General features: G+C 46.9%; 1 protein-coding gene, 2 long non-coding RNA genes and 2 other non-coding genes across 6 annotated transcripts; 1 reads left to right on the top strand and 4 right to left on the bottom strand.

Moving 5' to 3' along the window:
- The first annotated feature begins 56,873 nt into the window (after window positions 1-56,873).
- Window positions 56,874-254,107, top strand: LRFN2 (leucine rich repeat and fibronectin type III domain containing 2). The gene is made up of 3 exons (XM_016955413.4): window positions 56,874-57,907; window positions 212,663-214,080; window positions 252,784-254,107. The coding sequence occupies exons 2-3, from the start codon at window positions 212,681-212,683 to the stop codon at window positions 253,751-253,753; spliced, it is 2,370 nt and encodes a 789-aa protein (XP_016810902.3). The 5' UTR covers window positions 56,874-57,907; window positions 212,663-212,680; the 3' UTR covers window positions 253,754-254,107.
- LOC134810297 (uncharacterized) lies at window positions 114,861-122,701 on the bottom strand. The gene is made up of 2 exons (XR_010157999.1): window positions 122,500-122,701; window positions 114,861-115,377 (listed from the first exon to the last, which is right to left on the bottom strand). It is a non-coding gene; the product is annotated as an uncharacterized LOC134810297 (long non-coding RNA).
- Window positions 234,507-239,962, bottom strand: LOC129144249 (uncharacterized). The gene is made up of 3 exons (XR_008548487.1): window positions 236,527-239,962; window positions 235,988-236,443; window positions 234,507-234,984 (listed from the first exon to the last, which is right to left on the bottom strand). It is a non-coding gene; the product is annotated as an uncharacterized LOC129144249 (long non-coding RNA).
- On the bottom strand, window positions 237,722-237,824 carry LOC112209633 (U6 spliceosomal RNA). The gene has a single exon (XR_002944457.1). It is a non-coding gene; the product is annotated as a U6 spliceosomal RNA (small nuclear RNA).
- A 2,804-nt stretch (window positions 254,108-256,911) lies between the features above and the next one.
- LOC107975129 (uncharacterized) lies at window positions 256,912-266,913 on the bottom strand. Of its 2 annotated transcripts, none has more exons than XR_008548486.1 (3): window positions 266,811-266,913; window positions 258,978-266,425; window positions 256,912-258,412 (listed from the first exon to the last, which is right to left on the bottom strand). It is a non-coding gene; the product is annotated as an uncharacterized LOC107975129 (transcript). The 2 variants fall into 2 exon arrangements; XR_008548485.1 differs by having other exon boundaries at window positions 256,935-258,415.
- Between the last annotated feature and the right edge of the window lie 21,445 nt (window positions 266,914-288,358).

Raw genomic sequence — 288,358 nt, 5'->3', positions numbered from 1 at the left:
TCATATTCTGTGCAGCCTCTCTTGTCCTTTTCAAGGTACCATTCTCCTGTCCTTTCTACACACCCAGTGCCTCACAGGGCCTTGTGGAAGAAGCTTCTTAATGTTCTGCCTGTCATTATCTCCACTTGGAACTAAAGGAAAGCAAGCAAGTGTCAACCTGTGCATGGGAGAGTTCTCTGTAATGTCTGTAAGACATTAATGGAATGTTGTCTCCCTGGCAAAAAAAATAAGTCATATGCTTGTATTTAGAGTTAGATAGTGAATATATTTTGATTTAAAATGTGCAATGAATCAGAGTTAATTGCGTTTCAGTCACTGAGACCTGACCTGGAGAATACTTTCATTTCTCAGTTATCAGTACGGTGGTCTTTCTAAGTGTGGGAAAGTGGTTGCTTCCATACTCATTGGATCCCCTTGCTTTATACCTCATCTTGGGAGAAAATAAACCAGTGAGAGTTGTTCTCGGTAAGATCTGTTAGGCAGCAAGTAACCAAGTATCTGAACAAAAGTGGTTTCAGTAATAGGGGTTTACTCGGGTGCAAAAGAGGTAATTCCAGGCTTGGGGCAGTTCAATGAGGTCATCCAAGCCCCAGGCTTTTCCTGCCTGTCTGCTCTGCCAGGCCACCAGGTCGTTATCCCTCAAGTTGCTAGATGGCTGCCCACCTCCCAAGTGGCAAGGTGGGAAAGACATTCCTCTTTGGGAGGATAAGTTTTCTCAGTACCTCCCCACCTCCTGTAGGCTTTCTTGTCATCTCATTGGCCAGAATGGAGTTACATGCCCAGTCCTAGAATAGTCACTGGCAACAGAGAATGGAGTTATCACAACCAAATTAGACCAAGCAGGTTTTAGTCTCATCATGCCTTATCCGCCACCATGATATTCCACACATCATTGCTTATGGCCAAGGAACTCACTTCACAGCTGAAGAAGTGTGGCAATGAGCTTGGCATAGTCCCATCCACCCCAAATAAGTGTTCTGTTACAAGGGAGAAGGCAATAGCTGTTAGATAGCCACAAACAGCGGGGTGTACCTCAAGAAGTCAACATCTGCTTCCGAAGTAGCCAGTAAAAGAGCTGCTCTTGAAATAATAGGCGAGGGCTACGGTAGGCCTGAGGGAACAGAGGGCTGGCAGAGACACCAAAGAGTTTCTGGTCATAGCAGGGTCTGATGTCTGTGATGTGATATAATCTCTCTGTTCAGATGATACCCTGAGATCCAACCCTACTCTGGAGTATCCCCAAGATAGAACAGATGGGGACCCTTGCCAAGACGTCAGATTCCAGGGAGATAAAATGTTATGCTTGTTGTATGGTGTGGTGATTAAGAGCATGGGCTATGGAGTCATACGGACTGGGTTTGAATGGGCTGTTGATCCTGCACATGTTACTTAGTTGCTCTGTGCCTCAATTGCTTTGTCTGAAAAATGGGAACAATGGTACATCCTCATGAGGTTTTGGTGAAGATTTTAAGCATGTAGCATGCTTAAAGCACTGTCTGGCACATAGTAAGTGTTACGCAAAAGGCTAATATTATTATAATGATTATTTATTATTGTCTGCTGTAAATCACATCCAGATCAGTGAGATGAAAGCCTGGGCACTGAGAGGCTTGTGTTGAGACTGGGGGAAGAATTGGGGAATAAGATCATTGTAGGTACAATTTCCTAGGACACTCCTTTTCTTTTAAAGTTCTCCATTCCAGAGAAGCATGTGCATCAGTGAGGAGAGATGTGAATATTCTAGTTTGAGAGGCATTCTGTGACAGGAACAGAGAACAAGATGTCGTGGAGGTGAACAAGATCAGCTCAGCATTTCTCTAAGCCCAGCAACATTTATTCTCATGGGGTGGGGCACCCCAGGCTCAGCACTTCCTGTTTTTACTCCCTGTTCACCTGTGTTCTAGTCCTCCCCTCTATTCCTCTTCGAATGTCATTGTAGTTGCATTGGGGATCATGGGCAAGTGGATCCAGGTTCTACCCAGAGACTGGACATAGCAATACAAAGCAGGTGCTGAGACTGTATGTTTTAGAGCCGCATTAGTCAGGATGAGCCAGATTTTGCTGCAGAAACAAATGACCCCAATATCTCAGCAGTTTCATGCAAAGGGGGTTTTTCTTCATTGCTCATGTTACATATTCGACACAAGTTGGAAGCAATGTCTGCTTGCTGAGTCACTCAGAGACTAGGCTGAGAGAGGCATCACCTGGACACAAGCTTCTAAGATTCCTAATGCAAAAAAAACAAACAAACAAACAAAAAAGGAAAATTGAAGTCAAGTGTTGGCAATTAAGCATGCCTACATTTCATTGCAAGTCACATGCAAGCTGCAGACAAATCACACGCCCATGCCCAACTTTAAGGCACAGGGACATGCATCCTACCATGTGCCAGGAAAGAGAAAGAACCAAAATATTTGTGAACACCACTAATGACAGGGCCTTTGAGGCTTCAGGGGACACAAACATTTGACAGGATTAGAGTATGTATTTCCTCCTGGAGATGATGTTGGCCCAGACACACTCTCCTTGAGGCCTGTGTCTCTCCTCCTTTGCAGACCCAAGAGGGTAACAACCTGGTTTGGAATTGTTGCTTCTTATTGCAGAACCCATGGCAGTAGGTGTCACTGCTTACAGAACACCTTGTCAAATAATTTTCTCACAGTGAGTCACCTTTTTTTCAGACTGCTGAGAGTCAAGCTTGCACAACCCTCCTCTTGCAGGAAGCCTTCCTGGATTGCCTCGTGAAGGTGCATTTAATACCTCCCAAGACCTAATCCGGATATGGGTCCATCAACTTTATTTCCTTTCTTCCTCATCACTCAGATGCTCTCCGCTCCCCCGGTGGTACCTGGGAACAGCTCACATTTGGATAATCCCTTGCAGTTTTAGAAAATGTGTCCATATACATTCACATTTAATCCTTACAACAACCTTGTGAGGTAGGAATAAGTTCATACAAGAAACCAAAACCTGAATAAATAAAGTATCTGGTTTAAGTTCTGGACTTGGAATTAGGTGGAAATCAAATTCAATTCTCTGAGTCCAGTAATAGTTATGAAAATAATAATAGCTGTTTGCAATATGCTAGGCACTGGTCTATTATCTTATTAACTCTCACAACATACCTAGGAGGCATATTGCTATATTAGCCCCATTGTACAGTTGAGAAAACCGAGGCACACCGAAGTTAAGGGAGCCGCCTGGAGTCTTACAACTTGTTAACTCTAAAGCCAGGATTCAAACCCAGTGCGTTTGGTCCCTGAGAGCATGTGCTTCAGCACCATGCTACATCCCAAGTCCACTGCGCCACCATTCCAAGTTGTGGAGGACCTCTGCTTCTCTATTATCAGCCACTTCATCTCTAACTCCAGGAGCAAAGGTGCCCCCTTGCCCTCAGGTGCTGCATATTGTTAGTTACTCATGGGTCAGCTCACGTTCCCGACCTCTCATGACTTATCTCTTGACTCCTAGTCTACTCTCATTCTCATCTTTGATGTATTCAGTAATTATTCTCCTAAAAAAAGCATGGCCAAGATTACCATCAATCTGATCCAAATGTCAGTACAGCATGCTACTAAGAACCTCCTTCCTAAAACCCCAGTCTTCCCTGTAACTCAGATTGTGAGGACTGAGGGGCCACCCCTAGGTAATCCTTGTCCACCATCATTTCCAGAAACACTTAGGATGCTCCCCACCATCCTTGGCCTGGCCCAGGGGCAGACCCACAGCCAGAAGGGCCTCCAGAGAGTTTCAGCCTTGTCCTAATGGCTTGAGCAGTGATCTCTGCTTACCTATACCTGGGAATGGGCGTGTGAAGGCTGTGCCCAGTCTGCCTGACATAGCAGGGAGACCCTCAGCTCTGGGGAAAGGTGGTAGAGTGGAGGCCAGCTCACACATCACTCTTGTCTTTGCTCAGACCCTGACATGCTCACAGTTACCCCTTCCGGCAGGCCCTGCATGCTTCCCTTGTTCTCGGAGCACACAGCTAGCACACAGCTCTCTGGGAGAAGATATACACAGCAGAGAAAATCTGAGCCAGTCTCCACTCTCCAAGGTCAGCCTGAAAGGCGAGTTGAGTGCGGGAGGATGAAGGGGTCTCTCTTTCACTCTCAGCCCTGCCACCTCCTCCCCAAGCAGCCTGGTTTTGGCCGGCGCCTTCTCTCGCCTGCCTCACAGCTTGTTGAGAAGAATGAGCTGCTTGAAGGACACTTTACAACTCCATAAATAATCACGATGTTGAGCACACAAGATGAGAGGCACGCCCTCCGAGGTGGGCGGAGGGGGCTGGGAGCTGGCTGGAGTTCTCATCCCAGGGCCCATTGTCCTGGCTCTGTTCTCTCCAAGGAGCTGCTTTTAGCTCGGCCTCAGTGGTGTCAGCCTCTCCTCCCACCCCTGAGTGATTTTTTTCCTGGAGGGGCGGAAGCCAGCAAACCACAGAGCTGTTGCTGCAAGAGAGCAAGAGGTCCAGGCCTAGTGGGGAAGCAGCAGCTTTAGAGAGTTTTTCTGCAGACACAGAGATGGATGACCAGGAATCGATCCCTCTGAAGATGAATCACGGCAAGATGCACAAAGAAAACCCCTTTGGTCTGAACAGGCAGATAATGTTCCTGACAGGGCCTCTGCTCCTTGTCAATTTGTTGTGATTGGTGGGAGAAAGAGCAAGAAGGAGGGAGGAGAGAGGGAGATGGAGGTGGGGGTAGGGGGGTCACACAGAAAGATGATGGAGACACAGAGGTGCACACAGAGATGAACAGGCACAGAGACCCAGAGATTGAGATGCAGAGACTCAGAGGCATATGCAAATGGAGAGACACTGAGGCAGAGAGAAAATGCAACAGCCATGGAGAAATTCAGGAAGAGAGGGCAGAGATGTTTTCTTCCTTTGATCTCGTTGGGCTAGGGGGAGTTAAAGGCAGGGAGACTGGCATTTTGCTGGACATTAAACATTAACCAAGCATTCAGGTCAAATTAGGCTTTGGCTTGTTGCTAAAAATTAATCAAAATATATATTTGTATATATATACTTCAAAACATCATGTTGTACACAATAAATACATACAATTAATGTTATCTGTTAAATTTAAAAATTAAAAAATGGCCAAATGTTTGGCCAACTCTCAATTACCGATGAATTGTTTCTATGTGTGGCTTCTCCTTGAGCTCTTGGAGGTCCCCTTTCTATTACAGATGTGTGTGTGTGTGTGTGTGTGTGTGTGTGTGTGTGTGTGTGTTTGAGAGAGAGAGAGAGAGAGTCATGTTACGTTTGATGTCCAGCCAGATTAGATTTGGATTTATCTTTTCATTTCAAATTAGCAATGCTTGCCTATATCAATTCAGGTAATTAAAAGGTAACCATGAGGGAATTCATAGCATGCTCTGCATATCCTTAATGCACCTCAAGATCAGGCTTTCTCTAATTATAACCTCAGAGTCATAAACTCTCAGAACATGGTTCATCAGAGTTGGGTGGAAACCTTATAGGTCTCTCAGTCCAGTCCCTTCCATTGTAGATGGAAAAACGGAGGAACAAAGGCCACGGGGGCCTGATCAAAGGCACACATGTAGATGCAGCCTGCCAGGTGTCTTCAGCTTCTGCTTGCACAAGAAGAGAAAAGATGGAGGGATCCATGTCCCCAGGGCAGAGGGGCCCCATAGCCAGGCTTTGCTGACTCAGAATCCTTCTCAATGATTCTGCTTCTCACTGACCAGTACTAGAGCTTTTTACTCCTAGTCTATATCAGACTTTGCAGGGGTGTTTGGGGAGTGGACAACAGAGGCAGAAGAAAAGCATTCACCCTTGATGTTTATACAAATTCTCTCTCTCGGTACTTCTAGAAATGGATCATCAGACATGGGGACAGAGAGTGGGATACACATTGAGGCTAGTTGTGAGGCAGGTCCTTCAAGATGCAGGAAGGCAGAGTAACTATTTCTAAAACTCATTCCAGGAAGCAGGTAGCCCTAGCCTTCTGGAGCAGCGGTTTTCAACCAGGGGCAATTTTGGCAATGTCTAGAGACATTTTTGGTTATCACACTGGTGATTCTACTGGCATCTAGTGGGTAGAGGCCTAGGGTGCTGCGAAACATCCTATAGTGCACAGGAAGGCCCCGCAACAACAAAGAATTGTCTGGCACAAAATGTCAGCAGTGCCAAGGTTGAGAAACTGTCTCCTAGAGGAAGCAATCCATCTTGTTCATTTTCCATCTGTACCACTCACATTCAAGTGTGGAAATGCTCATTGTTTTGCCTATATAGACATGGGCCTTATTCCCAATGGCTCAGAGGGGATAGACTCACTGGTAGGTGAGGTGGGGAGACATGGATGAGCTGGAGGCATATTTAATAATGTGAGTGGGTCTCAATAGACTTTCCCTTTCTACTTCAGTTCAGGAAGAAGGAGAAAGAGAAGACAACCTCCACTTGTTTTCTTCTTACCTCCTTTCTTCTTCTTCCTTACCTTGCACAGTCTCTGCCTGCTTCCTTCTCCCTTATTCAGTTTCTGTTCCAACCCCATCTTGTCTAGGACCTTGCCCTTTCACTTTCTTGATGTCTCTCTTCTGTTCAAAGCTAAATATTACATAGAACAAAGCACAAGTTTTCACCTTTTCCCCTTGGAACCTAGACCCACTGCTACCCAAAGATGATTACCACAAGCCTCACTCCCTGTACATTGGTGTATTGTAGCAATGCCACCCCAGAATGGCTCAGGGTCTCCAGAGGATCCCCCAGGGTGGCCTGATGGTACTGACCCTTCACCCTGACCACTGCACCTGTTGGCAAATAAATTGATTATAGTACCTGCTTAAGGACTCTGATAGAACAGAGGCTATAAACATGAAATATGTGGATCAATGTTTGTACTATTTACTGGCATGTGTGACTCAGGCAGCAAGAGTGTGAACATTTGTCACATGGAGTACAAGGGGCTGGCTGGAGGGGAGTAGTTTTTCTTCCGTTTTTGTGAATTACGAAGTCCCCTGACTTTGGTGAGCATGGAAGAGTTGAGGTTCCCACAGTTGTAGATCCATGCACTCATTCTTTCTTATTTTTATTCTGATCAGGGTTATGTGATTCCAGAGAAATATCATGCAGATGTAAAAAGATCATCAGCTCTGATATCCAAAGGCCTGAGTTCCAATTCTGGCTTGGCCAATGACTAGTTTTGTGACTTTGGGCAGCTAACAGTGTCTTCCATCTGTAGAGTATAGTAATAATAATCTTACAGAGTCGTCTTTTCCTCTGTCCTCAGGCAACCTAGCAACCAAACAACCTTGGAGCACACAGTAGGTGCTTCTTAAATGTTAGTCCTTTCCCTTTGCCAGGAAAATGAAGTCACTGTGTTGTTGGCAAATGTGCCTTCCTAACTATGGAAAATTTGCACATCTTCACCCCCAATATCTACACTTACTGAGTTCTTGATGTGTCCCTTGAGGAAGAATGATTCACTCACTCCTCCAGGTGAGACCCTGTCAGCCTCTCCAAAAAGTCTTCACACTGTAAAAAAATGGGCAACCTGACTTATCTTTGCTGCCCCTGCCCTCTCCCAGCACTCTTTGCCAGTTTTCCCTGCCCAGACACCATGTAGTTGATCATTCAGTTCTGCACAGCTAACCCTCCAGGTTCTGCTAAAGGTCCTGCCCTACATTGTGCCAGGGTGGAGTGAATGGATGTGGGTGCAGAAGGAGTTAGGTCCTCAGAGAGGCATGGATTACAGAGACCACAGCCCTCCAGGGATCCAGGACTCCCTGGTATTAGAAGAAGACAGAATTCTGCGGGGGTCAGGATTCTGCTCTGACTGGACATATAACCCAGATGCCATATGACTTGGAGGGTCCTGTTGGCCAAACGGTCCACTGCTGAGTTGTGCCACCCACTGGGCCAGACCAGAACCATACCCATCCTCTCCACGTTCTTTGAACTCTGAGTTAGAGTGGCACATGGTAGGTACCCAGCTAAAGTTCCCTCAGGAACCATTGCCTCAGAGCCAGCCATGGAAGCAGGGCAGGGGATTCCTGGCCCAAGGTCAATGTGTTGGGCCATTCTCACATCACTATAAAGAAATACCTGAGACCGAGTAATATATATATATATATATATATATTGTTTATTTTGGCTCATGGCTCTGCAGGCTGTATGAGTAGCATAGTACTGGCACCTGCTTCTGGTGAGGGCCTCGGGAAACTTCCAATCATGGCAGAAGGCAAAGCTGGAGCCAGTGCATCACATGGCGAAAAAGAGAAGGGGGTGGTCCAGACCCTTTTAAACAACCAAATTTCATGTGAACTGACTGAGCAAGAACTCACTCATCAACAAGGGGATGGTGCTAAACCATTTGAGAGATCCACCCCATGATCCAGTCACCTCCCATCAGGCCTCACCTCCGATACTGACAGGATTGCATTGGGGATCCCAACATTGGAGATTGCATTTCAACATGAGATTTGGAGGGGGAAGACATCCAAACTGTATCAGTTGGCCGGTGCTGGCTTCCACAGTGTTCCTGATGAGGCCACGGTAGGCCTCACATCCAAGCTCTTGCTACTTCCAAACTGGAGGATACCTGCTGTCTGCCTCCCCAGTTCTAGAAGGCAGAATGTCCACACTCAGATAATGCATATGACTAAGGAGGTACTGAGAGGAGGCAAGTTTGGAGGGTGCACTTCTTAGGAGTCTTTTCATACAATTCAGCCAACAATGAGTATCTTTCAACCCACTTGTGGACATTCAGGTGAGAAAACCCACGGGCAGGGGCAAGGGCAAGGGAAACATTCTCTCTTTCTCCCTGTCCTTCCTCCCTCCCTGTAGGGATGTGCACCACCCTTCCCCCCTCACCTGCCTTCTCTTAAGTCTGTTTTTGGAGCCTCAACTCTGTGTGTGTGTGTGTGTGTGTATAGTATGTGCATGTGTGTAAAAGTAAAGGGCCCCAGGGAAGGTAGATAGGCTTTCTCTCCAAAATATGCCTGTGTGTGCAGACCTCGCTATTTTCACAAGGGCTCTAAAGGGGATAACAAAATTAAGTTAAATCAAGCACAATGCAGTCAAATTATAGCATTTAAGCACCATATCAGCTTACAAAGTGCCTTCATGTGTAGTCACCAAAACATCCTGTGAAGAAGTATTCATTTTAGCCCTAAATTACAAATAAGGAAACTGAGGTTTAAAAAGAGAAGAACTTGCCTGAGGGCCCACCAGTGGTAAGTGACAGAGGTGGACCTAGAGGTCATACCTTTTGACTGCAAAGCAAAAGCTCTTTCCACCTCACAGAAGAGTTGGCAAGAGAAGATAAATAGGTGTGTCCAAGTTTCTAGGACCAGAAGGCCACTGCGGGTGAGCCTGGAATATAGTTCTGGGTTTCTGAGAGCCAGAGTCAACAGCTAGAAAGGAGAGAGAGGGAGGAGATGATTTCAGAGAGTGGAGGGGGAGGGATAGTCATGGGGAGATGGGCATGGTGAGTGCAGGGACTTCAGGGGCAAAGTTGTGCAGGCACAAGGGAGCAAGTGATCGTGGAGAGATAAGGGACCAGAAAAGTGCCTTCATCTGTTTCCTCCATGGGTCTCTCCCTCTGTCCCTGCCTCCATTTCTTGGCTTTTGTCCCTGCCAGAGCTGATCCTTAGCACCCCCAACACCCTATGCATATACTTCATAAGACTTCCTGGGGAGCTGGGAGATGCGTAAGAGGCATGCGAAACCCTGGTCTAAAGTTCTGGCTCATCCTTTCTCCCATCACTCACTTCTGCCCCTTTGCTCCAGGGAACACTAGCCCCAGTACAGTGAAACCACAGAGACATACTTTGCAGGGGTCACAGAATTATATGGGTCATCTGGTCAACCCTCAGGGCATAGTAGAGAAAACTGAGGCCCAGAGAGGGGAGGTGGCTTGCCCAAGGACACACACTGGTTAAGAATCGGGGCAGGGAGCTGGCATAAACCAGACTCTTCCCCCCACTGCAAAGGCTAAGAGGGAAGAGGGCACTGGAACCTCCAAGCCATAGCCAGCAGCAGGGCCACAGCCCGAGACACTGCCTGCCTCTTCCAGAGTTGATCCCAGACACTCTATCTTCCTCCCTGGTTTACTGTTTAGTGTTTTTAAAGCACATCTCAGTTCAGTGCTTTTGCTACAGTAAATATCTAATAATTGTTTCAGACTCTATTACTCGCCTCACAAAATAGTGCCTGGAAATGGTGCTTATTTAGGTTTGTGCTGAAAAAGAAAAAACTCAGAAAAGTCCTGTCACATCTCAAGTGCTGTTGACTGTTTGTGGTCCAGAGATGGGGGTGGGGCGTGGCCCACTGCCGAGTACCTGGTGCTGGATACTCCTTCTAGCTGTGGGGATGCTGGTGCATTTATTAACCCTGCTAAGCCAGTCTCTGCCTCCACAAAAGCTGCTGAGACTGTGTGTGTGTGTGTGCGTGCGTGCATGTGTGTGTGTGTGAGAGAGAGAGAGAGAAGAGATTTACAGGCTGAAGTATATCTCTGAGTATTAATATAAAAATGTGTATGCCACATATCACCTTGTGTGTGCGTGTGGGCATACACACATGTGTTCAAACATGAAAGTGAGTCCATACTTTTAATGTTCACAACCATCCCCAAAATTGTCCTCACAAAAGAGACCACAGCTGGAAGGCAGGGGTCATAATAATCACATCAACTTTACTATTTACAAATGGTTCTCGCATCCATGATTTCCACTGATCCTCACAACCTGGATATTTCCATGTTCATTATTCAGATGAGGACACTGAGGCCCAGGGAGCTCAGAGTATGGACTGAAGTTCAAACACTGGTAAGTGTTGGGGCTCAAGTTTTGACTCCATGAAAGTGCAGAGGCTAAGACACCAGATTCAGAAACACTAGTTTTGGTGTCAGATTTGAATCCTGACTTGAGCATTTACTGGCTGTAAGACTTTGGGCAGAGGATTGTCTTACTTAATCCATGGTTTTCTCATCTGCAAAATGGGTATTGCAGTGTCTACCTGCTTATCTCATAGGAAAGTTATAAGATAAACAGTTGTTGTGAAAATGATGCAAGGTCACAGGTGTAAATGTTCTGCATAACGCCTATCCTGTTACAGGCACCTGTACATATTTGCTGTTACTGTGATCAGCTAATCCAATTCCATGCCTCTGTCTACAGTCCCAGCTAAATGAGCGCCTATCTCCTTGCCCTGGGTCAACCATCGTGTCACTAGATCAGCAGTTTGAAAGCATTTTTGTCTCAGCGTCCCTTTACACTGTTAAATATTATCAAGGAGTCTAAAGAGCTTTCATTTATATGAGTTACACATACTTTTATCTTCAGAGAAATTTTAAAATATTTATATAAAATATTATTATTTTAAAATCATAAACCCATTGCATAGTAATACAAATGATATTTTTATGAAAAAATAACTATTTTACAAAAAAAGTTTGTAAAAACAGTGGTCTTGTTTTCCATTGTTGGAACTCTCTTTCATGTCTGGTTTATCAGAAGACAGCTGGATTTGCATGCCTGTTTTTGCATTCAGTCTGTTGTGATATCACATGTCATGCAGCCTGTGGAATATGCTACTGAATGCTTGTGAAAGAATCAGAGTGAAAAAGGCAAATGACACCTCGGTATTATTATAAAAATAATTTTGACTTCACTGGCCCCCAGAGGCCCCTGGACCATGCTTTGAGAACCACTGCATGAGATGAAGACTAAACTCTCTTCCTGTCCAGGCAGGCTGTGCTTTTATGCATTTCTGTCACTATATCTGGAAAATTAAGATTGACTAAGACAAAAGCAAATAATATCCGTGTTAGGTTTCTCCATTGTAGGGCATTGACTTGTGAACCTGATATTGACAAACTAAGGTTGGCTACTTTTTACCAACTTCTTCACTTGTGTCCGCCATTGGCCCTAGGCTGTTGACTGATTGATTTATATCATATGTGTGTCATTGAAGAGGCATTTGAATTTACTATCTGACATAAGAAGATTGAGTGATTGCAGGGCTGATTGCTGCAAAGCTTTAACAATCATCATTAATGACCCAGGTTCTTCTTTATTCTCTACAAGCTTATTATATCAGCTTTGTCTCTCACATGCTCAAGATGGCTGCAGCAGTTCCCACCACCATATACAGACACCACAACACCATCGTCAGATAAACCATTGTTTCTTTTTGGTCTCTTTGTATTAGTAGGAAACATTTTCCCAAAGGGCTTTCCCTCAAATGCTATTGTCTAGAATAGAGTCTCCTGCTATATCAGTTTCCTGGGCTGCTGTACCAAAGCATCACAAACTGGGTGGCTTAGAACAGAAATGTATATTCTCACAGTTCTAGAGGCTTAAAGTCAAAAGCAAGGCTTCAGCAGGACCATGCTCTTCCTGAATATGTGGTAGAAGGGTCTTTTCTTGTCCCTTCCATCTTTGCAGCTCTGGTATTCCTTGGCTTGCGGCACCGTAACTCATCTTTCATGTCTTTTCACCTAGTCCTCCCTCTGCATGTGTCTGTGTCCAAACTTCCCTCTTTTTATAACGATACCAGTCACATTGCACTAGGGCCTTCCTTAATGACTTTGTCTTAACTTGACTATGTCTGTAAAGACCCTATTTCCAAATAAGGTCAAATTCACAGGTACTGGGGTTTATGATTTCAATATATCTTTTCTGGAGGGATGCGATTCAACCTCTAACCCCTGACTTTTCTTAAATTGGTAGCAAAGGAAATACAGGCATGGCAATTGGCTTCCAGGGGGTTTCAACCAAGGTGTATGTAGCAGCCTCACTGGGGAACATTTGCACATGTGGGGAGGAGCTTTTGGAAGATGTAACATCTGGGGCCTCTCTGAGCATACAGTCCCTGGAGGGCAGAGATGCTCCACGTCTGTATCACAAATGCCGATGGTGTGCCGTGGAGAAGCGCTGGGGTCCTGTCAGGGCCAAAGGACACTGGCAGCACATCTGGCCTCTGTGAAGAGGATGATCATTGGAATACAGCCAGAGACACAAAGGGAGGGAGCAGATTCAGGAAGGCCATTAACAATGTCTGCTGATTGTTGAACTGATTTCATTGTGTGTGTCTTTCCAAGGGCCTCCAGCCCAGAGCTTTGAGTAAAGCTACAATTATCTTCCTCTCTGCTGGGCCTCTCCTGATGACGGTGAGGAAGAACAGTGCAAATGAATGTTTTGTTTGTTAGAAATATTGTCCTCCCCTCCCCACCCACACTCACCCTGTACCCCCTAAGTTAGTAATGCAGCCAATTTTGAGAGGAGGAGAAGAAATAGAAGAAAAGAAAAAATCACTCACAGCTTCACAACACAGCCACTATTATGTTTAAAACTTTTAATTTTGAGATATTTTGCTATGTGTGTTTTATTTATGAAACTGAGATCCTTTGTGTATTCAAAATCAGGCATACTACTTTTAGGAGAGTAATGCCTATTGTTCTAATTATAAAATACAGGGGATGCAAAAAATATGATTATAATTCCCAGACCTAATTCCCCAATAATAATGACTGTTATCATTGTTGGATCTGTCTAGTTTGTTCCCCCTGCTAAGCATTCTAAAATAAAATTTTGAATATATATATGGGTTTTTTTAACCCCAGTTAATCAGTAACATTTACAAGTTTGACAAAAAACACAATATAAGGGGTGGCTTGGTGGCATATAATATCTGCCACTAAGACTGTCCCTATTTAAAAAGTATAATGATTCAGAACATTAGTGGCCAGGTTTCTAGAAGCCATAGGTCTCTTCACCTGGAGTGGAGTGGTCTGGGTGAAAACCCAGGGTCTTCATTGCATCCTGTAACTCCTGTGGAATTGCAGAGAAGACCATGTGCTGAGCTGGAGGCAGCAACTTTCTCTCTAGGGTCTAATGTGACAGTTGTTATAAGTCCCCCACTGTGAAGCCTCTAGGACAGAGAAGACAGATCCAGGAGAACCACTGTCACCCCAGGCACCCACCAGGCTCAGCATCTGTAAGAGAAGCCACTGGTGGTGGGTCAATAAATGGCCCGGGAGAGTTCCTTCCCTTCTCTAGACCCATTGCCTCCTGGATAAAACCAGAAGGGGTAGACTGATGCTTTCCAAGGGCCTCTGCAGCTTTCTCAGTCCAGCCAGAGCTCTTCCTCTCCTCCCAGCTGAAGGCTGAGTGGCCATTGATCATTCAGCCATAGGAGGGGAGCCCATGGCAGATGGTTCATCTCTGAAGGTTCCTGAACACTTTCACTCTGCTTCACTCCCTTCCTGAGTGCAGTTCAGAGCCAGGCTTCAGGGCCACCCAAGGTCTGTGGGCCTGCAGGTTGTCCAAGCAACCACCCTGCTGATCCAAGGGAGAGGGCAATGCTTCTCCAATGAGGATGTCTGTGGACCTGGGGCTCCCTGCACACACCATGGGGACGAGCCCCATCAGCTCCATATCTGCCCCCCTTGTCTTCCAAGCTCTTCCCGCAGCTCCTCTGGCTCGTCCATGCTCACTCAGTGTGCTGCACCCCTCCCACCCCCCATTCCCTCTGTCTCTCTACAGACCTCCTGCTCACGCTCCATGCCTGACCCCCTCCTATCCACCCCAGCCTGCACCTCCTTCCTTCCTGTGTATGGGAAATGTTAAGTGGAGACATGCTCACTCTGTCTGTTGCGATAGAGACGCAGCAACTTTCTCCCCTGATCGATCTGTCAGGCATGATTAGGCTGCCACGAGACACAGGCAGCTCACAGCCCAGCCAGCCCAATGGGCTGACAGCTTCCAGCCAGGATACTGCTGGGACACACACACACACACACACACACACACACAAGCACACACACAGACACACACACTCAGAGGCACACACACAATCTGCCTAGACTGCATCTGGGGCCTCACTGCTGTGACTGGGAAAAACTGTTTAAACAGAAAAGCCCACTACTTGGGTGACCACTCCCTAAATCACTCCTTTTTTGATTCTACAAGCATGTACAGAGTGGCCTCTCTGTGACAGGTCCTGTTCCAGAGCTGCAAAGCAGCAGGGAACAAAGCTGGCTGACAAGGCTGCCCTCAGGGAGCCTACAGGCTCACAGTGAACAGACAACCCCTGGTAAGCTTATAAACAAGTAAAGCTTTCAGCGTGAACAAAGATGCTGACTGCATGGAAAGGAAGGGAAGAGGAGAGCATGGCAAGGGACTGGGGTGCTGATGGGTCCTGGGCAGGTTGTAGGAAGAAGCTCTAAATCCCCTTGTTCTGGGAACTGCTCACCGTCACCACCAGATGACATGGGTTCAAGCCACCTCTGCCACTAGCTGTGTGACCCTGGGCAAATCACTTAATTTCCCTGTTCCTCAGTTTCTTCATCTGTAAAATGGGAATAACACAAGTCACTCTTCATAAGATTGTTGTGAGGGGAAATGAGTTAAATGCATTCGGGCTGCTCAATAAGGTGGTAGGATGGACAGGAGTTCCCTCTCCCAGAACGGAGCCCTGCAGGTGAGGGCCATAGGCAGGTAAGTGTAGAGGCAGGGCATACAGGTCAGGCGGGTTGGAGCCTACAAGACAGAGGGCCTAGAGAGGTAAGAATTAGAGCCAAAAACGGGTCATCCCACTTCTGATTTGGGTCAGGTCAGGCATCCAGGCAGCATTGAATTTCATCCTCCAGGAAGGCATTCTATACCTAAACTTTCTTTATAAAAATATTATGTGAAATGGCACAGATTGACACTCATACAATTTGTGGGAGTCTAGGAACTCTGGGGGCCTGGGCATATTTCACTGAGCCTCTGTCCTGAAGTTCCTCCCTGTCCTCCTCCCGACACCCTCTACTCCTCTCCTTCCCCGCCTAGCCCCTCCGGCACAAAGATCCTGAAATGTGGCAGACTCCACAGACAGTAAACTCACTCAGTGTGGGCACCTATAAATAAGTCAAGTGGAAAGTTACACAAACAGAATGAGGACATCCTCACATCACAGGGCTCTGCTCCATGGCAGTTCAGACCAGGATCCCAGCCTCCTTACCTCCCAAGTTCCCAGATCTGATTAAAGAGTCCTGAATCTGCTGTGGGAGCCCCCAGCCTTAGGATTTCTGCTACAGGTATCCATGCTTAGAACCACAATTGGCAATAATAGGAAAGGAAGACAAGCTCTTACTTAATGGAGCCTGGTCTGAGGGAGACACAGTCCCAACCTCAGGGAGCCCCAGTCTGAGGGAGATGCAGCCCTGTCCTCAGGGAGCCCCAGTCTGAGGGGAGGTTAAACCAATAAAAGCCAGCAAACAATAACAACAAATACATAAGACTAGAATATTGTTTTGAGACAATAAGAATAGGAAATACCAGATAGGAATAACTTTTCATGGCTTTGAATTCCAATATTGATCCCTTGAGGATGGGGAGCGACAGGAACAGAGGCCTCACCCCTCCCGGATTAAACCCAGATCATCAGGGCCAGGAGTGCTGCCTGGGAGAACACGGTGCATTTTTCATCCTTCCCTTCTTCATCTATCCATTTCACACTGAGCTTTGCCCTCTCCAAGGGCCTTACCATGCCCATTATGTCACTGGAGCTTTACAACAGGAGCTTCAGAAGCCCTCCGACATGTGGTAGATGGGGAGCGTCATTCTTATTGTAAATGAGGGGAAACTGAGGCCCTAGAATTGAAGCAGATTCCCTAAAATATCCTCAGCTGGTTTGCCCAGAGCTGGGTCTGGGATCTTGAATTTTGGCCAGTGGTATCTCCTAATGTAATGCCGGTTTCCCTCTTGTGACTCTGTTTCTCCTTTTTGAAGTGGAGATCATTGCAATGCCTGCCTCATAGCAGCATTGTAGAAATCGAATGCATAATGAAAATCGAGCCATTCCAAAGATACCTGGCACACTGTAAACTCCCAATTACAACTACTGCTACTCCTATTCCTATTTGTTGTTGTTTATTCTGTGTTCCTTCAAAGCATGGATTTTTTTTTTTTTTCTGTCACCAGGCTGGAGTGCAGTGGCTCAATCTTGGTTCACTGCAACCTCTACCTCCTGGGTTCAAGTGATTCCCCTGCCTCAGCCTCCCGAGTAGCTGGGACTACAGGTGTGCACCACCACGCCTGGCTAAGTTTTGCTATTTCAGTAGAGACGGGGTTTCACCATGTTGGCCAGGACGGTCTCGATCTCCTGACCTCGTGAGTGCTGGGATTATAGGCATGAGCCACCGCGCCCGGCCCAAAGCATGGATTTTGATGCAAGTGATTTATTTGGGAGGTGAGGCAGGGTGTGGGGCCATGAGGAGGGAGGGGAAGGAAGCCCCTGAAGGGTATGTTAATGAGCAGCCACCACTGTGGAGAAGTGAGTCTCCATCCAGCTGGGGACCTCTTGGCCGTTGTATAGAACACACCTCAGCATTGTCCCCTCTGGGGGCAAGGAATCCAGGATGTTTACCCTTCAGCTCCCAGGCTTCATTGACTGCTCCGGGACTGTCAACTCCTGACAGCTGGGGCCTGTTCTGTGCATGAGTCAGGAGAAAGCCTGAGCCCAGTCATGGTGCTTACTGTAGGGCCCCAGGGCATGAACTGGGACAGTGAGTGGAAAGAACACAGAGTGTATCCACTACATACAACACTGGTCCCTAGAGAAATGTGATTCTCCTTATTGAATCCCACTGGACTTGGGACAGAATTCTGTAAGTCTGGAAACTCCTGGCTGAAGTTCTCAAAGGCAGGACTTCATCTGCTTTGGCTGCTGCTCTATCTTCAGTCAAACACATTGCTCTGCACACAGTAGGTGCTCAACAAATATTTCTTGATAGCTACAGGAAGTCCCTTGTAATAGCGCTTTAGGGCTCCACTTTACTTTCTTGTCTGTGCCTCTCAATACACATGCTCAGTCCTCCAGGGCAGGCCTGTACTCTGTGCAGCCTGCGTACTTAGCACGGTGACTGGCACGTGGCGAGTGCTTATGACTCACATGTCAATTGAATGCTCAGGATTCCTGGAGTCCAAGAAAGAAGACAGCTCTATTTTGGGTGAGGAATGGAAACCAGAAGCTGGTTCCTCAGTGAGCACAGAGGCAGGATTTGGGGGCAGGAGAGCTGTGGGAAGCCATCTGGAGAAGACTGATGGATAAACATTAAAAGTGTCAAAGCCACCTGGAGAAAAGGCAGGAGATAATGTCTCATTGCCTCACCAAGTTGGTGGGCCTGTGATATTTCCAAAAGAACTGGCCCTTGGCTTGAGAAAGCTGCTGTGGAACCCATGCTTTACAAAGGATAAATGGGAATTTTGAAGGGAGGAAGGCCCGCAGAGGAAGCTTTGAGAGCAGCAAAATTGGAGGCCCCAGCAGGTATTGTGCAGCCTTGCCAGTAATGAGAAATCCAAGAATAGTGGATACAGCAGAGAAACGGCCACAACGTGAAGGAGAATGGGAGCTGAGGGCCTGTGGACTTCTGCGGCCTCCATCAGTCTAGAGGGTGATCGAGGAGGGAAAGGAGATGAAAGCAGGAGAGAATTGGAAGCACTTAGGAGACCACTTTAGATGGCCTTTCTTGATCTCCATTTCCTCTGGACAAAGCCAACCTTACAATAGTAATCAACTGACAGCAAGAGATGATTTTAAAGGTGTATCAATCAGCCATTGCCACCATAATGCTGTGTAACATACCAACTCAAAATTCAGTTGTCCAAAACAACGCTCATTTATTTTTAGACATTTTTTTGCTTCTCAAATTCTTTCACACTGTTCTGGTCAAGATGTAGGTCCTATGTCCTCTCTCCTTGAATCCGAGCTGAACTTTGTGACTAGCTGGTAACCAACTCTGAAATGGTCTACCTCTAGATTTTTGTAATGCAAAAAACAAATATCGCTTTAGTTGGATATTCTGTTATGTACAGCTGAAAGCACCCCGATGGATGCAAAGATATTTTAAGTCACATCAAAAACCAGAGAGAGATTTTTAGCCAGGGGTCCCTCCCACAGGGCCTCAGTAGCATGCCTGTGGATCCAGTAGAAATAGTTCTTCTCTGTTACTGCACATCCTTCAGTGGACCTCCTCTCACCACACACCATCCCTGACCAACCAGAGGACTCATATCCTGTCTCACCTTGGCTTGCCTGTTCATCTTCACCCTTCGTAATTTCTGTCCCTTCTCCCAAATCCGGCAGGATTGTCTGAGAGGATCATGCTTCTGCTCTTTAGCCCTCATGGAACCAACCAACCAGTTGGCCCTGCTGGTCTGATCGCCCTCCACAGATGGGCTTGGAGCCATAAGTCCCAGCTCTTACAGCAAGAATCCTCCATCTTAGCAAGACAGATTTATACCATAACCCTCAGGGATGTGGAAAATTACTCATCACAGTGTACCTTCTGGGTCAAAGATCTGCCAGAAGTAAGAGAAGTAGAAAGCTCTGGAATAGTGGACTCTGTAGGGGATGTGGCCAGGGATCCTTAGTGCTGGAGGTGAAGAGATGACTAAAACAAACGCTATTTGTTGATCTGTGGTTTTGATGGATCTTCTATCCTCCTTGATGTATTTATATCTTGTTCTGCAGTCATGACACATTTTTACTCTCTCTGATTGTAGAGGCCTCTCACCCTCTGTCTTCACCTCTTAGCTTAGTACATGTGTATCTGTCTGTCTTTCCAGGTTTCTCTCAGTGTTTGTCATTCTGCATGTCGCCCTCTCTGGACCTTGTCTCTGTATCCTTTTCTCTCATGCACATGAAGTGCTCAGCAAAAGTGAGCTAAGTATTTGCTGACTTTCTGGGAGTACATATGTGTCTCTACCAGTCTTCATAAAGTCCTCCTTTAGTATTTAAACTTTTAAAGTTAAACATTTTAGGTCTGGGGGTGATAAACAACTTCATATGTCATTTAAAGGCAGATGAAATTCTCTTGTCACAGCTGATAAACACTTTCGATCCACTGCCATAGAAAAACAGATTCTCTTCTCTTTCAGAGTAATCCTTTTTCATTTGTTGCAGGAGCTAAAATTGTCATTCTCCTTAACTTCAACAAATTGAATACATTGGCTTGTGGGCTGTATGAGGAGGTTAGCAAAATCATGCATGGTCACTAGAAGGAATGGCTCACTTCCCTCAATGTGGCCCAGCCCCAGCCCTGGGGACCAGGCCTGGTGCAGAGTGTTAAGGTCTCTGGCCACCTCCCAGAGGTGGCTTCCTGGGAGAAGATAAATAAAGGGCTGACTTCCTCAGACATCTGCTCCATTGCCTGATTGACAGTCATCCCCACATCCATTTGCCCCTACTTCCCCATCTGGGAGCTGAGCTGTGGTATTCTTAAACATTCAGATGACTGATATTGGAACAGACTTAGTGAACTCAGAGGGGTAGCAAACTTTCCAGCTTGGCCCCCTTCCCCATTCCCTGCTAGCGGGATGACACCTTCTGAAGGCAGAATAGCTTTGCAACATCTGCATGCTGGCTTTCCTCACTGCCATTCCTGCTTGCTTAATTGAGCTAGAATATTTCGGTTAAACCTGTGAGTTTCCAGGCTTTCTTCCTAGATGCAGTCCCTGACACCAGGGTGGAGGCTGGGGAGGTAAAGAATGCCTGCCTCACCCTGTCTGGCAGGGCAGATCTAGAATTAAAGGTCTTCAAGATTCACGTGGGGCATTAGGTAGTTAGGAATAGCAAAGGCTGACAAAGGCCCTTGGACAAAGGGGAAAGTGGCAACTCTCTTGTTTTCTTTCTCCTCACCTTTTTTCTTATGTGGGAAGGCGGGGAAAGAACAGGTGGAGGAAGTTAGGCCTATAAAATTGATGGAAATGCCTTTCTCTTAGCTGAGCTTAAGCAGAGGCACTGTTTGACCTCCATGTAGTATGGGGTCCGCCGGCAGTTGGGAATCTCCTCTGATTCTTCAGCCACAGTGGTTCTGTCTTGACATATGATACTCCTGGGCAGGGGTGTGGGAGGGGGATGCAGGCAAAGGAGGTGTTCTCCTCAGCTGTAACAGCAGCTCAGAGGTGGATAATGGCATTTCCTGAATGTCAGATCCAGGAGGGACATTAGTTTTTCTTGTGGAACACTTGGGTGTTACCCTTGGGGAAACTAAGGCCTGAAAAGGGGATGTGGCTTGCCCAGCCTCCTTTCTCAGTGTCCCAGTCTAGAGTCCAGGCTTTCTGCCTCCCAGTCCCGGGATCCTGGCTTCTGGTGGGCCAAAGATATCCTGAGGCAGGATGGGAGATAAAGCAATCTTGGATCAGCCATTTCTGTGGATTGCTGTCACCCTGAAACACTCACCGTAGTTTGTTGTCATTGTGGAGTACTCACTGTAGTTTGTTGTCATCATGGAGCACTCACTGTAGTTTGCTATCATTGTGGAGCACTCACGGTGGTTTATTGTCATCATGGAGCACTCACTGTGTATTCCTGTCATCCTGGAACACTCACCGTGGTTTGTTGTCATTGTGGAGCACTCACTGTGGTTTGTTGTAATCATGGAGCACTCACTGTAGTTTGCTATCATTGTGGAGCACTAATGGTGGTTTGTTGTCATTGTGGAGTACTCACTGTGGTTTGCTGTCATTATGGAGCACTCACGGTGGTTTGTTGTCATTGTGGAGCACTCACTGTGGTTTGCTGCCACCGTGGAGCACTCACTCTGGTTTTTGTTATCATGGAGCACTGTGGTTTGCTGCCATCATGGAGCACTCACTGTGGTTTGTCGTCATCATGGAGCACTCACTGTGGTTTGCTGCCACCGTGGAGCACTCACTCTGGTTTTTGTTATCATGGAGCACTCACTGTGCTATGCTGCCATCATGGAGCACTCACTGGTTTGTTGTCATCATGGAGCACTCACTGTACAGGCAGGCACAGTGGAGAGTGCTGTACAAACACAATCCCATCTGTTCCTTGCAAAAACCCTATGAAGCGGGTATGGGTACAGAATTATTGTCCCCTTTTCCTGACTCGGGGGAAAAACAGATCCAGAGAGACTCAGTAGCTTATGCCAGCAAATTTGTGGAAGGACTAGTCTTCTAATCTTGCTGCTTTTGACTCCAACCCCCATTCCCTAAGTCCAGGATTCTCAGTCCTGCCTGCAAACTAGAGCCTCCTGGGACGACCTGACATACTCATGCCAGGCCTGAAGCCCAGACTAACAGAATCAGAATCTCTGAAGGTAGAGGCTAGGTATTAATGTATTTTTTTAAAATATTGACACATAACATTCTTTAGAAAAGTGTACACGTCCTAAGTGTGCACAACTTGATGAATGTTTGCAAACTGAACACACATATGTAACTGTCACCCACATCAAGAAACAGAGCACTGCGTTGCCAGCCACCCAGAATTCCCCAGGCTTCCTCCCAGTCACCCCCTGAAGTTCACCAATATTGTTTCTGACATCTTAGATTAGTTTTGCCTGTTTCTGAGCTTCTTACAAATGGATTAAAAAAGCGAGTCCTTTCTTTTGTGCACAGCTTCATTTACTTAACATTATATGAGAAACATCTATGTTGTCGCTTATAGCTGTATTTACTCATTCTCACTGCTCTCTAGGAGCTCACTGTATGAATATGCCACTCTTTATTGATCAGTTCTTTGATTGATGAGCATATGGATCATTTCTGGTTTGGGTTCCTATGAAGAGTTCTGCTATGAACGTTCCTGTTTGTGTCTTTGGTGGATATATGAGGCATTTCTGTGGGTATGCTCTGATGAAAGTGCTAGGTCAGGCCGTTATGTGTATGTTCAGTTTAGATCCCACCAAGCAGCTTTCTGATGTGATTGTGCAATTTACACTGCCACCAGCAGTGAATGAGAGTCCTGGTTATGCCACGTGCCAGCCAGAATTTGGTATTGTCTGTGCTTTTCATCTTCGCTGGCCTATGGAGTGTGTAGTGGGATCACACTGTGGTTTATTCTGTGTTTCCCCGATGACTAGTGAAGCTGAGCACCTGGATGTGTTCACTGGTCACTAGGTAGCCTCTTTTGTAAAGTGCTTGCTACATTTTTCTCAGGTATCTGTATTTTTTAAAGCTCCTCAGGTGATTCTAATGCATAACCAGGGTTGAGAACTTCAGCAGCTTAACCAGTGTGGTAGAAAGTTTTTGGCTTAGAGAGACAGAGGTGGTGAAGCCAGGGTAGACTTGTGTGTGTGTGTGAGTGTGTATGTGTGTAGTAGCGGTACCTACAGGGACCATAAGCCTGCAGGGTGGACTCATGTGTGTGTGTATTTGTGTGTGTGTGTGTGTGCATGCAGTAATAGTAGTACCTACAGGGGCCATAACCCTGCAGGGTAGACTCGTGTGTGTGTGTGTGTGTGTGTGTGTGTGTATTAGTAGTACCTACAGGGGCCATAACCCTGGAGTCCAGGGCACCTCTTGGGAGCAACTGAGCTGGAATCTTCTTGTAGGCACACTTGACAAGAGAAGGTAAGAAACTCCTACCCAAAAGAAAAGCAAGTTTCACTGTCCATCTCCACCCTTAGTAGTTCCTGTCCCCACTCCCAAATCCAGCAGGATTGTCTGATTGAGAAAGGATCATGCTTCTGCCCTTCAGCCCTCAGGGAACCAGCCAACTAGTTGGCCGTGCTGGTCTGATCCCCATCCACAGGTGGGCTTGGCCATACGTCTCAGCTCTTACAGCAATAATCCTCCATCTCAGACAAACAGGTTTATACCAAAACACACAGGGACTGGGAGAATTACTCATTGCAGTGTACCTTCCAGGTCAAAGGTCTGGAGCAGGAAGGAAGGGAAATAGAAAGCTCTGGAATAGTGGATTCTGTAGGGGATGCCACAGAAAGATACTCCTACAGTGACCAGAGCAGCCAGTGAACAGAACCCCAAAGAGCTGGCTGCAGCAGCTCTCTGCTGCCTCGGAAAGCTCCCTTTGATTTAATGCCCCCTGAATTAAAGAGCTCTCCTCAGGCCCAAACCCACTGGGGCCATCTTTATTAGGAACAAAATAAAGAAAGGTCACCGAGCCACATAAACCAGGAAAAGTGGCACTAAATATCGACTGTTAAGCGAGGGGGATTAATGATGGTTTGTTGACAGGAAGGCAGGAGCCAGCCCCATCCGCCCCCCGCAAGTGGGGACCTGAAAGGAAACATTTCATGTTGACATCTGCCGGCGTAGCCCAGATAATCAGATTTCTCAGGGAGGATGAGGCCGAGGCATCAATAAAAAGGGCAGATTTATCCTCCCAGCCTCCTGAGCTTAGCACGCATCCTCAAACCACAGCAGGAGCCAGACATGGTCACCAACACCTTCACCAGCTCTGTCACCTGCATCCCTTGGGTTGTGAAGCATAGTGGGTAGGGGTGGTGCCTCACCAAATCCCTGCCCTCCTTGGCTTACTGGGGAGATCAAGGGTCCCACCTGAGGCAACAGCCTCTCAAAGAAATCTGGGTGCCCTGCGATCCTCTTATGCTAAGAGTCACTTGGGGACGATTATCCTGTGTTCTATAACAACCACATTCCACACAGAATGAGGACTGATTGGAGGACAAACTTCAGGCCAGGCAACAGTTGCAAGTTTAGAGATTAATTATGGCATCTGGGGTCAGAGACCCCCGAGGGCTTCCTCACTGCAATGGGGCTAGCTGTAATTTGAGGACCCCAGGCTCTGGCATGCTCTCCAGGGACAGACTGCTCTGCCTTGGACTTCCTGAGCCATCTGCATGACCCCTCTCATTGCACTCTATATCAAACCTGTGGAAAAATCAGAGGATTTCTTTATTTGACCATTTTAAAAGCAGTTATATGTTTTTCTAGTTGGAAATATTTAAGAATCATTTAGTCCTTCACTCTCATCGTATGTCATCATTATCATCATCATCGTATTTATTGAGAACTTACTATCTGCCAGGCACTGTTCTAATTGTGCCCTGTGTTTGCTCTTCTGTTCTCTTACAACATTCCTGTGATATAGGTGCTCTCATTACTGCCCTTCTATAGATAAGAAAACTGAGGTATACATAGATTAAGTATTTATCTGTAGTCACAAAGCAACCTTCTATAGAGAAATAAGGATTCAGGAAAGTAAAATCATGTTATCATCATGATTTAGTGAGTGTACATGTGTCAGAGGCTTTACATATTTCCTAAGTTTTATAAAATCCCTTTAGGGTGATGTTTTAGTTAGCTTGGGGAGTCATAACAAAGTACCACAGACTGGGAAGCTTGAACCAGAGAAATGTATTACCTCACAGCTCTGGAGGTCAGAAGTCCAAAATCAAGGTATTGGCAGGGCCATATTCCCTCTGAAGACTCCAGGGAAGGATCCATTCCAGCCCTCTCTCCTAGTTTTGGTAGTTCCTTGGCTTGTGGCAGAATGCCTTCAATCTTCACGTGGTGTTCTCTCTCTGTATGCCTTTCTGTGTCCATCAGAGCATACCCACAGAAATACCTCATATATGAGGATTTCTTTATTTGACCATTTTTAAGGCAGTTATATGTTTTTCTAGTTGGAAATGTTTAAAAATCATTTAGTCCTTCACTGTAATTTTATATCATCATCATCATATTTATTGAAAACCTACTATGTGAATAAACTATGAACAAAGTTTATTCATTCATGCATTTGCTCAGCACATATTTATTAAGCAGCTTCTGAGAGCCAAGCTCTGAGATCGATGCTGGATATTTGAAGTTAAGACGCAGATATGGATCCTGGCCTCACAGAGATGACAGTCTCCCCACCTAGGATTGGACACCTAAGTCAGGATGGCAAATAGGTTTCAACTCAAATACCAGTCTATTGGCAGAGACTGTCTGGACCTCTGTGTTGGGAAGGATTTAGTATCAGCCAGAATTCATGTTAGACTATTTTAACAAAGATACCCCAAAATACAGTGGTTTAAATGAGACTGGAATTTATTTTATTCCTACCTTAAAATCTTGAAGTAGGTGACCAGGGCAGCTAGGACTGCCCCATGTCCATTGCTCCTGGAGGTTTCAGGGGGTTCAAACTTCTATTTTGATGCTCCACGAAAATGACTATTACCCTATCTGCCCTCGAGCCAGTGGTAGGGGGAAGGGATGAACGTGCTCTATTTGTTTCAAGGGAATAGCAAGAAAGCTGTAGATGTCTTTTCTCTTCACACCCATTGGGAAGACTTCAGTCCCATGGTCACATCTTCTTGCAAAAGAGGTTGGGAAAGGTAGTCACTGCCTGGGTTTTCCATGCATCTAGCTAGAACATGGGGGATCCTTTATTAAAGGAAGGGGGAGAGAATGGTTATTGGGGAACCACAGCAGTCTCACCCACAGATTCTGAGAGGAATGAGGTGCTGTGTGACATTGTGAAGCCTATCATAAAAACAAGATCTGGAAAGAAAGGCACTCATACCACCTGTTTTCTCTCCCTACCATGTAGCCCATGGTGCGGAGGCTGCCTGAGTCCAGGCTTCTAACCACTCCTCTGATACTTTACCAAAGTATTTTCCAAGACATGCAAAAGATAAGATAGGACCATTTATCAAAGCCTCACAAGGTCGAATTCTGATAAGTGTAGAAACCAGGACCAGCCAACCAGGGTAAGGGAGCAGGGACCAGGAAGAAAGTATACCAGAGCAGACACACCCTCCTCTCTTGGGTCTGTCTGTTCATTCATTCAGCTCCTCTGGCTGACATCAGACCTCAGGGAGGTGCAGGAGTGGGGATGAGGGCACACAAGAGAAAGGTAACTGGGATTTGTAAGAATTATGTCTCCCAAATGCTTTATATATGTTTACATTCTTATTTAATGTGCGCAGAAACTCTTTTACTTTTATTACCTAGTTTACATAAGGATAGCAGAAGTAAACATCTGATTCAAGATCTGAATAATGCCAGCCACCTTGACCTTATTGATATTTATAGAAAAGAACATTCAGCAACTGTAGAACACACATTTCTTTCAAATGAACATGGCATGTTCTACAAGATAAACCATATTCTGAGTTGCAAAACAAGGCTCAATAAATTTAAGAGGATGAGCATTCTGCAGAGTGTGCTCTCTGATCACTATGAAATCAAATTAGAAATCAATAATAAATTATCCACAAAACTGTAAGCATTTGGAAATTAAACATTTTTCTGAAGAACCATAAATTAAAGAACTCACCAGAGAAATGTAAAAATACTTCCAAATGAAGGATAAATTCAGTTCTCATTTTCATGATTATTACTTCTATGTGGCAAAAAATACACCACATCAAAATCTGTGGGAGACAGCTAAAGCAGTGCCTAGAGGGAAATTTATAGCTTTAAATATTTGTATTAGAAAAGAATAAATACTTAAAATTAATTATTTAAGATTCCACCTTATGAAGCTGGAAAACAAAAAACAAAGCCAACTCAAAGTAAGACAGTAGAAGGAAAGAATAAAGGTAAGTACAGGAAGCGGTGAAGTTGAAAAAAGACAATAGGGAATATTAGCTGTCAGGTACACCTCTAGCTAGACTCATCAAGAAAAAAAAGATACAAATTACCAACATCAGGAATAGAGAGGCCATCACTACAGACCTTAAAGACATTAAAAATATAATAAGAACATTTATTTCAATAAACTTGCCAACTTAGATCAAATGGACAAATGCTTTGAAACAATCAAATTATCAAACGGATTAAAGAAGAAGTAGAAAAATATTAACAGTTCTATATTTATTAAGAAAATTGAATTCATATTAAAAATCTCTCTGCAAAGAAAACCGTAGGTCCAAGTGGTTCCTCTGGTTAATTCTATCAAACATATTTAAGGATGAAATAACACCAGCGCTACTAAAACTCTGCTATAGACTGAATTGTGCTCCCTGAAAATCCTATATATTGAAGCCCCAACCCCCTAATATGGTTTGGCTGTGTCCCCACCCAAATTTCATCTTGAATTGTAGCTCCCATAATTTCTACCTGTTGTGGGAGGGGCCCAGTGGGAGATAATTGAATCGTGGAAGTGATTTCCCCCATATTCTTGTGATAGTGAATAAGTCTTATGAGACCTGATGGTTTTATAAGGGGTTTCCCCTTTTACTTGGCGCTCATTCTCTCTTACCTGCCACCATGTAAGACATGCCTTTCACTTTCTGCCATGATTGCGAGTCCTCCCCAGCCATGTGGAACTGTGAGCTCATTAAACTTTTTTCTTTATAAATTACCCAGTCTTGGGTATGTCTTTATCAGCAGTGTGAAAACGGACTAATACACCCACAATGCGATGGTTTTTGGAGATGGAGCCTTTAGAAGACAGTTAGGTTTAGACGAGGTTATGAGGGTGGGGTCCTCTTGATGGGATTTGTGCCCTTATAGGAGGCGACACCAGAGAGCTTACCCTCCTTTTCTGCCATGTGAGGACACAGCGGGGGAAGGTGGTCATCAGCAAGCCAGTCATTGCACCTGAACCCCAATTTTTTCTAAGGGGATTAAGCAAACCCGCCCAACATTTTACCCTGGAGGTCCTATCCTTTATAGCATATCTTCTTTTATTCAGAGGTATTTGCAGATATTATCTCCCTTCCTAGGCTGTTTATTGTATAAACAGTCCTGAAAAGATAATCCAGAAGAAAAGATGGTCAGTGCTTCTGCCTGTTAGCATCTCTCGTACAGAAGGGAAATTTCTTGCAGGAATATGAGAGATTCATAGAGAATTATGTCCTGGTACTCCTAAGATGGAGAATAAGACAAGGATGTCCACTCTTACCACTATAATTCAACAATATATTGGACCTGATGGCTAGTACAGTAACACAAGAAGGGCATAATGATTGGAAAGGAAGAAAAAAACTGTGTTGCAGATGACATGGTTGTTTACATAAGCAATGCCAAGGAATTAGGAGTTGTACTATAAAACAACTACTAGAACTAATTAGTGAACTTAGGAAGATCCCAGTGTGTAATGTCAAATACTAAAATCAATTGGACTTCTATATACCAGTAACAATTTATAAAATTCCACTTAGAAAAACAACAAATCATAAAATTAGGAATAGATTTAAGAAAAATGCAAGACTAAAAAATATAAAATGTGTTGAGAGAAAATAAATAACTAGAGAGATATTCCATGTTCATTAATTGGAAGACTCAAAATTGTTGTGATGTCAAATCTCCCCAAATTAGGCTGTCCCCATAGATGGATTACAACCCCATTGACAATTCCAATAGCCATTTTTAAAGAAATTGACCTGCTAAGTTTAAATTTTATATAGACATGCCAAGGATTTAAAATATCCAAAGCAATCATTTAGAAAGGAACAAAGTTAGAGGGCTTATGCTACTTGTCTCCAAGACATATTATGAAATCTACATTAATCTGAATAGTATGAATGGCATAATGATCAATAAATAAGTGGAACAGAATTGTGGGTCCAGAAATAGACGCATAAGCATTTGATTTTCACCAAAGACACCAAATCAATGTAATGGAAGAAGGGAAAGTCAGCAAATGGTGCTGGAAGAACTGACTATTAACATGGAAAACTGAATTTTGGGTCTTGCCTTTCACACATACGAAAATTAATTCAATATGGATCATAAACTGTAAAGCTTCAAGAAGAAACTATATAAGAATATCTATGAGACTTGGGGGTAAGAAGGAGTTTATTAGACAAGATTAAGGAAGACAATAACCATAAAAGAAAACATGATTATATCAGACTTCATAAAAATTTTAAAAATTCTACTCATCAAATGGCATTATTGAGAAAATGAATAGGCAAGCCACAGACTGGGCGAGATATTGCAAAACGTATCGGAAAAGGACTAGAATCCAGAATATATGCATCACTTCTGCAACTCAATAATAAAAAGACAATCCGATAAAAATAGACAAAAGATTTGAGGAAACACTTCACAAAGAAAGGTAAATGAATAGCCAGTAATCACATGAAGAAAAGATGCTCAACATCACTAGCTGTCAGAAAAACGTAAATTAAAACTACAAAGACTTCTACACACCCATTCAGAGGACTAAAATTAAACAGCCTGACACCACCAGTGCTGGCGAGGATGTAGAACTTGAACTGGAACTCTCATATATTGCTGATGAGAGTGTAAAATGTCACCAACGCTTTGGCGGGTTCTGGCAGTTTCAAAACTAAACATATATCTAACCTACGACCCAGTGATTTTATTCCTGGATTTTACCCAAATGAAATGAAAACATATATCCACAAGAAATGTTGCATGGAAAGTTCATATCAGTTTTATTCATAATTGCCAAAAGCTGACAACAACCTAGATGTCCGTGAGAAGGAGAATGAGCAATCAAGCTGTGATATGTCCATTCAAGGAACCACTACTCTGGCATCAAAAGGAACAAATACTGATTTCACACAACATGAATGAAACTCAGAAACATGGTGCTCAGTGAAGGAAGCCTTATGCAAGAGTGCATGTATTAGATGTTTCTGTTAATGTAATATTCTAGAACTGGCAAGCTACTATACAGTGAAAATAATCAGAACAGTGGTTACCTTGGGGTAGCAGTGAAGGCATGGAGTGGAAGAGATGTCAGAAAACTTTCTGGAGCTATGGTAATGTTCTAGGAGCTTTGATTATACAGAATGCACCAATGGTAAATTATAAATTTAGGATTGGTGCATTCACTGTGTATATTGTATATGTAAATATGACCTAAAAAAGAACCATAAGCAAATATTTAACCCTAGTTAATGATATGCATATTGAAGTATTTAAAAGTGAATTGCACTGGTATTTGTCATATAATTTGAAATGCATAAAAATGAGATATATTAGCGGATGGATAGATGGAAGGACAGATAATAAAGCAGACATTCTAAAACGTTGATTACAGAATATAGGTGATATGTTTATGGGTGGTCACTGAAAAATTCTTTTGTCTCTTCAACATGCTTGCAATTTTTCATAATAAAATGTAGAGAAAATGTAAGTGAAATATTGCTGAAAAGTACTTGTATACACAATACAATTTGTGGGAAATAAAATTTTGCCTTATGACATATACCAGCATGCTTAGCTTTTCAGCAACAGATTTGCTGCAAAAGGCTGCCCCAGAGAACAGAAATGACATGCATTAATTAAAGAACTTTTGCATCAACTTATAACCTCAAGGCTAATCTTCTCAGTTTGTAGTATGATGATGTAGCATCATCACAGTCATTAGTGGGAATGAGAGTGTGATTATGTCTCTACACGTCTGTTTGCATTTCACAGCTGCTAGTTGGGCTCAGTCAACACTTTCACATGTTAGTAATTGTAATCAACCCATTTGTTCATTTAAAACAAACATTTACTCTTTGGGGAAGAAATACCTTGAGTCCTAATTTGTTAATTATTAGTTCTTATGAACATTAGCCAATTATTCTCTTTTTCTTCCCAAATATGTAGAACTACTGAGCTACCTTCTTTCTCTCCTGGAAGATTGGTGAAGGAACTTTCTTCTACTCCCCACCTGGTTTGTAAATGCTCCATTAAAAAAAATACGAGGTAGGTATTTTACACACACATACACACACGTGCGCGCACGCGATAATGGAAAGAAGAGAAGCATTTTATTTTGGTGCAAATATTATAGTTTAAATTACATTGCAAAGTGCAAAGACACACATTTTTCACCTGCTTTGGAGCTGGAATGACATTTCCCTAATCAAAGACATCAGTGTATATCACCTGAACGTGGAATAAAGACTAACAGAAATTCATTGACACTCCTCCTCTGGGTAGGCTTGCTGAAAGAGATGAGCTACTAGATTAGCTGAGAATGACAAAACAAAAACAAAAACAAAAACAAAACAAAACAAAACAAAAAACATGAGAGCCAACAGAGAGAGGAAGAGATGGTTCCAGGAGGCTGTGGGTGAGAGTGAGGGAAGGATGCACATATAGTGACTACCACGACATGGGCAAAATCACCTTCTGACACACCACCTCATTGAAAGCTCCCAATCCCATGACGTCCCTCTTCACAGTCAGGTCACCACTTTGAGATCCTCTGAGATGAGCAGTGGGCAACCTTGATAAAGCTGTAAGGTCAATGCTACAGGTCCCAGCCCCTTGGTCAGAGCACCTTCTTCCCTTAGGATCTTCCTTAGAAGACGGCCAACTCCTTCACCTTCCAAACAAGCTTCTCTCATAGGTGCTTTACAACCCAGCATTGCTTGGTTTTAGCGTTTGCAGGCTGTGACCATGGAGATGGTATCTATTCACCTAGTCCTCTATGTTCCTTTTGTCCTTTATGCTGGGACGAGTGCTAAACAGGGAACTTTTAATCCAGAGGAATTTTTTTTAAAAAGCAGGAAGGAAGATAAGAATCAGGAGCCTGATGTCCCTGATGGGTGGGACAAGGCAGTTCTCTAGAGTGACCAACTTGTCCTGCTTTGTCCAGAACTTTGCCAGTGTCAGCACTGAAAGTTCCACCTGGAAACATGCCTACCCCACCTTAGTCCTGGCAAACTGGGATAGCAGGTCACCCTACACCCCTCCTAGGTCCTCTAAGGGGCTAGGACATTTCTGATCCTCTACCCCTGGGTCGACGCAGATAGCCCCAGCCTGGGAGATCCCAGAGGAAGCAGGACCGGTAGAGCTGAAGTTCTCTTACCCAGTGGGGCCAGAAGCCTGTCCCAAAGAGCAGAAGTCTCTAGCTGAGAGCTACTCCCTTCTCTCCCCTCCCCCTAGACTGTCCCAGATACTGAGGAAGGGATGGTGGTGGACACATCTTGCCACTGTCCCCTCTCTGCTAGCACTGCTGCAGGAAATCTGAGAAGACACAGTGCGTTCCAAGCCTGGGTCACTCTGCATTCTGGGCAGTCATTCAGGAGAGGGAGGCATCTATTCTGGCCATCCTCAAAGATCGGGCCCTAACTACTTGGCAGTCAGCCTCATGGCTCCTTAGGGACCCTGGCAGGAGTGCGACAGTCATGTCAGCTCTTCATCAGGCCCTCCTCCCTGGCTTCTCCTCTGACCACTGCAGTAGCCTGGATCATGGCTGCAAGGCCCGGCCTCGGACCTGGTAGCTGGAGTGCTGGAGAGGGGCAAGTACGCTCACTGAAATGTGTGGCTTGCAGGTGCCAATCCACTTTGCCAACTGGCTGGGTGGGAGCCCCCAGCTCTTTTATGTCGCCACTATCACTTCTTCCACCCATCTCCAGATATTCACAGTCTTTTCCTGGTGCATGGTTGTGGGTGACCTTGAGCCAGGGTCCCAGACTTTTCCTGTGCCAGCAACACCATCTGGAAAATGGATTTGTAGCCTAATAATAGAAGGCTCAAGAAATGAACTCATTGAAGGGAACTTTGGGATATTAAGCTGTATGAGAGGCCCAGAGTGAATGTGTTGGCTGATTGTTCTGGGCGGGTTTACAGCTGACATGCCAGGAATAGGGCACCCAGAGCATGCAGCCGCTCTGAGCTGAGCATGAGAACGGTAGGGAAGTGGATCTTTTCTTTGGCAATTGACACAGGAAACCCTCAGAAAAGAGAATGAATTTAAAACCAAGAGATGAAGATTGAGATTTTGTTAAGCACCTAGTACAATGCCTGGCACAAAGCTGGCCCTTTATAAAAGAGTATCATTGGCTGGGCACAGTGGCTCACACCTGTAATCTCAGGACTTTCGGAGGCTGAGGCAGGCGGATCACCTGAGGTCAGGAGTTCAAGCCCAGCCTGGCCAACATGGTGAAACCCTGTCTTTACTGAAAATACAAAAGTTAGCTGGGCATGATGGCAAGCGCCTGTAATCCCAGCTACTTGGGAGGCTGAGGCAGGAGAAACACTTGAACCTGGGAGGCAAAGGTTGCAGTGAGCCAAGATCACACCAGTGCACTCCAGCCTGGGCAACAGAGCAAGACTCCATTAAAAAAAAAAAAAAGAGTATCATTATTGTTATTCTAGAGAAAGTCTAAGAGGTAGAAATCGACATGAGAGTAATTAGGAGGGGGCCGGGGCAGGGGGAGCAGCTAGCAGAAATGGCCACAGAAGCAGAGACCAAGAGGAGTCACAGGCAAAAATTCCATAGACCTGCCAACCAGCATGTTAGAGGGAGTGACAGTTAATAAAGCTTTCCATGGTCTTTATCAGGGATCCAGGCAGCTAGGAAAAGAAGCTCCAGTTTATAGATGAAGATGTCATTGAGGTTGGGGTGGGATTTATTTATAACCAGCAGGTTCCCTAGCTCCAAAGACCATGTGCTTGCTTGCTTTTTTTTGCATCACACTTTGGTATGTTGCAAGTATTAGGGTGAGTTGGTGCCAGCTGTTAACTTGGAAACTTCTTGAAGGTAGGGGTTGTGTTGCCCCCCATCAAACAAGAAGATCTTTGAGAGTATGGACTGTGTCTACTCCATCAGATTGGGGAATCCCTGAGGCTAGGAACTGGGTCTACCTGTGACTGGGAAGTCTTTGCTTATGGCCACTTATTACAGGATGGGGTAGAGGCATGACTAATTTGGCCATGTCATGAAAGCTGCCCTGGGCTAGGCACAGGTTTTTTGCAGACTCTTGTGCAGGGATCATAGAGATTGTCCTAGGCTCCTGGCCAAGGGGTGAGACTCAAATGCACTCCATGGGGAGGGGACAGCTGTGGCAGGCAGGGAGCATGGTGTCACAGCCTGTCAGATTGGGAGGACCTGCTGCTTCTGCTCCCCTCAGGCTGTTTCCTGAGTCTTACACCCTATGCTGCTGCTCTGGGAGCAGGACTCATCACATAGGAAGAGCTGGCCCCCGCAGCACTCCCCGAGACTACAAATAAGTGTGTTGTGTTTCCTGCGAATGCCTAAGTTATTACTTTCCCTTCTCAAATGAAAGAAGTATTTTATTGGCTTGGGTTTAGAAAGAAAGCGTAAAAAGTAGCTTGTTTTTATTTTCTGACATCATGAAGCTAAGGCTAGAGAGAGAAGTGCTGAGGAGGAATGGAGACAGAAGTGGGAGGGGAGGCAGGGAGGGGCCAGGCGAAAGAAGGAAGAAATGATGGGACCAAGAGGGGAGGAGAACCGTGGAGGAGGGTAGAGGAAGATGGGGACCAAGGAAGGGGAGGAGAAGGGGGAAGGAGGAATTGCTGTTGTACAGTAAGATATTGGCATCTAACTCTCTAGTTCCCCTGCCCAGTGGGAAGGCACCAAGAGCCAAAGGCAGCAGTCAATTTCATTGCAAAAGCTTCAGCTCCCTGGAGACACTGACCAGCTCAGATGCCAGGGTTACAGAGAGTGGCTTGAAGCCCAAGGGGAGGGGCAGGGTTTTCTCAGGTTACTCCAGCCCTAGGTCAGCACACACAGGTTTCTGCATCTAGGAATTGAGGCACCCAGAAACAGGGCTCAAGGCTTCTCTCATTTTGTGAAGCAGGAGGGAGAGAAGTTCTTAATTTTTGGCCCCTAAAATTATTCTTCTCCCTTGCTTTGCTAATAGTACTGCTTAATGTTGGGGATGGAGATAGAGTGATGGTTATGGGTGAGATTCCTTTCTGCACCCATGGCTGCTCTCCAGATGGCTGCTCCATGCTCCATGCCTTTGCCCACACTGATCCTTTCGCCAGATTGCTGTCTCATGCCTTGATGGCCTGTCAAATGCTTGTCACTCTACGTTTTGACTCAAATCTCATTTCTCTTCAGAAATTTCTCATGCCATCCCCAGTCTAGTTTTCATATCATCCTGCATTTATTTTTTATCATTGTTTGGGTTATGCTGTATTTTGATTGTAGTTGATTTTATCAGTTAAGCATTGACTGGGAGGTCTTTGAGGGCAAGAACTGTGTCTTAGGTACCTTTGTATGCTTAGCACAGTATCAGAAACATGGTAAGCAACCACTACTGTTCAAGGAAGGAGGAAGGCAAGGAACTGCAGAGGGGCAGTACTGGTAGTGGGTGATACATGAACCTTGGGTTGAGACAGCCATAGATGCATATCTCTCCTCTGTTACTTAAAACTGTGTGGTCTTCAGGGGTTATGTTTCAAGGTTGCCATGAAGACTAGAAGTAGCAAATTACTGGCCAGCCACGGTGGCTCACACCTGTAATCCCAGCAGTTTGGGAGGCTGAAGTGGGAGGATCACTTAAGCTCAGAAGTTTGAGACTAGCCTGTGTGACATAGTGAAACCCCTGCACTACTAAAAAAAAAAAAAGAAAATTAGCTGGGCACGGTAGCACACACCTTATAGTCCTAGCTACTTTTGGTGCTGAGGAAGGAGAATCTCTTGAACCCAGGGGGTCAAGGCTGCAGTGAGCTGAGATCCTGCCACCGCACTCCAGCCTGGGTGATAAAGTGAGATCCTGCCTCAAAAAGAAAAAATAACATAATACTTAGCACACAGCCTGGGACATGGTAGGTGCATAATAAATAGTAGTGATTCTATATGCCAGACCTCCTCATTGCTAAGGTAAACTCCTACTTACATTCCTATGCCACCCTTACCCCACTATTAGCTCCTTCCATGAAATCTCTGGTCTGATTTTTCCAGGAGGCAGACATAGGTTTTTTCATGGGAGGAAACAGTCTTCCTGCGTCTTTGTCAGCATCGTCAGAGTGTCTGCCACAGGACTGTTGATAGGAGGTGCAAATGTGTTTCCTAATTTGAGATGATGGTGTTTGGAATGCCTGTTACTGGCTATATTTAGCTCTGAATCCCCCAAATAGCAACAGGAAGGAAAAGTCTACCAGCCAAACATCTCCCATCCAGCTGGAAAATATCACAATCATAATTATTATTTTTTATTATTGACATTATTACTTATTGACTAAATGAATTAATGGGACTTGGGTATCCATTGGCATCTAAAATTATGGCATCTTAAAATATCAGAGCTCAACAGTCCTTGCATGCCATGCAGTGATATACGACCTGTTCTACAAATAAAGGAAGTGAGGCTCAAAGAGGAGACATTACTTGTACACCCAACGTCAGAGAAAAACTAGGGCCCAGGTCTTTGGATTCCCAATTTTGTGCTACACCAAGAAAGGGCAGTAGAGGCATGGAGAACCCAAAATAATAAACACCCTACAGACCCTTTCTCTCTGGCATTGAAAGGTAATGACAGATGGCCAGTGGGCTCTGGCTTGCTTATCTTTCATGCACAGGCATTCACACACACACACACACACACAAACACGCACGCACACACACACACTATACACTCCTGCCTATCTCTAGCCTGCTCACTGGGCTCCCCAAAAGTGACCCTGGGAAGAGCTGGGAAAGGAAGAGCCAGGGTCACAGTTAACCTGGCACAAATATGCTGCAGATCACAGAAGACAGGGGTAGAGGCTGCTGGGAAGGATGTGTTCATTGTCACCCAGGTGTCATTTCCCTGGAGGGTAGAAAATGTACCTTAACACTCCTTGGAAGCCCCTAGAGAATCAGGGACAGAATAAGGCACATCACTATTTGCTGATGGTTGATTTAATACTATAATGTAATGTTGGGTAAATCTATTCCCTTCTTGGGCCTCAGTTTCCACATCAGTAAAATGGAGAAGGAGTGTTAGAATAGATACCATATGAGGTTATTTCCAAACTTAAGAATCTCTTGTTTCATAAATGATTGATCCCCAAAGACTTTCTGTCTCACTCTTACTCTGATTTTTCATCTTACATTCTAGCTTCAAATTCCAGGATTTGATGCCCCAACTATCCGACCCCTTTATTGCTGCTCCTTCATCTTCTCCCTCCAATCATTGTCTCTATCCCAATCCCCTTCTGCTAACTCTAGTCCCTTTCTAATTTCTTAGAATCTGTTAGTCAAACTAGGCCTCCTCAACTATGGTTGGGGGATGCGTTGGCCCTCCTTGCTGCTATGTGCACATATACATCTAGACCCATCTGTGAAACACGATGAGCCCAGGGTCCCAAGAGGGATTCCAGCTCTTGTCCAAGTTAATAGGAGAAGGGATGAGAAGACGGGGGCTGAATTTCAATCACAATGTGATTATTGGTCTTTTTGAAGTTTTGCTGAGGGTTTTTACACCTGGTTGGCTCAATATCACTAACCAAATGCTTGTCTCACAAATCGGTTTTGGCTGCAATTCAAATTTAATTACATTCTAGCTAAGTGAAAGCAAGAAAGAAAGCAAAGGAAAGAAACAGAGAGGGAGAGGGAGGGAGAATAAAAATATAGCTTATATTTATAGATCAGACAACTCTATCTTAAATCTTCAAATCTCCCCAAGAGCAACAGTCAATGTGAGCCAGACACAGATGGGTCAGCTCTGAGATAGATGTGAAGCACTAACAAGCTTCTTGTAATTTGAGGCTAGTGAATACTGCATGCCAAGGCTGGGCAAAAATTGGGAAGTTGGCATAGTTTGACTCAAGTTCTCCAGCTGCCTGGTTCTGTGCCTAGGAGTGCCTCTTTGTTCTCCATTTAGCTACCATTTAGGGCATTCGGGCTTTTCCCCTGCAACCCCTACCATATTCTTCTACCAGAAGTGTTAAGGAAATGTTAACAAATTATAATTTGTAACATTTGTTCTTTCTTGATTTATACTAAAGTGTAAATGACTGATGATAACTTGCCTTCTCCTGGCCTAGAATTGAATTTTACTAAGAATAGAACAAAGACAGACAAACACACTTGCACATGCATGTACACACACACCCCAGCACCTAAAAATCAAATGAGAAAGCTTAACCAGCAATTAAACAAGGGTGTGTTGGATGGCCGTGAGACTAGACATATAGGTAACCACAGACACATATAGATCTATACTATCAAATATGGCTACCTATACTATGGAATACTGGTATAGGAAGGCCTGAGGAAGATGGGCAGTGGGTGGAGAGCAGAGTCTAGGGTGACCAAAGATTTTAGCTATAAAAAATAGGAGAAGAAAGCCAGCTTTGGGGAAGGGTTGGTGATTTCTGCAGAGTATAGCATGAGTTTGAGGTGCTTGTGGACATCCAATGGGGATGTTCAAAAGGCCTTTGGATATTCTTGCCTTGCTCAGAGGATAGGGCTAAGCTGGGACATGCATTTGAGAACAATTAACTCAAGAATGAGACCTGGGACATAGGTAGGTTTACTTAGGTAGGATGCATCAAGTGAGAAGAGAAGAGGGTTAAGGGCAGGATACTGGGGAGCACCCACATTTTAGGGACAACCCAAGAGGGTCAGAGGGTGTGAATCAAGAGGTAGGAGAAAAAATAGTGCTGTCACAAACATCATGGAAGAAGAATCATTTTTAAGGTACTCAAAAAATGTGAACCAGTAAGGGGAAACTAAGTAAGAAAAGGATCAGAAGTGGGGAGGGATGTGGCAGTTATGAAGTCATTGATACCCTGCCCTTGGCAGATGGGGCCAGAATAGAGCCCACAGTGCAATGAGTACCTTAAAAATGATTCTTCTTCCATGATGTTTGTGACAGCACTGTTTTTTCTCCTACCTCTTGGATCACACCCTCTGACCCTCTGAGTTGAGAGATGAATATAGGAGAGGATGTGAGGATAGGGAGTGCAGGCTGCTCTTTTAGAAACTGTGGCTTTTAAAGGAAGGTGAGAGAGATGATTAGCTAGGAGGAGCCCTTCATAAACTGGCAGAAACTTGAACTTGCTTCTGTGCTTGGGGTAAGAGTTAGTGGGGAAAGAGGCTGATGAGGGAGAGTGCAGCTATTGATGGAACGAATTCCTCACAGAGATAGAAGAGGAAAGCTCTACATTATGGATAGAAAGCTCTACGTTATGGGCAGAAGAAGGGCTTTATCAGGAAAGAAGGTATGGACAACTGTGAGAGCAGATCAATTTTTAATGGGGTTGAGGGAATTCATGCCTAGTAGTCTGAGTCTTCTGATTAACAGGGAAGCCCTATCATCTAATAAGCAGAAACTGGGAATATGTAATGATTTTCAGAGAAGTTGAGGAAGGTTAACTAACACAGTCACCATAGAGAGTTAGAAAAGGAGATTACCCAAGCCCAAGTCCCAAGAGGGTAGAAGGAGCCAGATGAGGTGTGAGACCCCAACTCTTGTCCCAGTTCAGTATGTGACTTTCATCTCCAGGGCTCAGCACAGACATACAGGGAAGATAATTGAATGGACCAAAATGGTGGTTTTCAGGGTGCATGTGGCAGGTTGACAAGAAGGTAAGGATGCTGAAGATTATGTAAGGAGATGATGGATACGGTTCCCTGGGAGCTAAACCTTAAAACCAAGGTGGGAGAGGGAGAGAAGGGCAGTGTTGTAAAGACTAAGTGAAGGAAATACGTTTGTATTACTAGAGTGATTTTTCATTTACCCCATGAAGATTGTCCACAGGACATCCTTAATCCTAGGCCAGCTACTTCCACTTCCTGGCTTTCCTCCCTACTTCATCTTCTTCTCTCTTGCCTCATTTTGCAGGGCTCAGCGTGATTACAAAGGTACACCTGCAACCCCTTCCTTCTCCCAAATATGGCTTCAAATTCAATTTACACTTAAAATAGAAATTATTTTGTATTACATGGTATTTGGAATTCTATGAGCTTCCTCTTTATTTCCATTGACAGAAGTAATCAAAGCCAAGTTACATTTGATCTTAAATAGCAAGTATAATCACATCAACTGAGCAATCCCATTTACCCTCTGGGTCTCACATTCTCCACCTTTACGATAAGGGGGCGGGGGTGAAATAAGTAATTCCAAAGCTCCTGCCCTGCTCTGTGATGATGTTCTGAGCCTCTAACCTTCAGCAGCCTGGTCTAGCTCAGCCCAGTCCAGCCTGCCAGCCAGCCAACTCAGGTTCCAGCACCAAGCAAGCATGTTCTTACTGCCAGCACTCAACACCACCAGTAGCTGCTTGAAAAGGGCATAGAGCAGCCTTCCAGGACATGGATGCAGAACTTGTTTTAACCTCTCTGGTCTCAAAGCCTCAGGAGAACTGTGTAATTAACCTGGGTCGGGGATGCAGATCCCTGCTGCCCATAGCTAGCCAGATATGCAGAGTGGTGTGAAATTGTTGACAGCCAAAATATAGGGGGAAATGATAATGAAATTTATGGACTGTGGGCTTTCTGCACTCACTCACTCTTTTTCTGCCTTCCTTACTCCACTCCCCAACCAGTTCCACCAATTCCTGCTGGTGCATTCCCAGTGATATATGGCTTCACGGGGTTCCATGAGGGGCTCCCAGGAGGGAATGGGAACTGAACTAAGAGTGGACAAAGGTGTGGCTCCAGCCCAGCTCTTCCAGATTTTGATCCTGTGCAGGTCACCTCTTTCCCTGGAACTTAATTTATTCATGAGGTGGTTGAACCAGAAAACCTCTAAGATTCCAAGCACATTGTTTTAGCCTGGCTTCTCCCAGAAGCAGACCCTGGTACTAGGATTCGAGTCCAAGTAGTTCATTTGAGAGGTGAGCCTGGGAAGCACCAAGAGGGTACTGGGGAAGTGAGATAGGCAAGTAAGCTGCTATGGTTTGAATTTTTGTCTCCTCCAAAACTGAAATGTAACCCCTAATACAGAAGTATTGAGAGGAGGGGCCTTTAAGAGGTAATGGTGTCAGGAGGGCTCTGCTTTCATGAATGGATTCATTCATGGATTGATGAATTAATGGGTTAATGAACTGATGGCTTATTCTGGGAGTAGAACTGATGACTTTATAAGAAGAGGAAGAGAGACCTGAGCTGGCATGCTCAGCCCCCTCATCCTGTGGTACCTTGAGACTCTGCAGAGAATCGCTGTAGCAAGAAGACCCTCACCAGATGTGGCTCCTTCATCTTGGACTTCTCAGCCTCCATAATTGTAATAAATAAATTCTTTTTTGAAAAAATTACCCAGATGTAGGTATTCTGTCATAAGCAATATAGACAGAAGCCAATACAGGTTTGTAGATGACCAGTTCACCACCGTGAACAACTGGACTTCAATCCCACTGGGAACTTCTGAGACATGTGTTCCAGACTAATGTCACTTGAGGAATGATGAGGTCATTAACCACCAAGCTTCCATTCATCACTGATTGGGAACTTCTGTTTGGTTGTAAACTCTCTAGCACTTATAGCCTTTTCTGCATGGGAAACAAGCATGTTCTTACTGCCAGAGAAAGCCTTCAGACAGGAGATGCAGGTGCTTGCAATAAGAGACTCTCAGCGTGCAAAGAACCAGTGAATGCTAAGGGGATATGGGCAGGGCACTGACAGCATCTGCCATGCATATTTAACGTCCTTAAAATTCCACAACTTCCTTTGGCCAATTGAAGGATGAGAAGGGCCATCCACCTGGGAAGAACTAGTAGGAAATGAGTTTTTCTTTTTACTTTGAATGTCTAAATCCTCCCTTCCTCTTAACCTAAAGACCCAAATGTTCTGAAAATCTTTCCTGAATAAAGAAGGAAGAAAACCTGTATTATAGTCTCAGGCCCACTGTTACAATGGCAAATTATTCAACCGTGAGCTTCAACTTACACACCTGCAAAGAGGAAATACTAGTAGTTACCTTGAAGAGTTGTCATAATAATTAAATGGAGTAGGCAAATGGGAAAAAGAAAGAGGCAGGGGCTGGTTTAGCTGGGACTTGGGAAGCTATGGGAACATGTCTAATTCTTCCAGTAGATTGTCCAACAGTCCATGTTTCAAGGGGAGTAGAGAACTAGAGCTGGATCTGAATTAGCTTTTATGTCCAAGGCGGCCACCAATGTGGTGGTGGGGCACAAATGTGGGAGTTTGTGTTAGTGAGTGTATACTAGGGTCTGTGGGGGGCATATTCTCAGCTCTAGGCAAGCCCTCTGGTTTGGGAGCATCAGACATCAAACCGGATAAGCTAATAGCGGAATAAGTCTTAGACCCAAGGAAAAGGAACCACCAAAGTTGGAAAACCTGTTCCATGATTGTCCTATCAGGAAAGCCGAAAGTGAGTCATGGTCCAGGACAAAAAACTGGGGGAACCACGATGGTATGTATATTAGTCTATTCTCACACTGCTATGAAGGGCTCCCCAAGGCTGGGTAATTTGTAAAGAGAAGAGGTTTAATTGACTCACAGTTTCACATAGCTGGGGAGGCCTCAGAAAACTTACAGTCACGGTGGAGGGTGAAGGGAAAGCAAGGCACCTTCTTCACAAGGTGGTAGGGGGAGAATGAATGCAGGAGGAACTACCAAACACTTATAAAACCATCAGATTTTGTGAGAACTCACTCACTATCACAAGAACAGCATGAGGGAACCTCCCCCATGATTCAATTACCTCCACCTGGTCTCTCCCTTGACACATTGGGATTATGGGGATTACACTTCAAGATGAGATTTTGGGTGTGGATACAGCCAAACCATATCAGTATATGTGTAGGACTCACATTAGAAACTTTACTTTGCAGCTGCAAAAATATTCCTTCCAAACCTTACTTGATGGAGGTGGGAATGTGGCATAAAATATGGCTATCCTTAGTGAAAACTGGTATGACTTGAGAATCAGGTTCATGCAGGGGAGTAACAAAATCACCTTGTTTGTTAGAAAAAAATTCAGAATAGGTAGAAGAGATTTCTATGCCTTCCAATCACATGCATGGACTTGTATGGACTCTGGGAAGTTAGGGGCTTTCATGGAAAGGCCTAGAAGAGGTTCTCCATCAGGGTGACCTCTTGAATGAAAGAGAAGGGTTTGAGAATTCAGAAATGGATGTTTGCAGGATGAACAATATTGAGAATGGGTATCTACTGTATCAGGTCCATGAAAACAGAGAAGAGCAGTAATAGGGTTCCAAATGGTGGGCTGGCAAAGGAAAGGAAGCAAGACAAAACAGTATGGGTGGAGGATGGGAAGACTCAGTATTTGCCACAGAATAAATTTGGTGTGTAGATCTTTGGGCAAAAGGAGCTGTGACCAATGCTGAGCCGGTTTGGGTGCAGCTACAGAAGGGGCTTCAGTTATTACCCAGGGCCTGCCTTGCTGATTCTACCACCTCAGCACTCAGCTAACCCAAGTGTCACTGTGCTAGAGTCAAATTTCATCCCTACCCTCACCATAATGTGTTGTGACGAACAATCCAACTCAGTCTCTTCAAGGACCTCTCTCACTAGCAGCCACTGCAAACCACCCTTGTCACAGATGGCATCTGGCAGCTGGGGACAAGGAGTGGAGTTAGAGGAAAGAGACATTTTTTGTTGAAGGGGGGTCTACCAAAGTGGAGTGATGTGGACAAGTGGGGAGCTAGGGAAAACCTTGGGAAAAACAGAAAGACAGGGAGGAGAAGGGGATAAGAAAGAGGGTAGTGATGTGGATGAATACATGCAGGAAGCTTTTTCAGCAAGCCAGGTGCCCCCTGAGGTTACACAGTGCACAAGCAGAGTGATTATTGTCTACTCGGTGTTGTGCTGTGTACCACACAGATTGAGACCTGTGCATGACGCTAAGGAAACTGTGCAAGAAAAACCCCATGTAGCAGGCCCAGAAGAGTGACACCCTCACCCAAGGGTGACAGCCATCTGCCCCATTTTGTGAGCACACAGCATGAGCCCGCTCATCTGTGCCTCCACTGCACTCAGCTACACACCCTTAGCGGGGGTACTTACCACTCTGCATTAAAGTTAGCCGTCTGCCTGTTTGTGTTCCCTGTGAGCCTAAGACCTCTTTGAGAGCAGCTGCCTTGTTTTAAATATTGTTTATCTTTGAGAAAACTAAGGAATATAATGAGTGCTTTAAAAGTTTTGAGAATGAATGTCATTCTTACGCAGGGATGTGGGTGTGTGTTGTAAAGATGTGAGGATGGGTTTGTGAGGGCAGAGACGTTATGGTGAAGAGGTAAGAAAATCAGTTTAGGTGTTCTAAATGCAATATTTCTCAAATCCTCTGCCTGGTGCAGAAGTGCCTACAAGGATCCATGTTAAAAATAAGCATCCCCCTAGTCCTATCCCAGGCCTACTGAATCAGAACTCCACAGTTGGGCCTGAGAATATACAGTTTAAATCTCCCTCCACAGGTGGTTCTGATGGCCACGCTGGTCTGAGAACCACTGCTCTACAGGTCACTATTGCGTTTACAAGCAACTGATTTATAGGAGACCAGGTCTCTGAGGGTCCTTTGAAAACACCTGGAACAAATCCTCACTTCGCAAATAAGAAAAGCTGAGGCCCAGGGGAGATGGGCCTTGCCTGAGTCCACACTGCGAGCTAATACTCCTGCTGGGGGTATGTCACCCAGGTGTTCCCCATTCCCCTCACAACCTCTGTGATCCAGGTAAAGTTACTTACTGAGACGGCTCAAGGCTTTCCGAAGCGCGCGGTGCGCTGTCCAGCACTGCGTGTTCCTGAAGCGCGCTGGCCTTCAGCTGGGCACCACGGAGAGTTAAGCGATGGTGGGCGGCCCCGCAGTGCCAACTGCTGCAGTGCCCGCCTGCAGTGCCCCCTGCCCCTCCCCCTGCACCCGGCAGCTCGCTGATCCTGCAGCCGCAGCAGCGCAGGACTGTCTCCCGCGGCGCATTATCCAACTTCAGGGTGGTTATAAATGACTACAGCGCGGAGATGGTGACCCGGTCCCTGGCAAGTTAGTCGGCTGCTCGCTGATCGATTCCCTTGTTAAGGGACCATGCAGGCAGAGAAAGTAGATTAAAATGTAATGTATTGCGTTGAAATTTAACACAATGCAAAGCATAATATTCAGCTGGATCTGCATATTTCCCCCACCCCAATTTCTCCTAGAGGTTCCCGTGGAGCATTTCTTGTTAAGTTTCTATGACTGCCAGACAAAGATATTTAATGACTTGAAAGACTAAGAGGGACTTTCAACAGCTCATCTGATCCAGCTGTCTGTTTCTGGCCTAGGAATATTGAAATCCCGAAGGGCTGTTTACTCTGCCCTTAAACTTGATGGAGAGGGAAGAAGGAAGGCCAATAGGCCTGTTGAGTAGTTTCCATCTCATCTTTGGCCTACTCTGTCACGTCTTCTTCCCATCTCCCCATCTGGCCTTTCATGCTCACACCTTGTTCCTTGAGCAAGGAAGAGCAGCTGGTCTTTCTCTGCTGCCTCCAACTTTCCCGACTCCCTGCCCTAGCTGAATTTCTGGCCTCCACAAGCCCCTCCAACTCCTCTGTTTTCATTAGCATCCCTCTGCCTTGATTGCAACTTGAGCTCCTAGGGGGTAATGTTAGATAAATGACAAGTCTCCAAAGGCTTCAAATGGCGGTAGGACAGGTACTAGAGAAAAGAACTCAGCGTGTTGAAAAGAATGACATCCCAAGAATCCCATTTAATTTGATGGCACGATGAATATTTAAAGTTTTATAAAGAAATACAGGAAAGCAATCAGGCTTATTCAGGCGTGTGCTCTGGGGAGCAGAGTACGCTCCCCATGTGTTGGCAATATGGAGATAAGAGCTGGAGGATGTGGGTGGGGGTGGGGGACACATACATAAATAGTCCATGTTCTTCCATTATTTGTATTGAGGTGGAAAAGTGCTTACTAGTGCAGTTCAAGAAGAAACAGGGGGAAAAATCCTCCCAGATAATTATCATAACATGCTGACACCCTAAACAGTTTCTTTTTAAAATTGAATTTCTAATATCATTGCTTTGGAGATTATAATATTGAGTCACGAATCCCCTGGCAAGTGATTCAGGAACCGTACATGCTGTGTGATAAAGGCACCTGCCACAGAAACAGGAGGGGACATAAATTTCCCATTGTGTGTGCAGAATGCCTAATGGTGCCACCCCTCTGGCAGAGTGGGTCATCAGAAACCTCCCAAACTACCGCTCTGAGGGGAGTTAATTTATTATAAACATGTATGGGATATTTTCATTTTGTATCAGCTGTTATGTTAGATCCTGGCATCAGAGAGCTTGGTTAGATTAAACCTCTGCCTTCAGAAAGCTTCCAGTCCTCTTGGAGAGACACATATACATGCATACGATATCACACTGCTGGTCTAGCACAGAGCAAAGACAAGAGGACAAGCTGAGGGCTAATGGGGCACAGAGTGGGCAACCTATTAATGCCAGTTGTGGGGATGGGGAAGGCTTCCTATTAGTCACTATGGCAGTTGCTGTCATTGCCCTGATGTTATCTCTTGAGTATTTACCTTTGTACAACAAACTTGCTGCTGTGAACACCTGAGACTTTACACCCCAGGGTTTTTCTTGACCAAAAAAGTCAGTTGTGCTGGAGAGTTCATGTCCCTAGAAGCCCCTAGCCAATGACAGATGACAAGTAGGCAGATAAGTACTCCACTTCCTCAGCTCTTGATGGACAACTCAAGGTGTGCCTCACATTGTATCTCAGGGACCCCCCAGTGGGTTATGAGTTCCACCTGAAAGTACATGTTTGATTATACAACTTTTATTGGATTCTTTCCCTTTCTTTTTTTCCTACTGACATATTCTAGGTATCCTCTCAAATAAAATACTTTTACTCAAACCCCATGTAAACGTCTGTGCCTGGGGGACTCCAAACTAGCTCAATACCAATAGCTACTGTTCATTAAAAGTCAACCATGCCAGGCACTGTGCTGGTTTTTTATACTATATCTAATCCTTACAACCATCTTGAAGGGTAAGAATCATTGTTTCCATTATACAGATGAGGAAACTGAGGTCTACAGAGCGGAAGTGGCTTATTTGAGATCACAGAAAAAGATACCTTGAGCAAATAAAGACTCTATCAGTGATTGCTCTTTTCTCTTCCTTTAACCACTCTCAAGGTGAAGGGAACAAGGATCTCTTTGAAAGAGTGATAAATATGATAGCCCCTGTCTTTAAAAAATGCACATATATACACACCTGTAAGATTGGCTATGTACTTTTGGATGGATCATAGCTCCTCTTAGAATCACCTGTGGATTCCAGATTAAGAAGCTCTTTTAAGAAGGAGTAAAACTTTCAGAACCAAAGGACAATATTTGTTTCTGAGGATTTGGGAAGTTAGGAAAACCATGAAAGGGATTGAGTTCAAGAAAGAGTAGCGGGAGGAGTGGGAGACAAATATACCACAGTTTGATCATAGTTGGTGGGACCAGAGTGGGTACAGAGGAGAATGTTAACTTGTGGAGATGAGGGATAAGGAGAATGCTGTGGTTGAGTGAAACCTGGGAAGGAATGCTTGGTGGAATAGCCTAATGCCCCAAGAGAGTCCAGACCCTGGATGAGGATGTGAGAGTTCCCCTATAGCCACAATCATAGATTCCGACTCTGAACTTTTCACCTCCTGATCTGTCAGTTATTTGACCTCAGTGCCTGCCAACCCCTAGGCTTCATATTCTCCTCACTTTAGCCATCCACATGCCCAGTCATACTTTGCCATCAGGTAAAACTCTCTCATCTGGAAAATGGAAATCACCCTCAGTGTTTCAAACACAGGGAAATTTAACACTGAGAATTTGTATCAAGTTGTTAGTTGGTTTTTAAAAAGCAAAAATGAGAAGGCACTATTACTCAGAGATCGGTAACTTCAGGACACCACTTCAGTCCATAGAGCTGAAGGAGCAGAAAGGGAAAAGTGTCATAATCCAGACCCCAGGATTCTGTGCTCCCTGACAGGAGTGAAGCCACTGACAATACAGATCAGAAACCCAGGAGCCCATGCCCCCACCGATGCTGCTACCAGAAGCATAAAATAGCTGCCACCTTTTTCAGGCCTTCTAATCTCATGTGAGTGCTGACCTTCTGTAGACCCCATGAAGAGTCCAGCAGGGAAGCGAGCCTTGGAAAAAAGTTTTTCAGGTATCCAAGCCAGTGTGGCACAGTGGGGAGTAGGAAAACGCAGGTATGGGTCTCTTGCAAACAGGCAGCATTCAACACAATCCTCAAAACCTGGGGCTCCACTTTCTCCTTTGCTCCAGCCACAAATTCCTATCCTTTCATCTCTCACTCAGTGTCTACTGAATCCCCAGTTCTTTTTCAGAGCAAGCCCACTGACTCCTTGTCCAATATTCCCTGACTATTCTTAGTCACTTACTGACCCAGGACCCTACAATCCATCTTTTATAAGACCCTCAGTTCACTGCACATTCGATACATCCCCATCCCTCCTGACTAACCCCAAATCCTAGAGCACATGCATGTCGGTCCTTTCTGTTGTTTCCAAGTTGGCAAATTGCAGGACAAAGTCCCACAACCTCGCTGAGTTTCCACCACAACATAATGAAAACCACAGGCCTCCCTTCTGCCTGAAATATCTATGTTCATCCTCTGGCTGACTGCCAATCTCATCCCAAGGGGCTGCACCAAACTTCTTTCTCCCTCGAATCCCAATTCCTCAACCTGTATCTCTCAACTTGCAAGATCCAGACCATATTTTACTTCTCTTCACCTCGAAATGTCTCTGTCATCTCCTGATGCTTTGTTTATTGCCTCTGGTCTCTGAGAAAGAAGGACCATTTCTTCTTGCTAGGGTTCATGCCTGAACCCTCCCTGCTCCTCCCGAAGAGCATCTTTCCCTTGTTCCCTCTCTACACTGGCTGCTTCACCCTGGCTTACACCCAAATGTCTCCCACCCCCAAGAAAGTCTTTCCTTTACTCTGATTTCTCCTGAGCTCCCATCCCACCTTCCACCCTCCTTTCACAGCTAAACTTCTCAAAAAAGTATTATACGCTCACCGCCTCTACTTCCTCACCTCCCACTCAGTCCCAACCACTAGCAATCTGGTTTCCACACCCATAACTCCGCAAAAATTGCTCTCTTAAAGGCCACCAATGACCTTCAAATTGCCAAACCTAGCAGCTCTGCTTCACCAGTCCCCATCCTCCTAGACCTACTCATCTGCCAGGTCACATACATTATTTAACCAGATTCAGAGCCAGGGGTCCAGCTGGTGTGTATGGCTCACGAGTGTGCTGCAGACTGGTCCCAGGCTGGGCTGTGATGAGCCATTCAGACATATGGGTGATTAAAATACAGAAATACTTCTGTCTCACTGCCCGAGCACCCTACGTGTCCCTTTCCCCCACCTGGCTACCCAAGCCCTTGTTCCAGGACCCCGAGATGGACCTCCTCATTATGTAGCAGAGACAGAATGATGTTTGGTGTGGCACGGGGCTTCTGCTCTTGCTGGTTGGTACCTGGGTTGTACCAATTGTTAGATATTGTTAATATCACCACTGCATATTGCTGTGCTGAGATCATTCCTTTAGTACTAGGACCAGCCACATGGAGTCAGGGGAGTTTGGAGGGCAAATCATCTTTGGTGAAAAGCAGCCTCTCTATTTATCCTCCATATGCCATATAAATACCATTTTCTATGTGAGCCTTGGCATGGAATATTTGTGAAGTAAAGCTCCAAGGCCCCTTTCTTCCTTGATTCCTCTGTGAGCTTCTCTGTTTCCTTACCTGGCTACCCTAACTGGCAGAGTGACTGTAACCTTGTTGAGCCACAGTCTCCTTATCCACAAAATGGGCTAACCAATTTCTGCTTGCAGGAAGGATCACAGATCATATGAGTAAAAGAGTTAGCACAGGACCATGTATGGAGGTAAGCTGAGTAAGTTTAGGTTCCTAATCCCCACCTCCCTCTCACCCTACATTTTCTCCCTGTGGATTTTCTCCATTTATATGACCTTTGCCTCCATTCTACCCCTGACCATTTGTTACAGACCCATTTGTTGAATTATGCTCGGGGCAAGAGGATCTGGGTATTCCTGAGCTCTCTAGCTCCACATATCTGATGTGGAACTAATTATTCTCTACCTCTTCCCCTAGTTTCTCTCATCTTCCCCTCCTTTCCCTCATCTTCCGAGTCTTTCCAAAGGATACCAACCATTCATCCAGTCCAGTGGGCTTTATTTTATAAAGTGGCTTTGACCACACTCTCTTCTTCCCCAGACCTGATCACCTCTAGGCTATAGTCCATTCTACTTCTGACACTCACCTCTTTCTATTGTTAGCACGATAGCCCTGGAGATGACCCTGTTTTTCCCGTTTACCTGGGCTCTTGCAATTAACTTATAACTGTTTTCCTTTTCTTCAGTTCCTTCTTCTAGGAGTGCACCCACGGAACCCCTGCATAGATCTGTTCAAAACCCTGCAGTGTTGCCCATTTACCTGCAGAAAGGAATCTAGACACATTGCCTTTGTCTTCAAGGTAGTGTCAACCAACTCTGCACTCTTACTTCCCACTATGTTCTTAGTAAGAATCACGGTAAAACAACAACTAACACTTCTTGAAAATTTACTATGAGCCACTCAATATTCTAAAGTCATTCACGCCATTTAATCCTCTCATCCACCCTGTGACATAGTCACTGTTATTTCTGCTTTACTGAGGAAGTAACAGAGGCAGAGAGAGGTTCTGTAGTTGGACTTAAGTAACTGTCTTTAGAGGTGGGGGACTTGAATTTAAACCCAGAGACTGTATCAGGGCCCACACTCTTGACCTCTAGGCCTTCTTCTGCCCTGGGATTTGGTCACGCCAGAAAACTCCTCATGCCCCCAAAGCTGCTTTACTGTCCTGCCACCTTGCCTTTGCCTGGACTATACGTTTTTCTCATCGCTTTACCTACCAAAATGCTAACCATCCTTCAAGTGTCATCCACCTTCAAGACTCCTTGAAGTCTTGTCTTCTCTGCTCTGAGGTGATCTTCCTCTTTTTGAAATACAGAATTTCCTCAAACTTTCTGTTTTTACCTTATTCTCTTATATGACAGCCTTTTGAACACACAGCTGATCAGCTCTTCCAGAGTGGAGGATGGGACCACAGCTTAACTTTCCCTTAATCCTGCCCTGTCCTTTTCACATGGAACCCACAAAGGCAGTTTTATTAGATTAAATGGAATTACTGTTTTGCAGACATGAGTTGGTTTCTGCTCCATTCTCCATGTCCCTTTGAAAGGAAAGCCAAGGACTTGATTAAGGAATGGAAAGAATTCTGTAGTCAGTCAATTCCTGCTGCGATAAATCTCTTGGGTGAAGGATGTTAAGGCAGGGACATAAATGACAATAGCTGTGCTTCTGCAGTTGACTGGATTATAAAACAAACCATACACTATGACTATATGTTTCAACAATACATAAAAGGAGTCAGGGAGAGGTAAAGGAAGGGAGTGAGAGCTGGTATGAAAAGAGGGGGATTTGCCCTGTCCAGTTTGGAGACTGAGATAGTGGTTTTCCTTTTATTCTTTCTCCTTTAACAAGTTTACTTCTCAACCAGTCAGTTCTGTAACACGCTCTAAAGCTAGAGTGTCAAGATTAGAATTGTGGCCTTGCCACCTGCCAACTCACTGGCCTAGCAAGTTACTGAGCCTCTCTGTGTCTTAGGTTCCAGATCTGTAAAATGGGAATAATAACTCTACCTGCTAGAGTTTTTTGAGAATTAAATACAATAATCCTCATCCAGGACAGAGAGGAGTGGCTGGCCTACAGTCCTGGCACTCTTTCTGTTAAATGCCTTATGGCAAGAGAGGAAATTGAGCTGGGGGACAGGGTGGCCCAGTGAAGCCCTGGGGCACTAAGGGCTGTGATGCTTCCCAGATGCGCCTGAGCACTTGCCACAACCCATAGTGTTCTCCACTTCAATACCACCCTTAAGGTTTAGGAATTTCCCTGGCAGGAGGTAGAAAGCCAGGGAAGTCAGTGGCATCTGCTGTCTTCAGTTCGTCATTGAGTGGCTTTCTTTATTGCTTTTCATTAAATCCCAAAGACCATTTATCCCAGATTCATTTCAGAGATGGAGAAAATGAGGCCCAGAGAAAGGAAAAGTTGCCCCAGGTCACACTAAAGAACCAGAATCTGCTCCTGTATCTTCCCTTCTGGTGCTCTTTCTACCTCACTGTCCTGAATTCTAGAATATCCTAGCTCTGTGTGTCTGTCAGTGTGGCCCTGGACACCTTGTCCTTCTCTTTGCCACATGTCTACTGCACTTCAGGCTGCATCAGGTAATTCACCATTTAGTGGCATCAAGGCTAGCATTAGAGAGGGTGTCTTGTTCACAGGAAGGAGCCTGGGATGTGGAGTCAAAAGATTTGGTTTGAAATACAGTGCCACCAGTCAATAGCTCTAAATGCCTGGAGCCGTCAGGTTTAACCTATGTGCGACTCAGTGTCTTTGTTTGTAAAATGGGGATAATGATCTATTTCATGAGATTGTTGTGATGAAAAAGGGAGGTAATATTTGGGAATGCTCTTTATAGACTGTAAGTCATGGTGCCAGCATTGGTATGTCTTTTCTCTCCAGGAGGAAACTCTGCCTTCTCCTTCTTTCTCTTCTCCTGTACAGTATTTAGCAAAATGCTAGGAGGTACATAAATGATATTCAGCAAAGCCCGGGCACAGTGGCTTATGCCTGTAATCCCAGCACTTTGGGAAGCTGAGGCGGGTGGGTCATTTGAGGTCAGGAGTTCGAGACCAGCCTGGCCAACATGGTGAAACCCCATCTCTACTAAAAATACAAAAATTAGCCAGACTTGGTGGTGGATGCCCATAATCTCAGCTACCCCGGAGGCTGAGGCAGGAGAATTGCTTGAACCTGGGTGGCAGAGGTTGCACTGAGCCGAGATCATGCCACTGTACTCCAGCCTAGGCAACAGAAAGAGACTCCATCTCAAACAAACAAACAAACAAAAAATACTCAGTAAGGACCTCTATTTTGATTGATTATAATTTCCCTGTATTGTCTGATCCTTTGATGCATCAGGAACCTACTCCCAGACCTGGTATTTGGGCAAAAGGGTGAGTCTGTGAAGGGAGTCCCTTGGGCCTAGGGGAGGGGAAGAGGTAAACAGAGGGCTGAATGATGAAAAGTAAACTGGATTTAGAAAACAAACCAGAGCTAATGGCTGTAGGTGGTGTTAGTCATTCTGTTAAGGAATTTGGGAATACATATGCATATTAATAAGAATTTATTTTGGCTTCTTCTTAATCCAGCATTTGGGAAGGGAGGAGAGGTAGAAGACACTGCAGAAATAAAAGACGTCACCCTTCATCTCCAGATAGGGCACCCTGGTGCTGGGCCCTCAGCTCCTGAGGATGCATTTGTCCAAGTTCTGTGAGGCTAAGGCCGAGGCCTGTGGATAAACTGGGGTTGGGCTGGCTGTTGGTCCTGGGGGAAGCTCAGTGAACGAGGTGCTAATTCAGGAGTGGCTCCCAGCATCCAGTCCATGGAATAGACTCAGTGGAGGGAGATCCCAAGACCTTATGAAACTGTCCAGGATCTTTCTTATTCCCCAGCCCACAAAGTCACTCTTCAGGCCACAGTGAGCCAAGGGAAACTCTAAGAAGTGTATCTAGCACAACCTGGGATTACAGACTGCACCCCTTCTTTAGTGAAGCAGGTTCAATGGTCCCTACCCTGGGATTCCATAGCTTCACCGGGCTCTGTCCTGTCATCAAACCAGAATACTTCACTGCAAAAAGCCAGTCTCCTTTCCTTTTCATACTCAGTGAATACAGAGAAGAGAGACTCACCGTCATCCATTGCAAAGGCGTCTTTTCATTGGTTATAAAGGCCTAGGCCACATCAGCCTTCTCTTCAGGCTGAGTGCCTCTCTACCTCAAACCCTTCTGGGAACTCTTCTGATCAGACACTGTGATTCCATTTAGCCAGTGAGGGTTGGGAGCCAACCATGTGCCCAGAAGTGTGCCAAGGGGTTTGGGGTTTATAGTCCAGTGAACAAACGAAGAGATACAGACAACAGGGTAAGGCTGGTTAGGGGTGTCAAGGAGAGCAGGCATGGCCTGCAGGGGAAGGCGAGTCCTGATTGGGGGTGGCAGGGAGCCCAAACTTTCTTCTTACTGGGGGCATTGAAGTTATATTCAAGGATGGAGTGCTGCCTTGATGTGCAGCCTAAAGCACAAGGCACAGTCATTCTCTACCACATCGAGACATGAAAGGGTGTGTGAAAATATCCCTAAGCACCTGCTGGGAGCTCTCTGGGAAATCATTTATCTGCCCTGCACTTCAGTGCCTTGGCTCTAAAACTGAAACAAAAAAAAAGTATGTACAAAGAACCTTAAAAATGTTCATACCCTCCAGCCCAGTGATTCTACTTCAGGGAGACTAGCTTAAGCACAAAAACAAGAATGTGGGGAAAGACTTAGGTACAAAGATGTTCATCACAGGGTTATTTAGCAGAATGAACACGAAGAAGAATCAAAATGCCCATTATTAAAATGGCTTTCACTCCCCAACCCCTTCTGGAATGATGGGATCACCTCTTTGGGAAGCCCTGGCTCAACTCTGAGGTAAGTAACCAGTACAGGAAGCCAGGTGCCACGTTAGTGACCCTAACTCAGTCCTTGTGGGCTTGTTCAAGGAGCCAAGAAATCCACCATCTTTCACCTTTTCATGATCCAAGTGTGGATTATCTTCTGGGGATTTTCATGGTAAACGGTGACTGTAGATTGGTGTTCTCTTGGCCTCTCAAGATGTATGTGGTCCCCATCCTGCTCCATCTGTCAAGGTTGCTTGGGGGTTCCCAGAGCTGGAAAGGCTCTTAGCAAATGCACAGTCCAAACCCTTTGAGGAAAAGGGACTTGTCACATTGCTTGTTAATATAAAGCCATGGTGAGCATCCAGGCCACCTGTGCCCCAGCACAGTACTCAGGTTATGTTGGGGCAAATGTAATTAGAAAAATAAACCAGTAATTCTCAGAATTACCAATGATCCAGGTCTTGGCTCTTAATGGAATATCCATGTTTCTGACTTGAGAAAACTTCTTGATGGAGTATTGGGTTCACTCTAGAGCAGAGATTGATCCATCCTTCCTATATCCCTCATTCACATCATTCTAATGCTTTTCTGGTTTCTAAAAGCAGCTCCATTTCTACTCTGGTGCCAGCTTGGTCCTATCCCTGCCACTCCGTTCTGGTTGTCTCATGGGTGACTGAGGGTTAGGGGAGATAACCTAGCCCACTGCCCCCAACCCTTGGGAGAATTCAAAGGCTTGAGCCCAGGCTGTGGTTCTTCCTAAGCCTTTCTTCCTGGGAGCTCCCGCCAATAGTAGGCAAGCCCTCAGGTAAGCAAAGAGTAAGGCAGTTTCCCTGCTGTTCTCCCCTCCTTCTTCCCTTCCCCTTCCTCTTCCCTACTTGCCCTCCCCAGTTTCTACTCCACACCTCCTTTTACTCACCTCTTCCTTCCTCATTACTTTCCTTCTCATGACTCTTCCCTACCTCTATCCCTCACTCCCTGCTCCTGAGTTAGATCCCTTCTCTCCAAGGCCCACCCCATATACCTTGAGTTTCATCTTGGCCATGCCCCTCCCCCACCAGGCTTTCCAGAATTCCTGCAGGGAGAGGCTTGTCTTCAAGGATATGCAGCATGCCAGTTTGGCAGTTTCCCGGGGTGCACATGTGGAGGGTGCACACATGAGGACCAGCTGCCTCGGCTTCTGCAGTTATGCATGTGTGTAGAGAGGAGACAGGGTCGTATGTTACAGATGTATCCAGCCGAGCCAATCCTGGGCTGCAGAGACACACCCACATGCAACATGTGCCTCCCTGTGGGTAACCGGGACAGGTGCACGGGATGTGTTAGCCACCAGGAGAGAAGAGAAGGACTGCAACACTGACATTCTTCCTGCCCCTGGATTTACCAGCTGGAGTACCAACAGGAATCTCAAAATTTCATTTTCTTCAGAAGGAAGGAAATGCCTCTTGGGGAGTCCAGTAAGGCAGAGGACGGTCCTACCTTTCTGGTAACTAGTTGTTTATAGTGGGCAGAGAGGATAACCAAAGATGAGACCCTGGCCAGACCTGGGTGATCTGACTGTAAGCTCACAGTCTGCTTTGAGTAGGGTCTCCGCTACCTACCACATGCCTTGGACAGGTCACTTTACTCTTTTGGGCCTCAGTTTCCTTATACATCAAATGAGGGTTGCTGAGAAGATCAAACAAGTGAAGAGTTGTAAAGATGCTGTGCAAACACTTGGCGCCACTGCACCCTTCACTGATTCTTGTAATAATCATGAAAAGTCAAAGTGCGTGTGTGTGCGTGCACGGGGCGCTCGTTATTCATAGGTCCCTTACCAGGATTCGAGAATCTGAACTGGGCCCCAGGACTGGGTGGGCGCGATCGTCCCAGCCCCCACTCCCAGCCTAGGGCCGGCGCGGTCGGGTTTTCCTCCGGCAGGCGGCGGGCTGACGGCTGCAGGGCGCGCTAGGCACGTGAGGTGGCAGCGCCGTCGCCAGCTGCAGAGGCGCAGCCCTGGCCGCCCGGCTCGCCTTCCGCAGGGGCTGCCCGTGCCGCTGGACCGCGGAGACCGCCCTCCCGGTTCCGGGGCTCGCGGCCTGCCCACCTCCCTCCGCGACCGCGGCCCCAGCCCACTCCCGCCCCACCGTGCGTCCCCGCGCCACCCCTGCCAGGACCGTGAATCCCTCTGGTTTCCGCGGCGGTGTTGGTCGTCTCGGAAGCGGGTGCGCTCGGCAGCGGGCAGGGCAGCGGGCGCAGAGGCTGCCTTCGGCTCCTGCAGCTCCGCGGGTCGCCACTGGGGGCTGCCGCGCCGGAGAGCTCGGCGGGGACCGTGCGCACGGCCGCCGGGTTCCTGGGCGCCTCTGGCCGCTGGGTTTTCTCCACTGCTGGCCCCGCGCTGTCTCCGCAGCCCGCCCGACTCCCTCCCAGATTGGAGCGTGTGATCCGTGTGTGTGTGTGTGTGTGCGTGTGTGTGTGTGTGTGTTTGTGTGTGTGGAGCGGAGAGAGAAACCGGGTACGCGCGTATGCGCGCGCGCGTGGGGGGCAGTGTGCATGCGGGGAGTACGGGGGAGTGTGTTTGTGTGTGCGTGTGGGTGTGAGTGCCTGGCTCCCTCTCGCTGAGACACACATACACTCACACATACACAACCCGGCAGGCTCGTCTGAACTTGAAGACACCCCACATTCCAAGATGCCCGAGGTTCCTGGGAATGCCAGGGGTTCTTCGATCCGGAAAATCCTACCGGCATCCTCCTAGGGAGGGATTATTATTATTATTATTTTTCTTTAATCTGGAAGAGAAGAGAACAAGTTGTGCTTTCCCCCCTTCTTCTTGCTAAATGCCGTGGATATAACTGAATAAGCGGCTCAGGGCTTTCCCCGCGTGGACGTCCGAGGCCACCATCTGCCTGCATTCGCCGGAGCCGCCGGAGGGTTTAGCTCGAGTCTGTCTCGGGCGGGGAAGGATGCGTGGCCGAGCCGGGGAGCCCGGGCGCCCCGCGGAGCCGGCCTCGGTGCCTCCCAGCCGGGGGTAGATGCTGCCTCGCCCAGGTGAGTGGTCGCCGGCGCTGCGTCTTTGCGATCCCGGGTGTCCGCGGGAGCTCGGCGCGGGGCTGAACGCACCCGAGGGAACCGGGAACTTTGCATCCCTTTCTTTTTCGCTTGAAGACTCCCCGCATCCTAGGTGCTCATGCGGACACCCCCTTCTCTTTTCGCCCATCCTTATCGCGAAAGATTTCCTTTCCTTTCTTTAGTCTTTATTTCCGACAGTGGGGGTGAAACTCTGGCGGGGAGCGGGGAGAGCGGGGTCCATGTGAGACTGGAGAGCAGGATGGAGAGACGGGGAGCCACGGGTGGATGGAACCGTTGAAAACAGCAGGAGAACTTTGCCGCCAGACCACTCTGTTGCATCTCCGCACATGCAAGGCCTGGCTAGAGCCATTGCTGGGGGCTAGGTGGGGGCGCCGGGGACTCCCGGAGCTCTGTGGACTGGGTGGGGTGGGGTAAAGCCAAGTGCAGAAGGGTTGATGCAGAGCGGATGGGAGGAAGGAAGGCATGGTTGCAGTTTGGGGGGGCAGGTAGGGCAGGTTCAGGGACCCTATGCAGGCCTCAGGCAGAAAGCAGATCAGGGGGATTGTGTGTGTATGCAGCTTGGGGCATCAGAATGGCATGATGAAGCAATATGGAAAGTGGCATTAGCCATGCCTGGGTTCCTAGGTCTCTGTCTCCCACCCAGCCCTGCCCTGGTTCTAAGGTTGGCCTGGGCAGGGAGGAGGGAGAGCTGTAGACCGTTCCGAGGTGGACAGTGCCTTACTTTGCACAGACCTTCTGAGGGAGGTGTCCTACTCGTCTTCCCATCAGCCCGGTACAAAGGACAGAGACAGAGAGTTCTAGGGAGATAGAGCCTCTGAAAACCAGAGCAGGAGGGAGAAGAGAGCCTGAGTGGAGACTGCAGAGGGACTGAGCCAGACTGTTGCCAAATGCACCCGGCGACAGCAGACAGCTGCAGACAGACAGACACCTGCAGGGACAGGGAACATGTCAGAGCCTGCACTCTTGAGTTGGAGTTACAGGCATGGCTATAGATGATGACCCCCTCCCCTGGCCACAATGGAGTGTGTGTGTGTGTGTGTGTGTGTGTGTGTGTGTACGCGTGTGTGTGTACGCATGTGTATGTTTCAGGGAAGTGGCAGCTGTGGCCTCCATGGCCTGATTGGCCTTCTAGTACTGGGGGAGGGGGAAGCTTCAGGAATTTGACCCCCTGCTGCTGGGGAGGAGCAAAGCTAGGGAGGAAACTGCCATTCCCTGGGCTGTGAAGTTCCCAGGGGCCAGGGCTAGAGGTTCTATGTGGGCTGTTATTCTTGTGTGGGGGCCGATTTGGAACTCAAGGTGGGGAGCAAGGGAACTAGGTCTTGGGGTTGTGCCCTGGTCTGGTCGCTGCCCTCTGGCAGGAGCTTTATATAGCCACACACAGCAGAGCCCTGAGGGTAGTGTCATTTCCTTGTGGGGTACATCAGAGGCTGAAGGGGGTCAGAGTCCTGTAGGGAGGATTCAGAAGCTCCAAAAGGCCTGCACTTGGAGCCGTCATCCTCCGCCGACCATGCCAGCTGCCTGGGCCCTTCTGCTGATGCTGGAATGTCATCTTTCCCTTCTGACTCTGGCTGGGAGTGCAGAGTTGCATCTCCCTCTGGCCTCCTCACATGCTTCTGCTCAGGCCCCCTGCCCAGCCCTCAATTTAGAGTTTCTGGTCTAATTCCTGACCAGGAATGTAATTATTTATCTTCTTGCCCTCATCCTGGGGATGCAAACAGCAAACTTGGCATTTCTGTTTCAGCCTCTGGAAGGTTGGCTCCCAGCTCCATCTCCTGTCTAGAAGAACTGGGTGCCTGCCTGCTGTGGGCTGGAGGCTGGGGTTCAGGGTTCCTTCTTCTGTGAAGTGCCAGTTCTTTGCTCAGGCCCAGAAACGTGAGAAGCTGAGGAGTCTGGCCTGAGAGAGGGTGAGCTGGGAGCTTCCAGGAGGTGAGGCTGAGGAGGAGAAGCAAGATAGATGGGAAGAAAATGCAGTCAGAGTGGGTGGGGCCACCGGGGAAACCAGGCAGCCTTCTGGCCAACTGAGTCCTTCTTTGACTGAAGGAGGAATTGCTCTTCTTATCTTTGCTTCAGCTCCAAAGGAAAAAAAAAAAAAAAAACAGGGATTCTGGCCTCCAAGTGCCAGTTTGCCAAGCCTCTTCAGCCTGTGGGGTTGAGCAGGTTCTGCTCTCCTTTTTTGCAGGGTGGATGTATAGAGGCTTATAAGCTCCTGGCGTGGGGTCTGTCTACCCAGGGACAGTGGAGAAGTGAAATTGGAATTAATTGTTTTCAGAAACTCCCCTTTCCTAAGGTAGATATTAGCATCTAGGGAGTTCACAGTCTGATGGGGGAGGCTGCTAGACTGGAAGCAGAGACATATAGCAATAAACAACCTGGGATGGCCAAGTGGAATTGGACTCTGAACAAGAGCAACAACAATTTGAGTATTTTGTGATTTTCCTTTGGGTAGGGGTGGAGTTTTAGGGTCCAACTTATTGAAGGGATAGAGTTGTCATATAATGGAATGAAACCTCAACTTGGGGGGCCTGGGTTCAAATTCTGACTCTGCCATATCTTGGTTAACAATGTGAGTCTTTGTGTTTTGACCTGGTAAAATAAAATAATAGCATGTACCCAATAGATGTATTATGACCTGATGTTTTCCTGGCAGTCCCCAAACCCCTTTTCAGATCTGGGAGAGTCTTCAGTGGAAACAGGGAGGGTCGGAAGGGAGGGAGAGTTCTTCAGAGACATGGAGGATAGTACAGCCAACTTCCCCCTGTCCAGGGAGCTGCCAGGAGGGTTTGATGCCATCAGACATAAGCTGATTGTTAAAAGGCTCCAGAAAGCCCTCCAGAAAACTTTGAGAATTGATGGTTGAGGAGCAAATTTCACCTCTGGGGCCCTGGCACCTGCTTCCCTCCCTTTCTCTTGTTTGTTTTGGATTTTTATGGCCATGCACATTTGCTCAGGAAGTGGGGCTCTGCATTTTACAAGTATCACCCGCCACCCTTTCCTGTCTGAGGTTTGAATGTAAAATACCCCCCCAACCGCCGCCAGCACCCAGTCTTCTCTTTTTGACTCTCTTGCCCACTCCCCCAAGGGTGACCTCACAGGAATGTTGTGAGGCCCAGGTAAAGTGAATGGATACAGCTCTGTGGGGCCTGGGCAGGGGTTGTGATTGAACTGGGTCCTATCTGTGTAGTAGCAGGAGGGATATATCCAATTTGAGAGAGGGGCCTGGTTTTCTTACTGATGAGACAGGATGCTAATGGTCATCCCCCAGGGTTGTTGGAAGGGCACAGCAGCATGTGTGACTGCACTTTGTAAACTGGACAAGCCCTTTAGCACTCACAGCTATATTTGTGACCCTTTCTCTTTAAGACTGTCACTAAAATGTCAAATATAATTATACTCAGGTATCAGGGCACTAAAGGTGGACTTTCACGGGTCAGTTTTATGTGGGACTGCAGTTAACCAGTGATTACAGGCCAGGCAGGTGGACACTGTGCCTTCTGAGAAAAGGGGTGTTAAGAACCTGCAGAAACAGGGCAGTTGTGGTTCACATAATTGGGTGGGACTGGTAACAGGAAGCTAGGAAGAGGCACATGGGCAGCATTTTTGGTAGAAGCACTTTTGGAGGGTTTTTCCTAATCACACCCTCCCATTATATTTTAATACCACAGATATACTATATGTGTATATATACTATATATATGTATATATGTGTATATATGTCAATATATACTATATATATATGTATATCTGTACTTTTTATATCAAAAGATTAAGTTCTCTTTTTTTGCCTCCCCACCAAGCACACATTTTTGCCCCCTTGGGGGCGATATTGTCCCCACTGAGGATGCATTGACTTAAAATTAACAGAGGTAAGTGTTAGTTAGAAGAGGTGGATTAGTGAGATGGGGAATCCAGAAGATAGTGAGGGAGACAGATGCACTCGCAACTTGCTACCCCAAGTGTGGTCTGTGGACCAGCATCAGCATCACCTGAGTAGGGATCTCCATTTTATCAAGATGGGAGGTCGGGACAGTGTTGGGTTGACTGCCCAAGAACACAAGGCTAAACTTTGAACAGAGGGTCAAAAATAGCTATGTTCTGGGCCACTCAGCTTGTTCAACTATTGAGTCCAAATCACCAAGCAAGTTTTAGTAAGGACACGGTCTACCCATGTCATGATTTATCAGTCTTTTTTTTTTTTTCTGAGTGATTTCCTTGCGTTGTAACTGAGGGTTGTATAGAAGGTATGGGGGCCCTGCAGAGAAGACCCAAGGCTTCCATGCAACGGAAAATCAGGGCATCTTTGATTTGAACAGGTCTGGGCCTGCTTTTTTGAATGTCTCCAAGGGCCAAGCCTAATGGAGACCAGACCAACCTGAGGAACAGACTGGAACTATAGAGACAAGATATAGGTGTTAAACTGTGCCAAGCTGGATTAAGGAACAAAACTGTGTTCTCTTAATTTATCAACCTGCTTGGGATTGTCTGCAGGAGAGCCGGGGCCTCCCTGGCAACCTTCCAATATTAACAGGGCAGCCCCAAAAACATACGAGATTGCAAAATAAGTTGGGCTCTTTAGAATTCACTGCATTTATTATTGGCATGTCCTATATTAATTCACCCACCAGCAGGAGCTAAGCTACAGTTCACGTGCCCAGAAACAACCTAAAGAAGCAGAAAGCTGAGCATCTCTGAACCCCTCTTCCTTCCATGTTTCCTGCCTGGGTCCTCTCCCCTCAACACATCCCTTCCTCTACCCCATTTTGGTGTAGGACAACACAGAGGAGCAGGCTCCCTCTTGCCTTAACCCAGATCTCTAATAAACTTCCTGGGGATGCAAAGTCTATTTGGCCCTCTCATTTCTTCTTCCCAGGGACTCACTTCCTATTACTTTTCTCCAAAAGTAGTACTCTGTTCCCAGCTACCCCATTCTTTTTCATTCTCCTGTTAAGGCGGCTTTAGTCAAAGAAGCCAGGGGGTCCCCCAACTAATACTGAGGGTCTGTGGAGGCTCCTACTTCAGAATAATTGTAAAGTAGGCCTTGATATTACATGACTCTCTCTGGTCCCCAAAACATATGAAATGTGGCCACTCAGCCTGCAGGACTTGGAGAAGTTTGGGGAATGAGCCATACCAGGGTCTCAGTACCTAGTGAGAGAGCAATGGATGATGGCAGTGAAGGCAAAGGCATTTCTGACTTTCTGAGCTCCTGGAACCTCCTAAAAATGCCTAACAATGACTGTAAGATGAGGCCTTGTCATTCTAAAAAGGTATTGAAGATTTCTGGATGGGTAGAATTGATTCCTTGACTCAACCTTTCCTGTAATGAAGTCACTATAGTACCTAGAAATGTCCCCCTGGGGCAGAAGGGAGGGAGGATGGATGGGGATCTGGGGTCATGGAGGTGAGAGGTTAGAGGTCCTCCTATAGCACAAGGCACTGACGGCTGGTCAGAGAATGCTTGCTGGGGTGCAGCGGAACCTAGAATGAGCTCTCCTTTTAGCTCTGCCCGTAACTTGCTGTGTGACTTTGGCCATCCCCTCTGTCTTCCTGTCCTCGCCTGTGGTTTAGAGCCTGTGTGCTCTCCTAAGGCCTTTTCAGTTCAGGAGGTTGATCCTTTGATTTACGAGTCCATGATCCAGCCTCAGAGCAGACATCTCTGCGGAGCCATCTAGGCCCTGGAAGTTACTTGGCTGGGGTCCTCCATCCTCCTTTCCATCCTCTTCTGCCAGACAGCACTGACCGGAGGCTTTTCTTTGCTTCGTGCTCCTGACTAGTCTATGACCAAACACTGTAACTGGGTTTCGTTTGGAATGACCAGGATCCCAGGGCTGCCGTCTGAATGAGGGTGTCTCTTTCCTCCCCATTCCACCACATACATGTGCACATACACACACATTCATACACACACACACCCACCAGTGTACACATGTCCACATACCTCACACACATCCACACTTGCATGCCCACACATATATACACACACATTTATGCTCACACTCACACATACGTTCACATACATATACACACTCCCAAATACTCACACTTGTACATTCATACATGCATGCACACATTCATGTACACACGTTCATGAGTTCATATACCTTCTCTTACAAATGCAACACTCCCACATATTCACACATACATGCACACACTCCCTTTTTCCACTGCACTGGCTTCTCCCTCAAAGACATAGGCGGGTGCCATTCAACCCTTCCAGCTCACTGTCTACTTTAGAGAGCATGTCAATACATGGCCTTCTGTCATTCCTATAGCCCTCTGACCTCATTCAGGAGGACAAAACCATGTCTTCTTTTGTATATGGATGAGGAAACTGGCTTGGATTTGCAGGTAACAGGGTCAGGATGAGTGCCAAGACTTCTGGATCCGGTCCAGAGATTCACCTATCACTTCGGAGCTGCCGTAGTAATTTCTGCTCTGTAGAACAACCCTGGAAGACAGGAAGGGTATATTTTGTCCCTGGTTAAAGATGGGAAACTAAGGATCAGGGAGATTCACACACAGACAAAGGGTGACCAGATCCTCTATCCTTCCAAGCCAGGTCATGTGCATACTCCAGCCGCTTCTTGGTGATCATGTCTTCCTTCCTGGCTCTCAGTCTGCTAGAAGCTTTTATTCACACTAAACTCCAGCAAGTGAGAAATGCCACCCTGGGGCAGCCCATGGGCATTCCAGTTTCAGTTCTGACTTGTTTTCACCAAAATAGGGTGTGGGAGAAGGGTGGACTGCCTCTGTCCTTAGGGTCGAGGTAAATAAGCCCTCTCATTGCCATTTCTCATGATGGGATCAAGCTACGCTCATCATCAATGTATCCTTTTTTGTAGTCTCAGCCCACCTCACCTCTTGAGGCTATAGCTTCTGTGCTTTTCTGCCTGCCATGGCAGTGAGGTTTCCTTTAGCTCGCTCTGAAGTGCTTCCTTCACTTCCTTCAAACTTAAGGCCCTGTTCCTTTAAGATGTGGTAAGCAATCCCAATCTTCTTCACCCATCCCTTTCACGACTTGATTCCCCTGTTTAGTTTAATTCAGCAAGCATTAATTGAATGCCTACTACATGCCACCCAGGGAGCCTGACACTGCAAAGGTGAATTACCTCTCCAATCCCTGTGTGCACGCAGCCCTCAGTCTCACCGATCATTTGACTTCTTCTCTTGCACTTTTTCCAGCCCTGTTTGTGGACCCCAGGACTTGATTATGTTGGGGGTGGCGGTTCCAAGTTCTGGCTGATTTCTAGTGCAGCCCTTCACCTGCATTCTCATATGTGTGTGTGTGTGTGTGTGTGTTCGTGTGTGTTGCTTAGGAGTCAGTCAAGGTCACACATGATTAACTGCTTGATGTAAAGCTGATAGTGGTGGTGATGATGATGATAATGATGATGGTGATTATATGGTGATGGTAATGAAGTCCACTTAAGAAACAGGCTCTCAAGCTGCTTTCCCACCCTGCTCTACTGCTAAGCTGACATCTTACCATCTTACCCAAATAGAAACTGATAGGATGAAGAGATTTGGGGTCATCGTCCCAATTTAGAGACAGCTGGCCTGAAAGGAACCATTAATCTTCCTCCTTGCCTGAGGACTTATGTCACAGGGGCTGAGCTGGGAAGAAGGGGAGCTGAGGCTAGAGCCCCTGGAATAGACATTAAATCCTGGACTCTCTGTCCAGAGTCACACCTTCTAGGCACATGACAATAAGGGCTATTGCCCTGGAGGAGAGGGTGGTTCCCCAAGCTGTTGAGGGGCAAGAATCTGTGAATGAGGATGCTGGCAGGGATTGTGCTTGCAATCGCAGAGTGGTTGCAAATGGGCAAAGCAGATCCCTGATGCTTGGGAAGTCTTCATCTGATGAGCAAAGACCAGTCCTTGTCCTTGGGAAGTTTATGTCTAAGGAGGAGGACAAAGCAGATACACAAGGCACATTATTAGGGAACATTTAGGCACCAAAATTCGTGGATGGAGCATCTTTCTCACAGGGAGAAATGTGTGTACCTGTGCCTGCATTTGTAGGATTTGCATTGTATTCTGTTTTCCTGGTTGTGTGAACTTGAGTGGGTTATTCTTTCTGTGCCTCAGTTTTCTCATCCGCAAAATGAGGATAATAATAGTACCCACCTCACAGGGTCGTTAGGAAAATTAAATGAACTACTATACATAAGGTACTTGGAGCAGTGCCTGGCACATATTGAACAATATATACGTGTGAGCTATTAGTGGTAGTAGTAGAAATAGTGGTATTTTTCTAAGCATGGAGAGGACCATACTTAGGAAAATACCACTGAGGACCCTCTTAACTGATACTCCTTTCTAACAACCATCTCTTAAGTTAGATATTAATTTGGGGAATCTCCACATGATCTCATTTGTCCCTTGCAACAATCCTACCAGGCAGTCAGGATAGACATTATGATTATAACCACTTTGCATAAAGGGGAACTGAGGCACAGATGTTATGAAGTGGTTTCTGGTCTGATGGGGTTTTCATTGTACCTTACAGACACAGTGCATTCAGGCGAGGGGTCACAAGAATCTTGGAGCAGAGGGTTTTGGATGATGATAGCTGATAAGTTCAGGACTGGCCTTCCCACCTGGCCCTTATGCATGTTGGGATCAGACTGCTGGAAAAATAAACCACGGTGGGGAAGGAAGATCTCATTCCAGGCTTGCATAACTAGGCTGGGTCCACATGAAATGGCATGGGGAGAAGCAGGCTGCCCTCTACACAGCACCACAGAGGATGGGAGTTAGGCCACAGGACATGAGTATTGAAGCCTTTTGAAACTGTCATGAATGCCTTGGGATGGGGATAGGGATAAGAGTAGCATCCACTTTATAGGGTTGTTGAATGCTTATGTGAGGGCAGGGCTGTCCTGGGAGCACTCAGGGGGCACAGAAGGGACGGGGAACCTGGATTGGGAACCTTCTGATTCAGCCTGGCCTGGTGTGTGGGGAGAAAGCCAGAGACATCCTCCTGGGCCATATTCCTACCCACCCCAACACCTTTGTCCCAGGGCTGCTCCTAATGGTGGGAAAGGGACCCTCCTGGATCTTTTGGTTTGAAAGGGCTTGGAAAGTATTTGGGGCAAGAAAATGGGCCTTGGGGGCTTGGTGCGGTGGCTCATGCCTGTAATCCCAGCACTTTGGGCGGCCGAGGCAGGCGGATTGCCTGAGCTCAGGAGTTTGAGACCAGCCTGGGCAACATGGTGAAACTCCGTCTCTACTAAAATACGAAAAATTAGCTGGACATGGCCACGGGTGCCTGTAGTCCTGGCTACTCGGGAGGCTGAGGCAGGAGAGTCACTTGAACCCAGGAGGTGGAAGTTGCAGTGAGCTGAGATCATGCCACTGCACTCCAGCCTGGGTGACAGAGCGAGACTCCATATCCAAAAAGAAAAGAAAAGAAAAGAAAAGAAAAGAAAATGGGCCTTGGGCCAGGACCCAGAAGAGGGAATGAGGACCTCCAGCAGGGAGAACCAGACTGGAGGAGGGAATGCTTGTGGGGGTGGGGTTTTAGGAATTCAGGGGTGTCAGGGTGCAGGAACGGATCATGCATGGATCAGTATCTAGGGTGGGACATGAGGTGATGATGGAGGGTTGGTGTGGGACTATGGGAAGAGGAGTCAGGAAGGTGAAGAAGACCAGAATGAGACAGCAGCAAGAACCACAGGAGGAGAGCTGGGGGTGGGACCCGACTGAAGCCCAGGCCTCCCAGCCACTGTCTGCTCAGAGCCAGGCTGGCCAGGACCCAAAGCCCCAGCTCAGTGTCTCTCTCTTGGGGTGGGGAGAGAAGTCAAGGCCCTGAGCTCCTTCTAGGGCTCTGTGATCAGCCTGTTCCGTAAATCTCAGGCCATGTAAATTTGGTGCATAATTGGGAGGCACTGCAGGTACCTGCGGCTCCAGGATAAAATCCAGGCAGCTCCGGAGAGAGAGCAATGGATCATGAGTTACAGGGAAGGCCGGTGGGACCCAGTGGTGGCTGGCCCAGCTTGAGGCATGAGTTATCTCAGGCTGGGCTGCCCTGCCATGCTGCTGCGCTGCAATGCCAGGCTGATATTTACTGTGTATTGGTTTTTAAATTACAGTACAACATTGATTCGCTGCTCTTTCAGTTCAGCCCTCGCTCTCTGTCCCTGTTCTGCTCGGCCTTTCTCTGCCTCTCCGTGTCTCTCTCCATCTGTCTTGTCTCTCTCCAATTCAGTTTTTAATGCAGAGTATTATCTTACATTGTATCATGTTCCCCTATGGAATTAGGCTTACGCTGCTTTGTATTTATTGGAGGATGCATTATATTAATCCCTTCCATGCATACAGCACTTTATACATTTTAAAGCTCTACCTGCAGCCATACCTGTCTTCTTTGGACCCCATGACAGTGAGGAAGTAGGGCAAGCAGACTTGTCTCCATTTAAACGCGAGGAAACTGTAGCTCAGGAAGGCTAATGGAATGACCAGGTCATGCTTGCATTATATTATATTATACCATAATAATAATGGCTACTGGGTATTGAATGCTTGCTGTGAGCCCTGTGCTATTCTAAAATAAGCTTTATGTACTTATTTTATGCCCACATTCATTCTGTGCAGTAGGTATTGTTATTACTTCATTTTACAGGTGAAGGAATGAAGATTCAGAGTGGGTTAGTAGCTTGCCCAAGGTCACACAGCTATTACAGTAAAATTCAACTTTGGATTAGCTGGATTCAAACCCCAGCAGCCAGCTCCTGAGCCCCCTCTCTCAACCAGGATGCATGCTGTCACGTGCTGTGATCCCTGAGTTGGATTGGGGGTGGGAAAGTGGGGATGGGGTGGGATGGCTTCATGGTGCTACAAGAGGCATTCTTGTCCTCACATGACTTCTGTTTCTTTATGTTTTCACTGCACCCAGGGGAAAGGCCTGGGGACCTTGCAACAGCAGGAAATGTCCCCAGGGCAAGGGGCCAAGTTCCTTTACCCCAATATCCACAGATGGTTAGGGCCCCAATATCCACCGTTTTGGCCCCCAAGCAAGGGCAGAAGGACAGGTGCAGAGTAAGGCTGGTGGGAGCCCTGGCTGGGTGGTGTGGTTGCCATCTGCCCTCCTTCTTTCCTGTGTCCATGGAAGGAGGGTGACATCCTGACCTCCATGGGGTCTCTCTCAGGACTGCCTTTGTGTGTTCCCTTGCCCTGTGTTTAAGAGGCAAAGCTGCTTGCAGCCCAGGAGCACCTCGGAGCTGGGCTTAGCTCCCAGGAGCACAGTGAGCCAGTGGGCAGCAGGGGAAGAGCTGGGGGTTCTGTGCACTCTGCCAGTTCCAGCCCGCCCTCACTAGTGCACAGCAGTGAGGAGGCCCTGCTGAGTGCTGCCCACTGCGGCCTGAGATGCCTGGTTCCTGAGCAGGAGTTGGGAGGGGTGACTGGGTCTTGTGTAGACCATCCTGAGGAGTCCTTCCTCTCCAGATCCTCACATCCCCACTTCCTCCATCATCCTAAGGACCCATTGCCATGGCTGGAGTCAGGCCACAATATGCTACTTGCCATGGCCCAGACACTTATCTCCCTGTCTCCCAGGTCACACTCATGGCGAAGTGTGTTTTGGGAGAAGCAGGGATCCCCTGTGCTGTCTGCATGCCCCTTATTGGGGTAGGTGGGGGAAAAGGGTCCTGAGCCTGAGGATGTTGTGAGTCCCATGACTCCAAGGAGCCATCCTTGGCAGAGTGCAGCCCTGCACATCTGCACTTCCGTGGGCCCTGCTGTGAAGTGAAGCTTGCTCTCTGCCCACTTCTCACTCTGTCCTTGCTAATGGGGCCCTGCTCTCTCTCCGGAGCTGCCTGGATTTTATTCTGGAGCCGCAGGTACCTGCAGTGCCTCCCAATTATGCACCAAATTTACATAGCCTGAGATTTATGGAACAGGCCACACATTTATGGAAAGTGTGAAGTATAAAGGTAAAGTGAAGCTTATACTTTTTCCTGTGGGCTCAGAATCATCCAGCACTCCCCGCCACCCCCCACCCCGTGATGGACACAAACTGGGAGCATAACTCCGAGGCTGATGTTTCTGTTGCTTTTCTTATTAATAGCTACTACTTGATGAGCAGTTGATATGTGAGAGGAATTCTAGCACAGTGAGTCAGGCCTGGGAGTCAGACAGCTGGGTTCAAATCTCAGCAGTTCCACTTAGGAGCTGTGTACCCTCGTGCAAGTCACTTAGCTCTTTGAGCCTCACTTTCCCCTTCTGTAAAATGGAGCGAGCACCAATACTTAATCCCTAGGGTTGTCATGAGTATAAAATGGTAAATAGCTACAAAATGCTACAGCACCTGGCACATGGCATATGTTATTAAAGTGTTTGTCTATACCATATTTATATGCATTCTCTCATTTTGTCTCCCAACTACTTTTGCAAAGTAGGTATTACCTCCCTGCACATGTGAAAACTGAAGCTCAAAATATCAATGAGATTTGCTCCAAGTCTAGGGTGACCACCTGTCCGAATTTGCCTGAGACTAAGGGGATTCCTGGGATGCAGTACTTTCAGTTGTGGTTTGTTTGTTTGTTTGTTTTGTTTTTGACACAAGTTTCGTTCTTGTTGCCCAGGCTGCAGTGCAATGGCGTGATTTCGGCTCACTGCAACCTCTGCCTCCCAGGTTCAAGTGATTCTCCTCCTTCAGCTCCCTGAGTAGCATCACCATGCCTGGCTAATTTTTGTATTTTTAGTAGAGATGGGGTTTCACCATGTTGGCCAGGCTGATCTCGAACTCATGACCTCGGGTGATTCACCTGCCTCGGCCTCCCAAAGTGCTGGGATTACAGGCGTGAGCCACTGTGCCCGGCCAGGACTTTCAGTTTTGAAGTTAGGAAAGTCCCAGGCCAAATAGGATGAGTTGAGCACCCTACCCAGGTCACAGAGCAAATGCATGGATGAGCCAGGATTTGAATCCAGTTGTTTCTGATATCCACTGCCATGCCCTAAGCCATTCTAGACACTCTTGGGGATGGAGCCTCTCTTAGCTGCCCACATTTATGGAGCTCCGGCAGGCTCAGAGATGCTGTCCCACTTCATTCTCACAAAACTCTGTCACTTAGGCAAATTACAGCAAAGAGGGAACTGAAACACAGAGGTCGAGTAATGCACCCTGGGTCACCTAGCTAAGAAGTGGCCGGGTTGCGACTGGCACCCAGGCCATCTGGCCCCAGTGCCCCACACTCCTGACCACTCTGCTGCAGCTTGCCTCCTATCCTTTCCAAATTCCCCCCAACTGTACCTGGTCTCATTTTTCATCCCAATGGCCTCTGGAATAGTCAGGGCAGGTACTTTTAAACCTGTTCTATAGGACAGAAAACTGAGGCTCAGAGAGGCCAAATTCCTAAGCTAAGGTCACACAGCTTGTAAGTGATGAAGGCAGGATTAGATTTCATCAGGAGTTCTCAGCTGATGCTTCTCACTCTTGTTTTCGTGTTTGATAAATGGGCAGGATGCCTCCAGTCCTTTTCAGTTCTGTTCAAATTCATATGAAATTTATGAGGTCTCAGTCATCACTGGGGCAGCTATGCAGGCAGCAGGTTTGGCAGGACATGGGCTCGTGCAGTCCTTTGGCTCCAATATTCTATTTGATGTAGTTGTCATTATCCGATCCTTCCCCCAGCAGGTAGAGGAGGCACCTTGTTGCAGAATGAACATGCCCACCTGCTAACAGCCCATCTGCTGACTATAGGAGCCCACCAGCAGCCCCAGGGTTCTCTGTGGACTTCCAGCTCTCACTCCTTCCACTAGCTGGGGATTAAACATAGAAAAGGCTGCATTCTCCTGCTTGGGCAGCAAAGATGCTATTAATGCCAGGCTGGCTTCTAAGGCAACTAAATAAACAGAAAGGACAGGGACAAGAGTCTATAAATTCTAAATGATGTTCAGGAAAGTGGCCTGGGCCCCAAGCCCCATAAAACCCAGGCAGCCTGCTGGGCTGGTGGTGCTTTATTGGCCCCTTCCTCTGCTGCGGGGTCATATGCCCATCAAGCCTCCCACTTGTAAGGTACTTTTTCCCTTTAACTTCCAAACACTTCCCATAGTAATTAGCATTTCATGGTTGTCTTTAAGCCACTCATATGGCTGCATCACTCCCCCATTTAACAGATAGGAAAACTGAGGCACCCAGGGGGCTAATGAACTGGATAATGGCCCAGGTCCCTTGATGCTGATCTAGAAAGTTTTCTCTGATGTTCATACTAAGTAAGCACTTACTACATGCTGGGCACTGTTTTAAGCCCTTTGTACTTATTATCTAATGTATTGCCCATGACAACCTAGGGCACAGGTACTGTTATTTTAACTATCATCTCTACGTCCTAGTGAGGAAACTGTGATATAGAGGGTTTAAGTAACTTGCTCAGGCCCACACATGTGATAAGTGGCATGCAGGGATTTGGCCCTACACCCTCAACCATCATGCTGTTAGCAAAGCGTGGGAGCAGAACGGGAGGAGGGGTAGCTGCTGTCCTGAAGGGCCTGGTTCTTTGCTTCTTCCCAGGAAACCTGTTTCGGAGCCCCCCCTGTTTCGGAGACTCTGTGCTCTGGGCAGCTTCAGAACCTCCAGAGAGACATAACTCAAGGAGCAGTGAGGGCAGGCGAGGGGCTGGGCAGGTCGATTGAGAAGTACCATGGAGAGAGCACCAGGCTGGGAGTCTGGACACTTGCATGGCCATGCCAGCTCCGCCACCAACTTGTTGTGGGGCCCTCAAAGGCTCTTCCCCTTTTCCTCTGCCTGTCTCTGATTTGGATGGAGGTGGGGCATCACATGATTTGGGGATCCACCTGCTGGTGGTGACGGCAGCAGAAAGGAGGGCCACAGAGGCTCCAACATCGGACCTGGCCCTGCCCTCACTGTCAGAAGTGCAGACCCACATTGGGTGCCCCAATTGCCTGCTAAAACCTGGGCTATTTAAAACACCCAGCGCCACGAGGTTCCCCTACTTTGGGAGGACTCTGGGTTTCAGCTCCCTCCCTCCCCATTGCCCTGCCTTATGGGGTTTGCTGGGGGTTAGGGAAATGACGGACCTTGGCTTCTGCAAGTTGTCTGCAGTCCAACACTGCTTTCCCATGGTGGGTGTCAGAGGAGGGGCTCTACTGAGGGCTGGAGTGGTGCAGCATCCTCTTATTCTGGCCAAGGTCTGTGAAGTCCCCAGATCAATGAAGGAGAAAGAAGAAATTCTTCAATGTGTTGCCAACCTAACCAACCTTGCATGATTCCATTCAACTCACTTGCAGTTAACAGATGTTTACTGAGCACCTAGTATTGGTCAGCTGCTAGGTGACAGAGGCTAGCTAATTAGACTTAGTTTCTGCCTTCAAGGGCCTCCCAGTCTGGTGGGGAGGCAGAGAGGTAAACAAACAATTATAATGCACCATGATGGTCCTGTGACTGGAGGCAGGAACCTGCAGTGCTTCCAGCAAGAGGTGATTCCTCTCCAGCTCTGCTTCCGGGGCCTCTTGCTAAATGGCTGCAGCACCCTCTTGAATGGCCCCATTAAGCTCCTCTACGCCATTCTCCCATAGACAATGCACACACCTTGCTGAAGATGTTTCAGTGCATTTAGAGTAAAATCCTAACCCTTTAGCTGGCCTGCCAGGCACTGGCCCTGTCCATTTCTTTACCTCCTTTGTGCCTTCTCCCCATGTCTAGCACCCTGAGGGAACCATGAACATTTACTAGAAAAGATCATGTTCTTTTCCACCTCTGGGCCTTTGCATTCTGCCTAGAACACCATTTCTCTACACTCTGCATGGCTGGACACTACTCGTCCTTCAGATGTCAGCTTAAATATTGCTTTTAGGGATGGCCTGACCACTCCCACTCTAAAGTTCGGCCCCTTGCTGCTCTCACTAAGAGCAGCTTCCCCCGGCCCCAGGTGTTCCTTTCCACACTCTGTATCTGCTTGTTGGTTTATTGCTTCTCTCTTGCAGCCTGTGAACAATGTGGGGCAGGAATGGGGAAGGGACAGGGTGGCCCAGGGTTAAAAGTGCAGACTGGTGCTTAGACTGCCTGTGCAGAAATCTGGCTGCACAACTCAGTGCTGTGTGACTCTGGGGAAGTTGCTTTATCTCTCTGTGTCCCAGTTTCTTCATGTGTAAAATGGAAGAAATAATAATACCTGCCCCCACAGAGGTGTGGTTTGGGCTAAATGAGTTAATATATGTAAAGCACTTAGAACAGTGTCTGGCACATGGCAAGTGCTCAATAAATATTAGCTATCATTATTATTTTTATATCCACTGCTTAGAATAGTGCCCAGCTCAATAAATATTTGATGATTGGCTGAGACACCTGGGCTGAATCTTCAAGGAAGTAGTTGAGGGTTGGTTAGAGAGAGAATGGTGACTCTTAGCCCTGGCTGCATGTTGGAATCACCTGGGGGGCTATAACAAACACTGATGCCTGAGCCCTACCCCCAAGACAGTTGCCAGGCCATTGATGTTTTAAAGCTTCCCTAGGATTCTGATTCTAGGGTTGAGAACCACAGAGACGGGGGAGGGAGACATTCACAGCCCAAGAACATGGTGCAGCTGGCAGTGCCATGCTGGAGGGAACGCAGAGGGTGAGGCAGGGGCAAGGGAGTTGAATGGCAGCACAGGAAGTCAGGGCCGGACCTGAGAGGGCCCTGCATGCTATGCAGAGGAGCTTAGTCTTGGTGGGGAAGTCGATAGAGGCCCTGGAAAGCTTTTAAGCTGAGAATGACATGGTCTGATTTGCCTTTAAGGAACTTGGCCTAGGTAGCTGTGTGGAGGATGGATTACTGCGAGTGAAATTGAAGGCATGGAGATCAGAATGCAGAAAACCTTCTGCCACAGTGAGAGCAGTGCGGAGCCAGGCTTGAACCAGGCAGATGACTTGCTGGTCCCCAGTTTAATTACTTAATCCTCCTTGGCATGTCTGAACAGTGAAATCTGGGCAGTGCGGCATTCCACCTGGTCGCTCCTGCCCCCAACCACTATGCCAAACGGGTGTCACTCTGGGCTGATATAAACCCCATATGGTCCTGACCATGGAAAGGCTTTTCCTTCTGGTTTCTAAGCCAGACTTCTGAGTCTCAGTGAAGATTCTCTAGTCCACACCCTGTTGGCCTCTGGGGTTCTTGTTTCAACCTGGAAATCCCTCCCAGGCCCACTTCCTCATTTATGATCCCCGCCCTACCCCCTGAAAGCCCTGAGGTCTAAATGCCTCGAATGTACCAACTCTCCCCTGGTTCCAGGCCAGTCCTCCCTTGAAACAATAGGCTCCCATCCTCCAGGGCTTCTCCCCCAGTGGAGGCTTAAATATAGTCTCAATCTTCTGTTGCCTGGATTATAGGTGGGGACTCATGCTTCCTGCCTCCCAGCTCCCTGGCTACCAAGCTATCTCTCCCTAATTGTTCAATTTTCTTCCCACATGAAGCTGTGGGTCCCAGAGCTGCCTTTGGAAGGCAGGGCTCTTGACAGAGTGACCCGTGTCCTTCCCATTGTACCACACCATTTATCCTCGCTTGGAGGCAGTGTAAGTGGGTGCTCCCGTCTGGTTCTGTGTGGTCTTGGGCAAGTCATCTGATCTCTGTGTGTCTTAGTTTCTTTATCCGTTAGAATAGAGGTGAAAATGGGGGAGATACAAAATTAGCCGGGCATGGTGGCACATGCCTGTAATCCCAGCTACTCGGGAGGCTGAGGTAGGAGAATCACTTGAACCCAGGAGGCGGAGGTTACAGTGAGCCGAGTTCGCACCATTGCACTCCAGCCTAGGCAACAAGAGCGAAACTCTGTCTCAAAAAAGGAAGGAAGGAAGGAAGGAAGGAAGGAAGGAAGGAAGGAAGGAAGGAAGGAAGGAAGGAAGGAAATGGGGGAGATGTTTAGTAACCCAGTGACACTGGGAATAATCACAGGTTTGAATTGGCCATCTGACTCAGAGGATACAGTAGGCTTTAATTTAGCACTGTGTTTCTTAGCATTAGCGAGGCATTTGGAACAGGACAGGAAACAGAGCACACATAGGATCTTTATCTTCGTCTTGTGGGGAGGCCTGTAAGCCACCCACATACATAACTTTTTTTTGCCCCTCACCCATGTGGGCCATGTTGGCTGCTGTTGATAAAACCTGAGAACCGTCTAAGAGTCTCCTTGATGCAGAGAAGCTGCTGTCTCAATTTCTCATATACCATCTTAGACACGTAGATCCCAGGCCTGCATGCCAACTCACAGTTCCCCAGGCCCACAGATCAGGGGTTTCACAGGACACAGGGCAGACACCACAGTCCACATGTATCTTAACTGCATTGTGGGAGGGCAGGCCTGGGGTTATTTTCCCAGAGAGGCCTAGGCCAGCCCAGGCTGCTGTCAAACCTTGACTGAGGCTTAGTTATCTGTACATATTTCTCTTAGGAGGAAGACAGTCAGTAGATTGTTGTCAATTCACACAGGTAAAACCCAATTTATGAGCGCGAGAGAGAGAGAGAAGAGAAGGGAGGGGGAAACTGCAGACCGTCTGGGAAGAGTGAATTTTGTTTGCACGTTTTGGGGGTAAACTGATCATCTGGCAGCTGGTAGAGCTATTAGTTTGGGCATTCCAGTTCTTGAGCAGGCTGTCTAGGGGCATTGAAGAATGTGATGGCAGTTGTGGGTTTTCCAGCAGAGCCTTAGAAGTTCATCTGTGGGGTATAGTCTCTGTAAGATGCCTGCTGGTGCCACCTCACCAGCACCTCCGCTTTAGCCAGGCCAGGTCTGCCCCTTGACCCCGTCAGAACTCCTCAAGGTAGGCTGCTGTGGAATTCAATGGGTAACGGTGTGCCTAGTCCTCTAAAACAGTGAAGATCAACAGCAAAGTGCTTGTATACAAACATGTCCATAGTCAATGCTCAATGTAAGTTCTAATTGCTATTCTTTCCCTCTCATGGGTTCCACCTCTGTTGGCTTCTCTGGCTCTGTTGCCTGGTGTCCCATATCTTCTCTGGAGCTGAGATTCAGAAGTGGAGAGGAGGAAGATGGGGACACAGAGAGGAAGTCAAGGATCAAGACAGCTTTGTAATCACGTGTTTTAAGGAATGAAGTGGACAGGTTGCTTCCCTTATGCTCTTTAGGGACTGGGGTTGAGGGAGATTTATTTTTGCTCTTTCTTTTAGCCAAGGCAGCATCAGTCAGAAGGGCCTCCCACCTCATAATTTTGTCCTATTGGCTGGAAGCAGGCTGTGTCCACCATTTTGATTTTTCTCCTAGCTTTGGAGGAAAACTAGAAGCCCAGAGAAAAAGTGTCTTTTTCTTTCCTCATTGGAATCCAGGGAAGAGGACCTTGGTAGCAGGAGACTGTTCCTTTCCTGAGTGGTTCCAACTCTTTTCTCCAGGAAGCTAGGTAGGCTAAGTAAGGGAGGGAGTCTCAGGCTGACCTTGGATCCTGGCAATCCCAGGGACTTGCAGTATGACCTTGATCAAGTGTCTTCTCCGCTCTTTAAAACTGTTTCCTCCTCTTTAAAATTGGGGGATGTAGGGGCTACAGACATAATATTGTAAAGACTCTAAGGAAATGGGCCTTCCCCTTCCTACTGTCAACATACTTTAAGTGGTTCTCTTTAAGGTTGCTCTTGAAGGTCGTCATACCAAGTTTTGGCTTGAATATAAATGTTAGGGATTTCTTTTTTTTTAATTATTGTTGTTATACTTTAAGTTGTAGGGTACATGTGCACAATGTGCAGGTTTGTTACATATGTATACATGTGCCATGTTGGTGTGCTGCACCCATTAACTCGTCATTTAGCATTAGGTATATCTCCTAATGCTATCCCTCCCCTCTCCCCCGACCCCACAACAGTCCCTGGTGTGTGATGTTCCCCTTCCTGTGTCCATGTGTTCTCATTGTTCAATTCCCACCTATGAGTGAGAACATGTGGTGTTTGGTTTTTTGTCCTTGCAATAGTTTGCTGAGAATGATGGTTTCCAGCTTCATCCATGTCCCTACAAAGGACATGAACTCATCATTTTTTATGGCTGCATAGTATTCCATGGTGTATATGTGCCACATTTTCTTAATCCACTCTATCATCATTGGACATTTGGGTTGTTTCCAAGTCTTTGCTATTGTGAATAGTGCGGCAATAAACATACGTGTGCATGTGTCTTTATAGCAGCATGATTTATAATCCTTTGGGTATATACCCAGTAATGGGATGGCTGGGTCAAATGGTATTTCTAGTTCTAGATCCCTGAGGAATTGCCACACCATCTTCCACAATGGTTGAACTAGTTTACAGTCCCACCAACAGTGTAAAAGTGTTCCTATTTCTCCACATCCTCTCCAGCACCTTTGTTTCCTGACGTTTTAATGGTCGCCATTCTAACTGGTGTGAGATGGTATCTCGTTGTGGTTTTGATTTGCATTTCTCTGATGGCCAGTGATGATGAGCATTTTTTCATGTGTTTTTTTGCTGCATAAATGTCTTCTTTTGAGAAGTGTCTGTTCATATCCTTCATCCACTTTTTGATGGGGCTGTTTGTTTTTTTCTTGTAAATTTTTTGAGTTCATTGTAGATTCTGGATATTAGCCCTTTGTCAGATAAGTAGGTTGCAAAAATTTTCTCCCATTCTATAGGTTGCCTGTTCACTCTGATGGTGGTTTCTTTTGCTGTGCAGAAGCTCTCTAGTTTAATTAGATCCCATTTGTCAATTTTGGCTTTTGTTGCCATTGCTTTTGGTGTTTTAGACATGAAGTCCTTGCCCGTGCCTATGTCCTGAATGGTATTGCCTAGGTTTTCTTCTAGGGTTTTTATGGTTTTATGTCTAACATGTCAGTCTTCAATCCATCTTGAATTAATTTTTGTATAAGGTGTAAGGAAGGGATCCAATTTCAGCTTTCTACATATGGCTAGCCAGTTTTCCCAGCACCATTTATTAAATAGGGAATCCTTTCCCCATTTCTTGTTTTTGTCAGGTTTGTCAAAGATCAGATGGTTGTAGATATGTGGCAATATTTCTGAGGGCTCTGCTCTGTTCCATTGGTCTATATCTCTGTTTTGGTACCAATACCATGCTGTTTTGGTTACTGTAGCCTTGTAGTATAGTTTGAAGTCAGGTAGCGTGATGCCTCCAGCTTTGTTCTTTTGGCTTAGGATTGACTTGGCAATGCGGGCTCTTTTTTGGTTCCATATGAACTTCAAAGTAGTTTTTTCCAATTCTGTGAAGAAAGTCATTGGTAGCTTGATGGGGATGGCATTGAATCTATAAATTACCTTGGGCAGAATGGCCATTTTCACGATATTGATTCTTCCTACCCATGAGCATGGAATGTTCTTCCATTTGTTTGTATCCTCTTTTATTTCCTTGAGCAGTGGTTTGTAGTTCTCCTTGAAGAGGTCCTTCACATCCCTTGTAAGTTGGATTAATGTTAGGGATTTCTATAATGATTTGGGATCTATGTCCTCTGCTAGATGGTCCTGGCTCTTATACATCCTGCCCTCCAATTTTTCTTAGAGTTGGGGAAAGTCTAGAAACTCCAGATCAGTCTTGTTGAGGCTTTCAGTTGAACTGACAGGCGTCCTGATGGTGTGTTTCTGAGTCTTTGTCTCAAATGGTCAGAGCTTTAGTACAGAGCAGTCTGACTCCATCACACAGGTGGAGGGGCTGCTTTATGCAGACTCCTGTAATGGTGGTGGAGGAGGCTGGGGGGATTTTGGGGTTGGAGGATATGATCACACTGATGGTGGAGATGGGTATTGTGGTCATGGTGTGGGGAATGCTGGGGAGGTAGGTAGGGCATCATGGGCTGTTAAGAAGCATTTTTACTATGAGCAATGGAGAGGCACTGAAGGATTATAATTTAAGGGAAAGGAACCCAGATTTACATTTTGAAAAGATCACTCTAATTACATTGTGGAAAACTGATTGGAGGATGGTGAGAGTGGGTGTATTAAGAGAGCAGTGGAGTAGTTCAGGAGAGAGATCATGGTAATTTAGATTATAGTGGTGGGGAAGGATAGAAGTGCGCAGGAGCTGGAGCTTCTTAGGTGGTAAAATCAACAGGACTTGGTGATTAGATGACACCTTGATCCCACTGGGGGAGCTGTGAATGTGAAGGAGATCTCAAAGATGAACTTTGGGTGTCTGCCTTGGGCAGCTGGGTGGATGGTTAGATTGTAAACTCTATGAGAGCAGGAACTTAATTTTGTCTATATGTATCGCCAGGTGCTCAAGCAGAAAAGCAGCACCTAGCACATGCTAGGTCCTCAATCAGTGTTGGTTGGATGACTGTTACTGTTAACTCTTGGTCATGAACATGACAAAAGGTATATATTGTAAGCTGTGGTCCCCATGTTTGTGTCCACCACTGGACATGAAACACTCTCGGAGTTGGCTCACAGATGGCTAACATAGGGGCCAGACCTAAGACTCAGCTGAACCCACATTGGAACCCTAGGTTCTTCCTTTACTGATTGTATGACTTGGGGAAAATTAGGTAACATTCCCGAGCCTCAACATATTCAACTCTAAAATGGAGATAAAAAGAATGCTGACCTTACAGGGTTATTATTAAATGAGACAATGTTAGAAAGCACTTAGCCCAGTGCCTGGACCACGGTTGGTAAGTGCAGTGGTGATCATTTAAGAAAATGAATTACTTGTACTCTGAATCCAGCACCTTGTGGGCACACAAGGTCTGTCTGTGGAGTAATCAGGTGATGAAATGAGAGAAGGGGTGGTATCCATGGTAATCGTAGTGCTAACAAGGACAGGGAAATTATTGAAGACCTTGATGACAGGGCTGGAAATTGTGGGGAGGCTGAAGCTACTTCCACATCTGTCTTATCATCTTATTGTTTCTACCTTGATTTCTATTCTTGTTTCTTGGCAGCCCAGGAAATGAGGCTGTTTGTGACATAGCCCCCAGGACTCATGGCAGGTCCTCGGTGTTGAGGGGGAAGGCAGAATGTCGGGGACTCAGCTGCTTCCATATCTACCTTCGCCTCAGCTGAATCTCAGCTTAGTCACTAAAAACGGTGTTTTAAAAATAGCAACAGGTGATGTTCATCCAGATGGAACCCCCTAAAAACAACTGCTCCCTAATGGTCTTTGCACTGTGATAAATGACTGTGGATTAACAGGGAGCCCCTGGCAGCTGCTGCTCCCTGTGCCTTTCCTCCCTTTGATGAGAAAGTGAATATTCAGCAAGCCTCAGGACCCTGGAGGGCCCCCCAGAGGAGGAGGCAGAAGGAGCTCATTGGCCCGGCAGCTGTCCCTGCTGCTGTGCTTGTGAGTCTAGGCAGGAGAGAGAGAATTATAAGTCGCAGACAGGGAGCAACTGAGCAGATGCAGAGAGGCAGATATTTCCAGAGCAGAGCAGAGAGAGGAGCCCATTTGCACCTGGATTATCTGTGGGTATCATGTGTGTGCACGGAGGGGTCTCTACACATGCAGTCCCTCAAGCCACCTGTCAGCTTCAAGTCAACTCTCAGGAAGACATGGGTAAGGCTGAAAACCAGCTAATGGGCAGTCAGCACTTAAGGAAATCTTGAACATAGCTCTCAGGGAGACATGCTTATAACACTCCCATGCACAGACACACACAAACTGACCCCCACACCGCCATGGCCAGCCCCTCCCTCAGATTCACCTGCAGCCTCTTGAGAGCCACAGCTACAAGCAAGTCCCAAATCTGGCCCCTTGGGGATAATGGAGTGTGTGTGTGTGTGTGTGTGTGCAAGCACACGCACATAAGCACGCTCACATGTGCCTTTGCATGTACCATGGAGGCTTAGGAGTCAATTTCTAGGAATGTCTTCATCTCCATGCACAGACAGAAATAGGCTAGGTTTCTTTTTAGAGCTTTCTCTAGCTGATTAATATGTGTGTGTGTTGGCAGGACAGGGAGGCCCCATCCCTGCTGCTTCTCTGGTGGCTAAGGGTCCTTTAAGTTTTCAGAGCAGCAGAGGGAAACTCCCATGAGCTCTTGCTTCTGGCTGGAACTGCAGGATCCTGGCAAAATGGCCCAGTTTTTGGGTGGACCCCATTTTCTCTTGCGGATGTGAAATTGGAAACATCATCTCTTCTCTCTCCCTTCTCTCCCCCTCCCTTTGCTCTTCACTGCCCTGCCCTCCCCCTGTACCATACTTGTTCACCTGACCAGTTTCTATATTCCTACTCATCCAACCCCAGGAAGCCTTCTAGGGCCCTTAGGTCTGCATTAGACAGGTGCCCCTCCTCTGTGGTCCTTAGACAGCGTGTACTTCCCCAAGCCCAGTAGTTCATTGCGTAGTCACGGTTCCTCCTTCTGTCTGCCCAATCTCTACCTGACCCTAACCACCATTCACAGGAAGCCTTCTGTGATTGCTATAGCTCAGCCTTGCCCACAACTCCATCTCATTCGTGATCTGTACCCCTCATCTGCCTCTTATCATATGTTGATTTTTAAATGATCCTTCTCTATCACTTTCCATACGCCCAAGTTGGACTGTCATTTTCCAGAGAACAGATTCTATGCTCTCTAATCTCAACTCCATTCATTCAGTCATTCATTCGGCACATACTTCTAGAATACCTGCTATGAGCTGGACACTGGGGCCATGGGGCTGAATAAGACTGATGGTTTTCTGCTTAGGGACTCCTTGACTCCTGGTCATCATGGTGGAGGGGGAGATGCCTAGGGTTCCCTGAGGCCTGAGCAAGGAAGCCTGAGCCTGGGGTGGACCTCCCAGGCCTGCTGTATTCTACCCGCTTCCTCCAGCCCTCTGGAGCTTGTTGTCATGAGAATTCTCCCTCCCTTCCTGACTCTCCCACCAGGGATAGGTGTGGATTAAGCGGGGCTCCTGTTTTTCTAGTATCTAAAAAGGCTGTGCCTCCCTTGCTTTTATGTCAGCTTTTCCATGCTGAGTAAGTTTCTATCAAACTCTAGAGCTCAGGCACCTTCTGTAGAAGCCCAAGAAGAGAGTAACCAGTGAATCTCTTTGCTCCCTAGTACCCCATGTACTGACAAGATCCACAGCAGCCAGCCCCTGCGGAGGGAAGGGCACTGTGTCAGTGCGGCCTGCTTGCTTGCCCAGTAAGCCAGCCCCTCTGGCAGGTCCCGGCAGCCACAGAAACAGTGCTCATGGGGAAGTTCTAGGAGACATGGATTCTATTCCCAGATCAGTCCCCAACCGTCCATTGCCTTTCTCTGTGGAGACTTCAGTTTCTCCATCTACTAAATGAGGGTCACTGCAAAAGGTCCTTGGGGTCCCTTTTAGCCCTGACCTTCCATGTGAGGGCCTGGGCCCAGGCCAGCTCTCCTGCACCCCACACAGCCCTGTCTTTTCTTTTCTGTTCCCCTGAAGGTAGGGGAGCAGTCCCTGAGGATTACACAGAACATCGAGAGTCTTGGGGCTCCTCTCTCAGTTGCCCTTTCCCTTGGGCCTGAGTTCCTAGTGCCACCTCATGGCCCTAGAAACTGCAATGTCTCTGAGGTCCCATTGAAGGTACCTCTCTTCTGAACACACACTACTTATTCTAGGTGAAGGATACTTCTGCACTGAGTCAACAAACTTCTCAGAACATCTCTTAGCACAGATGGACACTCCACATATTTGCTGAATCAAATTACAGACGGGGAAGACAGAGGCCCAAAGCAATTAGAGTGTGGTAGGTTTGGAGATGATCTAGATAATCTATTAGGACTTTCAAACTCTTTTGACTTAAACCCACTGTAAGACATATATTTTACATGACAACTTACTAAATACATTTGAAACATACAAATAACCAACACTTGTATAATGTAAACAGATATACTATGACACGATGTCCTTACCAAGCACAGTGCCCTGTTATCTCTTCTATTCTGCTCTGTCCTATTCTATCCTGCTCTACTGAGCATGCTGGTCATGACTACAGCATTGATTCCATGACCAACCGATGGATCATGAACTGCGGTTTGATAAACACCAATCTGAGTGACTGGCAGATCTGGTTTGATGTGAGTTAGTAAGAGAAGCTTTGCCTCCTGAAGTATCTTCTGTCTGGCTGATCCAGATAGCATTTCAAACAGCAGCAGGCCAGCAACTACTGCAGAGCCTCCTGAATGGAGGAGTCAGGCACACCCTTGCCTACCACCTCTGCCCCATGATGGTGCGGTCCATCATTTCTGAATATGTTGGGTCTTTGGCCTCAACTGGGCTTCCCCAGTCAGGCATGGTGTCTCACACATGATGGCATCCTGGTGCCTGGTCATGGGAAGAGCCTATAGACCTTGAACACTTGATCCCTGAAAAGGTGGGTGGTATGGTGGCCGGTGCTGCTGGTTAGAGCGCTGTCCCTGATGGGTGCAGGCGTTGGTGGCTTGTGGGCTCAGTCAGAGCGCCTCCTGGACTAGATTCCCTTCAGTTCACAAACACTTATTTAGCACCTTCTGTGTTTCCCACATTGTGTGAGACATTAAGGCCATAGAAATGAATAGTTCTCAAAACAAATGTTTACTGAGCTTCCTCAAAGTGCTCCACCCAGGGCTAACCAAGACAATGCAGAGAGGAAGGAGATGCAGTTTCCAGGAGCTGGAGGCCTGGGGGTGAGGCAGGTGTGGGCAGATGGTTAGAACTCGCCTTGGCATGGGGAGGGCCAAGTCAGGACTGTGCCTGGGAACGGAAGAGGGAGAGAGGCCAGCCCTATGTACCAGCTGCTCCCACATGAGTGGGACTTGGAAGAACGGCAGAGAAGGAGAAATGAAGATTTGTGAATAAGACTGGGGAGCCCGTCCAGGATGGGGAGTCAGAGGGGGTGGATGAAATGCCCTTCAGTTTTGGGAGGGTGCTTGGGCAGGGGTGGAGTAGGCAGCTAGGGTAGGACATGCCCAGGGGAGGGTCAGGCTTGAATTACATCCTGTCCTAGCCCCTTTAGGGACTCTGGTCCTAGCCAGTCTCAGAGGCTGGACAATTTCTCAGTGTCAAAAGGCCTGATATTAGCAAGGTATTAGCTAGAAGGGCCAGGTAGCCCCCTCGGTCCCTCTTCCCTCCCTCCACTGCCCCTACCCCCATAGTGGGCCCCAGGCCAGGCTCCCATAGACTCTCCTGGCCAGCTTAGCCGCTCCACACTCAGGCCTGGGACCACCCCAGCTGAACTGGGGATTCCCAGGGTGTGGGGGTGTCCCATCCACCTCCTTAGATCCACTCTAGGCAGGATTTATAGCAGCAGGAGTCATAAACTAAATTCAAAGTAATGTCTCAAACAGTGGCATCTGGCAATAGACTGAGTATCTCAGTGTGGTAATGGCTTTACTTAGGGGCCCTGATTCACAGCGTCATCAGGAAGGCTCACTGCCGGGCTCCTCCCAGGAGGAGCATTTATAGGCTGACCCCTCCCCACCAGGCCCACTGTCTCCCTCTCTGCACTTGACACAGAGTAGCCTCTCTCACCCCCACCCAGCGGCCATCCATCCTCCCCCCAATATCATCAGAGGCTTCATCTCTTACCATCCTGACACCCCAACATATGCTCTTCCCCATGCCCCCTCCGTTTGATCCATGGCCCTTATTGTCTTTACAAATCACTTCTTTGGGACACCTGGGGTTGCCTTCCCAGCTAGCCTTCCTCTGTCCTTCAGCTTAGTGCTCACACATCCGTGAGTGTGCGTGCTACTCTCAAGCATGCATCCTCTGCACAGTGTCACGGGCAAGCCCGGCTTTGGATTGAGATGCCTCTGATTGTTGTGTGATCTTGGGTAGGTTACATAACCTCTTTGTGCCTCAGTTAACTTATTTGCAGAATGGAGGCACTAATAACGTTAACCTCACAGAGGTTTTGTGGGATTAAATGACAATGTCAGTAAAGTGCTTGCAAAAGCAGAGTAGGAGCTTAGTAGTATTAGGAACAGGCGCTAACAATAATAATAAAGACAGTAATTTCATGTTTCTAATGTCAGTCTAGCCCTCGCCTTCCCCCACTGGGCCCCAGACTCCACAGGGTCAGGAACTCTCTTCTCCACCTAACTGGGGACATCTCCTCCAGCCTTCTCTCTGCTCTTCTTTACCTTCCTGGGATCCATGTACCTTTCACCCTCAGCTCACTGACTGCTTGAATCCCAGAGCAAGGTGGCCAAACCCTCAAATGCCTCAGCCAGAGGCAGATCCATCTTTCTAATGCTGGGGCTCAAAATGGAGGGACAAGTTCTTAGCAGAGTGCAGTGGCCTAGACCTTCCACAATGCGGGTAAGAAAGTGCTGGCTGTTCCTTCACTGGGCACAAAGCTGCAGGCAGGAAAAGAGTCCATGCAATGTCTCCTCGGGAGCCAGGGGACACAGGCTGCTGGCTGCTCCTGCCTGGATCCACAGGGAGAGGAGGTGTTAATCAGTCGAACAAGCAGGCTTGTGCTGGAGGATCTCTCTGGGGAATCAGAACAGCTTCCTTGGGGGCCTCAGCTTACTCATTCCCAGAAGAGCCAGACTCCACCCATCAGTCAGAAGGCTCCTCCTCTTCTCCACTCCTTCACGTGGGTGGAGTCAGGAGGCCCACAGAGCACCACATCAGGGACCCCCACTGCTGGAATATATTTCTTCTTTCAGGCAAGTGGACAAGTGAATCCTTGCCCAAAACTTAGAAACCAGGTAACAGCAAAACCATTGGGGATTTTGTTATAAAAGGCTTCCGTGCAATGAAATAACATCATCATTATCAACAATAAAAATAATCACTTCCATAGAAGTTGCTGTGTGACAAACATTGTTCTATATACTTTATAAATATTAACCCACTTAAACTTTGCAAGGATCTTATAACATAGGTGCTGTTATCATCCCCATTTAACAGAGGAGACATAGAAAGTCTAAGTCACATGGAAGAGTGAGGTCCCATAGCAGGGCCAGGATCTGCACACTTAATCATTTGTGTAGGACCATCTCTGAGCCTTTGGATGTAATGGTTTGGGTCCTGGCTGTGGTATCTCTGCAGCTATAGTTTCTCTCCCTGGGCACACCCCACTCTCATCTTTATTTGTAGGTATCCTACTGGCCTTCAGGGTCAAGGCCTGTCTCTGACCCCAGGGCCTCCACAGAGTCTCCCTGACCCAAACCCAATGGATCATTCAATCCTCAAACCCCTGACCACTGTGCCTGTAGGTCTTATCTTCCTGTGACTCTCTAGGATAAAGGCCAGCAGTGGTAGCCTTGACCCCGCCACCATTACCACCATGGTTGCCCCATCTCTGAACCCCCATAGCTCTGTTTCCTTGACTAGTAATATTTTTCTGACCTCTATGCTTTATCTCTGAGAGAGGACATCATTTCTGCTGATCAGATGTCAGTGCCTTGGGGCCAGGCTGGTTTGTATCTTCTGCTTCCTTGGAATCTGCAAAAGGTGGGCCATGTGCTGGACGCATGGAGACCTCGCCTCGGATGAGTGAGGAGGCACTGTCTCTACAGTGAGCTTCCAGCTGCCCCATCCCAAAGGCTTAGAGGCCTGCACAAAACGAAGTCTTTGCATTGTGGCAGAGAGGCTGTAAGGCATACAGATGGGGATGGGGGAGCCAGACTTGGGGAAAGGGGGACCCGAGGAGGCATCTGGTCTTGAGTGTTGATTATGATCCTGGTTATTATTATGTCTCTAATTCTTAAGGAGCTCACTGTCTGAAGTGATGTGGATTAGGCAAAATCAAAGGATGCCTTGAGCTGGATTTGTGTCTTGGGAGATGAAAGCATTGGTGGCCATGGCCTCAGGAATTCTGCGAGTGGGTCAAACTTGGGGTCACTCAGACAGGGGAACAGGAGTTCAAGAAATCAGCCATCCAGAAGGTGGCCAAGAGCATCAGTAGGAGTGTGTGTGTGTGTGTGTGTGTGTGTGTGTGTCTGTGTGTGTGTGTCTATGTAGGTAAGAGAGAGAGAAACAAAGAGAGAGAGAGAGAGAGACCTGGTTCTAATTCACTCTCCACACTGACTAGCCATATGCCCTTGTGGCCATTTACCTTACCTCCCCTCTAATAACTTTCCATCCTCAGGACAAGCAGTGTGGCATCCCCAGAATGACTAATGGTAAAGTCTCCTGCAGAATCAGGGTGTAGGTGAGCTCCTTCTGTGAGTGACTGCACTGGGGCTCTCTCCCCTTCCCTTTCCTCTGTCCTTTCAGAAGTGCAGATGGGGCTTCACACCCCTTATCCTCACTGCTCTGTGCCCTCAGCACAGCCTCACATCACATTATCCTTCTGAGCAGAAGGGCCCCTGCTGTAGGGCAAGAGGGGCCTGTCAGGGTGACAGAGCCCCAGACAAGGGCCTGTGTTCAGTCGGGGCTGGGTCCCTGCTGCTAGACAGGAAAGCTGGCCACCCAGCCTGGGCCAACGTGTAGGAGGGGCTGTGGGAGGGCCTCTGATTTCCATGGCTCCTCCCAGCTCTCCCAGACCCCAATTTAGAACCATAAGGCCAATTCTACACCTGCCAGACTGCAGCATGGTGCGGGGGCTTTCTAGGTGGCTCAGGTGGACTGGGTGGGTGGCATTTGAGGAGAGCAGGTGGGCTGACAGTGACGGTCGGCGTGTGCCTGGAACAGAGTGCATTCTCCCTGTATCATTATTGTTGAGGTTATTCTGATCTTCATTACGCCTCTTGTTCTTCAGGAGTTCTGAGTAGATTTAGATGTCAGCAAAGAAGGAAGATTTAGTACAGTAAAACAGTCACTGTCAGATAAGAAACTATATGGACATTGTGCATGTCAGAGAGCGGTGTGGGGAGGGATGGGTGGCCATTGGGGGGATTTCGAGGCAAGGTAGAGAGGGCTGGAGCAGACTCAGACTCCCCACTGAATCTCATCTACTCAGTGTGGCAAGGCTTCCTGCCATGGGGGTGGGGGCAGGGCTGGGGAACAGGTTTCTGGAGACTTTGGGAGGACAGGAGAGAAGCAGGTTGGGGAGCAAAGCTAGGTCAAAGAAAGTTGGTGAATGCAAGCAAGGATGTGGGGCTGAGAATGAAAGAATTATCTCACAATTCCAGGAGCCACAGACTCCTCCTCCTGCACCCTGGAGCCGTGGCATGTGAGGAGGGGGCTCTGTGTGGCAACACTGTCTCTGGCTGTTACCTCCCGGATGGGGCTCAGACAGCCCATCCGTAGCTGCCACTTGTTCGTCTGTGATCAATACTTCTGAGAAAGCTTCCCTGCATCCTGCTTGCGCAGTCTCACTTGTGGAGGGGAGAGGAGGAGGAGGGTCTCCTCACCTCCTTACTGTGGGTGAGCTCATCTCCGGCCCAGCCTCCCCACCGCAACCCTCAGCTGGCGCCTATCCCCCTAGGGCCCAGCCTTCACCTCTCACCAGGTATGACCTCACTGGCACGGCTTCTTCCCGGAGGGGCAGTGGGCAGGAGCCAAGGTTCCTCCCCATCTCCTCACAGCTTGCCCTTGAGGGGTGCTGAGCAGGAGCAGGAGAGGGGCCCCCAGCAGAGCGCTTTTAATTCTACTGGCCTTTCTAAAGCTGGCAAAAAGAACACCTTACCTAGGGAAAAGAGGTCAGACTCAGGGGAAATTATTTAACCAATTGTAAAGAGGACAGAGTTATGTTAGAGGTCAGGAGGAACTTTCCACCAGCATGCAAGGAAAAGGTCTTTTCTTAAATAATTATAACTAATTATACATTATTAAAAATGGCTTTGTTAGAAACAGAATGTTGCCCTTACCTCCTGCATTTGCTGTGGAAAGAACTGTGCTGGTAGGCTGATTTACTGAGAGGTGACTTTTAACCAAGAAACTGTCTGAGTGCAGAGATAAAAGGTAGACTGAGGATAGGTAGTTGAAAGTCAGGACAAGAGCGATTTTTCAGAGGGGGAGTCAAGTAGGAAGGGGGTGATCAAAAAACAGTGTTTGAGACTTTGGGCCTCCTTGGGTCTCAGTTCGCCCATCTGTACAAGGGACCTCATTTCAGCTCAGCTGCCTAGTGGTTCTATGTGGCGAGAATATGAAGGGGTGGCCTGGAGAGGTGAGCAGTTGTGAGGTCCACTTTACATTGCATTCGTGATTGCTCTTGGGAAGCGAGCAAAAGAATACCAATTCCCATGGCACCTTTCTGTTCCCTGTCAATTTGTCTTCCAAGCTGTTTCTGTCATTTTGTCTCTCTGCCCATCTACCTCTCCCTCCCATTCACCCCTACACCCATCATCCATCCACCCATCCACCCTTCCCTCCATCCATCTTGCATTCTAGCTCTCTCCTGAGTGGAACCAAGGCAGGGAGACAGCCGTTTAGGAGGCCCAACGAGAGAAGCCCCTAAGGAGGGCATGAGGTTAGTCCACTATATAAAGGCCTCCAAAACTGAAGTGGTCTCATAAACGAAACCCTGGGTCCATTTGACATCCATCCTGACTTCCAGGTAGCCTGTTCTTGACCAGCACCTTCCTTGTGCTTTAGTATAGCTCATGGAACACTTCCTCTCCCACTTCGGGGGGACAGGAGTAAGAGCAGGAGCTTGTCCCAGCAAAGAAGCCTTGGTTCCCAGGTGGTGGCAATGGAGGGTCGTAGGTAGATGGGTGGGGGAAGAAGGGGGTTGACAGTGATTCCTTCTCTGAAATCCTTGAAGGTCCCATGAGAGAGAGAGGCACCTGAAACCACAGGAGAGACAGCAGCCTCTCTGGGTCCATGAGTAACAGTATTCATGGCTGGAAGGACATCAGTCATCCAAAGTGTGATCTGCAGAGAAGACCCCAGAGGTGAGAAGCACAAGGCTGGAACCTCAGCCTGCCTCTGCCACCAGCTTCCTATAAGTAAGGCATCACCTCAGTTTTCCCACCTATGGAGTTCAAATAAAGCCTATATTATCCACCTGTAAGACTACTTACGGAGATAATGGATAAGTGTATTTCATCTTTATAATGTAATTAAATCTGAGGCGAATTCATTAAGAACTGTATTTCCCTATTGACCAATTTCATTTGTTACTTATTTATTCAATTCCCTGAGCATTTGCTATGTGCTGGCTCTGATCTCAGAACATGATGCAGAATGGCCTTGCCCTCCTAGACCTTCCCCACCAGAACACAGTGGGGAAAGACCTCCCCTATTTACAAATGGAGTGTCCAGAAGTGCCATCCTTCACTTGTCACCTGAACTTGGTGTTTGCTCAGCTCCCCAAGATGTCCAATGTGTGAAATGCTTCCTTCACTTAGAGAGTATCCAGCTTTCCTTTGACGTGACTCAGTTTCCCTTGTGGCTTTAAGCCCTTACACGCCAGTTATATTTGTTTTTCCTCTGCTGGGTAGGTTTTGTTGATTATTTAAAAAATTGATTGTGTTGAACTCATTATTGCTTTGTTTAATAAGTCGATCTGCATTGGCTGATATTTACCATAGCCAAGTTTCCTTAAAGAGTCAGGTGGTAAAGGCAGGCTAAGCCACCTAGAGGCTTCTTTCTCCCAGGGATGTGGGTTAATTAGAAACTAGAAGTGGCTGAGAAAAGCAACATACCCTCCTCCACCTGGCAGGCAGAGCGGAGCGAACAAGAAGGGAGATGCATGACTTGGAGAAAGAGACAGAGCTGAGGGCACACACCTGCTCGGAGAACCAGGAAAGCATCAGCTAGTGCAAATTTCAGAAAGTGTAGCTCTTACTAACTTGTTGAATAGCTGAGTATATTAATGAAATGATTAGGTATGGGATTTTTACTGATTAAGATAAATGAGAATAGGATAAGAACACTCCAACACAGAATTATTCTAGTCAAGAAAATTCCATAGTACATGATGGGAACTGATTTTTTTAAAGGATGCTTATGGACAAAGATTGGCAGGAATATGCAAATATGAAAAAAATAGTTGCTGGGGTAGGGTAATTAGAGTATGAGTGTTTTTCTTCCTTTCCTTTTCTAAAAATCTTTTAATGATAATTGGTTTTATAATGAATTTTTTCAAGCAAGAAAGGAAAGAAAGATGGCTTTTGAGACTTTAGTGACTGATGTTTTATATTTGAGTTATTTAATGCTTTTAGCTGTAGATATGATTTGGTATATATCTATCTCCTTTGGCAAGGTGTAGTACTTCTCAGGGATTTTACTTTTTCAGGTCCCACATAACTGTGTCTGCTCAGCTACATGTGTAAGAAATTCCAGTTTCCACAGGTGACAGGGAACAGATGTAAAACAATATTTTAACATAGAGAGCTTTGCTATTCAAAGGGTGGTTCACGGGGCAGAAGCACTGGCATCACTGGGAACTAGTTAGAAATGCAAATTCTTGGGCCCTGCCCTAGACCTACTAAATTTGAATTGGCATTTTAACAAGATCCCAGGTGATTTGTATGCACATTAAGATTTGAGAACCACTGTTCTAGAACAGTGGTTTTCAAGCTTGGGAATGCATCAGAATCACCTGGAGGACTTAGTAAAACAAGGATTCCTGGGCTCACTTCAGAGTTTCTAATTCAGCAGGTTTTGGAGTGGGACCTGCGAATTTGCAGAATGGAGCTGCAGATTGAAGACCACACTTTGAGAACCACGGTGTTAGAGAATGAAACAAAAAGACATAGCCCCCGGTGTGGGAATAAGTGTGCCTCTCACCTTGTATAACTTGTATAACATACAAGGATTTTGTATAAATGGATTTTTGTATCTGTGTGACTTGGGTAGGTCTTTTTTTTCTTTGGGCTTCAGTTTCCTCAACAGTGAAATGGGTGAATTGGACTTGATAGGCTTGAATCTTCCTTCCTTCTACCGCTGATCTTTCTTAACATTTGATTCTATCATGTTGGTATGTCAGAGCAGATCAGAGTAATTATATTTATAAAAATTTCTGCTGTTCTTATTAAGAATGTTCAGTGAATTCTTCAATCACTGTGCATTGCTAGGTTCACTGCTAGTGTATGATCTTAGCATCATGTCCTTTGTAGTTCCATCCTGGAATCAATCCTCAACAGCCACTTTCTACTCAGATGCTTGATGGTGTTCACCTTTGTGTATTCATTTGACACATAGTTATCAATCACTATCTACTCCCTGCCATCAGGTTAGCTGCTATGATTAAATCCAAATGAATTAATTAAACTCAAGAGATAAATGTTACAACAGATAATAGAAAAACCAACTCAACTAGTTGGAACGATCAAGGGTATTTATTTGATTCATGCATTTGAAAAGTCCAGTGGTGATGTGGGCTTCAGGAGAAGCTTGAGCAGGCCTTGGGCTCCATTTCTCATTGGCTCTATATCCTGTCTTCTGTGTACTGGCTTTGTCCTCCTCGAGCTGACGTCCTCCCTGGCCTCATGTCTATGTACCCTGCTTTCTTGAAGAATGTGAGTTCCTGAAGGACAGAGACCCTACCTCAGTTGCTCATTGAAGTATCTGCCATTGCCCAGAATAGTGCCCGGAATGCAGTGGACCTTCTGTAAATCCCTGCCCCTAAGTGCTTTGTCCCTAAGAGTCACCCCAAGTGGACTGACTTGGATCACATGTTCCTCTGGACTAGTCTCTGTGGCCAGGGTCATGGACTGTCACTGATTAGCCTAGTGTCATGAACCTCATCCATCCTTGCGTTGGTTTACCCAGACTCACAGGAGGCCCTACACCGACATATGGAGATTTTATGACGCATCTCTTGAAGGCAACGACTCCCATCCACTGCAGTCCACCTCTTTGACTGCCAACACATACTCTTGTACTACATATGCACATTTAAAAATACTCCATCTACATATGATATACTCACCCCATGCCCGCAGGGAGACGCTGTGGAGTTTTACTTAGTTTCTGCCTACAACTCCCTGTCCAGCGTCTCTCAGCACTGTGAGTCCTCTTCATCCTCTCCAGATAGAACTCTTTGTGGCCTAGGCACTGACTTGTTAAATGGTAAGCTGTTTACACCTCAACACACCCAATATACACCAGTGGAGAAAGAATATGAAAATTGCAAAAAAAAGCAAACAAAACTATACCACTCCCATTTGGAAAATAGTAAAATTGGAAAGCCACATTGTGGCCACTGGTCTGTGGTCCCCAGTACCTTCTTCTGGCAGTGCATGCTTTCTTTGGTTTGCTAGTCTGGGGTGGAAGGTTCTTTCTTGTCCATTGTTTTCTCTGGACTCCTCTGAGATGGATATTAGAGAAGGCCTCTCTTCTGTGCTACTTTGACGGATGCCCCCTACTGGATGAGGATGGGAACTTGAGGTATGTCTTAAGGTTTGAGCAATCAAAGGCCATTGCCAGCCAGGCTTGACAATGTGACTCTCTCTAAAGACGTTAGATTACCAGTCCGTACACTTCCCAGTCAATATCATGTGCCAATAACTGCAGCAAGAGATACTGCTGAGTCAGTCTTAAGTCTGAGCATTGTCTCCTAGCAACAGAGCTGCTTGCTCTGCTCATACCCTAGCCCTTCATTTCATAGCTTCTGCCTCCATATTGGGCTGTACCTCCTAGGGGGTCCTCTTTGCCTTAGGATAGGGCATTACCACTGCTGTTTGCTTACTGGCTGTGCCCCAGCTGCACCCTCACAACAGAAGTAATTGTCCTCACTGCCAGAAAGAGAGTAAGAGAGTTTATTTATTTTTATTTTTATTTTTTATTTTGAGACGGAGTCTTTCTCTCTTGCCCAGGCTGGAGTGCAATGGCACAATCTCAGCTCACTGCAACCTCCGCCTCCTGGGTTCAAGCGAATCTCCTGCTTCAGCCTCCCAGGTAGCTACAGGCAAGCACCACCATGCCTGGCTAATTTTTGTATTTTTAGTAGAGATGGGTTTTTTTGCCATGTTGGCCAGGCTGGTTTTGAACTCCTGACCTCAGGTGATCTGCCTGCCTTGGCCTTCCAAAGTGCTGGGATTACAGGTGTGAGCCACCGCTCCTGGCAGAGAGATTATTTCAACAGACGTTTGTGCATGGTCTGGAGATTCACACTTCCTGGTGAGCCCAATCTTATGTTCCACTGTGGTTCCCACCACCTATCTTTGCTCACATACAATAGCATCACTTTTCCATCCCTACCAGACTCCAGATTATCATAATCTCAGGAAATTTGGATTATAGGCCACAGCAATAACCTCACAATAGCAAAGCCATTTTTTTTCTCTCTTTGCTCTCAATGGGCCACTTTGAACCAAAGGTTGTCTTTTTGTTGTAGGACCTTACTTTTTTTGAAAGCCATATGAAGTAATCAATTTATTCCAATATCCTAAAATTTCTTGTCTTCCATAGCTTTATCAGGTACATAGCCTGAGACCAAAGGAAAATGAAGCAGCAGTTTAACCACCCTCCTTGTTACTGCATGACAAGTTTTGCCAATTCACCAGATTAGGGGCATGAGAGCTTGCTACTAGCCCAGTTGACATCTTTGCGCAAATTAGAAAAAACCTCCTCTCTTTCTCAAGTCACTTGACTGTCATTTTGCTAGAAAACTGTATTGCAAACATACAAATCTGTTGTGACTACCAATGTCATTGATGGCTCTGAGCTGTTCAAGGCACAGTGTGCCTGGAGTTCCTGAATGGCAACATCTTTGTTGCTTGTTGTCCCACCCCATTGGCTTGGTAGTGTCTACCCTGCTGACATCATAGGGTCAATTATTTCAGCATCCCAATTCTGGTACCAAATTCTCAATTCACCGGTTGAAACTGATTACAAGTAGGCAAAAACCCAGTTTGATCTAACTTTTAAAAATGAATTTTATTGGCTTGTGTAACCAAGTGGTGTGGACCTCAAGTATGGGTTTATCAGAATTCAGCTTCATTTCCCTGTGCTCTGTGAACTGGCTTTGTCCTTAGGCTGGCCTTCCTCCTCATGGTAGCAAGATGGCTATAGCAGCTCTAGCAGATGTAGGCTGCATGTTCATAGGGCAGAGCATCTAAAAGGAGAGAGAATACATTCTCCTAACAGTCTTGGAAGGAATTCTGAGCTTCACTCTGATTGGACCTGTTTAGGCTATATATTCCTCTCAATCACTGTGGCCACCAGAATTAAAATGCATTGGTTGGAGCCTCAACCTTCCAGGACAACATAGCTCCCCAAGTCAAAATTAGAGCTTTTGGGATAATAGCTGTACATACTCCTGATATAACTGCAATGCTAAAGTGCTGATGGCTTTCATTTATTGAGTCCTGCAATGTGCATTGGGGCCTCAAAATAACCTGTAAGGTAGGTACTATTTTTCTTTTTTCATTTTTTTTTTTTTTTTTGAGATGGAGTCTTGCTGTATCACCCAAGCTGGAGTGCAATGGCGCGATCTCTGCTCACTGCAACCTCCGCCTCCCAGGTTCAAGTGATTCTTCTGCCTCTGCCTCCCAAGTAACTGGAATTACAGGTGCCCACCACCACGTCCAGCTAATTTTTTATATTTTTCGTAGAGGCAGGGTTTCACCAGGCTGGCCAGGCTGGTCTCGAACTCCTGACCTCAGGTGATCCACCCACCTCGGCCTCCCAAAGTGCTGGGATTATAGGTGTGAGCCACTGTGCCCAGCCAGGTACTATTTTTATCCCTAGTTTTACTCCCCTGTAAAAATAGATGAGAAAACTGAGGTTCTTATGTAAGTCACATGGCTGGCAAATACTAGAACAAGATTTGACCCAAAGTCTGCCAGGCTTTAATGAAGATGATGCCTTCTGGCTTCATCTAGTTGAAGCTGCATATTGTTCAGGGTCCCATCAGGAAACAGAAGAGACATTCAAATGAGTTATATTAAAAGAAACTATTTACAAAGGTGTGGGGATGGCATAGAGAAACCACAGGGTTAGTGAAATACCCTGGGGCTGGTAACACTGGGAGGCTGTTACCTCCCCTAAACTTGGAGGGAGAAGGGAGGCAGTAGTTCCTGGACCCCAGAGAATATGTGAGCAGTATCAAAAAGGTGTCTTACCCAGTATGTGACCTTTGCTTGCGGGCCAGACTCATGATGAGGAAGCTGGGGGTAGGAGGATAAATAGCCCAAACTCACTCTCCTTTCTCTCTCCCATCTTCTGTTGATCTTCCCAGTTGACCTCCCCTATTCAGGAGGCAGAGGGCATGATGCCCACTGGTGGGGGCTGCACTGACCAGCCTCCTGGACAATGACCAGGGTGAAGAAGGGTGTACTGTGGACCTGGAGGGTCAAATGGAAGATGCCCAGTATAGGGGAACTAGGGCACATACACTAAATGGTGTAATAGAGCAGGTATTAGGAAGCAGGAGTGTCACCATGGTTTTGGGCCACTAACTGACATTTAATTAAGGTTTGTGGCCAGGCGCGGTGGCTCACACCTATAATCCCAGCACTTTGGGAGGCTGAGGTGGGCAGATCACCTGAGGTCAGGAGTTCGAGACCGGCCTGGCCAACATGGTGAAACTCTGTCTCTACTAAAAATACAAAAATTAGCCAGGTGTGGTGGCATGCGCCTGTAGTCCCAGCTACTCGGGAGGCTGAGACAGGAGAATTGCTTGAACCCAGGAAGCAGAGGTTGCAGTAAGCCGAGATCGTGCCACTGCACTCTAGCCTGGGTGACAAGAGCAAAACTCTATCTCAAAAAAAAAAAAAAAACCAAAATCGATTTGCATTATTGCCATTTTTTTACAACAGAAATATACTCTTACATCCGTAAAATATGATAGCTGCAGTTTCTTGAATCCCCACTTTATCAAGTACTTTATATATTACTGTATTTCAAATTCTCTCAGTAATACTAGGAAGAAGGTCCTATTTTGTCTCATTTGACAAATGAAGAAACTGAGACTCAGAAAGGTAAAAATAGTGCAGAAGTTAAGACCAGGGCTTTGAGGTTGATTGCTTGAGCTCAAACTTGACTCTATCGCATACTCACTCCTTGCCTCTAGGCCTGTTATTATACCTTTCTGTGTCTCAGTTTCCTCATCTGAGAAATGAGATACATCTAGTTCCTGCCACATAGGGTAGTGAACCCATATACACAACACTGAGAACAGTTCCTGGAAGAGTCAATACTCAGTAAACTTAAGCTCTTGCTATTCACAAAGTGGTCCAAGATCACAAGGCTTGGAAGCTACAGAGCTGGGATTTGAATCCAGCCGGACTCCAAAGTCAGTGAATCTCACCTTATTATCTCATCTGATTCATGAGAGTTGGCTAAGCCAATGAGGACATATCATGAGAGGCTTCCTGGACTTCCCACCAGTGTTGGCCAGGAGGTAGTTTAGGACTTGAGCCCAACTACTCACCTTTGCCCCTGATGAACCCGAATCAGGTGGTTTAAGAAGCTATGGGGAGACCTGGGGTCAATATCGGCAGGTCATTGAGATTAATAATGCACCTTCTTCCCAAGGAAGAATGAGCCCTTAGGTTACAACGGGAAAGTTTTGTGCAAACTTTTGGAACATGCCAGACCTTTAAGACCAAGTGGGCACATCAGAGCTGCATCCTCAGCTGCATTCAAGGCCCCGCTTCTCTGGGCTGTTCCTCCTGTGCTGCCTGTAGCCAGAGCCAGCCAATCACCCGCTGACTGTGAGCTGTCATGCAAATTCCCTTTACCTCCCCTCTCTCAGCCCGTTTTGCCCAGCCAAGCTGTGATCCTCAAAAACAGCCAGGCAGCCTGGTCCCTCTCTCTGGAGTCTCCCCACTGTCAAGAGTGCAGGATGGAGCCCACAGAAGCCACTTGTCTAAAATGTGGTTAGTTGACTGCCAGCGCTAAAATATTATCATTCAACAAATAGCTATTAAATTCCTGGGCAGGCATGATTCTAGGAGCTGAAGATACAACACCAAAAGAAAAAGAAACAATTTTTAAAAAGCCCCTGCCCTCATTAAGCTTACATTTTAAAATACTTCTCTACTCATGGGCCAAAGGATGTTGGCAGCCCTCTTTAGAGGGGCCGTGGTTGACCTTTTCATCTCATGAGACCCAGGCCCTGGCTTCATTCCTCCTCCAAGTGCCTCTGCCTCATCCTTTTCCCCTGCTTTTCCTCTTTCTCTGCTCCCTTACTTCTCTCTTTCCCTGTCCCACTTTCCTCTCTTCCACTTTCCCATTATCCTCTCCCCTCTCTCTTCATCTCTCCCCAACCTTCCTGACCTCCCCTCTTCCTCTTCCTCTGCCTGGGGCCATGGCTGTGTGTCTCTCCCTCTCCCCTCCACCACTCCACTGCAGGCAGTAACCCACTTAACATGCTCCAGGGGTTGGCCCAGGGCTCGAACATGAGAGAGAGGGGAATACAAATCACTCAGTTTGTTTTCAATGACCCATCGTTGGTGCTGCCCAGGGAGGCTGTGGCTGCCTGCTCTGCATTATGAGTGAGTGAGGGGCCTCGTAGGAGGTCCTAAAACTCCAGGACATTGCCCTGCCCAGCCCAACCACACCACCTTCATTCTGTGTCCAGGGACCCAGGAGGCTCTGCCCCTTACACCCTGAGAGAAAGAGTTTATAACTGCTCAGTTCTCCAGCATTAGAGGCCTAAGGTCCTTGCTATCTGGTCAGTTTCCAAAAGGAGAAAATATAATACCATTAATGAAGCATTTATTATGTGCTAGGCACTTATGCTGAGCACTTTGCATGAGTTTGCTCATCTGATCTCTCAACAATTCCACAAGGTTAGTAATATTATTACCCCTGATTTGCAATACTCTGGCTCAGAGATGAGAAGTGACTGACCCTGGGTCAGCCACTAGTAAATGGTGAAGCAGGATTTGAATTCAGGATGCTGTGCTTCTAACCACTACCCAACACTCCCCTCATTGGCAGCACTTGTTCAGTTGCCATTATCCTAATCATCACAGCTGCCCATTTGCTCTCTCCTTCTCATTATAAAGATGCAGGTTTAGGGTCCAAAGAGGAAAGGAACCTTGCTTAGGGTCACACATGGCACTGGTCACTGAGTTGGCAGTAGGTCTCTCTGGCCAGTATCACTTTTTCTGCACCATGAAAATGCAGGTTATCCTCAGCGCTGCTGGAATTCGGGAGATGGGCCATCCCTTTATACTGGCAGGCTTAAAGCGGGGAGGTGGTTGCTGCTGATTCTCCATGTGAGCTTGGACTAATTTCCTTCCTTCTCTTCTGTTACAGGAGGGCATTGGAGCAAATTACTTCATAGACCTCTCCAGATCAGACAGTCTGAATCCAGGGTTTGGGAAGGGGAGGTATAGGCTCACAGAGCTTTGGAAGCAAACGTCTGTGGCCGCTCAAGTACCCAGCCAGGGTGCTGCAGGGGAACACAGGCACACACATGGCTGTTTACTCAAATCCACTGAGAAATGCTCAGCAGTAAGATGCTCTAGAAGAGGGGTTGGGAAACAAAGCCTGGCTTATATCACAGCTTCACAGTGACACTGAGAATTCATGCTAAATATTTTTTAAAAACCAACAACAGGCCTCAATAACTTAGCGTCAGGTGGGACTTTCATGCCTGGCATCAATGGGGATGGGTGAGACACTCTGCGGACTTCCGTGGGTCAGGAAGGACACTGTGCTTGCCTGGTATAAGGGTTTGAGCTCAGAGCTAGGCCTGGTGCGCTCTCGGCACACACTTTCCTCTCTCCTTCTTTCTCTTTTCTTTCTCTCAGCTGTGCAGATTGGATAGTTCCTTCCAGGCTTGGATAGGACTGGCTAATTGTGCCCTGGTGAGAAAGTCCTTGGGTAGCCCAGCATCTCAGGGTGGTACTGGTTGGCAGCCAGACATGCCAGTCCCTGGAAGGAAGCTGGAGGTCAGCAGGTGCTTCCCCAAGATATGACTAGGACAGGATGAGTGTGTCAGGCCCAAGTCCTTCTCAGGCTTCTGAGCTGAGCATTTAGAACCTGGCTGCAGGCATTTGCCACACCAAGGGCAAGACAGTCTCAACAGGAGCACTGTATTTCATCAGGACAGGAAATGGGAAGATTGAGAGGAGGCAAAAACCCAGGTGGAATCCCTTTTCAGCATGCTGCTAGGATGCCTAGCTTTTTGCGGATACAAAAGATGCCCAGGCAAGGGAAGCCCCCAGTGCCTGCAGCTGCTTCCCGCTCAGGATTTGACCCATAATTATAATCCTTTTCCTTTGATTTTCTCTGTGAAAACAGCCACATTCTAGCTAGGCTTCGAGCTGAAAAAAAGCACCGTGTCAAGCTTAAGAGATTTATAAACATGGTGAAAAATCACAGGCTTGTTTTCCCACAGCTTGTTTCCCTAGGTGAGTGGAGGGAGGAGAGGAGAGAGGACAGCAGAGTTAGGATGGTGGGAGGAGGAAGTTGGAGCGGGGAAGATACAGATGTTCAGGACACCTGGGTGTACACAGACTAGGAATTGAATGTAAGTCAATAATGTGACTCATATAGCTAATGTCTCTGCTGGCAATGAGACAGGAACATACATGATGGTGCATACATATAATTTCTGTGTGTCCTGGGCTCTATCCAGAAAGGTTTTATGTGGCTTGTGTAAGCAGAGAAACCAGAATGAGAGGGAAAGAGACAATTATCCCTCTGGACTCTGTGCTATAAAGCAGGGACTGAATAAGTCGGAAGGTGTTCATGCCTTGCAGGGAGAACACACTTGTGGTCTTTGCGATGTGCCTGATCATGTCTGAAGGCTCCATTCAAGATTACTTCAGAATATCACAGCTTCTGGAGCTGGCAGGGGCTCTGGAAGTCATCAGGCCCAGTCACTTTAATGGTTTGCCGCCCATTTTGCAGATGAGACATCTAAGTGACGGGATGTGGGACTGGGAATTAGGACCCTTATCCTTAGCACTCGTTCACTTTGCAGACAGCCTCTGTCTAGAGGGTGCTTTGGCATTAGATGCCCTTGGGGAAAATGTGGATACTTGGCTCTGGGGAGCAGCAGTTCCTGCTGCATCTGCAGAGACCTAGGGCACTAATCCCTTGGAGAGAGCAGCTGGGAAAGCCCAGCCCTCTGGGGATGGGCTCAAGGTAGATACCTGAGGGACCCACATTCTGGCTGGAGCTAAGAGAGGGAGAGGTAGCAGGGCCAAATTCTCCTGTTGAAAGAAGCAAGGCCTGGTCAGAGTTGGGGAGCAGGGCTGGGTACAGAGGAGAGGATGTGAAGGTCCTTTAGTATCTCACTTCCCTCCACCCCACCCAGCTCAGAGGCCCAGGGTGCAGAGCCCCCACTAGCAGCCTGGATGGTGGTTGCTCTCCTGGAGACCAGTGAGGAAGCCACTGCTGCCCAGGGCTGCTGATTGAAGCTGGGATGTCTGTTTATCTCGGTGCTCTGCAGATGTTTTCCAAATCACTGTGAAAGTCTCTGCCATGCTCCTGTTTCACTGCAGCACCTCCCGCCCACCCATCAGCCTGCCTCCTGAGTTCATCCCTCCTCCTCCTGCCCAGCATTGCTTAGGCTGCATCCTTAATGACCCCCTGCTGCCACAGCCACCTCTCCGGGCCAGGTTTCCTAATTGGAAAACTCACAGCCTGCATCCCATGGAAAGGCAATTCACCCAGGGGCCCAGGAAGCTCATTGCAGGGTGTGTGAGGCTTCCCCTGGCACTCTCCTTGCTTCTCATGTCAGAGTTGATGCCAGTACACCTGGAGCAAGCATCCAGCCAAAAGCAGCAGTTCACTTGGAAATGGAGTATGTGTGTATTTGCGTGTGTCTGCGTGAGTTAGAACCACCAGGTCTCTGTCCACATGACTGCAAGTGTGTGTGTGGCAGAGTCTCTCCAGGTGGCTGGGAGGACAGAGACACATACTGAGCTGGTGGTGTGGACCTGCATGTGGCACTGCCACGTGTGCCTCTGGGTGCCTGCCTGACACTCTGCATGCTGCCGCTATGGTGTCTGATGGATGCAGGCGTTTGCATAACATAATGAGAATCTCTTTATGGCCCAGAAACCAACTGTTGGGCATGTGTCTATGGGGAGGGAGTGCTGGAAGACTAGGGGGCCGTGGCTGCCCTGGCAGAGGCCCACGTTTCAGGAGAGCCATGTATCCCTGCATCCTCTGCAAGTGAGAACATTCCCACTAGCGGCAGCTGCGACCTGTCACCTACACCTGTGGTTGGCATGTCTGGGAGCGTGCCAATGATCTGTATCCCCTGGGCTCTGCTCCACACCCCAAGCCTTCTCTCTGTCATCTTCATTCTCTGGGTGGGCAGAGGAGGGCTCCTGGCGTTTCCACTGATGCCATCAGCACCCTGATATCTGCCTTTGTGGTTTGCCTCTACCCCCGCCCCATCCTGGATCTTGTGAATACCCACCCAGGCCCTATCACTTCTTAGGGACACCTGGGAATTATGGTGAACAAAGCCCTCAGAGAGCTCACAGCTGTGGCCCAGGGAACACATTCCACCTGGCTCAGCTGTGAGTTCTTCTTTGCACTGTGCCTGGTGCAGAAGGTCCTCTTGGGGAATGTGAGGCGACTGAAAATGGACAGGTGTGCCCCACATGAATGGTCAGGGAGGTGTCATCCCACACAGGTTGTGGGGTTGGGAATATTTGGGGTGTCTGTGCAGCAGCATTACTTAGAGTTCAGGCTGGACAGAACCATCCCAGCCGGAAGCGACCACTCACTGTGAGCCTGGGACCTGCCGATGGCTGGCTGGCCTGGGGAAGAAGTCAGGATCTGATGGTTGTACCAGTGATGTGGGATGCTGCGGCAGAATTAGGACTCACCCTGCACCTGTGCCTGGCTCTGTGCCCACAGCAGTTCTGCTGCAGAATGAGGGAGAAAGTGGGCACTGGGGGCACAGCATAACAGCATAGCTCACAAGCGCTTGTCCTTCTTTGCCGGGGGCACATCTCATTCCCTCCTGACCCCCAGCAGCCTCCTGCAGCCTCTGATAGACCCCTTCTGGCCCTGAGAGCAAGCTGGGAAAGGGCTTTAGTTTGCCAGTCTGCCCTCTTCTGTCATGGAGATGTTTGCCTCCCTGGGCGTCTGCAGACCCCTGCTGTGCTCCTTGGGCATCTGGGGGCCGTGGTGTGTGTGTCCCCAGGACAGGGTGCTTGCCCTACCGCTGGGTGAGCTGCCCTCCACATGGGGAAGGAAAGGAAATAATACTCTGCAGAAGGCCCGGTGTTTCTCCTTCATAATGAAAACCCCGTTGTGTTTTCTGCTCTCAACGATACTGCGGCAGAGGCAGTTGGCAGCCCCTCAGGGCAAGATCTTCCTTCCCCATGCTGCCAGTCACAGCAGATCCACAAGAGAACTGCACCCTCTGAAAGCTCCCTGACTGTCTCCTCCTCCCCTCCTGAAGCATGTGGAGTGGGACAGTGCTCCCTGCCCCTGTGGTGGTGGGGAGGGAGTGGGCAGATCCTGAAGGTCTGATGCTTGGGGCCTCAAAGGAAGACACCCTGATGCTTTGCAAAAGCTTGGGATCTGGAAGGAACTTAGGTTCAACATACTCATTTTACAGATGGCACTCCTGAACCCCAGAGGAGGGACGGGCTGGCCTAGGGGCCAACTCACAATCAGCAACATTTACAAAATGCTTATGAACAGTGGTAGGGCCTGTTCTGAATGTTTTATTTGCAGTGACACTTTGAGTAGTATTTCCCCGCATGCACCTGACAAGGACACTGAAGCACAGGGTACTTAAGAGTCTGTCCCAAGTTTCCACAGCTAGTCAGTGGGAGAGCTGGGATTGACACCCACGTCAGACACCACATGTGTTCTCTCAACTACTGCATCCATGGCCTGTGCGGCGCCAGGGCTGTGACTCCGACTCCCAACCCAGTGCTTCTTTTCCACTGTGGCAGCTTTGCCAGATCTCAAGCATTACAGCCTCTGTTCTCTCCTGGCATCTCACAGCATCCTGGAGAGGTGATGGAAGAGGGGAGGATTATCCTCTCTTGGTCACAGATGGAGAAACTGAGTCAGGAATCATGACATCGATGACCTACCCAAGGCCCCACAGTGAGTAGGGCAGGGACCAAGATCAAAACCAAGACCGCAACCTCCTACACCCCTCTAAAACCTCTCTACCCTGAGTAGAAGTTTAGATCTCCGTTTATTTGCTCTAAACACAAATATAAACCAACCAGTTGTCTTGGGCTCCCCAGTGCCATGGGGGCTGAGAATCCTGTGTGAATGAAATGAGATGTGGCCTGTGTATGTTGGAGATCTGTGCACTTGGGATGTGCCTCCCACCTTGAAACTTGAATGACAGTTCCTGAGGGTAGAGATTCTGTTTTCTTGTCTGCTGTACCCAAAGCTCCCACGACTGTGTCTGGCACATAGTGGGTGCTCAAGAGATATTTATTGAATAAACGAATGAATTGAACCTGGAAGCTTCCCAAGGCTGCTGAGAGTGGATGTTTTCCCCATCACTTAGAACTCTCTGTCTTTATCTATTCCTCTATTCTCCAAACAGTATTGGCTTACGCTGAACCCTTGTCAGCTGCCAGGCGGCCAGGGAAGAAACATCAAATGCTTAAAGCTGGGGAAATGGTACCTCTGAGACAGTGTTGACAAGATGGGGGTCAGTGACCCCCCAAAAGGGAAGGTCACTTCAAGGCTCTGTTTAGGAAGGCTCCAGATATCCGTGGCTAACAGCTGTTCCTTAGCCTCTGCCCTCTGAGGTCTGGCCCTGCAGAGGTGAGGACAGGTAGTTGGGGTGGGTGGGAGGTGGGTCTTATTCTGAAGGAGGGGGATGGGGATGGTTTTGGGGCTGAGAGGGTAGAAGATGGAGTGAGGAATGGGCTGTTAGCTGTCCTCTGTCTTGGAGAGGGAGGAACCTGGACACAGCCCAGACTTCCACCCATGAGGGTGTGAAAAGACCAGAACAGGGTGAGGTGAATACCTGGGGTGCAACATTCAAGAGGGTACCACAACACTCGGCCGTGGAAAAAATCACCTTTTAATGCAATATTTCTAAAAATACAAATTAATGCAAACATTACTGATGAGCACAAAAAGACAGAATCTGACACTGTGCTTGCAGGACTCACTGCCCTCCTTCCCCCCTAGCCCCAGTCCTGGACCTGACACACAACGGGCATATCTGAGACCGGGGGCAGGTGGAGAGGGGCTGCGCTGAGAGGACGCCCTGCGTCAGACACAGGTGTGAGAGTCTAGGAGGAGAAGCTGGGAATGGGGATAGCCCCGGGGAGGTGCCAGTAGAAAGCTGTAATTTGGAAAGCAGGGAATGATTGGGGTTTATGGTGGTTGGGGGTTTCTGATGAGGATCTTGCGCAGCAAGGACAATATAGTGGCCAATTTGTTGTTGCAGAGCAAAGAGAAAGAGGGCCTTGGATGTGAGGATTTCTCTTCTTAAGCCAGCCAGTCTCTCAGTGTAATTGGACCCATTGTGTTTCTGATAATTCATGTTGGGGTGCAGGAATCCTGAGCTGGGGTGGGGGTGGCTTCCACCTCTGGAATGAGCTGTCAGAGGGAAGGTAGTGGGTGGCAGGGGGCCCTGGAGAAGGGGGGCTGCTACACAGCTGGAGGCCCGGCAGTAGGGGAAGCCTGTTGGCTCTGGGGCTTCCCATCACTTCGCCGAGCCCCAATCTTCTTCCTTCTCTCTCCTCTTCCCAGGTAGCCCCCTCACTTCCTGCCCCTCCCCACAGTGTTGAATGCCTAGGGTTCATGAGATTTAACTCCTAATGAAACAAATAATTGTTTCTCCCTTTACCCTTTCTCAGAATAGCAAAGAGAGACCTGGAAGAGGCAGCCTCTGCCTTAGCGTTCCAAGGCGAGCATTGGTGATTTTGGGAGGGTCCCGGGGGTGTTGTCCCTCCTTAGTCTTCAGACCTGAACAAGCTGAAGCTGGAGCCACAGGAAAGGTGATGGGGCAAGAGGGGCTGCATGGGCCATGCTCCTCATTTCCCATGTTCCCTGCTGCCTTCAATCTCTAGTGTGCCTGGGATCTCCTGATTGCAGCTGGAGCATTAAAGGGGCTGGGAGGGGTCCTGTGCTTAGCCCCTCCCTCATATGTCCCCTCCCTCCACCCCAGGCCCTCTGATGTCCATCCAGCTTTAACACTGAGGGAGTCCCCTTAGTCCCTAACTGGACACCGAGGCTTTGGGCACTGGAGAGCAGCATAATGCCAGGTCTCTGCTCCGACAGTGGAGCTTGTGGTCTGGTGGGGAGGTAAGCCACCCCCACAGACAGGAACAAGTCTCATTAGGTTTGGCTCAGGACCAGAGGAGAGGCAAAGATGGTAGGTATCAGACAAGGGCCAGAGTGGTCAGGGACGCTTCCTGGAGAAGCATTGAAGAGGCAGTTGAAGTGGGCCTTGGATTCAGCTCTCTTACAGCAGCCCGCTCAGTTCCCCTGATACTTCTTCTTGGAAATTTCCTGCCTTGGGTTTCCATAGTTGGGGCTGGTGCTGGCCATGGTTGGTTGTGACTGGTGGGGGCACACGCAGAACCTGTGGCCTTTCCCTGGTTGTGGCCCTGGGAGTGAGGGGATATGTGCCTAGGAAATGTTTCTACTGGAAGAACATTCATTCTGCAAATATTCCTGAGGGCCTACGATGTGCCAGGAACTATTCCCAGTATTGGGGTTCCTGCCCCCATGGGCCTTACACATCTAGGGTGATGAGCCTCTGCTGGGTGCTGCGGACTATGCTGGAAGCTATTCTGGCAATCACAATCCTTTTAGGGAGTGAGCTCCCCGTCCCTGGAAACAATTACGTAGAGAATGGATAACCACTGCACCAGATCCCCTGGATCAAAGTCCAGCTCTGCCGTGTACTAGCTCCATAACCTTTGGCAGGGTATGTCAACCCTCCGTGCCTCAGTTTCCTTATCTGGGAGACAGGAATAATAATAACCCTATCTCGTAGTGTTGTGGTGAGGTTTAAGAAAGCTTGGAGGCGTAAAGCCTGAAAACAGTGACTGGTACATGGAAAGCACTTGACAAACGGCACCTTTAGATGAAGAGTGGTGACTGCATCCATGATTATCCTCCAGGGGAGCCTTCGCCAGGGGCCAGGAGATGAGGCTCAAGGTCTTGGAGGCTCCACACCCTCTGATCTGCAGATTCTGAGCTGCCCTCTGTCTGGCAGTTCTTCTCTGGCTCCTGAGCTTTGAGGGGCAGGGCTTCAGGTTCCTTGGTGGAGGCTGTACCCTGCATGGAGTCCCTGCAGGCAAGCTCTCCCAGCACTCTGCGGGACGGGTCCTGAGTTCCTCTAGCTGCACATCCTAGTGGTTGTGGTCCAAAACAGGCTCCTCATTTCCCATGTTCCCTGCTTCGTCTCCACTGTAGTCCCAGGCCCTTCAGTCCCTTCACTGATTCTTTTCATTTTTCTAACTCAAGGCAGCTAAGGAAATTTCAGACCCTCATTTGCTGTCATTCTGTTAAGTCACACTGTGACCTTGGGGAATAGTTAACATGTGTGTAATACATGTTCTGGGTTCGGTTCCAGGAAGGCAGTGACTTTGACTCTTCTCTCAGACTAGAAGTACCTAGAAAGTAGGGATTATTTCTTCCCATTCAGACTGGGGCTCCCTGAGGACGGGGCTGTGTCTCCCTCAGAGTGGGGCTCCCTGAGGCAGGGCTGTGTCTCCCCTCAGAGTGGGGCTCCCTGTGGACAGAACCAGCCCCCCACTCACCCTGGGAGCTGCTGGTGCACCTGGCTCTCTCCTCGAGGTTTGCCCAGGCCTCGCCCCTCAGGCAGGAGCCTCTGAGCATTTCCGGGTCTCCTGCTCTGCCTCTGCTTGAAGCAGAACCTCCAGTGACTGGTCACATGCAGCTGGCAATTGACCACGAACATCTTTATTTCCATCTCCCCACCTGACTCCATCCTGGGCCTGCACAGTGTCTTTCTAACATTCTCACTCAGGCTGGACCCATCGGCTTCTGCATCGCTGAGCCAGCTGCAAAACCAGGTGACCTCCTTCTCCTTGTCTTTCTTACTGTCCCCTTTCCCTAATCGAATTATTTTTTCTCTGCATTGTGCACATCAAAGGAAGCTTTGGCTGACCTGGGTTCTCTACACTCACTCAAAACACTCTGAGAACAGTGATGAGATGGGCATAATAAGAGTCTCAGTGCATTGTCAGCAAATGTGGGGCCTGCACCCCTTCCTGTTCTCCTTCCTCCCCACCTGCACCTCCCACCAATGTAGGCTGTGCAGCTAAGCAGTTAACAGACAGATCAGCCTGGGTCAGCTGGAGGGCAGGAGGAGGGTGCCTGGCTCATAGTCCCACCCCCGGCCAAGGATGTGTCTGGATGGGGAGGAGAGGTAAGTGTGGTTAATGGGGTCATGTCAAAGCCATTTTCCAACAGGCTGCAGTGGGGATGTCTCCTGACCCCAGGCGGGTTTCCAACAACCCCCAAGGGATACCAAGGCAATGGCAGGGACAGTCCATACCCCACCCTTCCCTTCTCTTTGGAATTCTGGGTCCTGGTCACAGCCTAGGTTCCAGGCTGCTCTAAGCTCTCCCCAGGCATTCAGGACACAGCTGCCTGCCTAACTCAGGATGAGCAATCATAATAGTCATGATAATGATGGTAATCATCATGAAGCCTGGTTGTAAATGCTCAGAATGCCTCCCAAAGGGCATTCCCTTTCATCATCTCATTTGACAGGCAGGAGAGGTGGCTGAGACCCAGAGGGATCACAGGTTTATGATCCCATAACAAGGTGGCAGCCACTGAGGCTTCCCATGCTATAGAAACTCTCTCTTCTTGACCTTATCTTGCTTTCTGGGATGACTCCAAGACCCAAGGCTCGACCTGCAGCTGCCCAAGGAAGGTAAACTAGAGTGGTGATTAAAAGCCTGGGCTTTGTAGTCAGAAAGATCTCAGTCCAAGTCCCAGCTCTGCCACTATATCATGGGCCTGGGGGCAAGTGGTTCCAGCTGGTTCCAGCTCTCTGAGCCTCAGGTGCCTCATCTGTGAAATGAGATCCTGGTACTCATTGCCTAGGGATTTTCTAAGATGGGCGCAGGGCACCTGGCACTTAGGAAGTGCTCAGTAAGTGGTATCTGTCTTGGTCTTATCCAAGAGGTCCCCTGTTCTATACCACAGGCTATAGATCACCTTGCCCAAAGTCTGGGCCCAGAGACCTGGGGAGAGTGATGACCCTAGAAGGAAGGTGAGGAACGAGCGCCAACAATAATAATAGCAATACCTGATATGTATCAGGCACCATCCTGAGCTCACTGTGTGTATTTTCTCAGCCAAGTCTCATAAAATCTTTATGAAATATTGTTATTATGAGGTCCATTTTCCAGAGGGGAAACTGAAGCACAGGACAGTTCCATATCTGTCCAGGGCCACAGAGCTGACTTCAGAGCCTGCACAGATCTTGTCCGCCTGCCGTTGCAGAGCCAGGTACTGCCAAAGCTACTATTTGAACTCTCCATAGAGTTGCTAGTCCATGGATCAGCAGTTGTGGGGACCGGGGGGGTCTCAGGGTCTGGGGAGTCCTCTTGTGTTACGTGGACATTTCCATGAAAATGTGCAATTCACATTTTCCTTGGGGGAGCTTTCACCAGTTCTCATAAGAGTCCATGACCCCCAAAACATGAGAACAACTCGTCTAGTTCATTGAGCCCATCTCACAGTGAGAGGATGGAGACCTAGCAGAAGTGACTAGTCACATAGCTGCTGGCAGAGCTAACACTGGGTCTCAGTGTTCCTGGCCCCCTGGAATGTTCGAAAGTGATTCAGAGAACAGGCTCTGCCGTTCAGACTGCCTGGTCCACCACTGACCAGCTGTGTCCCTGTGGGCAAGCTACTTAGTCTCTCTGTCCCTAAGTTTTCTCATGTAGAAAGTGGAAGGGAAGTTGTAACAGTGCCTATGACATGAGAATTAAATGGCTAGTCCATGTGAAGAACTTGGAGCAATGCCTGAGGAATTCCGAGTGTCTGGTGAATTTGGCACACTTGGCCCTTCATCACGCCAGTGTGGTATCATTAACTGTAATGATACCACGCTGCTCCAGCCTCCACCTTGCAGTGTGGCCACAGGTAGAGGCCTTCCCTCTCTTTCCTTGGTCCAGGCTGTGCTTAGGTCCACCTGAGCTTTTAATCCCTCCTTTCCTCCACGGCATGCTTCTCAGGAGTTTTCTGTGGGTGCAGTACTTGTTTGTCAAGTCTCCTCTATCAGGATGTGAAGTTCCCACATCTAAGGGCTACTTCTGCCTTTATTTTGTGTCCAAAGCAGGGATGTTCTGGCCTCTGCTTCCCAGGGCATTTGGTACAGGCGAGCTGACCTGACCGAGTCTAGGAAGTTGTACCTCACTTTGGTGGGGGTGAGAGGTAGGAGGAGAGCTTTTTTTTTGGTTTTAATCAATAGCCAGTAATGGTCAGAAAAGACTACTTGAGGGTCCCTGAAAGAAATTGAATTCTCTCTCTGTCTTTCCCTCTCTCTCTTTCTCTCTCTCTTTCAAGTGTGTGTGTGTGTGTGTGTGTGTGTGTGTGTGTGTGTGTTTTGAGCAAGAGAGGAGTAAAGTAGAAAACATCCCACTCATATACTTTTTAGAGCAGGGAACAGATTTTTAAAAATTCAATTGGTACATAAAGTAATAGAAAATGTATTTTGGTTCTGTATTTCTTCCAGTCAAGGGAAAGAAAAAGAAAAGACTAAAGAGATAGAGAAAAAGAGACAGAGAGAGAAAGAGAGACAGAGAGACAGAGACAGAGGCAGAGACATAGAGACAGACAGAGAGAAAACAAAACAAAATAAAATACTCAATGGGTGAAACAAGTAAATGTTCACCAAGACACCCCAAGAAGCCCTGGGAAACATTCTCATCCTGTGGGAATTTAACACTCTGCCACTTAACACCTTTAAACAGTTGGCCGTTGCATTTTTACAACCACAGGCAGCCTGTCACTTCTTGGTACTTGACCCACAGTCCAGGTGAACTAAGCTGCAGATGTGATGAAGCCTGAAGGCTGGAGGCCTTCATTATTGTCTCGCTGTTATTATCATTGTATTGTGTTCAGTACCCACCTGCTGGGGGCTCAAGGTACAAAATTGACAGGGTTCCGCCCTTAATGAGCTCCCATCCCAGTTGGAGAGGCAGACATGTAAATAATGATTATAATAAAAGTCAGGCTGTTATAATTACTATAATAATAGTTCAGATAAAGTGCATGGAGGAGAGATTAATTAATTCTGACTGGGAAATCCGGAACTGCTTTGTAAGGAATAACTGATGAGGCATCTTGGAGGAGGTACAGGATTTCCGTAGGCAGGGCAGGCAGAGGCAGCGGAGGTGGGATGGTTTTTGCATCAGACAACTTGGATTTAATCTTCAACTATGCCACTTCCTGGCTGTGTGGCTTTGGGTTGGTGACTTAACTTCTCTGAGGCTTCATCCATGAAATGAGAATAACGGTGTCCCACTACATATCTCATAGGGCTGTTGTATCAAAAGATAAAGCACATGACATTGTTTTGTAAAATATAAATTGAACAAATATAAAACAAATAGTTATTAGGGGGCATGTGATTACTATATGGGTGAGTGTGACCACTAGGTCCATTATATTCCTATACTGTGTGGAAGTCCATTCTAGCCATCTTTGGGATATGATGACCCCAAGTAGGACTAGACTGCCACCTGCCTAAAACTGTCTCCACAGGAGAAAGAATTTCAGGCAAAGGGGAAGGCAGCTCCAACTGCCTGATACATAGTGGGCCCACGGTAAGGCTTGAGAGAGCCTGCAGCTGTGTGCTGTGCAGGTGTCCCTGGTGTGGGTTCACTAGTCAAACTTCAGGAGATGAGATTGGAAAGGTAGGTGGGGTTAGAATGCAAACTGAGCTTCCACATATGCAGGAACCGTGCGGACACCTGAAGAATTCCTGCATGGAGACTCGGGAGATTGCCCTTGCCTCCAAGATGTTCACAGATCCCAGCACGGAGACTGCTTTAGGTGCCAGGGGCTAGTGGGGTTCTTGGACAGAAAGTGGCACTGATGGGTTGTGTCAGGGCATCTTACTGGAATGTAGATGATAGAATAGGGAACAGTGGCCAATACAGGCTTGTAGGGAAGGACATTTGTAGGTGACAGCTCACACAGAAGATAAGGAGGGGGCAGTGGTAGTGGAGATGGAGAAGCTATGGATTAAAAAAACTATTGTATAAGTAGAATCAGCAGGAACTGAAGACCATGGGAATCGGCCTCATAAACAAAAACTGGCACACAGATAAGACAGCCACAAATGCTGCTAGCAGAGGGAGGGAGGGGGCAACGGATCAAAAACAGCTCCAAGGGCAACTGAAATTCTGCTCCACTGCTGGAGGGAGGATCTGGGAGACAGACACTCAGAAGACCATTGGGTAGAATTGACTACAGCTATCTTGAGTCATACTTTGTGACCCTCCTAAACACAGCAGAAATGTAAACATATGCCCCGGCAAGATGTGTTCCTGGGCGTTCAGAGTGTACCATTCATAATAGCCCCGACTGGAGACTCAGAAATGCTCATCAGCCATGGAGACAAGCAGTCAATCATGATGTGCTCACATCAGTAAATACTACACAGCAACAGTCATGAACAACCGAAAGTTATGTTGCATGTTCTGTGAGAATCTCATGAACATATGAAAACAGCCAGGCATCAAAGACTAAATATTGTAGGATTCCATTTATGTAAATTACAAATCAGATGGCCTATCTGTGGTATTAGAAGTCAGAAAAGCAGTTGCCCAGTTCGGGGAGCAACCAGAAGGAGCATGAGGGATGAGTTTTGTTCTGTTTCTCTATCTGAGTGCTGGTTACATGGTCTGTTTATTTGGTGCAAATTTATTGAGCTTATAATATGCATGCTTTTTTGGATGCATCTGGTATTTCAACAAACATGCTTTTTTAAATGTTCCCTTTCTCCCTTCCAAAAATGGCTCCAAGGATTGTCGCTTGGTGCAGACAGGCAAACAGTGTTGACAGTTAGTTACCCAGACCAGGAAGGCAAAGGGAGAAGCAGCATATGAAGCAGCAAAGAATTTGCTATGGATGAGGCCGAGGTGTCTGTTAGACAATCAAGGGCAGGTGTGAACTTGGCACTCCGAAGTGAGTGTGAGAAGCTTGGACCAGGCCTGGTAGAAGCATAGACCTGAGGGCCATCAGTACAGCGGGCATTGTGGAGCAGGGGGCAGGTCCCCCACGTGGAGTGTGGAGAGTGAAGAGAGCAATGGGTGCTGGGGGTGACGGGTCCTGGGGAGAACCAGGGTTCAGGGGCAAGCAGAGGGGCAATCCTCTGAGGAAGTTGGGAAAGGGGTGATCAGAGAGAGGACAAACTCAGGAAGAACAGAGCGTTATAGAGATCATGGCCAACAGGGCCATATGTTGCAGAGAGGCCAAGCATGGTCATTTTGACAATCACCACCACTGCTGCTGTTATGGCTTTCTTCCATGTCTTTTCTGTCTCAATGAGCTACTATTCAGTTACTCTCCTATCCTGAACCTCACCATTCACGCTTACCATAACTTGGGCCCTTGTTCATTTCTGGAACTGCGTGTGAGCCAAGACTTTCCTATCCCAGGCCTGTGCAATTGATTGCCCTGATCTGAATGTAGAGCATTCTTCCCTGTTAGACTTCCCCTTCTATCTTTCTAAGCCACAGGGGAAAGTAGAGAAGAATGAGGTTTCCCCGAGCAGGCCTGTATGCTTGGGTGGCACAGAGTCCAGAGGATGGGTGGAACAGACAGCAGGCATTGCAAAGAGAGGGCGTCTGTCTCTGCTTCATTCCTTCTGCGACGACTCTCTCTGGGCCTGCATTTCCCCATGCTTAAAGTGTGAGTGTTACCTAACACATTCACCCATAGGGGCCACCTGTAACTTCTAGCTGGAGAAAAGTGGAAGCTTTGTAAGCAAATGAAAATCTATGTTTCTATTTGGGTATCTGCAATGTGAAATGAGGACGTTTAAAAACAAGAATCCTTCAAATTAGCATAATAATAATAGCTCCTGTTTATTGAACCTTACTGTGTGCCAGGCACTAGGCTGAGCATGCACTTTTGTGATCCGATTGAATTGTCACATCCACCCTGTGGGGGTTATGCAATTATGACTCCTACTTAATGGCTGGGGAAATTGAGGCACAGAGAGTGTCAGTACCTTGGCTGAAGTGTCTCAGCTAATAAGCAACAGAGCTGGGATTTGAACCCAGACAGCTCCAAGTGTCTGCAATGAAATGTGACTATTGATTTGAATACAGGGAGTGGTGGCAGAAAACTATGCATAATCTAAATCCACAGACAGTCCATAGGCTCTTTATTTTGGGTTTAGAATGCCCTACTTGATGGCTTGGCAGCAGATTTATTTACTTTCTATATTCCATTTGATTTAAGCAAATATTAAGATGAGTTACATTTCCCTTAAGCCCACATTGACCACCTGCAGGAAACAGTGTGGATAGCATGGTAGGCAGTTTGGTCCACAAATTTAAGTAAGCAATAAATATCACATTTTCTTTATTTTGTTTGCACTGCCATGAAACTGACCCTGAACCCCAAACCTCCTACTGAGTTGGTGGGAAATTCCGTTTCTGTCATGACTGGGACTTTCCCTTCCCATTCAGTCCAGGGTTGTGCAAAGGTCCTGGGGTCCTTTGAAGCGCTGGCTGACCTCTCACAGCCTCGCAGTGACTTCAGAGCTGCCCTGCTCTCTCTGCTTCTTCCAGATACCTCAAATTATTTCCTCCCGAGCTTAGGCTTGTGTACAGAACAGGAGGGGCAGTGACCTTAAGCATCTTTCATTTTCCACCCTGAGGCCTGGAAAATAGAAAAGGGCAATAGGGAGGATCAGGACAAATTAGTGTGTGTGAGTCTGTGGGGAGCCCCTGCCTGCTAGAGAAGCAGGAGCCACCCAGGCCGTGCCTTCCCCAAACGTGTAAATAAACTGAGCCCAGAATGTGTCCTGGGGTGGCAGGAATGGGGCTAGCAGTGGGACTAGTTGGAGCAACCAATCTAAAAGGCTTCTTGGAGAATCCATGGGGACCTGGGGTGAAGATCAGTAAGCCCAGAATATCCTCTGTGCCCTAGAAATGGAGAAAGAAGGAATATAGACAGTCCCCAACTTAGGATGTTTCAACTTAGGATTTCTGACTTTACAATGATGCGAAGGCAATTAGCATTCAGTACACTCCTAGACTTATGATCTAGTGATGTCCAGAAAAACCTAAACCCATCGTAAGTTGAAAGTATTGTAAACATTCAACTTATGTAACCTCATCGGAAGTCAAAAAGCATCTGTATTAGTCTGAACCTGGAGCCCTTAGCCTATGGAAGGAGCCGAGTCACTGGCTTTGACTCCCTCCACTTTGACTCCCTTAGCTAAGAGGGTCCACCTTAGCTCCACAAGGACAGCCGTGGCAGGGCAGGCCAGAGGCATCAGGATCTAAGCACTGGAGGGCTTTAGGGTCAGCTGGTTCAGCCTCCTCCTCATGTTAAAGAGCTGGGAGAAGGTGTGCCTCTCATAGAGCGACTCTGTTGAGTGCTCCCTCTTCCCATGGGTATCTACAGTGTCTGAGAATCCAGGCATTCCTGTGTTCAGTCTGGTTGCCCTCACCCAGCTATGCAGCTCCACTTCGGCAGGCCGCCAGTGGGGACAAAGGGCTGGAGTTAGGGAGGACATGTGATTTTAACCTTGTTAGAGTTCAAAGGTTGACAACAGAAAATCGAAGCTTTAAGATAGCTCTTTTGTAAAAACTAGGATATGCTGTAGGTGTTAAGTGTTTAACCTCTGGCCGAAGAAACCTGGGTTTGAATTCTCGCTCTGGCCTTAATCAGCGGTGTGACCTTGGGCAGTTTACTTAACCTCTCTGAGACTCCATTTTCTCCTCCATAAATGGGAATAATAACAGTCACTTTGTAGGATTACATGAGTTTGTGTGTTTAAGACATTTTCAGTTAGTAACACATATGATAATAGCTATTAGAGCTATGATTATTGTTATGTCTGGCAGCAGGAGGTTCCTCTGTCTCCTCTATATGACCCAAACTACAAACTGAACTTGGCCCCAAATTTAGAACATAAGCACGTAGTTTCAAATGCCTTAAGGTGCTCTTGCTTTAATTATTTTAAAAACAGCATCATTAACTGATCATTAATGAGTAAAATAATTTATGTCATATGATTTTCAAGCCCTGGTCAAATATACTATGGTACCTTTCTCCTTAATCACTCACATAATCACTCTATCTTTAGCCAAGTGTATATTGGCTCTCTTTCTCAATGATTTAAAATCTAGCTTCCTTCTTATATTTCAGGCTGACATATCATCTACAGTGGCTCCAGGCCTCTTCCTTCCATGACTGGAGACTTTGAGGTCCTAGAAAGAATCCAGGTTTTGTGGTCAGAAAGATCTGAACTGAAATTCTGGTCCGACCCCTTGCTGTCTGTGTAGCTTTAGGTAAATATCTTGTCTCACTGTGTGTGTCACATCATAGGCTACAGGGTCAATTGAATAAAATAAAATCTACCAAGCCCCTGGTGCAGAGTAAGCATCATTGAACATTAGTCCTTGCCTTGTCCCTTTTCATTTTTCTTTCTCTGGCATGACTTCGGCTGTCCTGGAATGCATTGTTAGAGAAGGCCCTGGAAGAGGAGGCTCAGGCTGTCTGCAGCTCTAGGCCTTCCTTCAGGTAGCTTCTGGAAAATAGCTCTCCAGTGCAAAGAAGATCAATTTCCATTTTACTTTCAAGGATGAGTGAAATGCCACTCTTCCAAAGGAATTTCTAGAAATGCTGCTATTCGATATCACTGGTCTCACATTTAGGGGCCCTTCCCTTAGCCACATTGGAGTTACGGCCTTGTCTCACTGAGATCCTGATGACAAATCCATATTTATGCCCTCAGTGCAACCTTTTAGTCCTACTCAGTCCCTTTGAGGTCACCCAGTTCAGGCAATGACCAGTCCTGCCCAAAGGAATGATCCCAGGAGCCAGGCAGACCTGGCTTTGAATCTGGCTGCACCGTCTCCCAGGTATGTGATGCTGTGAGCTTGGCTTCACTTCCCCAGATCTCAAACTTTTCATCCTAAAATGTGGGCTAAGGGTGGTTCCTGAGGCTTGCGTTAATGAGGTGGTGGGTGTGCAGGGACAAGAGATGCAGGAGGAGTTTGAGTGGGGAGGGACCGGATGGCCACATCCAAAAGGAAGCCACCCACTGGCCACACAGGTCTGCAGAGTGCTGGGCACATTGCTGAGCTCTTGGGGAAGAGCTGGCCTAGCCCTCACAGTGGACAGAGAGTGGGAGTCAGATATGGAGAATGCTGCCATGGTGGAACCCCCAGAGCTCCAGGGCAGGGGAGAGAACGTCATGCAGGTGTGGAGAACTGGTGTGCTAAAGACAGGTGCTCATTCACAAGATCCAGGTAAGGTCATGCCTTCCTGGGAGCATAAGCTAGGAAACCAGTACAGGGCAGATCAGAACTGAGAGGAGGCAAAAGTTGTCATTTTCTGTCTTTGCTAAGGTTTGTTCTGTGGCCTCTTCAAGGAAAACTATAGAAGAGACTGAATTTGGCACTTGGAATGGTGACACATACACACACCATTGCTTGAAATGACCTTTTTGCTCACTGGGTAAAGGCCAAACTGTAGTGTTGTGACTAGCTGCGGAGCACGCTGGCTAGATTCAACCCTGGTTCTGCTAGTTGATAAAAGAAGCCTTGTTTTTGTCCTCTGTGGAATGGGGACAGCAGTAGCACTCTTGTTGCAGAGATTATTGTGCAAATTAAGCAGTCAGCCCATAAGCAGTGCTCAGAACTGTGCCCTGCACATAGCCGAGGAAACACTACTGCTATTAAACCAGGAAAATCTTGAGAACAGGAACCTTTTCTCTCTCCCTCTTCCCAGCACCGATCTCGTGCCTTTGTGTTCAGTGTGTATTTGCTAAAGATGGTGACGTGTAGCTGGCCCTCTGAGGGGGGTTCATTTCCGCACAGAAATGGAAAGGGGAGAACTTGGGGGAAGACTGTGTCTTATGTGGTCTTGCGGACAAAGTTCCAGGGCCAGAAAAAAGCAAGATTGTCCAGGTTGTAAGAGCCAGGGCTGGTGGTTGGAGGCCTGGCAGTGTGGGAGGGCTGGAGCAGCGAGGCTTCCTGGAGGAGGTGAGATGGTCAACTGACCTAAGGGGAAGGTAAGAAGAAAGTATGGCAAGAGGAAGGAGGCACCACAGGAACTGAGGGGCAAAGGGTGGGCTCGGAGAATGTGTAAATCTCAGTTCTCTTTGCTCATAAAGTTCTGCAGATGCATATTTCTGTCAGTTTTATATTAACATTTACATAACAAGTAGATTGAGAGATTGCATTATTTACATATATATGGGAGGCCGGCTGGAACTGGGGATCCTCAAGCCTCTACATGACGTTTTATTGATTAATAAATTAGACACTTACAGATCAGGCACAAATCAAATCCATCCATTTCAGGCACCCATCAGGTGCAAATGAATGTAAATTGGCAGCTTCATTTGCATAGGGAAAGCAAACCATTTAGTTGTCATTTGTCATATGCACCCTTGAGAGGCTGTAATTTGCCTAGTAGAGCCAGCCTGCAGCAGGGCCGCCCTTGCTTTCTGGGGTGATTTCTGAGACTGCTCCAGCCAGGGGCGAGCAAGGGAGTGGCCTATGGAATTCTCCTGTGTCCTGCTCCCCTCCTGGAATCACCAGCACGGCCCCAGAGGAGGACAGCAGAGCCAGGGCCAGGTGGGGACACTGCCTTGTCACAGAATCAGAAATGAGGTGGCCAGGACTGAAAAATCTTCAAATCCATCTATGCCCACTTTGTATTTTATAGATGATGAGCTGAAGTTCAGAGAGGGGAAGTGACTCTCCTAAAGTCACACAGCAATGTAGCTTCAGTGCCAAGACTAGAACCGAGTTCTCCTTACTCCAAGCTCATTACCTTTGCCATGATGCCCTAGTGGTTCTTTCTAACAGGAAATAAAGGAGCAGGGTATGGAGCTTCTAGAATCACTGACCCCTGACTCAGTTTCCTGAGGCAAGGGTTGGAGGTCAGGGGGTGGAGGTTCAGGATAAGAATGAGTTGTTACTATTAGGATCCAGTTTTCTATAAGCTTCTGTCATGGCCTGATTTCAGGGCACCTGGAGGGCCCCTCTCTCCTGGGCATATTGACCACCATCCCTTTGGCCCCCCAAGTTCCTTTAAAGACAAAATAAAGGTCTTTTGTTATACATGAAAAGACACAGTTTAAAGGCTGGTTGGGTTGCCAACAGAGTGAGTAAGAAGGAGCGCCTCGGCCCCCTGCCTGCGTGAGCCAGGCCTCCAAGAAAGATGGAAAAGGTACAAAAATGGGACACCAGAGGCCAAGCTTTATCTACTTCACAGCCAAAGACAGACAAGAGATGAGGGCTGCAGGGGTGTGTGTGTGAGTGAGAGAGAGAGTGTGTGTGTGTGTCAGTGTGTGTCAGTGTGTGTTAGAGGTGTGGCGGGTGGGGGGTGGGGAAGCAGTAAGTCAGGGTAGGGGGAGGTGGCTGACCTACAACATCAGTTATCAGGGCAGGCAGGCATCCAGATGATCTGTCCTGGTTATGGGACACCTGTTAGAGGCAGGGGGATAACTGAATTGACTCTGATGGGATTTTTCTACATTTTAAAATCTGCATGTGTTTTGTTTTGGTAGGTTAGGGCATCAAATTTGGGTGTAGTTTTATTTTATTTTTAAAATCTCTCCCTCTGTGTGCTAAGAAAACAGGCTAATGGGGACATTATCCCCCAGTTTTCCTGTACCCCTGTTGTTCACAATGATGAGGAAAACCACATTTAATTTTCCTGCAACTGCTGGGAAGTGCCATGCAGCTTGGGCTGGCCTCCCCAGCCCCTCCCCCTGCCCTTCTATGCAGACACAGTTGGATGGCAATTGGAAGAGTGCTGGCCCTGGGAAGACCCAGCTTTGAGCCTCAGGTTGTGTCTAATCATCTCTCTGTCCTTGGGCCAGTCAACTCACCTGTTCGTGCTGCCACAGAGACAGAGGTACAGGAGCTCAAGCACAGACCCGGGGGTGGCATTCCTGCTCTGCTGCAGGCTGGTTTGGCATGGCCACGGGACTGCCTTGTGGCCTTGGGTGTCTTAAACTTTCATAGCAAGCTTCATGTGTTCATGAGTAAACAGGGCCAATGATGGAACTTATTTCTGGTGCAATCATACATGCCCATGCATGCCAGTTCCTGCCCAGGGGCTGGCACAGAGTAGGTGCTCAGTGGATCAAAGGTATTATTCATAGCCTCTGTGGTAAAGTCTTGTTATGCCTTCTTCATAGGGCTATCGGTTTAAAAAAAAAAAATCACCTAAAGATGCTTTAGGGTCCTAAAGCACTAAAAACCAACCAAACAAAAGAGAGTTGGCTTTATGATTAAATTATCCTTCACCACTTTGATCCATGGGGCTGAGGTCCACGGTTAGGGCATGGTGGGGTGTGGGTGGGGTGTGCCCCATTTTGTGTGAAACCCACTCTTGCTGAGTTAGGTGGGCGATGCATCAAGGGGCCTGTCTGCAAGAGCAAAACTGGAGGCCAGAGTCCTCCAGAAGGAGGACAAGGAGGGGTTCAAATTCACCATGCATTGAGCATTTATTGAGCACCTGCTGTGTGGCAAGGACCTTCACAGGTGTTATCTCATTTGGCCCAGTGACACATAGTCTGTTGTTCCTCTGGGCTTCAAATGGCCCCTTGAGCCCCTGAAGCAACAGGACCATGGTAACAAAAGGAAAGCTCACACCTACTGAGACACCTTGCGTCACAGTGCATGTTTGCACACTCAGTCTCCCTAATGCCATTCTGATGGCAGATTTGCTAACTTGGCCCAGTGCCTGTGTGTCTGTCCTTCCCTTAGTACACACTCATCTTCCAGACAGGTGCATTCACATCCACTGCAGGCCCTGCACCTTACACTCAGCCCCAGTTTCTGCCCATCATACAGAAGACAGAGTCACAAACATGACACAGGCTCAGGGAAGGCATGAGTGGCTGTCATCCCTGATTCCCTCTTTTTTCTTTGAAACCCCTGTGGGGTCCCACATAGATGCAGCTGCCTGGTTCTAAGCTAGTGCTTTTCAAACTGTTGTGCTCCCAGGATTCCTCCATAGGAAGGGGCTCTGGAGTAGGGGGCAGGCCAGGGCCCTGGAATTCTGGTGCATGTGGGAAACAGCAAAATTTATACAGTCCCCTCGCTAGCCCCTGCTTGCTGGTTCCATCCCAGCTACCTTTGGGAAAGCTGGTCACCTGTTCTTAGGGGCAGGAGATGAGGGAGGTGCAGAGAGCAGTTGTCCTCTTAGAGCTGTGTGCAGACAGGAACCTCTCTGCCTCACCTACCCACTTCCCCCAGGAATCCACACCCTCATACCACCCTCCAGCTTCCCTTGAGATTGGGGCAAGCCTGTGCCTTGGGTAGTGGGCTGGGGCTCTGGGCCTTTTCTTCTTGCAAAATTGGCTGGATGCTCAGCCTTCTCGCTCCATGGGGTCCCACTCAAATATCCCAACTCCCTTGCTGTTGTCCACCTTCCTGGGCACCCTCTAGGCTGAGCGTGACTTTTATCTGAATTTGTCCCTCCTCCCAGAATGGCAGTCAGTAGGCCTTCGGTCCCACATCGCCATTTAGTTTTTCCATGTTTTGCCCTGCACTGGTGCAAGCTTGCCCCAGCTCCCTGCCACCTCTTCCCAGCAGGACCTCCCAGTATGCCTTGCAGCTGGCAGCACCACATACAACGTCTGGCTCTGTGAGGACCCATCCTCTCTGGCTGAGCAGCACCATAGTACCCCATAAAGACTCCCTGTCTTCCTTCTGGTCTTGGAGGCATGGCGTTAATCCTTGAGAAACTCTTCAGCCAGCCCATTCCACAGATGAAAATCCAAGATCATGGAAGAATGGAACATACCTTTTGCTTCAAAGCCCACAGCTAGTTCAGTCTCAAAAAGCGGCCATGTTTGGGAAGGGGTGCAGCACTGCTAGCAGCTCCCCTGTCGTCTGTGTTCAGCTTCTCCCACCCCTCCCTTTTCATCGGTGTCTTTATTCTGTTCTATTCCAAGATGTAGGAGATTGATAAGAGGAGGTGGGTCAAGGTGACATTGCCAGCACGTGATACAGTACAGCCCAGCCTGAGCTAGAACCTCCTTGTCTGGACACCTCCCAGCCTCCTCCCCTCCCTACCACACAGTCCCTCAAGGGCAGAGCCCAGAGCATCTTGTTGCTGTTTAGTGAATCTTGAGTGATAATTATATGTATAAAATTCGACTGCTTAAACCGTTCAGGATTAATCGGCACCAACACACAGAAATGTGCCTTGCCTGTAATTAGTGATTCTCTGGCAAATGCATTTTGCAAAATAGCACTTGATTTTAATAACACGCTGTTAGTATTAGAAAGCTGTGCATATTTTGTTTCAAATTGTCAAAGAAGCCCCCTCTCTCTGGCTCCTCCAGCCCCCAGCCTCAGCTTATAGGTGCCTGGGACTCTGAGATCCTGTCTGGGAAGGGAGTGTCAGTGCCCTTTCTAAACCTCTCCCCACTCCAATCCCCATTCCTTCAGGGCACCTCAAGAGTGCCTTGCTGCTGGCAGGTTCCATGTGAGAATCCCAATCCTTCTCATCCTCCCTTCCTTTCCCCTTCCTCCTCTCTTCTCTCCTCTATTCAACATACTATGGCATACACACTTTTCCTGTTCCCTCCTCTTCTCTCTCTCTTTCCTTCCAGCTGCACAGTCCTCTCTGACTCTAGTTGTGTCTCTCTAGCGACGCGGCCCCATGCCTTTGAAGGAAGGACTTGGAGTCTGCCTCCCTGCACTCTTCACTGTCTCTCTAGTGGCTTCTCCCGCCTGGCCTGTTTGTTCCAGTGCATATGTCATTGGTCCTCTAACTCTCAGCTTGCCTGGGACAGAACTGAGATAATGTTTCCACCCTGCTCCTGGCTGCTGGGCGCGGCCCCTCTGAGGGTGCTCGGTGGTGATATGGGGTTGGCAGCCTCCCCAGCTACATTCACGGCCAAGCATCTGCCATGGAGACCATGAAGGGGCTGGCTAGCCAGGCCTGGGCAGAGGGGGACAGGCCTAAGGTAGGGCAACTCTCCACCCCTCCCTCCCCCTACTGCAGCCTGCACCAGCCTCCAGAGGCCCCTCTCTTTGCTGGCACCACTGTGTCAGCACAAAGCCAGCTGCTCGTCCTCCTCAGATTGTATGAACAGCAGCGGCCATTAGAGAGGACCTTCCTGATGAGGATGGGAGTTATAGAAAAGGACAGGAAGGCCACAATGCTTCTGGCTATGTCGGACAGATGGCTGGGTGGTTAGGCGGGACCCAAGTCTGCAAGGGAGGGGGCTTCTCCTGCAATGGGAGCATAAACCTAGTGTTATCTCTTCTTTCCCTGCTCCAGCCCCAGAAATGACCCGCCTCCCATGTTCCAGAACCTCCCACCCAGTTGCCCAGGCTGGAGCCCAGAGTGTCATGCTTGCTCCCCCTCCCTGCACCTCCTTCTTCAGCCCACATCCTTAAGCTGCCTGTCCTGTCTCCCAGCCCCTCTGCACTCCTCCACCCCTTCATCACTGCCGTACGCCAGAACTGCAGCATCATCTCCTCTCGGGCTGGGCTTCCTGTTTCCTGCTACAGTTCTCATGGTTGCCAGAGGATTCTGCCTAAAACCAAAGCTGAGTCTCATCACTAGATTACGTAAAATCCTTAAGGGGTCTCTGTCACCTCAGAGTCAGGCCCGAACTGCTCCACCTGGCCCTGCCTACCTTTGCAGCCTCATCACGCACTCTGTCCTACACACCCTTTATATCCATATACGCCACATTGTCCCAGCACCACTCTGCTCTTGTATATGCTGTTCCCTCTGCCTGAAATGCCCTTCCATGCCCCTTCTCCTCTGAGCAATTCTAATGCCTAGGATAGTGCTTGGCACATGGAGTGTGCACATTTCAAGTTTATTGAATGAATGATAAATCTTACTCATCATTTCATCCCCAGCTCAAATGCCTCCTTCTCTGGGAAGGCTTTCTTTCCTGCCCTATAGACTCACCTGCTTCCCCTGTTTGTTATCAGGGCACCTTTTACACATCACCTTTCCTATCCCTGTTGTATTCGTCAGCTCTTGCTGAGTAACAAACCACACTAAAACTCAATGGCTGAAAGCAGCAATGCTGAGCCTGGTTTGACTGGAGAGGCTGTGCACATAGCTCTGCTCTCATGGCTGTCATCTTACCCCTGAGACCAGCAGGCTGGGCCACGCATATTCTTGTCATGGCCATAGTGGAGGCACAAGAAGACAAGAGGACCCTATGAGGTCTCTTGAGTCTGAAGCCTGGAACTGTACATCACTTCCACTTTATTCTGTTGGCCAATGCAAGTCATATGGTCAAATCCAAAGTCAAGGGGTGTATTCTCTGCCCCTCACGGGAGGAACTTCAAAGTCTTATAGAAAAGAATGTGAATACAGGGTTGGATGGGCAGATTTAGGACCATACCAGTGTTTGAGTCCTGGTCCCACTGCTTATCAATATAGACCAGTCATTCCACCTCTCTGAACCTCAGTTTTCTTGATTTTAAAGGGTTGTTATGAGATTTAGAATCATTCATTCACTCCCTCAGCACATATTGTATTGATTACCTGCTGTGTGTTGGACACTGTTCTAAGTACTGAAAACACAGCTGTGAACAAAACTGACAATCTATGGTGAACACTGAGTTCAGTGTCTGGCCCAAGTAGTGAGTCCCCTAACTCTTTCCCTGACCCCTGCAGAAGGGGTGGTTCTCCTATGGTTAGCACCCCCGGGGTTTGCCCTGGTCATGCTCAGATCTGCCCTCTCTCTCCCCACTGCTCAGTTCAGCCCCCACTGAAAGTGCTGAGCTCTCTGCTGCCCCCAGACTCTCCACTTCCATTTCCTCTGCCTGGAACCCCCTCGCCCACCCACCTTCAGGCTTCTGAGCCTGCTCCCCTGGCTCAGTTCAAGCATCACTTCTCTTGGGTAACATGCACCACAGTTTGTTATAATACGGTAAACCTTCCAGGACAGAAGCCATGTCCTGTTCATTTTGATGCCCCTAGTGCTTGGAATACAGTAGGCACTCAATATGTGTATTGGTTGAACGACAATGAATGGATGACTAAGTGTATCCTGAATGATCTGTAGTGGCTCAAGGTGGGGTTGTGTGGGAGCCATCAATGTAAGGACATTAGAAATGATGCTAGCCAGCTTTCCTGGGGCATTACTAGGTGCTTACCCTGGGCCAATGCTCTGAAGTGCACAGGACCAAGACCCTGCTCTGACTCACATCTATGGTCAGTAGATTATCAAGGAGGGAGCAGCATAGGAGGTGAGCATGCAGGTCTGCAACCAGACCTCCCAAATTCAGATCCAGGCTCTACCATTCACTAAGCTGGGTGAGCTTGGCAACTTACTTAATCCTCTATACCTCAGTTTTCCCCTCTGGAAAGTGGAATCATAGTAGTATTTATTTCATAGAGGTGTTGGAAGAATTCATTGAACAAATATTTATTGGTCACCAGCTGGAGAGAGAGCAGGGAACAGAATAAAATTAGCATAGGATTGAATAAGATGTTACATGAAAAATGCTTAGTACAGGGCCAAGTTCATAGCACACAGTAAGTGTCCACAATAGTTCTTATTGTTGTCTAATTGAAGCCTATTATTTGACAGTGAAGAAACTGAGGCCCAGAGGGAGCTAGGCATTCACCCAAGGTCACACAGCAAATTAGGGACCAGACTGGGACTAGCATCCAGGTTTCCTGATGTTCAAGCCGTGCACAGGGCGTTTTATACTTCACCGACTACTTCTACTTGGAAAGGGGGTGAACTGGGAGATGAGGAGTCAGAGAAAGTGCGTGGGGAGCAGGAGGAAAACAGGCCTGATCTGCCCTTGGACCCCCTCTTAGCTCATGTGAACTTTGATTGAGTGATTCAGTCTCTGTTGTCATTGCCAAATTGTCCGTACTAATGGAGTTAATTCCAAAGGGCAGTTAATCCCATAAACTCTCTCCCCAGCTCTGCCACATGCACACTATGCCATCGAGTGTGTGTTGCTGGTGGGTGGGTGTGCGAGGAGAGGCTGCTAATTAACCCCCCTAATTAGGCTTTGCACAGACTGATACTGAAATGAGCCTGCCTTCTGCAATGCACATACACAGGTGGTAGGGAGGCATCGGGGCAGGGAATGCTGGTTAGCATGAAGGTTCCAAAAGGAATGAGCAGGGAAATGGATAATCCACATGGAGGCCTGGCTCTGTGAGTTGAAGGAGGCTTAAGAACTTCTCTGCCTTTGTCCAGGGGCCACATCAGAGAGAAAGACTCTACAGCTTGCCCAGAGTCGAGCTTAAATGGAGCAGCATGATTTTTGTCTGAAAAGTCTGAGATGGGACCACTGGAAAGGTGTGCATTTTAAGAAGGATTTGCTTCCCCATCTTGTGCTTTCTGTGTCTTGCAGCACGACCTGGCCCTCCACCTAGGAATCATACCTTCATCCCCCATACTCATAAGGTAGGGCTAATGTAGTTCTCACTCCCTGGTAATGTTCCTTCTACTTGGTACAGAGGTCTTTTGGAGACCATGTGTTAATTAAATTGAATGGATGTAGGTTGGGATTTCAGGCACTTGGTAATCTTTGGTGAGGGTAGGGGTGGGGAACGTACTGCAGCTGGGGATGAGGAGAGTGAAGCCAGTTACCTCATCAGAACCCTTGGGTGATCTAGTCCTTTTGCCACAGCAGGGCTGTTCTTTCCAGCAAGTGCTGATTTCTAGAATGGGAAAGTAAGCCCTATGCAGTCAGGGACTGTTTCTGGTTCATTCAGCAGTATATCCCAAGCACCTAGAACAGGGCCTAGTTCATAGTAGACACCCAATGAAAAATAGCTATGGAAGGAATGGAGAGCACTGCCCAGATGAGGATGAGAACTTCCTGGCCTTGGGGTCTTTTTCTGCCCCTTTCTTACATGAGAATGAGCTCCATAGAGGGGAGGTGTTTTTCTAAGGTGACATAGCAAGCAAGGCTCAGAATGGGGACCCACTCATCCTTGGCTGCTCCTGGCCACCCCACGATCTTCCAGGAACCTGGAGACTTGAGTGGGAACAGTGCATGTGTGGAGGGGGTGTGTGAGAGAGACAGCTGTGGCGGGAATGAGGTCAGGGAGGTGGGACTTTGCCAGCAAGTTGGTGGGCAGATGCTGGGGGAGAACCCATTTGGCAGGTAATTTTCTAATTAGCAAAGTAGGTGGCATCAACTAGAGATTCCTGCAAATTAAATCAGGTGACCCCTTCTCACCTTCTCACAGTGGCGTGTGGGCCACGCTTCCCCAGCTGCCTTCAGATGGCTGAAAACTGCATCCTTTCTCTCCCCCAGCATCCTCATTCCTGTTTCCTTGTGGATGTCATGGTCTGCTGTGAAGTCTGCTTGGTGACCCGTCTAGACCTGACTTGGTATAAATGATTTTGTTGCAGAGAATAACAAAGTCTCAGTGTTTATTTGGCATCTGTTGGGATATCTGGAACCCTAAACAGAACGGAGGGGAGCTGGGGTCATGTCCCTTCTTTAATGATTGGGAAGACTGAGGCTTAGACTGTGCTGAGTCACTGCTCCCAGGTCACCCAGCCTGAAGGGGTTTCTCAGTCTGGGTTCCCCTAGAAGCAGGCTCTGAGACCAGAGTTTGAGTCTAAGTAATTTGTTTGGGAGCTGGGCCCAGAAAACACAAATAGATGGTGAGACAAGCAGGAAGGCAGCCCACAAAGGGCAGGTTTTCAAGCCACCTATCCCTGGTGGCAACTGGAGCCTAATCCCCCTGGGAAACCATCAAGCCTCAGAATAGGACCACCTGAGGAGTGAGTGAGCAGGGGTATTTATACCTGTATGCTGAGGCAATGGTTGAAGACTTCTTTTTTTTTTTTTTTTTTTTTGAGACGGAGTCTCACTCTGCTGCCCAGGCTGGAGTGCAGTGGCACGATCTCGGCTCACTGCAACCTCCTCCTCCCTGGTTCAAGCAATTTCCCTGCCTCAGCCTCCCGAGTAGCTGGGATTACAGTCACATGGCACCACGCCTGGCTAATTTTTTTAATATTTTTTAGTAGAGACGGGGTTTCACCATGTTGGCCAGGCTGGTCTTGAACTCCTGACCTCAGGCAATCCGCCCGCCTTGGCCTCCTAAAGTGCTGGGATTACAGGCGTGAGCCACTGCGCCCAGCCGGAATTATTAGGTTAAGGGTGGGGAGTGTTAATTCCTTGGCAGCTTTGACCTACCATGTGGGCAGGTAGAGTGGCTTTGATGTGACAGAAGCCCTCAGGTGAAGGATGTAGGTACTGGCAGCTGGGAGCCAGGCACTGTCATGGAAAGGGCAAAGGGATCTGCAACACTGGGATTCAAACCCCCAACAGAGTGACCCTCAAGCTCACGCTTTTTATACCAAATCTCACTGAACCATGTATTCTGCTCATTTTGTTTCCTGGGTCTGCTGTTTTCAGGAACCAGGTCAGCACACAGTTTCCAATCTGGAGGTCTTTTCAACATGCAGTTGAGGATGGAGACACTGGCCACAACATATATGACATTCCCCTGCCAGCCTCCCTCAGCATCCCTCTGGATCCCCTTCCCCCGTTTACTCAGAGTGTGTTCAGAAAAAGCACACTCATTTTAGCATGTGTCTGAGTGAGGCCAAATTAGGAAAGTAAGACTACAGTAAAAATAAACTCACTAAAGCATGCCAAAAATAAATGGCTTTTAGATTATCCACTGTTCTGGATTATGCTAACCCACTAGAGAGTGACCAGGACTGCTGCGTTCACCTGCTGCAGGCCAGGCAGTCTGGGAGCTGCCCAGGTGGCTGGCCCAGGGTGGTGGCTACTGCTGAGAAGTTCTAAAAATGGGGCCTCCAGCCAGGGGCAGCATAAGAGGGGGTGCTGCATAAGGAAAAAGAGATATACTTTGAGAAATGGGAACTGTTTGACAGCATTTTCCCCACTCTGCTGCTTCTCCAGGAAGCTAATAGGTATTATGAGGGTGGGAGAGAGAAATGAGAAGGGTTATATGGTCAAGTGATTTTGGAATTGGCAAAATCAAGAAATTTTGAAAATTGTAAAAGTCAAAAGCCAAAAGTTTATCTTTACTGCAGACCTTCTCAGATCCTTTACTTTTCTTTGGCACGTAACAATGCTGATTTACCTAGTCACATGTAACATATGGCTGGGTGTGGTGGCTCACACCTGTAATCTCAGCACTTTGGGAGGCCAAGGCGGGCAGATCACCTGAGGTCAGGAGTTCAAGATCAGCTTGGTCAACATGGCAAAACCCTGTCTCTACTAAAAATACAAAAATTAGCTGGGTGTGGTGGTGCACACATGTAATCCCAGCCACTCAGGAGGCTGAGGCAGGAGAATTGTTTGAACTTGAGAGGCAGAGGTTGCGGAGAGCTGAGATTGCACCACTGCATTCCAGCCTGGGCGACAGAGCAAGACTCCGTCTAGAAAAAAACAAAACAAACAAAAAAAACTCATATAACATATGTATTACATACATACACTATGTATAAAATACATGTGCGTTTGTGTTGTGGGGGGTCAAAACTATCTGGAGCATGGAACGCTTTCTTTCACATGGAGTTCTTAGGAATTGACAAAACACCTTGTAGAGCATTCCTTGGGAATGCTGTTCAGGATTTTTCCAGAGCTTTTCCATACCTGCCTCTCACTGGATCTTATTAAAACAGGATTATGTCACATCTTGGCTTCAAATCCACCAAGACTCCCCAGCCGGTTGGATAGTGCTGAGACATTTTAGCCTGGCATGGTGGTCCATCATGACATGGACACCTCCCTGCTCCCTTGTTCTCTCTGGCCAGGCCCCCTCCTGATAGCTCCCCAGGGTCACCTAGAGCCTTCAGACCCCCGAGCCTTTGCACACACTGCTCCTTCTGCCAGAAGTGCTTCACTTGGTGGGCTCCCACTCACTTTTTAAGGTTCAGGCTGGATATCACTTTTGGGAAGTTTCTCTTGATCTTGCCCTCATCTTGACGAGACCTTCCTGACTACTCTTAAAATCTCTACCCCTTCCCCCTAGAGCTCCCTATTCCCCATTTCTGCTTTATTTTTCTCCCTGGCATGTATCACCTTTGCACAGATTATATAGTTAACTTAATTGGTTTGTTCAGTGTGGTCTGTCACCTGCCTCCGGAATGTCACACCATGAGGGTGGGGATCATTTTTCACTTTGTTCCCTGCTCACAGTGCCTGGCACCTAGTAGGTGTTCAAAAAATTGTTAAATGAGGCTGAGCATAGTGGCTCATGCCTCTAATCACAGCACTTTGGGAGGCTGAGGTGGGCGGATCACTTGAGGTGAGGTGTTCGAGACCAGCATGGCCAACATGGTGAAACCCCGTCTCTACTAAAAACACAAAAATTAGCTGGACGTGGTGGCATGCACCTGTAATCCCAGCTACTTGGGAGGCTGAGGCAGGAGAGTTGCTTGAATCCGGGAGGCAGAGGTTGTAGTGAGCCAAGATCTCACCACTGCACTTCAGCCTGGGTGATGAGAGTGAGAACTTGTCTCAAAAAAAAAAAAAAAAATTGTTAAATGAGGGAGTATTGTTAACTGCTCCTTCAATTGTTCTGCTTTATTCCTTCAAATGAATAATTATTGAACACTCGAGCTTGCAGACAAATTATAGCTGCCACACCCTGCCTCCCCAGTATACTGGCTTCTCTAGGGCACTTGCTCTGGGCCCTACCTCTGGGTCCCAGCAGTTGACAAGCCCCAGCCACTAAGGACATGCTAAAGAAATGCCTGTTACAAGCATCAGGCTTGACGTTTATAAACAGAAAAGCCATGGCTCACCTTGGCTGAGCTGGAAGATAGGAGACTGAATTTTGTAGGCCCGTAACCCCATCCTGCCCTGGAGGTTCTCTGTGTATTTCACTCTCATCTCCCAGGCTGGCTGTTTCCCCATCACTGGGGATATTAGCTGGAGTTGATTTCTTCCTGCTCAGAAAGTGGTAGTGATTTTCTCTCCCCAAGGGCTCAGCATAAAGGACGTGTGTCTCTGGCACCCTCCTGGTAGATTTTTCTTATCCCAGCATGGTTCCTAAAGTGGATCCAGGGATCTATGGTGCATTGCGGTGGGCCCCCAGGAGGAATCCAGGGTCTGTTCTGTTTATTTTCAGTGAGGCTGACTACACATCTGCCAAGGAGGGAATCCATTAGGCTAAACCAGGCCCAAAATGTGGCTCCTGCCAGGTGTCTGCAAAAACAGAGAGACTGGCTTGGCCTGGCCTGGGGGCACAGAATCTCTGCAATCAGGGTGTGTCTGAGATACTGAAATAGGTGTGTGCTACAGTATTTCATTGAATCTAAGATGCCTTTGATTAGAAGATAAACCATATTTTTCTGTGTCCCTAAGAAAGAAATATTGCTGCTAATTAAACTTTGACGTGTTATTGATTATAAGACTCACTCCAGTTCCAGAGTTGTTAAAATAAACATCTTAGAATTGACAGAATGTGGCAGTGTTATCCACAGGAAGCGGGGGCAATGGGAGGGTAAGTACCTCCCTAAGTGCAGGCAAAGGGAGACTGGAGGCCTTGGGTCTTTCAGGAAAGAACAGAGATGATCCATTGGCTACTCTCTCTTAAGTCAAGTGCGCGGGACACGTCATTTCTCCTTAAGGGGGTTGGAGACTATGGTCAGTGTGCACAGAAAACCTGGGAACCTGGGCAGGGTTGGGGATGATCTGGATTTTAAGTGTCCAAAAGTCTGGCTTTCAGCCTCAGGAGTTCTGTGTCCTATGGTGATTCACTGCCTGGCTTTGCTCATCTTTGCAAAACCCTCCGTGCCCCTTCCTCAGCCTTCTTTTCCCTAGTTCCTCCCTCTTTCTCTCTGTTTCCACCTAAGCATCCTTTGGTCAAGGATGAGAGTTACAATTAATTGAAACCTACACCTCTTGCATTTCTCCTTTGTAGAAAACTCAGCCTCTGACTGGAAAGAATCATCATATTAGAACTTGGAATAATTGTGTGCCCCTTCTTCTCCCTCATGTCCCCTCTCTACCTGCCAGAAGCTGGCACACCATCGGCACCCACACCTGGTTCTCACTGTCACCCCCTTGGGGTGCCCTGCCCTTCCTCCCTCTCTAGTTTGGCCCACATGCTTCCTGGAACACCCCTCGTGCCTCCTTTCAGAAACCTGCAGCACCTCCCTCTTGCCATAATGTCTCCCAGACAGAGAGGGTGGCACATGACAAAACAGAGCACACACTCCAGAGCTGGGTGGCCTGGGCTCAGACCCCCTTGCTGCTTACCAGTTTGTGACTTAGAGAGAGTTACTTACCCTCCCACTGCCCCTACTTCCCGTGGATAACAATGCCACATTCTGTCAATTCTAAGATGTTTATTTTAACATCTCTAGAATTGAAACGCATTCTGCAATCAATGACCTGTCCAAGTTTAACAGTGACATTTCTTTCTTAGGGATACAAAAAATTACCATCCATCTTCTAATCAAAGGCATCTGAGATTCAATGAAATGTAGCATCTACTTCAAGAGTTGTGTGGATGAAGATGAGCTAACACATGTAGAACTTTTAGCACAGGCCCTAAAGTTCCTCGGTAGGTGACCCATACATGTTATTTTTGGCCCAAGAGTAAACTCCATCTGACCTTCGTGCCCCCTCAAGGTCTCCCCTCATTATTTCCCCTGGTGTGCATGATAACTCAGCTCTGCGTTCCCTCCTGCCCCAGGCTCCCTTTGGCCTTCTCCCCCATGGTCTCACCTCTCTCCCTCCCCTGGAATGCCAGCTCACTTCCTATTTACCCTAGCTCTATCCTTTCTTCTTGCAAAACAGGATTTCTGAGCACATTCTGGCTTCCCCTCCCTATCTCTAGTGCCCCCACCCCTCCAGCATTGGCCTAGGGATTTGTGCACCTTTCCTTCATCACCGCTGTGTGAGTCTTGTCTTCCCAATGCTTCTATAAGCCAAGAACCCCGTCATCCTCACGCACTTGCTCCCTGCATTCTGCCTGCCACAGGGCTGGGCATGAATAGGCAGTCCAAGTGGCCACCCAATGCAAAACAGCATCCCTGTCTCCTCGGCCCTGCTTTCGTTTCCTCCGGCATGTTGTCCAGCCTGGCATTCTGGTCATGGACCTGTCAGCTTATCACTGGCTTCTGTGTTTGAATGTAAACTCCCTGGGGCACAGCTCTTATCATCCCACTCCTCACTGTGCCTCAGCACTGAACCCAAGGTCTGGCATCATGTAGGAGCTCAACAAATGTTTGTGAGATTAATATGCACTTTCTTACTCTCTGGCTGGTTTGTTGAATGACAGGGAGCAAAGGGTTTTGTGAGGGAGATGACTCAGCTTCCTGAAGGCTGAGGTTCATGAACCAGGAAAAAGACAGGGGGACTTCAGATGACCAGGGAGGCATCAGTTGGGAATCTCCAGCCTTACCTGGCTTGATGCTATTCTCATTTTACCCTCAAGTTATGTGTTCTAGGTATGTGACTTTCAAGTTTTTTGGCCATATCCCACAGTAACACATAGGATTCCCGTCATGGCCTAGTGTTCCTTGGCATACCCACATGCACTCACCCCTTACCTGTGAAGCCCAGTGTTCCCTGGCATACCCACATGCATGCACCCACCCCTCCTACCTGTGCAGCACAGTGTTCCCTGGCATACCCGCATGCATGCACTCATCCCTTATCTGAACAACCCAGTGTTCCATGGCATACCCACATGCATGTACCCACCCCTCCTACCTGCACAGCACAGTGTTCCCTGGCATACTGGCATGCATGCACTCATCCCTTATCTGAACAGCCCAGTGTTCTGTGGCATAGCCACATGCATGCACCCACCCCTCCTACCTGCACAGCACAGTGTTCCCTGGCATACTGGCATGCATGCACCCACCCCCACTACCTATGCAGCCCAGTGTTCCCTGGCATACTCACATGCGTGCACTCAGCTCTCCTACCTGCGCAGCTCTGTTCCCTGGCATACTGGCACGCATGCACCCCCCCCCCCCCCCGACTGCCTGCACAGTCCTGTGTTCCCTGGCATACCTGCATGCATGCACTCAGCTCTCCTACTTGCGCAGCTCAGTGTTCCTTGGCATACCCGCATGCATGCACCCACCCCCACTGCCTGCGCAGTCCTGTGTTCCCTGGCATACCTGCATGCAGGCACTCACCTCTTACCTTCATAGCCCAATATTCCCTGGCATATCTGCATGCATGCACCCACCCCTTACCTGCGCAGCCCAGCGTTCCCTAGAATACCCACATGCATGCACTCACCCCTTACCTGCATAGCACACTCTGTTTTCTGTGCCATTTCATTCTGCTCTCTACTCTTTCATTATGTTTCAATGCTGGGCATGACCCACTACATTGAGCTGCTGACCCACAAGTGGGTTATGACTCACATTCTGGGAAAAATTGCCCGACATCTCAGAACTACTGAGTGTGAAAGGTGACAGTCAAACCAGGCTTGCTAGACACAGAGCCCATGCTCTGTCCCATGAGTGATCCCACCTTGGGGGATATGGGCAGGAACTTATGTGTGTTAAGAGAACAAGATTATTCATAGAAAGCAAGTGAGAGGTTCTATCAGAATTTGGGAAGGAAGTTATGTGGAGTGTGTCATCCTTGGCTAGGTCATTGAGAAAGAGAGAGCCTGTTTTGTCAGTAGCAGGCACTCCAAAATATTTGTTGACAGGCTGAGTGGATGGGTGCATGAGTGAATAATCCACCTCCCCACACATCTCTAGTGCAGACCTCACAGGTGGAAGGAGGATAGGCCCCACTGGTTGCCATAGTCCTTATAAGGAAGGGATTTCAAAGTCCTGGAATAGAAGGAGCCCTGGAGATCATCTTATCAACCCAATCATTGCATGGATGTGAGAATGAGGTCCAGAGAGGGCCCATGGCATATCCAAGATCATGATGTGGTCGTTAGCAGAGTCAGTGCTAAGACAGTGTGTTGAGTGGGGAGAGCCCAGGCTTCGGGTAAGACTCTGCTTCTGCTGTTACTATTACTATTAGTTCCACCGGCATATTTGAGCATTTATGGAACACTAATGTCATGCCAAGCACAGCCTTATGTGTCTTACATGTATTAAGTCTTTTACTACCTATGCCAACCCTTAAAAATAGGTACTTTTGTCAATTGCATTTTCCAGAAAGGAAATGGAGGCATGGAGGAGTAAAGTACCTTGCTCGAGGTGACCCACTAGTATGCAGTAGACCAAGAATTTGAATCTAAGTGGGCTCCTGAGTCTGTACTGCTGGAGACCTAGGTGCAGGGAGCAGAGCCTCTTCAGGCACAGAGAAAATACCAGGGTCCTCTTGGGTGGATCCCCCCCCACCACCCACTGCTGATCAGACCCCTCCAGAAACCCCCATCTCCTGCATTCATGAGCAGAGGAAGGAAAGAGAGCAGGGAGAGTGATGCAGCTACAGTGGGAAGCTGTGGGGTGGGAGATGAGCAGAGAGAGACCAGAGTGGGCACTGCAGGATGGCTGGCAGGAGGCCAAAGCCCTGATCTGCCCCTTACCTGCAGCATGTCCTGGGCAGAAAAACTAAGAGCTATTAAAATTTGTAGAGTGGTACTAGATACAAGCCACTGTGTCCAGCACTTTGCAAAAATAATCAGATTCAAGTTTAGGTGGAGGTGAGGGCTTGGAGGGGAGGTAACTAGCCCAAGGTGACGGCTGGTGAAGGAACAGAGCTAGGCTTGGGCACCGTCTCACTCAGAGTCCTGAGACTTTGCTGTTAACTCTGTGCTGTGCTGTAGGTTACTGGCCCACTCCCTGCCTCAGTTTCCTCACCTTTCCACTGGGGCAGAGGCTCCCACCTTGAGGACAGCTATGACATGCATACAGTGTCATAAAAGGCACACATTTGTTAGCCATTATTCATCTTACTGTCATCATAGCATAAGAATCATAGTGCTTGTCTCTGAGTTTTGGCTTGAGGTTTAATCAGATTCAGATAGAATCTGAAACATTTCAGGGCCTGTGTATTTTGTGAGTAGGTCGTTTCAAATCTACAAGAGGCATGATCAAAACAGCAAATCCAAACAAAACAAGCTGTCGCCAGCATTTCTTGACACTTACAGTGTGCCAGATGCTGGACTAGGCATTTTCCCCTCCAAAACAGGTGAGGGCATCATTCTTCCCAATTTTCAGAGGAGAAAACTGAGGTTCCAAAGGTCCCAACGGCCTGCCCAACCTTAAAAAAGAAGGCCCTTTGGCACTGAGGTTAAGAGCAGGGTCTTCAGAGCCCTCCACCTTTAATCCCCACTCCCATGTCCCACTTATACGATCTATGTCACTTGACTTCTCTGAGCCTGTTTCTGAAGCTCAGCCCTCTCTTAGCAAGGCATTGTGAAGATTAAACGAGACACTGTGTTCAGGGTTTAGTGTCATGTCTGACACAGAACAAGCACTCAATAAACAGTGGTAATCAAAATCCCATCTGTGTTTTGTTAGGGTACAGAAGACAGGTAAAAAAAATCCCCTTTTAGATCATGAACTAAACCAAGGCAGTATTAGTCTGGCTCTGAGACTAGTTTGACGTGTCAGTAGACGTTTATTAAGAACCCACCGTGTGCCAGATGAGTCAAGGCTCTTACGGTCTAGTAGAGATGCCAGGCTGAGTTGAGTCGGCATCCATCCCCAGGCTCCTGACTCCACATCCAGGGCGGAGGACGTCATCCACGCAGGGAGCGGAAACAATCAATACCATTTAAGCACGATTACCTGACATCATTGCCATGCTTTCTAAATTAATAATGGCTCTTGATCTGTCTAGTACTTTATAATTTGAAAACTGTTTCCCTTTACAGGTATAAAACTACAAAATTCTGTGGTCTTTTTTTTTTACAGCTTTACATCCCTGCTGGGTAAATTAGGGTCCCATTTGGCATCTGAGGAAGCTGAGGCTCAGAGCAGAAATGAGATGCCCAGATTTGCAAGGCCAGTTACTGGCAGTGTCAGGGCCAGAACTGCAAACTCCTGGTCAATGAATTCCCACCGTCCCTATCCTGGGCTCCTTCTTAAAGTGAGGCATGGTTGATGCCAGCTTTGGGGACAGTGACATATTGGAAGAGACATCTTCCAATAGGTCTGGGACAGTGAGGCTTAACAATGGGGGCAAACCATCACACAGTCTGATTTGCAGGGCATATAGGAACATGCCTGGGGAACCCGCCAGCATGCTAGCACCTTCCATTGATGAATGTGCCTTCCTCGTGATCCTAAATACCAACTAAATAAAGTAGCAGTTAAGACTGGAGACTAGATCAAGGCTCCACTCCTAGCGTCACAGTTCTAGAATATATAGAATGTAGATTTGACTCCAGTGAACATGATTTCTGAGGGTATCCTTATATATTTTTCTTTTTTCGAATAGTTCCATTCATGCTTCAAAGAGCCAGCAAATTCATTCTGGTCAGAACTCTGCCTTCAGTTCAAGTTCCTGCACAAATCTCCACATGAAAAGAGAGCAGAAATCCACCCGGATGGTTTTTATTCTGACGACTTGTGGTGGGACTGCCAGGTTCCATGACACAGCTTCTTCTCAGAGGGAGGGAAGCGGGTGTAGACACCCACTTTACTGCCCTTTACTGGTGTGACCTTGGTAAAGAAGGTTTCCTTCCTTCTGCACTTTGAGAATGCTGGAATAAGAAGCTTTCTAAAGTGCGTCTAGTCCTGATGCTGTAGAAATGGTGACAGTTCCAAGCCATGCCCAGGCTCCTTGAAAGATCTAGGCCCCTCACTGGAGGGCCCTCAGAGCTCAGGCCCAGCCTGCAGGATCCTGAATATTGAGATGGGGAACAGTGGGTACATTCGTTCCAGTGCACACTTGGCCACACTGTCTCATGTCAAGGTCATTTGAGCCCCAGACCCCTGCCCATCTCCACGTGCCTTGGATCTCTAGCTGGCCAGCTGGCTAAGCCAGCCAAGCTAAGGAGACCCATCCTAGGGAGTCACAGGTGGGACCCCCCAACCCCTGCCAGGAGGCATGATCTTAAGACATGGGGGGAAGATAGGTGAGACCTGTGTGAGGCAAAGTCCCACAGCCAACTCCACGGAGTGCCACCCTAGAGGCCCCTGCCCTAGGCTACCCAGTGATTATGAAACAGCTCCCTGTCAATCAGGGCCTCCACTCTGGGATGAGGGGTAGTGGAAAGGGCCAGATTCTGTTCCCTCATCCCACCCAGGCAAGGGAAGGCTTTGTGTGGCAACTTCCCAATTTCATGTTTTAATTTTCAAAAAGGAAATAAATTCTCTCCAGCTGTAGCTGTAATTGACTTTAGAGTTGTGACTTTATCATGCAAATGGTTATTTGCGGACTTCTAGAAACCTGCGTCATGGAGCGAAATTACATACTTAGAGACTTCCGAAACCATGGATTATGGTCCCAACAGATCCTAATGATTCTCTGGGTGCCATTAGGGTATAACGTGAAAATGCATATTTAGAGGATGATTAAAAAGCAAACGAGCACGCACGGTGAAATTCCTTGTGGAAAGTGGTAATTAGACTCGCTATGAGGCTATTTTCTCATGTTAGGGATCTCACCGACTAGCACCTTGTCCCCCGCCCCCACAGAACCCCGGGAGACCCCACTGACAGGTTATAAACAATCACAGATGCCCACCTGAACCAGAAGAAACCTGCCACACAGGGCCCATGCAGACAGAGCCCACTGGCTGCTTTGCCGAGGCCACAGCAACTGTCCCCTCCAAAGATCTAGGCTCGTAGTCTTCACCTCTGCCCTCTGCCATCATCACATCACACACTCTAGAAATGGTTCAGTGTGAAATTGCTTTGACAGAGTGAGGGGTTTGCCCATCCAGCAAAGGAGGGCAGTTTTTAGGGACAGGAGCTTTAGTCTCAGGTAGAGTGACCCTGGTTTCAGACCCAACGCTGTACTCACAGCTCCCTAGTGTGCCTTTGGTCATTGTAACTCGCACACACATGTGAAACCAAGCTACTGTAATATCAAAGGTGATTCTGTATACAAAAGAGCTTTGGAAATTGAAAAGGGCTGGAGAGTGAGGCTGGCCGTGACTCACTCCACACCTGTTTCTTGGTCTTGGTGAGAGCAGGTGATTTCTAGCTGGGCTTCAGGTTCAAGCCCTACAAGAGGTCTTTCCATATACATTTCTGTACTGTTTCCTTCTGACCCTCACTGTCCATGGCTCAAGTGGATTTCTTGGGGAGGAGGCTCTCATTTGCCCACAGCTCCAGAATGTGCTTCTTTTCTCATTCCTGTTCCCACCCTCATAATGAGTCATGACCATCCTGATTTCCTCATACGCCCACTTCTTTAGTATGACAGTGGTTACTTTGTTGTGACCGGAGGATTGGTTAGAATCGTGTTTTTGGGCACATGGTGTGTGCCAGGCACTGTGCTAAGCCTTTCATGTTTAAGATCTTCCTGTGATTATTCCAATTTACAGATGAGGAAACTAAAGTTCCTCATCAGAGAAAGAAAGTTCCTTATCCCAGAGAAGTTAAGTAACTTTCCCAAGGTCACACAACTACTAAGTGACTGAATCCAGGACCAATTGGAAAATTCTAGCTTTTACTCCTAAGTCATTCCAGCTTTTACTGGTCTCTTATGGGCAAGATGCAACAACCAGCCTTGGAATGGTTCTGGGCGGGTCTCTTCTGCTGTCTGCATTGGTCTTTCTGAGGGAGGCCCTTACCCCAGCCCTGAACCCATTCATTCTAGGAACTGAACTGCTTCCCCCTTAATGCCACAAGCCCTCTGGCGACCTTCCTATCTCTCGCCACCCCTGCATGAACATCTTAGAATTGCCTCTTTTTTTTTTTTTTTTGCCTCCATTCCATAACTCCTCCAGCCTTTCTGAATGGGCCTTCACCCCATCTTTCCAGCACAGGGGCTTTTCCTAGTGTCACTGGTGGCCTCTGTGTCTTTACATCCAACGGGCATAGTAAAGTCCTCTTCTTATCTGACTTCTCAGCAGCATTTGACTCTACCACCAACCTCGTCCTTCCAGGAGCACCTGCTTCCCTTGCCTCCAATGGCACGCCCTGAATCTTTGGCTGCACCTTGGCACACACTGGTGTTGGGCTCCACAAGGCCCGGTGCTCTACCCTCTCCCTGGGCAATCTCATCTGTTCTTGGCCTTCATTTCCTACCCATATGTGGATTATCTACAGATGTGTGTCCCCTACCAAGACTTCTCTTGAGCTCCCATCTGCACTGTCAACTCTACTCAGGATCTCTTCTTGGATGTCTTAAAAGTCCCCAAACGCTACCTGTCTACAGTAGAGCTTGTGGGCTTCTCCAGCAATGGTGGTCTTCTTGCATGGCTCTGTGTCCCAGAGGACAGCACCGCCCTCCATCGGCTGCACCAGTGAGCAGCTAAGTGTCACTGTGGGCACTTCCCTCTGCTCCCCCACTACAGTCTCTCCATTACTGCGACTAGTCAGTTTTCCTGAGTAGCTGTGGGAGAACTGATCTCTCTCCAGTTCTTTCACTACAGCCTCCCGACTGTTCTGTCAGCTCCACTGCTGTCCTGCTTGATCCAATTTCCACACCAAAACTCTAATCATGTCACCCTCTCTGCCATCCTAACCCCACTGAACCCTCTGTTGGTTTTCTGTTGTTTGTGAGATCATCTCCATATCCGAGACCTGGCCCTCGTGGCCCTGCATGGCTGGCCCACCCAACCTCCATCTTTGTCACCCACCCTCTGCCCTGTCCTTGCTCTCTGGGTTCCATGGCCTCCCAGTCCCCAGAATTCACTGTGCTTCCTCCCTGATACAGTCTTGGAACATGCTGTTCTCTCTGTCCAGATTATCCTCTCACTGCTGGCATGCTGAATCTCCAATCTCAGCTCCTTTGTGATTTTTCTCCTTTGTGGTTCTATGACAACTGTCCTAGCTTCAGAGCTCTTCCTGGGCTGGGAGCCTCATCACCTAATGTGGCTGTCTGATCATTTCTGCCCCCACACTCGACTCTAAGCTGTATGGGGGCAGGTGCCATGTCTGTATGGGCCCCACTGGGCAACCCAGTGCCTAACACAGCATAGTGCAGGTAGTCAATCACCCACCCACAGAAACTCTCTGAGGACTTAGGTTCTAGTCACTGTCTGGGCTCTGGGAGACAGGAGAGTGAATAGAGCATTGACACATAGTCGTATTCAAAGGACACTCATCAATTGTTGAGTGAATATCCCATTTGTGACTTGCCTTCCAATTCCCCATGGTTCCAGGAAGGACAGGAGTCAGGAGCTAGTGCCCTGCTGCCAGCTTCCAGCATGGAGGGAGGGGAGGGATGAGCTGAGACTCCTGTGCATGGGCGCACTCCTCCTGTAGACATAGGCAAAAATTTTCCAAGGGCTTGTAACTTCAGCCTTTATGTCTTTTATGACTTGTCCTGACAGCCATTTTCACCCAAAGGACTTCCATTCTGCCTCTGAAATCCTCCCTTCCTTCAATCCTCCTTGAAGCCCTCGGAGATGACCTACACCACCCTGGCTCTGGGTGCCGGCTGGGCGCACACATCTGAAGGCTCTATGGCATCTCTCATATTCTAGGTTAGTCCAGGGCCACTCACTGAAGTTCTGTGGGCCTCATCTTCTTCATCAGCAAAGTGGGGATAATGACACTCCCCTCTAGGGCTGCTGTGGGCATTCAGTGAAGTAACAAAGGCAGGGTGCTCTAAACCCAGCAAGGCCCTACAGAAGTGGAAAGGTGGTTATTTTTACTGTATTAACACTGCAGTGCTGCTTTCCTTTGCAGTTGTCTGTCTGTCTCCCCAGCAGATGACACCCTCTCTGGGTCTCCACTGGGCTTGGTACAGGGTGTGTGGAGTCAGGACATGCTTCATGAAGTCACTAATGACAAAATGCACATCAACAAGGTGGAATGTTCAGGCTACCGAGGATGCGTGGCTCTCTGCTTCCTGTTTGGCTCCACTCCCCGTGGGCTCAGATCTCTGATTCCATGAGGGCTTTTGCACCCCACTTTGCCATGCTCACAAGAGTGCCTGGCTTCATCTTTTGTAGGCGGAGACATCCAAGCCAGTGTTTTGAAGGCAGAGAGAGGCACGCTGGCACGTGGCTGAATCCATACCCTGGAATATTTTGGCTTCAAGTGCCCTAGATTTTCTAAACGTAAAATATTAATCTGATTATTTAAAAATCAGTGGTGACTGGATGTGGTGGCTGTAAATCCCAGTACTTTAGGAGGGCAAGGCAGGAGGATTGCTCGAACTCAGGAGTTTAAGACCAGCCTGGGAAGCATAATGAAACCCTGTCTCTGCTAAAAATTAAAAAAAAAAAAAAATTAGCCAGGCACGGTGATGGGCACCTGTAGTCCCAGGTACTTGAGAGGCTGTTGGGAAGATTTCTTGAGCCCAGGAGATCAAGGCCTCAGTGAGCTATGAGTATGCCACTACACTCCAGCCTGGGTGACAGAGTGAGACCCTGTCTTAAAAAAAATAAAATCAATGCTTATGATAGGAAATTGGAAAGTGCAGGCAAGGGTAAAAAGATTACCCGTAACTATATCTTTCCTAGATAACCTCTGATAACATTTTGTGCTTTTTTCCAGTCTTTTTAAATGAAAATATTATATATAATACTAAATAATATTTATATTATTTTAGACAGATAGATATATATGTAGGCATTTGTCCATATGACCTGCATATGAAGAGAGGGCAATTTTTGCTTTTTCACTTAATATCTTAAAGCATTTATTTACCCATGATGTTAAAAATTATTTTAAAATGTCATTTTTAATGGTTGTACCTGTATTATCAATAACTTCTTTTCTAATCAATAGAGGAATATATGCTCAATGCAAAAAAAACAAAAGTGAAAAAACACAGAAGCGTACAAAAGGAAAAAAAATAGCACCACCCATCATTCACATCTTCAAGGATAACACAGTAGGCATTTTGGTGTATTTTCTTCCTATGCATTCTCTTTCCAAACCTGTAGATGTTATTTTTGATGCTATAGTCCATCCATAGTCTTCTAGGCCCACTGTTTTCCTTAGAGGCATGTAGTGAATATTCCCCAGTATTGGTGAATATTCTTGTAGCGCATTATTTTTCTTAATAGTTGCAGTCCAGTGCACTGTTTGGATTACTCTGGTTTACTCATCCAATGCCTGATGGTTGGACATTTAGTTTCTTTCCACCTTCCGTTATTACAAACAACACTATGATGAACGTCCTTGTATGAAAGCCTTTGTGTATAACCATGATTATTTCCTTGTACAGTGCTTCTTTCACTCCTCTCCAGAATCTTTAAGGAAGGGACTTTTTATAAAGCTGTGGACAGATCTGACGGAATCAACAAGGGCTGAGAGGCACTCAAAGACTTGCAGTGATGCAAGCTATTAGCCGCCTGCCCCTCGGCCTGAAGTGATAGGGAGGAAGCAGATCTGAGGCTCTGAAGCCAGAGGGAATGCCACAGAAGTAACAGCCTCACCCTCCACCTCCCCTGTGGCCTTCTCCTGGTACATCCCATGGGCCAAACCTGACAGGAAATAAGAGGGCAAGGGGGCCTTCCCCTGGGACACAGAGCTGGGTGAAGGAGTCTCTGAGGGGCAGGCAGAGTAGTCAGCACACCAGAGCCTCCCGGTCTCCGGGGAGAACCTGTGAGAACACTGGGCTGATGGGGTTTCTCTGAGGGCCAAGGACCCAGGACCCAGGCGTTGCTGTCTGCAGTTGTAGAGGCTAAGAGGGCTTTCGTGCTGGGCATCCATCCCACAGGCAGGGAGCTGGAGAGGCCTGCCACGGAGAGGATGGGAGGCAGGTAGTAGCCATCTTCTGAGGGTTATTAGGGCTTCCTCTATTGAAATACATACGAACTGCAGATTTCTTTCATTCTCACCATGGTCTTGTGAAGTAGGTGCTGCTGTTCTTCCCATTTTCCAGATGAGAAAACTGAGGCACAGAAAGGTTTTCAAAAACCTTGCTCTCACAGTAGAAGGTAGAGCTGGGATCTGAACTTGAATCAGTGGCTCCAAACCCACTGACCTACTACCTTGAACACAGCCCATCAGCCTCTGACCTTGCAGCACAAACTCGCCACACTCTAAGGGGGAGTGGGTCACTGGTCTCATGCGGTATCAGGCAGCAGACCCAGCACTTCCACTTTCCCCTCGGCCCACACTCTCTGCTGCCACTCTCTCCAGCTGGGGAAAAGAGAGAAACCACGAACACATTGCAACCTGAAGAGGAGCCCTGCGAAGCCCTAAATCCACTCCAATTGTATTTTCTCTTCATCCCTTGGAAAATAAAAATTGCTGAGTGTCTGCTATTTTTCCTGAAAAATAGTTGCAGAAATCTTCTCCTGGGCTCTGACCCTGGGAGTCAGCTTTCCGCCCAAAGCACATTTTTACGGCCAAGTTATTTCTGATTCTTTAAAAGCAAAAGTAGAAGCAAAAAAAAAAAAAAAAAAAAAAAAGTGTCTGGAAGGAGCAGGCTCTGTTGTAATGTAATAGCTCAGCAAAAATCCCCAGCCACTGGGTCTGTGCTTGGCCCCGTCCTGACAGTGGGGAACCTGGGAAATGTCTTGAGCAGCATCATCAGGGCTGGGGAGATGGGGGCTCCAGGATGCAGGCAGTCCCTTGCACCTCAACTATTCCATGGGCCCAATAGGGAGGGATGGAGATGATGTGATGTTGAACGGAGAGGAACACACAGCCTGGTACAGGAATGGACAATGTACACCTCTGACTTTGAACTTTAAAGGGCCTCCTCCTTCCTCATTCTAAGTGAGTTGCTACCTGGGGCATCATAAAAATGCCTTCAGATTTGTGTTTGAAATCGTGTGTATAAGTGGTTTGTGTATTTGTTGAGCCTGTGTTTGGGAGTGTGCCTTTCTGGGTGTGTCTGAGGATGGGAACCATGCTGGTCTTGCTTGCTGATATATCTCTAGTCCAAAGCATGCTTCCTGGAATGTAGCAGGTGCTCAATAAATGTTTGTGGACTATTTCAATGTTTGTGTAGAGTCTCTGTATGTGTTGAATAAGTCTGTGTGCAAGAGTCAGAGGCAAAGTGTCTGTGCCTCTCTGTGGATGGTGCCCCAGAATGTGAGCTTCCTGAGGGCAGGGATCATGATTGGCTTCATTCACTGCCATGCCCCAAGAACCTAAATAGTGATTGTGTACAGCTGCCTGTCCATGTGGGTGTCGCAGAGTGGGCTGGGCGTGAGCTGAGTGTGTGCATAGCACATGAGATCATATGTGTGAGAACGAGTGTCCTTGGATATCTTGGTGCCTGAACTTTCAGATGTGAATATATCTGCATTTGGGAGCAAGTGTACATGCTTTTTTTTTGTAAAGATATGGGGAAAAAAGTATGTGAAGGCAGCCACAGGGCAGGTGACTGGAAGCAGAAATATCCAATAAATGTCTAGGGATATCTTTATAAATATGTCAGGATCCTCTCCTGCAGGCTCTGGACTCTCCGCCAATGGCCCTGGCATGTCTGAATCTGGGTCTTAATTGTAGACCCCTTCAGCCATGAATGCAGCTTAGATTCAATTATTAGGAAGGACCTGAGGGCAGAAGACTGGACTTTTTGGCAGAGAGACTCATTATTTACCTCTCTGGCTGTGACAGACCCTTCCAGCTGTGTCCCATCTCCTGCTTACACTTTCAATGCCATTTCCCTCCACTCAGTCTCCAGGGCTTCCCTGACAGTGACAGAGCCTTTCGGTGAACACAGATCTATAGGCGCACTGTTGTAGAGTCAATGTTGCCTCCAGACAGCCGAGACCTTGTCTTCTTGCCACTTTCCTCCCTGTGTTTCCTCCCTGTGTTTCCACCCTGTCCTCCCATCCTTTGCTCCCCTCAGCACCCCAGTAGGCAGACACCCCAGAAGTGATTCTCTCCTTCTTCAAGGTCAGCTCCCTCTCAGGGCTGTTCCCCAACAGTAAAGATGATAAATAGCTGTTGCGGCCTGAGACTGGGGAAGTGACATTTTTCTAGCCTTCTAAGAATCCCCTGTGTGCCAGCTGTTGATGTCCTGATCTTGTTTTTTTGATCATCCTTGCTTCCTGGGGAGCCCAAGGCCCTCTCTGCAAAGGCCATGCATCAGTCCTGGGGAAGACAGGAAGGTGAGGGTGGGGGAGTTGGAGAGGTGTTATGGAAAATCTAGGACACCTGTGCTGCAGAGCCTCCTTGATGCAGGTGCGGAAACTGAGGCACTGTCAGGCACTCAGCTCTACCCTTCCGAGCCCTTTCCTATTGTAAGTACATTCTTTTCTGTTCCCCATAGACATGATGTCACCTTGTGTTCTGTGTAGTACAAGGGACTTATTAGATGCTAATATGGTAATGGGTGCCTGAGAAAAGAAGAAAACAGAGTGCTTATATGACTCCTGCTGGAAAACAAAGCCACAAGACAGCTCTGGAGGCAAATATCTGGATAAGGATGGGAGCACAGGGAAGGCTCACAGAAGAGAGAATGGGGGGCAGAGCAGAAAAGATGATGTAGAGCCTGGGTGAGCAGGAATTGATGAGGGCAACAGGTTGGGCCTGGTTGACTAAGAGGAGATGCTGGAAGAGAGAGATGCTAGGGTCCTCAGTGGGTGAGAACCAGGGAGTGGTTTGCTGGTAAGGGACATCTGGGGGGAACTGCAGAGGGGCTCTGAAGCTGAGGCAAGGGGCAGAGGCAAAGGTGGAAACAGAAGGCAAACGGACTTAGGAGTAAGGTGGGCAGTCAGAAATGGCTGAAGAAGGGCCTCACTTTGGGATGCTATAAACTTCTCTCCTCCCAGCTGCATGCCTCTTTTGGCAGAGCCAGGTGAGGGACTGACTCCTTTGCATGGTGCTCCATAGATTGCAAAGCTCTATTACATCCAGTCACCCGACACCAGGAGGTGTGTTGGGTATGAGAACCCTTACATTATAGATAGGGAAGGCACTGAGTAATTAACTGGATTTTCAAGGCCCATCAGCAAGGAACTGAAAGCCTGAGATTATTAGTTAGGTCTTTTTAATAAGCACCTACTATGTGCCAGGTGCTTTTGAAATGCTGGGACTAGAGTCAGAAACCACCCAGATCAACTCCTTGCCCCAAAGGGTCTTATTTTCTAGCAGGAGGAAGCAGAGGATAACACACAAACCAATCAGGAAGATGCTTTTAAGCACCAATACAGAAGATAAAATAGATTAGTGCAGATGTGGGTGGCAGGATGATGGAGGTCAGGGAGGGGGCCCTTTGAGAGGCCTCTCTGAGGACACTGCATCTGACCTGAGAGCCAAATGATGAGGGCTGGGCATGTGAAGACCAGGGCAGGGTAAGAGGGGTCCAAGCAGGAGGACTAATCAGTGCAAAGATTCTAAGACTGGAATGAGCTGAGTCCAGGGTGTCTGGAGCTTCCTGACCAAGGGTGGTCCCAAGGGAAAATGAATAGGCAGAGACCGAATCACACAGGGCCTTGCAGGCTGCAGTGGGGGCTGTGTCTTTTACCCCTGGTGCAGCGGGAACCACTGAAAGGTTTTAAAACAGTGGGCTGACCTGACCTGATTCCAGTTTAGATGGGTCCCTCTTGCTGCTCTGTGGAGGACACGTTGGAGGTGGGCCAGAATGACAGGATAAATTAGAAGACTAATGTGGTCCAGGTGAGAGAGGATGGTGACATGGACCAGGCAGTAGTAGTGGAGGTGGTAAGAAGGGGTTGGATTCGGGATACATTTTGGAGGTAGAGCCAAAGAGACTTAGGGATAGATGGGCTCTTTGGTGTGAGAGGAAGGGAGGAATCAAGAATGTCTCTTAAGCTTTTGGCTTGAGCATCTGGATGGGTGGATGGTGGGGCATTTCTGAGTTGGGAGAGGCTCCAAGTGGGGAATGTATTGGCATATTTGGAGTGAGAAGAGGGAATGTATTTTTCTGTTTGGGTTCAAGGTGCCCAATAGATATCCAAGTGGAGGTGGCAGGTTGGCAGTGGGATGTGTATTTTCAGTGGGGTTTGGAGGAAAGGGCTGGGCTGGAGGTAAATGTGAAGAATCTTCATCCACCAGAAGGTGCTGGAAGTCGTATGACCAGATATGATCATCTCAGTAGAGTGTAGACACAGAAGAGAAGAGGGTTAAGGATCAAGCCTTAGGCAATCTGACAATGAGAGGCCTGGGAGCTGGCAAAGGAGGCTGGAAAGGAACAACCCATGTTGTTGGGGGTAAACTGACTAGCTCATACATTAGAGCCAGTCAACATGGCTGTGTGCTACTCTCTGGAGGGTTCTAGATGATGGAGGCTTCAGGAAGGAGACAGGGCAACTGTATGGATGGCCATGAGGAGAGTGGACAAGATGAGGACTGAAACTTGGCTTTGAGAAGATGTTGGGTGGTCAGAGGTGATCCTGAACAATGCCTGTTTCATGGAGAAGTAGGAGTAAATGCCCAACATGAAGAGAGGTGGGGATGAGGTAGTAGAGATGGTACTGACTAGTAAATATTTTGCTATAAACCAGTGTGCAGGGTCATAGAGGAAGCCAACATGGTGTCAAAGGATATTTATTTGTTAAGATGTTAAATAGGGAGCCATGTTTTTCAGTGAGATAATCCAGACAGTGAGAAAATGCAGGTCAGCTGGTAGCATAGGGATTGAGGAAGAGATAGGTCTCTGATTTCATTGACTTCTCTGTGAAGTGTGTATCAAAGCTGTTGTCTGGTGAGGAGGACCAGGCAGGGAAAATGATGATTTGAGGAATGATGGAAAATGTTGAAAAGTGAATTAGGAAAGTATAGGAACATTACCTGGAAAGGTTCAAAGGTCTGCCCAGTTATTAGAACTAGTCTACCTGTGTGTTATTCCCTAGAGGGCTCTAGATGCCAGTCAGCTGATGGATGCAGGTGCCAAGCAGATGGATGATTGGGTTTAACCAGGATTGGGGATTTCCAGGTGAGCATGAAGGAAGGAGATAAGTCCAAGGACAACAAGAGTACTTGGAAGAGGATGGTTTTTGGGTTGGTCTATGAACTCTGGGCTGAGTAATAGAAGAAAATAAGAACACTGTTTCATCAACAGTGAACAAGATGAATGGATTGGGGCTCTCAATCAGGTGGAAGAATATTTGGCATAGGAGTAGAGAATGAGATAGGAGATGACAATCATGGGGCTGCTTGAAATAAAGCTTTCAGAGGTGAGGTGTTATGGATGATGATGAGGTCCAGATTGTGGCCTTGTGAGGGGATGTTGAAGAGAAGGATGAGGTCCTTGGTGCTAAGAGGGTCAATGGACTAAGGGGCCTGGGTGTTGAACAGGTAATCTGCCAGGATATGAAATTGTCAGGAATGATGGCAGGGATAGTTGTGGAGAGAGACAGGGAGCCAAGTGCCTAGGTCATCAACTGATGATTAATCTTTAATTCTTGGAATTTCAAAGTTATATAATGAAAGGGTTTTAAAGCAATTTGTAAGACTCTACTCTTTTTCAAAGGCAGCATTTTGAGGCAGCTTAAATAGAAGAAAGAAGCCCTACCCTTTGGAAATGGGGGTGGGGAAACTAAGCCCCTTGCTCTCACCTCCACCCTGAGCAGCCTTTGAGAGGGCTCCAAGGAACCTTCTATGACACACAGTGAGGAGAGAAGTGATGATCTGGTCCAACGCCCCTGATTTGACATTTGAGGAGCAGGAATGTTACTTATCCCAGGTGACCCTGTTAGGAACAGAGCTGGGAATGGAACCGGGTGTCCTGTCTCCCCCTGGACCTGAGATCCATAACTACTTCAAACCTGCTTTCCCATCTTGTGTTGTTTTTCCCTAAGATTCCTAACACTCTACTTTGTGTTGTAAACATAGGACTGACCACGGCATTAGCAAGAAGCTCCTCTCTGACTGTCCCTAGGGAAGGTCCATTTCACCCTTTTGGGCTTTTCCAGAACCACAGGACAGCACTGTCTTGTCAGAACAGCAGGTGAGGCTCTGGCGAAAGGCACACTGGCCTGGCCAATAGCTATACCTAGTGATTGTGTCTGCCCTTGTTGGGCCAGATCAGGGTACAGAGATCAATTGTAACCTGAGACTGGTCCCTGACTGGGGTTCTAGAGCCTGGCTTGATGGGGATAAGGCAGGATTGACCTACAAGCTGGAAGTTAGTGTCTGGAGGTGAGGCCAGCATCCAGGCAAATGGACTGTCCAAGCAAGACATCAGTCTAGTTGAGAGGCAGAAGCCAGCTGCAAGGCAGTGGGGCAGAAACCAGACTCCAAGAGATGGAGGTGCAGGAGGAAGTTTGAGACAGAGCTGGGGCTTCTGGAGGTTCTGGAGTGCTCAGGAAGCTATTTATGGGTCCCATTTGGCCTCATCCATTGTAGTGTGGGTGCTAGACAGACTCTGTATGGGTGAGCATGTCCAGGCCAGTAGGTTAAGCCCTGAAATGGGAGATGTGAAGGCAGAGGGCAGTACTCAAAGCCAGCTGGGCATCCTCTCTGCCCACACACAGTGGAATGCCACCTAGCCTGGAATATAGAAAACAGTGTCTCTGCCCTTGGGAAGCAGCTGGTAAGCATTAGACAAGTGCCATTTCCTCAGCCAAATGAGTCAGGGTTCAAGTCAGGACTCCAAGTACAGAGCAATGCCTGGCAGGAAACTGGAGTGGCATGCAGGGAAACTGAGGCAGAAGGTCAAGGTGGGCTGGCAAGGGCAGGGGGCATCTATAGAGGGACACACTTCCCATCCCTGATACCCAGCCTTGGCTCGGGTCTCAGTGCATAGAGGACTCCAGGATGTTGTTTCTCTCTGCTTTGAATGTCCTTTCTGAGATGTCACCAGGGTTTGGCTCTTTCATATGTCATAGTCTCCCTGCTCCCCTCTTCCTGACCACCCTGTCCAAATGAGCTCCTGTGCCTCAGTCCTCATTCCCCCTCATGCCTGTAACCTGCTTGATGCTTCACTGAAGCACTTAGCACTACCCAGCATCCTATATATGTTTTCTTGTTAGTGTCCACCAACCACACTACTGCTAGAACGGAAGCTCCCCCAGGGTAGGGAATTTCTTTTTCCTTCTGCTGGGCAGCGAATTGGGAGGGGTGTTCCTGTGACCCCCTCCTCTCCTCCTCTAAATGAGTCTGGGCTTGGGAACTGGTTCTGGTTATGACAGAGAGGCTGTCCTCCAGTGCCCTCCTTGCGGTCCTGTTGCCTCTGCCCTGGCCCCCAGCAGAGGAGGTGCCCCTGGCTGCCATGCAGTGATGCCCACCTCTCCCTGAGAACAGGGCTGTTGCAGTCCTGAGGGCAGGTGAGTAGTGCTGGGTCCTGTAAACCCCAGGCTGGTTGTGTCAAGGCTGAGAAGCCTCAGTAAGTGGCTCTAAAGATAATCAATTGTTTTCATTCTGAGTGAAACAACCGGCTCCAAGGAACCTCTATTTAAAAACCACACACATATGCCAGATCCATCTCTTGTTAAATTGTTGCACATGTGGATCTGATTTAACCTGGCAGGTTCGATGTGCTTCCAGCTCAGTGCCAGAGAGGGGGCTGAGAGAGGAGCTGGGCCAGGAGAGGGGAGCAGGGGGAGCTGTGGGGTGGGGACAGCCAAGCAGGAAGGAGAGCAGGTTCCAGGACAGGCAAGAGGAAGGGACTGCACCTTCCCGCCCTTCCTGCTTCACTCACCCTTGGGACTCAGGGGAGGGCTCTTTCATGTGGGAAATCCTGCCCAACTAGTCCCATCCCCTTAAGTCATCCTCCCCCTTCCTCCCAATTCCAGAGGATTGGTGTCTTGGCTCAAAGGTACCTTAGACCACAGGGTCCCTTTCTTTGATTTTCCAGAGAGGGAAACACACTCAGAGAGGGTAAGCTGCCTACCTACCCACAGTCACACAGCAAAATAGAGTGAAGGAAACAGACACTCAGAGAGGGTAAGCTGCCTACCTACCCACAGTCACACGGCAAAATAGAGTGAGGGAAACAGACACTCAGAGAGGGTAAGCTGCCTACCTACCCACAGTCACACAGCAAAATAGAGTGAAGGAAACAGACACTCAGAGAGGGTAAGCTGCCTACCTACCCACAGTCACACGGCAAAATAGAGTGAGGGAAACAGACACTCAGAGAGGGTAAGCTGCCTACCTACCCACAGTCACACGGCAAAATAGAGTGAGGGAAACAGACACTCAGAGAGGGTAAGCTGCCCACCTACCCACAGTCACACAGCAAAATAGAGTGAGGGAAACAGACACTCAGAGAGGGTAAGCTGCCTACCTACCCACAGTCACACGGCAAAATAGAGTGAGGGAAACACACTCAGAGAGGGTAAGCTGCCTACCTACCTACAGTCACACAGCAAAATAGAGTGAGGGAAACAGACACTCAGAGAGGGTAAGCTGCCTACCTACCCACAGTCACACAGCAAAATAGAGTGAGGGAAACAGGCACTCAGAGAGGGTAAGCTGCCTACCTACCCACAGTCACACGGCAAAATAGAGTGAGGGAAACAGACACTCAGAGAGGGTAAGCTGCCTACCTACCCACAGTCACACGGCAAAATAGAGTGAGGGAAACAGACACTCAGAGAGGGTAAGCTGCCTACCTACCCACAGTCACACAGCAAAATAGAGTGAGGGAAACAGACACTCAGAGAGGGTAAGCTGCCTACCTACCCACAGTAATACAGCAAAATAGAGTGAGGGAAACACACTCAGAGAGGGTAAGCTGCCTACCTACCTACAGTCACACAGCAAAATAGAGCGAGGGAAACAGACACTCAGAGAGGGTAAGCTGCCTACCTACCCACAGTCACACAGCAAAATAGAGTGAAGGAAACAGACACTCAGAGAGGGTAAGCTGCCTACCTACCCAGTCATACGGCAAAATAGAGTGAGGGAAACAGACACTCAGAGAGGGTAAGCTGCCTACCTACCCACAGTCACACAGCAAAATAGAGTGAGGGAAACAGACACTCAGAGAGGGTAAGCTGCCTACCTACCCACAGTAATACAGCAAAATAGAGTGAGGGAAACACACTCAGAGAGGGTAAGCTGCCTACCTACCTACAGTCACACAGCAAAATAGAGTGAGGGAAACAGACACTCAGAGAGGGTAAGCTGCCTACCTACCCACAGTCACACAGCAAAATAGAGTGAAGGAAACAGACACTCAGAGAGGGTAAGCTGCCTACCTACCCACAGTCATACGGCAAAATAGAGTGAGGGAAACAGACACTCAGAGAGGGTAAGCTGCCTACCTACCCACAGTCACACGGCAAAATAGAGTGAGGGAAACAGACACTCAGAGAGGGTAAGCTGCCTACCTACCCACAGTCACACGGCAAAATAGAGTGAGGGAAACAGACACTCAGAGAGGGTAAGCTGCCTACCTACCCACAGTCACACGGCAAAATAGAGTGAGGGAAACAGACACTCAGAGAGGGTAAGCTGCCTACCTACCCACAGTCACACAGCAAAATAGAGTGAGGGAAACAGACACTCAGAGAGGGTAAGCTGCCTACCTACCCACAGTAATACAGCAAAATAGAGTGAGGGAAACACACTCAGAGAGGGTAAGCTGCCTACCTACCTACAGTCACACAGCAAAATAGAGTGAGGGAAACAGACACTCAGAGAGGGTAAGCTGCCTACCTACCCACAGTCACACGGCAAAATGGAGTGAGGGAAACAGACACTCAGAGAGGGTAAGCTGCCTACCTACCCACAGTCACACGGCAAAATGGAGTGAGGGAAACAGACACTCAGAGAGGGTAAGCTGCCTACCTACCCACAGTCACACGGCAAAATAGAGTGAGGGAAACAGACACTCAGAGAGGGTAAGCTGCCCACCTACCCACAGTCATACGGCAAAATAGAGTGGGGCCAGAGCCGGGATGCTAGGAGCCCTCTGGCTACTCTTTCTTTGGCACTTCTAGGGAGGAAATCTTGTGTCTTCCACAAGATGATGGCCTTGACAAGGGCAAGAGCCACACCTTTCTCTTTCCTTGCCCTCCAGGTGCACTCTAAGATGGGCACCCAGGGAATATTGTTAAATTTGTGGGGTCCCAGGGAAAGAGGAGAGACATTGAGGTGGGGAGAATGAAGCAGCTTGAGCAGACCGGGCCCCAGAGAACAGGTGAACATCCGTGGTGACGGTATGTCACAGCCTCTTCTGCTCTAGATCCTGCAGTGGCTCCCAGGTTCACTCAGAGTAAAAGCCAAAGCTCTCTCAATGACCTGCAAGGCCCTACGTGACCGCCATCTCCACCGCCATGGCTTCCCTATCCTCTTTGTCTTCCTCTTCCCCCTCACCCCACTATGGCCACAGTGGCCTCCTGGCTGTCCCTCCTGCACACCATGCACATACCCCTCACCTTACAGGTGAGGCCCATATATCCGGACGAGACAAGGATGTGAGGCATCACTCAAAGCTTGAAGAGAAGGCAGCCAGATCGAAGCCAGGGAAGCCGGGAAGTCAGGGAGGGAACAGAGGGCCAGAAAGTCAAGGAGTCTCCCCTGCCCCAGGCAGGTTGGCAGTAGCAGGAGCTTAATGCCCATTCTCTGAGCCCAGGAGCAAGTCTCTGGTGGCAGGGTTCTCTGATGTTCCAGTCCTGACAGGGCTAATGGGTGGTATGAGCAAACCCAGGCCTGGCTGTGAGGGGCAGCTGCTAAGAGTGGGCCATATGCTGTGGCCTGTGCCAGCCATGGTGAGCTCTAGAGGGAGAGCATTGAATCAGCAGCTCTGAGAGTGTCGGCAGGGCTGAAGAGGGGCAAAGAGGAATGAATTTTCATGTGAGAGTCTTAAGAGTGACTTGAAAATCTTTTCCCATGGGGGTCCTTCTGCAGGATAGCCACAGGTGAGCTCTGGGGGCCACAGGGCTCTGAGGGTGGCTGCATGGTGAGCCCTGAGCCTGAGCTTCAGAATGGCAGCCCTTCTCTCCATCAGGCAGCTGCAGCCTCGCTGCTCCTCCTCCATCTCTCCACACTGGTGGTGGCCTGAGGCATGGACATGGCCATAAATAATAGTAATAACCAGAGAGTCTGTTCCAAGCAAGATGATTTTATGAAATTACATTTTTGAAAAGGTTAATTCTTCCATCTCCCCACTTGTACTCCAATCTGGAGAGGCAAATGTGGATTAATTGGGCCCATTTCCTCCCTGGCCTCCACAGAACCCTGATGAGATGTGCTTCCATGGGGTCTGACTTCTCTCCTGGGCTTGCTGCAAAGCAGTAGGTGCTGGGCCCTTCTTCCCCCTGGAGCTGACTGATCTCTGGGTGCTGGGCTCCAGGCTCCAGGCAAGCGGCGGCCCTCCCTCTGCTGCAGGCAGAGAGGCATAGAGGGAAGGAGCAGAAAGGCCAGAGAGGTCAAGGGGAAGTGAACTTGGGGAGCAGCAGCTGGGGCTGAGGTGGTGCAAGTGGGGAGATGAGCTGGGGGCACCCGGGCATGCCTACGGAGTGCAGCAGTGGGTAAGTCACAGGAGGGAATGAGTAGATGGAGACAGAAGGACAGAGATGGGAGGGAGGACAGGTGGGTCAGCCCTCTCTTTTGTCTCTACTCTCCACCTTTCTGTCATTATTTTTCCCTAAGTAAGTGGGAGAAGACAGACCCTGAGGGAAGGTGACAAGGGTGGGTAAGGACAGTTCCCTTGGAGTTCTAATTGTGTCCTTCTGCCCTCCTCCCAGGCCTCCTCGTCAGCACCCAGGCAGCCCTGCCTCATCCCTCAACCCCTTCCCAGGCTGGGCTGCTGCCCTCCTGCCCCACTTTTCCTCCTTCTCACCCATCTCCTCCCCTGTGTGTCCCAGACGCTGCCACCTCCTCCAGGCACAATCTCCCTTCACCAGGCCAAGCTGAGGTGGGTTGAGGAGAGCCTGGAGACCGGGTGTTAGGAGGTCTGCAGGTGTCTCTGCCTCTGCCTCTTCTTAACTGCACACCTCAGATGGGCACTGCCCCACTTGGGTCCTCAGTTTCGCCATCTGTGGAGTGAAGAGGTCCAATGAGCTTATTCCAAGTCCCTTCCAGCTCTGAAGTGTGATGATTGTTGAATTGGTGCTTAGAAGAACAGGGTGCTCTATTGTTCTGTTGTTCATGTTTTTGTTTTCTGGTGGGAGGTCTTTATTGGTTTTCAAATACACTAAAGCAACAGCAGGGATGCAGAGAAGGCAGTGAGATGGAGGCAGGCAGGGTGGGGTGTGCCTGCTTTTTCCTGGTGTGCTGTGAGGTGTATGTGTGCCTATGGTATAGACAGGTATGAGAGAGGTGCTTGGTAAATATCTGTAGAAGGAATGGACTTCACAGCAGGCTATGTGCTTATTGCTATGTGAAATCTTTATGCCAACACCTTGAAAGCAAAATAAAATTCAACATTATTGGTTCAACTCTCCACCAACAAGTACTTTTTTTTTGACTGAGTCAGTTCCCTTCCTTTGGTTTGCTCCTAACTTTTTACACTTCCTAGAATGTTCCCTAATTCTAATCATCCTCTAACCCTATTGCCCTGAAACCCTGAGGGATAGGGAAATGCACCTGCCCTCAAGGAGGCAGAGGAGGCAGAAATTCCTTCATACCAGACCTGAGGTCTGGAACTACCCCTAAAACACAGTGGGTATAGGGAGGAAGCCTTAAGTCCTTCTAAAGGTTGTAGGGATCATGGAGGGCTTCCTGGAGGAGATGTTGAAGCTGAGCCTTGAAAGATGGGAATAATTACACTCTATGGGCCACAGAAGGCTTGATAAATGGCTTGGTCAAGGGACAGAATGGCAGGCAGCTGCCTAAGGTGTGGTGGGGACAGGTGGAGAGTTGGTGTGTTGTTTACCTGGGACTCAGGTTCTCAGAAGCAAGAGGTCCAGGAAGGCTTCCTGCAGGAGGGAGGCTTGGAGGATAGGTGGGTTGTTTCAGCAGAGGACAGGATCACTTCTCATGGGGGTGCTGGTGCCAGGAAGGAGCAAGGCAGAGGGAATGGAAGATGGTGGGGATGGCGGTGGGGGTTGGGGGGCCAGGCAGGTGGCCAGCAGAGTGGGAGAAGAAAGGTCTGGTCTGGAAGGAAGATTCAGGGCTCCTTGGAACCCCTTCCTTGCAGATTCTGGGCAGGGCCAAGCCACCCAATCCCTGGTGTAAATTCCTCCTGACAGGTGCTCTCCTTGTTTATTTCTGTTCACAGAGTGGGGAAGACCTGTTTCCCTCCCAAGAGCCTATTCATTCTACTTTCTCATTTTCCAATCCAGTGACTTTGTGGCCTTTTTTGGTTGGCTTTCAAGTCTTCCCAACAAGAGAAAACATTCCCTCTCCTTTTCGACCCGTGGCTAGGGAAGAACTGGGGGCTGCTGCTGTGACTGGGGAGCCTGGGGACTGCTATGCTGAGCCCTTACCCTGCCCACCAGCCAGAGGAGTCTGGGGCTTCCACCCCACACCAGGCTCAAGGCTGAGATTGGGGAAAGGGGGTTAGGAGGGTTGGGTGATTCTGACTGCTCAGGGGATGCAGAGAAAAAGTAGGATTTGGATGAAAGGCACAGGATACCTCCAGCAGACAGCTGGGAAGGGTGGGCAGCGGCACTCCATGTGGAAATACACAGTGGGCCTGGTAGCTTCCTTTGGTTTCATCCTGACATGTATCTTTTTACATTTCCAAATCCTAGCCATCCCATCCTTGGATTCACTGATGAAACCCGTTGACTTTCCCCCATCAGTTTCACAGTTCTTTGGGCTTCCAGCCATCCCTTCTGGTCATCCTTCCAAAAGTCAGAGGCCATGCACCTTTCACAGTTATCTGCCTACCTCCCTTTCCCATCTGCTGACTTTTTCGGGATGTGTGCATTTTGCAGAGATGGAAGGATAGGCTCCATGGAGTTGCCATTTAGTGAGATGAGGAAGGCTGCGGGAGGAACAGGTGTAAGGGAAGAAGCAAGAACTCATTGACGCCCTGCCAGATCTGGAGCACCTGTGAGGCACCCCAGTGGTGATGTCAGTGAGAGTCAAATGGTGAGTCTGGAGCTCAGGTAAAGCCAGGGCTGAGGGCATGAACTTGGGGCTCATTGGCATAAATGATCTACTCACCATAGAACTGGATGACCTCCCCAAGGGAAAGAGAATAGAGAAGGCCAAGAAGGGCCAGAAGCAATTCAACTTTTGCTGAAAGACCAGCAAAAGAGACTGAGACAGGCCTGGGAGGAAGGGGACCCAGAATTAATCCCTGGCATGGCTGGCCCCTGGTGGTCTTCAGACCACTTTACACATTGGTTCATGTCCTCAGGGAACAGACTAGAAAGAACACAGATTGAATCAGGATCCCAACGCCATCCCCTCCCAGGTATGTGACACTGGGCAATTTACTCTGCCCATCTGAACCACATTTCCTCACTCTGCATCCAGAAGATAAAACCTGTGAACACCTAGTAGCCACACCATAAATGTCAGTTCCCCTTCCCTCCCTACTCTTCCTAAAATAAAACCACTGTGGCATGCATCATCTCAGAAGGAAGTCATACAGCACTTGAGATATGTCTTTAAATACATTATCTTACACTTGCCCACACCAAATCTCATCTGTCACTTTTCTGCCCACTCGTACACACCCTTGTGGGATTCTGTAGCGTATCCCCATTGGCTTGACATTTCATTCCCTCAAAAAACTTAGTGCCATTTGCACATCCCCAGCTTTCACTGCGTAACTCCCTTTTCCAGATGATTTATTAACATTTCAAATGAGGCGGCCTCATCCTAACCATGGGACACTTCTGTTGCTCATTCTCCACCCAGAGAAGTGCCCAGCAAGTTCTCCAACCCTCTACCCATTCCTTACCCAGGCACAGGTCCGCTGAGATGCCCTCCTGCCATCCCCCCAAGCCCATCATAACCCTGAAGGAATCTGCCATAAAGCCCCACTAACTGCCGAATTCCCCAAGGAATCTCTGTACTCCAGGGCTCAGGGGTCCTGCCTTTTGTTACAGATGCATCCAGCTCTTATTGCACAGTCAGGAATTGAAACTCATTAGCCCAGGGGTCTTGAGTTCCTTGTAAGATTCTAAGATTACTCATTGGGTGGCTGTTGTATTCCCACTTGATTCTGCTCATCCTCTGTGGACGGCACACTATCTCCCCTCAGACCTCACAATTTCAGTTCATACCAGCCCCACTCCCACTGCCCACTGCCCACACCTGCATCTTTGACTTGAGGGCCTTCTAGACTTACACATTCTTCAAAGGAAAGTACATAGGCCAGAAGGGCCAAAAAATGTATGCCCCTGGAGCAGCCCTCAAACAATGACTGATGGGCACTCTCCTTTCAGCACCCTCGCCCCGCAGGAGGGAGGGGTAGCACTGATGTGAATGTCTCTGCCACCTCTGAGTTCTCCAGTGGGGCTGAGTTCCCCAGGGGGGCTGAGCTCCAGCTGTCCCTGTTGTAACTAGCTTGATAACACATTTATTAGCTGAGTTCTTTTTCCCTTTTCAGTTCCCCTACTCCCCTCCCAGGTTTTCAAAGTCCACCTCCCAAATAAACTGTGTGCTCTTGAATCTTTGTCTCAGGATCTCCTTCTGGGGGCACTTAAATCAAGACCCGTGGCTGGTCAGCCCATGATAACCAAGTGACCTTGAGCTACAGCTTTCCTTATTTGCCCTGAGTTCTTCCAGGGCTTAAAGTCCAGACGTTGGGTGTACTCTACCTTAATAGTTCTCTCCAGCTCTAAGGAGCAGCCTGGCCTGTTCAAGACCTTGGGGGCACTGAGCCAGAGAATTCTTCTCTATGAGAGGGCATTTCAGAGCCTTGCTGTCGATGTTGGAGGAGTTTATCTTGTCACTAGCTGCATTGTCTGCTGATTTATCTCTGTCCAGGGGAGTGGGGCCCAGCTGCAGACAGCAAACATATTGAGTAAATTTCTAATGAACTGATTACTCAGCTTAGCATTTTAACTGCCACATTAAGCATCCTCTCACCCCCATAAACATGTTGAACTACTGAAGGGATTATGGCTTCCAGGCTGGCCACTCTGTCACTGGGAAAAATTAATCTCCAGATTTAATCAAAGTCAAAACCACAAACTGCAGTAGGGAAGGGGCTTTTTCTCTCCACGATGCCCAGGAGAAGGGGGAAGTTCATAGATTTCCACACTGACTTGGGAGCTACTTTGAGATGTCATCTTGTCCATCCTTCTATGTCTGGGTGTGCACAGACCCACTTGGCTGATAGTTGAACATTTTATACACATGACCTCCCTGAAAAATATCCCTTTTGTAGCTAGAATAATAAACCAAAGAGGAAGTAGGTTAATGATCTTTCTTTCCTACACAAGGTTGGCGTGTGATGACAAACATGAATGCAGAATTCTGTGAGTGCCTCAAATCCTTTTTTGGGGTCTCTTACAGTAGTCAAGGCTAGTATTTGACTATTTGAACTCTCATTGCTTCTTCTCAAAACTCTCTGATCTCTCTTGAACCCCATCAGCCTCTGGCTGATCAGGCTGAGGAGCAAGTATGGATGGCAGAGCCCACCTGGGCAACTCTCACCTGGACATACTCTTCAATGTATGAGGGCTAGAGGGGCCTACAAGGACTGCATTCCTCTGAGAGAAGGATCAAATATTGCATTTCGTGGCTCTGAGCTCATGGACTTAGCTTGGACATGCTCCCGTACAGGCCTGGATGATGGGTGGGCAGCAGCTGAGAACAATGGTCTGATATCTAGTTCCTGAGGAATAGATCCCAGGGGTGGGAGTGGAGGAGCATGTGTGGCTCCAGAGAGCCAAGACCCCTGCCCCTCCAAGTATACTCTTAGCGGGATCAGAGTCCAGGGAGCACAGAAGTGCAGTATCTAGGGCCCATCAGACTCCCTGAATCAGGATCTGCTCTTCTCTGGGGTCCCCTGGGTGATTTGTGTGCACATTATGGTGAAAGAGGCACCGGCCTAGGCCTCTGAAGAAGCTGCCAGGAGGGACTGCTTTGGGGCTCAGCGGGTGGGGGCAGGATCCACTGGGGAGTCCTTGCTCCTTAGTTTGGGCCTGCATTAGACAGCTGAAAATTAGAGACTAGCCACTGATCACACAGCTTGGCAGAGGCCTCCGAAATGAGAGTGCTCAGCTGACCCTGTCTCCTGGATCGGCACCACACTCCATCCGTGTCAGGGCCCGCTGTCTGCTTTCTCATAAATCCTTCCTCCTGGAATGAAACTATTTCCTTTATGATGAGGAGGCAGTTGGTACTGTCTCACTGCTAAGCAGAGGTGGCAAGAAGGGCATAGCTAGCTCCTGGCCCTCTGGAGCTGGCACGGGTACACAGAAAGCCCCTCAAGATCCCCTTGGTAAAGGTTTTGCCAAAGGAGACAGCAAATTCTGCCTACTGTGTATGCTAAGACAGCCCGCACTCCTGGCAGGGAGAGGGGACAGAGGCGGCTATTCTCTCTGAGCCAGGAATGCTGACAGGCTCAAGAGGGAGGATGATGTGGTGGGGAGGAGACTGTGTGTGACCTTGAACTTGGAAACAAGGATGCTTTCAGGGATTCAGATGCTCCTCAGGGGGATTTGGGATATAATGTCAGAACCTGTCTCAAAGCCTAACTGAGACCTGAGGGTAAAGGGAGGGAAGGAAGACCTGCTTCCGTCTGGAAGCTGCCAGGTAATCTTCCTTCCCCCTTCTCATGCCCACATCATGGAATTGCTGCTCCTCATTTCCTGCCACTTCTGAGCCTTTGTTTCCCTAGAGATAAAATGGGGACAGCAAGAGTAAGTTCTGCATAGGTGTGAAGTTAAAATTAGATGGGCTGATTTGTGAAAAACTCCTGAAATAGAGACTGGCACACAATAAGTGCTCAATAAATGGATCCATTGCCATTGTTGTTCTTGTAGCCTCATTGGCTTCCCATCAGAGGTCAAGGCTGTCTCTTCTGCAGATCAAGCACCTCCCACCTCACCTTCCCCAAGAAGTGCTGTGACCCCAGGAAGCACGGGTGAACCCCAAGGTGGAAGCCATTAGGGTGCCACCAACTCTGCCAGCGCAATAGTGGGAAGGTCCAGGAAGGAGACAGAGCAGGGAGGGCAAAGAAACCCAGGTTCAAGGGGAGAGAAGATGGTAGAAGGGAGGATGGAAATGAAAAGCAGAGAGATGGGAAATGGCATCACTCTAACATCTACAGCGTAGCTGGTATTGACACACGTTTTCTATTTTATGCCCCACAACAACCCTTAAAGTAAGTGTTAGGCACCCATTTTGTGGATGAGGAAAGTGAGGTCTGAGAGGTGAAATAACTTGCCAGAGTCAGGCAGCGAGTAAGTGGCTGATGAATTGTCACAGACTCTTTCTTCTCAACCACCCTGGTGCCTTCTGGGCTTTGGCGGAGGAAGTGAGAGTTCCAAGAACGGGGAGAGGCCAAGGGAACAGAGGGACAGTGGCTGCAGCAGGGACAGGGAGCTGGCAGTGGCGTGGGCACAGCCCCTTAGGCGCCCTAGTCATGTCCGGGAGTCCTTGGCAGGCCTGCACCACCCGGGAGCCCATTACTGTCACTTATCTGCCTGTACTCTGAGTTCCTCTGAAGTCCTCCTCCACCCCAGCCTGAGCCATCCCCAGAGAGCTGGCCTGGCCAGGAGGGGGAGGCAGGGCCTGGGGTGGAGCTGAGATGGGCAGGGCGAGGGCGGAGGGGTGTGCAGAAGGAGGGCGCAGTGGGGGAGGCTGCTGAGGCCGCTGGAGGGAGCTGAGCGCTGACTTCAGAGGAGCCGGCAGATGTTGCCATGGCAACCACAGACTAGGGACATCTTTGAAAAAGAAAAAAGAAAAAGAAATTTTAAAAAGTTTGGAGGTTTTATTTGCTGTCTTTGTACCCCTTGCCAGAAGGAAAAGTAGAGATCTTGGGGAGTGCTGGAGATGGCTGGGCAGGCAGGTGGGGGTGTGTCAGGGACAGGATTCCCCCAAGGGGAGGATGTGGTTCCACCCCTGAGGATGGTGGAGGCTCCTCCACGTGGTCCCCAGGGGCCTCCAGAACGTAGCATCTTCTCCTGACTCTGGTCCATCCATCTGTGTTCCAGGACCTCTTTTGAGAACCTGGGACCTCTATGGGACTTGTCATCCGGGTCTGGTTCTATTCACGTCCGTTCAAGTGACCAGCAGAGAAACCCTCTTTAGACTTGGGCCCACCGGGAGGAGTGAGTTTCAGAAGCCAAGGTTTCCCATGTTCCATCCTCCCCACCCCTCTCTGACAGTAGCTCCTTTTCTACATGGCAACTGACAATAACACAAAGGGCAAATGGATACAAGGGCCAGCCCCCATGTCACGCTGCCTGGCTGCAGAACCCAGCATCCCTTCTAGCTGCTTGGGCAAGCTAGGTAACTGGTAACTGCTCTGTGCCTCACTTGCCCCCTTGTGAAATGAGGACAATGGCTAGATCCAGCTTACTGTGTTGCTGGAAGGATTAGACGAGTGAACATATGTAAAGCACTTAGAACAGCATCATTGCATGGTCTGGCCTGGTGCTATAGCATTTCAGCAATCTTCAACTTTAGGGCTGTGAAACTGAGGCTTTGGATGACAGGGTTGTGGGACTGAGTCTTCACCCTTCATCTCCTGCCCCCGGGCACAGGAACCTCTCAGATCTGAACACTGCCCTTCTGCTACCCTAACCTCACCCAGGGAGCATTTGGCACAGTCACTGGGCAACTGGAAGGGACAGGCGAGCCTTATCCTTAGGTCTGCCTTCGTGGACTATTCCCTGGTCTTACATGTACACCAGAATCCTGGGGTCTCAGTTTCTCAAAGGTGCTTTCCATACCCGACAAGAAAAATAAGCAAATTCAAAGCAAACTGATTTTGATCCCCAAGATAGGACTTATCTGTATTGATGAAATTCTGAACCAGGGACTGCTTTTCAGTAAATGGTTTTCTTTTTTCTTTTCTTTTCTTTCTCTCTTTTTTTTTTTTTTTTTTTTGAGACAGTCTTTTTCTGTTGCCCAGGCTGGAGTGCAGTGGCACAATCTCAGCTCACTGCTTACTGCAACTTCTGCCTCCTGGGTTCAAGTGATTCTCCTGCCTCAGCCTCCTGAGTAGCTGAGATTACAGGCATGTGCCACCATGCCTGGCCAATTTTGTATTTTTTGTAGAGATGGAGTTTTACTGTGTTGGCCAGGCTGTTCTCGAATTCCTGACCTCAGGTGATCCTCCCGCCTCCACCTCCCAAAGTGCTGGGATTACAGGCATGAGACACTGCACTGGGCCCAATAAATGCTTTTCTTCCTTCAAAACTAAAACCCTCAGAAGATTTACATTCCAGAACAGACCCAGATGCTTGTCAGGGGCCCATCAGCAATTGGTGACTCCCTCAAATTAGCATGGCACTGGTGATTAATATATAAGCATTCTAGAGAGATTCTCTGTGGATGTTTAGCCCAGATTTTTCTAAGCCTTCCCTCCAGATGTATAGGTGACATTATTTTAGGCTCCATCTTAGCTATTATGCATTTCAGAATCATTAGGTTTTGCAGTTAAGTGCCCAGTCAGCAGTCTGATATTCCTTTAAGTCACAAATAATAGCTACCATTTAATGAGCGCTTGTATTCCACCTGGCCCCATATGCGACATGGTGACATGTGATATTGATAAGTCCTAATCACAACCCTCCCTGCAGGCTAGGGATTTATTCTTATTTCCAGGGGAGGCATGTGGGGCCCAAAGAAATAAGAGACTCATTTAAAGCCACACAGCAAGCAGGGCAAGGAGTCAGGATTCAAATCTAAGACTGCCCAGCTCCAAAGCATAATCCCTGATGTACATGGTGGTTAAGAGTCTGAACTCCATTGGGTGTGGTGGCTCATACCTGTAATCCCAGCACTTTGGGAGGCCAAAGCAGGAGGATTCATTGAACCCAGGAGGTCGTGACCAGCCTGGGCAACATAGTGAGACCCCCATCTCTACAAAAATTTAAAAAATAACCGGTGTTGTGGCACATGCTTTTAGTCCCAGCTGCTTCAGAGGCTGAGGTGGGAGGATCATCTGAGCCCAGGGAGGTTGAGGCTGCAGTGAGCCATGATTGTGCCACTGCCCTGCAGTCTGGGTGAAAGAGCAAAACCTCATCTCAAAAAAGAAAGGAAAGAAAAAAGAAAAAGAGCCTGAACTGAACTCCTGGCCAGACAAGTGGAACCAAATCCCAGCTTCATCAATATCTAGCCATGTAAATGGAGCCATCTGGCCTCCATTTCCTCATCTGAGAAACAGGGATAATAATACCCAGTGCTGTATAAAGAATAAATAAGTTAATATATGCAAAGTTCTTAGAAGAAAGCCTGGTATACAACAAGCATTAAATCAGTGTTCACTTTTATCCTTCCTACTAGGCCATGAGGATTTCGTATAAAGACGTGAAAAGGGGAAATAGATTCGTGTCTGCATTCAAACATCAATTCTCAGGAATCCTTGACATTTTCCTAGAAGTAGGCCTTAGAAAAAAATAACAGGCTTTAAGCCAAAATTATTTTTTCCAAACTTATTTCACAGCAGCACAGATTCTTAGGGCTGGCAGGGCCTTGCGTGCTGGAGAGAAGGAGGAACGTGGCCCAGGCTCCATCCTGGCATGGTCTTCAAACCCCCAAATGGAGCCCATGCCTTGTAGGTGGGCTCTGTGGTGATGACAGGGGAGCCAGCGGCCCTGAGCCCCAAGCCAGTCCTGCCACGAACTTGGCTGGATTCCTGCTGAGTCTCAGCTTGCTTATCTAGAAATTGAGGATCTTCCTTCACGTTGTTTTAGCAAAACCCACTCAGGATTATGCTTCTCCCAGGAAAGGGGACCACAGCAGGAAAGAGATGGGAGGGAGGCTCCTGGAAATTTTAGAAAGTGAGACCCAGAAGGGATCTTAGAAAGTTACTTAGTGGTAACTTAGCAGAAGTAGCTTAGCTGCTCCCCATTTTACTGATAAGGAAACTGAGGCCCCAGTGAGAGAAAGCGACTTGTCTAGTGTCAGAGCTGGCACTAAAACCCTTGTGCCTTGTCTTGTAGGGCCAGTGCCCATGGCACTGCAGCCACTGTCAGCTCAGGAGTGGGAAGCCCTCTTCTGAGTGGTGGTTGCTATGACTAGGCTGGAGGACAGGGAGTCTCCCCAAGTGTGCTTTGGCAAGAGGTTGGGAGAGACATCGCTTCTATTAATTGTGATGAAGATGATGGTGATAGCTGTAACTTATTGAGTGCTGGGTACCAAGCATTCTAAGAGCTTAATATTCACTTAACCTCCTGAGGTAGGAACCATTATCATCTACCTTTGCAATGAGAAAACTGAGGCACAAGGAAGTGAAGCAAATGCCTAAGGCTTTCTATCTGGTTATGTGTGGGAACTTGGTTTTAAGCCAGACAAAATTTCGGAACCTGTGCCTCAACTATTTGCCTATACCGACTCCTCAGAGTATAATTTTGTACATTTCCAGTCCCTAGAAGCCCAGAGAAGGGAGTGGTGCTAGATTCAATTCAGTTTAACTTCTTTAGTTTATTTGTTGAAACCTACCATGTGATCAACTGGATAGCCAAAACCACTAGCTGGTTCCAAATTAAATGTATCAATAGAAAATGTATTTCAGAATGTGGCCTCACACACTACACATATGTGCATGTGTGCACACACACACATACACACATGCACATATTGGAAAGGACTGAGAGCATGGTCAGACAGGAAGGAAACCAAATTCAGGATGCCAGAGTACCTAGCTCAAGCCCTGGCTCAGCTACTGAACAACCCTGGGGTACTCAGTAGGTTAATTCACCTGCTCTGTGAGGGGTGGGCTGTCTATACCATTCACCCTTGGATCTCCAGTTGCTCTCACTCCATCAGTGAATGGATTATTTCCTCACTGCTGCTTTCCAGTTGTGTGACTGTGGGCAAGTTGCTCAACCTCACTGTTCCTCAGTTTCCCCTATGTGTATAATAAGGATACTAATTGTACTTACGGGGCTGTTGCAAGGATTAAATGAATGTATAAGGGGCTTAGAGCTTGGCACAGAGTAAACATATACAAATATTAACCATGGTGGTGGTGATAATGGTGGCAATTAATATTATTAGCACTTTTTGTCTATTTGTAATTTGTAAAATGGGCCAATAATAGCATTGGTCTCCTAGGGTTATTTTGAGGACCAAACAAGATGATAGCACAGAGTATGGGCTCAGACCCCAACTCAGGGGTGGAGACAGGAAGAGAAAGCATGTACAGGGCAGCAGGGCACACAGCCATTCCATCTGAGAGGAAGAGGATGGCAGCAGGGGTGCGTCCTGGCATAGCAGGGGACAGGACATTACATCCCTTGGTGCCGGCTTATCCCTGTGGCTTCCCGCCCTGATGCTGCCACTTTGCACATGTGATCCAATCAACTGTCTCTTTAATTATGACACGGAGGAGAAGCCACAAACAGGTTTACCATATTCACGGTTTGCTGCGTCTGTGTTACATCCGGTGTGCATGTAAACAACATCTTGTGGCATTGTCTGATAAATTAAACATCTCTCCTTCCCGAGCTTGGAGAGGAGCGTCGGGTCTCTAAAGAGGGGCACGGATGACTCACCACCATGGCGCTAAAGAGCTTTGCCTGCATCTCTTTCAGCAAAACACTCTGGAAGGAGCAGGGAGGGGAGAACGCGCTTCCAGCTGGGGTCTCTTTCCTAGGAGGAGACAAGTGGGACAGGATGTGCCCAAAGCTGGCTGCTTAGCTGAGGCCACCAGGGAATTGTTACTGAGGGAAATGGAGCTAACTCTCGCCCATTCCTGCAGCGCCTGCTGGGAAGGCAGGTGATGTGCTGGGAAAACGTGCACTCAGTGCCATTCTAGAGCCTCATTTGACCCCTGCCCCAGCCCACCAACAAATCTTTATTGAAAGGACCTGATTTATAACTCATTGTGGCCATCCACTGGCTGTGTGACCTTGTGAAAGACACCTAACCTCTCTGGGTTTTGGTTTTCTCATGGGACCACAGACAACGTAGATAACCTTGTTGAAAGCAGGCAGCCAGGTCCCACCATCCCTTGAGATCCCCATCAGCTCTAGGAGCCATGACCTCTTCCCAGCCAGCCTTCGAGGAGAGCCCTTGACTAAGGAGATGAGCCAAAACTAAGACATCATGAGAACAAAAGGCAGACACTTCTAATTAGAAAACCACCACCAACATGAGTTACTTCCACCCCTCTGATCATCAGACTCACCTGAAGAGCCTTTTAAAAAATATCCAAAATGCTCTGGGTCCCATTCCCAGAAATCCCGATGTAATTGATCTGCTGGAAGCCAGGCACTGAATTTTGTAAAACTCCTTGTAAGTCTAATATGTGGTTGGGATTGGAGACTGCTGACCTAGATAATCCATTTCCTGATCATCAAGAGTCGAAGGTGAGTTTAATTAAAGGAGAAGGTGGGAAGAGACTCTGGGGAACTAGATGCCTAAGCTACTTTGTAGCAGGCCTGAGATATTCCTTGGAGTCCAGCCCAGGCAGGCTGGAAATAGGATGCCACTCCTGATTCTACTTGCCAGTGAGTGTGAGCCAGACTGGGGCAGAAGATGTCCATCGGGCCACCAACATCCGAGGCCTGTTCTGGGCTGTGGGTCATGCCTGCTCTCAGGATTGCCCCAGTGTGGTGGCGAAACAGCCAAGTAAAGTGACGATGAGAGGAAGGCATTGTATCCTCTTCCCATGGAGCCTATGCTGGGAATTAAGGGGAGCAGGCAAGTGGAGAGATTAACTCTGTCTGGAAAGTTATAAAGGAGGGCTTCTAGAGACCAGGAGTGTTGAGCTTTGAAGGGTGTATACAAGTTTGCCAGGTGGAAAGCAGGGAATGGGAAACAGCAAGTTTGACCTAGGGGCTACCCCTGCTAACTCAGCACCTATGGGGTTCCCCGTGTACCCAGCTCTGCACCAGGCATTGCTGGAGGTATAGATGGGTGGTGATGCATACACACAAGAGAACGTGGGCCCTGCCTTTCTTACAGTGAGGCTGGGGAGACACAGGTTCAAAGGGAATTCAAGATGGTTTCATACAAAGAGAATTTCTAGTGGCAGCTCCTAATACATCTGTGTTATCAAAGAAAGTTTCTTGGAGGAGATAAGTCTGGAGAAACGTACCGGCAGACAGAAGGCAGACACCAGCCAGATAACTTCAATAAATGTGGGGAGGGGGAAAAGGCCTTCATACTTTATAATCCAGGTTCTGGCATGGCCCTGAGTGTGGATGGGGCACGGAAGGCCCAGTCTGACTAAGGTACAGGGTTGTGGCATGGGCTGAACGGAATCAGGCCAGGCTGGAGCCCAGTAGGAAGGAGCTTCCTAGGCCACACTGGGCCCAGCAGACACAATCTAGCCTGGACCACATTCATCCTTATACCAATGCAACCATAACATATAGCTTTTAATATATATTTTACGGAGGAAAGAAACTAAAGGAAAGTCACACCACCACTCTAGGGCAAAACACTTGGATGGGATTCTAAATCCCTGGATGCTCTTTCAGGTCCTACCTTTAATTAGCTGTGCATCCTTGGCCAATTCACCCATCCTCTTTGAAGCTCAGTTTGCTCTTCTGTAACCTGGGAAGGGTAGACCCATCTCACAGGCAGCACATCCCAGGAGCATTGTCATCCTGGACTACATCAAGCATGGTGCCCCCTGGAATTGTACAAGGTGGAATGGCCAAGAGTGAGGAGTTGACAGAGTAGGAAATGTGAAATTGCTTTAAAAGCAGCTGTGAGAAGAGCTTAGTTTTAGGGGAAGGGATGAGGGCTCCCTTCCTCAGCCTCATCATCCCCATTCCATGTACATCATAACATATCTTTCCACTGAAACAAAAACAACTTCTCAGTTTCCAGTGCTGATGACACAACCTATAGAAGCTGTCTGTGCACCCCTTGAGCACAAGTCTCATGACACCCCACCAGCCCCTGAGGCCTGGGACCTCGTTTTGCCCTCCCCACACCTTCCTTGCCTGCACACACACAGCTTAGCATCATACAGACGGTGCTTGTCTCTAGTACGGAGTGGAATCCCTCCCAAGCCATCCCCCAAGTCCCTCCTTTTCCATTTTTCCTCCAGGGGCCCTACTGGCCTCACATCCTTGTCTCTCTTCCCTGCGATGCTCTCAAGGTCTGGCTGCCATCTCCAAGCAGAACCGCTGCATCAATTGTCCTTTGTTGTACTTCAGTTGGTCAAATACATAGGCTCAGTGCTGGTGCCCAGGCTGCAGCTGGCTTGCTATGGAGCAAGGGTCCCCTGCCCCATCTCAGAGACTTTGGGGCCATACTGACCCCTGGAGGCTCCTCCTGCACATATGGGGTGCACTGTGGCTGTTTACTCATGAAGCCCTAGTCTCCGACAACCATAAGAGTGAGTGTGGCTGGGGCTGTCTCTTCAGGACCAGCCTTGGGATGGTTGAGGTCATTGTCCTTGAAGACCCAGAAGAGCACAGGGTCTTCTAGCATCATTTTCTTGTTTTAAGAAACAGAAGCTGGAACCAAAAGAGTGTTTGTGATGGAATAGCGACCTCCAAATGATAATTTCACTTGGAACCTTAGAATATGACCTTATTTGGAATAAGGATCTCAAAATGAAATCATTATGGGCTGGGTGCAGTGACTCACAACTGTAATGCCAGCACTTTGGGAGGCCAAGGTGGGAGGATCACTTGGGGTCAGGAGTTCAAGACCAGCCTGGCCAACATGATGAAACCCCATCTCTACTAAAAATACAAAAATTAGCCAGGTGTGGTGGCATACCCCTGTAATCCCAGCTACTTGGGAGGCTGAGGTAGGAGAATTGCTTGAACCCAGGAGGCAGAGGTTGCAGTGAGCCCAGATCGTGCCACCGCACTCCAGCCTGGGTGACAGAGTGAGACTGCATCTCAAAAAAACAAAACAAAACAAAACAAAAAATAACTGGATTAAAGTAGGCCCTAAATCCAATGCTAGTGTGCTTATAACAGACAAAAAAGGAGAAGAGACAGGCACAGAAAAGACAGTCATGTAAAGACAGAGGCAGAGACTGAAGTGATCCAGCTACAGCCAAGGAGCACCTAGGATTTAAAGGAGCCACTAGAAGCTGGAAGAGGCAAGGAAGCAATCTTCTCTAGAGCCTCCTGAAAGAATATGGGCCTGCTGACACCTTCATTTCAGAATTCTGGCCTCCAGACTATGAGAGTGTAAATCTCTGTTGTTTTAATCCACTCAGTGCGTGGCTATTTGTTATGGAAGCACCAGGAAACAAATACACAAGGCTCTCGACTTACCTGAGAAGGTGCCCAGGTTTCCCCCACTATACCTATTAGACCCTGTGGGCCTGCCTGAAAGCCCCACATCTAAAAAAACAACGACCCTAAGACCATTTTGCGTGACTGTGTTCCTGCTTGTGCCAGGAACACCTGGGTGTTTGCATTCCGGTGAGTGAGGAGGCACGTGTGCGAGGCAGTGTGTAATAGTGGTTAAGGGCATGGTGGGTCCAGGCGGCCAGTTTTTAGTTATGTATCCCTGGGTAGGTGATGTAACTATTCTGCCTCAGTTTCCTCACTGGTAATATAGGGATGATATGTTCTCACTCGTAAGTGGGAGCTGAACAATGAGAACACATGGATACAGGGACAGGAACATCATACGCCGAGGCTTGTCGGGGGTTGTGGGGCAAGGGGAGGGAGAGCATTAGGACAAATACCTAATGCATGTGGGGCTTAAATTCTAGATGATGGGTTGATAGATGCAGCAAAACACCATGGCACATGTATACCTATGTAACAAACCTGCACGTTCTGCACATATATCCCAGAACTTAAATAAAAAACAAAACAGGGATGATAATAGTAATGCCCACCTTCTGGGGTGTTGTGAGGGTTTAATGAATTAGTATCTATAGCACCCTGGGAACCGTGCCTTGTCCTCTGGAAGTGTTGGCCATGACCATTTCCCCCAATGACTGGGGGTGGAAACGGAGGCCTGGGGGGCTATGTCACATGCCCAACATGGCTAGAAGATGGCTGGGCTGGAGTTTAAACCTAGGTTTTCTTGACTTTGAAGCAGAGGCACTTTCTAGTCTGACACACGCTGTCTTCTTTTCGGGAGCTTCCTGGAGACATGACATTTAAGCTGGGAGGAGGCAGGATGCTACCTGAGACGCTTCACAAGCAGTCTGGCTGAGGCGTGGCAACTGGGAGCTGCTTGTCAGTTTATAACCACCCCTCCTGGCTGCCATCCAGTAGAGTGGGGCCCTGGAGTTTGGCTGGGGCCCAGAAGATCACCTATCTTGGGGAGCAAGAAGGTAAGAGGAGGGATCTGGAGGCATGGGAGAAGAGATGTGAGCTGGATCCCGAGAGGCAGGGATGAGGCAGGTGTGTGTTTTGTGTCCCCTGTTCCAGCATCTCGCCCAATGAGACCCATTTCCGAAACAGCCAGAGAAACAGGTGGTTCAGGAGCTCCTGACGGATGCAGCCCCGAGTGAATGAAGGGTGTGAACGCCAGGGTGGGAGAGACAGAGATGGGAGGTTCCAAGCCAAGGAGAAACACACTCACTGAAAGTTCAGAGCCAATACAATGCAGTTTAGGGAATGACATGGTGCCTACCTGTCAGCCTGCCAAGGTGCCTGAAAGGTGAGGCAGCAGGTGCAGGCAGGAGAGAGGCCTGGGGAGAAAGGGTATCAGCATGTCAAATGCTGCTCAGAGTCAGGTCACATCCAGGGCTCCCGTAGGATCTCCCTGGAAGCATAGGATGCAGCTTCTGAAGTGGCTTGAGCCACACCAGCATCAGGAGGAGGGAAGTGCACAAATCCAGCTCGGCTTACACGGGGTGAATCTGAATGCTAGCAGGTGGCGAGGGGTACCCCACAGGCCCCCCAAGGTCATTTGGCAGGATGCCCGGGAAGGCTTATTAGGCTGAAAATGCCCAAAGCAGCTTCTCTGCTCTCTGCACTCCTAAATCCTCCCACTTCTTCTGAGTTGCTGCTGTGGCCAACAGCAGAGGGTCTTCAGATGCCAACTCAGCCTACAGAAAAGTGAGAAGTTCAGGCAAGCAGTGAAAAGTGTTGCGAGAATAAATCTGCAGACTCCTGGTTTTTCAAAGCCCCACCTGCTGTGGGTTTTGATGGAATCGACCAATTGTCTTGACCTGGAAACACCTATCCAGCTCTGGGGAGGAAGCCAAATAAGAAAAACTGAAGGGGCTGGAGGGAAGGTGGAGGGAAGATGAGGAGCAGAGACAGAGGGAGGGGACAGTGCAGGGGTTGACCGGGGAAGAATTCAAGTTTCTATAAGTACAACCTGATTGTCTTTATTTCCGTGCATGTGCACACACACACCGGGGAGCTCATGTTTAGGACCCTGCAAGTGGGGCTGGGGCATCTATTTGTTATCGGGTAATGCAAGTCACTGGGTCCCTGTGACTGGGCCCTCCAGCATTTGGGATACCTGGGGCATGAGGTTCACTAAATAGGTGTGAATAAATAGGCCCTCGCTGCTTCTGGGCACTCAGGCACCCTCTCAAGGGGCTTGCTTTGCAGTGTTGGGGTGCCCTGCTTACCTTCTTCCTTCAGAGAACTATATATCTGGCTGTGGGTATGTGGCAAGTCATCCCAGAGAAGGCACCTATCTTAGTGTAATACAAAGTGAAATCCTTCCTGGCTGGTCTGGAGGATGGATACTGGTCTGAGTGGCCTTTCTGGTTGTGCAATCAGAATGAACAGGTACTTGCAGTATTAACTCATTCCATCCTCACTGCAACGCTTTGAAGGCGGCACTGCCATTGTCATCCTTCTAATATAGTATTGGAGTTGGGGGTGGCTGCAGTGAGCCACCCCAGGTAGCTCCGCTCCTCAAAAGCAGAGCAGGAATTTGAACTGGGCCAGCTGGCTGTAGGGCTGAACGCTCAACAGCATGCCACACCATCTCTCCCAGGGCAGTTCAGTGTGTACTGGGGAGAGATTTCAGCAGTCGGTGTGACACTTTGCAGAGCTCCCCATGGCATGACAATATGACAGCATCCCTGAACCGTGGCAGCCTAGCCTTTGCTTGAACACATGCAGTGACAGCCTACTCATTACTTTGCCAGGAGACTAGAGCCATCCATCTTCCCATGGTTTGGATTTTGGGAAAAGTCATTTGGGAGTTGAGCCCTAAAGTTGCCTTCCTGTACCTTCTACCCTGGCTTCAGTTCTGGAGCCGGTGAGAAGAGCCCCATCCCCTTTCCCAGACACTCTCAGATATCTGCACATCAGCCTCATCCGTACCCCTGCCAGCAGCCTTGGATTGAACAAGCTTGTGGGCCCCTGGCCCCCTCAGCCCTTTTTCTTTCTCAGCCACTGCCCCCCATGCCCCTCACCTATCAGGCCCAGACCAGCTGGACACACCCCGATGTACCAACATCCTTCTCAGCCTGCTGTCCCCAAGGTTGGGTGTGACCCTGCCACTCCTGGTCCTTGCAATCCTCCGTAGGATGAGGGATTAACTCAGGGATCTCTGACATTCCAGGCATCTGTGGTGCAACCACCCACCCTATGTCCTGACCCTGTCTCTTATGCTCCATCCCCACCCCTGGTGTTCCCCTGGAGGTGGGTCCAGGCCCAGCAGGTGCCTGTGTTGGATGTGAATAGTGAGGACAGCTGCAGGCAATGCAGGAGCTGAGGCAAGGGGAAGACAGGTGTGCTGAACCTGGGGCCTGGGGTGAGAGGGGCTCACCACTGGCTGCTCTGCCTTCCCAGCTCCTCTCTTTCCATCGGGGAATTCCTCTGAGAGCAGGTAGAACACAGCCTATTTTTTTTTTTTTTTTTTTTTTTGAGACAGAGTCTTGCTCTGTCACCAGGCTGGAGTGCAGGGACACGATCTCAGCTCACTGCAACCTCCACCTCCTGGGTTCAAGCGATTCTCCTGCCTCAGCCTCCCAAGTAGCTGGGACTACAGGTGCATGCCACCATGCCCAGCTGATTTTTGTATTTTTAGTTAAGAAGGGGTTTCACCATGTTGACCAGGATGGTCTTGATCTCCTGACCTCGTGATCTGCTCGCTTTGGCCTCCCAAAGTGCTGGGATTACAGGCGTGAGCCACTGCGCCCAGCCACACAGCCTCTTAAATTGTTAATTAAATGGGAAACACTTGGCTCCATTTCTCTGTGGTTTCTATTACCTGAGCAGGTGTGGAAGGAGTGGGCATTGTGTTTTCTCAGATGCACCCAGCCCATGACTGCCTGTTTCCCCAGCCCACATGCCTTGGGGAGCCATGTTGGCTTGGCAGGTGGGGTTCTGCAGGCAGGATGGGGAGATGTGTGGCAGGTGAAAAGCAGACCCGGACATGTGCTTTAGGTGCCAAGGGGCCCATGATCACCCAATGTGATGCTCTAGAAAGACAAATCCACCAGTGGGAATTCAAAAGGAAGCGACTGGCTCTGGGTTACAAGTCTGTCCCTCTGCTCCTAAGTGGACACTGTGGTTGGTGAGGACCCAGCTGTGGGTAGATGACTAACTCCCAGCATTAACTACAGAGATGAGTAAAGTGATGGTTTACAGGGTGTGTGCAGGGTAGAGGGATGTCCTGGTGAAGCTCTTGGGGGGACAAGGCAGGAGCAGCACCATTTTTAAGGCTATTAGGGTAAGGGAGGGAGGGACACAGAGCTGTAGTTCATGAGAGAGGCCAGTCAGTGAGAACTGGAACCCCGAAAGGCCCCTGCCAGGACCTCTATGAAGCAGGTGGGTTTGTGGGACTGCAGCAGATATGCCCTGACCTGGTTCTCTGTCCATCCTCCAATCTCCTATGAGTGCCTTCCAGTGACCAAACCCAAGAGCCAGAGGGAAGGAGAGCCTGAGAAATGCAATGGAGATGATGGTTGGATATACTAAGCTCATTATGGGATGACTCTCCAGAATCAGACATGGGGTGGAGGCTGCCTCGCATACTGTCCCACCCATCTAACCCTGAGCCCTGCTCGTGGCCTTTCTCAGTGGACTAACAGGCCCTACTAGCCCAGGATAGGAGGTTTCCTGTCCAAAGATGATGGTTGGATCAGCTTTCTGGGACGTCTGCAACAAATGACCACAAACCGGATGGCTGGATGGCTTAAGCCAACAGAAATATGTCCTCTTATAGTCCTGAGGGCCTGAAGTCTGAAACCAAGGTGCTGGAGTCACACTGCCTCTGAAGGCTGTAGGGGAGAAGCCTTCCTTGCCTCTTCTAGTTTCTGATGACTCCAGGTGTTCCTTGGCTTGTGGCTGCCTCATTCCAACCCCTGCCTCGGTCATCACATGGCCTTTTCCCCTCTCTGTGTGTCTTCCCCTCCTGTGCCTCTTATAAGGGCATTTGTCATGGGATTTAGGGCCCACCCGGGTAATCCAGGACAATCACATCACCTTAACTAAATTACATCTGGAAAGACCCTTTTTTTAGATAAGGACACATTCACAGGTTCAGGGATTAGGACGTGGATATACCTTTTGGGGGGCCTCCATTCAACCCACTACAATGGTTATCTCAGATGAGCTCCTGTCCCTCCTCCTGTCCCCTGCATGCCACTCACTGCACTTCAAAATTGACCGGGAGGATACATAGGGCTGACATGATTCCCATTTTACAAATGAAGCCAGAAAGGAGAAGAGACATGCATGAGGAGATGGAGTAAGGGGCAGAGGTGGAATGGGAGCTCAGCTGCCTGTCATTCTCCTGCCACGTCCTCCCACCACCTCACAGGCACGGATAAGCCCCCATGCTCCTTCAGCACCTCTATAACTGCCCATTCATATTGTTTTCACTGGGTACTGTTTTTCCTCTTTGAACTTCAGGCCCCCAGATCTGGTTTAATCTCACTACTCTTTGCGCTTCACATAACCCACTTTTATTACAGTTTTCTTTAGTAATGGAATAAGTGCACACAATCCCACCACCCAAAACAAAAGCTTGGCTGTGACCTACATCTGAGCCCAGTTCCACCCATTCAAACACCCCTTCTTCCCCAAAGGAATGATTGCTCTCACTGATTCCTTTGCTTTCCATTCTGTGTGGTTTTAATACATCCCTTTCTTATCATGTTTTTACTGGGGCCGCACCCCATGCTGGACACAGATCACAGAGATGGTCAAGGCAAGTTCTGACAGCTAATGAGGCCTGGATCATCTAGTGAGAGCATTACCGGAACCTCCCAATGCTTGTGGGTGGGGAAGAAGGCAGTGAGGGCCAAGGACTTGTTCACCAATTGCTTCTGACACTAGCCTGGGAATTCCTGGAGTTCAGAGCCCAGGTTCAGAAAGGTTCACCTCTGAGTCTCCACAGCCCACCCCAGAGCAGGTGCCCAATAACCAAGTATGGAATTAATGACAGAAGAGTTTTGGGAACCTCCTGTCCTGGGTGAATAGGGCCTGTTCATCCACTTAGGAAGGTCATGAGCAGGGACTGGAGCTGGATGAGTATGTCCTGTCAGATATGGAAATTCCTGAAGCAGAGGCTGTCTACCCTCATTAGACTGGAGACTGCCTATGACAGGGACTAGGTCTCTTCCATCATACTAGGAGACACAGGAAGTCAGATTTGGCTCCTCTGTCTGATTGGAGCACCCTAAGGCTCAGATTTCTTTCATCTAATAGGTCATTCTGAAATTAGAGGCTGTTTCTCTCCGTTGAGTAAGAGTCCCCTGAAGACAGGCTATATCTCCTCCATCAGATTGGGAAATAATGAGGCCAGACTCAGAACCTCCCATGGCTGAGGCTAGGTCTCTGTCAAAGAGAGAACAGCTGGTTTCCTGTCTCCTGCCATGGAGATGTCCTTGATCAATGCCCAGCCTCTCTGGAACTTCCTTGTTTTTTCTTCTTACCATTCAGGTTGCAGATAGCTCACCTGTAAAGCCCTGTTGTATTGCTACTCTGGACTTTGCCAAGAGTCACTAACTGTGTCCCTCAGACACTGTCTCCATGTCTGTGCCACTGAGATGTGAGCATGGCTGAGCTGTGGAGGGAGCGCAATTGGAGGAGGGGATGTCACCTCCTCTGATTTAGGTCTTGGCTCTAGCTCAGAGCCTGCTGCAGTATCTGCAGGCTGAGTCCAGCCTCCAAGGACACAGGCAGCTGGGCCTGCCCCAGACAGGATCTGGAGAAAACTCTCCCCTCAGTTCATCAAGTGATAGAAAGAACAGTAGGGACCTAGGAAGGAGGACTAATGGGAGGGGGAAAGGGCCTCATTTTTGAAACATACACACACACATCATCATCATCATCATCATCATCATCATCATCTCATTCAACTTTCCAAATACTGAGATAAGTGTATTACTTTGCTAGGTCTACCAAAACAAAAACAGGTGGTTTAAACAATACAAATTTATTTTCTCACCATTCTAGAGGTTATGAGCCCAGATCAAGGGGTCGGCAGGGTTGGCTTCTTTTGAGGCCTGTCTACTTGACTTGTAGGTGGCAGTCTTCTCCCTCTGTCTTCCCATGATCTTTCCTCTGTGTGTGTCCATGTCCATACTTTTACTTCTTATAAGAATACCAGGCACATGGGATTACGGCCCCATATATATGACTTCATTTGACCTTAATTATTTCTTCAAGACTCTTACCTCCAAATACAGTTATATTTCTCAGGCACTTGGGCTTAGGATTTCAACATACTTATGAATTTTGGCCATATTCATCCTATAACAATAAGTAAAGCACACGTTGTCCTCATTTTACAGCTAAAAAATTAAGGCAGGGACAGAAGTGACTTGCCTGGGGTGACTTGCATAGGGATGAAGAAGTGGAAGTGGATTGGAGCACCATCTACCTCTAAATCTCATGCTAGGTCCAGCCCAGGACGCTGTATCTTTGTCCTCTGGCGGGAACAATTCTGATAGACTCTTGAGTGGGGGCCTCTCCTTTCTGCCTGTATCATCTCATGATGGAAACCCCTGCTTATACTAGACACTATTGGATGCTAATGGCTGTCTTTCAGGTGGGTGTCCTTGCTCTACCTATAACATCAGGGGATCTTTAAAAATGGGACTGAGACTCTTCCCTCCAGTGAAGGGCTCCCTGGGACCAAGCTTCATTTCCCCATCTGGAACCTCCCCTAAAATTGCAGAAAGATGGCCTGGCAACATCTGGGTGAACTTTGCTTAACGCATTTATAGGTTCTCCTGCTTTTCCCTCCCTTTATCCTTGCTGCCTGCTCCTTGGAGTGATCTGGTCATCTTGCCTTAAGGTCATAAAGTATCCAAATGTCAGGTGGGAATGGACCTGCAAAGGTCATCCTATTTATTACATCTCCTGGATTCTCTTGCAGATAATTATCCCATGATCTCAGACCCCAAAGAAGTGCTCGGTGGCTAATGAAAGAGACAGTCAGTAGCTGACAGCCTCAAGTCTTCCCTTGCTGTACCACTTTCTCTTTCTTGCCATATTCTAAGTAAACCCCTGGTAGACTGTAGGGCCTTAAGAGGATTGCCTTCTGTCACCACTACTGCCTTGTTCTACCAGTTACCGTCTCCACCCCCACAACCTTTTCTTTTCCAGGTTAAAGCCTCCCTTCCCCTCCAGGAACTTACCTGAGGGCAGCAGTGGCAAGTTAGAGGTCACTGCTGTTCTTCTCTGGGTGGACAGTGTAAGCCCACTGCTGCTCAACCTCTGTTCCATCCCATCCCACCCTCCTCACTCCTGGTATTGTGGGGTATCTCTCCAGTCCCCAAATTCCCAGAAATTTGATCCTCTTGGGAACATCCTATGTTGTTCAAGGATCCTGAAGCTGTCAGGTATCAGATCTGAGTCAAATCCTACATGGGTCAGGAGAGCCCAGGTTTTTGTGGTCAAATATCTCCCTGTTTTCTCCAATTAATTAATATCTTATGTTGGATTTTCCCAGAAGTAAACCAAGTCAGGATCTGAGAGTAAGAAGTTTATCTGGGGGTGACTTCAAGAGGCATTGATAGAGAAGTACGGAAGTGAGAGCAGGAAGGGCAAGAAGCCAATATGGGGCTGCTCATAAGCAAGTCACTGATTTGAACACCTGAGACTCATGTTTCCTGGAGACTTCCAGGAGTGCATTAGTTTCCTGTTGCTTCTGTAACAAGTTATCACAAAACTGATAGCTTAAAATAACAAATATATGATCCTACAGTTCTGTAGTTCAGAAGTTCAAAATGGGTCTCATTAAACTAAAATCAAGGTACTGGCAGAGCTACATTCCTTTCAGGGGGCTCTAGGGTAGAATCTGTTTCCTTGCTCTTTCTAGCTTCTAGAGGCTGCCCACACTCCTTAGCTTATGGCCCCATCCCTCAAAGCCAGAAACAGTGGGTCTACTTCTTCTCACATTGCATCACTCTGACCTTGTCACCTCCTTCCCTCTTTCATATTTAAGGACCCTATTGATTATATTGGATGCTCCCAGGATAATCCAGCATAACATTTACTTTACAGTCTGCTGATTAGCAACTTTAATTATATCTGCAACCTTAATTCCTCATTGTCATGTAACCTCACATATTCATAGGCTCTAGGGATGAAGATGTGGACATCTATGAAGGGCCATTATTCTGCCTACCACAAGAGATTGTGTAGATTACACCTGAGAGTCATCCTACCCAAGGGGTGAGAAGGCTGGGGTACTTATTCACCAGCTCCCATCCGAGATTGGTTTGGAGTAGGGGTTGAGTAACTCTTCTGCATTTTTGACCTGTCTTCCATAGCCCACTGACTCTTGTGGCCACGGAAGGCAGAGTCACATGTGCTTGGGGCAGGAAGCCCTCAGAATGCATGGGAATGGTGGACATTGAGGGGTGTGAGTGAGACACCCAACAGGGTCTGCTTGTCTTAGTCCTTTTATGCTGCCATCACAGAATACCTGAGAGTGGATAATTTATAAGGAACAGAGATTTATCTCTTACAGTTCTGGAAGCTGAGAAGCCCAAGGTCAAGGGGCTTGCATCTGACAAGGGTCTTCTTGCTGCATCATCCCATGGCTGAAGTGGGGAGGGGAGTGGACAACTAATTCTTTTATCAGGAACCTACTCCACCATAACAGCATTAATTCATCATAACCTAATCACCTTAAAGGTCCCAACTCTCAACATTGTTGCATTGATGATTAAGTTTCCAACACATGAACTTTAAGGCATACATTCAAACCATAGCACTGCTATAATTAATTAATCTATTGATTCATCAGAAATATGAATGGTTAGGCCGTGTTTTGCACCAGATCCTAGTGAGAAAATAATGAAAAACACACCAGTCCTTGCTTTGGAGGGTTTCACAGTCTAAAGGAAAGAATAGACCCATATGAAATCATTATAATGCAGTGTGGTAAGTGTAGTGATAGAGACCTGAGCTGGGAATTGGTGGAACACAGTCTAGAATGGGGCTAAGAGACAGAACAGAAAGGACATCCTGCAGAGTAAAGTCCGAGTTAACACTGAAGGACATTAGGAGTTGGCCAGGTAAAGGCAGGTCATTGTTCAAGGTGGAAAGGAGGCATGAGCAAATACACATGGATAAGAAATGGTGTGATGGCATGAGCCCAGGAGTTCAAGACCAGCCTGGGCAACATGTTGAAGCCCTGTTTCTACAAAAAATACAAAAATTTAGCTGGGCACGGTGGTGCATGCCTGTAGTCTCAGCTACTTGTGAAGCTGAGGTGGGAGGATCACTTCAGCCCAAGAGGTTGAGGCTGCAGTGAGCCGTGATCGTGCCACTGCACTCCAGCCTGGGTGACAGAGTGAGACCCTGCCTCAAAAAAAAAAAAAAAAAATAGAAAGAAAGAAATAGTATGATGTATGCAGGGAAATGCAGGGAACATGGAGTGGAGTAAGTATCACTGCTCACTTAAAACTCTGGGCAGAGAAGGGTAGAGATTCCGCTAAAGAGCTGGGCAGGAATGTGGTTGTGGGACACTAGCACCCATTGGAAGATGTTCAAACACCACCTTGGAGCAAATGGGAAAATGTTTTGAGCCAGGAAAGAATGTAGCCAGAGTAGTATCATTGTTAGGTCCCTCTGTCCACAGAGTGGAAAAAGGATATGAAATACTGAAACTAGGAGCAGGGGAGATTAGTCAGGAGCTATTGCAGCAGTCCAGGGGAGAGATAAAGAGCCTCCAAATTAGCATTCTGGTTGCAGAGGTAGAGAGATATCCAAGGGCAGCTCTGTTTGTAGATAAAATACTATTATATAACTTAGGACAAGGTATGACTTTGAGTGACAGAAAATCCAAACTGTACAATAGAAGTTTATTTTCCTCTTATATAAACTCTAACTAGGTGGTCCAAGCTCCTTGCACCTTATTACCCTGCATGTCTTTCACTCCCAAATCCACCTTATGGTTCAAGATGACCACTGCAGCTCCATCTGTCACATTCGCATTCCAGCCAGCAGGAAGAAGATGAGGGAAGATCTCAACCCTTCCTTTAAGGACACTTCCTAGAAGTTGTCTATACCTTTACCACTTACACTTCATTGGCCAGAACTTGGCCACATGGCTACACCTAGTTGCAAGGGAGGCTGGGAAATAATGTCTTTTTTCTGGAAGCCATCTCCCCAAACACAATTCTATTACTAGGCAAGGGTACATTGGGCCCTGGAAGCAACTGGTCTTTATAAGGTAACAGTGGACATGTGCACTGTGGCCAGACTGACCTGGCTTCCACTCTTTGTTACCTTGGGTACCTCCTGTGAGCCTTGGTGCCTTCATCTGTAAATGGAGATGTAGGATTATTGTGAAGATTTGACAAGATGATAGACAAAAAATGTTTTTATAAACTGTAAAGTGCTGTCACTTGTGAGATATCATCACTGTGGTTGTATTCATTGTGGCCCCATTGATGAACCAAGATTGCTTTACAAGGACTGAATAAGAGATACAGATTTAGATGCCTCTATGTCAGTAAAAATTCTTGGAATGAGGGAGCGAAAGAGTGAGGTAGGAGAAGGCCTTCTCCTAGACAGAGAGGACTTAGGGAAGGGAGGCTATGAATCACGTACTGAGGGGAGCTACAGGGGTTTCCCAGAATGGAGTCCATGTGCTTCTGGAGGAGGCATCTTCAGCCAAAGCCAAGAGGGTACCTGGAATCCTGCAAGTGAGTATGGAGGGACTTGTGTAGCTTCATTTGTAATCCACACATTCCTACCAGCCACTATCCCAGGGCTTTTCTCCATCATCCTGAGCTCACCCATGCTTCTGCCATTGGACCAAGCCAGGGTTAAGAACGGGAGCGCAAGGCAACAATTCCCAGACTTAATACTTCGCCTCTGTTTTTCTTTTCATTGACAAATGAAATCATTTATTGGTTTTAGCTGAGGTGGCCTCAGTTCTTGCAGTAATTACTGCTCTGTCAGTAAATGGAGAGGTTTTGATTTCACAAAGGTATGTGTAAATTGCACGTTTTGCATTTGCTCAAACTTAATCAATACTGTAACAGAATTAAGAGGTCCAGCAAGACTTGTGATCTTACCTAAGCTAATAAAAAATGAGCCTGCATAACTACAAATGGGACCTCAGCTAATGTATTTGTAGATAGCCTATGACCACATTTTTCTGTATTGTATCAAATTGTCTCTAGTCTATTCAGGTAGTGACTAATAGAGTGTGAGGTTTTGCGGGGAGGGTGCAATCTCTCATTGCTGCTACTAAAGGTTTTGTGTCATCTTCTTTCATGTCATCCAAATTACATTAAATTTCAATCCCAGACCTGGTAATCTCCCTCGCCTCTCCTACTTTATTTTTCTCCTTAGCACTTACCACCTTCTGATATCATGTTTACTTTATTTATCTCGTGTATTCTGTCTCCCCAAACTATAATATAGGCTCTGTTGAAGGGAGGGTTGTTTTTTTTTGTCGGGGGGAGGGGGGTGGCTGGGGATTTGATCTATCTTGTTTACTGCTGTATTTTCGGGGCTGCAACTGTGCCTGGCTCAAAAAATTATTTGCTATGCGAAGGAATGAAATCATTTGGTATAATTGTTGGACATGCAGTGTGTATAATTTCTTTTTTTAGTTTTTATTTTATTTTTTTAGAGTCAGGGTCTCACTCTATCACCCAGGCTGGAGTGCAATGGTGTGATCATGGCTCACTGCAGCCTTGAACTCCTGGGCTCAAGCAATCCTCCCACTTCAGCCTCCAGAGTAGCTGGGACTGCAGGTGTGACTACCATGCCCGGCTAATGTTTTTTTATTTTTTTGTAGAGACTAATCCTTGCTATGTTGACCAGGCTGGTCTTGAACTCCTGGCCTCAAGCCATCTTCCCACCTCAGCCTCCCAAATTGCTGGAATTACAGGCATGAACCACTGCGCCCAGCCCAGTGTGTAAAATTTCTAATGTCACTTTTCAGCTCAAAATGCTGTTTCCAGATGCTTGGTATATAGTGTATGCTTCCTGATTGCCTGGCTGGTTGATTAAATAAATGAATGAATCAAATGTTACATTACAATGATGGAAAATAATGTCATTGTTTCATTCAATAGCCTACCCTCTCCCCTAGTTGTTCCGTAGACTCAGCTGGCCAGAAGGAAGAGGCATAGGGAACAAGCATATATTCTCTGCGCTTATCTCTCCAGCACTTGGCCAACTTTTTAAAATAACATTTAATGACCATTGCATAAAGATGTCACTGCATCAGTGCTGTCCCCAAGCAGCTGGGAGACTATGAAGTCTCCTCATCTTTCTGTGGTGATCTATCCCAGGGGCTATGGAGGGGGCTTTCTGGGCCAGCTCACCTACTTCATTTATAACCCAGCTCCCTGGATAGGGTATTCTGTTAAATACACCCTCTCCCTTGTAGGCCTCTCCTATGGTAATGCTCTTGCTACATAAGCCAGACAATTAGAGGTAATTGGGATAATTGGCATTTATTATGGCAATTTGCATTTCTACAGCAGGCAGCACAGAACTTAGTACACGGCTTGGGAATGTGCTTTGGGATCTGGGCTGAATCCAGCTCTCCATTCTAATGCTCATTTCAGAGGCCATAGAATTTGCCCCTCCTATGCTCATGGTAGGTCCATAGAACAAGATTATATGAGAGCCTCACCAACCAATCAGAAAGGAGCATGCAAATCCGGGTCTGGGAATTAAAGAAGCATCTCTTCCATCTGCAGGGGACTGGGGAAGAGTCTACAGCCTGGAAGAAGTCCTGGGTCTGTGGCCAGAACCCTGGTGACTGATTTTTCACTGCATTAACCAGATGTTTGACTTAATTGACAGAGTAGTTTCACTGTCTCAGTTGACTAACTCAAAGCTCAGGCCTGCTGTCAGTAGGAGCCTCCGGAAGGAGCCCCTGTGAGGAGACTCCACAAGAGTCCACATGGGGACTTCTGAACTTCCAGCTGCTCCTGGTTGCAGCCACCTTCTCTGCCATCAATATTTTCCTTGAGCCCAGCTTCATGGGCACCCATTTGTCCCTGTCATGAATGAGGGCAGCGTTGTACAGTGGTTATAAATATTGGCTTGCAATTGCAGCTTCCTAGGTTTGAATTTCTTCCTCCCTAGTTGTTAGCTGGGTGACCATGAGTGAGTGACTTCACCTCTTGGTGCTCTTAATAGTGCCCGACTCATAGAGTTGATATAAGAATTAGACGAAAGAATGTATGAGGCCCCTAGCCAGAGACAAAGATTAAATGTTCTCATTAAAAGGTCCTCCCTCCATCCAAACCACAAGTCTTTGCTGTGTGTCTTCACTAACCCATCCAGAAGGCACATAGTGCCAAGCATCCCAAAAGAAGCATAGGTGAAAGTGCCTTGGTATTTGGACATGGGAACAACTGACCTGGTTGTAGGGAACGTGCAGATTTTTCAAGGGAGAAGAGATAGCATTTGTTCTGGGCCCTGAAAGACTGATAGGATTAGGCCCTGCAGAGATGAGAGGGGAGGACAGTAGGAAGCAGGGAATGGTGACGTGTTCATGGAGAGAAGTCCACAGCAAAACGCACATGTTTTGTCTATACTTGACATATCATAATTTACTGTAAAAAGACAGTGTTTGCAATTTACTAAGGAGTTATGTGTCACACACAACCTCTCCAAGCTTCTTACTCTATTTGGTCACCCCTTGGGTAGAGAGACCAGGGGAACACATCGTCCCTCACAATTGAAGTTCCTCTGGCCTATTACTCTTATGACTTCTCCATCATAGACTTTGTTCACTTTGTTGAAAATGTGGTGGCCAAGGTAAAGAAACAATTTCCTTGGATTCTTGGGGGAAATGAGAATGAGACAGTGAGACCCAAAGGGCACCCTTCAGTGCCCTCCAACCTGCCTGCCTAGTCCAGGGACCTGGCTTTCCTTCTTAGGGAAGGTAGAGATCTTTAGCCAAGTTTACAAACCAGAAAGACTTTTTGTTATGTTGGTCTCATGAGTTCTTGGAAACCACATATGAAATAAACTAAAACATTTGTTGTAGCATCTTTTAATCCAGTGTATCAGTTAGGATAAGGTAAAGTTGCTGTAACAAAGAGTCTGAAAAGAGAATGGCTTAAATAAGATGGAAGTGTATTTTGCTCTCACAGAGCAGTCTAGTTGGTGCCAGCTGGTGGGGTCAGTTGTGCTGGACAGTCATTCAGACCCAGGATTCTTCTATCTTATGGTTCAAATCCCTTGGGTGCTGGGCTCATCTGTGTTGTTGGGGCTGGGTGGCTGGCAACTACCCAACTCCTGGGAATTGGAAAGAGAAGCCAAGAAGAACAGTTTTTCTTTAAAGCAAGGGATGAAGAAGTTGCGCTTATCACTGCTGCACACTTTCCTTGGAAGAACACAAGGTCACATTGTCATTCTAGGAGAGGCTGGTACCATTTGCCCAAGCAACCCTGGAGGAGGGATGGGGTCTGTTAGCATGGAAAGAAGGGTGATTAGTGATTCTGCTCTATCTCACTGCTGGGGAAATGGAGAAAGCTGAGACTTTATGTTGCTCTGGACTATCACCCGTCAACATAGCCAGGATATAGAAACCAACGTGTAGAGTGCAGTGGACAGCCCTAGACTGACATGTATTGCTGTTCTCAGAGAACTTTGGACTTTTTGCTGCTCCTAAATAGTACTTTTTCAAAATAAAAGTATCCACTGCCTAGCTCTCCCTGCTCCCTAATGTGTGAGGCTTATCACTGCCTGCACCAATTGCAGTGAAATCATTCCGGCAAATTGCCCATTACTTGATCTAACCTGGCATAATTTATACATTCGTGTTTACAAAGCAGTTATCAGTGGTTTCATCTGTTCCTCACTGCCACCCTAGAATGAAGGCTGGGCAGGATTTCTCCACATGTTAAAGAAAACAGCCTCAGTGAAGTTAAGAGATCTATTAATTAGAATAACTAGATTATGCTTTAGTAACAAGCGGCCTCCAATCTTACACAACAAATGTTTATTTATCACCCTCACAAAACCCACTATGGGCCTGAATGACTCTTAAGGGCAGCTGTCCTATATGTGGCCCTAAACAATCCAGGCTAATGATAGCTTCATTCTCCTGTAGCTACAACTTCTGGACTGCCCAGCCCCCTTGACCCTCATGGCAGGACAGGAAAGGGGCTGGATGATCATATCTGTCAATCACACACATTGATTTTGCTTACATTTCATTGGCCAGATGCAGTCACAGAGCTCTCAGACCTGCAAGAGGGCTGAGAAGTTTTGTCTAGAAGGGGAGGAGAGCTGGATACTGGTGAGCATTCATCACATCTACCACACATGTTTGCACAAGATCCCATGGTAAATCATGGCACCTTCAGGTTTTTACAGAATTTTATCATCTCCTTTCTCTCCCTCTCTTTTTTTTTTTTTTTTTTTTTTAAACAGGGTCTTTCTTTGTTGCCTAGGCTGGAGTGCAGAGGTATGATCATGGCTCACTGCAGCCTTAACCTCCTAGGCTCAAGTGATTTCTCCTGCCTCAGCCTCTCAAGGTGCTGGGATTACAGGTGTGAGCCACTGACTCTGGCCTGAGTTTTCTCATTTCTGATGTAACCTTATGCTGACAATAAGGCAAGCTCCACCTACATTTCCCTTGGTATAACAGAAAATATTTATACATGTGACTAACAAGATAGCTGTTTTGGGGGAGAAAAAGGTTAATCCCTTTTTCTCCCCCAAACTTCCTTGTGGAATGACGGGCTTTCTTCCAGAGTAAGCAGCTTACCTATATTTCAAGGCCCTAAATCCACATATTTAAGATCCCTCCTTTGGATTAGGACTCTAAGGAAAAAACTCTTAAAATATACACATCTCTCTTGGCTTACAGACAGAAATGTAAGCCATTGTTATCCATTTCTACATCCATATGGTGATGATATTCTTAGTGAGCAGAGACTAGGAATTAGAACAGGTATGTTTTGATAGGGGAAGAGGAGGAGGAGAGAACAGAGGAAAGGGTGGTGGGGAGGGGTGCAGGGGAGGTGGTTTGGGATGGTTGGAGGGGATTGGATGGTGACCACCCCTATCCTTCACTGAGCTGAAAGATGAAGAGCTGCGTGGTTGGTGTGTTCCTGGTTAGAGAAAAGCATGTGTGGTGATTCTGGGAATGCTATTTTTCCCTAGGTGCCAAAATGACTACAACCAAGTGGGAATTGGGCTGCCTCTGAGGCTGGTTCTTGTGTCCTTGACCCAAGGAGCATAGCTACTGCTTTTCACCCTTCCCTTTTCTCTCCTTCCTTGGAGAGGGAGTCGTGAACCTCAGGTCTGGGTCCTGGGCAGCCTTTAATAACTGTGTAACTATGGAGAGTCCTCAACAATCTGTTTTCATTTTCTTCATTTGTAAAATGGAGATAAAAGTATTAAATATTCCCTTCAGGGTTCTTAGAGAATCAAACAAGCCAACCAATATGCCATCTTTGTTAACTTTAAAGGGCTGTGCAAACACAAGGCATTGCCACGCAGCAGCAGCACGATCATTATTTTGTGGCCTTGGCCACACACAAGAGCACAAGATTCAAAGAGATCAGTGACCCTAAGTACTCAGGCTAGCTACAGAGTAGGCTACTTCAGGCTTAGGAAACACATGTCATCGACATACCTGGGTCTAGTTTCTCTCAGTCTCTCTTTCCTAGATTCATTTCCTAGGAGTTCATTGTCCTTCTCCTCTGGCTTTCTAAGCAGTTATCTGCCTCCTTCTTTCAGTCTGAAATGAATTCACACTTCTGGGTATGTGTTAGTTTTTTGTTATTGCATAATGAATTAGCAGGAACTTAATGGCTTAAAGCAACACAGATTTACTGCCTTGCAGTTTCTGTGACTTCTTTGCTCAGGGTCTCACACAGCTGAAGTCAAGGAATTCTTATCTGTAGGCTTGATTCTAGGGGAATATCTACTTCTAAGTTGGCAGAATTCAGTTCCTTGAAGTTGTAGAACTGAGGCCCCTTCTCTCTTGCAGGCTGTCAACCTGCGGGTCTCTCCTTCTTCCTAGGGGCTGCCTACCACTCCCAGCTGCATGGCCCTCTCCACAACATGCTAGTTTGCGCCATCAAAGCCAGAAAGAGAAACATCTCTCCCACTTTGAATCTCCATGACTTCAGCAAGGGCTGAGTCCCTTCTGTGGGCTCACCTAATTAGGTCAGGCCCACCCAGGATACTCTCCCTTATGATTAACTTAAAGTCAATTGATGAGGGACTTTCATTAATAACATCTGCAAAACTTCCTCTGCCCTGCAATGTCATGTAATCACAGAAGTGGTACCCCATGACACCCATCATATTGACAAGTCCCACCTCCTCCCCTTCTGATATCTTGTACTCTTATGTGTGTGCTCAAGGCCACAAAATAACACAATAAAGATGATAGTGATACTGCTGCTGCTGCATGGTAAATCCTCAGGTTTGCACAGTCCTTTAGAGTGAGTAAAGCTGGGATGATTGCTGGCTTGTTTGAGAGCCCTGGGGGGAATATGTAATACTTTTATCTCCATTTTAGGATATTTCCATTGGCTAGTACTCCATAAGGAGTTAACTCCCCTGCACTTCCAGGTTGTGTCATTGGCCCCTTAAGGGTCTGCTCTTGAAGCCAGATCTCATGCCACAAGGTGGTGTGGGGGCTTATGCCAGACCCCACATGGAATCCACATGGCTGCATGGAAATGTTCTGCTGAGGTGACAACCGAGGTGGAGCAAACAGCTGGTGGTCTGAGGGGCGGGTGAGGCCATGAGATCATGATGTGTTTGGTAGAGTGGTGCAAAGTAGTCTCAGAGATGCACAGGCATTGCATATTGAGGAGTGACAGAAAGCTACTGTGATAAGCCAAGTGAGAGGAAAGCATGACTCCAAGGCAGAAACCATGAGAATAAAGAGGAGGGGAAACAGTCAAGAGGTATACATTTTATTTCAGTTATTTACTTTACAAATAGTTTCTTCTTATTATAAAAGCAATAGATTTAAATTTAAAAAATGGGAACAGTGCAAAAGTGTGTATAATAAAAAGGATGTCTTTTTTATGTCCTAGATTCCCAGTTACAGCTCTAAGAGAAACCTTTCAAAAAATTTCTGACTTATACATCGACAGCATATAGAAGATAAATAGATGTGCTTATGTGTGTGTTTGTGTGTATGTGTCCTTTTCAGGGATACAAATAGGATCTCACTATGCATTAGGTTTTGCAACTCAGCATTTCACATATGGGTAAGCTATAGGTAAATATTTAAGTTATATATAGTCTTTGGCTCTTATAAACAATGCTATAACAAAATTCTTATATCTAAATTTTTGTGTGTAAGTACAAGTATCTGTGCAGAATAAATGTCTAGATGTCAAATTGCTGGATCAAAGAGTGGATAGTGTAGAGTCCTGATAAGATAAGTAAAGAAGAACAAGGAAGGGGCCCCAGGTAGGGGAGGGCCTAGGTGGGGGAGAAAAATGAGCAATTGTTCTGAGAGATGGCCAATCACAAATGATTTGAGGGTACAATGACCTCCTTCTGCAGGTACCCCCTCCAGCATGACCCTATAAAACTTCCCTGCAGCCCCAGGCTCTTTGCAGACAGCCCTTCTCTGCTGTGCTGCCCATTGCACCCTTGAAACATATTTTCATACTTTCTGTAATATGCCTTTCTTCACCTACAACTGTCTTGGTAAATTTTACCACCCATGACACCATCCCCAACTAGATGCACCCAGGACAGCATTAAAATTTCTATAGATATTTCCAAATTGTCTTTCAAGAATTTGTCTAATTTGCACCTCCCTCCCCAACAGCCCTAACAGTGTTTGGCTGTGTTTGTTTGCCTACAGCCTCACCAGCACTGGCTATTATCAAACATCTTTGTCTCTACCAAACTCTTGGGAAAAAATGAAATTAAAGTGTTTTCCTTTGCATTTCCTTAATTATCCATAAGATTGAGCATGTTAGACATCCAAGGAGGTTTTAAATGATCAATGGTCTTGGTCTGGAGCATCCCAACTATACAGGAGACCCCACTTCAGGGAACCCAGAGTCATTCCTAGCAAGATGAGATGGCGTAGAGAGACAGTCCAGCACAAAAACCACACAGGGACTGGAGGGTTCACCTGAAGCAGGGAGAGACAGGGAGAGGCTAGCAGGTGTTTTGAATCTGATGAGACAATGGACAGGGCCTGGATGTTTATGGGAACATTTTGCTTTGAGCTTTAGCACATCTGAAAGAACCTTGAAATTAGTTTGTTGTAGAGAGTCGTCAGTATCAGTGACTTACTGATCCTTGGGCACAAAACATGCCCTCAGCAAATTAAAAACCCTGTGAGTGATGTGAGTAAAACTCAAAATACTCCTGCATATCACCCAGTCCTGATCACGCTTCCCTCTAGGCTAATGTCTTTGGAGGAAAAGAGTGTCTTTTTAACTCAGAGGAAAGAAAATCTGGATATCAAAGTCAACTCAAAGAGAGGTATGTGTGTTTGCAAAGTCAACTCAAAGGGAGGTGTGTGTGTGTGTGTGCGTGTGTGTGTGTGTTTGGCTTGGGGGAGTAACAATGGTGTTGACCCTATTGAGGAGTGGTGGGTGGTGGTGGGCCTGGCATTGCTAAGGGTGGTTGCAGTGGGTGTTGTGGGGTGATCCTTGTTACATGGATGCTTAGGATCCTTAAAGCTAAAGAGAGATGAGATATCATTCATCTATCCCCCACATTGTGCCATGTCAATGCACAATGAGAATATCAAAGCCAGCCAATTAGTTTCTCCTTTGCCCTCAACCCTATTGCCACATCTTCACTCTCCAATACTTCTCTTCCTTTTTCCTTCCAACCGCATTGACATAATCAATGACATTTCTAGAGTGACAGTTCCCTGCAGGGTACACAACAGGAAAAGACTTTATGTTTCTTCTTGGAGAGAGCTGGAGTCTCTACCTGTAATAGTGATCAGGACCCTTCTGTAGCCTGAAGCAGGGTGCCATAGAACATTCCCATTGAGGAAGAGTCACCTATTTTGTCAATGCACTTTGCCATGGGGCTCATCTCTTACACCTAGCAATGAGTCACTCTTATTTTACATAAGTTGCCCGAGGCTACAACCAAATCTCTTGCCCTAGGGGGCTAGTGTGATATGCTGGAATTTCTCTTTCTAAAGTTCCTTGTGTATATTCTCTTCCTCTCCCTCTCCCCTTCCCCTATTCCTCTTTCTCACCCTCTGCTTCCTTCTCTCTCTCTCTTTGTGTGACCTCCTCTCTGTGTGCTAAGGAAGTATTGGGGGAGAAGGATAATTCCATAATGTTCATACGGTTGGCTTCAAAGGAACCTCCCTTATGTCCTCAGTCATTTCTATGCTACTTGTGGTCTGTGTGGCTCTTTTCAGAGACCTGTCACCCATCACTAAGTTTTTCTGGACTTGGTGAAACAATTAGGTGGGTCAAATCCCTCAGTTGTTCTGGCTTCCAGGGTGGAGAATTTAGGGAGGATCACACGGCCACAAGCTGAAATGTACTTCTCTTTCCTTCATGTCAGGATGCTCTGAAGTAATAATCCAGCAGTGCTCAGGACTCACTAATGCAGGGAGTGACATTCTAACCCTGACTGGAGACACCACTGGCTATCATGACTTTGCTAACTGATGTGGCTAATTCTAAATTGTTGTTGGTTTGGGATGTCAGCAATATCACAGGAGCAGTCCTATGGCATGGTTGACCCAAGATTTGGTTGGCCTTGGGCTTTTATATTGACCAGCCATGACTCTGTCCTTGAGGCCAGGTGATGCCATGGACATGAGGCAGGGTGACCTAGAGAAACTCTGACATGCATTGTCACATGACACAACAATTCTGATCTACACTTTGCCCTTGATTCTTGGAAGACCTTCACTGGGTGGTAAGATTCGACACTTCGGACATCCTCCTAGAGTCTTCTACTAGTGCCCCTGGCCTTTTCCCTGTGCCTTTGTTTCTCCTTGTGTAGGAGGGAAGATAATGGTGATATCTACAGTGACCTGAGGTATCCATAAAGTCATCTTAGTTAGGAGAGATACCCTTGGAAGTAAAAAGATGAAGGAGGGATGATGATTCCTAGAAATTGTCCAGCAGCAGCCTGTGCATTTCTTTCTTAATCCTAATCTGGAAAGGTGTCATATGTGTCTTCTCATTATTTCTGGGTAGCCAGATGGTCCAGGCCCAAGGGAACATCCAAACAAGGCATTTGTTTTGTACTTTGGGTCTCCTAGAAGGGGCACCTTGCCTCCCCTGATCACATAGAGCTACACATGTGACTAGGGAGTGGCAGAGAGTTGGCATGTTTCTAACAGGGTAAGGCTAACACAAGGCTGCTGCCTGGCACTACAGCTCCTTCTCGTAATTGTCAGGAGACCAGGATCCACACGGCACCACCGAATTCTAGTAATGAAATGTCTGCTCTCCCCAACACAGGCCGCGTGGCCAGACTAGAGAGGTTGATAATTCAATCACCATGGGGCCAGATGTAAGCAGAAGATGCTGCTTCCCCCAGGGGAAGAGCTTGTCTTGTCCCTTCCCCTGTTTATCTCTTGCCCCACCCTCTTGAGCTGCAGCTGCTTTAGGGTCTCTCCAGATGAGGCATGTAACCCAGGTCTCAGGAATTAGAACTTGTGCAGGAAGAACCACATCTAGAAACCTCCAGCCTCTCTTCATGGAGTAGATTCAGACAGACAAGTAATGGTCCAAGATTCAGTGAGGCCCCACTTCTTGCCAGCTTGTGGAATAGGAATTGAACTTTGGGAGAAGTCACCTCTACCACATAAATTCTGATGAAAGCTGTGGGCACTCTTTACAGAAAAATGCATGATCACAAAAAATGTGGCATACGATTTCAATCAGTTCACAGACTGCAGAAATCCCCCCATGGATTAAGGAGTAAAACAAACAAAACCTCCTCTCCTAGATTATATCACACATGTCTACTTCCCTTAGTGCACTTCTCTTTAGTTTGAGGAAACAATGATATCAAAGCTAATAGTGATATCCATGGAGATGCATTTATGCTGTCTTTGAGGTGGGTGGCACCTATAGCCCACATCTGTGCATGTCTAAATATTGTCCCTCCTTCAGGTCTCATGACAAAGCTTCTGAAATTCTTCCCTGATCTTCCTTCCTCCTCTGTCTGAGCATTCAAAGAACTTTGTACTCCTAGAGATAATACTCATTTGCTTCTTACATTATATATTTATACATCTTATGTCCTCTCTAAAGGAGATCTATTCCCTGGAGGTGGAGGCCAGCGAAAATTTGTTTCATAGTTGGCTTCCCTCAGCACCTATTACAGCAACTGTGTATGTAGTAAGTTCTCAGTAAATGTTCTGTCAGCAAATAGATGGAGAATAAATGAGTGTCCTCACTTGGTGTTGCCCGTGTATAACCAGTCTGCCCATGACGGGATGAAGCTGGACACTGGACAAACACTGCACACTTTGCCCTCCTTGCAGGCTTCCAGCACGGTTGCATCCCCCATGCACACCCACCCAGGGACAAGGAAAAGGCTGCCCCTGTGAGGAGGTGCTCCTCCCTCCCTCTCTCCCTTGCAATATGCTCAGGGGCCTTTGACATTTAACTTCAGTGCAATTTGTTTGTTTTCACCCGAGTTGAAAATACCAACAAATGTCACCTGCCTTCACTCCTCTCTCCCAACATGTGACTCTGATGGGCCAGGAGCTGGCAATACTAATGAGAATCTTAAGTCTCCAAGAATTGGCAGGGAGATGCAGAGCTCTGGGTAGGTAAGATGTGGATATGCAGGTGGTTCTAGCATGAGAAAGGTGAGCTCCGAGGTAGGGAAGGTGAGGCAAGGATGCAAAGTCAGTGGTGGGGTAAGGAGGCCGGTGAGAACAGTTCTCTCAGCACCATCGAAAGGAAAGATGACTTGATAGTCCTGTGTCTCTCTCTGTTTCAAAAGACTTTTCTACATTGTCCTGAAGTTTTTCTAGTTCCCTGCGTCTGTGTCAGCTCCTTCTGCCTACTGTATCCATTTCTCAGGGAGGGGGCTGGGATGCCACCTTATATTTTTTGGAAATTCATATCAGTTAGAAAAAGATTTCATTGTGAGTGATAAAAAATAAAACCAAAACAATGCAAAGTAGCCCAAATGAGATAGAATTTTTTTTTCTCTATCATGTAACAAATACAGAGATAAGGTCTATATTTGGGTGAATAGCATTGTACCAATGTCAATTGTGCTATGGCTAGGTAATATGTTACCAGTGGGGAAAATGGGGTGAAGAGTATATAGAAACTCTTTATACTATTTTTTACAAGTTCGTATGAGTCTTAAACTATTTAAAACAGAAAGTTGTAATGAAAAAAGAGACAAACTGTGGGAAGTTCAGGGCTATATGGTGGTGCCATGATCACCAGATACCCAGGTTCCTTCCATCTTATTGTTTTGCATTCTCAAACCTGGCCACCACCTTATGGTCCAAGATGACTGCTCAAGCTCTACCCACCCCATCTACATTCCAATCAGTAGAAAGCAGGAAAGAGCAAAGACAGGCATGACCTTTCTCTAAGGATACTTGTGGGTCATCACATAGTAGACATTTACTCACAACCCTTTGGTTAGAACTAAGTCACATGGCTGCAACTGAGTACAAGGGAGGCTGGGAAATACAGTCTTTATTTGGGGGTGGCGTTTTGGCCAAATAACACTTGGGACTTCTTTTCTCTTTTTAAAATTTGTATATTTTGTTGTAAATTTACAATTTGTATATATTTATGGGGTACAAAGGAATGTTTTGATTTATAAACACATTGTGGAATAATTATGTCAAGTTAGTTAACATATCCATCACCTCAAATACTTAACACTTTTGTGGTGAGAACATTTGAAGTGCGCTCTCTTAGCAATTTTGAAATGTACAATACTCTATTATTAACTATATTCACCATGTGCAATTGGGGATTCTTACTAGGGAAGAACAGGAAAATGGGTATTAGGGAACTACCAAGAGGCTGTGATAGTCACCCCACAGAGGAGGAGCACAATGCTGCATGTCAAGGAAGAGTTGGTTGCTTTGGTTATACTTCTGAGCCCCTAGCCTGACTTCCCTATTACCCCTCCCAACTAAAGAAGGAAACTGTGCTTGCCTCCTTCCTTTGGCAAAACAGGACCAGGATCCCTTTCCCAGCCCACAGAGCCTCCAGCCAGCCTCCTCCATTCAATCTCCAGCTCTGCAAGGGAATTGAAGCCGGAAGTGTTCAGCTTCCTTGGTTCTGCCTTCTGCCAAAGGACAGGAAACATGTATATGGTGTGAATTAAGAGAAACAATTAGACTCTCCCAGCCTTGTAATCTCTCCAGACACCAACACCACAAGTCAGGAGATAGTACCTAAAAATTCATTAGCGATTCAGTCCTTTGATAAAGGCAGTGTAGAATTCTCATTTAAGATAATCAGCCATTAATATTTTAACCATCTATGTATTTGATCTTTTTGAGTATTGCAGCAAGATAAGAATCCAAAGATTAGGGCTGACGGAGGATGCAAAGATTTCATTTTTTTCATTTTTATCTTTTATTGTAAATTTACAATTTGTATATATTCATGGGGTATCATTATTACTTTGGCAGAAGTGAGTCTCTTTTGGCCTCAGGCTCGCCCTGATCTCCTGATTCTCAAAATAATTATTTTTTCACCCTATCTGAGGCTGCCAGAGGTGGGGTCTGGAGGGGAGCACGTGCTTGGTGGGTGCACCAAACCCAGGGGGTTGCAGGAGAAGCACAAAACTCACTACCTCAGCCAAGCACTTGGCTCTGCTTCTCCTCTTCATAGTGGGAAGGTGTGAGCTGCTTCCCCAACTCAGCAAGCCCGCAAATCCCAAGGCCAAGTGATGGGTGTGGGTGGAGGAAGGATTCACGGGTGTGAAGGACACTGCTCAGGAGGACCCACGCTCCCGGTCTCTCACAGGCTATTGCCCTAACACTAGGAGCACTCGTGGCTTTTGACACCTAAAGGCTGGGCCTCCCTCCCTGAAACTCCAGGGCATGCTCCCCATTCTTTCTTGGTTAATTATCAGTTAATATTAGTGCTTGATTATAAAGTGATTACTGTTTGGATAGAGCCTTGTGTACATTTTGTTGGTTGATTCTAATGGAGGAGAACAGAGGTCAGTCCTAGGGTCCCTAGACTCTGGCAATATCTACAGAGCTCTTTGAGAGCCCAGATGGATGAGGGGCCACCTACTAGGTGGACCACCTACTAGGTAGGCCACCCAGAGTACATCATCTAAACACCTTGATGGGCCTCACCTTATCTGTAAATAGAAATAACTACCACACCCACTTCATAGGGTGGGTGGGAAGATGAAATGTGTTAAAGCAGAAAATGCTTACCATAGAATCAGCACTCAAGTGTTCACCATTTGATGATGATGATGATGATGATGATGATATCATCTGCGTTTGAAGTAATGAAGAGTGAGAATTATTTGAGCTAAAGTCAAGTCTTTCACCTTCTGAGAAGTTCACAGAAAAATAAAGGTTTGGAAACAAACTTGTTAAAGATTCTAAACTCAGGTCCCCATTTAGTTCAGGCGGAAGAAGACATCATGGGATGGTGACAGCTCTGCCTCTAGTGATGTTAAAGGTAGACAAATTTGGGGAAAGAAGTGAGCCTGAGAGTGAGGCAGAATTCTGAGTTTGAGGTTAATGTCATAACATCACCACAACTTTAAAGGTAATTAATGTCCTCATTTACACAAGAAAACTGAGGCATACGGTGGGGACATGCTTTGCTGGAGGTTAATGAGAAGGTTGGTAGGGTCTTTTGCTTTGAATAGAGAAAGTAGAAATACCGTGTTCTTGGAAAACTAATAGGATAATGAGGGAATGTGTGGCCTTGTTATAAGGAAGCCCCAGTCTGAGGGGAGACACAGCCCTGACTCAGGGACCCCAGTCTGGGGGAGACACAGCCCTGACTCAGGGAGCCCAGTCTGAGGGAGGCACAGCCCCATCCTCAGGGAGCCCCAGTCTGAGGGGGGACACAGCTCCCACTTCTCTGGGAGGTCTAGTTTGAAGGAGAAACAGGGCAGATTTTGCTTTTATCATTTATTCCCTGCCTGCACCTCTCTGTCTCCTACTGGAAGAAGATAATTGTGTGTCTTCCTCTGTGCAGACTGTCTTGCCTTTAATAGATTGCAGCCTCCCAGAGGACAGAAAGAAAATTATTTACTCAGACTCTGTATGGAGCTCAGCACAGCAGGTGTTCAATGTATACATATCGCCGCTAATGATGTAGCACAATAAATACACTTAGCCCTAGTGACAGAAGCCTGATGAACACAGCACACAGCAGCTGTACCAGCAAGGCCATTGGCAGTGAGGAAGCTGCTGGGGAGAGAATTACTAAAAAGCCTGTAATGATCAGACACGAGGAATGTAGGGGCAGCAGGGAAGGGGGAGATCCTTTCTCCTCTGTAGCCCCCATAACAGGTGAGCAGGGCTGCATTATGGCCTTCGTGGGCCCTAGCCACTTTTGCCTTGGAATGCTTCTTCCTTCATTAAAATTAAAAATTAAAAAATCTCTCCACTGCTGCTTGCCTTTCTCCTGGGCAAGGAGGCCTCCTACACCCAGACTACACCCCAGCCTTGGATTCAGGAGTGGCCAGGCTGGAGGAAGATTTGATTATTGCTCCCTAGTCATGGCTCTATTCCTGCCCATCTAACCCACAACAGCAGAATTTCCTAAACTAATGGTGAGGTCCCCAGGAGGTGCTGAGTTCTATGAATATGTTTTACATTTCAGCTTTTTATTTTGGTGGCAATCTAAAATTCATTCTTTACCAAAGCTTCTCCTTGAGAACAGCCAGTCACAACTTAAAGAGAGTGCACTTAATAAGAACTGTAATGGGAAACACTGTTTTGAGATTTTATTTTGTGCCTGGCCCTGGTTAAGTGTTTTACAGGATTGACTCAATTAATCCTCACAACTTTATAAGATTATTCGATTATACAGGTGAGGAAACTGAGGTATTGAGAGGTCAAGCAACTTGCCCAAGACCACAGGGCCAGAAAGAGGCAGGCCAGGATTGAAGCTGAGGGGACTCCTTAGTCCTACAAAGTGGCTGGACCCCAGAGGCCATGTGCCTACCACTAGCCACCTTGCCAGTAAGTCAATCTTCTTAAGCCAGCACTTCTCAAGCCAGGGCCTCTTGAAGATGCTTCCTTTAAAAGGTTTCTGTAATTGTCCACAATACCTTGAATCTTTGTTCTTCCTTCTAGAATGTCTCATTAAGACAACTGGCCCAAGCTGCTGAAATCCTACCACCTATCATTCAAGGCCACAATCAGCACCACCTCCTCCAAGAAGCGTTCCCTTGCCCTAGTTGGTGGGGGAGTCTTCCATAGAATTCCCATAAAACTTTACCACTTCCTTTTCTGTCCGCCTTGAGAATGATGTCATCTGGGAGGGGGTAGGGCATACCTGGACTGGGATTCCAACTCTGCCTTTTGTCATAAGTTATTGAACAAGGTGTGGAAGCTTCCTCAGCTTCAATTTCTCCACTTATAAAATGGGCAGATGGTACTGCATTATTGAATGGCTTAAATGAAATAACGTGTAAAACACCAGACACCCTGTAGATACTTCCCTCTTCCCTTGGATTGCACCTATTCAGGTATATGTTTGTAAGCAACTCCTGAGAAGAGGGAAGATGTCCCATCCAGCTCTTTCACCACCCCATGTCTGCATGCCCACGTGGGGCTGGTGCTTGACAGAAGCCTAACTGAATGGTTGAATCATTGCTGCTGAGTAAAGCAGGTCCCTGTGGGGGTGAGGTGGAGGGGGTGCAGGAAGGAGGGGGGGCTTGCAGCTCTTGACAGCAAACAAAGTCACCAGGGAGGAGACTGGGGGTAATAAAAAAAAAGTCATGAAGAAGACAGAGGCAGGAGGAAATGGAGAAGCAAAAAATTGCAAAGCAGGAAAAAAGAAGCCCTATTTGGACTTGAGGACTGAGAGGGAGACTGTGCGGGGTGGACAGAACTGCTAGGGTTTTCTGAGTCTTCACTGCTCCTTGCCCACATTTAATCAAACCAGGGCTGGAAATCAACTTGAATTGATGACCCCCACCCAGCTTAATTGCCCAGATGAGGAGCCTGAGGCACAAAGAGAAGTGGCTTGTTGAGGTTCAAGGCAGGGTCAGTGCAGGGACCCAGCTTTTAGAACTCCTATGCATGCTCTTCCTGCTGTATCCGGTTGTAAGTGAGAGTCAGGATACTCCCATTCCCATCCGAAGAAAGACAATATTAGGAATGCAGAGAGCAAATTCCAGGGTAATGGAGCCTGGTGTTTGCAATAAAAATTTAAATGTGCTGTCCTGGTGGCAACAGCGGCTTTTATCTGATCAGCCTGTCAGCTCTTTAGAAGGCTGGGTTCTATAAATGGCAAAACCAAATTGAATTCATATTTACTGCTCTTGAGACTGTGGGTTTGTTGTTTCCAATGGATTAATTTCTCTCGTCTGTCTCTGTCTCTTTCTTCTTTCTCCTTTTCCCCCTTATTTCCCTTCTTCGTTTTCCTATACTTCCAAGTGCCTTAATTATCCAATAACTCATTGAGAAAGCTGAAAAGAGAGAAGGACTACCTGTCTGTGCTATTTTTCATTTATTTGCTCCTCCAAATAAACTCTCCACCTTTAACTGCCCTGCTCTGTGCCTGGGTAGGCTGACCTGTGCGGGCAACTACATGCAAGTTTCCTTACCCCTTGGCCTCTAGTTAGGTTTGGCCACTGGGGGGCATCAGCAAGTGGTGAGAGGGTGGTGAAAGAGACAGGCTAATTCCCTTGGCCAGCTCCCTCCCAGCCCTAGGTTGTCAGTGGGTTGTATCTGTGTACTTAGGGCTACATCCTCCTGTTGGACAACTCTTCTCCCATGGCTATGCCCTGACTGGGTTCTAGAAACTGCCCTCTACCTTTGTCCGTTTAGGCTAGGGGTGGAAGGCTGAGTAGCTCCCCTCTGTTGCCACCCACTGGGTGCTACACCACCTCTTCTTTGTTCCCCCACCCTGCCCATGTCTCTCTAAATGGTCCCTTCATCAAACATCCTTCAGCTGCTGCTTGGATTCCCTCATCTGTTTCCTCTCAAGCCCCTGACTGATAATGTGTCTCCACCCCTTCTCCCCAGAACTGCAGGGACAGAGGACAGCAATAAAGAAAGGTGCAGGCAGGGAGACTCTGCTCCATTTGCCTTTTGCAAAGTGGGAGGAAGGATCCGGGGCCTGGATTACACCTGGTCTTGGGGGAAGCATTTGTAGTATGTGCATGGGGATAAGATGGCATATAGGCCTAGCCACTCTTTGCCCTCAAAGGCCGTGGAAGTCCTGATCCGTATCTCATCCTGACCCTTTTGTGGCTGCTTGGTAAATACTTCAGAGCTGGCTAATGCATGTGAGTTAGGGCAGCCTATTGTGGGAATCCCCCAGATGGGCCTTTTCCCTATTGCGGCTGTTTTCTATGAATTATGTTTACTGAAATAATTTGTGGGGGCTCAAAAACAGTAAAGGTAGTCACAGCTGAAAAGTCCTCTTGTTTCTGTGTATCTTGGTTTCCTATAAGTCCAGGTTGGCCAACAGGTGAGGATTCTGTCCCAAAGCCAAGGATAGACCAAACCTTGCCGGTACCACGTGGGATCCCTTTGTCTATAACCTGTTCTCCACTGCAGCAGCCCCGCCTGGCCACCCACAAACAGGCAAATGAAACACAAACGCCCTTCAGGAAGGAAATTTGATTTTCTAAATTATTTTTGTTTTAATAATAAGAGGGGTTATTAGAATCCTAAGATTAAATATGCTATGGGTGATGTTACACCACACACATAATAACAGGGCAGGGTGATAACTGCAGGCCTGTGTAATGAGACTCTCCTCAGAGCAGCCTGAGGACATGATGCTCAAGAGACGCAGCGTGGCCAGCCCCTGCTGAGGCCCAGCTCCGCACAACCAGGAGGGGTGTTCAGGGAGACCAGGCCCTCAGCAGGGCCCCATGCAGTGAGGAGAGGTGGCTGTGAGGAAACATGAGGACATTGCTCATGTCAGCCTCAGACCCAGGAGGCAGAAATTTGGGCTTATCCTTGGTATACAGAAAGAAGATACAGCTCTGTCTGATGGAGCCTCAGTCTGAGAGGAAACAGAGTCCCATCCTCAGGGAGCCCTAGTCTGAGAGGAGACCCAGTCCTGTCCTCAGAGAGCCCCAGTCTGAGGGGAGACGCGGCCCCGTCCTCAGAGAGCCCCAGCTCCACCCTCAGAGGGTCCCAGTCTGAGGGGAGACTCAGCCCTGTCCTCAGGGAGCCCCAGTTGGCTGAAGGAAATACAACCCCTACCTGCAGTAACTTTCAGGTCTTGTGTCAGCCCATAATTATGGAGTCTAGCCACAGTGACCTTTAATGCTACCTAGCCTCCTAGCCTTTGCCTACCCTCTATCCTGTGTAGGTTGAAAAAGAAAAGCCTATTTTAATTTTTGCCTGGGCCAACCATAATGAGGAGAGTAAATCATAGAGTGAACATTCTCCAGCCAAATGGAAATGAGTTTAGGATTATCTGCCACTTTGCGTTATTCACCCCACTGCTCCCTTCATTAGCCCCTTCCTAGAGAGGACCCTGCACTGAAGTTGCTCCTGGATGGGTACTAGGGAAAGGGTGAGGCCTTTGGAGGGTAGAGGGTGCTGGTGTGTTAGTGAACTGGGGTGCTCTGTGATTCACAGCAGGAGGGAGTAAGGGGTTGAGATAGCAAGGCCTAGGGCCTGGCACTTGGATCTGCTGGGGAAGTCCTTGGGTGAGTGAGAAAGGCCCGGCAAGGCCCTGGTGACTGGAAATGCATCCCTGGGCATTCTCCACCTTCACCCTCTGGGTGAGAAGATTCCATCCAGGAACTCTGGTCTCCCTCCAGGTTCCTAGGGTTGGAGCCTTGCTTGAGAATTAAAGATGCTTGAAACATGGGCAGTGTTGGGGGTCAGGGGCAGTTTGGACAAAGAATCTTCAAAGTCATGACTGATTCAAAGCAAAAATCTCATTGTGTGACACGAGGGCCCCCACGTACTCCCACCTGTAGGCTGGAGTGGAGGCTGATAGGCAGGGAGAGGAGGAGCAGCCCAAGGTCTAAACTGACGCTGAGAGCTGCCAGCCTGTGGGTTGTCTGTGTCCCCAAAGCAGGGACAGATCACAGGCAACCATGAAGATTAATGCATTCCAAGCTGACAACACAGCAGGAAAATAGCATTTGTTTCCATCAAAGCTGAACAAACAAGCTGTGCTCCCTCTCTCTTCCTCAGGCGGACTCACTCACATCCAGGCCCCCACTGGTGAAACCCAGCCCTCCTTTACCCACACAGCCCTCCATCAAGAGACACACCCATTCACTCACCTCCATTCATGTGAGCCCCCCTCACTCACACGCCCTCAGGAGCACTGTCACACACGCCCACTGTTGCACAGATCTTCCTCACACACACACCTCTCCATTCACATTCTAGCCTCCGCGTTCACACCCCTCACCCCATCCATGCATGGGCCTCCCTCCATTCATGCGCAGACACTCATTCACACATTGGCTCACACGTGTCTCAAGATAACAGACGGCGAGTGCCGCACAGCCCAGGTCGTGAATACCCTGGGTAGAAGATGTTTTCCATTAAACTATTACTACCAGTCATTGGCACGTGAACTGAGGTCTCCTTCCTCTGAGAGTTGCTGGTGGTGTTAGTTATTGACAAGAACATGCATGATTTTTAGATCATTTTTTATTTCCCTGCATCTCACGTTTCTACAGCGGCCCAGTCTCAGTTAGTTGGTCCCTTATATAATGACAGTTATAATTAAGAAGTTTGCTTTGAGCTGGATTCCCCAGAAATGGAACAGTGATTTGAAATAAGGATTTGAGTGTAAGTAGTTTATTTGGGTAATGATTGCAGGAAATGAGGGAAGAGAAGTGGGGAAATGAGATGGGCAAAGGAAGGAGGCCCATATACATTGCATTAAGGAGCAGGTGACTGGGCAGGGCAACTGAGGCTCAGCCCTCCTAGGGGCCTCTAGAAGACTATGTAAAATGTGCCTTGGAGTTATCCCACCCAGGAGGTGAGGATGTTGAGGTATTTATCCTCTATCTCCCTCACTAGCATTGGTTGGGGACTGTTCTCTGGAAGCAATAATTCCTTAGCACACCCAGCCTGCCCCAGAGGTGCAAGCATGCACTTGCATTGAGTCAGAGGCCACAGGGTGTCAGAGGGGCCAAGGGCTACTGTGTCTGTTCATGCTGGAGCATCCATTAATTAATTCATTCATTTATTCATTCATTCACTCATTCTCTCCTCAAACATATCCCAGGTGCCTACTCAGTGCCAGGTCCTGGATTTGCTACCATCGACTCAGAGCTGAGCAATATACAATCCCTGCCAAGAAGGGGTTCCCAGGTGCACAAGGGTAGAAGGCAGGCAAACACATAATTATGTTGCAACACAATAAAAGCTATCACGGACGTGCTAACACGGAGGCATAATGCTGTCATTGCGAACAGAGAGGAAGTGGTTCTGAGCTTAATAACTTACTTATGATAACAATTGCTTATCTTGCACAATAGAAGTTTAAAAAGAGCCTAATGGGCTCATTCTGCCCTTTTGATGTTTTAGACATTATTTTGCCTTTTTTTTTTTTTCTTGTTGTCTGTGTTACCAAAGACTGCTGTTTTTATCGGGTTTATGAAGAAGTTTGGAGATTCAGGATGTGGCTCATGTCCCCAAGGTTTTGTTTGGGGAAAGAACAGGGAATGTTCTTGCCCATCTTGTGTGGGTGTCTTTCTGCAGCCACTAAGCTAGAACCTTCTGAGAGCAGGAGGCTCACTCAGGGATTCTCTGTCTCTCCTTCTCTCTTTTCCCCCTACCTTCAAATTAGAAACTGTGACTCCAAAGTCGAACTAAGAGGTCCCTGAAGTCAAAGGCTATGCCTCCCCTGTCAGACAGGGATCTCTCTGGAGCAGGGGCCCTCTCCTACCCCAACACACACTCATTGAGCCTGCTTCTGCTGCCTCTTATCAAGATTCTAGAAGAATCTCTATACAGGGTGGCTTTGGAAAGGAGGTTTTGGAAATCAACTCACTGATGCTACCTCTTAGATGAAACCTCAGAATGTCACTTCCTGAGAGTGTGTGGGCACCCTGCAGGGAGGTGGATGTGCTGGAGACAGCAGGGCTGGGATAGGGGCTTCACACTGGAGCTGGCACATGGTGCTGGCAGCATTCACCCCCAGCAACTCCCAAATCAGAAAAGCAGCATGTTTCTGGGCTTGTATGCCCCCATCCAAGTGGAACTCAAGTTTCCTTTCCCCACCCTTTCTCCAGAGCTGGTCCCTCCAGGGCTCACCTTGAGTGGTGTGATTTACGGGGAGCAGTGGGGCTCTGGGAGGGGAAGTCTGGAAAGAAGGTGCAGGCAGCTGCCTCTCCCTGGCAGATCCCAACCCCTCCCACTCTTATTAATTCACACTTTCCAGGCCTGGAGCACCCTGCAGGGGCCATTTCTTTTTACCTGAAGCGGAGACAGGCATCTTACTTGATTTACAGGCTCTAGGGGCGGGCAGCTCCTCGGCTGGTTGCTAAGGTATCTTTTAAATGGAAATCAGGGTAGAGAGATATCACATATATCGTGCCAGCCATCTGCTAACTGTTGCCTCTTCTGTCTGGAACAGCTCGAGGTGGTTCTGATTGGGAGGCAGAGCCCAGGGAGGGGAGTGAGGGGAGGAAGCCCCTGGCTGGGGGGAAGCCTGTGGTCAAGCCAAGGAACAAGAACTTTCCTTTTCTGCCGCGATGTGCTGTCCTCATCTTTGTTTTTCCCTTTTGTTTTAAATGTAAAATCACATCTGGAGGCTTTTATTACAAACCAAGGGCCTAGTTCCACAACTTTATATTTATTATTGCCAGTATGTATTTCTGAACACGTGTATGTGTGTGAGAGAGACTCACTATTATCAGGGCCTGACAGGTGGGTCTTTCTGGGCCAGTTAGGCCTCTCTACTTCCGAGAATGCCAGCGTCCCTTCCAGGCCCAACCCCAAGCAGGAAACACAAGTGCCTGCATGTAGCCAAACAGCTGGTTCACCGCCAGTTACTAAGCAAACCCATAGTGAAGACAGCCAGTCTCTCTGTATGCCAGGCACATGGAAGCCTCCAGAGGGGCCTCCTTTACTCTGAGCATGGCCTGGAGCCAGAGGATCTCCATTTAAATTGTGGTTCTGTCCAGGGTAGCTAGGGGAGTTTAGACAGGCTCAAACCTCTTTTAATCTCACTTCCTAGTAGCTAAAATGGGGATGACAATATTCAGGGCCGCAAGGTAGGGTGGGGCAAGTTGCTCACTGCACGAGGTTGCTCAGATAAGGGAACCCTACCAGTGGCCAGCAGGAACACCTCTTTCTGCCTGCACAAGGGTACTTTGTGCAGTTATGGTGGCACTCACCTTGTGGGGTTGTGAAGACTGCATGAAGAAACCCAGTCAAGGAAGGGAGGAGATACTCTTTCTATCCTGGGTAAATGCCCAAGACTGGACTGCTTCTCTGGAATGGTGTAGGTTCAGTTTGGGGAGTGTTTTACTTCTCCCTGCTCCCCTGTATCTACCTCTCTTTGCCCCCCTGCCTTCCCCCAGTGCAGACTCATAGACATTCTGGGCAGACAAGCTCTCGCTCCTTTGCAGATGGATTCCTCCTATGAAGGCTGATTCTGACATTTGATACCAGCATCCATTTCAGCCTCGCTTCTGCTCCCCACACACCTCTCTCAGCTTTGCCCACAAATAATCGCACTGCCCCTCCTGCCCACTTTCATTTATCTCTTTGCTCCTTGTCCGAGCCCTTTTCCCTAATTGCCATGTGGCTATGAGCTTCTGAATATTCTGTTGTGAGCCCAGATGGAGGATATCCTGGTTCCTCTCCACCACCTACACCACCCTAAGATACTTAGAGGCAACTAGGCCTGGCATTCCTCTTTCCAGCATTTGTCCAAATTCTTGCCCAAAAGAGAGCCCTTGCACCCTAGATATACACTAATTACACATATTCATCCAGTCCCCTTGTCTCCCTCCCAACTTGGGATTTAAGCTGCCTTTTGTTTTGCTTTTAGAACAATATATTAAGTGACAGTTCTCAGAATACAATTTTAATTAAGATTCAATAGTCACTTCTCCGTCAGTAATCTTCCATGCTGATTACTTAAAATATATTTACCCAGCTCTATTATGTCACAGATTTGAATTCATTAGACGTTTGTTAATCCTCCACAAACTTTTTTTTAAAAATATGTTTTGTTTAGCATAATTTACAAGGACACAACTGTTTGAAACAATGGGCTCTGTGCCTCTGAGCTCCAGGATATGCATCTGGAAGTGTCTGCACCTTCTTTGCTTGCTGTTGCCATTGCTGTCTCTACCAGAGGGCAGGCGACACAGCCAAGGGTAGAAAGGCACAAAGGATGGCGGAGGCAGTCCATCTATATTGCACAGATGCGGTCCATGTGGGTCAGCCTCCTAAAATGCAGAGCCGGTGGGGGGAGGGTGGAGAGAGGATCTGGAGGGACAGTGGCAGATAGCGAGCACAGGCCATGAATAGCCTTGGCCCTGGGCCCAGGGGCACCTGACAAATATCATTTCCTGTGTGCCAGGACTTGAAAATGTTGGGAAGTGCTGTCTAGCTTTAGAACACTGCTGCATTTACTGATAAGAGCTCATAAGGGAGATGGCCTTTCTCATGGGGCCATAGAACACTACCCCATACACATACACACACACACACTCAACCACCTCTTGAATAATTAGCAAGGGACATCCTTGGATATGGCTGTGGCTGTTCGTGTGCTCTCGTGGGTATAGAGAGTACCACTCAACTGTATTTGAGCCAATGCCGTAGCCAGAAAAACGTCAGCCTTCTTCATTCTGTGACCACAATGAGTCATAGGGAGGTGTAGCTAGAAAACTCAAGACTCAATGCAAGTGGAGAAGATCCTCATTTTGTTCTATGAGGCCCCAGCAAGTAGAGACCAAGAAGGCCAGAACACACTTGAGCACAGAGCAAGTTGGAAAGTTGGCAGGTGGAAAGCTTCCATGTATCAACACCTGAGACCTGGTGGGCCCTGGGTAAGGTGAAGCCGGTCTACCTTAGGTAGGAGCTTGGTGAGAACAGGGACTGGCAGGGTGGGCAGGTGCTCATGGGGAAGCCAGGGCAGAGCTGTGTGAAACTGGGCACTTTGGCCAAGGCTTTTAATGAAGGTGCCCATGATGAAGATGAAAAAAAAAAAAACACATATCCTATAGAACAGAGGTCAGCAAACTCTTTCTGTAAAGGACAAGATAGTAAATATTTTAGGCTTTGGTGCCATGTGTTATATGCAACAATGGCTCACCTCTGCCACGGTGGCACAAAGGAAGCCACAGGCAATATGTAAACAAATAAGCATGGCTGTGTTCTAATACAATTTTATTTACAAAAACAGGTGACAGGATATATTTGGTCTGTGAGCTACAGTTCACAGCACTACCCAGTATGGTAGCCAATAGCCACATATGGCTAATGAGCATTTGAAATGTGCTCTGAGGGTAAAATACACACCATATTTTGAAGACTTTGTAAAATAAAAAAGTTAGCCATCTCATTAATAATTATATTGAGGATATATTGAAATAATATTTTGGATATAGCTAGTTATATAAAATATGTTATCAAAGTTAATTTCACCTGTTTCTTTTTACTTTTTTAAAAAATATGGCCACTAGGAAATTTGAAGTCACATTTTTTTTTTTTTTTTTTTTTTTTTTGAGACGGAGTCTCACTCTGTCGCCCAGGCTGGAGTGCAGTGGCGCGATCTCGGCTCACTGCAAGCTCCGCCTCCTGGGTTCACGCCATTCTCCTGCCTCAGCCTCCCGAGTAGCTGGGACTACAGGCGCCCGCTACCACGCCCGGCTAATTTTTTGTATTTTTAGTAGAGACGGGGTTTCACCGTGTTAGCCAGGATGGTCTCGATCTCCTGACCTCGTGATCCGCCCGCCTCGGCCTCCCAAAGTGCTGGGATTACAGGCGTGAGCCACCGCGCCCGGCCTGAAGTCACATTTTTGGCTCACATCATATTTCTACTTCACAGTGATGCTCTCTCCAGAAAAAATACAGAGAAAGCCTCTGGCCCTTGAAGGGTCTCAGGTAGGAGATTTACCCTTAAAGAGGTGCAATAATGGAATTCAAATATGCATAATAAAGTGTATGAAAGGAATAGATTTTTCAATATATTACGTATCTTTTTTTAAAAAAAATAAGCTATTACAGGAGGCCAAGGCGGGCGGATTATAAGGTCAGGAGATCGAGACCATCTTGGCTAACACAGTGAAACTCCGTCTCTACTAAAAACACAAAAAATTAGCCGGCTGTGGTGGGGGGCACCTGTAGTCCCAGCTACTAGGGAGGCTGAGGCAGGAGAATGGCGTGAACCTGGGAGGCAGAGGTTGCAGTGAGCTGAGATCGCGTCACTGCACTCCAGCCTGGGTGACAGAGCCAGATTCCGTCTCAAAAAAAATAAAAAACAAAAAATAAAATAAGCTAGTTTTTTCTGCATCTGTGCTCCTCAAACTGGGAGTTATAGAGCTCTACTTCCACAAGATATTGGCCAGGCAAGGTGGCTCATGCCTGTAAATCCAACATTTGGGGAGGCTGAAGCAGGAGGATCACTTGAAGCCAGGAGTTCGAGACCAGCCTGGGCAACATAGCAAAATCTGACTCTACAAAAATAAAAATAAAAATAATTAGCCAGGCATGATGGCACGTGCCTGTAGTTACTCAGGAGGCCAAGGTGGGAGAATCACTCGAGCCCAGGAGTTTCAGGCTGTCATGAGTTATGATTGTGCCACTGCTCTCCAGCCTGGGTGACAGAGCAAGAATCTGTCTGTCTCTCTCTCTCTCTCTCTCTCTCTCTCTATATATATATATATATATATATATATATGTAAAACTGTTGCTCAAGAAAGGGATGTCTTTATAGTAAAAAGAAATAGGAGTAATGCAAAATTAAACATTAATTTAGTGTTTCTCTGCAGCAGAATTTCTCAATTCTTCTAAACTTGCTCATGCGTATAGAGCTATTGTGAGAGAAAGCAAGAGTAGGCAATGCTTCCCCAACTTACTGGCCTTAGAAGCCATTTTTGCAGAACTCTAATTAGTATGTTTAGCAGGCAATTTGAGGGGCTGGGCACAGTGGCTCACACTTGTAATCCCAGCACTTTGGGAGGCCGGGGCAGGTGGATCACCTGAGGTCAGGAGTTTGAGAACAGCCCGGCCAACATGGTGAAACCCCGTCTCTACTAAAGATACAAAAAGTTAGCTGGGTGTGGTGGTGTGTGCCTGTAGTCCCAGCTATTTGGGAGGCTGAGGCAGGAGAATTGCTGGAACCACGGAGGCAGAGGTTGCAGTGAGCCAAGATTGGGCCACTGCACTCCCCTGGGAGACAGAGTGAGACTCTGTCTCAAAAAAAAAAAAAAAAAGAAAAAAAAGGCAATTTGAGAAATGCTGGTCTGCATAATGCTACACAATCAGTGTGCTGCATGATTTTCCAAAAGTCCAACTCAACTGGCTATCATTTTGCTCTATCAGTAAAGCCCCAAGAAGCACTGTATCAATAAGGCCACATTTAGTACAACATGGGATAGTGAGGAAACTGTTGACATTTGGAGGCGCAAAGACTTGAGTCAGATTTCTCTTCCTTTCTTTCTTAGATAGCCATTCTTGTAAAAGCACCTACTATGTGCCAGGCAGCGCTTTAGGCTTTGGGCATGCAGTGGTGAATGAAAAGAGGTCCCTTCTACTTGGGGCTTTACTGCTAGAGCAAAAGAACAAATTATAAAGAAGACAAGTAGTTAAAACATAGATAGGGATTAGTTGCAAGGAGAAAATACAGAGCAGAGAAGAGGGCTATGCAGCGGGGCGGGGCAGGGATGATCATGGAAGGGCATCTGGGAAGGCCTCTGGGAGAAGGTAACTTGTGAGTAAAGATCCAAAGGAGGCTCTGAGGCCATGATCAATCCTCGTCTGTGTATAGATAATCCCTTCCTTCTGAAGGGGATTCCTAAAGCCCAAAAGAGCTGATGTATGTGAGGGTCTAGATAGAGGCTAATTGCTTATGAAGGGTTCAGAATTCACTCCTTTGCCTCCCATCACACCTCCTTCTTCACTTCCCACATTCTCAAAGATTCATGAACTATGTGGATTCTCCTTGGTGAAACAGTTCCCCACTGACCTTGGAGTCTCGCAGCACCAACTCGCTTCTTATCTACAACCTCATTCTTAAGGAATGCTGGTTCAATTTAATTTCATGCTAAGCCTAAACCAATTAAGAATGTAAAATTATGTCTCAAAAAACAGCCATAACATCCTTTCAAACTCAATTATTGGATAAGCCAATGATATGGTATCTCATTCATCCATCCATCCATCCATCCATCCATCCAACAGATAGTTATTGAGAAGCTACTGTGTTCCAGGCATTGAGCTAGGTAATTGGGATACAGCAATTAGTAAAACAGGCAAAAGTACCTGCCCTCTTTGGAGCTGATCATACAGGACTGAAACAGGAAACAATAAATAAACATCATAAATAAGTAAACTAAATAGTGTGTTAGAAGGTGATAAAGCTAAGGAAAAGAGAAACAGTAAAACTGCATTAGAGGGATTCATGGAAGAGATTAGGTCTTGCTTGAGCACATGCCATTCTATTCCACTCCCTAAGGCAGTGAGGGTTAATGTGAGGGAGGAAGCTCTGGGTGAGTTCATTAGGAATTTGCCTCCTGACCCTGACCTTGTGTTTCTCCCTTCCAGGCGCTGAGTGACCAGACCATGGAGACCCTGCTTGGTGGCCTGCTAGCATTTGGCATGGCGTTTGCCGTGGTCGACGCCTGCCCCAAGTACTGTGTCTGCCAGAACCTGTCTGAGTCACTGGGGACCCTGTGCCCCTCCAAGGGGCTGCTCTTTGTACCCCCTGATATTGACCGGCGGACAGTGGAGCTGCGCCTGGGCGGCAACTTCATCATCCACATCAGCCGCCAGGACTTTGCCAACATGACGGGGCTGGTGGACCTGACCCTGTCCAGGAACACCATCAGCCACATCCAGCCCTTTTCCTTTCTGGACCTCGAGAGCCTCCGCTCCCTGCATCTTGACAGCAATCGGCTGCCAAGCCTTGGGGAGGACACCCTCCGGGGCCTGGTCAACCTGCAGCACCTTATCGTGAACAACAACCAGCTGGGCGGCATCGCAGATGAGGCTTTTGAGGACTTCCTGCTGACATTGGAGGATCTGGACCTCTCCTACAACAACCTCCATGGCCTGCCGTGGGACTCCGTGCGACGCATGGTCAACCTCCACCAGCTGAGCCTGGACCACAACCTGCTGGATCACATCGCCGAGGGCACCTTTGCAGACCTGCAGAAACTGGCCCGCCTGGATCTCACCTCCAATCGGCTGCAGAAGCTGCCCCCTGATCCCATCTTTGCCCGCTCCCAGGCTTCGGCTTTGACAGCCACACCCTTTGCCCCACCCTTGTCCTTTAGTTTTGGGGGTAACCCACTTCACTGCAATTGTGAGCTTCTCTGGCTGCGGAGGCTTGAGCGGGACGATGACCTGGAAACCTGCGGCTCCCCGGGGGGCCTCAAGGGTCGCTACTTCTGGCATGTGCGTGAGGAGGAGTTTGTGTGCGAGCCGCCTCTCATCACCCAGCACACACATAAGTTGCTGGTTCTGGAGGGCCAGGCGGCCACACTCAAGTGCAAAGCCATTGGGGACCCCAGCCCCCTTATCCACTGGGTAGCCCCCGATGACCGCCTGGTAGGGAACTCCTCAAGGACCGCTGTCTATGACAATGGCACCCTGGACATCTTCATCACCACATCTCAGGACAGTGGTGCCTTCACCTGCATTGCTGCCAATGCTGCCGGAGAGGCCACGGCCACGGTGGAGGTCTCCATCGTCCAGCTGCCACACCTCAGCAACAGCACCAGCCGCACTGCACCCCCCAAGTCCCGCCTCTCAGACATCACTGGCTCCAGCAAGACCAGCCGGGGAGGTGGAGGCAGTGGGGGCGGAGAGCCTCCCAAAAGCCCCCCGGAACGGGCTGTGCTTGTGTCTGAAGTGACTACCACCTCGGCCCTGGTCAAGTGGTCTGTCAGCAAGTCAGCACCCCGGGTGAAGATGTACCAGCTGCAGTACAACTGCTCTGACGATGAGGTACTGATTTACAGGTGAGCGAGCGGCTGTGGCAAAGGCAGGGAGGGTGTCTGGCTGGGGAAGGAGGAGGGGATGGGGAGGTCTTGGGGCTGCTCCCACCTATACCCCTCTTCCCCAAAGGTGTCTGTGGGGATTCTTGGGCAAACTGTGCCATTCGTGCAGGTAAGAGGAGATAAAAAGAACATCAGCTACAAGGCTAAGAAGAAAAGAATCCACACGGGCAGCCTGAGAGATATGTGTAGAGAAAGACCACACCTCCCGGCTGGGTGGCTGTGGTCAGTGGTCTTACCGCTATGAGCTTATGAATGTTCTGTTCTAAGCCCAGTTGGAGGATATACAAGGACAATGAATAGACCTCTTGGCTGAAGGTTCTGACTCCCCCAAAGAGGCATGCATTTGACCTTCACCTGGACTCATATGCAGTCATGGTTAAGGCTCTGAGGTCAGAAAGAGTGAGATTCAAATCATGGCTTTTCCACTTGCTAGTCATTTCATTCTCCTGGCCTCCCTTAGTTTTCTCATCTGTAAGATAAGGATAATTAATACCTGACTTAGTTTGAACACTCACTAAATGCACTTATTCCGTTTTGGTAACTGAATCAAACTGGCTTTAAAAAAAAAAAAAAGAGAGAGAGAGAGAGAAAGGGAGGGAAAGTGTGTTGACTCATGTCATTAACAAGTCAGGAACCTGCTTCAGGTTCAGCTGGATCAAAGGTCCCCTACAAACCTGTATTCTCAGTTTCTTACCTTCCCTAAGTTCTATTTTTCTCTGGGTTGGCTTCACCGTCAGGCAGTCTCTTTCCCCTGGGAGACCTCTGCTGGGTCCTCTAAGCAGCCCTAGAGCCTACTTAGAGCCCTAGAGGGAGGAGAGCTTCCCTTTCCCAATTGAGCGCTGATTGAGTCAGACCACATCATGTGAGCCCCCTGGGTCTTACAGATAGCATCAGCCCTCTCACCTGTGCTGAACCCCCTGGGCCTTAGTCTCTTCATCTAGAAGTGAAGACAGTGGTACTGACCTTGAAAAGTTCTCTGAAAATCAAGGGGTCATTTCCTAGGTCTGGTAGAAAGGGAGGTTAAATGTGGAAAGCTGCAATAGAATCACATAAGTCATTCAGAGGGAAGAAGGTCACAGAGTGACAGAAGGCCAGGGGCCAAAATGCTGACCACAGATGAGTTCCCTTATGTGAAACATGAAGGACATGGCCTAAAACCTTACCGCTCAAGGAATGTATGGTGTCCTTTGAAATTCTGTGTGTTTTATTTTATGCATGTAAAATGATTGTTTGGAGATGGGATCCCATGAGTTTCATCACACAGCCAAAGGGCCCATGGTGCAAGAGAGATCAAAAATACTTGATCCATCCTGGAGGTCTCCTCCAGCTCTGACTGTCTGAGTTGATGAGTCTCTGGATTGGAAGCTCTGGGAGAGAAGAGTACATGGGGAAGAATAGAGTCAATGTGACTGAGGGTGGGTATGTTGTGGAAACCGTAGCGGAGCTGGGGAACTCCCCTTCCTTGGCAGCTGCTGGCCTTGTCTGGATAGCAGTGTCACATCTCAGGATGGAGAGAAAGCAGCATTGGAAGTTACCCACATGCATATGTGCACATATATAGGAATATATAGATAGGGGCATATAGTCAAACTTAAATATGCATATATGTATTTTTCTCACTATAAAAGTCATAGTCTTTATTGAAAATTTGGAAAGTAGAGAAAATTATGAAGAAGGAAATAAAAATTAACTGTAATCCCACCATCCAAAGTTAATAAGAGAAATTTGGAAGGTGTCTGAGTTCATTCAAATGGTATTTATAATCAATCTAGTGTATATTCTGTATCTTAATTCTTCCCACTCAACATTACAGCTTGCTTAGTTCCCATGGTATTAAAATCTTTTTTATTTGGCTGTATTATAATTTATTTAACTAATCTCCTATTATTGGACATTCAGGTGGTTTCTCATTTTTCATTATTAAAAGTAATACAGTGAGGGATATTTTTGCCCATAAATATATTTGTGCAACTTCAGTGATTTCCTTAGCATATTTTTCTAGGAGTTGAATTACTGGTTTATGGGTAAATTATAATCTTTATACGTTACATATAAATATTTACCCTTTCACCAGTGGAAGTACTCATTTTGATCACACTTTTGCCAATATTGAATATATAATTACTTTCATCTTTGCCAATTTGAGAGGTGAAAAATGGCACTTGCTTTAATTTGCATTTCTTTGCTAACTTATGAGGTTGACCTTTTGAAAATAAATATATTTCTTTACTTGTGAATTTATTATATGGTCATGACTTTGATAAAAAGTGTAAAGGCAAAAAGCTACCAGCTCTGCAGTTTGCACAGGGAAATGCAGTTCGCGAGGGGAAGAGAAGATGTTGGCTGCCAGAAGGCAACACACTAGCATTGCCAAAATGGCGCAGCTCGCCAGGGGTCTCAAAGATACTGGGAGGAGGAGGAGAGGGCTTGGGGTAGGCTCCTGTAATCACTCAGGTGGGAATTCAAATTACTTTTATTTGGTGATTGAGAACCTGGAGACACTAACTTTCTAAGAATAATGTAAATTAAATGGAAACATCAGAAAACTTGGAATAAAAAAATGCAGCTAACAATGGTGACTTCTCAGGGCTGGTTATGCAGATAAGAGGAGATACAGTGTGGAAATCCTCCAAATAGTGGGAGCACATAGTAGTAAACACTCAAGGAATACAGATTATTATTATCAATACTAGTAGTAGTACTAGTAGCAGAGTAGTAGCAGTGAGAATAATAGTAGTATAAAATAAGACTAGCATCACATCCACCATCCTGGGGAATAAAATGGAAGAGGAAGGTTAGATATACAATTCAGTCTTCTCTTTAAGAAGACAAATTTCCAAAATTTTTGAGAAAAAAACTAAGCGTTGAGTCTGTAGCCAGATAATGGTAATAGCAATCACTGACCAACATTACTGCCAGGCTACTATGTGTTTGATGCTTAGCTTTTACAGGCAGTATCTCACTTAATCCTTCCGGATATATGAAGAAGCATAAAAGACCAAGAGAATTAAAAAATAAAATTCTTCCAAGATCACACAGCAGAAAGAGGCAGGGCTGTGATTTGAACTCCGGCCTCTGGCTTCAGCACCCAGACTCAACCCCTGTGGTCATGCTGCCCACTGTCCTAAAAGGGATTATGGCTTGAGAGAAATAGGAGACTCTAATAAAGAATCTGGATTTTTAGAAAATGAATTGTCCTCATTAGAAAGCATGGACACCAGTGGGCACAGGGCTCTCTGCCCTGCTCATTTTAACAGGAAGGTATATAAAAGAAGGGAGGAGAGGTCTGTATCTGAAGATGAGTATTAAAGAGGAGCACATGCTGTACAGAGAAAGCTAAATGCAGCCATAGAGGGCTTTTTAGTCCATGTTTATGTCCAAGAAGAAAAAATGTTGGTTGGGAAAGAGGTTACAATGAGAATAGATAAGAGGCAAAGACTTGCAACTTGCAACTTGCAACTTGCCTCCATCTTCCCCAGCAAGGAGAAAAGCAGCAGCAGCAACAGCAGCAATAATAGTACACACCTGCATTGATGGATTATTTGTGTTGGTCACTATTCTAAGGGTTCTATGTGCACTAACTCATTTAGTTCTCACAAACCCTTTGGAGGTAAAAATTATTATTTCACTTTAGATAGAAGAAACTTGCTCAAGGTGTTAAACAGGGGGTAAGTAGCAGAGATGGAATCTGAATGCAGGCAGCCTGTATGTTTGCCCAGAGCCTCAACCTAACAAGACCAATACTATGGAGAGGAATGCCGAAGCCCAACAGGCCTGCATCACAGTGCTGTCTATGAGTTCTGGGTCACCAGGCTCTGATGGGCCCCATGTAGGTGAGTAAGGACTAAAGGAGCAAGTAGATGAGGTTCTCAAGCCTATGGTGGTGATTCTGAGATAGCATGGACAGAGAGATGCCTAAGACAGGAAAGGGGTGAATATTCTGCTTTTCAGGGAATAAACTCTGTAATGCTTAGCATGCTAGGCTGGACATGGAGTCCCTATACAATTCTGGAAAGACTTTCTCAGTAGGTAGCTGTGAGCCCTTGGAAAAGAATGCTAACCTAACATGGGTTCACTAAGGGCAAATCCTGCCAAGTCATTGAACCATGTCTTCAGGAGATGCTGTGGACCAGTAGTTCTCAACCTTTTTATCTGCCTCCTTGTCATTCATGAGGGCAGGTGCTTCTCAGGGACATGCCCACTTGCATAGTGACTCTCAGCTGGACCAGCATCTCTGGAGTGACAGGTCCAGTTGGAAAAACTCCTAGGAGTTTCTGCTGGCTGTGAGTCACTACCATAAACAGAGCACGTCACAGTCGTACAGGACATTTGGCGAACTCTCATGCTGTCTTGGGACAAAAGGGAGAAATGTAAACTGATGGAGTGAACTTGTAACTGGTCAAATAACCAGACTGATTAATAAATTGATGTGAATATGCCAGAAAGCCTTTGGCTTCTGCCTCAACATCTGTTCCATTTCTGTACTGCCAGTGTATTTTCTAATTAAGATTGATAACTACACAGAAAATAGGCTTGGCCAATTGTCATGTCGACAAAACTATCAATCAATCAATCATCTATCTTCACTTTGGTTCAAGGAATCAATTGCAATTGCACAAGTTCAAGGTAAGGAAAATCTGGCTCATCTGAAATTCTGTGTGCCTAGGTTCAGAGTTGTAGTTGATCTTGAGGATGTTATGGCCACAATGTGATGGAGCTGGTGAGAGACCCCTGTCATTTTTAGTTGCGCTAATGGAAGTATAGTGGTCAGATCATGAGAGGTTATGGTTCTGCTGAATCATTCTAGCTGGTCAGAGCAGAGCTTTAATATGTTTAATCCGGGATGGCACAGTCTTGGGAGTCATGTTTACAAGCTGCAGTGTATCCAGAGGAGGGCTGATGAGAATGAGGTTCTGGAAGCTCATGTGAAATGGGAGAAGTTTACCTTGGAGATGAGAGGACTTAGAAAAGAAGTCATGGCTCCTTTAACTTATTCGAAGTATTTGTGGGTGGAAAAGAGGAAAAGACATACACACACACATATAGACACATGCGTGCATGGAAGTAGGCATTGGCCCATTACAAAAACAAAATTCCAACAGCAACAGCCTTACACATGTCTCTCATTGCTCTCCATCTGGCTCCGAAATGATTTGGCTTTGTATCTATCTTCCTCTCGCTAGCATGTGATATTCATGCGTGCTCATCTCCATGTCCTCAGCCCTTGGTAAGTCCTGGTCCAAAATAGCTATAGAGTCAACATTTGGTGAACTGGACAGACTGGAAATAAAGATCAAAGCTGCCCAACAGCAGATTAAAGTAAAAGCGCCACAAAGTAGTGAGCTGCCCATACCAAAAGGGTTCAGTAGAACCTGGCTGACTCCATTCCAGGGATACGAAGCAGGCAGCCTGACTTTCAGGCAGGAGTGAAAACATTTAACTTAAATTATCCCAGCTCTCATCGTGTGTGGATCTACTTGAGACTTTCAAAATCCCATGATCAACATAATATGGCTTCCACTGTTGCTAAATTCACCTACTTTTACTAGTTGGGGGCACTGTGTCAGCTTGCCTCCTGGAGTTAAGGTGCATTTAAGCTCCAGGGCCTGGGGTCAGAGACAAAAATCTTGGCAGAGGCCCAGAGAACCCAACCAGACCTGGACATAGGCCATTGACAGGTCACCAGTGACCCACCTCGAGGTTTCACAGAAACCCCAAAGAGCTAAGAGCAATGTCTGAAAACATCAGGGTCTAGTCTACATACCAGGAAGGAGGAGCAGAGGCACGGATCACCCCAAATCGTGGATAACTCAGACCAGATTTGAATTAGGCTATATAAAACAGTGCTTTGTGCTTTTTTCAGCTAATAAGCTCCGTTATTATTTAACAGTCCCGGCTGTACTCCCAAGCTGCTTGCCCTTCCTGAGTACACACAGCTGAGCCCTGCAGGCAGGCGCTGTGACACACTGGAGACAGACAGTCCACCAGCAGGGCCTGGCCTGTTTCCTGTGTGACTAGGGAGGGCTGACTATCATGTCCCTCAATGCCAGGGCCCAGCCTGTCAGGAAGGGGCTGGCACTAATGGTGACAGCAACAAAGGGGAGAGAAGTCAATGAGGGGTAGGGGAAGTTTGGGAGAGGGAAGTCAGAAAGGCAGCCTCCTCTGCCACCCTGGAGGGAGCAACAGCTCACCCCGGCTTGGCTTCATCCCTGGGGTGACATGGAAAGTTAAATGCCCTGCATGTCATTATCAGCCCAAGTGACATTCACAAACACTTGTCTCTAAGAGTTGTCAAGAACATCTGTCACCAGGCGTGATGTTGGAATGATCCCCAGGAGAGCCAGGGGAAGAGCAGGCATGCTCCTAAGGCAGTCAGCCGGGATGCAGCCATGCCTTGTGTTGCTTGTTATGCTGCCCCCATCCTTGTGTAGAAAAGTGAGGGGCTATAAGGAGAGAGACCCTGAAGATGGAGAGATGACAGCCACCCCAGCCCCCGTCGCACCCTATCTGCAGGCTCCCTTTCCCATGCCATGTTCTTCCGTGATTGTTAGACACATGTCCTGTCCTGGGAGACTGGACCACCCTACTGAGTTTTGCAGGGCTGGGGCACAGGGCTGCATCTTTTACTGCTGCTCTGTCTCCTATCTGGGGAAAGGACAAGAGGGCAGATTCAGCAAGTTTTCACCCCATCAGGACCTTACCACTCCACACCTCAGTGGGGCTGTGCCCTACCCTATGAAAAGACAGCCATCTCTATTGTGGGGTGGAGAAAAATTTACTAATGAAATCGACATCTCAGGATCTGGGGCCATGGGGAGAAGCTAGTGGGAACTGGTGTTCTTAAAGGGAGAAGCTGTTAGGGACAGGTGTTCTCTAAAGGGAGTGGACAGGGAGGAAAGGCAACTCCTTGGTCAGAGCCCAGATCAAAATGAACCTGCCTTGGATTTTATATTTTCTAATCTTTTTTTTCACGCTGTTGAAACATGACATCTACAAGAGGGGATGCAGAAGACAATAACGTTAAACCCATTTTATAGATAGTAAAACTAGTCTCAAACAGATTGCGTAGATTTTACAAAGTTATCCAAAGCAAAGACTAAGAAATGTAGTCTTCTACATCCAGCCCTTTCCACTGTGCTATGTACCTGCTGTGGGGCACATCTCGCTAAGGCCCCAAAGACTTTTTATTAAGGCTGGAGACTTGGGGTGGGGACACCAGCTGTAATTTCTCTTTCTGGGGAAGTATGGAGTAGCCTTCTGGAAGTCCACGGGGATTTTCTCTGTCAGCTTTAGTCGAGACTCAGTCTCATACTTCTAAGTTCCAGCAATGTTGGGGAAACAGGGGTGCCAGTGAGAAGCTTGGTTCCACTCCATCACCTGGGATTATCCAGGTAATCAATGGGCAAGATGAGGATTTCTGGTTTACATGTCACCAGGTAAGCCACTATGAAGTGACAAAGTTGCTACAGGCATCACAGAAAAAGATGACTCTGGAGTCAAAAGTCCAGGGTGGTGATTAGGATGAACAGAAAACTCAACTACTGTGACTTAAACTCATAAGGGTTTATAATATCTCATGTAAAAGAAGACCAGCGGAAGGGAATTGAGGACTGGTTTTCTGGGTAGCATGGTCATCAGGAGCCCAGTTCCTTCTGTCTTTTTGTCCTACCATCCTCAGCACACAGTTTCTGTCCTTAAGGTCACTTAAAAGCACAAAATTGTTGCTGGAGCACCAGTGATCCCATCTCCCTTTTATGCAATAGGAAAGATGGAAACAAGAAGGGCAAGAAAGCAAAGTGGGGAGTTTCTCAGAATCCCCATCTAATAACTTCTCCTTGCATTTCACTGGGCACACATTTCTGCAAAGGAAGCTAGGAAATGTAGGGTTATTTTTTCCAAGTTAGGCACAATGCACCCTCATTGATGCAGAGAAGATAGGAAGGCAGGTAGCACATCCACACAACTCCATCATTTACTAGTCCTGGGACAATGGGAAAATCACTTTACTGCTCTCCATCTTTATTTTCTCACATGTAAAATGAGAACAGAGATTCCTTTCTGCATATTTCATAGGATTGTGGTGAGGACTGAAAGAGCTCATGTATTTGAAAGAGCGTTCTTCATAGTTAACAGTGGCATACTGGTTAGCTGAGAGTACTTATGATTACTAGGAGCCTGCCCACTTTTTCTTCTTGGTCCTCTCTTCTAGTCCCTGTTCCCCAGCCTGCCTCTTGTGTCTCCATTTTTCAAAACCAACAGAGCTGTAAACTTGGAAAGTGATCTGATGAGGTTTTAAGGGATCAAGGTATAAGGTATAACCCCTTTCAGAAATATTTTCACTTCAATTGGGAGCTCTGAAAGACCCAAAGGAGTGAATCCCTGATGGTGGAGTTTGAAAACCCACAGGAGGTTTGTGCATAGGGGAGATGTTTTTCAGGGCACCTTCTAAGAGCATCTGAAATCATATTACTATCCCCACATCCTGCCTCTCTCGCTGTCCTCAAGAAGGTGACACCACTGGGATTCAAAAAGCTTCAGAGCATCTGTTCAGAGGTGACTAATTTCTCCACATGTTATTCCCTTCTCAATCTCCAAAAGCTGTGGCTGGAGAGAGCTCCAAAGATAAAAAGTAATTAGCAAGAGTAAAGAGATTACAGTATCCAGTCTCCCTCTTTTCTGAAATGAAGCTTTTTCCACCTCCAGTAAGAGATAACAAGAGAACCAGTCCAATTAATTGTACATACGTTTGGTTAGTTTGGAGATGGGAGTGAGGATATCGTTTATTCTATACCAGGAAAACACCAAAAAGGGCTTACAGAGGGACGGGGTTAGGCCTGGAGGAGTGCCTGGGACTTGGGGACAATGCTGTAGTGGTGGCCATCAAAACAACACCAAACACTTATCTCACAACTGAACTTTCCCAGGCATGTGCGTATTGACAGAACCCAGCTCCATTCAACCTCATTAACAGCCCAGGTCAGACCAGGAGTGGGGAAGGTGTGGAACTCAGGCATTCTGACCCCGAGTCCAGGGCTTCCTACCACCCATATTTCCCAACCCTGACTGTGTTTTGGAACCCCTTGAGTAGTGACATCCCCCCACCAAAAAAGGGATTCTGAGTCAGCTTGGGTTGGTGCCTGGATATTCTCGTTTTTAAGGCTCTCCCAGTGATTTTGACATGCATTCAGCATCATGCCCAGTGAAATCAGGGGTTTGGACAGCACTGGTAGACAGAATTTCTGTAAATCCACAGCTAGGGGATTGGTCTCCAAACTGCTAGTGAGGGAAGAAGCCAGAAGGCCTGGGTTCAATCCCAGCTCTACCATGCACTACTCATCTCTTTGAGTTTTGCTTCATCTAACATTGGAAGAAAAAATCTTTTCTCTATGGGGTTATCTCCAAAGAGATAACATATGTGGAAACATTTTGGAAACAAAACACCATGTGCATTTCAGCTCACTGGAGCCATTTTTTTTACCCCTCAGCTGAGTCTGAGTGATTACTATAAGAAAGATGGAATCAGGGGCTCCAGACATGGGCTCTTGAGATCTCCCTTCTCTTTACTTGTCTGAACCTCAGGCTCCTCACCTGCTAAATGGGGATAATGATAACTCACCAGGTTTTGTAACATTGGAAAGAGATGACAAAGCATGAAAGAAGAACATCTTCATAAAGTGTGAAGTGCTTCTAGTAGCAGAAATCTGACTTTTCCAAATTTCGGGGTTATTTCTGTCATTCTGAAAACCAAAAATAAAATTCTAAGGCCCACCAACCAATTGAATGAACCCCTCCATTCAGTCAAGAGCATTACAAAGTTAACCTGAAAAAATTTGGCCATGATAGGAATGAGGAGCCACATGTGCCTCATTATACCCTCCTCTCTTTTGGAATTACTGACAGAACAGACCCTTTAAGTCTGATAAGAAACATTTACAATCTATTTTCTCTGAATCCTGCTACCTGGAGGCTTCATCTGCATGATAAAACCTTGGTCTCCACAACTCTTTGTTGTTACCCAGACACTTCTTTCTATTGATAATAACTCAGCCAATTGCCAATCAGAACATCTTTAAATCTACCTATTACCTCAAAGCGACCCACCTCTTGCCTTTCCAGTTCGAACTGATGTACATCTTACATGTGTTGATTGATGTATTAGGTCTCCCTCAAATGTATAAAAGCAAGCTGCACCCAGACTACCTTGGGCACGTGTCTCCAGGACCTCCTGAGGCTGCGTCATGGGCATGTCCTTAACCTTGGCAAAATAAACTTGCTAAATGGATTGAGACCTGTCAGATACTTTTGTGAGTTCACAATTCTGTCAAAGCATTCCAGAAGGAGGTAGTTCAGAGCTGTTATGGGAACTCCATGGAGTCAGGGACTGAAGCAGGTCAATTGCATTATTCTTAATGTGTGGCTCACTGCTCTTGCTCTTGCTCACATTCTCTACCTGGGGACTTTCTCTGGTGTGGCCTATCCACAGAGGAGTTGCCAACCCTGGGATCAGCCCTCAGCCTTTAACAGAGTTTGGAGGATTAATACTCCAGCTTCCTCAGCCTCGGAGAAAGGCAGATACATGGTCTATGCTCGCTCCCAGGGGCTCCCATTAGGGGTGGGCCTCATTGCCCACAGTGGTAACTTGCTTAGCAAAATGCCCTGTGTTGACTTCCTTCCACACTTCCTTACCACAGCTTCCTGAGCCCACCTCCCAAATAAACTACTCGTACTCAAATCCTTGTCTCAAGGTCTGCATCTGGGAAACCCAAACTAAGACTGGCACCAACCACTTTAAAGAATCCCACCCACTGACTTTTGCTGCTAGCTTATTGTATTTCCTTCAGTGCACATTGGAGGCTGAGGAAGGCAATTGTCTGTTCACGCATGTTGCTCCCCATTAGATAAAATAACGTTCTACCGGGAAGTTAGAAGTGGGGAATGGATGTTGGGGAGGCGTATGATGGCCACAGAGCTGCATGGGCGAAAGCATCGCTGCTGTGAGCATTTCTTGGCACCTGCCCACACAGTCCCAGCAACCAGTAGCCAGTTTGTGGCTGAGGCCAGCCTAGGGGGGAAGCTGATGGGGCTGCTTTCCTGCCTGTCTGTGAGTGTTCTTTTCTCATCTCTGGAGACACAGAGCAAAGCAAAGAGGGAAGCTTACTTCTTGCCAATTAGGCCTATGGTCTGGCATGAATGTGTGTGATGGGAGTGGGCACCCTGTAGGTGACAGAAGGGATCACAACAAGAAGTCAAATTAATGTCCACCATCTTCAGGGTCTCAGAGGTGGGGCAGGAAGAATGGCACAAAACCACAGGATGTGATGGGCCACCCCGGGGTGAATGCAGGGCCATGCAGCCAAGCACTGTGGATGAACGAGCTCGTTAACTCTTTACAAAAGAGAGCTATTTCCAGCAGGGGTGGGCTCCAAAGGTGGGCTCCGCTGTGCTCTGTGGCTGTGGGGCTGATGCTGTGGTTAAGAGTGCTGATCCAGATGTGCGAATGAACTCCGATTGCATTGTAAAGGAGGTGAGCGGCAGGAAATGAAGCGTGGAAGAGATCTGTTAAACACCAAACCTTTGCACTAGGTCATTAATCAGTGATGGTACTAAGTAAAGGAGCTTCTCAGTTTAGCAATTAGCCCCCCAAAAGGTTAAAACGTAAATGAATTGCTTGGTGAAATTAGTCCACTTGGGCTTTTCCATGAGCTAACTGCCTGGCTTGAGAGGAACATATTCTGGGGGGCTATGAGAGCAGGTAGAGTGGAGTGTAAGCTGTGTCCTGGAGTTAAGGTGGGATTTGGAAGGAAGAAGGCTGTGCGGGGTCGGGGTGAGGGGGTGGTAGCTGTTTTGGGTGAAACCAATGAAGACAGAGACAGAGGCAGGAATGATCAGGCCCAGTCAAAGGCCTGTGAGGGCCCCTGGTGTATTCATCAGCTGCTGCCACAACCATGTTGCATAACAAAGAACCTCAAACTCTAGGTGGCTTACATCCAAGAATATTGAATTTCCTTAGTCATAGCTCCGCAGGTTGGCTGGAGTTGAACTGGTCTGGCCTGGGCTGGGCTGGGCAGGACTGCACTTGGCTTCAGGCTCCAGTTCTGATTTCAATCTTCTCTGTGTATCTCATCCTGGAGCCCCAGGAGAGGGGTAGTGGTTCTCCAGGTATGTTCTTCTCATGGTGATAGCAGAAATGCAGGAAGGCAAGCCAACCTGCAGAAATGAACGTCAAGCTTCTGTTGGTATCACACCTGCAAAATCCCGCTGGCCACAGCAAGTTACATGGCCAAGCCCAAAGGCAAGGTGCAGGGAATGAACTGCGCTCAGCATCAAGCCATGAAAGGCTGTGGAGGTGCTGCTGTATCACAGGCTGGTAAAGAAACAGGACCAATAATTTGCGACACTTGACTTTCCTGGCAGAAAGCCCCCCTAGAGGGCAGTGGTTCTCAAACCTGAGCAAGCATGAGAATCACCTGGCAGGCTTGTGAACTCACAAGTGCAAGACCCTGCCCCTTGAGTTTGTAATTCAGTAGGTACCGAGTGGAGCCTGAGAATTTGCACTTCTAATACATTCTCTCCGGGATGCTGATGCTGCTGGTCTTGGGACTTTACTTTGAGAATCACTGGTCTAGAAAAAGGATAGGAATGCAGAGGTTGGAAGAGGGCAGAGTATGGATAGCCTTGAATGTCACACAAAGTAGCTATGTTTCTGAGCCCTTACTGCACTCCAGGTACTGTTCTAAAGCTGTTCTGCATGTTTTCTTATTTGGACTCATGCTAACCCTATGAGGTGTGATCCATGATTGCCACTTGACAGACGAGGACTCTGAGCCATAGGGAGGTGGCGTGACTTGCAAGGTCTCACAGCTTGGAGGCAGTGGAGCTTGAGCTTGGAACCAGTACTGTCCTGACTTTGGGCTTCCTCCTATTGCTGATGAGAAGCCAGGGTCTAGTTCTGAGGGGAAGAATGACCTGGGTTGAGGAAAACTCTGTATTTGGAACCAGATATTCATTTATTCAGTCAATAAATATTTATTGTCTGGTCAAGACCTCAGGATTGGGAAAAGACAGGCACAGCTCTTGCCTAGGAAAGTGATAGGAAGGCAGAGGTTGGAAGAGGGAAAAGTATGGGTAGCCTTGAATATCAAGGAGCTTACATTCTTACTGGGGGGAGAGATGAAAAGTTCAAAAATGTACACGAGGAAGAAAAATAAGCAGTGTAATGAGACCGAGACAAGAGGGCTACAGTTTTATATGGGTGGTTAGGAATTGCCTCTGTAAGGAGTGATGTTGGAGTGGAGACCTGAATGAAGTAAAAGAGTCAGGCAGGTGAAACAGCACATACAGAGGCCCTGGGGAGGGATGCATTCATCCTGTTGGAGAAGTGGCAAGGACTCCAGTGCCTCTGGAGGAAGAGTGGCAGCGAATGAGTGAGAGGACTGGACAGGGCTGGATTACATAGGCCCTTGCTGGCCATGATGAGGCCTCGGATTTTATCCTGAATGAGACGGAAACCTCTGGGGCTGGGGCTGGGGAGATTTGAAAGTAGGAGACTGGCATGATGTGATTAAGAAAGAAGATTCTGCTGCTGGCTGGAGAATATACCGCAGCAGGCAGGGATAGCATCAGGGAGACCAGTTACGGGATGGTTGCAGAGTTTTAGCTGTATCTTGAGACCCTGTTGCTCCTGAATGTTCACATCCATAAAATGGGAGAAGGACCCCTTCTTTCTCTCCCACTTGGGGCAGGAGGAGATTAGGGTGTGGGCCTGTGAGTGAGCAGGAAGTACTTAGGTAGGGAACAAAGCAGCATGTTGTCATGATTTTTCTGGCAGAATCCTTGGGCCTATGTCTGCCCAGCCTGGGAACCTCACTGAGGCCCAACTCATAGCCATGAGTGGAGAGGAGTTTTGGATCTCCCCCTGCAGAGCAGAGCATCCCACGCCATCACTGACCCAGCTCCTCTGTCAGCATCCCCCACCCCCTCTACCCCACAACCTTGTACTCTGATAGGGAGTAATTATTTATATTCTTGCTTAATTAGCTCATTAGGTGTGTGCTGCGGCATCTCTGACAATAAATCACCTACTCTAGTAGCTCATAAGTGCGTTTTTGGCTGGTGCCTGGCCCTGGCAATGAAGGTGGCAGTTGTCGTATATGAATGTGGCCATTGGTCAGGGGCTCAGTGACCTGTGCTCTGACTCCCAAGGTGTGCGTGGACAGGTCGGGAGGCTGCCGAGGCACTGAGCATGGAGACAGGATCTTGGAAGCTGAGATGGTGGCAGCAGTGGCAGCCGGCACTGAACACCAGAAAGATATTTTTACCACCCGTCAAAATGCCACTGCGTGTGAGCCAGTGCCAAGGGCTGCTTCCCAAGGCTGCTTTGCTCTCCTCCCTCAAGCTTTGATTGTTGCTAGGAAAAAGGTCTGAGTGGAACAGGGAGGCTTTGAAGATTCCTGGGTTGGCTTGGCTGGTGCTCAGCAGTCTCTTCCCTCAGGGGCAGGGGGCTGGAAGGAAGCTTCTGTCCTGCAGCAAAAGGGAATGGGTGGGGAGCTGCTTCTCCCAGGCCAGGAAAGCAGGAGCGCCTGGGTTTAGACCCAAGCCCTATTCTTCCCCACCCTGACTAGAACAGGCCTAAGAACAGAACCCTGTTTAAAAATGCTTCCTTCACAGTTCAGAGGGCTGGGAATTCCACCATTAAAGATGGGTTTCTTTGCACGTTTAATGGGCAGAAACCTGGGAGATGGCGAAGTGGGTTTTTTCCTGGGATTGGCAAACAGTGGATGCTGACCCGAGGGAGGGCACAGTGGATGCCCTAGCAGGAGAAGGAGGAAGGGGGTCAGGAGGGGTCACGAGGTGACCTCAAAGCTCAGTTCTCCTGTGTGGACTTATTGCCAAGGGCTTGGGAGAGTCAGGGAGAGGAAAGACAGAGCCAAAGTCCCTGGGACCAGTCCAGTTGCTTATTTATTGCAACTCTCTTGGACTTGGTTCTTCTGTCTTTAAAATGGGGCTCATGCTTGCTACTCTCAAACCAAAAAAATTCCAGTGTAAGAAAAGGTCAGTTCAAGCTCATCCAGGCCAACGATCTCCTTTCTGTGAATCCTTGTGGTGCCCACCACTCCTCCCACCCACCACCCCTCATTCCCGCCACCCCCTTGGGATGTTGGCTGATCTCATGCAGGAATAAATTGCCAGAAACAAGAAAGCTCCCACCACTGTTGGGTGCCACTGGCTAAAATGTTACACCTCATTGGCCGGGCATGGTGGCTCACGCCTGTAATCCCAGCACTTTGGGAGGCTGAGGCGGGCAGATCACTTGAAGTCAGGAGTTTGAGACCAGCCTGGCCAACATGGTGAAATCCTATCTCTACTAAACATACAAAAATTAGCAGGGCGTGCTGGCACATGCCTGTAATCCCAGCTACTAGGGAGGCTGAGGCAGGAAAATTGCTTGAACCCGGGAGGCGGAGGTTGCAGTGAGCCGAGATTGCGCCATTGCACTCCAGCCTGGGCAAAGAAGTGAGACTCCATCTCAAAACAAGCAAACAAAAGTGACACCTCATTGCAGGCCCTCAAATCTATCTCCCTCTACCTCCAACCTTCAGATTCTGCCTTCATCCTTATTAGGCATAAAACTAATTCTTTTTCTGTAATATGTTCAGTTAATTTTTGAACATAATTCTCAGTTTCACCCAGTGCTATTTGTTCAGATTCAACATCCTACCTCCCTGCCTTCCTCCATCCTTGCCTTTACCTTTAGTCATTCGAGAGGTGTTTAAGTTTACAACTCAAGTCTGGGCCACACATGGGAAGGGCAGCTACAAACAAGGCATTTCTGCCCTCCTGCAACTCGCATCTCCCAGGCAGACAAACGTTAAACAACTATTCTGGGAGGTGTTCACCGATTCAGTAGCTACAGCTGTGATAAATGCTGTGCAAATATATGCTAGAGCAGGTCCTGGGGAACTGACCTAGTCTGGGGAAGCCAGGGAAGGCTTCCTGGAAGAGGTGATCCAGAAGGTCAAGTAGGAATTCAGGCCGGGTGCAGTGGCTCATGCCTGTAATCCCAGCATTTTGGGAGGTCGAGGTGGGTGGATCACCTGAGGTCAGGAGTTCAAGACCAGCCTGGCCAACATGGTGAAACCTCGTCTCTACCAAAAATACAAAAATTAGCTGGGCATGGTGGCACGTGCCTGTAATTCCAGCTACTTGGGGGGCTGAGGCAGGAGAGTCACATGAACCCAGGAGGTGGAGGTTGCAGTGAGCTGAGATTGCACCATTGCACTCCAGCCTAGGCGACAAAGCAAGACTCTCTCTCAAAACAAAACAAAACAAAACAAAACAAAAACAAGTAAAAGTAGGAGCTCAATCAGTGAGGAGGCACGGGAGGCATTGCGGGGAAACACTGGCATGTTTTTCTGTCTCTGGAGCAGAAAGTTGTCTGGGGTGGGTCTCTGGTCCCTTGCCTCAGATGTGTGCAGGGTTTGTGATGTCTCTTTGCAGATGTGGGGTCCGGCAGTGGGCAGTACACTGAATGTGGCCTGTGCGGACCAAAGTGGGCCGAAGTAGCTCCTCTGAAGCTGAGGGTGCCCCACATTTGAAGGCAGCCTCAGCTCTCCCTAGTCTCCTGTGGTGCCAACTCCCACACAGAGTACCCCAACAAAGCCACTCCCCTCACATTGTCCAGAACCATCTTGCTGCCTCCTCTCTAGGCTGTTCCCAAAAGAGAGTGGCCCAGGGCCGTGTTCAGCTTTGTGGTCACGTGGGGTTTATAACTGAAGTCATCCTCTGGGTGTCACAGTGACCCTGCCTGGCGGGGGGGGCAAGCTTCTCACTCAAGCCTTTTTATTGATTTTCAATCTTCAATAAAACATTAACAAATTTTGCATGTCCGATTTTATATGTTTTTATGTTTCAAGTCATTGCATTTCTTTGATTGGAAATAAATGGGTTATAAATCACAAAGCCAATGGATGGAATTAGGTCAAAAGTGCTAAGTAAATGCAGGTGGTTTCTCCTCCAATAAAGATAAGGATAATAAGAGCCAACCTTTCTGAGAAATTATTCCATGCCACGTACTGTTCTACATGGTTTCTGTTTATTAGCTCATTTAATTATTTCAACATCCTGACAAAAAAGGTGCTGGTATTACCTTGATTTTACGGGAGGGAGGAGGGGGGAACTGAGGCATGGCCTGGTGAAGAAGCCTGCCCGAGATGTCCCAGCTGGAATTTGAAGACAAGCAGACTGGCTTCAGGGTCTGCAGCATCTTGAGGCCTCAATAGTGCGCAGCTAGCTTCTGAGTGCCCACAGTGTGGGCCCCACTGCACCAGGCACCTTCATAGCCCCCTGGGAGGCAGGGTTACGATTCTTTCCTAGGTTAGGAATTGCAGGGAGAAGAGAGGGTATGTAAGCTGCCCGAGGCCTCCCAGCTAGGAGCTGGCAGGGCCAGATTCAAACCCAGGCCTGTTGTGCTCCAAAGAGCTCCTGACTGTTCCTCTTCCTCCCAGGACATGAGTTAGGATTGAGGGGGTGAGACGAGCGTCTTGGAGTCATAGGTAATGTCTTCAAAATAGAGGCCAGTGAGCCCATTTCCTTCAACCCTGTCCCCTTCCCGGTCACCCAATCTACTAACAACCCCGGAACCATCAGCCTACTGGCGCTCAGAACCACCATGAGGGGGAGACTGAACCATACCCACCCATCCCACCCACCTGCACATAAGGAGGAACAAGAGGGAACAGGTGGGTGCTTCAGGAGGGGAGGGCTCTCAGCTAGACAAGTGGGAGAACTTCCGTCAGTGCTGGTGATGTCTGACAAAGCCACGGCTGCTTTGAAGGCAGAGGGGAGCCTCGGCTGCTTCAAGGGCCTGGGGGATTCCATCTGAGGCAGGCAGGCTGATGCATGCCTTCCACCCCTTCTCCATGCTGGGAAGATGATGGCCATGTCCTGGAGTGTTCTAATTTATAACTTGCCACTTGAACCATGGCTGCTCTGCCTCCCACTGCTGCCTCTTCCCAGACTGAAAGGAAACCGGATCGTGGTTCAGCCCTAGAGACAGCACAGGCCTGGGGAAGAGCGAGATTTAATGCTCAGTGTCTGCCCTACATGAGCCATCATCCCCCCAGAGCTACTGCAGCCACTGCCTCCCTGGCCCACCCAGGCCCAGGCCCAGTGCTGAGTGGCAGGCAGGCGTGTATAGCTGGAGGACGACACTGTGAATCCCAGACAGTCACAGGATTCCCTGGCGTGGGGACATACAGCAGAGGGAACAACAGATAGATCACAGCTGGGCTGTTGACCCTGAGTCTTAAGCAAAGTGGAGAATAAGAGGTCATATTTATCTCATCAGAGCTGCGGGAGCCATGAAATATCAGAGTATGAATAAAGGCAGCGGTAAATCACTCACCACTCTTGCAAATGTGGCTGATCTGTCTTCCAGTCCCATCACCCACTGGGTGGCATGGGGTCAGTGTGCACAGAGATGGAGAAAAAGAAGAGATAAGCCTCCAGAGACCCCAAACGGTGCTCTCTGGAACACGGCAGTGCTGGGAATCATTGACCTTCTTAGATTCCTAGGATGTAACATCTCCCTCACCTCAAAAGGTCACCTGCTCAATGAGGTGATGCCTGACCACCCGCTTAAAGCTGAGCTGTCCCACTCTAACCTCAACACTTTCTTTTTCTCTCTTACCTACTTGTTCTTTTTTTCCTTAGCACAGTCCACTTTCTAACATACTAAATCAGTTACCAATTGTGTTTACTGTTTGCTCTGTCCCCACAGAGAATGTCAACTCCACAAGGCAGGGCTTGTATCAGTGGGGGTCACTGCCATCCCCACAGACACCTAGAGCAGTGCCTGTCACATAAGCTCCACAAACATTTCTTGGATGAGTGAATGAGTCTGGAAGTTACCTAAGAAATGGCTTAATTCGAATGCCTCACGGTGTCAGGGAAAAGCAGAGACCCAGAGAAGGGATAAGACTTGACCCCAGTCTCATAGCCTGTTAGGGGTTGCAAAGCTGGGAGAAGCTCTCAGGCCAGAGCTCCAGGTCCTGCACGGTCTGAGCGACTCTCACACCCTCCAGACGATGTACTTGTCAGTCATGCTCTGTTACCTATGGGACCCCGGAGCTGTGCAGCCCCAGGCTAGGCAGGGGTGGGACCTCGCTTGCTTTTTCCCTTGATTTAAAAAACCAAAAATCTTATAAATTTCCTGATAAATAATTCATTAACTCAAAGGGATCCCTCAAAATATGAGTTCCTTGACTGAGGAAGGTCAGAAAATTTTTCTTCCTGAGAATTTGTAAGGTGTGGAGTGGGAGTGGGGTGGGAAGTGTTTATCAGGACCCCTCCCTAGGATACCTGCTGCTGTGCCAGATCCTTCCATGGATCACTCATGCAGTCTTCACTTCCAGGCTGCAGTGGGGCATGATAACAAGGGCTCACAGCTAATGAACAGTGTGCCAAGGCTGCTGTCAGTGCTTTTAGATATCCGACCATTGAGCATGTCCAGCAGCCCTATGACCTGGATGGCTTCTGTCTCCTCCCCACGTTACATGCAGATGAGAGACCTGAGGCAGCTATGCTAGCAAAGAAACGCTCCTGTTCCAGATGTTTAGAACACATCGGTCAACAAAACAGCTGGCAATCCTGGTCCTTAATGAGAGGAAAACGGGCAACAGGCACCACAAATGAGTAAATGATATGGGTGCTGGGAGACAGTGAGTGCCACACAAAAAAGAAACCCCAGGCAAGACATGGCAGGGTGCTGGGGGTGGTGGGTAAGTTGTAATATTAGCTAGCGTGTCCAGGGCAGGCCTCACTGAGAAGGTGGGATTTGAGGAAAGACTTGAAGGGGAGCCGGACTGAGGTCTGTGGGAAGGGCCTTCCAGGCAGAAGGAAGAGCCAGGGCAAAGCCTCCGTGGCTGGAGTGTTTCTGAGGAGCAACGAAGAGGCCAGGGTGGCTGAAGCAGAGAGAGTGCAGGGCAGGGTGGGCGAGATGGGGCAGAGAGGCAGTGGGGCCAGACCCCACAGGGCCATGTGGCCTTTGTAAGGACGCTGATTCGAGTGTTCACCCCACCTGTGCATGTTCACAGGTGCTCACAGCCTCAGATCAATCCTTTTCCCTGCTCACATGCCCAGGGCTGCTTCCACGCTGGCCAGTGGACGCACAGTCACACTCACATACGTACCTACATGCACACACTGGCCAACGGCCACTCACTCACACAGCCCCCCTACTCCTACCGTGCCTGTTTGGGGTTCACCCTCCACTGCACCTGCATGTACCCCAGCAGAGCAGGGACGACTCCTCATCAGCCTCACTCCCATCTGCCACCCAGAATGGCCTCTCCCCAGCTGGAGCAGGAGAGGGAGGAGAGTGAGCCAATTTCTGGGGCTTCAGACCCATGCACCTCAATAAACAGTGCTGGAGAGACTCCCAGAAAATTACAGATGAGATAAGTCTGTGATTTACTCACACGTGATTTATTTACATGATTACTTCCACACTAAGATGACAGGCCCATATGGCCATCCTCCAGGGACCCTGGTGTGCAATTAATGGCTCTGTTCTGTGTTCATTGTCCCCATAGGCCCTGGCTGCTCCCAGACTTGGGGCAGGACAGAGGAAGGAGGATAATTACTCTGCTGCTTTTAGTAATTCACAGGCAAAATCAGGATGGTGCACCTCTAGGCCAGGCCAGCCCCACCTTAAAGCTCCTGGCTAATGAACAAATCCCATAGGAAGGCTCCTCTGCCCATCTGGCAGAGACCCCAACCCCTAAAACTACCTGTGCCCTCAGGCGGCTCATCTTCTGCCACCAGGAGGGGTCCTGCTGCGAGGTGGGTGGAATGGATGGTGTTAGTCTGTAAGAGATGATAGAAAGATAAATAGAAGATAGACAATAATAAAGTATGTAAGCATTCACAATATATATAAATGATTTATTGAGTATATATTGTATGCCAGTGCTTGGCGTACATTACTTCTGATCCTCATATAACTCTGCAAATTGGGTTTGCAAACTGCTTTTACAAATAAGAAGACAAAAGCTACGGAAAGTTAAGTAAGGGAGTAAAGATATAGTCAATAAATTGTGGAGATGGGATTTGAGCCCAGAGCCCAGGTCACTTTGATGCTAACTCCTGTGTGCTTTCGGGGTCAGGGACGTGCTGCTGCCCCTACTTCCACAACCCCAATATCCCATCCCCTTCCTCCTGCCTCCCCCGCGCTCCCACCACCCCTCTTCCAGTGATGTTCTTGTGAAATTCTAGAATGTTAAAAGCACAGAGAAGGAAAGTGAATTGCTCAAGGCTGAACAAGTCATGACAGAGTGGGAGTTAGAGCCTCGTCCTCCAGCCTGGACATGAGGATGGCTGGTGGGTGGGGATGGCTCTGCTCCCCCACCCTCCCTCCTGCTGACTCCAGGGTTGGGAGTGCATCAGGACCTTCTACTTGGCTGGACAGAGTGGGGCTTCCAAGCTGCCCACCTGAGACCTCCTGCTAGAGGTCATCACTCTCCCCACCCTTAATTAATTCCTTCCTGAGCAGACCGCTTGTTAGAGACAGAGGTATCCAGGGAGAATCAGCAGAAACACAGCCCAGCGAAGTGCTGAGTGGGCTCCTCCTGACTGCTGGGTGGAAAGGGCAACTCTCTGTGGGGTGAGGCAGCAGGCAGGATGATGCAGCAACTCAGCAGCCGGATGCCCAGCTAGTCTCTCACCAGGGGGTCTGCCTCCAGGCATGCAGCTTGGAACAGCCCCCAAGGAAGTGTCAGTAATTTTCTCGGTCACTCATTCATGCGCGAGTGCTGGCTGTCCCCATTATAAAAAATGGACACCTCACATTTATAAATGCTTCACCACTTACATACTGTGTCCAAGTAGATGTGCGTCTTAGGTTTTCCAGACGGTCCTTTGGGGGAGGTGGTAGTGTTCTCATTCCCGTTTGACAGATGAGGAGGCTGAGATTCAGAGAAGCAAAATCTCCTTGTTCAAGATTGCTCAGCTAGCAGATGGTGGGGCCAACATTTGAAACTGATCTTCAAATACCAAATGCAAACATCATCATGGCTTCTTTTTATTGCATAAACATACTCTCAGCAGCATACTCTGTACTGAACAAATATCATAGTACTTAATTTTCACAAAGACACCATATGATTGCTGTTATGAACCCATTTTGCAAGTGAGAAAACTGTGAAGGTGAGGCTCAAACATGGGAAGTGACTCACCAGGCATGGCACAGTCAGTAAACCTTCTTCACTAGAGCACAAATTCACCCTGGGGGTCGATACAGGTTCCTTCTTATGATACAGCTTCTGATCTGACAGAGGGAGATGGTTATAATTGAAGGAAAAGGTGGGGCCCCAATGCCCCTCCATGAAATGACTGAGGGCTTCATTTTACCCAGATTTGCTTTATTAAGGGTGCAATGGTTTGAATGCTTGTGTCCTCTTCGAGATTCATAGGTTAAAACCTAATCCTCGATGATAGGATGAAGAAGTGGAGCCTGTAAGGGGTGATAAAGTCATGAGGGCTTGTGGCTGCCGAGGGGGCTCTCTGTCTCTCTTGCCCTTCCACTGCTGCCATATGAGGATACAGAAAGGAGGCTCTTATCAGACCAAATGCTGGCAGCTTAATCTTGGGCTTTCAGCCTCCAGTTCTATGAGAAAATTTTGTTGTTGTTTTTTAAAAATATAAATTATTCTGTGGTATTCTGTTAAGCAATACAAAGAAACTAAGACAAAGTGTTACTGTTGACTTCACCATTGGCATTGAAACAAAATACAGTGTTTACCATTCCTTCATTTATTGCCAGGCACCCCTAGCATTTAACACACTTTACCTCATTTAGTCCTGACTATATTCCTACACAGTAGGTACTAGTGTTCCTATTTAACTGAGGCAGAGGGTAAGTAATCTGCCTAGGGTCACGCAGCTAGTCATTGCTAGAGCAGGATTTGAACCCGGGCCCAGCTGCTGTGAATCACCATGCTGGATCTTCAGCAACTTCTTCCCAGGCATTTGATTCCTGCCAACTTCTGCTCTGGAGTTGCTCTACTCTTCACCCATTGGGGCACATGTAGAATAGCATCAGATGGCCAGGGGTTCTTTCTACCCCTCCCCAAATGCTGTCTCCTTCCCCAGATCTGACAGGGCCACCCAAGCCCACAGACAATAGAACCAAGAAGCCCCTGCCGAGGGTGACTGCCACCCATCAGCCTCCCTGAAGTGACACATCTATTTCCAACAACCTCTCCTCTTCCTGCTCACCTGGTAGAATTGGCTTTGCAATATTTTTTGCCATTTTTTATTGTAAAATATACATAACATTTACCATTTTAGCCACATTTGAGTGGACAGTTCACTGGCACTAAATACATCATATTGTTGTGCAGTCACCATCACCATCCATTTTAGAACTTTTTCATCACCCCAAACTAAAACTCTGTACTCACTAAATAAGAATTCCCCATTCCTCACTCCCCCCAGCACCCAGCAACCACCCTGCTACTTTGTGTCTCTATGAATTTGACTACTCCAGGTCTTTTATATAAGTGGAATCACACAAGATTCACACAAGTTGTAGCATGTACCAGAATTTCATATAAAATGCTTCACAAACTTGCTGTCTTCTTTCTGCAGGGGCCATGCTGACCTCTGCATGGTTCCAGTTTTAGTGGAAATGCTGCCAAAAAGAGCATACAATAGCATTTTCAAGGAGGCTGGTGCTGGCTTCGCTCTGGGTGATGCCCCCATGAAATTATGGATCTGCCAACTGGCGTGAATGGTCCGATCAGGTTCATCATTAGGTGGTGTTTACTTGGTGTCTGCTGGCTGTTCTAGCGTGACTTGGGCACAGCTGGTGGGGAATCTTCATTTTGCATACGTCTGTGTTTATAACAAGGTATAATTGATCTGACACCTGCATTTTTTCTCCAAGTGATGAATTGTTGTTGAGCAAGCTCTTCTCAGCTCCTCCAGGAGATAAATGACAAGTAGCATCATTGTAGTCATCGTCATTGTGGTACCAAATGGCCCAGGAAGGGAGCAGACATGTTTATTCCTATTGTACTTGATTTCTCACACTCACCACAGAAGGCTAGTATTACTCTCCCATTTCACATGTGAGGAAACAGAGGTTCAGAGAGAGGAAAGTCACATGGTCTACAGTCACACATCTGGTCGGGGGCAGAACTAGCCTTCAAAGAGAGATTTCTGTCTGAGTCCAAAGCCTACACTCTTTCCTCTAAGATATGCCAACCCAGTCCCTGGGGGCTGGAAGCTAAGGACAATTAAATACAGAGAAGACTTCTATATCTGTGGAGACCTGAATGAGGACACACACACATACACAGAATGAGAGAGAGAGAGAGGCAGGCCTTACATGGGCTCAAGAGCTTGCCTGGGTTGGCTGAGCCTGCAGTGGTGGGGACATTGTTTAAGCAATGTGGCTTAACAGCAGTCCTGGGAAAGCACAGGGCCTCTCCATTGACAGTCTGCTCAGTGCGACCACCAGTGGGATGTGGCTTCTAGAGAATCCAGTGTACTTCCAGGGAGGGGGTGGTGTCCACAAGTGTGATGTCTGATTGGGGCAATGTAGGGTCTGACTACTCAGAACCCCCAAAGAGAAGGGCCAAAGACAAATTGACATGTGATCAGGTATGATCAGATGGGGCAGCCTGCCAGCAAACTAGAAACTGTGCTATGAGGAAATGGTTGGAAGAAATGGAAATGTGAATTCTTCAAGGTGGGATGAGAGAGTGGCCTCACAATATGGGAAGCAACAACATGTCGAAAAGAAAGAAACAGGCTTATTCTGGGCAGCTGTGGGGTTGCATTGGGCTGGTGGGAGGAAGACGCAGTCTGTCAGACCATGGCCCCCATGAGTCACTCAGAGTTGTCCAGAGCTAAGATGACTGCCTGGCATGTCCTGGAAGTGTGTGAGCAGAGGGTGCTGACAGCCAGGTGGGCCTGCTATGGAGGCGCTGATTAGCAGGGTGGCTCTCAGGGCCCTTCTCAACCTGGAGTTCCTAGGATCTGTGCATGGTGAGGGCAGAGGAGAACTGGGAAGAGCCAGCAGACACCTTGGTTAGTCAGCAAGAGAAGTGCCTGGATCAGCGGGCAGGCTGGCCCCAGTGGCCTGCACCAAAACAGACTGCCAGACCTCAGACGGCTGGCCTGCAGAGCTGGCTGTGCACCTGATCCATGAGCCAGTATCCAGCCTCAGGCCTGGATTCACTTCTCTGTCCTCAGTCACAAACACTAGCACAAATTAAGCACTCACTAGGGACAAGGCACTGTTCAAATCACAGAGATTCGCTCATTTCATCCTCATAGCAACCCTGCGACGGGGCTGTATCATCTGCCCCCTCTTACAGGGTGGTTACGTGGCTTGCCCAAGGTCACACTGCTGGTCAGTGACAGCACTGGGGCTTGAACCCCGGTGGTGCAGTGCCAGTGCCTGGATTCCCACCTCCTGGCTTTATCCCCTCCATGAAGGAGCCCCATGGAGTAGGGCGAAGCTCCCTCCCTGACACTGTTGCCTCCACCAAACACTTGGGCTGCGACGTTCCCAAGTCCTTGCCTGGCAGCTGCATCTGCCATGCCTCCCAAGTCAGGGAGCAAACACAGGGCCTCCCAACGAGTGATCCTCACCTGTCACCAGGTAAGGCCTAACGCTGGGGAGATGAGCACAGAGGCAGCCTGCTGGGGCTCAGCTTTCTTTGGCCTAATTTCCTGTCATCTCTGCCATTGCTCAGCCAGGCCTTTACTAACACTTCCTCCACATGAACTCTGAACAATAGTTTCATGGGGGGTTGGAGGGGGGACCCATTCTGCTGCAAGTATTGAAGCCAAGATGCCTCCCTGCCAGCCCAGCCAGGGTCAGGCACTGCCTGAGTCTCCTAGTTTCTAGCCTGCATGAAGTTTGCCAGCCACAAATCCCCGAGGCCTGGATTTCCACCATCAGAGAGGCATTTCCTTGGGATTACATGGGTTAAGCATGGCCCACTCCTTTATGTAACAGACCCTCATGCCGGGCTTACTCTGTGCCAGGCACTGACCTAGGTACTTTATGAATCATGACTCCTTGAATCCTCATAACAACCCTATAAGGCAGAGATTATGAATGCCCCATTTTACAGAAAGGGAGTATTTCTAGGAAGCAAACACAGAGAGATTAAGAAACTTGCCCAAGATAAGGTATTACAGCTGGTATGTGCAAAACCAGGATTGGAACCCTACAGTCTGACTCCAGAGCCTGTGTGCATATCCACTGTACCCTGCTGCCTCTTCAGCTTCTCTTGCTAATGGCAGGTATTCCGATGACATCTATCATTGTTATTGGATCTATGAGGGATTTTTCTCAATAGAAATGTGTCAGATGTGTAATGGGTAGCTGGGTAGCTTGAACATGAGAGGCAGAAAAGCAGGAACCAGAATATCGAAACAAAGGACCAGAGGGGGGCCCAAAGACACAGGCTGGCTAAGGGCTGGCCCTATTTGAGGACTGTGGGGAAGGTGAGGCAGCTTTGCCAGTGGGGCCAAGCCTTGGGAAGGGGCTGGGGCACAGGCTGAGTATGGGAGGCAGAGAGAACACTCCAGTGGGCAGATAAGCTTGAGCTAGGCCTGAGAGAATCCCAGAGAGGGCACGCTGAACCCAGAGGTCTTAGGAACCACGGAGAACTGGAAGAGTCATAAAGGAGGGATGAAGTTGTCCAGAGCCTCAGAGAGAATGGGGAACTGCTCAGAGGTCTAGATCAAAGCCTCCAAGACAAATTCATCCCTTGGTGTGAACTCTCCAAAGCTGGACAACATCACCTGGACTGGCCCACCTGTTTGGTGCATGAGGGCTCACATAGAAAATGACAGTGTTAATACCACTTGCTGGGTACATGGATAGGGCTGCATAGCATGTTTTAGAACAGCACCATCCAATAGCACTGCCTGTGTTGACGGAAATGTCACACAGTGGCACTGTCCAATCCAGTAGCCACTAGCCACATGTGACTACTGAGCACTTGAAATCTGGCTGTTATGACTCAGAAACTAAATTTTTAATTCTAATCAATTATTATTAATTTGAAGTTAAATTTGAATGACCACATGCAGCTACTATATTGGGCAGTGCAGTGTAGAACATTCATTTCATTTGCAAGTTCAACCAATTTTTTCAAGGGCCTGTGCTGTGCCAAGTATCATTCTAGGTGTTGGGAAACTATCAGTGAACAAAACAGGCAAAAAAAAACAAAAAACAAAAAACAAAAAAACAACCCAAACGAACTCTGACCTCAGGGAGCTGACACTCTAGTAGACAGAGAGAAAGACAATTAACAGTAATCATAATAAATCAATGATATTGTCTGTTGGGCAATAAAAATGCATTGGGGAAAAATGGAGTGGAGTAACAAGCCTGGGGAAGCCCCCAGTGTGATAAGGTGATCTGGGATGGCCTCGCTGAGAACGTGATATTGGAACAGGGACCTGAAAGAGGCAAAGCAGCTAGCATATAAATATCTGGAGGAAGAGCATCCAGGCAGAGGGAACAGCCAGTGCAAAAGTCCTGAGGCAGGATTCCCCTTGGCAGATTTGAGAAGCAGTGGGGAGCCCAGATTGTAGAGTAAGAATGGGGAGTAGAAGGAGACAAAACCCAAGAGGTGAGGGGCAGATTGCCTGGGGCCTGTGAGCCATGTGAGGACTTTGACTACATGAGGTGGGCTTCACTGGGAGCAGGAGCAGGGTTGAGCAGAGAAAGACAGGATGTGACCTGGGTTTTAACAGGATCCCTCTGACCACTTGCAGAGAAGAGGCTGGGGGATGGGAGCAAGGAAGGACACCCAGACCCAGAGCCAACTCAACAGGGGCTGATGCCAACCCTGCCTGCTGTCTTGCAGGCTGTGGAAGTGGATGTCTGGGTACACCTGAGGATTGAGGCAATGATTGGGGTGCTTTGTCTCAGAGCCTCAATCATATTGAAAGGAAAGTGGCCCCTTCACTCACTGAGAGTCTAAAGTAACTGCCAGTAAGGCAGGGGTGCCTCAGGGCATTTGTGGAAGCTCCATATTCTCAGGAGCCACAAGGGCAGAAGAACAGGGACAGAGGCCAGCCCCCAACCCCAGGCCTCTGGTCCCTGGCCCCAACTGGAAGATCAGAGTCTTCTGATCCTTGGAGCCCTCACTGAATCACACCAGCTCCATGATCGTCCCACTCTAAAGAGCAGACATGTGCCTTCCCCCATTATCACTCAGGGCCTGGTGCTTAGGGAAGGCCAGCATTTGGCACTAGTCACCAGTAGGGTGTACAACTTGTACTGGTAATTCTGGTAATTCTAACTACTCTGATCTCTAGGCCAGAAACAGCAAATATGAGACACCGGCTCCAGAGGACTCTGTCCCACTGAGTTTAAACACAGCCTCAGAATCCTTAACATTAGCACCCAGCAGCCAATCTCAGAGTTGGAACACAAGAGAACATACTTGCAAGAACCTGGCTCCTATCTACTACCTTGGTGACTTCATTTCCTACTACTCTCCCTTTCCATCTCTCTGTTCCAGCCTCACCGTCCTCCTCACTGTTTCTACCTCAAGGCCTTTGCACTGGCACCTCCTTCCTGCCTGGAAACTCTGCCCATGGATATCCATGTGGTTCCCTCACTTCCCTCAGAACTCCCAGGAGCATGTGTCCCGAAGTAGAGAGATTGTCCTCCTCATTCGCTGGAGTCCCATTTCCGGCCCTAATTAGCTATGTGAGCCCAGGGCAGTTCAGTTAACCGCTGCCTCTAAAACAGGTAGCACAATTATTAGATGTACTTCCCAGGGTTATCATGAACATGAATTGAGGAAATGTGAAAGTGCTGGGTTCGATCTTGGCTGAGCACAATCCTCCTCTCTGTGAGAGCTTAGTCAAGTCACCTAATGTCTTGGAACCTCGATTTTCTCATCCATAATGATAATAAGACTAGTACCTCCCTCACAGGATTTCCCAAGGTTAAATTAACTAATACATGGAAAATATTCAGAACAGTGTTTGACACATAGTAAGTGCTCAATAAATGTTAGCTATCATTGTAAAGTAATGCATGTTATTTTTTTCTTTTTAAATTGCTGGCAAACAGTTGGCCTGACTCCAAGACTTGCCTCCTGCTAAATCCTGATTCTGCTCAATTCAATTCAGTGTAATACAGCATAGGGAAGATCATGCTCCGTGGCCTGGCAGACCTGGCTCAGCCACTTTCCAGCTGTGTGAGCTTGAGCAGGGGTTCTATCTGCCTGAGTCTTAGTTTCTTCATCTGTGATAAAGGGATAATTATTCCAACCTCATACAGTCAGCATGCAGAATCAAAGAGACTCTGCCTGTCAAGTTCCTGGCACGTAGTAAGTACTCAATAAATTGTATGCAGGATGGAACAACACTCATCTCCTCTACTCCCTTGCAGCTCATGCATGAAAGCAAACAGGTCCCTTTGGGGCTCGCAGGAAGAGAGAGAATCTGGGAGTAAGGGCTGCTTGGCTTGGTTTAATGAGGCCATGTCATGTAGTCTGAGATCTCAAGGCTAACTAGAGAGGGTGGCAAGCCAGTGATTCTGTGAAGAGCCAGTAATGAGGACACAGAGAGCCAGGGGTGGGGTAGGGGAAGCCTGATGTGACCCTTCCAAATTAGTGCTGAGGCTCAACAGGCAGCCATGGTGCATCACTGATGGAGGGAGGAGAGGACAGAGCACCTAGAAAGGCGTGGTGCTAGGGGAGCAGAGGGGAGGCTGGAGGCTGGAGGCTGGAGGAATTATGCAGATACAAGAGGTGGTATTTGTTGACAACTCCAGGAAGGCAAGGATTTCTTGTATAGACACCAGCACCAATGTCTTCCTCTTACACAAACACACATTCACCCTGTCTCTCACACACATACCTACTAAATAGCAAATACTTCAGGCTCACTTCGTCTAACCTGTGGGTGTCTGTTAGCCAGGGGAGGCAACTGCTGTTGCAAATAATTGCCATAATGTAAAGCCTCAAGCAGAATCAAATTTGATTTCTCACTTTCCTAACAGTCCAGAGCGGTGTGCCAGGTTATCAGGAGACCTTCCTTATGGGAGACTTAGGTACCCAGTATGCACCTCCCTCCAGGCCTTGTCATCCCGCCCAAGGGTCCAGCTGGCAGAAGGAAAAGGGAGTGTGGGGAAGGCACCCAAGCTACTGAAGGCCTGGCCCAGAGATGGCACAGATCATCTGGCACAGATGACATCCTCCACATCCCTTTAGCCAGAAAGGGTCACATGGGCACACTAGCTGCAAGGGAGCCTGGAGAGTGTAGCCTAGACTGGAAGCCACGAGAGAGGGGGAGAGTGGGGTTTGGTAGTCAGCCCACAGGCTCTTCCTAGAGGCCCATAGGCTCTTCCTGGAGGCTGAGGCCCAGGTGGAAACTCCCACTCCATTCCCATTCCTATTCCTGAGGCCCAAATGCCTTTTCTGGGGGGTAAACTCTGTTCCATTAGAAAAGAGGAGGCTTAGCCTACAGAGAGAGGTCACATAGGAAGTCACCTCAGAAGTTTCAGAGGATGTGGGAGCCTCTGGGGGAGGTGGGGTTAGGGGGTTGGTTGAAAGAGGGGCAGAACAATGACTAACATTGGCTAGGACCAGGACCCCTTATTGCCACATACATGTAAACACCTACACTCTGGCACACACTCACAAATACCCACACATTCAGCTGACAAATGATACTTCTTAGACACACATCTTCTCACACACAGGCATACACACAATCACATACCCCAAACACATATGTATATGCACATCCATGAAAGGTTTTCAGGAGCCCTTGCAGTAAGCCTCAAGGATATAGAAAAACACCTCTCCAGGCCGGGTGTGTTGGCTCATGCCTGTAATCCCAGCACTTTAGGAGGCCAAGGCGGGTGGATCACTTGAGGTCAGGAGTTTGAGACCAGCCTGGCCAACATGGTGAAACCCCATCTCTACTAAAAATACAAAAATTAGCCAGGTATGGTGGTGCATGCCTGTAATCTCAGCTACTCAGGAGGCTGAGGCAGGAGAATTGCTTGAGCCTGGGAGGCAGAAGTTGCAGTGATCCAAGATCATGCCATTGCACTCCAGCCTGGGTGACAGACTAAGACTCCATCTCAAAAAAAAAAAAAAAAAAAAAAAAAAAGGAAAAGTACCTCTCCAGAAAGATGTCCTCAGAACCAGCCAGTGTCTGAGAGTCACCATTAACTAACCCTTGAATATTAGATAAGAATCCCTCACATATGTTTAGGCCCTAACATTTTGCAAAGCACTCTTGCACTCACTGCCTAACCATAGGGTAAATATTTACTCAGCATTGACTCTAGGCAAGACATCGTGATCGGCAGTAGAAATACAAAGAGGAATAAGACACAGTTCCAGTCCTCAAGGGAAAGGTGTACATGAACGACCCCCAGGGCTTTAACAGGGGACTGTAAGAGTGGTTGTGGGAGGAGGGAGAGAAGAGATAGCTCTGGTGAGGTCAGAGGTAATTTATGAGTCAGGCCTTAAAAGATGAGGTCACCCAGTGGAGAAAGATATGATGCTAAGGAAGAGGGACCACTGTGTGCAATGGGATCAAGCTGGCTTACTGGGGGAGTGATGAGTGATTCCGAGAGGCTGGTAAATTGTTTCCTAAAGCTGGAGTTTCACTAGATACAGCCAAGATGTGCTGCTGCTGACATGAAGTGATGATCATCTTTTCCCAAAGTGCAAGGAAATAAGTTAATAAATAGAATGTTCTCAACAATGTAAAGGTTATCTCCTTGTGTCATTCAGGATTCAGTCAGAAATAAAAGAACATTTTAGGTCTTTTGAAAGAGGGAATTCAGGCCGGGAGCCGTGGCTCACGCCTGTAATCCCAGCACTTTAGGAGGCCAAGGCGGGCGGATGGTCTGAGCTCAAGAGTTCGAGACCACCGTGGGCAACATGGTGAAACCCCGTCTCTACTCAAATACAAAAAATTAGCCAGGCTTGGTGGCGTGCACCTGTAGGCCCAGTTACTCGGGAGGCTGAGGCACAAGAATCGCTTGAGCCCCTGAGGCGGAGGTTGCAGTGAGCCAAGAGATCGCACCACTGTACTTCAGCTTGGGCTACAGAGTGAGACTCTGTCTTAAAAAAAAAAAAAAAAGAAAAGAAAAGAAAAAGAAAGAGAATTCAGTACAGGGTTTGGATTTCAGGGATGATGGAGCTGCTCAGAGGTCAACAACAGGTGGAGGCAGTGAGCATGGGAGCAGTGGGTGGGGGGCAGGACAGTGAGGCGCTATAGAGATTAGCAACAGCTGGGAGCCACCGCCACCCACCCATCCCCATCCAAGGCTGGAAGGACACAGGAGGAGATGGCATGACCAGTGACTAAGATCCTAATGTGTCTAGCAGGAGCTGGAACCCTGGCAGCTGGAATCACAGAGGAGTTTCACTGACAGGGTGAAACCACTTGGAGATGAAAAAATAGAAGAGATACCTGGCTTCTCCCCTCTTCCGGCCCTCCAGTCTCTCTCTCCAGTGCCTCCATTGGCCAACTCCAACTGGCAGCCTGAGGGCTCAGAAACCTGGGAACAGACAAGGGAGCCTGGGAAATGTAGTTCCCCACAGGCAGAGGCAAGCAGGTGAAATGTGGAGAGCAGATTCGAGAGCCCACAGTAGAATAACAGTATGTGCCTGTGATTTCATAGACCTCTAGTATCAGCTGTAGATTTGTGTGCTAGTGTTAAGCTGAATGAACAATGCCAAAATAATATTAACAGAAAAAGAAAGAAAAAGAAAAACAATCCAGAGGCAGCCACTTAGGCTTGTTTTGTGTTTCCTTGGTAAGTGCTTGGGGTTGCAGTTTCAAATTGTCTTTTAGAGTGTGTGAGCTTAATTAAATTTAACGCATTGGAGCAGCTTAACTTAAAATAGCAATTCATGTTTTCTGCTAACAGAAATGTTGGTAGTTTACATGATGGAAAGAAATCTCTCAGGATTTCAGGGACGTGTTTTTCACGGAGGTGCCCATGACTGACCTGATGGTTGAGCCATTTATTATCTATTGTCCCTCAGGATCCGCTCTCCCCTCCTCCGCCTTGCCCTGCACTCTGGAAGCCTGACCTGCATGTGCCTGTGAACTCTGGCTTTCGGTTTGGTTCAGCCATGCAGAGCAGCAGCAGAAGGTCGGCGGCAGAGAAGAGTGAGGTCCGGCTACTTCTTTGTCCGGTGCCCACCCTGTAAGGTTGCCCCTGGCAGCTTCTGTTTCTCAACCAAATTCTCTAAACCAGTGTGCCTCAATGGAGGGTGACTTTGCCCCCAGAGGACATTGGGCAATGCTTGGAGACATTTTAGCTTGTCACACTGTGGGTGTGTTCTGGCATCTGGTGGGTGGAGCCCAGGGGTGTCCTGGGATTGTCCTCCTACGATGCAGAGGACAGCCCCACACAGCCAAGACATAGTCAGCCAAAGTGTCAACAGTGGTGAGGCTGAGAAAGCCTGCACTAGCCCAGGGCTCCTCAAGCTATTCATTGTGAAGGAGCAGCTTCGATTTTCCCCACTCTGTTGCAGGCCAGTGCTTTTGTAAGACTAGAACTAAGTTACCAGAAATAATCATCACGCACTTCAATGTGACAACCAATGCCAAATTGCTATACAGCCTTAATTCTTACTCTTGACTTCTGTAGTGTCTGATCATGGAACAGGAACAAACAGTCCATGGGCCGGCATCCATCTGTGAGCCACACTACAAGCAGCACTGGCCTACATGCTTCTCTCTCCTGGGGATGAGGCAGACATAACACCTCGGCTCTTGGCTGCTATTAGCTCTGGGTTCTTGCACATTCCCTTGTGATCCCCCATACCCTCTTGCCTCTTTACAACTAGTCCCTTGATAAATAAGATCTTTAATTATCCTTCTAGGAAGTGCCATCTGCCCATTCAGGGCCCGGCTGATTCTGCAGTGTTTTCCTACCTGGGCAAGTTTTTGAGAATGTGGGCAGCGTCAGAGGCTGTGTGGGTAGAAGGACAACAATGTGACAGCAGCCTGGTTTGGGAGCCCAGCTAAGGAGTTTGCACTGTCTCTTGTAGACCATAGTTAGTACTTGAAGCATCTCAGTGGGCAGGCGACACAGCCAGAGTTGTGTTTTAAGTGGAGCACTAGAGATAGTGTGGTGCTGAGAATGCACTTTCAGGGAGCAAAATTTGTGGCAGAGAGCCTGACTGGAGGCTGCTGAGTCCATCCTGACCAGAAATGGAGAGGCCTAAGCTAACACTGTATGTGGAGTTGGAAGGCAGAGGGTGTTCAGAAGGTAGAATCTACCAGCCAGAGTGATGGGTTGTGAGCAGGAGTGAAGGGGGAAATCCAGGCTCCCCAGATATAGCTTGGAGGATCAGTGGATGGTTTTGTAGGGTTGGATGATGAGGTGGACAGGGGGACACAGGTCAGAGATGAATTCTATATCTTTCACTAGAGTGCCCATTTCACGTGGCTTTCTCATGCAATTTGTCTGTTGGCTGCCTGGAGTCAGAAGCGTCTTGCTTTTAAGAAGTGTGGGCTGTGGGATGCAATGGACCTATTCTGGTCTCAGCCCCATCATTCCCCCAAGGGAAAGTTCAAACTGTTCAGCTTCCTCCTTCTCTAAACGGGAATAACTTCCTCAGAGGGTTGTCAGGAGATTAAATGAGATAATGCGTGTAAACTTGCCAGGACAAGTAAGTGCTAGGCAAATACTGGTTATTATTGTTATTAGAAAAGGCAAACTTGACCTTGCCAGCCAGGGCTGTTTTGAGTTAGCTGGCTCTGGCTCTCCTTAAGTCACCCCAACTCCTCCTACCGCCAGCACACACACACAGACATACACGCGCACACACACACACACACACACACACACACACACACACAGAGCAGAGGAATCAGGAGCCGCCTTCCGCCTTTCTGCTCTTCATCCTAGCAGGCTTTTCCTGCTGGCCTTGTTTCTGATGGGCCAATTACAGTGCAAAACTGTTCCAGACCTGACCTTTCATCCCGGTTCCAGTGGCCCGCCAAGAATCAGCCTTGCCTTGTTACACCTCCATCAGCAGCACAGCCCAACCGCAGCTTCATCACATTAGGATGTGGCTTCATCACATTATGATTTTCTCTGAGTTGGGGAGCAAAGGTGAGTTGGGGAGACCAGGCAGGGTTCCTCACAAAGTTGCCCAGGAAGGGCAGGAAGACGGGGCAGTGTCTGAGAGGCAGCATGGCCCAGGGGTCAGGTGCGGAGGCCCTGGAGCCAAACTGCCTGATTTGAATCCCAGCTCTGCCAACTTACTAGCTGGGCCTCCATGGGCAGGTAGCTTAACCTTTCTGTGCCTCAGTTTCTTATCTGTTAAGTGGAAATGAGAATAACAATAATAGCCTCCCAACAATGTTAGGGAGTATTAAACGAGTCTTAATCCCCTTAAATATCTCACAATAGTGCCTGGCACAGAGTAAGCCCTCATGTTAGCTGTTCTTCTTATTTTGTTGCTATTAGTAGTAGTACTAATAGTAGTACTAGTGTAATCTGCTTCCCAGGAGAAGGTGGCTAACTATTGAGAAGATTTCTGGGCTAGTGGTACAACTTTGGTGACCTGGGGTGGCTGTGTTCAATGCAATCATGAATGTGGAAACCTATGTTACACAACAGGTATTCAGTAAACAAGGGTGTCCATCCACCTCTCAAGTGGACATGCTCTTATATCACTGTGGCCCAACAAAATGGTGGAATGCCGTGATTCAGAGCAGACTGAAGGTGGCCTCCCTGGGATTTAATCCCAGCTCTGCCATGTTATCTTTGCTTAACACTTCTGCACCTCTGTTTCCCCATCTGAAAAATCTGGATTATGATGGCAGCTGTGTCGGGGAGTTGCGGTAGGCCTAAGTGAGTTGGCATAGGGCACTTAGAGCATGGCGCACAGTTACCAGCTGGTGTTTGCTCTTGCTGCTGTCACTGTTCTGGGTGTGCTTAGCTCCTGCCTTCTCAACTTACATCATTAGCCCTGAGGGAAAAGGAACGAGGCCCTGGAAGACTCAAGTGTCCCCTGCAGCATTGGCCACACAGGGCTCCTCAGGCCCTGCCCAGCAGATGGCCTAGCAGGCTGGGCATCCTGTCAGTAGAGGAGCGTGAGTCACAGCAGGCTCTAAGCTGCCCCAGGGATGAAGGTGGTTGACCAGCCACAGGCCAGGGTGAACTTTTCACTGAAATGAGGAAAAATGCTTCCATGTCTGTCACACAGTGAGGAACAAGCCCAGACCGTGGACCCAGAAGCTAGTGTTAAAGGTCTCAACTGCTGCATACAAGCAGTCCCAGCTGTGTGACCTCAGGCAGATCACTTACCCTCTCTGAGTCTCAGCCATTTCTTCTCTGTGAAATGGGAGTACTGATCACTGCCTTTACAGGACTGTCATGATGCCCAGGTGAAACTGGCTCTGAAGTCTTCAGATAGACCTGTGGGGCTGGCTGCAGGGTCCTTGCTGGATCCACCTCTCCTAACCCCTCTGGCCTCTTCTGCCCCAAACACTGTGCTAAGGGTGGGGCTGTGTATTAGTCCATTTTCACGCTGCTGATAAAGACATACACGAGACTGGATAATTTACAAAAAAAAAAAAAAAAAAGGAAAAGAAAAAGTTTAAATGGACTCACAGTTCCACATGGCTGGGGAGGCCTCACAATCATGGCAAAAGGTGAAAGGCACGTCTCACCTGGTGGCAGACAAGAGAAGAGAGCTTGTGCAGGGAAACTCCCCTTTATAAAACCATCAGATCTCATGAGATTTGTTCACTATCATGAGAATAGCTTGGGAAAGACCCACCCTCATGATTTAATTACCTCCCACCAGGTCCCTCCCACAACACCTGTGAATTGTAGGAGCTACAATTCAAGATGAGATTTGGGTGGGGACACAGCCAAACCATATCAGGTGGGCCTTGGGGGCTCAATTTCCTCCAGTGTGGCTTCCCCAGCAAAAGAGCAGGTGGGCAGGTGAGGAGGGAGGCAGCAGCCACTGGGGTTGCCCACTGACGGGATGTCAATATCTGTCTGTCAGTTCCAGTCCTCTGTGCATGGATCCCAGGTGGAAGTTTTCAGGCTTCAGTATTTCATATTTGAGATCTTAATTAAGTTGCCTAGCTCCAGGTTTGAGGGGTTGATGGGAACTGATAGAGCCCTTTCATTCTCAAGTAGCAGGGAATAGGAGAATGGGAGTGGAGGAACTACCAAGAAAGCTACACAGTGGTACCTTCAGGCCTGGGTATGTCTTTGGGAGTGTTTATGGAAGTGACACAGGCATCATCTCTGGAATCAGCAGAAGGCATGATACCTCAACAAGGGTCTTGGAGTTCAGGGTGTGCATCCAGGCTTAACAAGGTCACAAGGGTCCAGAGTTCAGGGTGAGGAGTTCCAGGCAGGAGAGGACCAGCCACAATGTGGGGAGAGTGCTTCCCCATCAGACCCTCCCCAAAGGTGGAAGGAGCAGTTAAAGTCTTCTACTAAAGAAACTCTTCCCCTAGGTTTCTTGGCTGAGCCTGGCCTACTACAACTAGGACCAAGGAATCGTCCCTTTCCTCTGGGATGCAGAAGTGCCCCCCAGTCCTTAACACTGCACTGTCCTTCCACCCCTAAGCAGCAGGCCCCCTTCTCCTGCATCCAGTCCTCTTCTGCTTAGACTCCCTCTCCCTCAGTCTGCAGCAGCAAACGCTCTCCCTCCTGAGTCATGAGAAAGCCCTTTGGAGGTGTGGGTGGTGCTGGCCTCTCCAGGCAGGACCTTGTCTCTGACACAGCACAGCACCTGGTCCAGAAAGAAGGCTCAGAAAGTGTTGATGGGGATCCCCATGAATCTCAGAGGTCACAGGAGGGCTGGAGCAAGCCTCGGGGTGGGCTGGCACAGGGTCGGGCTGACCTGACTCTCACCCTGCCCTTCCCAGAGACAGAGGGAATACTTGTAGCAGGCATGAGGGAGGGAAGTAGCGGGTCTCCCTTTGTATAATTTCTGCTTCTTCACACTTTAACCTCTCTGCCTCTCTGTCTCTCCCTCTGCCTGTCCCTGTGTGTCCTCTCAACTCGCTTGAGTCTCCCCCCCTCCTCTTTCCCTCCACCTCTAAATGCCTCCCCTTTTCTCTGCTTTCAACTGCCCCCTTTCTCATTCCCTTCATCTTCATACTCATTGTGTTTTTGTGTTTTTGTTTCCATATATCTGGATTTTCTCTCACCCGGTATCTGACACATCCTTGGTCTCTGACACATCCTTGGTCTCTGACACATCCTCCGTCTATACCTCTCCCTGATGCTCCATCTCTGAATCTCCCTCTCTCACCTTCCTTTCCACCCTAACCTGTCCCTTGGTTCCCTTGTCTGGGTCTCCCTCCTCACATGTCTTTCTTCTCTATTTCCTATGCTCTATTCCTGTCGCCTGCCTGCCCCTGCCCCTCCCTCCTCCCCTCTCCTCTGTCTCTCCTTCTCTCTCCTTCCATGTCTCTTCACTCCTCTGTCCCTTTCTTTCCCTCTGCCCCATTCTCTCTGTGTCCCCGTGTCTGTCTTGGCCTCCCTCCCCTCCCCCTCCCCATCTCTGTCACTCTGTTTCTACCTCTGTCCACTCCCCATCACCCTGTCCTTCCACCCCACCACCCCTCACTATTTCTGTCCACCTCCCTCCCCAGGATGATCCCAGCCTCCAACAAGGCCTTCGTGGTCAACAACCTGGTGTCAGGGACTGGCTACGACTTGTGTGTGCTGGCCATGTGGGATGACACAGCCACGACACTCACGGCCACCAACATCGTGGGCTGTGCCCAGTTCTTCACCAAGGCTGACTACCCGCAGTGCCAGTCCATGCACAGCCAGATCCTGGGCGGCACCATGATCCTGGTAATCGGGGGCATCATCGTGGCCACGCTGCTGGTCTTCATCATCATCCTCATGGTGCGCTACAAGGTCTGCAACCACGAGGCCCCCAGCAAGATGGCAGCGGCCGTGAGCAATATGTACTCGCAGACCAACGGCGCCCAGCCACCGCCTCCAAGCAGCGCACCAGCCGGGGCCCCGCCGCAGGGCCCGCCCAAGGTGGTGGTGCGCAACGAGCTCCTGGACTTCACCGCCAGCCTGGCCCGCGCCAGTGACTCCTCTTCCTCCAGTTCCCTGGGCAGTGGGGAGGCTGCGGGGCTGGGACGGGCCCCCTGGAGGCTCCCACCCTCCGCCCCGCGCCCCAAGCCCAGCCTTGACCGCCTGATGGGGGCCTTCGCCTCCCTGGACCTCAAGAGTCAGAGAAAGGAGGAGCTGCTGGACTCCAGGACTCCAGCCGGGAGAGGGGCTGGGACGTCGGCCCGGGGCCACCACTCGGACCGAGAGCCACTGCTGGGGCCCCCTGCGGCCCGGGCCAGGAGCCTGCTCCCCTTGCCCTTGGAGGGCAAGGCCAAACGCAGCCACTCCTTCGACATGGGGGACTTTGCTGCTGCGGCGGCGGGAGGGGTCGTGCCGGGCGGCTACAGTCCCCCTCGGAAGGTCTCGAACATCTGGACGAAGCGCAGCCTCTCTGTCAACGGCATGCTTTTGCCCTTTGAGGAGAGTGACCTGGTGGGGGCCCGGGGGACTTTTGGCAGCTCCGAATGGGTGATGGAGAGCACGGTCTAGGTGGGGGTGGGCATGCTCCCTTTCCTGCGCGCAGGGTGGGAGAAGGGGAAAGAATCTCACTGGCAAGTGTTTGTGGAGTTTCCATGGTGATGTTTACATCCAGGGACAGTTTCGTCTCCCTGTCAATGGCCTCGTGTCCCCCCCTACCCCCCAACACCCACATCACCTCCCCACCACCCGGCCGGGGTGTGCTCAGGGAATGTGGACTCGCTCAAATGCCGGACTGAGCCCTGAGTGTTTGGAAAGGCGAGACTCCGCCTTTCTAATCACAAATGTAGCCTACAAGCAAGCGGCTTTGGATTGCTTATGGGTCTAGTGTTGTTTTTATTTCTTAATTTATTTTTTTTCCATTTCCCAGACTCCTCCTCTTCATTCACACGAATGATCGAGAGTTAATCGTACATATGAATGTGTGTTCCCAGCAGCCCTGGTAGTGGGTAATTGTTGCCAATTGACAAGAGGAGGGAATTATTCTCTTTCCACACTTGTTTGGGGGAAGACTGTGGGGTTCCCTGCTCAGAGCTCTCATTACTCCCAACCACCCCCACACCCGACACTGGAAGGGGTGAGTGACTGACCCCCGATACCTGACCTAGTTTCCTTTGCTTCTCAAACATGACATGCCACACCCATCACAGAAGCTTAAACCAGAAGGGTAATTTCCTGGGTTCTTACGTGTGGGGAGGGAGGAGGGCTTCATGCTATAGGGCACAAGGGATCTTAACTTCCGGAGTTGCTTTGGGCTTGTTGCCACTCTTTCTGGGAAGCTGGCATGGAAAGTCCCCCTTGAGCATGTGGCAGGCCAGGAGGGCTTCTCTTAAGGAAAGCAGCGGGGGTGGCAGAAACAACAGTGGACTTGGAGTCCGAAGTTCTGTGTCTGGGCTCCATAGTCACATGAATAGCCAGCTGAATAACTGGGGCAAGACCCTTTTATCTGTTGGGACCTGAATTTCTCAATTTGCAAAAATACTGGGATTGTACTAGGTCTCCAGTCCCTTTCCAGTTCTATGGGTCTATTAATTATTCATGACTCTAGATGTTAGGCTTTTTTGCTTAGTGACACCAGAAGCACAAGCTGGTTACAGCAGTCCCCCTCCTTTTTACTGGACACAGAGAATTCTAGAAACCTTGGAGGGGGAAAGCTGAATCTTTTTAGAATCATAGGCTTTTGAAGCTTGGGGAGGTGTTTGCAATCATCCCATCTTTAACCCTCCCTCTCCCTTCCAGAGAGCATAAAGGAATTGCCCAGGGTCACACAGTGAGTTCATGACCAGGTCAGGGTAGAAGCCAAGGCCACCTGCCTCCTGGCAGTGGTATTTGGGATCCATGACCCTGTCTTCACTCTGCCTAGGGCTTTTCTGTGTCCAAAGGCTGTCCCATGTTTGTTCCTTAAGAAAGTGGCTCAGGGTGGGATGGGGGGATGCCTGCTCTTGGTTTCTTGAGGAGGGTCCATCCTTGGAAATTACAGGGTGGAATGGGAGGGGTGCATAAGCTCCTTTCCATCTAGGGATAACCCCTCCCTGCCAGACAGTGGCAAGAGAAGGGGAAGAGGAGATGTGCCCACGGAGAACCTGCTGTAGACAGATTGGAATGACTTTCCCCGGCATCCCTGTCCCGTGTCTACTCATCAGCAACTCACTACCTCTCCCTCAGTCTCTCCAACTCATTCTTTCCTCTCCCAACTCCTTCCATAGACCTCTATTTTCTCTCTTTTGTTCTTCCTTCTTCCACTTGCCAACCACGCAGCCCACAAAGCATACAGGCAAGACCATTCTGGACCAAAAAGTTCCAATGGCCTCAGACCTGGACCCGAGCTGCTGGCCCCCAACCCCACTCTGGAACACACAAGGAGGGATTTGCAACTGTCTATGAAGAATTACCTTTGGCTCTAGTCCCAGAGCCTCCAAATCCCAGGCCTTCCTCCTTCCTCACTCTCCTCCCTCCCCTCTCTTCTCTTCATCCTTCTTTTTTTTTCTCCTTTTACTCTCTGCCTTTCCCAGTCCCTTTCTGGTCCTGACAAGGTCATTAACAGATCAGGCCAGTCCCTCCTGAGACCTCAAGTTATAATAATTTTCGAGGCCAGTCCCAGGGCTGAAGCACATCCTTTCTATGGTCACAGAAGCACCCACAGAATTGGGTAACTTGAAAGGAAATCTCTTCCACCCTTTCTCTTTTCCCTTCCTGTTTTTTCCTCTTCTCTTTTCTCCCTCCTCATCTTTCTCATTCATCCTTTCAAACTATAGCCATTGTGGAAGTGGTCTCAAATACCAGCTTTCTTTTTTGCCTTTGGATTCAGACACACAGAGGGAAGGTGGTGAACAGTGGAAGGAACCAACTGACTGTCTATTCTCATCAGTGGTTCCGAGTTCTATCGTGACATGATATGTACTTGCTCTTGTGTTTGTCATGTTTCTGACTTGGAGTTTTGGAAAGCAGCATCCCTGTGGTCAGAATATAAATGCCAATCTTCTCCTTTGCTAGAAAAAAATGTACAGTAAAATGTACAGTTTTAAAAACAACCACTAACCACACTCCTTGGGTGGGAGAAAAAAAGAACATTCTTATGTCTGTGAATGTCTGCTGTTCATTTCTCTGGAAACTCTGGGGTTTTCTAAAGATGGCTTTGAAGTGGCATTTTCTCTTGCACCTGTGTTTGTTACTGCCTGGTGGGAGCCTGCTTCTTGCCAAGTTCATGTATAAGGTGGGGTAATCTTCTGAAATAATAGAAAATGGGATCATCTTCCCAGAGTAAAGAAAGGTAGAGAAATCTGAAGTGAAGCTTCAGGCTAAGAAAAGAACAGTCCATCCCCAGCTGTCCTGACTGTCCTACCTGACATCTCCATTCTCTGATATACCAGCCCTACCTACTTTTTCCTGGACTGTGGTCACCACAGCACCTGACTACTAGGGGCATGTAGGTATCTTCTACCCGTTTTGGTTGAGCCCTGGATGGTATTTTTTTCAAAAGGGTCTTTTACTGGGAAACCATGGGAGAACAAACCAAAACCCAAACTCAAGGTATAGAAACAAACATGCTTCTGGAACACAGCTTCCCAACCTTGTCTTTTCTAGTATCTAGATCAGCGCTGTCCAATAGAATAAAATGTAAGCCGCATTGTAATTTTAAATTTTCCAGTAGCCATGTTGAATCAAATATAAAGAAACAGGTGGAATTAATTTTAATCTTATATTTTAACTCAATATATCCAAAATATTATTGTAACATGTAATCACTCAAATTATTAGTAAGTTATTTTATGGCACTTTTTGGTACAAAGTTTTAGAAATCTGATTTGTATTTTACATGTATGGCATATATCAATTCAGATGAGCCCTCTTTAAAGTATTTTACATGTATGACACATATCAATTCAGACTAGCCCTCTTTAAAGTACTTGAGAGCCATATGTGGCTAGTACTGGCCACTGTACCAGACAGTGCGACTCTAGACATACAATTGACTTGAAAGCACAGCTTTTAGAAGAGGAAGGAAACTGACACTTGTTGAGTACCTACAGCTTCCAGTTACTGTGCTTGTTGCTTCAAATATGTTTCTCACTGAATCATCACTAAAGCCTTTTTAGGTAGATAGTATTATTCCCATATTATAAATGAAAGGACTGAAGCTCAGAGGGGTTAAGTAACTTGCCCAAGGTCACACAGTTAAGTCTGGCTGCAAAGCCTTAGTTCTTCCCATGACATCACACTGCCTTCCCATCCTTTCTTCTTCCCGTCAACCTGTTATAGATTGTATTTTATACTGACTGAATGATTCACATTTGTAGCCTAATCAGGAAACCCTTGACTAGCCTAAGATCTGCGAGAAACCTCAGAGTGTTAATTCCAGGCAAGAGCACCTTGGTGAAGCAGTTCCTTCTGACCATACACCGGCCTTTCTGGCCCTCCTTGCCTTGAAACACGTTCCCTCCCCTGGCCAGGAAAATTCCTCAGGATTCAGACTGCACTGCCCAGCCCACCCTGTGGTCACCCCTTCTCCCCTCTTGGTGACCTCTAGGAGGTCGCTTGTTGAATGAGCCTTCCATCTCCAGTCTTGTCTGGGCTGCTCTGCCCCAGGAGCCTATAACTTCTTCCCCCTAAGATAAAAAGCCTGACAACAGCTTGCTTCAGAGACAAAACCCATCTTCTCGCCTCTTTCTATTTTAATACCCCTGTCCCTATCAGGTAAGATACCTACCCAGATACTCTTTCCTGATATACAGAAGCCTCCAGCTCTTCAATCTTTTGCAGAGGTGAGATAGCTGATACAATATTTGCCTAGTTGATTATTAAGCTTTCTGGAAAAACAGTTTGACCCCTTTCCCCACGTTCTCGATAATGACATATCCCTCAGGTTTCCCTCAAGAGAATTTTCTATTTTTTCATCATTACAGTGTTGAAATTCGAAAAGACCTCAGGAACACTTTTTTGTTAAGGGATATAATTGTCAGCCAGGCTAGGCAACAGTCACTGTCTCAGGATTCCCCCTTCCCAAATGCAAAGTAACTTTTCTTTAAAAGTCTGTGAGTATTGATTTTTCATAAGTACAGCCTGAGTACTTCCGTATCTTCTGTTCTCAGTGTGCCTGCAGTGAAGGTCTCAGGGCTTCAGCAAGCTGGGTGGGGCTTCCTCTGTTCTTACAACCAGTGGGATTTCTGCAAACTGCTGCCAGAAAAATAGACACACTTATTCAAAAGAAGAGACTATTGGCAGGCAGCACTCAAAACCTGCATACACAGTTTTAAAGATCCCACCTAGATTCTCAAACCTAGCCTTTCCATGTGATGCAGTTGGCAGCAAGAAGAATTTGTTGTGACAAGGAGGCTTCTCACAGGTAAATACCTGAGGTTTCTACCTTTGCATAATAGAATCAGGCCCATCCAGCTTACTCCCCCAATATCTAAAAGGAACCCTGTCACTTTCACAGTTTAAAAATATCTATTTGTGCTTTCAGCCCTTAAACCAAAGGTTGTAGCTTCCATCATCTCAATTAAGGTTCTGTACCTCACAGTCAGTCAATGTTTACAAGGCTCGTGGTTTCCCTTCCCTGAAGCTTCTATCGGAGAGAAATTGTCATGTTTTCCCCAGACCAAAGAGAGAAGCTAGCTTTTACCTCTAAGGCTATCCTGTGAGCCCTATCATAGCTATTTAGGAACTTCTGACAGGTTCAGTGATCTTTCTCCATGTTCTCATTTTGTATAATGTGTGACATCTTTCTTTTGCTCACCTATTCTGAGGAAGTAGGCCCAGATTACAGGCTCTTCCCTGGTTATTTTCCTATTATTGTTGGGATAATTGATCTTCTGGTCCCTTTAGCCATCAGCTGAATATGCTCCTGGAGCCAGAATTCTCCTCCACCATCTCATGCCGGAGTCTGTCTGGGATTGGAGCAAGGAAGATCTCATGGTCTAGTCCTTTCCAAGATGTCAACAGTCACATGCTCGGTTTCCTACTGATGAGAGAATGGAGCTGGAATTTCACCCATCTCCATGGGATCCCCAAACCCATCTGGTCCACAGCCAGTCAGCCCACTGACCAACCTCCCACAGCCCCAGTCCATCCGTCCAGGCTGTCCATCTGCTTAGTTGGTGATGAGCACACCCCCTCTTCTCCTGCACCTCCTCTGTAACATGTGTTCAGTGGTGCTCCCTGGCATACCCCACAGCAGCACTAACATTCATATACTTTGCAAGGATGAGTTTTCTTTCCCTTGAATCTCCTAGGCTACATCCAAGATATCCCATTTTCCAAACCATGGAGACCTCTGTTAGCTGACCTATCTGACATTGTTTCCACTTTTTTGTGAAGTAAAACCTCAGCGCACTACACCTGTTCCCTCTGTCATGGACTTGGCATGTCCTGGAAACTAGCAGGTAACTTGCTCACCATTTGAGGAGTACTGCTGCCAAGAAGAAGGGATTTAAGCCCTCAGTTGCAGCTATTAATCCTGAAGTCTTTCATCTTGGGTTTCCTGTTATGCTCTTCCCACCCATTCCTGTGGGGATCTCTTGGAAGACATGGTCCTTCCTGTCTACAAAAGATGGGGTGGTTGCCCTACCTACCCAGACTAATTATGGAAAAGTTCTTATACTTTCATTAGGAGAACATTAGGTTGGCATTTTTCAGGTGAATATTGAACTGCAAAAGTAAGTTGATAATCATACCTGACATTTATTGAGAGTTTCCTATGTGCCATGTACTGGTCTAAGAGCTATATATAGATTATCTCAATTTATCATCAAAACAACACAATGAAATAAGTATTATTATTAATATCTCTATTGGGGAAGCTCAGGTAGAGAAGAGTTAAATAACTTGCCCAAGGTCACACAGCTATTGAGGCGCAAAGTTGGGTAAACACTCAAGAGATGGATTTGCTCTGAAGTTTCTTACAGAGCTGCAGAGGATGTAAAAATGCAGAGCTGTCTGGGTTTCATGTGGAAGGCCTGAATCCTGGCATATGTGCCTTGACTTTCAGAAGACTGAGTCCAGCAGAAAAAGTGGGAGAGATGGTGAAATCTGTTTGTGCTCATTCAGCATGCTCTTGCTGACCTGCTGTGTGCCTAGCACTGTGCATGGTATTGAGAGAGATAAAAGTCAAAGTGAAAGACACTGTGCATGGCTTTGAGGGCCTTACACATTACCCTGAAGGACAGGGCCATAAGCTGATGCTTTAGATCTCTGGTTATCAAAGATTGGTCTGTTTTCACTAATTTCAAGATAACTTATAGATCTGGCAAAACTACTATCCAAGAAAAGATGGACAGATGGATTGGCCAAAGGCCATACAACATAAGATGGTACCTGTGCTTGGAAGAATTCACCAGATTTTAAGTTTCAAAATCTTGAGTCACTTTACAGAAGAGGAAATTAAGACCTGGTATGGAAAAGTGACTGGATTTGGGTCTAACAGGGGCACATTAAGGACTGGGATCCTGTGCCTAGACAAGCAGGGGTTGAGGGAGGCATCTCTAGCTGTCCCAGGAGCTTGAGAGGAGGTGTGGTGGAGGGAACAAAGCAGGTCTGGAAGAAGGGTAGTTGCAGAGAACTAGAGGGTCCTGAGTAAACCAAGGCAGGTGCAGTTCCTCCTGAGAGAAAGAGGCTGTTTAGTTTGGGGGTTCTGGGTTGAGAGGCTGTTTCTTGGCCACAGTTTCTTTTTTGGTAAGATATCAATGGTAAGTATCGACTTCAGTAAGTATGCTTCTGTAGTACTATGTAGTTACACAGATCACATATTGGATTAGAAAAGGCAGCGTAATAACAGTCATTATTATTAATGATATGCATCATTTAAGTAACATAAATCATAGCATATTAATGATAATATTACATATGTTAAGTTCATAGACTCTCAAAGCTGGCAAAAGCTATCAGAGGTCATCTACTCCAGCCTCCCTCAATGGCTATCAGGATCCCCTGTTCAATATCTATACAAGCTCTCCTTAATCTTATTAAAAGGAAAATCATGCATGATGAATTTCAGGATTTACCCAAGGCAGGAAGTAGCTCTCTGTGCTCTAATCAGACCATGGCTCCATATTCCTGGTGGGCCCTTGTGAATCCATCATTCTTGACTTCATGGGAAATCCAGAGCCCAGACATCAAGCAGCTCCCAAAGACTGCTATGGTCAAAATAGTGTTAAAAAACTAGGTACAGAGCCAGGGTTCCAGCTGGAAAAATCTCAAGAGGTTCGATATTCCCTGCCAAATCAGCACTGGTCTCTATGATTTTGAGCAAAGAAAGGAGGCAGGGAAGTGGCAGAGAGCACATGGTAACCTCTGTACTCCCTGATGCCCTGAATGTTCTGACATACACAACAGCCCCAATAGTAGATGGAAGCACCTGGAAAATTATAGACTTCACTGCTGGGCTGAGGATGGCCATCCTGCCCCTCACTCATTGGTTCCCTAATCCTTCCCACCCTTCATCTTTATTCCAGGATTTGCCCAACAGCCAAAATCTAACATCCAGTATTCTGGAATGACACAAATGCTGCCACCAAAAACCTCCCACTGTTCCCCTTCTAGGATGGGAAGACTGCCAGGTGCCAGAAAAATCACTCAGTGAGAGCCTGGCTCTGATCAGAGGGCTGAGAGTGGGCCAGAGGCTCTCCACTTGAGAAGGGAGGTGAGCTCTTCCCAAGGGGTGGTGGGATGGTAGCCCATTGACCAGCCCTCTCTGACACCCTTTAATACCTGGGCCCCCTCTAGTCCGAAGACCATCCATTTCCTTGAGGTAGGGAGATTAAAATTAGTTCCCAATTTGGTCTTCTGAATCAACACACTGGTCCCAATGTGAGTGAAAAAAAATGTTAGAGAAACGGTTTCATCCTAAGGTCAGAGAGGGTTGGTTGAAGTGTGCATGGCTGGACAGGTTCCTTGGGTAGGGCTGATGCTTCACAGTTTGTTTGGGGAGAGAGAGCTGGGGGCGCCAGGACATATAACTGCAGATGGGGTGACTCACCTACATGAAGAGGTTGGATTCTGTGTTTAAGGTAAATAGAGAAGACTGTGGGTCACTCCAGAGGTCTGGGAGCAGGCAGGGAGGACCTCAACAGTGATAAAGTGCAGAAGCCCAATTCTTCCTTGGTCTCCGTGCTTTTAAGAGTCCTGGTGAGGTTCCTTCTTCTAAGGAATCATGCAAACTGCTCTGGATTAGCTCAGCTTTGATTTGTGAGGGAAGCAGAGGCATGGAATTTTCTTGGGGCTTTTTTCTTGAGGCTCAAGGTCTTCCATCCTTTCTTAGGTTACAGTAAATGAGAGTTTGTGCCAGAAGTGAGAAAACTAGAGAAAGGGTGCCACCTGTGCTTTCTACCCCAAACCAAAGATGAAGGGGCTCAGACAAGAGTGCCTGATTCCAGGGCTCAACAGTGAGGGTTCCTTCCCTGCCCGCATTCAGCTTTGTCTGCAGAATGGTGGAAAAGAAACAAAACTGGAGACATTTATATGTAGAGGTATACAAAGTCAGCAGCACTGTCAGAAAGATTCTATAGCATCTCAACATTCCAAACATTTCTTTAGCATGGATTACCATTTCTTCCATTCTTTATCAAAAGTCTGATTTCTTCACATTACAAATGTTTCCAAACTGGGGATCAAAGTTGTTTATTTGGCTTAGTTTTTATAGTGCTTATGGGACAGAAGTAGGTCTCAAACTTTAAATCTTCTGACCCCAGAACTGGAGTTCCCTTCACACCACATCCCCACACTCACGCATTACAGTGATGGCTGGCTCCCACAGCAGGAAAAAGGGCAAAACATGAGGCTGAGAAGGCAGCCCAGAGCTAGGAAAGACAATGTCCATGCAAGTGGGAGGAGAGTCAGGCCTGGGAGAGGTAGACAAAGGGCACAGGACCCTGGAGAGTTGAGAGGGGGCTGAAGATAGCAGCTCTGCCAGAATTCTCCATGGACAGGAGGCTCTCTCAGCTCTCCAGTGCCAGTCTAGCTGGGGCAGGCGTCAGAGATTATTGTCCATTGTGACCTGAGCAGGAAAGATGGAGTAAGAGGGATCTAGGCAAGGATAAGTAGGAAAGAGTGGGGTGCAGCAGAATCAGAAGAGTCTGGTTGGGAGGACACAGCTGTCCAGGTCCAGGCTATGGGCCCAGTCCACCCACTGTCCACATCTAAAGGTGGGGGAAGGAGCAGCGTGCTGGATAGGGCTCTACCTGGAGTGACCCTCTACTTAGTGAAACCAGGAGGCAAGTAGGGACCAACTAGGAGTCATGGTCATTTTCAAGATTTGTATTTGTCCTGTCTGCCTTGAGGTTCCAGTTTCTTCCTGTATGAAGGCAAAGAATCCCATCCTCCATGTAAGAATAGAGGCACATTGGGAAATCTTGAGGCCTGGCGAAGGAAGAAAGGACTGGCTTCTCCATAAATATTGGAGGTCTCATGGCACAGCCCCACTCATCAGATCCACTTATCTCTTCCAGGGAATGGCTTGGAGACTAAATGGGTGGAAAATTGCAGAGGGTAATGAGCCACAGCCCTTCTAGATTGTTCCAGAGTGTTAATTGGATTGTTAATCAGTCATATCAAGTCTCCCTGGAAGGAAGGCTTTTGCACAGAAGGGTGGGACTCTTTCAGAAAATACCATGATATCTGGATTGGCCTTGAACCAGCTAGCGAAGGGAGAAATCACGAGCACAGGACTCAGGATTCTTTCCCCTTTTGGTTGTGAGGCAGCATGAACAGGAAAGCTCTCAGCAGAATACAAAGGACTGTTCAAAGAGGGAAGAGGAAACTCATGTTATTTACCAAACACTGTGGTAAGCATCCCATATTTCTTATGTGTTATTCCTCATGAGCCTCACCCATCCTTCTGACATAGGGGTTGGATCATTCATTTTACAGTTGAGAAAACTGAGACACACAGAAGTTAAGCAGCCTGCTGAACGTCACACAACTAGTTAGGGGAAGAGCTGGAAAGTTACTCCTAAGTTACCTAAGGAACAGCAAGGGACATTAGAATTTCAGTGAATTTTCTGGAAGGAATCATAACATGTGAGCAATGAGGTTAAAAAAGTGAGCCTAAGATTAAAAAGCAGAAGCCATGAAGAAATGCACTGGGCAAATAATATTGACTTCTCTGTGCCTGTCCCAGTGCCTCATATGGTAAGAAATAAAAGGTTGCTCTTAAGGTCCTTAAAATTTGTCCTGTCAAACTAAGCATTAAATAATTCCCAGATCACTGCTGCCTTTTTGTTTCCAAAATGTAGGGGTTGGATGGAGAGGAGGAATAAGGTGGCAGGCCCTAACTACAGCTGCACAGATTAGGTGGCTCTCTCCCCAAGGAAGGCAAGGGCACCCCATGTCCATTCCTTCAAGAGCTGAGTCTTTTTCCTAGCTTCAATATCCTCAAATGTAAAATGGTTCTGGTATCTACCTCAAAAGAGTATTGTGTTTGTAAATTAAATAGCTCTATATAGTTATACAAATAACAAATAACCTGTAGGACTTGATAAGTCACCAACTCATGATGATTAATGTAATGGATCACTGATAAAACTGTTATAAATTACGAGACATTAATGGCCATTACATAGATATTAGGTCTGGAGTCTCAGAGCTGGAAAATACCAGAAATCTCCAAATAAGCCTTCCTCAGCTCATCGACATCCCTGCCAGGTGGTGTTATTCTGATTACAAATTATTCCTTAGTTTTAATTCATAAATCCTCTAAGGAAAAGAAAACATGATATTCTCATGCCTTGTGCTTCAAGGAGCTTAGTACTTGACTGTGGCTCCAGGTTTGTACATATTCCACGTTCCTGCTCCTTAAAAGACCCCAGAGCCATAACAGAAAACTGCCAGTATCTGCTGTGGTCACCACTGAAGTAGAAACATAGCCAGCCAGGGTCCTTGCTGGGAAATATTCGGGAAACCTTAGGTGTACGTTGTTCTCTTGCCAAATCAAGTCGGGTCTCCATGACACAGAGTGGAAGGAAGAAGGGGAAAGGCCACAGGGACACTGGCCAACTGTGAGGCCCCATTAAATAAATGTTGCATTCTGCTCTGAATTTCACTACCAGTTGTGCAGTTCAGGACAGTGGCCTACCACCTCCCAGATGCACAGCATAGGCCAATGATGGGGCACTCTCTTCACATTCTAAGCAGGACACCAGGACACCACCACCCTGCCACTAGTAATTCGTTCCCTAATAAGTCTCCGTTTACCTTCATTCAAGGACTGGAAGACCAAAGTTATAAAAATAGTAACCAATAAAATTCCACGACCTCAATACTAATCACTCTTTACTCCCATCCACATCCTCCCATTTGACCTGACATTGAGGTGGATATATTTGTTCCTTTAGTTCTTGCCCTAATACAAGGTAAATGCTCAGAGTAAACTGCCAGATATCTACTGAACCAACCGGTATCAGGTCCCTGCCTAAGATAACAAGGGCATCCTTCAAAGGGGGAAGTGGGAGGGCCAAGGATATCCCTTATGACAGCCCTCCCCATGGTCCATCTCCCTCTAGCACAAACACCAATTGAGCTGGTTTGGGGGAAAGAATAAAATATCAAGGTCTTCTGAATCAGCACACCAATCAGCCCAAGCAAAAAAGAATGACATAGAGCCTTTATTAAACTGGTTCTGAGGTATGTGGGACTAGCCTGGCTGGCTGACCAGGCTTCTTGAGCCCCACAGGCCTCTTTCACAGAAAGGGAGTTTGGATCAACAAGACCATGTACAAAAGGGGGATAATATACCCACTTGAGGAGCCAAGTTTCCATGTTGATGGTAAATGGAAAAACTTTTGAGTCAGAGCTGAGCTCTGGGACAAAAAGGGAAAAGAAGAGGGATGAAGGGAAGGGGCCCAATTCCTCTTGACTGATTCTAAAGCTCATAGGGGGATTCCAACTCACAGCTAGCCCTCTGTACTAAGGAACCAGACGAATCTTGACTTCCCAGGGAACCTAGACCTGGGAAGGCTGAACTTGCTATTTGAGGGTCAAGTCTACTCCCTGAAGGTGGAGTGCTGGATATTTTGATGGGGACAAGGAGGGACAATAGATCAACCTCAGCAAAGGCTGGTAAGCCTGGGCAAGGTTCCACAGGGATGGATCTTCCTAAGGGGTGGGGGGGCTTCCCAGTTCCTAGAAAATGGCGGTGCGCGCAGATTGCCTCCCTCCTCTTCATTGTAGCTTGATCCTGCACAGTGACCGTTCCTATAAAAGAAAAAAAAAATCAGAAGAAACTTGATTCATAGGAAGACAAAACACAGCAGAGAAATAAGACAAAGTTAAAATCACAAAATGTAATTGGCAGCACATCTGTTTTCCAAAGATATTTACATAATTACTCCCATTCTCACAAGAATTCTGGATTAGGGCATTATGATTGTGTCACTTTCCAGTTGAGCGGGCATGCCCACAAAGGGTAAAGTGTCTTTCCCATGATCACACAGCTTAGATGGAAGACTTGGGACTTGACAAGGGGAACTTCTGACCCCAGATCTGGGTTCCACCAGCCCCAACCCTTCATCAGTTACCATAGGGAGGGAAGGGAGAAATGGGAGCGAGGCGGCAGCGAGCCCAGGAGGAAAATACCCACACGGAAAGAGTCAGGCCTGGGAGGGGCCGGACCGGGGCACAAATGCTGGAGGTTTCAGAGATGGGCTGGCGCTGGCGAAGGCAGGTCTGCCAGTGACGTATTTGTCCTGTGGGTCCTGGGCTCTTTCGTGGCACGCAGGGCACTCTCCTTCCTGGGATGGGAGAATGGAATTCTTCTTCCGTGAGAGAGAAAATACGGAGGTGAAGAAGAGCAGAATGGGCGAGTACTAGACTGCAGCTGCAGCCAAGCCAGGGAAGAGGCTAAAGAGGGTCCTCGGCGGCTCCCGCAGGACATTCCCTCCCCAGCCGGTCGGGAAGCTCCACACCTAGGCGAGGACGGGCAGCAGCGGCCCTGGGAAGGCTTCCGTGGAAACTTCCAAAACCACCTTGCCAGGTAAGTGAAAGTGCGCTCCGTTCTCTATCCACATGCTAGGCCAAGGAAGTTCTTCTTCATTCTTTCAGCGGTCCTGATCTTCTTGGGGAGCACCCCTGTCAAGAAGGAAGGCAGGCTATGGGTATCTTCCAGGAACAGATGAAGGTTGCGAAATAACTGCCAACTGTCTTCTGTTCTGGCAGTTATCCCATTAGCCACGCCCATCGCCCCACCATTCTGGCAGGCCTCCTCCAATCAGAGGCCCTGCCCCACCCAGGGAGAAGCCCTGGGCCTTCCAGAAAGTTCCACAGCCTCTGATTGGTCCTAGACCAGCTTTCCTGGGTGGGAGTGGGGGCAGGGGACTCCTGGAGTCCATGCAGTATGCAGAGGGCGGAGGCTTGGAGGAAAGTCGTTGATGATGAGCACTGCCTGTTGGGGCTAAGGGAGGTGGGGCCTTCCAGAATTTAGGTGGGCCATGGCCTGACTTCTGAGAGGACAGGCCCGACAGAGTTAGGGCTGTGCTGGTACTGTCTCCTGCTCTCTACTTAACAGGCCTTTGAACCCTGGGTGCCTGTGATCCTGGAGTCTTTTCATTTTACCCCAGTGGAAAGCACCACCCAGAAGGCACTTGTTTTGAGGTCTCACAAGAGTTAAGAGTATGACTGCAAATAGACCCCCCAGTGCCATCCTCTGACTTTTTCCCACCAACCAAAGGCCTGGCACTAGAGAGAAAATGCTTGAACAGACTCAGTCAGCTCCTAGGGACCCAAAGTCCTAACTGGAGGGTTTGCTACAACACCCTACTTTTCTTCCCCCGGCTAATCTGCAGTGCCTGGAAAACCCAGGCTCTGCTTCAAAGCCTCAGCATCAAGGGTCCGGCCAATGGGAGAAAGTTGCTGAGCAGATGAGAATGCTCTTGGCCAATGGAAGAGAATGCCTTAAAGGCCAATTGGGGGATGCCCATATATTTATATTTATTGGGCAAGTGTTTTGAAAGACCTTGTTCTGAAAAGTTCAAATGTACCATTATATTTGAGCCTCCCATATCCCTTTTTAAAAAATTGATATAAAATTAATGTAGCATAGAATTAACAGTATTTAGTGTACAATTTAGTGGCTTTCAGTTCAATCATAAAATTGTGCAATCATTATCACTAACCCTATTCCAGAATATTTTTATCACCCTCAAAAGAAGCTCCATACACACTGGCATGGTTTAGATCTGTGTCCTGCCCAAATCTCTTGTCAAATAATAATCTCCACTGTTGGAGGTGGGGCCTAGTGGGAGGTGATTGGATCATAGGGGTGACTTCTTATGGTTTAATACCATCCTCCTTGATGCTGTCATGGCAATAATGAATTCTCCTGATATCTGGTTGTTTAAAAGTGTGTGGCACCTCCCTCCTCCCTCTCTTTCTCCTGCTCTGGCCATAGGAAGTGCTTTCTCCCCCTTTGCCTTCTACCATGACTGGAAGTGTCCTGAGGCCTCCCCAGAAGCAGAAACTGCTATGTATGCTTTCTGTACAGCCTGTGGAACTGTGAGCCAATTAAACCTTTTTTTGTTTGTTTGTTTTTGAAACAAGGTCTCATTCTGTCACCCAGGCTGGAGTGCAGCAGAAACTTCTTTATAAATCACCCAGTCTCAAGTATTTCTTTATAGCAGTGATAGAACAGACTAACACATTCATTAAGCAGCCACTCCCCGTTCTGCCCTCCCTTCATCCTCTAATTGGCTTTCTGTTTCAATAGATTTGCCCGTTCTGGGCATTTCATGTAAACGGAGTCATACAATAGATAACCTTTTGTGTTTGGCTTCTTTCAATTAGCATAATATTTTCAAGGCTCATGAGTATCATAGCCTGTGCCAGTTCTTCATTATTGGTAAGGCTTATATTCCACTGCATGAATATACCATATATTGTGTATCCAATTGATGGACATTTGGATTGTTTCTACTTTTTGACTGTCAGGAATAATTCTGCTGTGGACATTGTGTACACCTGTTTTTGTTTGGACATGTTTCCAGTTCTGCTGGATATGTACCTAGGAGTAGAATTGCGGGGTCATGTGGTAATCCTATATTTAGATTTTTGAGGAACTGCCAAAATGCTTCCCACAGTGGCTGAACCATTTTGTGTTTCTACCCGCAATGCATAAGGGTTCTGATCTCTCCACATCCTTGTCAACACTTGTTTTCTTTTTGTTGTGATTGTTAAATTCTAGCTATCCTAGTAGGTATGAAGTGTTATCTCATTATGGTTTTGATTTGCATTTCCCTTATTACTAAAGATTCTGAATATCCTTTTATGTATTTATTGGTTATATTTTCTTGGTACATCTTTTAAGAGAAATATCTGTTCTAGTCCTTTGACAATTAAAAAAAAATGATTTCTGTATCTTTTTGGTTTGTTACTGAATTTTGGTTTGTTGTCAAATTTTAAGAGTTCTTTATATATTCACAGTCCTAGACCTGGCTTTGTCTGTTTGTGATGCTGTAACAAAGTGTCATAGACTGGATGGCTTAGAAACAACAGAAATTTATTTCTCACAATTTTGGTGACTGGGAAGTTAAAGATCAAGGTGCCAGCAGATTCAGTGTCTAGTGAAGGCCTACTTCCTGGTTCATACATGGCCATCTTGCAGTATGTCCTATATACTTTATTAAAGTATATACTTAGGTTATGTGGTGGAAGTAACAAGGAAGTTCTCTCAGGCCTCTTTTATAAGGGTGCTAATCCCATTCATAAGGGCTCTGCCTCGTGAATTTGGGGGAAGTATTTAGTTCATAGGAAGTTTCTCACAGGGTATATGATTAGCAAATAATTTCCCTCAGTTTGTTGGTTATTTTTCCACTTTCTTGATAGTGTTCAATGCACAAAAGTTTCAATTTGGACGAAGCCCAATTTATTATTTTTCCTTTTGTTGCTTGTGTTTTTGGTATCCCATCTAAGGATCTATTGCCAAATCCAAGATTATGCAGATTTGTTTTCTTAAATAAGAGTTATAGTTTTAGCACTTAACGTTTGGTCTTTTATGAGTTTTAATTAATTTTTGTACATGTTGTGAGTGGAGGTCCAAATTGATTCTTTTATATGTGCTTTTCCAGCTGTCTCCCAGCACAATTTGTTGAAAATAGAATTCTTTCTCTACTGAATGGTCTTGAGACCCTTGGAGAAAAGCAATTAACCGTAAGTATATGAGTTTATTTCTGGACCCTAAATTTGATTCCATTGAGCTATGTTTCTATGCTTGTATGTATTCATAAGTCAGTTGGTAGTTCGTGTCTTCCTAGGAATTTGTCTATTTCATTTAGGTTATCTAATTTGTTGGTATATAATTGCTCATATGATTTCTTTATAACCCCATTTATTTCTGTAAAGTCAATGTAATGTCCTCTCTTTCATTACTGATTTTAGTAATTTGAGTCCTATTTTTCTCTTGGTAAGTCTAAAGTTTTGATTTTGTTAATTTTGTTTATTTTTTTTAAAGAACCAATTTTTGTGCTTGTTCATTGTCTCTATTGTTTTTCTTTTCTCTATGTCATTTATGTACACTTTACGCTTTATTATTTCCTTTATTATGTTTGCTTTGAATTTAGCTTTTTCTTTTTTCTAGTTTATTATATACTTAGGTTATTGATTTGAGATATTTATTTTTTTTAATGTGGATGTTTCCAATGAAAAATTTTCATCTAAATACTGCTTTTGTTGTATCCATACATTTTGGTATGCTTTTGTTTTGTTTTGATTTATATCAGAGAATTTTCAAGTGTCTCATGATTTATTATTTGAGCCATTGGATTGGTTAAGAATTTGTTTGATTTCTACACATTTGTGACTTTCCAAATTTCCTCTCATTATTGATTTCTAATTTTATTCCGTTGTGATTGAAGAAGATACTTTATATAATTTTATTTTTTATGCTTACTGAGACTTCTTTTGTTGCCAAACTTATGGTCTGTGCTGGACAATGTTCCATGTGGATTTCAGAAGGACATATACTGTTCAATTGAGTGTTTTATAGATGTCTATTAGGTCCAGTTATTTTATAGTGTTGTTCAAGCCTTCTATTTCCTTGATCATCTCCTGTCTAGTTATTGCAGCCATTATTAAAAGTGATATACTGAGGTATCCAAGTATTATTGTTGAATTGTCTGTTTCTCCCTCCAACTTAACAGCTGTTATTTCATATATTTGGGGCTCTGTTGTTAGGTACATATAATGTATAGTTGTTATATCTTCTTTCTTGTACTTTTTAGGGGAACATTATATATTTTTGAATTAAGTTAGTTTCATTCCTCACTGTTTAGAGATACAATGTTTCTAGCCATATATTGTCCTCTGATTACTGTTTTAAATGTATCTTATAGATAGGATATCTAGTGGTTTAATTATCTTTTTTTCAGAATCCTTTAATTCTTGTTTGTATCTTAATTATCACTCAATTGTTTAACAATAGATTGTTTTAAAGTTCCAATTGGAAAGGCATCTTTTAAAATATTTTTTGATGCAAAAATCTTCTCTTAACAGTTTTAATGAGATATAATTGGCATATAGTAAACTTCATATGTTCAAGATGTACAATTTGATGAATTCCGACATTTATAAAAACCAATGAAATCATCATCATGATCAAGATAATGAACATACCAAAAAAAGAATTTGTGTCCCATTGTAATCTAGCTCTCAACCTTGTTCCCCACAAGCAACCACTCACCTGCTTTGTCACTGTGGGTTAGTTTGCACTGCATAGAATTTAATATAAATGGAATCATACAGTATGTACTCAATTTTTTATGAATTATTTCACTCAGCATAATTGTTTTGAGATTAAAACAAGAATTTTAGTGTTAATTTCTTTTTATTGTTGAATAGAATTCTATCATATGGATATACAATAATTTGTTTATCTAGTCACCTGATGATGACATTTCTGTTGTTTCCAATTTTTAGCTAATACAAATAAAGCTGCTAGGAAACTTGGAGGACATTTGTATGAACATATGCTTTTATTCCCTTGGATAAATATTTAGGAGTTGAATGACTCTATCATATGATAAGTGTATGTTTAACTTTTTAGAAACTACCAGCCAGGTGCAGTGGTGCACTACTGTAATCTCAGCTATCCAAGGTGCTGAAGAGGGTCCCCTTGAGCCCAGGAGTTTGAGGCCAGCTTGAGGAACATAGCAAGACCCCATCTCAAAAAAAAAAAAAAAAAAAAAAAAGGGAAAGAAACTACCAAACTGTTTTCCAAAGTGATTGTACACTTTAATTCTCAAGAGCAATATGTGAGAGTTTTTAGTTCCTCCAAATCCTTATCAATATTTGACAAAGTTAGTTTTCTAAATTTAAGTCATTCTGAAATGTGTGTAGTGGTATCTCATTGTGGTTTTAGTTTGCATTTTTCTAATGACTATGAATGTTGAGTGTTTTTTCATGTGCTTATTGCTACCTGTACAATTTCTCTGGTAAACTATACATTCAAATCTTTTGCCCATTTTCTTATTGGTTTGTATTGCTTTTTACTTATTGAGTTTTGAAAGTTTTTATATGTGTTACATACAAGTCCTTTGTTAGATATATGTATTTTGCAAATATTTTCTCCTAGCCTTTAGCTTGTATTCTCATTCTCTTAAGAGACAAAGAAGATTATTATATAATGATAAAAGAGTCAATCCAAAAGGAATATTATAACAATTATAAATATATATGCACCCAACATTAGAGCTCCTAAATATATAAAGTAAACATTAACAGAACTAAAGGGAGAAATAGATAGCAATGCAATAATAGTAGGAGACTCCAACACCCCACTTTCAATAGTGGACACAACATCCAGAGAGAAGATTAGTAAGGAAACAGAGAACTTGAATAACACTATAAACCAAATGGAGCTAACAGACATATACTGAATATTTCACCCAATAGCAGCATAGGGATCTTTCATCAAGATAGATCACATATTAGGTTGCAAAACAAGTCTTAACTATTTTAATAGGGTTAAAATTATATCAGATATCTTTTCTGACCACAATGGCATGAAGCTAGAAACCAATAGCAGAAAGAAAACTGAAAAATGCACAAATGTATATAAATTAAATACATTCTTGAACAATCATTGAGTCAAAGAAAAAAATTGAAAAGAACATTATAAAATACCTTGAGAAAAACGAAAATGAAAAAAACATATAAAACTTAGAGATGCAGCAAAAGCCGTACTTAGAAGGAATTTCATAGGAAGAAACATCTACATTAAAAAAGAAAACAGAACTCAAATAAACAACCTAACTTTATTCCTCAAGGAATCAGAGAAAGAACAACAAACTAAGCCCAAAGTTAGCAGAAGGAAGGAAACAACAATGATTAGAGCAGAAATAAATGAAACAGAAAATATAAAAGCAGTAGAAAAACGTCAACAAAACTAAGAGCTGTATTTTTGGAACGATAAGCAAAATGCTTACAAATGGACAAAAGCTTAGAATAAGAAAAACAGATAAAAACTAAAATAAATAACGTCATAAATGAAAGAAGGGTCATTAGAACTAGTGCCACAGAAATTTAAAAAGATCATAAGAGACTTCTGGGAACAATTATATACCAACACACTGGATAGCCCAGAAGAAATGGATACATTCCTAGAAACATATAACCTACCATGATTAAATCATAAAGAAATTGAAAGCCTGCACAGACCTGTAAGTAGTACAGCGATTGAATTAGTAATCAAAAACCTCCTAACAAAGAAAAGCTCAAGACCAGATGACTTCACTGGTGAATTCTACCAAACATTTAAAGAAAAACTAACACTAAACCTTCTCAAACTCTTTCAAGAAGTTGAAGAGTGGGGAATACTTCCAAACTCATTTTAAGATGCCAGCATTATCCTGATACTAAAACCAGACAAAGAGACCACAAGAAAAGAAAACTACAGGCCAGTATCCAGTATCCCTGAGGGATATATATGCAAAAATCCTCAGTATACTATCAGCAAACTGAATCCAATAGCATATTATAAAAATCATACATTATGACCAAGTGGTATTTATCCTGAAATGAAAGGTGATTCAACATACAAAAATTAATGTGATATACCACATTAACAGAATAAAAGATTAAAATTACATGATTGTCACAATAGATATGGGAAAAGTGTTTGGCAAAGTTCAACACTCTGTCATGATAAAAATTCTCAACAAACTAGAAATAGAAGGAAACTACATCACCATAATAGAGGTCATATATGAAAACTTCACAGCTAACACCATACTCAATGGTTAAAAACTAAAAACTTTTCCTGTAAGATTAGTACCAAGGCAAAGATGCCCACTCTTGCCACTTCTATTCAACATAGTATTGGATGTGCTACCCAAAGCAATTAGGCAAGAAAAAGAAAGAAAAGGTATCCAATTTGGAAAGCAAGACATAAAATTATCCCTCTTGCAGATGGCTTAATCTTATATATAGAAAACTCTAAAGACTCCATTAAAAAAACTATGAGAACTGGCCAGACATGGTGGCTCACACCTGTAATCCCAGCACTTTGGGAGGCTGAACTAATAAATAGATTCAGTAAAGTTGTAGAATACAAAAATAACAACAAAAATCAATTGTGTTTCTATATACCAAAAACAAACTATCTGAAGAGGAAATTAGGAAAACAATCCCATGCACAATAACACCACAAAGAATAAAATACCTAGGAATAAACATAACCAAGGAGGTAAAAGACTTGTATAATAAAAATGGCTGATTTCAAAATATTTTACATTACAAAGTTATGATAATCAAAACAATATAATGCCAGCATAAAAACAGACATATAGACCAATGAAACAAAATAGCGAGCCCAGAAATAAGTCCGCTCATAAATGCTCAACTGATCATCCACAAAGGAGTGCCAAAACTACACAATGGGTGAAAGAATCTCTTCAAGAAATGATTATGGAAAACTGGATATTCACATGCAAAGGAATAAAACTGGACCCTTATCTTACACCACCCACAAAAACCAAAATTGATTAAAGATTTAATTGTAAGACTGAAGTTGTAAAACACCTACAAAAAGCATAGAAGAAAAGCTTCATGACTTAGTCTTGGCAATGATTTTATGGATATGACAGAAAAGCACAGGCAATAAAAACAAAAATAAATAAGTGGGACTACATTAGACTAAGAAGCTTCTGCATAGGAAGTCATTGACAAAGTGAAAAGACAAACTACAAAACAGAAGAAAACATTTGCAAGCTTTATATCTGATAAGGGGTTAATCTCCAAAATATGTAAGGAACTCCTACAACTCAATAGGCAAAAAACAAACTATTAACCTGATAGTTAGGTTACTAAACATCAGCGTTCAACATCAATAAACATCAAGGAAATGTAAGTCAAAACCACAATGAGCTAACACCTCACACTTCTCAGGATGGCTATTATCAGAAAAACCAAAGTGTTGAAGAGGATGTGGAAAAACTGGAATCCTTGTACATTGTTCGTGAGAATGCAAAATGTTGCAGCTGCTATGGAAAACAGTATAGAAGAAGATCCTCAAAAAAATAAATAGTAGGATTATCATATGATCTAGCTATTCCATTTCTGGGTATTTATCCAAGAGAATTAAAATCAGGATATCAAAGAGGTATTAGCATTCCTCTACTCATTACAGCATTATTCACAAAAGCCAACATGTGGAAGCAACCTAAATGTCCATAGACGGATAGATGAATAAAGAAAACATGGTATATACATATGATGGAATAATATTCAGCCTTAAAAAGGAAGGAAATTATGTAATGTGTGACAACATAGATGAATCTTGAGGACATTATGCTAAGTGAAATAAACCAGTGATATGATTTGGCTGTGTCCCCACCCAAATCTCATCTTGAATTGTAATCACCATAATCCCCACATGTCTAGGGACAGACCTGGTGGGAAGTGGTTGGATCCTGGGGGCAGTTTCCCCCATGCTATTCTCGTGAGAGTGAGTGAGTTTTCACGAGATCTGATGGCTATAAGGCAGTTTTCCCTGCTCTTGCTCACACTTCTCTCTCCTGTCACCATGTGAAGAAGATCCTTGCTTCCCCTTCACCTTCTGCCATGATTTTAAGTTTCTTGAGGCCTCCCAAGCCATGTGGAACTGTGAGTCAATTAAACCTCCTCCTTTTATAAATTATCTAGTCTCAGGTATTTTTTTATAGTACTGTGAAAATGGACTAATGCAGCCAGTCACAGAAAGACTTCATGATTCCACTTATATGAGCTCTCTGGTGGTTGCCAGAGAATAGGAGGAGGAGGAAATGGAGAGTTACTAATCACCAGGAATAAAGTTTCAGTCAAGCAAGATAAATAAGCTGTAGAGATCTGCTATATCACATTGTTCCTATAATCAGCAATAACGTGTTGTACACTTAAAAATTTGTTAAGAGGATAGATCGCATGTTAAGTGTTCTTTCAACAATAAAATAAAATAATTTGATCAAGGTTGCAAAACGTATGTTTGTACAGATTTACAGGTTTTAAAAATGGTATTCAAATACATGATAATTAATATACAGGAAAAAGAGTGTATTTTGAAGAAAGAAGTTTTTAATTTTGATGAATCCCAATTTACCAATTTGTTCTTTTATATGGGTCATGATTTTGGTATCATCCCTAAGAAATCTTTGCCTGATCTCCACAGTTGTAAATGTTTTTTCTTAAGAAGTTTTATGCTTTCAGATTCTACATTTAGATCATTTAGATCTGCTCTCTCTCTGTGTGTGTGTATATATATATATATATATATATATATATATATACACACACACACACATATATATAGCAGATCAAAATTATATATGTATATATACTTTTTTTTTCTGTCACCCAGGCTGGAGTGCAGCAGTACGATCTTTGCTTACTGCAACCTCTGCCTCCCGCGTTCAAGTGATTCTCTTGCCTCAGCCTCCTGAGTAGCTGGGACTACAGGTGTGCACCACCATGCCCAGCTAATTTTTGTATTTTTTAGTAGAGATGGGGTTTCACCATGTTGGCCAGGCTGGTCTCAAACTTCTGGCCTCAATTGATCTGCCCACCTCAGCCTCCCAAAGAGCTGGGATTACAGGTGTGAGCCACTCTGCCCAGCCTAGATCTGCAATATATTTTGAGTTAATTTTTGTATATGGTACAAGGTATGGATGGAATGATTTTTGCACATTCTGTTGGAAAAGGTAGATATCCACATGCAAAAGAATGAAGTTGTAGCTTTATGACCATGAATGGATGTATTTCTGGGCTCTATTTTGTTTCACTGGTCTATATGTCAGTTTTTATGTTAGTATCATATTTTGTAATTTGTTACAGAACCATTTGTTGAAAGCCGTATCTCTTCTCCACTAAATTATCATTGAACCTTTGTCAAAAGTCAGTTGTCCATATATGTGAGGGCCTATTTCTAGACTTCTTATTTATTTCATTGATTTATTTGCCCATTTTTATGCTAATTTCACACTGTCTTGATTACTCTAGATGGTTAGGCTTTGTGTCTCCACCCAAATCTCATCTTGAATTGTAATCCCTGTAATTCCCATAATCCCCATGTGTCAAGAGAGGGACCAGGTGGAGGTAATTGAATCACGGAGGCAGTTCCCCCATGCTGTTCTCATGATAGTGAGTTATCATGAGATCTAATGATTTTATGAGGGCCCCTTCCCCCTTCACTGGGCATTTCTCCTTCCTGCCATGCTGTGAAGAAGGTGCCTTGCTTCCCCTTCTGCCATGATTGCAAGTTTCCTGAGGTCTTCCCAGCCATGTGGAACTGTGAGTCAATTAAACCTCTTTCCTTTATAAATTACCCAGTCTTGGGTATTTCTTTATAGCAATGTGAGAACAGACTAACACACTAACTTTATATTAAGTCTTGAAATCAAGTAACATTAATCCTCCAAATTTGTTCTGCTTTTTCAAAGTTATTTTGGCTGTTCTAGGTCCTTTGATTTCCATATTGATTTTAAGATCAGCTTGCCATCAAAAAAAAAAAAAAGCCTGCTGAAATTTTGATTGGGGTTGCATTAAATCTAATTGTAAATTTGGGAATTTACAGCTTAATAATATTGAGTCTTAATTATAAATATGGTCTATTTATGTCTATTTTAAGTTATCTCATCAATAATTTATAGATTTCAATTTTCAGATCTTGCACATCTTTTGTCAGATTTATTCATAAATAGTTCATATTTCTGATGCAATTAGAAATGGCATTTTAAAAATTTCAATTTCCTATCATTTTTTACTAATACACAGAAATACAATTGATTTTTGAATATGACCTTGTATTACACAACATTGCTAAAATCATGTATTACTTCTAGTAATTCTTATTGTGGATTCCATAGGAATCCACTCTATTCCATTGGATTTTCTATATAGACAATCATGTCTTCTGTGAATAAAGACAGTTTTACTTCTTCCTTTCAAACCTGGATGCTTTATATTTTATTTCCTAGCCTTATGGCTCTAGCTACAACTTGCAGTAAATATTGAATAGAAATAGTAACAGCAGACCTCCTTATTTGTTCCTCTTCTTGGGGGAAAGCATTCAGTCTTTCACCATTAAGTATGATATTATTTGTAGGCTTTTAAAAGACACTATGAGATTGAGGAAGTTTCCTTCCATTCCTAGTTTCCTGAAAGTTTTTTTTAATCAGAAATTGATATTCAATTTTTAAAATGCTTTCTCTGTGTCTGCAAAGATGATCACATGCTTTTTGTTTCCTAATATGGTAAACTTTATTGATCAAGTTTTAAAAATGTTGAACCAACCTTGAATTCCTGAGATAAATCTCACTTGTCTTGACATATTATTCTTTTAATATTTTGTTGTATTGATTTGCTAAAATTTTGTTAAGAATATTTATATCTGTATTTATGAGGGATATTGGTCTTTAGTTTTCTTTGCTTGTAATATCTTTGTCTGGTTTCGATATCAAGGTGACAGTTGTCTTATCAAATGACTTTGCAAGTACTCCCTTCTCTTATCATCTGGAAGAGTTGGTGTTGCATTGGTATTAAGGCTTTCTTAAATGTTTGATAGAATTCATCGGTGAAGTTGCCTGGGTCTGAAGTTTTCCTGTTTTGAAGGTTTATGATTACAAGTTAAATTTCTTTTGTAGACATAGGACTGTTCAGGTTATCTATTTCTTCTTACATAAAGTTTGGGAGTTTATGTCTTTCAATGAATTTACTCATTTCATCTAAGTTGTTAAATTTATTATAAAATTGTTCAAAAATATGTTTTTATTATCCTTTTAATGTCCATAGAATCAATAGTGATATCACCTCTCTTAGCTTTGGTATTGGAATTTGTGTTTTCTCTAATTTTTTTCTGATAGTGCTTTATTTATGTGAGACTATTATTCTTTTCTAATTAGGTATCTAGTGCTATAAATTTCCCTCTGAGTAATACCTTAGCAGCATCCTACAAAGTTTGATAATTTTTTGTTCTCATTTTTATCCAGTTCAAAATATTTATAATTTTCTTTTAAATTTCTCTTTTGACTCCTGGCTTATTTAGAAGTATGTTATTTGGTTCACAAATATATGGGAATTTCAATAATCTTTTTGTTACTGATTTCTACATTAATTCCATTGTGTTATAAACTAATGTAAAATAACAATGTAAATAACATACTTTCCATGATATGAATTATCTTAAATGTATTAAAATTTGTTTTGGCTCAGAATATCTTGGTTTCACTTGAGAAGAATGCATATTCTGTTGTTTTTTGGAGGCAGTGTTCTATACACGTCAATTAGTTCAACTTGGTTGATTGTGCTCTTCAAATCCTCTGTATTTTTACTGATTTTCTATTTGTTGTATCAGTTATTGAGGGAAGGGTATTAAGACTTTCAGCTATAATTGTGGATTCATCTATCCAGTCTTTGTTTAATATATTTTGAAACTCTGTTGTTAGGCACATGGACATTTAGGAGTTTATGTCCTTCCAACTGATTAGTTATCATTTATCATTTGAAACTTACTAAATTACTTTCTTTATCCTTGGTAATATTCTTTGTTCTGAGATCGACTTTGTTTGATGTTAACAAACCACTCCAGTTTTTAAAGAATTAGTTTTAGCGTTGTATACCTTTTCCTATTCCTTTGTCTTATTTGTGTCTTTATATTTAAAGTGAGTTTTATGTCAGCAGCAATAGTGATGCTTGCTTTTTTTCTCAACTTTAAAAATTTCTGCCTTTTAATTGGGGTGTTTAGATGCATGCAGTGTGGCCACATGCATTTACATGCAATGTGACTATTGATATGATTAGGTTTAAGTACATTGGCTTACAGCCTGTTTTCTATTTGTCCCATATGTTCTTTATTTTCGATTTCCTCTTTTTTTTTGCTTTCTTTTGAATTCATTGAGCATTTTTTTGGTTAACTCCATGTTCTTTTCTTTGTTGGCTTATGATCTATAATACTTTGTTTTGCTATTTCAATGGTTGCTTTAGGGTTTGCAGCATACTTCAACTTATGACAATATACCTTCAAGTAAGTTTATACTACTTTATACCTAGTATAAAAGCCTTTTAATAGTGTATTCCATTTATCTCCCTCTGGCCTTTAAACTGTTTCTGTCATATATTTTACTTTAACATATATCATAAATTATACACTACAGTTATTTTTATTCTAAATGCAATTATCTTTTAAAGAGACTTAAATAAGAAAATCCTATACAGATGGTCTCTGAGTTAATGATGGTTCAACTCATGATTTTTGGATTTTATGGTGGTACAAAAACTATATGCATTCAGTAGAAAGCTCCACTCTCCTATGTGGCTGAGCAGCAGTAGCAAGCCACAGCTCCCAGTCAGCCACACAGTCAGGCAGATAAACGACCAATACTCCTACAGTGTATTGTGTTGCCAGATGATTTTGCCCAACTGTAGGCTAATGTTAAGTGTTTGGAGCATGTTTAAGGTAGGGTAAACTAAGCTATGATGTTCAGTAGGTTAGGTGTATGAAATGCATTTTTGACTTAAGATATTTTCAACTTACGATAGGTTTATGGAGATGCACTCCATCGTACATCAAGGAACATCTCTATATTTATCCACCTGGATACCATTTCCTGTGCTTTCATTTCTTTGGGTAGATTTGTATTTCAGTCTGCTATTATTTTCCCCTCTGCCTGAAAGACCTTCTTTAACATATCTTGTAGTGTGACTCTGCTGGCATGAATGCTTTCAGCTTTTGCATGTCTAAAGAATTCTTTATTTGCCTTCATTTTTGAATTCTACATTGACAGTTTACTTCTTTTAGTACCTTAAAGATGTTACTACACTGTCTCCTTGCTCTCATTGTTTCTGACTAGAAGCTGCTATCATCCTTATCTTTGTTGCTCTTTATGTAAGTTGTCTTTTTCTCTGTTGCTTTTAAGGTTTTCTGTTTATCACTAGTTTTGAGTAATTTTATGATTTGGCTTAGCACAGTTTTCATTGTGTTTCTTGTGTTTGGGGCTTTTGAGCTTCTTGGGTCTGTGCATTAATAGTTTTTATCAAATTCAGATTATTTTAGGCTACTATTTTTCTTCAAATTTTTTTTCTGTCTCTTTCTTGTCTTTTCTTTGGAGACTCCAATTACAGGTATGATAGGCAGCATGAAATTGTCCTATAACTTACTCATGCTCCTTTTATTTTGATTTTTATTATTTCAGACATTAGAGACATTCTCTGTGTTTTAATTTAGATTGATTCTGTTGCTATCTTTAAGTTCAGTCATCTTTCTTTTTTCTAATGTCTAATCTGCCATTAATCCCATTCAATGTATTTTTCATGTAAAACATAGTAGTTTTCAGCTGTAGATGTTCAATTTAGAACTTTTAGACATCTTGTATGTCTTTATACCAACTTTTTTGAACATATGGATTACAATCATAACTGTTTCAACGTCCTTGCCTGCTAATTATAACACGTGTCCTGTTCTGGTTGGTTTTAATTGATTGATTTTTCTCCTCATTATGGGTTGTATTTTCCTGCCTCTTTCCATGCTTGGCAATTTTTTATTGGATGCCAGACATTATGAATTTTAATTTATTGGGTGTTGGTTATTTATATATTCCCTATAAATACTCTTGAGCTTTGTTTTGGAGTGCTGTTAAGTTACTTGGAAACAGTTAATCCTTTCATGTCTTGCTTTTAAGATTAGTTAGGTGGAATGATAGCAGCATTTAGTCTAGAGCATTCTGAGGTAAGATCTTCATGAGTACTTGACACAATTCTGCATGAATTATGAGATTTTCCAGCTCAGCTATTCGGAACAGACACGATTCTTGGCCCTGTAAACGTACCTGGCAGTGTTTCCTCTAATCCTTTCAGGTAAGTCTTTGTGTGGCTTTGAGTAGTTCCTTGCATGTATCTACTGATCTGCATTCCACTGAATACTTGAGGGAGACCCTCTGCCGCTCTCTTCTCTCCAGTACTCTGCCCTGTGAACTATGGCCATCCTGATCTTCTCGGACTTCCAGTTCCTCAAGTCAGTGTGTCTACCTGGGCTCCCCTTTTCTGCAATGAGGCCTGGAAATCCACTCAAGGGGCTCAGCTGGTGAAATTGTAGAACTATCTCATTTGTCTTCCAGTTCTTCAGGATCACTGTCTTTCATGGTTTGATGTCCAGTATCTTAAAAATCATTGTTTTAAATGTTTCCTTCAGATGTTTTTGTTGTTTGAGGCTGGAGAGTGAAGTTAGTCTCTTTTCCTTTATCTTTGGAAGGGCATTTAAAATTTTTGCCTTTTGTTTCTACTTTTACTGCATTGTGATTAGATAATTCTGTTTATAATATTCCTACTATGGAACTTACTTATATTTCCTTTGTGATCTAATATAGGAGGAATTTCAATAAATTTTTCACTTCTGCTTGAGAAGGGAAAATATTCTTTATTAAAGGGTACAGCGTTTGATACATATTTATGAAATCTAATTTATCATTGACATTGGTTAAGTCTTCTTTATCCATATTATTTATTTTTTGTTTACATGACTTCTCTTGTCCTGAAAGTAATGTGTAAAACTATCTTATCATTATTGTTTCTGTCTATTTATCCTAGCATTGCTGTAATTTTTATTTTACATACAGATGGGTTTGTATAATCTCTTACATAGATATTATTTAATAAATAATATATTTTATTGTAGGTCGTTGGTTTTTGCATTATAATGCTATTATTTTTCTTGTTTAATGCTCTGTGTTCTAAATTCTGCATTGGGTGATATTAGAGTAGCTACTCCTGCTTTAGAGTTATTCCCATTGAGCTAGCATGACTTTTCCCATCTTCTTCTTTACATTCTCTTTTTCATTAAAATTAAAGCCTTTGGATCACTTTGTTTTCAATGTTTCTCCTATATGCGGAATATGCCACAGTCTATTGCTTTGTAAGTTATTTTGAAAATCCATTTCTTTTAGTAGGCAACTTAAGCTCATTCTCATATACTGATATGACTATTATATTAGGTGTAAACTTCCTGTGTCAATTTATCCTATAATTTTTCTATGTATTGTTATGTTTAGTGTGTTTCCTTCTTTATATGATATGTCTTCCTTGCTCTTTTTAAAAGATTTCCCTTGAGATTTAAAAAAAAAATGTACGTTTTTGCTCAGTAGTTACCTTTGCGTTGGTGTCTTTTAAAATATCTTTATTCATCTTTTTTCTTACTTAACCTTTTACTATGTGGATTGTTCATTCTACATGGTATAATTTGACATCTGCCTGTTTTCTATGCAACAATGATCTTATTCTCCTTTCCTTTTTCTGTCTTTATTCTCAGCTCAAATTTTAAGTTGTATTCTTTCTACCTTGTTAGAACATACAATACTTATAAATTATTTTCCATCCTTGTCCCTGATTCTTATTTAAATCTTAGATCTGCAGTAAATATACCACATGCTCACCATCATTATTTTGCCAATGTTTCCGTCTAGCAGATTATCCAAGAAGGGTTCATGTGTACAAAGTTCTCTCATTCCTTGAATAAATCACTTGTTTTTCTATAGTCTTAATAATTGAATGATGGTTTTGCTGCAATAAAGCCCGTGGCTCACGGTTCATTTTCTTTTCTTTGATTACTTGAAAATAATGTTCCACTCTTGCCTTGCTTTGCAGGTTTTTCTTGAATATTGTGAGGCTTATATAATTTTCATACCTTTCTAGGTATTATGGTTGTTGTGTGTGGAGGCCATGAGTATTGTTTTTTTTCTCTCTTTAATAGTCTAATAGTTTTATAGGCTATGTCTCAGAATTAATTATTCTCAGTCAATTTTTCCAGGCACATTGGCCCTTCCATAAATTTAGGTTTTCTCTTATTTCTATAAAGAGTGCTTGTATTTCATTTAAAAAAAATATTAGCTCTATTCCATGGTGCCTTTCACCTGTTAGAGACATCAATTTCTTAAACATGTATGAAGGAATGGGATGTAGTAGAACAGTGGAGAAATGGCTTTTAAATAGGAATGTGGCTAGTTCATTTACCATAATGGTCATAATGGGGGAGACATGGAGGTGGATGTCTAAGGAAGGGCTCTTCTAATTGTTGTGGTTTCCTTAATGGTAGGGAAACATGTGCTAAGCTAACTCTCCAATCTCCCACCTGAGAAACAGGATGGAGATGAGTGCATTTGCCAATTTTAGATTCATGGCCTCAATGTGGATCACATATCAAAATTCATGAATGATGTCCTAGAAGGATCTCAGAGGGCAATCAGTTCTTGATTCTTCTACTTAGTAGAAAACCCAGCGTTACTTCCTCCTGAAAACAGCATTAATGGGAAACATCAACTATGGAAGGTTCAGTTTCAAGGGTAACCTTGGAGGAATCTGGAGGACTGTCCTGTGGGAGGTGGTCGAGGTCTGCTTTGTATTGCTTTAGGAGTGGTGAGAGAAAGACATAGGGACATGGATTTTGAGTGAGCATAGGAAAGAATGTCAGAGGACCGCAAAAGGCTGTTGTGTGAGGTAGTGAAGTCTTTCTCCCAGGGAGTCTTCTTTCTTCATTAAGTGGCTGGACATCATGATGTCAGGGGTGTTGGGTAGGAGATTCCTGGGTCAACAGGAATTACCAGATGGTCTCTGTGCCAATGCCAAGTTGACCATTCACCTTCTCTCACTATCCAAGCTTACTCTGTCAAGAAATCTTGTCCATTCTACCTTCGACATATATTCAGAACCCAAGCCCTTCTAACTTCCTCCACCTCAATCACCCTGGATCAATAAACAATTTTCTCTCTCCTGAATTACTTTAATAGCCTTTTAGATGACTTTTCTGCTTCCTTCTTGGCCCCACTCCCCTATCCCAATCTATTTTCAATAGCAGTCAGATGGATCCTGTTGAATTATAAATTAGATAATACCACCCTGCATCAAGCTCCACATTGATGCCCCATCTCACTCAGAGTAAAAGCCAAAGTCCTAATCACAGCCTACACGGTCCATGTGACCTGCTGCCTCTCCTGCCCATCTCCAACTTCATCCTCAACTGCATTCCTTGCCACCTGCAGTCCTGCTCACAGGCTCCTGGCTTTCCCTCACACCTGCCAGGAACGCGCCCTCATCTCTTAAAGAGTGATGGCAATTTCCATTCCAGGAATGCCTCAGGTATTTGGAGAGGTCACTTTTTTTTTTTTTTTTTTTTACCTTCTCTTCAGATGTCATTACCTATTCAAAGAGGTCCTGCCTTTCTACCTTTATCAAAAAGCAGTCCTATCCTTTTACCTTCCTGAATTTTTCACAATGGTACTTATTACCCACATATTATATATGATATTACTTGTTTATATTGTTACTGCCTTGCCTGACAGTAGTTTTGTCTGTTTTTTCATTGCTGTATACCCAGTGTCTAGAAGGGGCCTAGCACAGAATCAGTGCTCAAGAAATATTTGTTACATGAATGAATAAGTGAATAGGTGTGATTGTGTTTTTATAGGGATACGGGACAATGTGACAATAAGCCAGGGCTTGACTCCTTCCTTATGGAGGGAGGAGAAGGACTTGATAGGGCTTTACCATTTTACTGTGTTCTGTTCCAGGTAAGATGAAGTAAACACATGGCAGCCTCTCTCTCCCACTGAAGATACAACCTTGATAGAGGGCATGGTAGAGCTATTTGAATGATCCAAACAGTAAATACTAGCAAGTAGATGGGTGAAAACAACCAGGATTCCAAGTACCACAAAACTGGTGTTGAGTTGTGCACACTTTTTCCTCTGGAATCTCTTGAGCAGAACTCAGCATGACCTGAAACCCAGGAGTGAGCAGCACAGTGCCGACAATCAGATGCAGAAGAAAACCTCTGGTTCTGGCTGAAGCAGTGGACAAGGAGACTCTTGAAACTCAGAGCCTGGGGGCACCCCTGATGCTGTTCTTTACTTTCTCTCCCTTCTCACATTCCAGCCACCAGAGAATGCAAGAGAGGAGTAGCAGTGGCAGTAAATGTGGCATCAACAACAACAAAAAAAAGCAGGGACTAGGACTCTGAGGAAGGGAAGCCTATATTCTGGCTTAGGGTGCTCTTTCTTCCTGCCTGGGGGTCATATACCACCTGTGGGCACCTCAGGACTCCTGATAACCTCACTTTTACCTGTTGCCTTTTTAGCCCAGGATCAGTAGGTATGGGGGTGCACATGCTCTTGAGGACACAGCAGCTGTCACATCAGGGAACCCGACTCCAGAACCCTCTGTAAATATCCCATGGCTTGGCCCTGCCCATCACCCCACCCAGCCCTCCTCAAATGAGGAGCTAAAGCTGGCCCATGAGGCCAAAGTGCAGAGGGTAGGGATAATGAGCCACTGGCCTTCTAGAACCTGGCATGGTCCCTGAGTCAGCCATGACACAGGCAGGGGAGAAGGGTGGGGCTGGGACAAAGCTGGATCTCAAGGGAGTTAGATTTGTTCAGCCTAGGGGAGGGGAGCAGAGGAGATGCTCTAAGATGTGGCTTTACCAAATGTTTCAAGGACACGGATGGACCAAGCAATGGCACCTGTGATGAAAGATTGAAGCCCAGGAGGTGGGGCTCCTGCTAATCTCACTTGACTATTCTAAGGCTCCACAAAAAGCAAGGTTCTTAGCAATGTAGATGGGGCTTTATGGGTAGGAAAGGGAGAAACTGGTATTTCTTTACACAACTTCTGCTAAGCACCTCATATGTGCTATGATAACTAATCCTCACTAAGCCCATGACACAAAGATTCATGTTTTAGATGAACAAGCTAAGATATAAAAAAGTTAAACAAGAGACATCCAAGGTCACAGTCCTAGTAAGGGACAGGGCTGAGTAAGCCTTCAGTAAATATATTCTCCTACCCCAGTACAAAACCCAGAAAAGTCTTTAATGTCCCAAGTCACGGATCCTAACACATGGGCCATGAACTTTAGAACACAGAGCCCAGCAGCAATGTGAGGGAGATGTAGAAATCAAAACAACTCACATTTAGTAACTTGCTGAATGCTAGACAGTCTTCCCCATGTTGTGAGAAATGAAAGAACATAGCCCCATGACTTTGAGGTCTTTACAAGCCTCCCTGAAGAACTAGCTTCTCGAGCTGACAGACAGGCATGTTTTCACAAATTTACCAGGTACCTGTGACTCTGAGGAACACACCGCCTGGGCAAGGATGGATTGGCCAGAAAATCACTCAGTCCAAGGTAGTTCTTACAGCCAGAAGAATTCACGGGTGCTCTTAGTGGTTCTCAGACCTGCTTGTCTCATTTATTAAAGCTCAACTAATGCCTTGAAGGGGAAGAAATTAGCTTTCCATCCAGTTAGGAATGACTGTTGTGGCCTGGCGCAGTGGCTCACTCCTGTAATCCCAGCACTTTGGGAGGATGAGGCGGGAGGATCACGAGGTCAGGAGTTCAAGACCAGCCTGGCCAATATGGTGAAACCCCATCTCACTAAAAATACAAAAATTAGCTGGGCGTGGTGGCACGCGCCTGTCATCCCAGCTACTCAGGAGTCTGAGGGAGAAGAATCGCCTGAACCCGGAGGCGGAGGTTGCAGTTAGCAGAGATCGCGCCACTGCACTCCAGCCTGGGCAACAAAGCGAGACCCCTTCAAAAAAAAAAAAAAAAGAATGACTGTTTTTTCTGAGGACCAAGGAGGCCTGAGGGAGCAAACTCCTTTGGAGTTTCGGGGATGTGGTTGTGTG

The sequence above is a fragment of the Pan troglodytes genome, chromosome 5 (genome assembly GCF_028858775.2).
Source record: "Pan troglodytes isolate AG18354 chromosome 5, NHGRI_mPanTro3-v2.0_pri, whole genome shotgun sequence".
Lineage (NCBI taxonomy): Eukaryota > Metazoa > Chordata > Mammalia > Primates > Hominidae > Pan > Pan troglodytes.
The sequence above is the reverse complement of the archived record's forward strand: the minus strand, read 5'-3'. Positions and strand labels throughout refer to the sequence as shown.

What these genes read in the sequence shown, in the direction of transcription:
- LRFN2 (XM_016955413.4), top strand. Translation starts at nt 212,681, where the DNA reads ATGGAGACCCTGCTTGGTGGCCTGCTAGCATTTGGCATGGCGTTTGCC. An exon ending in GATGAGGTACTGATTTACAG is followed by an intron (nt 214,081 to 252,783) that starts GTGAGCGAGCGG and finishes CTCCCTCCCCAG; the next exon opens with GATGATCCCAGCCTCCAACA.